Source organism: Corvus hawaiiensis, chromosome 13 (assembly GCF_020740725.1).
Source record: "Corvus hawaiiensis isolate bCorHaw1 chromosome 13, bCorHaw1.pri.cur, whole genome shotgun sequence".
Taxonomy (NCBI): Eukaryota; Metazoa; Chordata; class Aves; order Passeriformes; family Corvidae; genus Corvus; species Corvus hawaiiensis.
The window spans coordinates 7,415,080-7,694,276 of record NC_063225.1 but is presented as its reverse complement, the minus strand read 5'-3'; the positions used below and the strand labels follow the sequence as shown (position 1 = coordinate 7,694,276).

The following is a 279,197-nucleotide window of genomic DNA, read 5'->3' as shown; positions in this document are numbered from 1 at the left end:
CATTTTTTACCAAGCAGTATAATGTAAAACCGTTGTCTAAACATCTCTTCTCCTTACTAGGTTTCTCTACAGTTTTCTCCAGAGAATCCTGCTTTTTCTTTATAGCATCATCATTTATGTCTTTGTTTATTAGTGGAATGAACTTGTCAGTAATTCTCTTCCCACCAGCCAACCTTTGTCCCAGCTCCCTACGTGCTCATCTCTCCAGCTTGGATCAGACACAATGGAGAGAGCTCCTGCCAAAGTCGTTTCAACATCAGCCATTCAGCCTGCTGCAGGGCAAGGAGGTCACCTTTGGAGCCTCGCCGGTGGCCTCCGGAGCCCAGAGGTCACTGTGGGACCAGCAAACAGTGACCAGGGCTGCAGTGGTCATGCCCAGTGACTCTGGTGTCCAGAAGGGGCACTGTGAGATGGAAGGGATCTTTCAGAGTGCCCTGAACACACAGGCATGGACTCAACCCAGGCATGGGGTGGGAAGAGGTGTCTGATGGGATTCCCAGGACAGACAGCTTCCATGTGGCATTCCATACTGGGCTGGGCTGTAAGGTGCTGCCACGAGGCTGGAAGCAACTTTAATGCCAAAGACCCCTGAGATATGAGGGTGATTCTCAAATTCCAGGACTCATCTTCTGATTCCACCACTCTAATTCACCAGTTTAACCCATACACTGCCTGGACACATCCTGCAAGTGCTCCATCCTTCAAAAAGACAAAGTTTATCTCCTCTCAGTATTTTGGTTTTAACTCACAACTTCTGCTTTCATGGTTGCAAGGGTACTCTAGTCTGACTTTGAGTCCTGCCAGAGATTTACATCTGTGAATTTTAGGTAAACCAGCTGTGGAAACTAGTGACTAAGAAACTCTTGCCTAAAGTTGGAGCCGATTAGCAGCAGAGCCCCCGTGAGCGGCTCCTCTCTGATGGGGGGATTCGCTGTGCGAGTGGCCTGCTGCAGGTTGAGAAGTCGCTGCTTGTCAGCTGATCCATGGCAACTGTCTGTCCATGGCAAATGGGAGATAATTTAAGGGAGTTTAATCCTTTTTCTTTGCCAGTCCACATGATGAGTTCGTGCAGGGTGGTTGGTACACAGTAAATTCACACCGTAATTTACTGTTCACTAATTTCCCCAAGCTTTTAATTTCACAGTGTCTCAGTTTCCTCATCTGTAAAAGAGAGATAATAAATACTTTCCTTTCTGGCAGGAGTGCTCGAGATCCTTCAGCAGTAAACATAAAAGCAAACATCTTAAAATAGTTACTTACAGAAACTTAATTTTTGGGGTAAACAGTTATTTGTGTCTGATCTTATACTACAACAGCATGAGACTAGAGGCAGAAGCAAAAAAAATTTGAAAAGTAAATAACTACTAATGTTAAAAACAACTAGGATACTGACCACAATATTATTTATATGCAACTGGAATTGCAAATACTTTTTTAAAGCTTTCTGTTTCAATCCATCTGTGATTCCTTATAAAGGGAACAAAACTAAAATGATGTATTTGCCATAAAGATGCACTAGACTGTTTCTTTTAAAAAGAAGCAACATGTGTCAGGAAGGCCTAAACCTTGTATTTCTCAGGAGGCCCTAAACTTCTTTTTGAGCAAGTGATGCATGATCAGACCCAGAAAACATTGTGGTTTTATTTCAGATTTTTCTAGACTGTAATAGCCCGAGGGTATGTGCTATAAACTGGAGGAGTTGGAGGAGACTCGTTTTTAAGAGGAACATGTTTAGGTTTCTGTTTTTGATTGGAATGTTTGTTTTAAACTTTTCTTTTAGGAGAACATTTCAATACTAGTCACAGTTTCAATGATGACTAAATTCACATTGCAATCCCAGTCCCTGGGAATTGTCCTATTCTTTCTGGTGCAGCTGAGACTTCAAGAAAGGAAAATTTGCCTTTAAAAATTATTCTTCATGCTGAAATTATGAGTACAGTATTAAAACCTAAAGACTGTGGAGGTCAGGAAGCAAAATGAAAATCAGGAACTTCTTTTCATTAGCATCCATATACTGAAAATTCAGATTAACATATAAAAAGGAAACACTTGAAACTTGTGTATATGGATATAAGACTCTTTTTTCCCCCACAGCTGCTGAAGAAAACTTTTAGATCTGCTCTTGCTCCAGTAACAAAGCAGTTTAAATTGAAAACGCTTTCCATTTCTTCCTTTTCTAATTCTTCAGGTATTTCTGAGTGATATTTCACACTGGCAAAGAACAACTAATTCCAATCAGCGGTTGCCTCCTTGAGAGAGTTACAACGAGGTGCAAGTCAGCTCTGCTCCGTTCCATGGTACTCAACTGCCATCCACTGGAGGAGAGAGGCAGAGGCAGGGGCTCTTCTTAATTATTAAAGTCACAGCAAAAATAAAAATGAAAGTAAGGACTTGGGTTGTACTTTCCTTATTTATCTGTTCTTTTGTGTCTCCCTAACATGAAGAAAAATTGAAGTTAATAATTCTGAGAAAATACAACTGACAAGAAAACCCTTTTGTTTTCTTGACCAAGCAACTGCAGTAGTGACTGTCCTTAACCACGGTCTATAAATCCAATAATTCTTAATAACCATATGAAGCGAAAGAAAAGAAAAAGTGGGAAGGAAAACTACGGTTTTAAGATAAGAACAATGTTTAATCCAGTTTAGGGGAAGTTAGGATCCTTAGAGCACAGTCTTTTCCACTAGAAAGCACACAGGAATCTCCTTTAGTATGCTTATGTAAACGTTAAATTCTCAAAATATCACTGATTAAATAAAAAGCAATTACAATAAAAGTCTCTAAGTTTTGACTGCAATAAGAGTAACAGCAGAAAACAGGCTGGCTGTAGCCAGGGATCTTGTCCATCTGCCCGACATTTTGATGCCTCAGCTGACTTGAATTAGGAGAGAATAACTTGGAAGATTTTTGAGTTCATCCAGCCCCAAGTTAAGAGGGTCTTCTGAAGCAGTGACTTATATTGCTTAAGCCCATGCAGGGAGCTCCCGGTTGTGCTCTTGATGGCTTTATTAGAAACACAGCGGTGGATCTGTGCGATATAAAAACCATCCGGGGAGACCTTCAACACCTGACCCCCCTTTGCAAGGAACAGAAATATTTGGGTGCGAGGGGGATAAAAAATAGCTGCGAGTGCTTCACTGCTCCCGGTACCTCCCGTCACCGTGCCCTTTCCCCCCAAAGACGCGCCTCCCATGCAACACATGTTGGAGTGAACTTTTGCTCCTCAGAAAATGGGACGACACACTTCCCCGTGCAGGCAGGCGAGGACATTTCCCTCAGATATGTGCGGCTCCACGCTGAAGGATGCCGTGCTCGATAAGGTTGAGATCCCTGGTACCCTGAGATCAAGCTTTTGGTTTCTGGTGAGGCCCTTGACAGCTGAGATGGGCGTCTCTTGTTTGATTGTCGCTCTCCATCACGCTCAGGGAAAGCACGGCTGGAAAGCTGGGTAGAAATATCCTTCACTGCCTTCCCTTCTGCAGGAGCCTGACTTGTGCTTGACTCGTGTTCTGCAAATGCCGCAGTCCTTGCGTAGACAAAATCCTACCAACTCAGAGGTTTAGTTTGCCTGGCTAAAGACTGCAGGATTCGACCTCTGGAAGCTCATGCTAAGTCCTCGCAGCTCTGATTTTGAGTTTAAGCTTTGGCCTGGAATAACAATGACTGTGAGGGAAGCAATAGGTTATGAGCTGGGTTAAATGATACCTGCTTCTTGCCAGAAAGACTAACTGTATTCAAGCAACTTCTGTCCTCATTTTCCTTTAAATAAATATATAAAGATGTTCAAACTTCCTATCTGGGCTGCAATAATGAAAATCATGTGCACATTAATTTGTACAGGGGTCACTGAGTCTCCCCAGCTCAACGGTTTTCAAACCGTGTGTAGTAAGCCCATAAAACACTTATTTTTCATAATTTATGAAGCATTACCTATTGTGAGTCCACAATGCCAGCTGACGTAATACGTGATAAATTTGAAATAACAAAACATTTCTCATGTATTTTCCTCCTGATGTGACAATGTGGGGCATAAATTTAAAATAAAGTTCCCTTAGAAGACAAAAGCAAGGCAAAAGAAAAGACTGCTCTTAAATCAATAAATACTTATATTCCACCAATTTATTGAGCCATTCCCCACTCCAAGGCTGCAGCTCCCAGCTTTTTGAAGCCTCTTACTACCCCTGCTTCAAAGCTGGAATGAAAGGCTGCTGGAGTGGGTCACTGGTGCCCCCCATGAGTCACGGGGGTGGTGCCGATGCCGCAGCTGCCAGTGCTGCCCTGTCCCTCCACAGCCACCAGCGTGGGCTCCCGGCACAGCTGCTCCCTGTCCTGAGCCTGGAAAAACCTACCCAGGAATGATGACAGGCAGCAGGGCACAAAATCAATACCGTGTAAAGGTAATTTTCCTCCGTAACAATTATCGTCCCTGTATTCCCAGGAAGAGTAGCAGTGAAAGGCTTTGCACTTTTGAAGATAACTTTCTAGTGCTAATTTAGTAGGCATGCAAATATGTAATTGCAGGATTATAATACAGAGCACAGAGCACTGCAGAATACACTTAAAACTCACCTATGTGGCTCTGAAAGCCAGCTGATAAATTCTCATATTACAGGAAACACCTTACAGGCTGAAGGCTGAGACTCTCAGCATATGTAAAATTGCCAAGTGACTCTTACCAAGCAGTGAATACCATGTGCTCAGCACTATTTGGTTTCATTTTGTCTTGTTTTGTTCTATTCAGTGCACCAAAGCAATATCTGCTTCAAGAAAACTCTGCAATCCAAGGAAGGGAAAAAATGTGGAAGTTATTTGAATGCATGAGGCAGAACAGGAGTGAAGGACAGAGCAGCGTAAAGAGGTTCAGGGACTTTGTCTGATGTCAGTACTCTGTTTTATAAACAAACACAAAAATATTTAAAGATTGTGAAAAGGTGGCTTTACAATAAAATAATGATCTTTCCTTTTAATTTCAGCTTTTATATTTGTAGAGATTGATTAAACTTTACACAATAAGCCCAAATGAGAAGGAAAAAAAATTAAAATCCATATGAAAAATACCCAACAGGAATGATGTGAAGTTCAGTGTGTTGGAAGTCAGTTTCCCCAGGAAAAGACACAGCACTTCCACCACAGCCAGGCGTGCAGGGACATCTACTGGCAGAGCAGCCAGACCTGGCCTTGATGAGTACAAAAATCTCATTTTGCACAAAAAACCCCATCAGTTTTAGTGACAGCAGAAGGTTTTGGTTGAGCCAGTAAGAGGAACGTGTACAGAAAAGGAAGAAAAAGACACTGGCCTGTCCCAAGGGTGAAAGTAATCTTTTGCACAACACATCTCAGAGTGGGGTGTCCTTAGCTCAGCAACCCTGGCTGCAAAACCATGCCCATGGTAGAGATGCTGGGCACACAGTCAATCTCACCCTTTCCAACACCCTTCCTGCACCCCTCTCCTGCTGATTTGGCCGTGTGCACAGGGAAAGCAAGGCTCAGGTCTCACCACAGAGTTCTCCTGCATTAGCCTTGGGGACATCAGTGAGGTTTGGCTGCTCTTTCCTCCCTCTCCCCCAGCAGCAGATACCCCAGGCAGAACGTTCTCAGAAGTAAAAGGCTCCTTGCCTCATCTCTGCCCTTTAATATAACCACAGGAGACAAGACACATTTAATCCCTTCTGGCAAGATATGTACAACAGACTGATGAGATAGAGCAGGAACCAGCCTGACCCCAACATTTGAAACACTGCCTACCCTTCTTGAGACAGGGTGAGGATCACAAGCCAGGCCCCTTACTGTAAAAAGATAAGAAGGGTTTCTTTTTCTCATCTCCAGATCAAGACAAATTTCTCAACTCCTTGTAGGAGTCCTGATTCTATAACTCATAAATGGAAATAAGTGTCTTTCTCCCCACCCCCACCCATGGCGTCTTCTCCACATACTGCTTTCTGCCCTCAGGGTATCTGTTCTATACTTCCAAAAAAAGTCCATCTGGTTATTTTACTGTAACACACTTACCAGAACTGTAAGATCATAGAAAAAACATTGGAAACGGACCCCTGGAGGTTTCTAGGCCAGCCTCCTGCTTCTTGGAGCTTCATTAACATTGACCCCAGATCAGACTGGGAATGCTTTTGTGTAGGTGATTCCTGAAAGTCACCAAGGAGAGAAATCCCACCACTGCCCTGAATGACATGCCCTAGTGTGGTACTGCACTCCAGGTGAAGAATTTTAGTTCTAGTTTTAGACATAAGACATTAGTCTTGAAGTGAAACACTCATCCTTAGTACCTAAACACTGTTCAGCAATATTGAAATTCCAGCTTGTACCTGGATTTGAAAACCACCCATCGGGTTATTTATGCTTCAGTTTTAGTTCAAACCATCTTTCCTCCAGCACAGACCCTCAGAAAGGCCACAGCTGGGCTAAGCCCAGATTTCTAACACACCTCAACCAAGCAATGGGGGAATAAAAAGGTTGAGAGGGGTTCACAGATGAGGCAGGAGAGCTGGGAAGCAAGGGACCATAGTGATGTACACTGACAATGGCATAGAGACTTAAGATGGGACTCCTATAAATACCATGGACATGTGCTACCTTTAAGTCCCATTTCATCCACCCTAAATATACTCACTTTTACTTTGATTATACATGGCTTTCAGCATTTTTAGGCTCTTCCCAAAAGCAGCTGCTAAAATCCAGCTAAGTGTTTCTTCAGAAGTAAAGCACCTACAAAATCTTTCACTTAGCTGACATTATGAAATCAGAAAATGATACATACAATTGCATTCCTTACAGTTATATACTTCATTTAAAACATTTCACCTGCTTTTATTTTTTTTTTCTTTCTTTTTTTTCCCCAGTCATTACACAACATCTGAAAGATAAGAGAGGGAAATCATTTTGTTACTTTAAATACTTATCTCAAGCTCTCATTTTGAGTACATCGAATACATGCACTGTGCTAAAAAATGCACAAGGGAAAAAATTCCAAGGATACAGCTAAGAGATTGTGAGAAGAAAAAAACAGAAAACAACAACAGCAGATCATAGAAGAAGAAGTGTCTAAAAAATGAGAAACCACAAAAAAAGGGACAGAGCTATAGCATGGTAGAAGAAAAAAATAAATGCACCACATAATTTATTGCAGGGAGAGTTCTGAAGAAAATGTCTTGTGAAATAAATATAATGCTCATGAGGACAAGAGATCTCATTCATATCCAATCTGTCTTGTGTAAAGAACTAGGCAATAATGTTCAAGTAAGTGAGTCACTGCGAGCTCTCCCAGTTCAGCTGAAGATTGCTCAATAGAAATAATAACAAGCCTCAGAAAAAAGACACTGTAAGTACAGGTGGGAAAGGGAGACAAACTCAGAGCAATAAGTACATACAAAATATCGAGATTGCTGTACAAAGTAAAGGCATGATATGTGTCCTTCTCTATCTTCCAGACTATTCCTTCTGTGCAGTGAACGTCTGTGCCCAGGCTGACAGCTTCCCTCTGCCCATGCTTGAGACAGCACAGATGTGAGCAGGTTGGGTAAAGAGTGATTTATTTACGGATCCAGAGCCAGGGATTTCTCATTAAAGGACCTTCAACTCCATACTCTGTTCCTCACATTGAACCACGGATGTCCAAGCCCCAGGAAATGTCAAGTGCCCTTTGATGCCACCACTGTCCTGTTGGCAGAGGATCTGGTGAGGATCAGGAAAGTGGTTGCTCAGGATGTAGGTGCTTTGCTAAATGAGACTGAGATGTGTTTGCCATGAATTAGCTACATTTAACCTTTATAAAGAGGAATAACCTTCACTGTGTGTCCACGTGGTCTTCCTTAGGCAGACTGAGGGTGTTTGAAGTCATGGCCAAACAGGGTATGGGCAACCTGGGCAGTGCCAACAGCTGTTGGACATATCAGGAGAGCCCTGGACCAACACATCCTTGGGAGAGGCTGGCTTGGGCAGGACAAGAACAGCATCACACAGCCCTGGGACTTCCCAAGCACGGCGTGCTGGCACAGTGACCTACCAAAGGCATGAGGGCCTTTCTGTGGTGAGAACAGAAGGCACAGCCATCCCATCCACCAGCAAACTGGCCCTGCTCACCAGGAGCATGGCTGGATCCTCACAGAGCCCACAGCCCCTGTCTGGGCACCTTGTGCAGGCAGAGGAGAAGAAACAGGAATCTTCGTGAGTGATTCATCATGCTCTAAAATCTAAGCCTTATGGGAACACTTCAAAACACACAAGTTCATTTCCTCCAAAAATGCAGCAAAACTGGATTTTATTTGGTTTTTTCCTTAACTGCTTCTCTGCTCGCAGGTCTCTCAAAAATGCTTAAGAGGAAAAAAAAGAAGATGGGATCAGATACTTTTGATGTAAACCTGCTTTGGCAGGTGTGAGGTGGGAAGGGAAAGGGGATTAACAGGATGGCAGAAAGATCCACTGATGACTACATCTGAATAGGGCTTTTTCCAGCCCAGGATTACAGGTTCAGAGAAGGAATCTCCTTGTGACTGCTGTTTTTAGCTGCTACAAATGTTTGCATAGCCATGCTAAAATGCAGTCAGAAAATTGTTTTGTCTGGTTTTGCTTCCACTTCTTCCTTGGTTATTGAAGGTGAGGTAGCAAGGAGACAGCACCATGTGAAAACCAGCTGTGGGGAGAGGCAGGGAGGATGTAGGGGATGGGACAGAACCAAGAGGGGAAGGGCATTCGCATCCAGCTTCTGGACATCTGCAGTGAAACCATCCTCACCCTTGGCAAAGCAAAAACACCACTGGAGTACAACTCTGCCTGCTGGGTGGTCCAGCATGTCCAGGATCTACTAGCAGGAGCCTGAGTTGCATATTTAAATACTAAAAATTTCTGATAGCCCAAACTATTTAGAGAGAAAAAGGCTATCGACTCACATTTGGAAAAATGTCCTCTCGTCTGCACAGCTCTACATTTTTCAATCTAAATTTGGAGTTTTGGCTACTGTGATTTTTCAGGGTATGAGATGTGGGTGGGTATTTTTGTACAAGATAATGTATATCTAAAATGATACAGACTGTTGCTAGAGCCAGAAAGATGTTACAATGTCAGAATTGTGAGGAGAACAAAATATGCATTTTAAAGACTAAGAAATAGAGAACAACAACACCATCTAAGTGACCTGACCGAGGTTAGAGCATGAGTCACTCACGGAGGCAGGCAGGGAAGTTGCTTTTGTGATCCAAGTCAGAAGCACTTGGAATTCACTTGCTGTAAAAAAGCTCAGCAAAAAGGGTCCTGGGGGTTAAAAAAAAAAGGAATGGAAAAATTTACCATGGTCTATAGGTGCAAAAAATGGCTTAAATGGACACCTTGATGTCTCTGAAGCACTTGTTAGCAAGGGAATGCATCTGCAGCTGTGCATCGGCAAACAGAACTACAGAAGCACTGGACTTTTAAATGCAATTAATGCATCATTTGTCCTTCTTTAACTCTCTAAGATCTCCCATCCTACTCTCCAGCCATTGCAAGTGGTTCTCTGGCAGGGGATACATTGCTGTGTTCTGCACACAAATTTTGGCTGGTCTTATTCTTATAAATTCCAAGTATTAGGGGACATACAGTCAGTTGCTGGGAATTGTAACATCTCAATCTAAGTCAATGGAACTATGAAACTACACAATAATCAAGGAATTACCTGAAGACAATAAAATCATCAGCCTGACTCTTGATATCATTGAGTCAAATGAAAGAGAAAATAAACATTTGTGAGGTCTTGTTATAAAAGAATATCCCTACACCACCTTACACAAGTGACATGAATGCAGACTGAAGGACCAAAAAACACAGAAGAAAAGGAAAAAATAGAGTTCATTTTAAACATTCTGATTCTTTCAGCCCGACTTCATGCTTTTAGAGAGCTCTGTGATGACAATACAAACAGTAGCTCATTTCTCAATCAAATTCCACCCACATCAGTGTGTCACACTTGTGCCTGATGAGCAGGAAAGGGGTAGTGGTGGGGTGCTACATACCCAGGGGCATGTAGATACACAGAAATACAGATACTGCAAGTCTCTTTTCAAGTTTTTTAGTGCCTGCTCTAGTCCTAGATACAGGGCTGAGCTGGCAGCAAAGCAGGTTACCATATTCTGCATAACAATACCACAATCTTTTGAAATTTCAGAGGGAAATGTTTATAACTCACATATTTAATTATGCTTTCTGATATGTCTCTGAAATAACTTCAGTGACTGTGATGATTTCTGTCTTGACAGTGGGCAAACTGAGGCTGACTGACCTGATCTGCCCCCAGCCACCCTTCTGCAACTGCTGGGACTGAGCTCCGAGTCCCCCTCCCCTCGCAGAGCCGCTGCGCCGCTCTTTTCCAGGGCATAATTGCCACATCAGTAACGATGAGAAGATTTTATTTGATTGAAAGGCTGCTCTAAGTACCCAGCTTGCAGGTTACATCTCACCTGCAGGAACTTAGGGGCTATACAGACATTCGATTTCATGATTCATTTAAAGCGATACGAAATGTTGCTTTGAAGCTCCCCCCGTCCCCATTCCCTCTTCACATCCGGCGACTGCACAGTGAGTGGAATTATACTCAGCATGTCACACTCCAGTGGACAGGGATGGTTTGTAAAAGCTGATAAGCCTCGTTAGGATTTGCAACTTTGTATGAACTTCAGTGATAAATACTGCGTTCGTGAAATGCCAAATACTGCTGGAATGTTGGCGTGAGCACGACAGAGATTACAGCTAATGTGGGAGCGTGTAGGTACACTGTGCAGTAAATTACAGTCATGATATGCAGCCACTTTCTGTAAAAAGTGGTGGGGTTTGAGCCAGGGGTATCTCCTATAGCACAGTACACAGGGATCTAATAGAGCTAACAGCTCCGAGTGAAATTAATGAAGCGGGAATGGTATGACGAGGACCCTGAGTGGATATGGAGGGAAGAGACAATATTTGCCAATACCTTTTCATGGCTCTTACTCATGGGTTACCTGCTCTGGTGAGGATGTGAGTTTATGAACACACCCAGCCTATGGCTAATGACTAGAGAGACTCCTTTGCCCTTGATTTTAACAAAGAAATTACAACTCCCGTCAAGAGCAAACTTTCAAATCCTCTTCCTTTCTTTTTTTTCATACATGATCAAAAGGAATTTCAGAATGATGTCCCGAACTCAGATGAAAGCAAAGTTTGATGTTCTGAAGTGCTAAACTTTTCCGCTTTGACCTGCACGATTGAGATGAAGGAGAAATTTGTCTGTAGTAATTAACATGACAAATAACTGTGAATGGGAACTTGCTGTTCTGAATGACAGCGTTGTCTTCTGCTTCAGGGTGAGAAACCCAGGGCCAGGATCCTGGGGATCTATCCCTTGCTTCCATCTGACTCTTAAGAGGTTTGAAAATCTCTGTCTCTCACCTGATGGAGACAAGAACAGAGGGTGGTCTCCTGCAAGAGCACAGCACCTTCAGATGCATCCTGCTACATCCTGCAAGATATTGCAGGGGGGAAAGAGCTGATTGCCCAGAAAAAGAATAATCACCAGTGATTAAAGGTATTTCATGAGCCCTGCCTTTCATGCTGACAGTTCTGCTATAATCATTCCCAGCATACGGCTCTGCCTCTGTGCGTATTCATCTGTTGCCAATTGCCTTGTAGTTACTTTGTGAGTGTGTTAGTTGGGGAGTCTTCTCTTGTTCTTTGTTTTTACAGCCCTCAAACACAAGAGATCCTATGACCAGGATCCTGGATGCTTTGAGGCACCTAATAAATAATTGATAGCGTTCCAATACCCAAACTATGCTTTGCCATATCAGGAAGCCTGTACAGCAAAAAGATAACTGACATTAACTAATTGCTATTGAGTGGTTTTCAGGCAATAGATCACATAGGTTTTTCTTTGTTTTCTATTGGGTTGCTTTTTAGGGCTTTTTTTAATTACAGTATGAAAATGCAATGCATTTTATCACCAATTTGATAGTAGATGGCTCCAGCAGAGAATCCTAAAACTTTCCAAGCCACAGAAACAGATTGAAATGGGTTAAGCTGTATTATCAGTGCGGAGGGGGACTTGTGCTGCTGTCTATGTTACATCCATTCTGCACAAGGCACATGTATCTTTAGACATATCATTTTGGCTTTGCTCTTCAGATCAGCATTATCTACAGGAGACACTCCTCACGAATGCAGCAATCCCCACCTCATTCATTCCTCCTTTCTGCTGGCTCGTGCCTGGTGGGAAGCGAGCAGCTCCTGAAACCCTGCCCCAAGTTGCTGGTAGCAGCAGCATCTGTAGAGCTGTGTGGGAGGAGAGCAGAATCATCCTCACCCTTCCCAATTAAAACTTCATCACCAGCACCAAGATAACAATGCAACAGAAAAACACTGAATGCTGTTCTCACTGGTAACCGACATGACCTCCGAGCTCAAAAAAACCCAGTGCCCTGTTCTTGTCCCGCTATTCCCCTGCAGCCTCACCCACGGCGCCCATCAAACAATCAGTCACAGACCCCATCTGTCAACACGGGGTCTGCAGTTCATGGAATCTGCCCGACCGTGGTGTTCTATTACTGAGACTCTCTGTAAACAGAGGTGCTTTGAATGACTTGTCGTCTCCTACAAATTGCACGGGGAGAATGAAGGCTACAGGACTGAGTGACATAATTGTAAGACAAAAATTACAAAGGCTCTTCTTTCACTTACCCTGGCAGTCTTAGAACTGAGCTAGACTTTCACACACAGTGCCAGGGCCGATCAAAGCTGCCTTGTAAAGTTTTTTTCTTGCTTTTTTTTCCTTGCTTTTTTTTTTTTTTGCTAGGGATCCTTGATGCTAAGTAAATTTGCATCAGGGTTGCTTTGTGCATCACAGTCCTGTGTATTGTGATGGCCAAGTGTTCCCCTTCCGATGGCAGTTACTGATCTTGATATTTAGGGTGAAGCTTGACAAAATACAAACTCTTAACATTATATTCTGTGGTTTGTTTTTAGTTTGTGTTTATATCTTCTCACTCATGTGTCTTCCAGCCCTTTCTTCATCTCATCCTTTAAACAAAATTCGCAGTACCTTGAGGCTTACATATCTGAAGATCCTGGGGAAACCTCCACTCTCATATTCAGTTAAACCAGTCACATCCTCTTGAAGAAGCTCTTCTGTATCCCAGTCCTGTCCCTGGGAAGCAAAGGTCACGGTTAGACTAAGTGTCCAGATGTCAGAACAAAGGGACCACATTTGTTTAATGGATTATGGAGTCCAGAGAGATATAGAGATATTTGGGATCTAGTGATACTTCCAGTGGGTCATGTGTTCCATGTATTTATCATGTTTTCCATTTAAACAACATAGAGTCTAGCCAGACGCCATTGTGACGGATGGCTGATAGCCGTGTGTAATAAATAATTTTTAAAAAAGCAGAAATCAGTTACATTACAAATAAATTATTCTGGCTTCAAGGATGCTTTTTGTGTCCCTATGTGTAATGCTATAAAAACTTTTTTTTGCTCGCATGAAAAAGATACTAGACTTTTGTAAAGTAGAAATCAGCACCACCAAAGGCTTAATTATATAATGAAACATTCTCAAAGCCCTCACATTAGCTCACTGACGCTTAGTGGAAAAGGCATTACCTAGCAACAGTCACTTACAAATCACAGGAAAAGTAATGGAGATTATATGCTACACCGCTCTATAGAGTCAAAATTGGTAGCAGGATGTGCTTGCCCTTTCATTTCATGTGGAAAAATCCATTGTTTACAGGTGTGAGGGTGTAAGGGATGCACTTCAGGGGGAGAACAGGCCTGTTTATCCATCATTAAAAAGTAATCTTTAAAAGAAGGCCAAGCATGGACCAAGGCACATTAACATGGCCAGAGAGGGCAGACTGCAACACAGGCATTAGAAAAATTACCTCTACTTTTTTTTCCTCAAAGAAATTGCTCTTCATATGTCATTCATTCTCAAGTGCTTAATTAAAAGGATTAACTCATTTTTAAGTGCTGACAAGCTTGAGTTCCCCAGCACCAATGTCCTGCATGTGACTCAGAGAAGTTACTCAGATCAGGGTGTTCAGCAGTTCCTTGGCCTCCAAGATTTGATAGATATTGCCTCTGTATTTTGTTTCCATCCCACTTCTGTGCACCACAGTGGCAAAAACTGTTAGAAACTGCGGAGAAATACATTGGTATTTTAGAGACAGAGTTATTAGAACCAGCTCCATATTGCAAATGCAGCTAGCAAAGAGAGAGCTGGGTTTTATTCCGAATTATGCTTTGTTAACAAGTTGTTAACTAAGTTCTCACTCCAGAATATTTAGAGCCAGCTAAATAATATGTGTCAAATCATTGATCTGACAAGTTTCACAACTTTTTTTTTTCCACTTTAAATTTCAAATATCTATTCAAAAAATAGCATGTTCAGTTTTTTCGCTCAGTTTTAATTACTGGCGACAGCAGGGAGGGAGAAAGAACAAAGCTGAATGCACAGATCCCAGAGGGAGTTTGCCATCTCTGACCATTAAGGGAAAAGAGAAAAAAACAGGATCTTTTCACTTGGAAACTGAGCCCACTTAGTGTGGAGGCCCTGGGAAGAGAGGAAATGCGGAGTCCTCCCAGTGGAAGAATCGTCCTTTGCCATCTCTTTGCTGATCATTCCTGTAGGCGGCTGCTATGGCAGAAAACCTAGTACAACAGCACTGTTGGACTGAGGCAGAAGTTCTGCAAGGGTGCAATGTTTCTTGGGTTGGGAATTATACAGCTGGCACTGGGGACAAAGGGAAAAGTTACAGCACAGAGCTCTGCTCATTATACAGAAAACTGTTCAGAGACAGGTGGCTTCAAAGGATTGCAATTCTGAGGGATGAAACTTTGCCTTTTGCATGTGTGTGTGTGTGTGTATGCAGGCACACATGCACACATCAATGAACATTTGTCTCAAAAAGCAATGAAAGTGTTTCTGGTTTCCCTGGGCAGTGCTCAGGCAGTCAGCTGTGGCTCGGAGCAGGCATGTGTAAAGAGAGCCCCCCGTCTCCCCTCGTCTCACTCATCAGTCCAGGACTTTAATGATGATATTAAAAGCAATGTCCATGAGACTGAACTCCAGATTATGCTTTGGGACTCCTCCCATATCACAGAGGAAGTAGCAGGATTTCTATCTGGACCTGAGAAATAAAGATGCATTTTCTAAGTGAAATACCTTAATCTAGGTTGCTTAATACAGCTGAAAGCCCCTCGGTGGGCACAGACCACTAGCAGATCCAGCTGGAGTGAAGTTTAGGCAAGGCCATAACTTGGTTATCAGTAAAGACCTGTGCTCTGTGACAATCTTCTCTCCCACTTTTGGAGATCTCAGACCAAACAGGGCTGCTGTGGATATGATGCTGCTCAGTGCGTGTTCAAGTAGCACAACTGTATTCCTACCAGCTCCAGTAATTATCAGGTATACACGAAAGAGCCAATCAAACACCCAAAAGGACAGGCTGCCCTCTGCTCCCCCCAGGTGCAGCTGGCTCCTTATTTCAAGCACAATCTTAAATTACAAGGAAAAAGGATTTGCTGCAGAAGCAATGTTGTTTGGTATCAAAAAAGATTCCTCCTTCCTTCTGCCACCTCCCCCCATCTGCTTTTCATGTTTTATACAAAACTTGCTGCTCTGAACACTCCTGGATTTTCTCCCCTTCTAATAATAAAGAAGCGAATCTGATGTCTCCCACTGATGGCTTTCTAACCTTCAAAAGCATGTGTTTATCATGAGTTTCAGCTATCCAAAATAGTTTTGACCTGAGGTTACCATGCAGGCTCAGCCTGCTTCGAAGCAGGTTAAATGGATGATAAGCAAACATTTCATTACAGACCCTTAGTTGTTGTAAGGATGTGCAAATCCCTGAGAAAGATTTTCAGCATATCCTCCCGAGCAGTGCGGGGCTTTGGACCTGGGAGGTTCACTCAATCAGAGCCCTGCTGTCATTTTGCAAATATCTCCGCTGACTGTGCCCTGCATCATCACTTTGTGGGGCCCTGGGTGAGCCGCAGGGCTGGGGAGAGATTCCTCCCACCTGATGCACTGTGAGGGATGAGATTTTTAACTCTTAATTGAAAACACTCTTTTTTTTGCTATCCTGTCCTTTCTCTGGTTTCTGTCTGAGCAGAGGAGTGTGGAGAGGTGCTGATGGAGAGTTGGGTGGCCCTGGGGGAGATCAGTCCACCTCCCAGCCCCTGCCTGCTGCCTCATGTCTCAGAGCCACATGCATCCAGCAGTTCCAAATTTCCTGCCAAAACTATTTTGAGCACCACTATGCCAAGTCCACTGATCTATTGCTGGGCTACCTGTGTCAAGTGAAAACGGTCCAGTGTGGACACCGCACAGCCTCACCCCACCAAAAAGCAAACAGGCACTGCTCAGAAAGCAATGCTCGTTCTGCATCTTCCTCAAAATAAAAACACAAAGAGATGAGAGCCCTAGTGGCTAAACACACCCCAGTACCAGAAAGGCACATCTGTGAAGGACCAGGTACTTTGTCTCTCTCAGCTCTGTGTCTCCTTCCTATTTTAATCCACACAACAGCAGCACTTAATGGGTCACCACCTGCATTAATCCTGAGCAGGATTCCCAGCCCCAGCTGTCCAGCCAAAGACCATGCCCCATTTTCTTTATTCCCACCTCTCTTCTATACCCATCCAGCTCAAATGTTCTCAGTGCAAGAGCCTGAGCTAATTAAGGATAGAGAAAGGTGAAGCCTGAGAGAGAATTCACAGTGTACACCCAAGATGGTGTACACCTCGTGTCTGTTTCCAGCAGCACAGGAGATGGAGGAGTGCAGGGCATCGTGTCCTTGCTCCGTGTGCTCCAGGTTCATTACCCAGTCAGTGGATTGTTGTTCTAGGCCAAGTTTCAGATAAATGTATGAAGAACATTGCACTGCTGGGGATGAAGCTTCCCAAATCCCTAATTCCAGCCTAATTGCGCCAAGGTAATCAGTCTCTCTGCTCTGAAACTGCATGGGTGACATGCTGACATAGCTGTGCTATCCTGCTTAGTTTCATCTGTCCTCAACATCTACTGGTCTCCAGAATTATTTTTCTTCAGTCCCAACCATTCCTGGTGTTGGGCTGTACGTATCAGTGTTCAGTACAGCCCCTTAATTTCTATGGTATCACTGGGATTAGCATGGATTTACCTATTTTTTAAAGAAAAGTGTGCAGGAATAAGTCTAATTATACTTTGCTAACTATGGAATGTCCTTCTATTTAGCAGATGCTTGGGCCCTACTTTGACCTAACACTGAGTGTTTCAAGTAAACTGCCAGCAGCCCCGTCAAACTGTTGTGGGTAATTTGGAGTATGAAATGTGTTAAATTATTCAAAGAGCTGAATAAGCATAAACAGGCAGTACAACGGGAGAGATATGCATACCCAGCGATGCTGGTGTGACATTTAATACATCATATTAGCACTCCTGTTAGTACAAAGAGCTGGATGCCTTGCACAGCAGCCTGCAAATTCACAGGCAGAACAGAGCCTAGCTGCATTTTGTCCCCCATATAGCCTTCCTCCAACTGTTTTCCTTTGAAAAGCCAAATACTGCTTGCCTATAACCAAAGGTGAAAGTTAGGAAGGAAAATTTGATTCCTTCCTGAAATGCAAAGGGCATGAGGTCCATCTAACCCACCTCTGCTTCATGCTGGTATCAATCATCCTGCTGAGAGCAACTGTCTGATTTAGAACAGTGGTGTAAAAAAATTCAGAATCAGGCTCAAAATTCTCTGGTTCTGGAAAGTGGACCCCAAGACAGACAGACTCTGTGTAGTAATAGAGCTGAAGTAGCAGAGAGCACACACAGGATCATAACACATGTCTAGCTCAGAAATACATCTAAAACCCCATGTCCTAGTAAAAGCTGACACTAATTCAAGACAAAACCCTGCCTTTTACCTACTGTGGAAGCAGTCCATTATTTCTTATCCTTCAAGAGTGTTTTCAGGTTATAGAGTATTTCTGAGTTCTCAAGAGATTACACTTCAGGGGATGAATGAGATGCTTCTGTAGTCAGGGTTTCGTGATGGTGAGCAGCAAGGGGGAGGGGATTCTACTTTGAAAGCTTTTTCCCATTCTCAGAAAAGAAAAAAAAATCCAACCTGTACTGTGGAGAAGTTTGGGTCTGGCAACCCAATCTTTACTGCTTGGTTTGTCAACGAAAATAAAAATAAAACTTAAAAAAAAAAATCCATACAGCCAACTCATAACAAATAAATGGAATGATCTCTCCTGAGAGCGGATGGAAGGCCCAGTGATGGAGGTAAAGTAGCCTGGACAAAGCACTCATGGATGTGAAAATACTGTCAGCAGCATGCCTGGATCAGCAAGGGATGGACTAGATGAGCTTAAAGGCTTTTCCCTTTCTTTTCATTTTCCCCCTTTTTCTTTTTTTTCATTTTCCTCCCTACAGTTTTAAGTAAGGGGCTATAGGGCAGCAGAATTCCTTTGTGTCAGGGGGAAGTCTGATTTTAAGTGGTTCTGAAGCTAGTTTGCCGGTTAGCATAGAGCCACCAGTTTTTTCCCGTTTCTTTACGCTAAAATTTGATTTTGACATTCTCTTAGAAGGTGAGAGGAGACATTGGTACATTTTTTTTCACGCTCCTTTGGGACAAATACACTGCAGGGTGTCTCTTGGCTCTCCTTTTCCTTGCTTCTAAACTCCATTTAGTGATAACTTGGGATTGATGAGTCTAACTTCATGAAAAATGTTTACTAGCTTTGTTATCATGAGTACTTAGTGATACTAAAAGGAGAATAGCTCAGTTTTCAGATGGTGAAGGGGAACTTGTAATATAGGCACTTGGAAAAACTCCATTTGAATTCATAATCTGAGCCAATTTTCATTCCTTTAGGAGTGAACTACAGAAAAAATATTAAATGTCAACTTGCCAAAAACATAACCTCTGCCTATAAACACAATGGAGACAGACAAACATTGTGTGGGGAAATGTCAATTCAAATTCAAATCTTAATATAAATTTGGGGTTTGAAATACTTTGAGACATAAAAGTTGGCTGTTTCCCTAGAAAAATGGATCAATTATTTAGGAGTGTTTGTGAGAAGCCAGCTTAAAATCATAACAAGACTTTCAGTTCAAGAAATGTGAATCTGAACATCGAGTTCATTTAGTCAGGCAACAAAATTAAACCAATCTCTCCTTCCAAACTGAACCAAGTAACCAACATCTAGAACCACCTACTGAAATTATGTGAGAACCATTTGAAATTATGAGTTGATACAGAGAGCTTTTTGCCTTCTCATAAATATCTCAAAAACAAAAAGGGGAAAAAAAGCCTATATTCTCCATTTCCCCTGTTGCTTACACCAGTCTTTTTGATTTAGGGAGGATCACATCTCTGGGCCAGCTCCTCTTCCTCATAAGGCAGCTGGGAAGAGGGAAACGTAGGCAGAGTCTATATTTGTATATCTCTTTGGATTAGAAATGTGCTTTTATCTCCCAGTCACCCCCACAGTCTGCACTGTGGTGTGTGTTACACAAGGTCAGATAAAAATAACAAAACTTGAGCCCAAACTGTTGAAGGAAATTCATTTTATGGGACCATAGTGGAGGAAGCAAAAACCAAATCTTCCTCCAGATATGCATAGCACAGAAATCAGGCCCATAGCATCAGCTATTGCCCTCCTTGGAGTGGCTCATAAGGTGATGGATGACTTATTGATATTGATGCCATCGCACTGCAGGCAAAACCATCTAGGCAAAGACTGGGAAAGGCAGCCAGACCATCGAGGACTAGTTGACATAGCTTGGGAGCCAAAGTGAACTCCAAGGTTCATCCACTTCCCAGCACCTCAGCAATAAAAATAAATCCTATTAACTTCCATCACAATTGAATTCTCGTTCAACTCCGCCACAGTAGCCAACTCTTATTAGAGAGAGGGCACGTCAAGAGCCCACGCTTAATCCCTGCTCCCAACTCTACTGGTCAACATCCTCTGGTAGTGAGACACTCGACAGGCTTGTGAGATCCTGGAAATTGGTTCAAAGAGGCTGGAGAACACTTTTGTGAATCTAGCTGGCTGCACACAGGAGCTGAGTTTTCCTTGCTGACTTTACGTGCAACAAATGCACTGCATAAAGCACCAAGTATTTATTAAGAAACACGTAATTGCAGATTAGTTCCTTTTAAACATTTTAAGCTACCTACTAAACCAGATCTGGTAATAAAAACTAAAGCCAAGAAACTTGCAAAATTTCATTAACAGAGGAAAAATAACTTTAATGGTCATTGCTGTGGTTTAAATTAGAGGAACTGGGAGGGTAAGGAGAGATTTCTTTGAAGTGCCTTCATCCTCCAAGGAATATTGCTATAGGTTTTTGCTGATGTTCATTCTCACAAGCCCAACTATTTTGTGAGTCACCTGGAACTGGTTTCAAATTTAAAATATTACCATCTAGAAGTCTTATTGCAAGTAACCTCTCTGCAGCTTTCTTAGTTCTTCTAAATGACTTCTACAACTCTGCAGGGCTTTATTTTGCCTTGGTTTTTTCTTCATTTTTTGGTATATGTGTTTTATTTTTTAAACAAGTTCTTCATGCAAAGCACCCCCTCAAAGCAAAAGCCCCCACCCTTTCTTATTTTTTTCTCTTAGATATGAAACTATTTGTGGCATTCTTGTGCATGCTACATGAAATATGATCAAAGAGAAGTCACAGAGCTAAAAAAAATCTTTAACTTTCTCTTTTCTTCCTGCTTTACGTATGTAGTAGGTTTTACAGTTTCTCTGCAATAGCCAAGCTGCACTTACTGTTTTCTTTACTTTCCAATTGCTGATGTCAGTGATGCCTTCATACACACTTCATCTAGCCTAGAAGTGTACAAGAAGAGCCAAAGCTGAAAAAAAAATACTGAAAGCTTTCGTAACAGCCTTTATCCAGCAAGTTTCAAATAGGGCTCATTTTGCACTTTCCCTGTATTTAATGAAAACAATTTCAAAGTTGAATTGTCCTCAAGCACTTTCAGTTTTGTTTTCTTCTTCTCATTTTCCTTTCTTGTTCCCCATCAGTGAACGGACTCAATAGCAGTAGAAAGCCAAAATACTTGATCATTGTGCCCTTTTAGTGGGCCATAATGATACCAAGGCCGCATAGAGTATTAGGCAAGACAGTGTGAATGAACCTCTCCTTTTATTTAATAATCTGGATTTTACAGGTCATTCCTGGGAAAACTGTACGCACATCTGTGCAAGTTTTCCACAGGCGCATACAGAGCTGTTATCATTTGCCAGAACTTTCTTATTTTAGTCCTAGAACTGTCATTGTCAAACCAATCCTGTGTTTCTTATTGACTGAGAGGTAGCACGAATCCATACTAAAAGCTCTCCAGGGCCTTTAAAAGGTTTTCGTGTCTGTAACAGCACATCTATCTAGTCTGCAGTGGTCTGCTCACGTAAGAACATTAACTGGTAGAGATAAGCACAGGTTTCCAGTTTCTTACCTGGAGGGCAGTGGTTAGGTGGTTCATAGGCAAGACGACCTCAGGTTGTCGCCAACTTTATCCTGTTATTCTGGGTGCTCACACAAATGTCTGAAGTTGTACATGTCATATTAGCAGCCACCTGAAGGCTGGATATGCTATCCATTCTCCTCCTTCACAGGAATGAGGGAGAAAGTGATGGGAATGCATCCAGCGCTTTCAGCAAGTGCTAAAGGGGAAGGAGGAGAACAAAGTGAGGAACACAGTGACTTAATGAATAGATTTTCATGCACTAATCAGTTTGCCCTCAAGAATCAAGAACAGAAAATCTTAATCCATGAGCATCATGCAGATAAAGACAGAGTGCAGATCAACTGAAGGGATTCTTGACAATTTTAAAGATATTTTGCATAGTCTATTTAGATTATTTAAGAGTTTTCATCAAAGCAAACCAACTGCCTTACCTGATGTTTGATGTTCCCAGATTCTTCACTGTTCTTCTGTCCATCCATCCCATCTGTCATGGTAGCGTAGCTGTCTCAGATTGCTTCTACATCCAATGGAAAGTTGCTGAATACAGAAAAAAATACACAATCAGGACAAGCAGGGTAAGGTGGGACACCTGAATCCAGCAGCTGAAGGATTTTGTATTGTTTTTAAGCCCAGGGCAGGGTTGTATTTTTTTTATGCTAGACTCTGGCCTGGGTCACATCAGGCTCTAGTGGCACTTCAGCAGCACCACACCACAAATGGATGACCCTAAGGTGACACAGTCTCATGCCTGGGTGCAAGGAAAAGAGTGGATCTGACCTTTGAGTTTCGCAGCTTTGACACTTTGATCAACCCCTACTCCATTAATAAATGAAAGTTCACCTACAAGAAGACACACCCCACTCTTAGTATACTAAGTCTCTGATTTGCTGATCAAAATAAATAAAGTGCTTGTGATTAATTTGGAAAAGTAGCATCAGTCGGGTGACTAGGGCATCTGCTTGACATATTTCCCATTCCTTTTCCAGCACATGATGGAGACTCTCTGCACTAGTAAAGCAAGGTATTATAAATTCAATATCCAAAATTTCCACCATGCCAGCAATTGTTTTAAGCCTGCTTCTTGTGCCTTTTATCTCTCTTACAAATCTTGAAGGGAATCGGATTCATCATTACACAAATGGCCTTTATTTCTGGCTGTTAAAAACCTGATGATGAGCAACATTTCCAAGGAAGAAAAAGCAGTCAATTTCCGAAGCATGTGCAGAGTTAATGTCTGCAGTAATTGCGACTAAGTACGGTAGAGCAGAGATGCTCTGCCAGCTGGAGCCAGGGATTAAAAAGGAAACATCTGTGCTGAGATTATAGGAACAGAGGAAGCTGTGGGAAGGAAGGAAGCGAGAATGCCCATGTAGGTCCACCTACCTCATTTGAACTTCTCCTTTTCCCCATGGATTTGTTTTCCTCTCACTAAATTCTACGTATTTACCATCATGAGTGCAAAGAAATCCTGTCTGATTTCTCTGCTGTTTGACCTTTCCCTTGGACCATCCTCATGGCCACACATGGTACCAAAATGAGTCCTAAGAGAGGGAGTTGGGCATATGCTTAAAACTGAGCATGTTTTAAAGTGATTTGCTGAGCAAGGACACCTTTGAGCATAACGACTTGAGATAAAACTTTGGGCCTCAACCAACAAACTACTTACAATGAAACTAACTTCAGGCAGACAAAAAACTCCCTCAGTCTCAGTGGGACTATATGCAAACTTAAATTTACATGAGTTTAATTATTCAGCTAGTCTAGGAGATAAACAAGCAGAAAGACTACAGTCCAACAGCAAACTATTGCCCATTATATCAGAACTGGAATGCATCATTGCAGATATTGAATACTGACTGTATTCTTAATTCTGCATTCAATAAAACATGCTGAATGTAATGAAAATTGTGTTCTTTTCAGGTATCAGAATTTTAAAACCTGTCCTTCCTTTAGGAATTTTTTCCTCTTCATTCTTACTTAAATAGTGAATGAAAGCTACAGGAGATGAATTCCAATAAAATAATAAAAACTCTGGTGGCTAGGTAACGTGTTAAGGAAGAGGAGATGTACTTAAAACATTTTTAAAAACATAGTAAGGAGAAATTTCTATACATGCACAGACACATATTTATCTAGCTAGCTTAAATTCTAATGAAATATTAAATGTTGCTTTTATCTTTCCCAGTACCGAAGATTTACAAGTTTGCAGTAGATTTGCAGAAATTGCCCTTTGTACAGGAAGGTCAAAAAGAGATTAGAGAACTCTTCACTTTCATAATATTTTGTTTTTGTTTTTATTTTTATTTCTACTCCAATTGCCTTTGAACTCGTGTTCCTCTGGTGAGGTGAAAACTCAGGGGTGAAGGAATTGAAGGTGGGGAGAAGGAGGGAGGAGAGGAGGAAGAAAAGCTAGAAGGGAATTACTCCTTTCAAAAATAAATCAATCAATAGAAAAAGCACAGAAGTATTACTTTAAAAAAAAAAAAAAAAATTCCCAGAGCCAGCACACACACTCCATTTCTGCTAATTGGATTGTGATGTGCTTGCCTTTAATATGTGCAGCCAGCCCCTATGCCCTGCCTTGTGCACATGTCATGTCCTTTTAACATCAGCAGCCACTGGCCTGATTCTCAGTCCTTGATAACATGTTCCCAAGTAGTATCGTGTAACGAGGGGGAACAGAGGGAGAGGTGGGGGAGAGCAGCCAACGCCGGCACAAGCGATTGGTGGCTTTGTTGAAATGCTACAGACAATTCTCTTCTAATTGCTGACCCTTTCATTTGATTTCAATCCTTTGTTTCTTGTTGATATGTCGAGGAAAGGCTACATCGGCCATAAAACAAAAGGATGGATTCAAGCAGGGCTTTTCCTTAATCCGCCCTTCTCGATTCTCTCTCACCCTGCTTTCAGCGGATTTTCAATATCATTAGTTTCTCTGAGTGTTTGCATTTTTCTGTTCTTGTTTAGAAAGGGAAGAGCTGTCAGAGACCACAAAACTGTATTGGGTTCAAGCCACAGAAGTTTGAATTGCTGCAACAGCATTGATGAAATCCTAAAAGATAGTGAAGCTAGGGAAGAGCACAATGGGCAAGGAGAGGACACCTGCTTGCTCCATCCTTTCTCAGACCAAGTTCCCTCTCACTACCACACCTTTAGACTCAATATTTTATCTATTTATTTTAAGCAATTTGCTGAAATAACTTGCAAAGGTACCCTTTGCCTACCTGGTGAGACAACACATTCTCCATACAGGAGCCCTCTGTGTTACTTGGCTGCCAGAAAAACAAGAAGAAATTTATGAGCTGCACCTCCAAAATATTTTCCTTTCTTTTCACTCACTAACTCTGTAGAAAGGATCTTAGAAAGCTTTAGATGCAAGTATTTTGCAAGTTCCTTAAGGAAAGAAGCAGGTTAGCCATCTAACTACTGCTCTTTTAGTGAGATTGCCCAGATAGGACATTTAAAATAAAGGATTTTGAAAATAATGGCTTCGACCATCACTAAAAGTGAAATACACTTGAATAACATTGACTTTCTTTTAAAGTGTGTAGATGCTTCTGCATAGGTTAAATGTCAGATTAAAACCTACATGGACTTTTTGAGTGGCATGTGAGCAGAAATCAGACAAGACCCATACACCACAAAACAGACTTTGCACTTATTCTGGGACCACATCTGAGTGCCTGATCATTTTGCCTGATTTTTTCCATTTGATTTACAAGAGGAGAGTGGTGAAGTTGGACTGGGACACATCAGACTGCAAATTACACCAGACTTTGAGGTCTCACTGGTTGGCTCTCCAGGGTTTATCTGAACTAAGTGCATGTTGGGTTTGCTCAATGGAACCTTCTCCTAAATGTAGTTTCTCACTGGGTTCCTGGTGTGTCCATATTGGTGTGAATAAGAGATACCTTCTGGTTCAGTGAAGATACAAGTTTGCCTGCAAAGTTACTCAGTCAACCTCTCCAACGTTTACTTTCTGCTTTAAAGTGAACTAGAGGACTTTTTGGACTTTGTTATGTCAGAACTACCGAACTCACCTGCAGATTTCCTGAAATCTGAGATCCCAAGTGATGCTTTGTCTAGAGATCAACCCTTGAATATCCTGAAAATAAGTTAATAAAAGCAAACTTTCATCCAGGAGGGACGAAAAGTGAAATCAGATTCACAAATACAAACTAGAAAAGTGATCATGCTTCCTTCCTTATTTAAGTCATAACAAATACCAAACTCTGTATATTCCATCTCCTTAAAAAAGGATCGATGGCACTATCCTTTGTCACACAGGTGGTGGTGTGCAGTGGGGTAACACAGAGATCAGCCTTCCTTTCCTGTTTTGGATCCTCAGCTATCCCAGATCACCAGCTAGGTGACAGGTACCTGCCCTTAGCATCTCTCACTGTTAAAAACAAAGAAGCAGCAGCTTTAAAATTTTGTGAAAAGACATCTTATGGCTGTCTCTATCAAAACAGATCCAGAATTTTAACCTGTAGTTTTTATCACTTTACACAGTTGAGCCATTTGTTTTCTTAAACTGCTCTGACCACCTCTTTGGGCAAGACCAGGTAATCCAAAGCTTTCAACTAATGACGGACACTACAGAGAATAAAAGACAGCATGGACCATTTCAAAGAAAACCAATGCAAACTTAATGCAAACTTAAAATATCCTTGGAAAGTGGGAAATAAGCTAGCATATGGGTACTTAGCACTTTACTTACTTTCCTTAAGGAAATACTAATAGCAATAAAAAACCCAAACCATCAGGAGCTCCAGGAAATAAAAAAACCCCACCTAAATCCTTAAAACAGTAAGGATCCTGGCTGATGCAGCTTGAAACATCAATTAGTTCCCCCCTTGACCTGTGTTTGATTAGCAGATATGCACATCCTGAACTCTGAAACCTCTCCTGCACCTTAATTGTGTGGCACTGCTCTCCATCCCAGTTCTGCTGCAGTGGGTTTCAGTGGCACTGGCACAAGCTGCTGACAGTCCCTGTACCTGCAAGCTGAGCCCATGCTGTGCCATGCACTAGTCAGATGTGCAGCTTACCAGTGTGTTACCGTGAGGAAAACCCTGTAATGTAGCAGCTTGGCAAGGGAATAATTTCCCTTTTATCTCTTATTAAAGGGGATCAGGTGTTTGCCCATGAGAACTGCACTCTAAGCTACATGATTCTTTTTTTTTTTTCCTGGAATATGCCCATAAACTAGATATGTGTCTGTTTAAATAAGCATAAAATTATGAGCATCCTGCAGCAAAAATGAGACAGCAGTGTTCAGGAGTAATGTGGATAAAAAAGCTTACTCTTTTCCTCTTCCATGACTTTGGTGGTGAACTTTGAGCCTATGGAGAATTTTCAAGGACACAGAAGAAGGGTCCCTACAGCTGACAAAGCCCTTGTAGAACAAGCTTTTCAATATATTTGATTGAGAAGTAGCAATAGAAAAGCTGTGATCTGTATTTATGCTCACATGCAATCCTCAGTATGCTGGCAGCTCGCCGTGTTAAGGAGCAGCATCTCCCTCAGGTTTGCCATACACCCTCCACTTTTCCAGACAACACAGAGGACTTTACTGTTGTCTGAGTTGAGACCAAAGAGCTTTATTAGTTGCACTGACTGCAGGATTCTCATGTTCTTGAGCCGCCTTATTTTAAAGCCTTTCATTTCCCAAGACAGCTGCAAGGTGTCCCTTCAAGGATTTTGCTTTTTTGATTTATACTTTTATACACTCAAATCTCAATTGAGATATCCCAGCCTCATTCCATCCCTGACCTTACACTATCAAACTGGGCTGACCCTCCATCTCTCAGGACTGGGCTGGATTCCAGCCCAGGTTATGGAAGCACTGGGGCAGAGCTGCCAAGCAACCCATCAACCTAATCCCAGGGAGACGCTTCACCCAGAGCTGCTGCCGGCCACGCGAGCCTGCTCAACTCTCCACCCTTTGAACTTCTGACTCCAGCCTTGTTTTTAACCAAGGGTTCGTCCTGGGTTCACTTTGTTTTTCTGAGAAAATCCTGACCAAGCCGAGCACGGCGATCCCGCAGATGGCATGGAAGTGGATGACATGGGGCTGAGAACTGCAGACAATACTGAGAATTGTCATCTTTCTTTTTTTTTTTTTAAAGCAGCAATTTCAGCTAGGAGTGAGCTTGTTGGCAGTGAGTTGGAGTTCCTGAGAGCCAAGGCACCTGCTTCTGGTCATTGTTCTCCATCTACCACACCTGTAAGCGTGAGGATATCCAGTTATTCGATAAGCCCCAACCTCAGCCAAGAAGATCCAGCCCGCAGAGCGGCAACACCCAGGGGTTGACACTTTTGTGTCACAAATCTGCAAGTGAAACACACCCAAATGAAATAAATACCTTCCCATTACATCATCACGCTTTTTTTGACTTTAAAAGAAAGAGAAAAAAGGAGATGCTTTACTGGAATCATCTTACTGTCAGAATCAGACTGGAAAAATGCAGCTGCTGCATAAACCTCTTGCCGAAAATCCTTTCACTGTCAGTAACCCCCTGTTCTGCACAATATATTTCTCTTAAATTAATCCCTTTAAAAAAAAAAAATCTGTAGAAGCAAGAGAAAAGAAGCTCTTATTCAGGAGAAACTGAGGCAATTTGAGCCAGTATAGGCTGGATTAGCTTCCAGCATGGAAGCCATTTAAATAAACCTCTAAACAGTCCTTAGTACTTGCTTAAATAATAAAGGGGGAAAAATAGAGGTTTTAAAGCTGGAGGTCTATAAAATCTCTATTCCTGTCCTATTCAAGAGCCACCCTTAGCTGCTGCTGATGAGAGCAAAATTGGGAGCAAATAATACTACCATCCTGCTTCCTCAATAATGCCTTTAAAACATATAAGTGCCAGTTGAATTAGCCTATTTATAAGACTTCTTTTTTCCCCCTGACTGTAAACTCCTAATGACTCTCCGTTACACAATGCAATTCCATATGACTCAAGCTTCCAGGGGTCTTGATCCCCTCTAGATAGTGTACCACAAAAGTGATTTATAAACTACAGCCTGAGAAAGTCACAGAGACTGAAGTGATTTGAGAAAATAGTTCAGGCTTGTAAGTGAATACAAGTGCTATGAATTCCAATGGCAGAATAATACCCCCTCCCCAAATCTTTTTTTAGCTCATTTCATACAACAGAGAGAAAGGTAGTGTTGAAGGAAAGAGAGGAAAGGAATAAAAAGCCCAAAGGGGATAAGAAAATTGAGAGCTGTATGGTGAGGGCTAATCAGGCACACACGAAAGTAAGATTTTTATTTTTTTAGTATGAAAAAGTGTAATGAGAGCCTGTTTGCATTGCAGATCATATGTCTGAAACCAAGCAATTTTGAATGGGCACTCTGGCTGGAGGAGGCAGGGAAAGAGCTAACAAAAGCACAGACCACTGATAAGCTGAACTCAGATATCAGGTGTATCATTGGAGGAGAAAAATACATATTTGTCATCCTTCCTTCCCCACAAACACGGGGGCAGAAAACCTAGGTTTTTGTATTATCTTTTCTTGAGAAGGACTCTATATCTCAAAAGTTATTTTGGATTGAAGGGGGGGGGGAAACAGAAAGAATCCCAAAGCACGCAGTTCCTTCTCACGACACAGATTTTCCTATCCGAATTTCAAAAGGGGCTGTTATTTTGGAGTCTGTTCCCTTCCCCCTCCCCTTATCGCCTCTCCCTGTCTTTCATATTGAGGCGTTTGGTCTAAAGACAACCAAGGAGCTAAATATATATTAATTAGAACTCTTGAGGCTGCCATCAATGAGATACAATTATCCCAAACTGTTGCTATTACAGGCTCTGATAGCTTCATTTAAATTCCTGAATAAAACATGAAATATCTTTAATGAGAAATGAATATAGTTGTCAGGAGGGAGTAGTTGTGATATTGTTACTAGTTGAGATATAGAAGATGAAGACATAATATGAATACCTCTGACTTTATATAAAAATGATGGCTGTTAGCAAAAGACAGATACTCCTTCGGAGACTTCATTTGGGCGGAATATCAAAAAACATAGAAAATAGCAACACATCTCTTGCAAGGAAACTCTGCTATCCAAAAGGCAGCTGGGACTGCTGTCGTGCTGCAAACGATATCTGCTACAAGGTGTAACACTGGTCTAAAAATTTCTTTACTATTAAGGGGAATGTAAACAAATCATGTGAAGCCCAGTGAAATATTCCTTTTGTCTTGTTACTCGGTGGCTGACCAGGGGGTTCAGTGTGGAAAACTGCCACACACAACTACTCGCTCCCTTGTTTTTCTTATGTTTTTTTTTATTATTTTTAAGACAAATGCCAATGAGGGAGCAGAGACATGGTTCTCTTCCCTTTCAAGGCAACTGAAAGGCACAAGGCCAGGCTAGCAAAGAGCAATTCTTTAAATCACACTGTCAGGGAGAGAGGAGCTGCAGCACCTCTTCATTCCTCCTCAGCTGCTTGATGGACTGCACCAGATGTACTAAAAATTCACCCCTGAGCTGCAGCCGAGGTTTCCTCACCTGCTGTTATTTTCCTGCATTTAATGACTCTCTCCTGCTTTCGTGTATTTGTCCCTTTTTTTCCTTAAAGTGAGATCTCCTGCACATTTTTAGACTTTTCATCCAGGAGAATTTCTGAAATAGCTTATAGGGAAGGGGCAGCTCTGTCTCCACCAGTGGAGTCCCTCACTTTCCTGGTTCCAGCAGATAACTCTGGCATCACTCCTGGAAAACAGTGGATTCCAGGGTGGAGCACAGCAGCTATTTAACAGCATGTACCATCACTTACACTTCAGTGTAGGTCGCAAAGTGGAGATGATTACCATACTAATTGAAAGGGCATGGGAAACATTAAGGAAGCAGAACATAATTATCCAAACTGGAAATTGCCAGGTCGTTCCCATTCTTGAAGGATCCTCTAGTGACCACAGAGAATGGTCAGGACCTCAATTTAAAGTCTCAGCACAAGTTTGTATCAAGCTTTTTTACATTAAATCAATTAATATGTATGTCCTGACTATTATTTTTGAGATACTTGTGTAGTGTCTCCATTTCTTCTCCAAGCATTGGTGTTGCCTATATTCTCTAGACAGAGACAGAAAATTATCTCGGGGATACAATTCAATTTCTCTTAATCAACACCTCTTTGCTTCATCGAGTAAAACATATTTAATCCATTTAGAGTTAGTTGTCAAGGAACACACACTCTAATTAATATTTTCCTGAAGATATTTATACATGACAGTATAATAAATTAAACAAAGAAAGTAAAGCATTGAAGAGGTCCTAAGTGCCTCTGTCAGACTGGACCAGAAGGGAGACCTCCATGGATTCTGTTTCTCTTCCACACAAGGTAAGACCTTATAAGAAGTAAAGGAAATTCATACATCTAATATATATAGGGCTGTCTAAGTATGCTGCAGTCATGGCAATGAATTGCTGTGCCTCAAAACTCACCCTTCCAGAAATGGATCAACACTTACTGGCGTGTTCCTAGGACGAGAGAAGAGTTGCCCAAAGTATTGCAAAGCTTATGCTGTCCTTACACGTGCCATATTTGTGATCTTGAAGGCTCACCACCTGAAATATATGTATTAATACCCCACAATATATATGAAAATGGTTATAATTCAACCCTCCAAAACTGGCCACAAAATACCTTGGAAATAGAGATGTGCAGTCACAAGAGTACAACACAACCTCAACTGCAACACAACCAAGAGTAAAATACAAATACCTGAATGTCAACCTGAATATTTATGCCACATTCACATGTGTTAGATTTATATGAATAATAACCATTCCTGGGATCAAAAGCCAGCTTTAAGGTGAAATATTGCAACCCAAAAGCAAATAGGATGTATTAACAAGTGAGTCCTTTTCCTTTATAGCAAATTTGGGATCCCCTTGAGATAGTCAAACTTGCTGAAGCAAACACTCACCCCTGACTGCATAAGTCATCCCTAAGGAACAGAATTAAGGGCCTCAGAGCCTGACACCGTGAACATCAAGTGCAATTTACAGCCCTAGAATCAATGGAACCAGAGCGATATCCAATTATACTCATTTTATTTATGTAGTTTATTTCCTCCAAAAATTAATTTTATGTTCCAAAAAATTGCTGGATTAATAGCCCTAGTAACTGAGCCCATCTATCAACACAAAATACAGAAGGCAAACAGTGACTCTGCAGATTTTACTGTTTGTTTTAAAGCAGGACTCAGCCAGAGCACGTTTGGAGAGTGACAAGGACCTCCAGAGACCCGTTCAATATTTTTACCCTTTTCTGAGATGACATCTACAGTGTCAGCCAGCTATGACCAGCTGCAGTGGTGTTATTTCTGGTGGGAACAGGCGTTTTTTCCAGGAGGCAGCTGACAGCAATGACTTTTTGACTGGCCCCTTCCAGTTGCTCAAATCTTAAACTGTAGTTAAATGGCAGAAAAAAGGAATAAAAAAATTAGTGTTACCCAAAAGATGGATGTTTACTTCAAAATCACAAGTTGTTTTTTCCCCTTCTCTAGATTTAACCAAAACTCTCCTTTTTTTCCTCATCCCAGCACTGCTATGTTTAGACACTGGCAGCTTTTGGCCATATTCCTGCTATAACCTGGGCAAGATAGGGAAGTTTTCTGGGAGAAAGAAACATGAAAATGAGAAAGAAAAGAGGAGCCAGAGAAGCCAGGCTGTGGCACCATGATCTCAAGGGTGGTGACAGATATAAAAGCTAAGGTACACGAGCTGTACGCACAGTAACAAATCTGAGAGTTTACATTGGGTGTGGTGACAATAATTAGTGTGTGCCATTTGTACCAAAATCTTGGCCTTAGGTCTCCTCCAAACTCAAACTTCCCCTTCTTTTTCCACTCCCATTGCATCCTCTCCCAGATTCACCCCTTGTTCCCGGGGTTCACTGGCACCAGTGGGAGGGGGCAGAGCACCCAGGGAGTGCTCACATAAGACACCCACGTTTGGCATCATCTCAGCAAGATGTTGGTTTTCCTCTCTTTTCTTCCGTTGTTCTCTTAATTCTTAAAGTAAAATCCCTTTTGACTGAAGGTACCTGTTTGTTCCTATATCCTGAGAAGCCTAACAACAAAGCACTTGGAATTACTTATTGTTATGGCTTGGGGACAAGATTACATCTCTAAGTTTATAAAGCAGCGGCTACATTTGCCACTAAATACAAATGATTTTAATAATCAGCATTATATTTGCTTCCTTCAGCAGGGTGCCTTGTCATTACTTTAACGATAATAATACTTGCTTTTCATTTGCTAAGTGTTATTATGATTATTATTCAGAAGCTTTACTATAATTAACTAACTGAGCCTCACAACACCCCTGTGAGTCAGGTAAAGAATTATGACTCCTTGCTTTTTTACCTGGAATTGTGGCAACGGGGAAGCTGAGGATTGGAACACAGAGGAGGCTTGGATTAAAACCAGCAGTTCTTACCTCAAAATCCCATATACAACCCACACCTTGAATTCCCTGCCTGCAGCTCACCATCTAGTGCTGCTGTCAATTCAAATTCTCCAAGACGACATTTTGGAGAGGCAAGAAAAAACAGAAGGAGAAGGAAGAAGAGGCATGGCAATCCCTAACAACACTGAGACACTTTGCTCTCTGCAGCTTAACAACCTCCTCTGGCAGCTCCCGCTCCTGGCTGGTGTCAGTTCCCAAATCCTGAACACTCATGTTCAGTGAGTGCATTACACACATCTGTATCTATACAGGCGACAGCTTCTGTCTATAATAGCCACCTGTGAGACCAGGGGAGGGGCATTAAAAATTAAAGAACTGCAGAGTAGATTGGAAGCCAATCTTGGGTTTTATAGACAGGGAAGCGTTTGACAGGTGGTCTCTGCAAAAGAAGTGGCCTTAGAGACACATTTCTCTTGATTTTATTTTTTAATTAACTTTTATTCTCAGTATTATCATGTCCTCCCCACACACATGCACTTCCTTCCCTCCTCTTTTTCAGCCTGGGATGCTGATTAACTCACCAGACTCTCACCGCAGCGCAATTATAGGTACCTTCAGTGTTGAAATCCAGCAGGAATGTTTTAAATATCTTTTCCTCTATCCACATCCTAATGCTATCCATCCACCCAACAAGCCCAAAGACCTTGACAACCACACATAGTCAAACTGCAGTGCTTATCACCAAATTAAGGCAAGTGGCTTATCCTGTAACTCCATATAGTGACTGTCCAGCAAAGCCTGTAATTACAAGGCTGCTGGTGATGAGCAATCCAAGCCCTGGGTCAAGCATGTGCCTGTTAAGCTCTTCCACATGTGCCATTCAGACCCTTCCTGTTTGGGTTTCATGTACTGGTTTTGCACCTCTCGCCTCACATAAAGCCAGATGACCTCAGCAAGACCAGAAGGGCCATCTCCATCACTGTCTGCAGTGTAGACTTCACCTCCTGCCATAAAAACGCTTCCTCACCTTCCCTCCCGCTCACCCCTCGCATTCCCGCTTTCAAGTTAATTGGAATAACACATCTGCAGCCAAACAACAGAACCCAGTGCATCCCCTCCAGGCCCCCCCTGCCCTCTCCACCGCCCCAATCCCGCTTTGCTTCATTGACTCCTCCAAACCCACCGCATTTCGACAGGAGCACTTAACCTTCTGCAGAATATCTTTATGCTCCATTTTCCTTTCCATTAGGAAGGAGATGAAAGCAAGTAGAGGATGCTTTTGTACAGCTGCTGCCAGCAGATGTGCTCTCCCAAGCCTATGTGTGTTTTAGGCATAGGATTGCATACTTTGAGATGTGAGGGGTTTTGGTGCGGAAGGGATGTTTGGAGGAAGCTTATACAATGCTGACTTTAAGCCAAATGCAATGATTTACACCCAAATCAGAGTAATTTGTACTTGTGCTCTCCTTCATGTTCTTACTAGAGACTCTGCTAACCAATAGTGCTTCACTTGCTGTATTTTGATTTTCCAATTTCTCTCTAACTGTATAAAGTCAAGACTCAAACTGAGACTAACCATAAGCCTCTATCAGCTGAGGAAAAGATCTGTTATGAACCTCCTAAGCTTTACTGTGGTATTCACTTCTTTACTTCCAAATTGAAAATAATTTCCGGGGTTTTCTTCATAAAAATTAATTTTTGGCAACAATGGCAATTTTTTTTTTAACCCACGTTCTAATTTTTAGAAAGATAAAAACAATTATTAGGAGCTTCTACACTGACAGCAAAATATCCTGCCCAAGTGACTGATGAGCACTAGTAACTTTCTGTTCATGTGTGCTCCTGAAAGACCCTGTTGCATCCCACTGAGAACCAGTTCTGAGTCAAAGCCTGGGAATTGCCAAATGCAGGAAAACTGGCTCTAATAAAACTGTCTAGATTGTGTCCTCCCAGGAGTCATTTCACCCACAAAGATGCAAACATATCTGGGGTAGGCAGCAGCTGAGTATAAATATAATATAGAGGGAAATTATGCGTCTTTTCTGCACCTGAACTGCCGGATGTATTTTAGGTAGGAAGATCCTGTTTGGAAGCTGATCAGTCCCATGTCTACTCTTGCTTATTTGCCATGCTTTAAAGCATGCCTGGTCGTGACCTCTCTTTTCCATCTCAGGTTGGAGGAAGGAGGATGGTGTGGGGATGGGCAGGGGTGAGCTCAGGATTTAAGTTTCCCCAGTTCAGCCCTTTGCTGTGCACAGTGTTTGTGTATGTCTGGGGGCAAGTCAGTTAAACTCGATTTCCCATCTCTAAACTCACAGTATTATTGCATGCAAACACTGCTGGGGCAGCGAGGAAGAGAAAGGAGCCGAGTCACCAGAGCAGCAGCAAACACCATTGTGATAATGGACTGGAAGGAAAGTGTCTCCCGTTCCCTGATACCCAACCCAAGCCAGCTTGAGGTGGTGGTGATGAAGCTGTAGAATACCAGGCTTTGGGAAGGGCATATTCTGGTTTTAGATTTCAGGCAGAAGCTGTCCTGCAGCAGGGCATGGGGGGACTGCAGCAAGCAGGGCAGTCAGAGACTTCTCAAAAACCGCTTTGGTGGCTTGCCCAGCTCCAACAACAATCACTCTTCCCTCCTTGGTGCCATCAGGACCAAATCAAAGCTACATGAATCTCTGTCATTCTGTCCCTTCCCTTATTGCACCAGAGGCTCAGAGAGCCTGGCTCTGCCTTACCAGTCTCATTGTATTAGCTTGATAAACCATCCATTTACCTATAATTCAACAGACTGTAAAAATCCTTGTGGCTATTGCACAATAAGGAAAATAAATAATAATACGCCTTAACAAGCATCAGTCGAAATAACTAGGATTTGATGGAAGCGGCGATAAACAGCAGATTTACTTTCCCGGGAATGCAGACAAACTAATCAGATTTAGTTGGCAGCTATGAAAACACAACTGATGGGAGGCTCAGCGCCGGCTCACACAATCCCCTCCGTCCCTGCGAACGCAGAGGGACATGAAAGGAATGGACATTAAAAAGATATCGTATCCTCATGTCCCTGTGCTGGATGCAATGCCCTGGCACGCTGACAGCTGGCTGGCAGCTTTCCATCCCTGGGAAGGGGGATACTGGTCTGCACAGCCCAGACAGCAGTTTAACCCCAGGGTCAGAGGCCAGTCAGGCGTTATCTACCGACTGGGTGCATTTCCTCCGCATCTGTGGCTTCAATATTCCCGAAAAAGACACTGGCAGGAGGATGAAAGCTAATGGGAGCTCCTCTGGTATTTAGAAATTTAAAGGCCTACATTCATTTTTAATGACCTTGGAAACTCACTTAAAAAAAAAATAAATAAATACCTAAAAACAAACAAACAAACAGTCAAAAGCAATTTATGTTTTGTGAGAGGAAGAAAATTACTCCCAGCCTGCCTTCCCTACCTGATTTTTCAGGACTTCTAGCTGTTGGACAAGAGGACAAGTGCTGTGTGCTTTGCTAACTAAAACGTAATTTTCAGGATAACATTCTGACTATGAGATGAATTGTACAGTTGTGCCTCGCATGTACACCATTAAGCTTTTATTGCACAGGATGAAAATAATTCCTACCTTAGCAAGGTAAAAACCATCATTATCTCCTCCCTGTTCTTCTGCACAGGTAGAGTTTGACAGACCCTTGACAGTCTACATGAGGCATAGGACCAGTTTTTGAGCTAAGCACTTATTTGGTTCATCCCTGCGATGTTTTAAAGCCACTATCGTTTTCCAGCTGTCTTGGAGGTGCCAGTGCTGTATAAATTGGAGCAGCCCCTAAATCTGATCACATTTATGGTGCCTGCAAAAGCAACAGGGAGCTGCCAGGCAGGCAGACGGGGTCCTTGATTGTGTCCCATCTGCCAGAAGCCAGCATGGAGAGGGCAGAGATGTCCTTAGAGCCCTCCTGCTCTGCCAGCAACGTTCTGCTGGTGGGTGTCCCAGGTACCAGCCCTCCCACCAGGGTGGCAGCTTTGTGGCACCAAGGACTACCAAGCAGCTGCTGATGCTGCCACAGACCACAGGGCCAAGGTCTGTCAAGAGAGATAAAACAAAGCCCTTTGCCATTACCCAGGCGGAGTTGAGCTCCTTTTATTGATTACGCTACAGCATTAGTTCTAGAGGAATGCAGCTGTGGATGGAGCCAAGATGACTGTCTCCAGTGGACGACGCTCCAATGGTTTTAGGTGTACTGCAATTTAATCTTTTTTCTTTTGTTATCTTTTAAGATGATGAAATCCAAACACTACCTGATTGGGCACAATTAATGGACCAAATAGCTTTTCCCATGTGCTCAGCTGATTATTATACACACCTCACCACAAAAATAGTGACCAGAACACACGTCAGAAGAAGCTTTTTGCCAATTCTTATGAGTCACTGATATTTACTGTCTCCTTCCCAGCCGTATCACAAAACCATCTCTACGATTAATATCTTTACTGGCATCCTCTGTAGAGTGGTAGCCAACACCACCCTAGCCTCTGCATTTTAAAGGCGACAGAGATGGATGAGGTCATTTTCCCATCCCTCATGTCATTTCCCTCCCTGTCTACAAGGGTGCTCCTTAGGAGAATATCCTAATGGAGGGTTTGTCTAGATTAGCCTTTAATTGACTCTAGCAACAGGACTTCCTCCATTTCTCCAGGGAGATCATTCCACCACCCGACAGACCTCGCTGCCAGGAAATGCTTCCTGATATTCACCCTACCAACTCCTTCCTCAGTGTTACCCCTGGAGCTGTGCTTAGATAATGTTTTGTACAAGCAGAGCTGTAGATCCCACCCGTCTCACCAGGGTAGTCACACATGGATCACACTTCCAGCAGGCCTGATAACTTCTGCTTGTCAACTTTTTTCCTTTCAAAGCCCTAGATCAACATAATTATTTTAATTTTCTTCCCTGGCTGCACATTAATTCGATTAGTTTATGGAAAGGGTTTTTAATAGCAGCGGCAGAGGAAATACCACCTTTTGGGTAGCCATTATAAACAGTCACATATTTTTAATTTACTACAGGGACAAAAAGGTGCTTATGTGTATTCTTCAACAAATTCCAAATTCAGAATACAGAAGAATGACTTTTCCAAATGATTGTTTAAAAAGAAATCAGTTTAGATTAATTTACGGTTAGAGCAACCATATAAATAGTGAACATATTAATAAGGTAGTAATAGATATATTAATAATGAGTAAATCAATTGTTATGGGCTGTTCAATACTGTGCTTATGAGCCAGGTTTATATTCATCTACACTACTAGAACGGATGAGCTTTAAATAATCTATAACATGTTATTCATGACTTGAGTGTTCTTCTCTATTAATAATTTACTAACAGTTTATAAACTATTCATAATTGCATTCTTCATATCAAAATATGATCTTTGATCTAAAAGTGAATTATAACTTAGGACAGTCTCCACTGGCCTGACCTGATCACACACAGGGAACCACCCTGGAGCTGCTGAAGCACCACCTGAACAATTCCCACTGTCCCCACAATTTGCTTCAACTCATGTAGTGGCTCTTAGGAAACCTGATAGGCAACACAAATTTGATTTGTAATTTTGCAAAACTCAGTGGCAAAAGATGCTTAGAGCATGGCTAATGCTCTCATTGCATTTGCAAATCCCTTTTCGTCTGCTGATTTGGAAACACATGAGGAAGACAGGCTAAGGGGGGGTCACCTAGACTATCATGCAGGTGTTATTACTATTATCATTATTATTTTCACCATGATCATGGGATTTTATTCATCTTACCAGTTCTGTCGAGGCACAGGAACAAGCCCTGCTCTGCTTGAAGCACAAGTCATGCAGAAAATGGCTGAAGAGATGCCAAGAAGAAATGGAGTATTAAGATTTTGTCAACAAGCAACAAGCAAAGGTCAACAACCAAAGCTCTGGCTTCCTCAAACTGGAATTGTCACATCTCTACTCTTCCAAAGATTCACCAAGTCCTGGAAAGAGATGTCAAAGCCTTGGGAAAAAGTAATCCAATAAGTGCAACAAAAGAAAAATCAATCTGGCTTGTTGGTCAGTCAGGGAATTGCTAGACTGTGTTAGAAGAGGTGGTTTTGATATAAAGCTATCAATGCTCAAAGCTTTGATAAAAATTTGGGGAAATATTTCATCTAGTTCTGGTATTTAAGAACAGACACCTTACTGCAACAAGTGCAGTGTAGGGTATAAATATTTGACAGGAAAGCACTGGATCCCTCATGAAGAGGTTAAAGGACTTCATCTTATTTAAACACCTAAAGATTAAAAAGAGGTTATGATGACACTTCTGAAATGCATTCAGGGTTCAGGATGGTGAGACCAGGGGAAGAGTAAAGAAAGATTATGTAATTTGAAGGACACTCTTTGAACTAGATCAGTTAATTACAAATCGACCATGCATAATCTCACCATGAAAATAAAACAACACAAGTATTTATTATTTGAGTATTGAAACTCTGTTATCATTTTCTAAAGTTAAACAGAAGGAAATCTGAACTGAAATTGATAAGCCTTTGAAAGGGGCTGTATTGCCAAGGAGACATGAATCCTGCATGTCAGTATAAGCCCAAAGGACTGAAAGGAGACTGGATTCTTCTTTATTTGCATTGTATTTATCTTATGCATCAGGTTTCTGTGGTTACTTCTGGAGAGCAAAAAGGATTTATCCCCTCCTCACCCTTTTTGTCTTCTGACAGGCCTGTGGGGTTTGTCTGAGTCCAGTTTGTACCTTTCTTTGAGCACAAATTGCTGATCAGCCATCATAATGAACAGGATGTAGAAAGATGCAGTGATATACTTACAGATCCACATGTCCCCAGCTTAGATGGAGGCTAGAACTGATGGATGAACTCTTGAGAGAGGAATAAAGTTTGCTGAATATACCTAGATGACATAAACATGCTTTATTTCTTTAGATAACTCAATAGTGCAATATATGAGTGATGGGGCAAAATAGAAAATGGAAAGAAAATTCTTCTGGGTATTTGTAGTACCTAGATTTGATTTTGAACTCAATCCCCACATGCTTGCTAGATGGTCTGTCTTAGTTTGTGTCTGAATGACCTTTGAAGGCTTGAATATCCTGGACCCTTCAGAATCAAGTTTGGGGCTGCAGTCCTCCCTCTCTTGAGGAAAAATAATTTCAGAAAGAGCTGGAACAAAAGAAAGACTTGTTATGGCTTGTAGATTGGGTGATTTATCCAGTTTGGAAACAGCGACAAAAGCGCTATCTCCTGTTTTCCCAGAATAAGTCTGAATGGTGGAGAAAATTAGCCAACTTTCTTCAATTTTTTTTCCCCTTAATTATTATTATTGCCAGCTCAGCCCCATCATTCGACTACACTTAGGAGATTAATTTTTTTTTTTTATCCTGCAAAGTACTTTCTAACAATACTTATTAATTTTGCCGGAGGAGTGGCCCAAGTAACTGGAATATTCTCCTGTTCTGTCCTCCCACACACAACTCAATCTTCCCCCATGCTCATGGAGGAACAGCAGCCTCCTCTTTCATGCGTCTGTGCTATAAGTGGAAAGAGGATTTGACTTAAAGGCACACTGACAACTGGTTTAAAATCTTGAGTTAATTTGGTGTCAAAGTAAATTTTTTATAAAATTTTGGGGTTTCTTTAGAGTGACAAGAGAGTGAAAGATCTGTTAAATCAAAAGAGAATTAATTATTCCCAGCCATTACTGAAAATACAAACCCAACCAGGTTGCGTTAGAGCAAATGAAATTGATTTTAAACAAAACTGAACCTGACCATTTGTGTTGCATCACCTGCTCTGTAGCACCGACAGCCACACTTCTCCAAGGCAGGCTGGCTCTCCAAACTTCACTCCTTGTTCAACAGAATCAAGTATTAATCAGGCCACTTTTAGAGAGAGCTGAACAATAATCCTTTGTTTTCTGAGTTTGCTCAGACTGTCTCAGCTGATTAAGACTGTTTCCCAACTGATCAGGAAGACATATGAGGGTGACAAGCTTTCGTCTTGCAGAGATCTTCATGTTTGAATTCTGTAAATTCTCATCTCTCTCTTACCAATCCTCTTTCTCCATTTAGGCAGACACAAACCTAAACAATGAACCTGAAATTAAAGAACTGAACAGAGAACTCTAACTTTTCTCTTCCCCAAAGCCTTTCTAAATATTTCTGGCATGTTTTTCTTAATCTGCCACTTGATGTTATTCCTTCCCTGCTAAAAGATATTAGGATACAGGTTTTGTTGTTGTCTGTTTTTCATGAAAAACATACTATTAGATCCATTTGCAGAGAAAAACAACACAGCAGTAAAGGCAGGGTAGGGGGCTTCTAAATGCTGATGACAGCTGAGGCATATTAACCAGCTATGAATATGCTGCTCTACTCTCTGGCTTTGAAATCATTCCTAACAGGCTTCAAACCTGCTCTCCTACAGCCTGTAACATAGACAGAGAGGTGCAGAGGAACGTAATTAACTCCTCCTCAGCTCTCCCTTACCTCTGTAGCTGCATAAGGAAGGATGGCGTGAGACTGATTCGGTTATTCTGTTAAAAACAAAAAAAGATGGTGAAATGAAATCTTTCCTGGCATGTGTTTTCAGCCCCGGAGTGCCTCTTCAGAGCACACAGAGGCACAAGTCCTTCTCAGAGGATGCTGTGGGGTGGCCAAGGCAGCAGTGGGGAAAATGGAGGGGCACAAGCCAGCAGCAGCGTGGGGCACGTGGGACCCGAAGGACAAACCTCTGGCTTGGTAAGCCTACCAACACATTATCCATCTCTCCTCAGCCTCCTCCTGCATAAAAAGAGAGAGATGGTCAAGAGGTGCTATCCAAGGCCACAGAAAGAGCAGTCAGAGCAATTTAGAAGAGCTCTGAGGATGGCTTAGTTTATGCTCACTGCTGGCATAACACCAAATGATGGCCCTCGCATCAAAAGAGCACCAAGACATCTCGGAACCTGCATCAAGGCCAGGCTTGCCCCTGACAGAAGTGAGAGCCACGCTCCCCACCTGTGACACTACTCACAGGCAGATACAATCACTCCTGATAGGGTATTCCACAAAACATTTTCTGTCGGGTGCCAGCACCTTTTTAAATATTAACCAGTGAGTTCTGCCGGCTGCCTCTCTGGAATTACTGTCTCTGACACTGGTGATCCCAGCGTGGCAGCAGAAATCAGCAGCCAAACCCTGGCTCTCAGTGAGCAGCTTGCAGATGTGGATTTTAATTAAAAATATTTAATTTTCAGCTCTGAGTTCCATTTGCTCTACCTGGCACTACAATTTCTGGTGCTCATCACACAGACCGCTGCAGTGCTGCTCTGTGGAAAGCTCAAGCCTATGGCAGCTCCACCAAATGGCCCTGTTGTGCCCTATTCTGTGTTCAGGCATAACAACCAAAATAGAGCTGAAAAAAATGAAAATCATTTGTGTCTCAGAACTTACCTTATACTAGAGCAATTCCTTCAGAGATTAGCAATATGGAAAGAGCACCTTCCTAGTCCCACCAAGACACATCCCTGTAGAACCTCTTTATTGTTTTTCATCCGCAGAAGAGTGAAAACTCTAGGCATTGCTCACTTCTAGAGAAAAAAAGTTAAATTTAAATTGGCACCTCAGGCTTGTATCACATCCACAACTATCTCCAAAGCCCACCTCATCCTGTGGCCATTTTAACTTGAGATGAGCTGCTGCATTCCCAGAGCTCCTTCAGCTTCCCAGGATGGACCTCACATGGTCCAGTGGGACCTTACATAGTTCCTTCATCGTCCTATTTTCCTCGTAAAAACAATGTTAAGGCAGTTGTTCAGTGAAAAGTTGCTGTTTCACTTTTTATTACTCATCACTTAATTTACCTTGTTGCGAGTTATTTAGTGAGTAGGTTTAACTTTATATAAATTTTCACTAGTAGGTTTCTACATCTGCAGATATATACTTAATGAATCCTTAAACATGGTGGAACAGGCTTTAGTGCAGGTCCTACTCATATAAAAGGTTCTACCTTTGTCCTCTGATTGCCCCCTGCAAAACAACATACAGAGCATTCTTCCATAGATAAGCACTTATTCAGAATTCAACAGGGAATTTTCAGCATTTTGAAAGTTCTACATTATGGCTGATAAATATCTGAAAACCTACTTTGAATTTACTGTTTAGGTCCCAGGTTTTAGGGAATGTGGAAGCATGTGGAAAAAACAGGGCAGAAAGCAAGAAAACAACCGCAGGCCAAATAAGCTTCCCTGTATTAAATATCCAAATCACTGGATTTTGAGGTGTTGCTAATTATTATGAATTTTGATTATGGAAAATATTTTGAAATGTTATTGCAGTTTTTATGTGCTGTGTTACCTCCAATTAAGAGGTTCATAAGAGAAGTAAGGGATCCTACACCCTCTAAAGAAACTCCTGTTAAAGGGCAGTGACTGCAGTGCCAGTGAGATCTCATCCCCAGAGAAAGACTTTGTGAACTGTTTGGGGGAAGGACAGTACATGGTTGTATGGCACCTGATGCAAGGGAGGCATGACATATGACCCTTACTGCAAAGGGAAAAATAAACATCAACAAGACAGATTGAAGAACACATCAGAAACAGTAAAAATAAAGTTAAAAATAATCACTGATAACATTTAGCCCGGAGTGTTTTTCGCTTTGTTATTCTATATTGACAATCCCACCTACAAACGGGTCTCTAAGACTTTTTGACTTGTAGTCAGCCTGGTTTGCTCTGCAGACCCCAATGTATCCATTGTCACCCATGGGAGGGCCCCAGGGCCTTTGCTATGCTGCATCTTTGGGGATGGATCAAATGGCTCCCAGACGAGAACAGAACCAGACATTTTCCAACCAAATACCTCTCAAGGTCACTGAGCAATGCTCTGGTGGCTCTGCCTCGCCAGTAAATGCCCACGCTGAGGCACGTCAATGAGTAGCTTTGCCTGAGGAAGCTTCCTGCCTCCTCCAGGCTTTCTGTGCTGATGGCAGGAGGGATGTGTGCCCTTGCTTCGGCCAGCGAGCTGGCAGAAACCACTGACACGGGTTGGGCGTGTGCTGAGATCCCAGTCTGCGAACTAGGACACTGGCAGCACACACAGAGGTTTTGATCCACCTGAACCACTGCTGAGGAAATTAGAGAGGGTGCAGCTGACTCAGGGAGGGCAAAGGAGGAGGAGAAAATTCCCTTAATTGTCACAGCTCCACAGTCACTGCTGATGAGCACTACCAGAGCATGAGCACAAGACTGAACAAGTTTCAAACTGGGCTTGGGGGTGAATTTCATCAGCCTGTTGCTGCTCTGAAGTCCCAGGCACCAGAGCCCCCGTGCCAAATGCTGTAAAGCCAAAACAAAGCCCAGTCCCTGATTACAACAACGTACAGCCTTGGAACATGCAATTATTCATTCAGATGAAGCTTTATGTCAAGAGCTACTGCTTTACAAGACAATTGGGTACTGCTGCAGATGACTGCCACAGCAAGGACATTTAGGAAATCTCTCAAAATCACCCTGTGAGTGCTGCCATAGGATCCAGAGCACAGCTGCTTCATCACTCTGTTCCAGGCTGTCATGTTGAAGGATAGCAAAATAATGTCAGGTAGTTGTTTCTACTCCATGGAAATTAGCTGTGTTACCTCTGCAGGGGGACAAATCCCTTCTATAGCTAAACCAGCCAGGTTTTACAGGACACCAAACCCTCATCCCCAGCCATCTCCTGTGACAGGCTGGACACTGGAAATTATGCCATATCCCATGTGCCACACTACAGCATCCCAGGAACCCTCTGACTACCGCTGCTGGCTTTTCTTTCCTTGTGGCTTGAAGAGTCCACCAACAGTGATGGATTGGGTGGACAGAGCTTGTTGAAGGACACTTTGGATGTCAGATAGCTTTCTTATCCCTTCTAAGTAGCTCCAGGACAGGAACAAAGATGAACTGCCCAAGTCCCTCTACATGAAAGTCTCCAGGCTGATTTTCAAAGCTCCTTGAAGCAGTTAAAGAGAACTACGCTGAGGTGTCAGACATAGGAAAACATTTCAGAGCAAGAACATTCCCTTCCCTCTTCATCTCTTGCCTGCCTCATCACAGCCAATGGTTTCAACATCTCTCCTTCCTCACCACCCATGGCATGAGGAACAGACCATGTACCCAGCAAACCCAGAAAAGGGCACCTCCTGTCCAAATCCAAGCAGTTTCTCCTTCCCCAGTCAGAAATGGCCTGAGTTTATGGTAATGATGTTCTGCATGAACTTGTTCTCCAAACAAGGACCAGCTTGTCATCAGACAGAAATGGAAAAGGGTCAACCTTTCTTGCCCCTTCGGCATGTAACAATTCCTCCTTTCAGGGGGGAATGGCTTGAAAGCTCCAGTTATCAAGGTCTGTTTTCCACGAAGAGTGACACCTCCAGACCCAGACTCCTCCTCTCCCTTTTTTAGGCTATGAACAAGTCCTTGGTGTTTTGGCCAGGCCACTTCTCCAATGCAGCTTCTGTCTTTAGGAAAAGAAAAGAAAAAAAAAGGGGGGGAGGGATCAAAAAAAGAAAAATCTGTGGGTTTTTTGGAAAGTTCTGCAAATATTTTATGCCTCCTTTCTTTTTTCTTTCTATTTTTTATATTTTTTCCCCTTCTTACATTCACACAAGCAAAACAACAAGAGGGTCCTCTGATGAATGTGGCGGATCGCCATGGTTACGGTTCAGAGATGCAGCAAAAAGCAATTATGGTGGGACAGAGTAGAGAAAAAAAGAAACAAAAAAAAAGAAGAGAGAAATGCACCTCTTTGTCAGAATTTCAGAACAGCTGTAATAACACTTCTGCACCCCAACCATTGCAAAGTAACTGAAATATTGTGGCATGCTAAATGCCAACGCATTAAATACCAGGATTTCAATGTCACATTATTTAAAAATACAGGAAGCATTAATTTCCAGCTGCACTTTCAGCTTGTTAAGTCATCTAGGGGGAATAGGGAAGAAGGAGCAAGTCCGTGGCACAGGGCCTCACATTTTGAGGTGTGAAATAAAACACTGTTCAGTGAGGCAGTGGAATGCACTTGTAACAGATTTAATCTGACAGCAGCTGCGGTTTCCTATTTAAGCTTTGTGTGATTTATTTTTCCCCTTGGTGTTGGAGCTCCTGGAAGAGATGGCAATGCTCTCCTGACCTTTCCCAGTCGGAGAGTCTCAGAAATCTTTACCCCCATGCATCCAGTGTTGCTGCCTGTGATGAGCAAGTGAGGTGGGCTCTCCCTGTCCTCACATAGTGGGTGAGACTTACTCAGGTCAGATCTACCAAGGGTCACAGGTGGTTTGTCTTGGTTTGGGCTTCTGCAATGACTGGAAGAAGCAGGAAATTCTCCTTTTACATGCTATTGTTTTAAGATTATATTGAAAATAAAAGCTGCATGTCACAGGTTGGGATTACCTTGTGTCCCTAACCTTTATCTCTCTGCAGCCAACAAAAGCTAACACCTCTACTCTCTCTCTTACTTGTATTTAATCTTGGTGGTTTCCATTATTGGTCTTACAGATCTATTTTTGGTGATAGCAGAAGCATAAAATATTTCCCTTCCTTTTCATACCTGTTGCATACTGCAGTCTCCAGCTGTGTTCTTGTCTTCCTGGCTATGGATCATACCAGAGATGAGATCCTGCTGAATTTTAGACCATGGAAAGAGGCATAAGGTGAGAAATTACTAAAATAGATCTGTCTCCCATCCTGTTCACCAAGAGGTTCTGCAAATTGTAGTGCCAAAGGGTAGAGGGAATCACAAAAGGGACAAATGGTGCTGTGTTTGGTACACTTCAGGTGCAACAAAAACAAAGGATGGACAGAGTAATACAACAGTGAATAGGCAAAACAGCCCAAACAGGACAAAGACTAAACACTTCACAGGTTATTTACCTCTTTTCTGAATATTTCCCTCCAGTTGTGTTTCCCGTCTCTTCACAGAAAAGAGCTGTCAGGTTACACATCCCAACTCCAGCTTTCCTCCATCTGATCACAAGAGCAAACTTCTCCATCCATCCAGTACTGACCCATCAAAGGACTGAGACACAAACTAGGTTTCCCCATCATAGCAGAGGTCCACTGTTCCTCTCTTCTTCTTTCTACATTATGCCCAGCAAAACTGAAGCTCTGGACTTGCTTCTACACAAAAGAAATCCGAGAAAAACCTCTGCATGAGAAGAAGACACTAAATTTGAAGGAAAATGAAGTATTGCCAAGTCTTGCGGTTATATATCACAAGTCTATTGATATTTTGACTTTTTTAATTGCTTTTTATAGCACTGCCTTCTAAAATCAAAAATCATCATGAACCTCTTATGAGAACAGCAGAGAAATCATGAATAATAGAAAGAAGGGACTGCTAAAGGTTTAGCAGTGAGAGAGAGTCTAAAAAAAACCAGAACTTGAAATCCTCTTTCTTTTTAAAAGCAGTTCATGATTTAGACAAACCTGTTGCAACTTCTGAGCACCGGGATACATCAGGTTAGATAATGTACTTAGGAAGGACTGACTACTGGGATTTCAGAAAAAAATTGTCATAGGAGAAAAGCTCTGCAGAGTGACTCTGAGACCTCGTATTGCAGGTCATGCCTTTACTGACTTCTGCAACAGCAGAAGTCTCAAGGGCTAAACCAAACCCCCGAAATAAACTATCCTCTAAATCCAACATTTGGATGCACAGGGAGGCTGTGGTGTCTCAGGGCACTCCTCTGCTAATGCATCTTCAAGGCTTTTGTTGTCTCAGCACTGGAAATGTAAATCTGAAAATAAACATTAAAATTTACCTCCAGTTTAATTTTGTATTGAAAAAAAATTAACAGACAGCCTCAGTTGCCCTAGGCAACTTAAAAAAATGTGGTGTTTAAACACTTTGAAGCATTTTTCTATACTTAAAATTGAAAAGAAAAACAAAAGGCCACTGGAAACTCTTTTCCAATTAAATTCAGTTTTGGTCCAGAACCACTTCATTTGTTAAACTCTCAGAGGAATTATTAGCAATCCTCACCCCAGGAAGGTGGATTTAACCTTTCCCTTGACAATTCACACCTTTGGAGATTTGGTTTCCACTTAATTTTCTCCTATCTCTGAGCAGTTCCCAACTCAGAGGTAACCAGCCTAAGCAGTGGGGCAGGCTGGGTGTCTCTCACCCAGCCTGGGACTTTAAGAGTGTGGTACATGGGCAGCAAACATCAGAGCCAAAGCTGGTGATGAGGTACCAAGCAGGAAGGATGGCAAGGCAGGTGAAACAAGCTCGGTTTCTACGTGAGGCTTCAGGTGCAAGCAGAGACTGTTTGCAAAAATGTGTTAAGTGATGAGAAAAGAAAAGGCTGGGAAAAAAAAAAAGGCTGGAAGTATAAACTGGTTTAGGAGTTTCAAAATCCACTTCTCTTTCCAAGAGTGGCAAGACAACAAAAACTGGAAACCTGAAAAGTGAGCAATTTAGGAAGCTCTGGTTTTGAACATGGTGGTGCTTCTGCCCAGCCCCTGAACCAACCATGGAGCTCCAAGAGGGAAGGATCATTATGGGGCATGAACGCCAAGCTGCAGCCACAGACCCAGCCCTGCAAGCTGCTGAACTACCCCAAACCAGCCGGATCTAAAAGCACACAGAGCCATTTCTATCAAACACCCCGTGCCCAAATGGGGAACTCCCTAGAGATGGAAAGCAGATCAGAACAGCCAAAAGTGCCCCAACCCTCTGCAGCAGTGAGTGCCACTGCCAAGGCATCCTTTGTGCTGTCTGCACTCGACATTTATATGAGAGAGAGATAAAAGAAGGAAATTTAAAACAAAGGTTTCATTGCTGATTGCTACTTTCTCATTGCTTTATTATTTGTTCTTTGCACATGTCAGATAAGTGGACTTGCAAATAGCCTTAATTAGAAATGCAGATTACACTGGGCCAGAATACAGTGGACACTTTCACTCCAGCAATCCTGCTGGGAAAACACATGACCAGTTTGCTAAGAAACAGACTGAAAGTCAAAGTTAGCTTCATTTTTAGGCTGTGCCCTGTTCATAATCCAGCAGCTGTGAATAATTCTTCATTCTTAAAGAATTTAATGGAAGATCTGTGTTACCAGTAGAAACTCCCCCTAAAAGAGATCTGCAGCTCCTTGTAGTGGTTTTATGTGCTGAGGTAGAATCAGACATGATCAGCCCTGAACTGGAGAGCAGCAACCAGAAAACCAGCATGTTGTCTCAGACCCAACAACAGGCTTCAATACTTGAAACCTTGTCTCCCTGCCCACAAGTGAGATTAGCGTGTCAAATAAAAGATACTATCTTTCCTCGCATCCCTTGGCTTACTTGTTTACTAACAGTCCTCCTAAGAGTGGGCCTTCTCCCTCTGAACATGATGATGCATCTAAGTATGATTACATAAAAGCATGGCTACCAGTTCTTGGAACAAATGGCCATTTAAAATCCTACTGGTCATTTGATGTTTTGCAGGTGATTTTTTTGAGATTGGCCCATTGCTTCTTTTGATTTTAGCAATGCTTAAAATCCTCCATGTACTACTCAAGAGATATGACTTTTCCCAGCTGCTGCTTTGCAATTATTACCAAGTTCAGAAGCAAGCAAACATGGACAAAAGTAAGGGATGAAAATGAGATGCTTCATGTTGTCACACACACTTCATTGTACAGGGCACCCACCAGCAGGATAAAAGTTGCTCCAGTCAAAGTGAGGTCCGCCTGCTTCCAGGGAGAAGATCTTGGCTGTTGCACTCCTGTGCAACCTGTGGAAGAGCTGTAAGGTGGGACCACAACACAGGGAAGTTCCAGCTTCAGCTGAAGACCAAATCTGGAAAAATAGCACTAATAAAGAGGCTGTAGAAATACATGTCTAAAAAAAAAGGTTGCTTGGAATGACTAGCTATGGATGTGGATATGGGGGATATTTTTGCTTTTGTTAAGTGTTTATTAATCGTTGTGACCTTGTTCAGTGTTCACTGAAGAAATGTAAATATTTCACTAAAGGCAAAGATAAAAAGTATGCAACTGGTTTCAAATAAACCATTAAACATGAGAACCTGAAGGGAAATATGGATGTACACCCAAAAAATCTGTTGTGAAGATCAAGCCCATTCTCACAGACTCGCATGTATACTAGTAATGCTTTATGAGTTTGTGAGTGGCAAAAAAAATCAGCAATCTGCTCAAAAGGATGCTATCATGGTTAGAGAAGGCCACAACTTCGTCCCTAGACAAGTTACAGCTGTCTTGTGTGACCTGGGTTATCTGGTCAGATCCATTTCAGGAGGAGTTAACCCTGCTACATCTCCAACTCCTCAGACAGAGATTGCAGCCCACACTGATTTCTCATAGCAGAAGTGTAAATAATGATTTGATGCTCTCAAGTAAGGCTGAAATCCAGGTGAGAACTGGTATCCTGATTTTATCTAATTTGCACTGGAGCTGATGTAATTTTGCAGTCATGAATCAGAGTTTTAAGTGTAGTGGACTGAATTTCAGACCTGAACCTGGTCAATCACACCTTGTAAATGTGCCATTTAATGCAACAACTGTGAGAAGAATAGGCAGGTGGACAGAGGATATGAAGAGCATTAGCAAATTTTTAGAAAAAGAAAAGGTACAAGATTTTCAGCATGGAAAAGAGAGCTGTGAGAGAAAGCTCAAGGATCCAGAATGGCCTTCATGCTCCAAAATATATCTCCTTCCACAAGGCTTCAAAGGAGATTTCTGACTTTGAAACTTTCCCCATTTATTTATTATCTACATCTGCTTGTCGAGGGAGGTCTGTTGAGAGGATGTGCTTGGGGTTTGGAAAGGAAAGAACAGAGCAGGAGAAGGGAATGCAGTGAGCACTGGAAATGCACAGACACATCATTGAAATCCTGACCTTTCTGACAGCTCCCGGCTTCCCATCGGCATCGTGTCAGGGCCAGGACTATCATGTTTCAGCCTCTGCATCGCCTGCAGCAGAGTAGCAACTTCTTTCTAATCAGTGGATTCTTTTTTTTCATTGCATCAGGATGGCACCTGGGCAGATATTTTTAGAGGGGGGTACAAGCAGAGAAAGAGAACCTCAGCTGCAGAGCTGCTCAATTCCAGTTAAATGGAACTGGGTTTATTTATTATAATTCCATTTCAATCCAAAATCCACCTCAACTCAAGGAGCTCAACTGCTCCTTTCTGCTAATGCAAAAATTAAGGGGTTAAACATTTCTTCCCTTCAAGTCAATGAAAAAAATTATTTTTGCCTATGGTGGGAGTAAAATGCCATTAAAGTTTTCTAATACTGCTTCTAAGAAAAGGTTTGGGTGGGAAGGATAATTGTTGAGAATTTTTTTCTATGATATCTTACATTGACTTACTGTCAGAACTATTGCACTGTTACAAAATATTTTCCAAAGTCTTGCAATAAAACATAGCTGGAGATGTAAATAAAACATAACTAAGATTATGGCTTTCCAATTTAGAAATGGCAAGAAGGTCTCAGCACTTCAGAGCACTGTACAAATTTGTATCACAGTGCTTATTACCAGGTTATGAACTGATTTTATCCTTATAAGTATCTCAAATGTATATTCTCCACTAAATTTCACAAAGTATTAGGTCTAGGTGAGGGTTTTAAACAACACTTTTCAGATATTTGGATTCACTTAGGTTGCTTCAGTGGTGCTGATGCATCTTGGGTGTTTCATAGGGTCAATTTTACAGGGAGAGAATTTCATGTGAAGTAAGGAAATTTTAGACACTTGGAAAATATGAGCAGCCACAAGTTAACATCAGTGTCAGAAACATGACTTCAAAAATGTATTCAAGAAGCCAAAAATCTCCACAAGTCAGAGTCCAATGGAAATTACATGAAATGCAATGCAGTGGCTATGAACTCCTGAAGAACTTCTTTACCTCACAGTTTGTTTTGAACAAGACAAAAAAACCAATCAACAGAATATGTAGAAGAAAAGCCTAAATTATACTCTAAAAATTATTAATTTCCATGGACTGTGCCAGCAAACCTGAGCAGTTCTCTCTCTCTGGACAGGACCACAGCCTCTGTCCTGGCTGATGCTCGGTAATCCTCTTGTCCCTCTATCTGGGAGCAACCAGACCCATTTCTTTTCCAGGAGCTGCTCAGCTCTCTGAAGTCTCCCTCTGCCACCATCCTCTGCTCCCAACATGACCCTGCAAATGATCTCCAGCAAGCATCAAGAACACAACTAAGGCAGGCAAACACCCACCTATGGAGAAACCCTCTAATTCCAATGGAATGTTGAATTTCTCACAGCAGGAGATGCAAAACTCTTCTCTCAGCTACCAGAAAGATTAATTCTCTCACAATAGAAAATCATCTATTAGCTTCTATAAATAAGAATTAGCCAACACTAAACTATCATATCCCCGTGTGTTAAAAATGTCTTTAAAATTCGCATGATTTTGGATATCTTCCTGTCTCTAACCTTTACTTTTAATCTGTGATTTCAGCATTTCAATATTTCACGAGGAAACTCACAGAAAATCTGAGGTTTCAAACAAACCAGATTATTTCATTAATCACCTCAGTAAAAGTTTGTTTTGAACAAGACAAAAAAACCAAACTTTTATTTTCCTCAAGTCTCCTCTATAAAGCAGGAAAGAAACTGAGTTTACAATAATGAAGCACTTCTGCTTCAGTGTGGCTTTTATCACTTTTCCAAAAACCCAGCACCTGATATGAGGCACCTGGCCATGGATTGCCCAAGGCATCAAAGTTTTGCTTCTAAAAATGATCATTAAACTTCAAAGCCATTTGATCAGGCAGCTTTCTCAACTTTCCAGTTTAATCTAAAACTCTGTGATTAAGGTGGCATACTTGCATAAATTCAGTCCCTAAATATTAGAACCATAACAGGTATCCAGTTCTATTTTCAGAAAGGTGACCTCTCTTGGACAAATTTTCAGAGTGTACATTCAAGCTTGTAATTCAGGTATTTGTGGACTTGCTCTAGTGGTTGAAGCAGGTGAAATAGTCCCTAAACAGTAAAGGACAATGAAAAAAAAGCAAAACAAACCAAAACCCAAAGACAAAAATATTCAAACAACAGGTTCTGCTACCAAGCAGAAAATATTTTTTTCTCACCATTTTACACAAGGCCAGATGTGAATGTGTCAGGGAATTTGAGCAAGGGATATTGGGTGACAACCATCCCTAACTACCTTGGACTTGAAAAACTGGAGCAGAAAAATGGATTGAATCTATTTCTGGCAGCCCTTTGGGACTCTCCCTGAAGTTTTCTGTCCCCAGCCCTGACCTTCTCAGAGATTTCCATCCATTTGGAAAGCACAGATAAAGCAAGTGCTCAGCTTTGCAAGTTGCAACCCAGAATGCTGGTGATGTTTTAGTTCACCAGGCTGCACTTTGGTGGCTATGGCAGCTGGGGAGGGAACTGCTGGAGCCCTCCAAAGGTGAGTCACTCTCAGCTCCAAAGGATACAAATTCATTTCTCAGCAGCATAGCTTGAGACAAAGTTTTGCCCCATGAAGTCAGTCACTGGATTTTCGGACAACAGGCTCCCCACCCGGGAGGGCAGCTGCTCTCAGCACTGGTATTTTAACTTGTGGAGGATGGAAAACACACTAGCAGAGAGTTTGTTTTGGCCCCACAATACAGGGATAGCTGAGCTCTGCATCCAGCAGAAGATTGTTGTTCCAACAATGGAAAACGGAAGGGGGGAAGAGATGAACTCAGAGCAGGCAGCACACCAAAGCCAAAACACACACTGCAGACATTTCTGCTGTGGTGGGATACACAGGTTAAGCCAAGTCAATGCTCTGCAAGTCTAAAAGCTCATGCTCTGACAAGCACCAGCCCTTGGTAGACCTGGACAGAGCAAAGGCTTTTACTCTGGCAAAGCAACCAGTTGAGGGGAAGTGCGAGGTTTTTAACAAGTTGCTCCTAAGAAGATTTAATATTATATCTCCTTCTCTGCTGCATTCCCCTCTCACAGCCTACCCCTCCCAGGAGGCTGTGCAGAGTTAAGTCATTTGGCTGTGAGACAAAGGAAGAGGAGGGTAAAGAGCAACTGAGGGAGCAAAAGATGATAGAGGTGGGAAGGCAACAGAGAGGCGAAGGAGACTGCTCTCCCAGAGATGTGAAGGAGCTGCTGAGGGAAAAGATGGGAGAGAGATCACACAGGAGAAGCCACTGGCACAAGCAGGTTGTCCTCCCACACATCAGTCACAATGTGAGGAGTCCGGAGCAAGTCCCTCTGGAAAACACAAGCACTCCGATTCACTCGTGGCAAAACCAGAGGAGCTGCTCAATTGTGGCTTTCCCAGCCCTGTCAGTGGGAGCAAATACAGGTGTGTGCAGCCCTGCCTCATTACAGGGGGGTGTAAATGGCCAGAGGCTGTGTCCAGCTGCTGGCTCAGCCGCAGGCAGGGGGAGGTTTGTCAAAGCATCCCCATGGAGCAGGTCAGCACACCTGAGCATCTGCCTGCCCTGTTCCCCAGCAGAAGCACAGAACCAGCAGTGCCCTTGGACTAGGCTATCCCAACCTCTCCTTTCCCTAGCTGAAGCTCAAGAGAGATAATTAAAGCAGAAGAGTGTTTTTTCCTTCCTCCTCTTCTAAACAAAGAGTGTGAGTTAAGCCTTAGAAATATCAATTTCTTCACCCCAAACACAGAAGACAGGTCTGTGTGCTTTAGCACTGCATATAGCCTGGATTTTATACCATGCTTCCATCTTTGCGTTTGCTCCCTCTCTCTCTCCTTCCATCCTCTCCAATGGCACAGGCTGAAATCAGCCCTCCTTCTCCTCCATCCTCTCTCAGAACCTTTACTTTGTCCTCCATGCTCCTCCCAAACCTGATCCAACATCCCAGCATCAGCTGAGTTCAAGCTAAAGCACTCAAACATACTGCTGTGAATTGGATGCAAACTCAAGCCTGGGAATTCTGCATATCCTCCATGTATTTAGCTTGTATAAACAGCAGTAGATATTTCTGTCCCTTCTACACAGGCACATACATGCTCCTGCTGCTCCCAACCCTACAGGCATTCCCCAAAAGCCCTCTAAAATTATTGCAAATGCTACACCACATCATGTCTTCTAAAAAGTAAAAAAAGGACTAAATAAAATACTAATAAAAATAAAAATAAAAATAAATAAAATAAAATAAAATAAAATAAAATAAAATAAAATAAAATAAAATAGTCTAGCCCTGGCATACCTCCAGAGAGGAAAGTGTCAGATCTCAGCTGGTAAATAAGATGTTACTGTGAAGCTTGTAAAGCCAATGCTATTTCTCCTTTGTAAAGGCTCTACCTGCATAACATGAAGGGGGCTCAGTGACAGACACATTAAAACACCATTAAACTGTGAAATAGAACACAGTGTGAAAATAGATTTAACCTTCACAGCATATTGATCTCTACCCCGCGCCGTGCCTAAGTTCTTGGACAACTGTTTTATAATAGGTTTTACTTATTTTCCTGTTGCTATTCTGACTTCCTCAGAGGAGGGTGTTATTTCTAAAAGCTCCTGACAGCTAAGGGAAAAGTGGGCTTGTTTCTTAGTCATCGCTCAGTGCTCAAGCCTTGCTGCTGCCAGCTGCTCCATAAACAGAAATCAGTTTTGTGCAAGTGAAGGATGGGTCTGGGCAGCAGTGATTGCAGTGGGATGGGAGGAGGAGGAAGGGGAAGCGGAAAGGGAAGAGGAGACGGGCTGTTTGCAAGGACTCTGCTGAACAGAACTATGCAGGATGCAGGCAACCGGGCTGAACCCAAAATGCCTCCTGGAAAGGACCGTGCCAAGATTTATTTAAGTGTGCAGGGACACGGACCCTGTTTGTGAAGATAGGTAAAATAATTGTGCACACATCGCATATTCAGACAGGAAATCCTTCTGATGAATTGGCTGCCACAGGTCACGCTGCTGCCAGCCAGTCCTTAGACTTTCACTGGGAGATAGGGATTTCTCACAGTGATGAGTTATGCTACAGGACCTCTGACCCTCCCGTCACCTCCCTCTGACCGTTCATCCATCTCCCAGAGCCTTATGCTAAGAGTTCAAACCCTTTCAAATAGCCAGGTATTTTTCTTTTTCACATCAGTTCAACAAAAATGCTCCACCCACCTCTCCACTAGGATTTCCTTTCTGACCACCCCAAAATAAACCCGGCCGGAACACAGCCACAGATAATGTCCTGTAGCCCTGAACAAGGGTTTGTAACATCCATGCACAAACTAGATAAATTTCAGGGGGTGTGGAGGGGTTATATTTACGGAAATATTTTTGATGCCTTCCCCACTGTGATCATCTGACAAATTCTGGCCTGGCTGGAGATCTCTAAACACATGTGAAAGAGAGGCTGACCCCATCCATCAGATATCCCTGACATGCTGCATAGAAATCAAACCTCTACACTTGCTGCTGGGCATGGCTGAGGCTCCCCTGGAGCAGAGTGTTGGATCCGTGTTCCCAGACCTTGCCAGTAAATTAGCACCATGCCAGACACGTTTGCACACATGGTTCATGGGCAATTTGCAAATTATCCATGAGGTGACCGTGCAACTGCCACAGAGGTCACCACCCAGCAAGGCTGTCCAGGGCTAATTTCAGATCAATGGCAGAGTTACATTGACTTCAGCAGGACTGGGATGGTGCTCACAGGATTTCAGGCAACTACCCACTGGAAATCTCAGTATACTTTCCCCTCTAGTTAAGTAATCCAGTTTTCCATAACATCAAGCATTTTGGTGTAGCATGGATGCCAACCATTCCCCAAAAATCTGCAGTCAACCAAAATATATGACAATGTTAAAATTATCTAATACACCTGAACTCTAATAATAATACTTAAAAAAAAATGGACAAACTCACCTTAGAATCTGGAAGAATTATTTCTCATAAAAATTTTTGAGGCTTTTATAGGAGTGTCCTGTTCTGAACTACCTTAATCCAAGTCACACTGTGATGATGGAAATGACTGAACATGTGAGAAAACACAAAATAATTTTGGAAAGAGATTCCCTGCAAAGAAGCTTAATGCTCTGCATGTGCAATAGAAAAGTTGCCAAAATCCCACTCAGCAGACCCCTCACTTTCTGAGCACATTCATGCCTTGCACCCCTGGGCACTGCCTCTGGTGAGCAGCAGCTCTGCAGAGCTTCAGGAGACAAAAAAAATCCCCCAGAACTCCTTTCCTCTGGGGAAGCAGAGGGCTGGCAAGTGGAAAAGAGGTGAGACTGAATTTTCTATTGCATGGGGTAAGCCAGGAGCAAGTACTGAAATCATCCAGGCTCAGCTGGCACAAGCAGAATGATGGTGCCCTACTATTAATGTTCAGTGCTGCAGTGGAGGACAGAACAAGCCACTACTGCAGACTGTGATCTGTGCAGGAGATCCCTCCTGACTGATCATATGAAAAGAGGCTCATTCAGAGTGTTCTCAGCAAGCTTTTAACCCAGAGATGTTCAGAAACTGCCAGATCTTCTGTGCTGGCCCATGCCAACACTGGGCAGATGGGTTTTGGCTGCCTGACAGGAGCTGCATCACATCATGCTCTGGGCACAGGCACCTTCTGCTGGTTTGTGATACAGTAAACTCACATAACTTGGGTTTTAATGGGTCTAAATTAAAGCATTTCATCTCTCCTGTAGTGGATCTGGGCATGTCATCTCCTAATCCTAACACCAGTAGGAGAATAATTTCCACGGAACACTGTGTTGCTGTGAGGAATCCTCTTTCAGGGCATCACCATCTTCTCAGCATTAGGGGCACCTAGTTTATCAGCAGCAAATTTGGCCACTACTTATCCCTTTCATAGAGTTTTGAAGACTGATCCAAAACCTTTGAGCTCCACAGGCATTTGATTTCAGGTGCAGCTCATGAAGAACACCACTTGAGTACAGCAATGAAAGTGCAAAACATCAACTGTTCATTGCTTTTTCAGGTAGAGAAGTGGTTATAGTTACCTACAGGAATCCTGGCACAGCTTCTCTTCCCTAAAAGGAATTTACTTTCTCCCTGTGCTTTAGAGAGGGCAAACACCCTCTCACCAGCACAGCTGAAGAAGTTGTTTCCATTTTTGATGACGCTGGATCAGAAGGAAAAGGCACTCAGCTGTTTGGCTGAAGGGCAGTGGAAAAGAAGACTTTCACTTTCCCTGTGCCTCATCCATTCATGACCATTCCCACTCTGTTTATAGAAACACTCCAAACTCTTCTGTCTCACCACACACCGTCTCACACAGCCCACAGCTCCTGGGGATCACGGCCCAGGGAGGGTGGTACAACCAGTGTGCTGCACAAGCAGAACAAAATGTAAAAACAATGCAAAGGAAAGTGGACAGCTGAGACTAGGAAAGCCTAAATCAAAATAATCCAGGGGGCTTTTTCCGCCACATACTCTGTGACCACAGGCAAATGCTTCCTCAGGAAATGGCTCGAGTTTCTCCACTTGCCCTCTGGCCTTCTGATCAAAATACCAAAATCTTCAGGGTAGCACCTGAAGGTTACTCATTGTGTTTGGATCTCAAAGTTCAATCATTTGATAAACCCATTTAACTGTAATCTCAAGTGCAAAGCCTGAGATGCAAATGCCTCATTCAAAAACATATTTTGAAGTAACAGTCACACATGGCTGTGGAAAGATGATGATAATTGTGACTACTTACATCAAATGGTATTGCCCAAATTGGTATCATATCCTGCTCAAAAGGTCTGAACAGAGGCGTCTGGGCCATCATGGTAGAGTTAAAAACAAGCCCATCGAAAATGGATAAACAATTAAAAATGTATTGAAAGAAAAAAGAAAAAGAGAAATCATTCCTAATTAATTCTAGTGCCCTGTACAACCCCAGACTATTTGTAATCCTACAGGGAACATCTTTATTGATCTGGGGGACGCTGCAGCAGACTTCTGATGCTTATCTCAGCATAAAAATAGGCTCTTGTGATGAGCAGTGATTTAATTACATGACAATCACCGCTAACAATGCATGGCGAATACCAAAAATATGCAGAGCAAGAGTGGCAGTGATAAATGCAAGGGAATGGCATTGACTTTCAGTAAAGTCGTCTATTGCCAGAGCTGGAGGGAGACTTCACCCCCCTCCCACCCCTTCTTCTAAGGTTGTAGCTGCTGTGTGGTTTCACATACTCACTCTGGAATGAGCCGGCCACAGGCAGACAGAAGATGGAGGGAGAAAGCAGACAGCCATGATCAAAGCAAAATTTAGCACACAAGTCACTGAATCTAACAGGCTTTTTTTGTCTGTAGGAACATATGCTCTTTCCACTGTGCATCTTCTCTTGAAAATGAGGATGAGAGATTTTCTTTACTTTAGGAGGTGGCAGTACTGAGCAAGTGAAAAATACGTGGTTTTGCTGTGCAGATTCAGGCCCATAAAAACAGTTGCCCTATGTGACAGTGAGAGATCAAAGACCAGTCAAATCCCATGTTCCACACACAGTAAGTAGGACAGAAGTAGCAGCAGGTTTCCTCAAGAAATAGAAATAATTTGTTTTGTTTCTTTTCATGTGATCTCATTAAAAACAAATACCCAGGGTAGGAATAAAGAGTAGTGTCACTAAGACACTCCCCCTTATATTCACTTACCAGTACGGAGTGTGAAATTGAACTATCCACCAGCATCTTTGAAGGCACGGTACCATTTACTGGTGAGCAGACTTTGCCCTGTCCTGAAGGCATTTGGATCCTTTAGGACTGAAGGAGAATTGAGGCTCATCATGCACTTGGAAGTTGCAGGCCGAAGTCCTTAGGTTTTATCATCTTCAGTTTGTAGATGACAGCTCAACATTTAATGTTTTATCCCACCATAAAAGTAACTTACCAAAATGCAGACATCAAGAGCAAAAAAACTATTCTTTCATCTGCTAGAAGTCTGATCACAACAAATGCAGCGTAGAGGGGAGATCCCCAGCTAGGCAGTCACTAGGTTCCCTGGGGAAGCATTCCCTAGCACAGCTTTCCTACCCATACCCATCCATCTACCACCCAAACCAATGAAGGACAGGGCCTTATGCTTCCTTCTTGGACTGAAAGCCACTCTTTAAATGTGCTGTCTGAGCCATTCTAGCAGACAATAATTAAAGAGTGAAAGGCAAAGTCTATTGACCATCTAAACCTGACCACAGCTGGCCCTGTAAGACCAGAACCAGATGTATGTGCCCAGTCCATGAGCCTGTCCTACCTTTCTTCAACAAGGAATTCCTCAAGAGTTTAGAAGGATGGTTGCACTAGGTTGTTGCACAGCACAAATTTCATGCCAGCAAGTCTTCCAGCTCTTACTTTCCTCCCCTGTAAGAGGCACACCATCTTGTTCAGCCAAGAGGGAATTTGCAGGTGCTCAATCCAACACGCAGGAACCGATTGGCAACGTTCATTCACGTAAAATTTAACAAGAATCACCAGCCCTCAGGTTAAAGCCACACTGAGAATTTGAACTCGTGCCTGCCCAGGTGCTGCTGCTGTTGCAAACACTGAGACCTGGATGCCACCTCCTGCTTCCCCGTACTCACTTTCATGATTTACGTCAGATGAACACAACTTTTATGCAAAACAGAATGACCCTCTAAATTGTCTTGAAATGCTGCATTGTTTTCAGTCAAAGCATCACAGAGGAAAGTAGATGAAATCTTGTAATTTCACAAGGCTTCTTTTTCACTCCAACACTATTCCTAAATGCTTGCAAATATATACATTAAACATAAATATATCCTTTGCTCACATTTTCCTTGAATTATACAATTACTGTTGAGGGTCTTCGGCACCGATAAACTCTCAGGCAGATACTTTGTCCCAAAATCATATTTCACCTGGCTTAATTTACCCAAATTTGAGAATGATTAAAACACTCCATCTGCAACAAACTAACAATCATTTGGAGTGTCTCAGCTTCCTTCTGAGTTGGTAATTTTTAGGATGCAGAGGAGCAGATACTCTTATCAGACCTGTGTGATTTGCAGGGGTAGATGCACCAGGGCCCTCACACATGGAGTTTTACAGATAGAACAACACACAATATGAAATCAGAACAGGATTCACTACTAACACATGCCATAGTCTCTAAAGCCAAAGCTAACATTTCCAAAACAGTCTATCAGCTTAGTTAAAGGATGGAAAATCTAAAAGTTAAGGTTCGGTTAGAATGTATTTAGTCAATTTTTTAATTAAGATACCAGAGAAGCCAAATTCCTTCCTGGTGTGAACCTACTGTTCTGATAGGAAAATAACTCCAGTTCCACTTGTGGTAACGCCTGCAGAATCAGGCCCTCCAAATTAAAAATAAAACATAGCCCCATATAGAGCGCAGGAAATTAAACGGCAAGCCTCTGTTTTCTAGTGGGACAGCCCAGTACATGGAGTGTTGTACTCTTACCCCAGGCAGGGAATTAGCAGCAGCCAGTTTAATTTCTCGAGGACAAGCAATTTCCCTTCCCCATGCAGAGAGGTGCCAGGCACTGGTCTGCTGGGCAGGGCTCTCCAGTGGGATCCCTGAGCAGCAGGACAAAGCCTGGGCTCTCCTCTGCTTTGTGGGTGGCTCAGGAGGCGACTGAGGGGGAAGCAGAGCTGCAGCTGAAGGTTAAAACCGGAGATTTTCAAGCAGAGAAAAAGGAAAGGTGTGTGGCATTTCCAGCTGTGCTTCACTCAGTTGTTTGCTTGCTTCCCACAAAGTGTGTTTCAGTGATTGACTTTTACTAACAATGATCCATAGGGAAGCCAAGTCTTCAGTCCTATTCATGAATATTCCAAAAAAATCAAACCTTCAGCAGCACCTTGTGTTTAGGCAAATGTGAGTAAATATTGCATTTGCACATATATGTCAAACCCAGTTATTCACACACTGTACAGTTAGTGGACATGCCTCACATTTCCATATCTCCACGATTCTGCAATCCAAAACACCCGAAGTTAGACTGAAACTTCTGAATGGCTTCAGGTCTTAGAAATTTCAGACTGCAGATGCCCTGAAACGACTACCTTGAAGTAAAAATGCAAGTTTTTTATTTCTATGCTATACATTGAATAGATTAAAAATGCAAAGACTGGTAATTTGCACAGGGAAATGGACACACAGAGAGATATTCTTGCTTTAAGAATCACAAGAGAAATCTGAATATAGAGCTTGTTAAGTGGGCTCTGCAGTAAGTGCACATAACCCCCTTTTCCTTTAACTAGAGTCTAGAAAATCCCACTAAAGAGTTGCAGGCAGGTGGGGCAAGGCTTTACCTCATTTTCTGCTGCAGCAGAAGATGCACTTACACTCCTTACTCCAAGCAAACTCCAGTGTTAATTGTTACACTGCACTGCCAAGGCATGTACTTGCTTACCTATATATTACCAATAATATTACTAAATATTATAGCACAGTATTTTGCAAAGAATGGGAAACATATCTCCTAATCCAGATAAATTAAAGGCATCAGCTTAACCTCAAATGTTTATTGCATTTCAAACAGTATTTATCAAAACAAAGAGCTCACCACAACAATATATAGGTACTGGACCACCCAAACCCTTTCATTTGGTATGTCTCCAGCCTAACAATTAATACAAATTATTCTGAAACCCAACATATCTACACCAAAAAAAAAAGAACAAAAAGACATCACCCTGTCTCCTGAACAGAAATCAGTTCCACGTGGAAAAATCTACAGAAAAAAAACCCCCCAAACTGCTAAAGTATCAGTCTGAATTTCTGAATAAATAAATAGTTTTTCCTGCAGTTGAATGTTTTCATTCAAATCAATGATCAGATCCCACACGCCTGCTTAAATATGCCTGACTTTGGTCCTCACAAAATGACAAGATTACAGTATGATAAACCAGATGATAGTTTTAAGCGAGACAATGAGGCATTGTTTACAGAGAAGATTGAGAAACTGGTTTAACAAAAGGGTTCCGTGGACATCCATTGTATGTACAAGAAGGAGATTTACTGGAGATTTTGTAATTTCTACAAGGCTCTTTCCAACCAGCTTCATTAAGTTGAAGTAAATCAAATCATGCAGAGATCTGGCTCAGCCAGAGAGACATGCCGGGAAAGATACAAAATGAAGAAGAACAGACGCAAGATGATAAGCTTTAGAATCTTTGGCATTTTTCATAAACATTTTCAAGGTTTTAAAATCTATATATTCACCCATTTTCCCACACACACTCGCCTATAAATACATTATACATGTACTCTTTATACACAACTCTGTATATGTATGGGTACACAAGCACACGTGCAAACAAAGAGGCATTTTTGTGGCTTTTTAAACCAGGATAATATTTCCTCAATCCTTCCATTTGCAGCTACACACAGCTTTGCATGAGCAAAATACATTCTTTAGCCAATCAAGTATATGAAAATGTGCCTGTCCTTATTCAAAGGCACAGTGGGACTTCGAAAAATAAACTTATGAAAAATTACTGAATCTGGCTAAAAACCCAGTGGAAGATAGGCTGCTGTTAGTTTTCCTTCTTCAAATTCCTGCAACAGGCCCACAAGATTGTGCTATGGAACCACACACAACTCCATCTGGATCACCAACCCATAAGCAAGGTTTTAACCATTTTACCTTCTATTAGATGACTTTCAAAGCCTTTTTTTTTTTTGGCCAAAAGAATCTTATCTCTCAGGTTTCTTTATTTCTTTGTACTGTCAACTACCCCCAGGGAATGCTGGTGGTAATCCCTGCCTGGGAATCAAAAGCAACAACTCCAGCTCTCGTGCTACCAATGACTTGTGGTGACAAGTCACTCCCAAAATGTCCCACAGCACCTAAAGGACTGAGGGCTGCGGTATCACCAAAATTAAGCAGGTTTTACACATGATTCTGTGTTTTAGTTTCCCCAGTCAAACAACTGGGGAATGACGCTGGTTTTCTGAAATACATAAAGGAAATGCACAATTGCTAAAAGATTGGTAAGCAAGCAAGAAATCACATTCTCCTCAGAACACAAAATGGGGTCCTTTCTTCTGTCTTTTCATTTCTCAGTTTCCACTTGACTTCACTTTCGGGTCTTCTCCTTGTGAACCACCAGGAAAGACTGCAAGAAGACATCAGTGGTGGACCAAAGCCTGCACACTATTGCACAACCACATCATTGGGCACGTGCTCTCTTTCTGCACAAGCACTTGTTTCTTTAAGGCTATAAAGTGTTTTTTTTCTCTCTGTAGTGTTGACCCCTCTGGATTTAGACAGGAAAACAACAGCTATGCTGAAAATATCTGATGAGATGGAATTATAAAAGGCAAGCCAACAGAGTCTTTTCAGGTCACTGAGTTAGCCTTTTCTCTTAATCCTTTCATGGCATAAGGTTTTCATGCATCCATTGCCAGCAATGGATCTCCAATGATTCCAGTATACAATGAGTTAACCACAGGCTGGGCTTTAAAAGAAAAAAAAAAAGAAGAAGAAGAAAAGAAAGGGGAAAAAAGGAAAAAGAAAAACCCACAAGTGCTGGATGAAATATTGAGATACTGTTGGAGCTCCTAGCTCTTTCTGCTAATTATGATAAAAAACTTTTTTAAATGTACACTGCTTGAACAGAAGATGGGTATCAAAGACTCGTTAATTCAGAGCTTAAACCTTTCTAGGCACAGTGATTTAACTCAGAAAAGAATAGCTTTCATATCTTAATGTAAATCTGTCGGATATGTTAAAAACTGGTTCAGAGCATCTCCTCACATCAGCTCAGCTGATCTGCTACACTAAGCAGAATTATCTCTTCCTACATAACACAGGGAGTGCTGCCACATCCAGCCTTGTCTCTACAATCAACAGGAAAAAAAAAAGAAAAAGAAAAGGTGCAGTTGCACTATCCTCTCCCATTCTCCTCCCCACCCCGCAAACTAATTCATGTTTCACCTTGCTCTTTTTTGGGACTCCATGCCAAAGAGACAACCCAGAAAAGAAACCCAAGATAGGTGTTTATCAAAACCCACATCTTCCAAGAAAGAGAAAGTCTGTGGCAGTGATCCTAGTGTTGTTCTGAAGCAAGGAGGAGGAGAGGGGTGCTGTGTGTGCACGCATGTGCGGGGAGGGAGATGCTGCATTCCGAAATCCCGCTGCATCCTATAGCGCGCTCCGCTTCTTCCTGATGGGGCTGGAGCTGCTGTATGGTTTCAATTCAGCGTGCTGCACCTGTAAAAACAAACAGACATGACGTTTGCACTTAGGTAACTCTAGCTCACTACAGCGTGTGTTAATGGCTCCCCCAGGACAAACCAAGGGAAACTAAGGAAGGTTCAAGAGTAATGAATCATTTTCTAAACACAGGAACATGGGGGATTAATTGCAGGAAGGATTTGAGAAGTCATGCATCATTTCTTGAAACAAAAATATTAAAAGCAGATTTTTCTAATGAGATACATGGGGTTCTACCTGATTTCAGCAATGTAGGCTAGATCTTTTGGGTTTGTTTTGGTTTGGGAGTTGTTTTTCTTATCTTTCTGGCATTAACCTATAAGTTTAATAAACTTCTCTCAGGAGTCTCAATTCAAGTGGTTCCCAATAGACAGTAAGATGACAGTTGTCAAAACCATACACAGACCTTGGGATGCTGAAATACTTAATCATTTCAAAAAAGGAAAGTATTCTCCCAAATAGAACCTGGACAAAGCTACCTCCACCTTTCAAAAAAAAAAAAAAATCATATACAATATAATGGTTAAAACACGTGGTAAACTGTCAAGGATGGTGTAATCTCCAAATTGTCTGTTGTGCTAGACAAAAGTATTCCCACTGAAATCATGGGGAAAATTTGGCTGAACACGCCATCTTTTTCACTCCTCCTGTCTTCTGTCCAACACATGTGGTTGTAAATGGGTACTGTACAGACAGGAGTAATTTCTAACTCATTGCAGCACTGCAGTCAAATGCTGATGCACTGACAGCACGTAAAACAAAGCAGACAGAGGGGCTTTGGAGTTTCCATAGATGATTTGTCCCTGAAGTGTGTGGCTGTCACTATTTTCAGAACTAGTGGAAAACTCCAGGGTTTGTCCCATCCAAGGAACTTTTATCATTCCTCCCATAGAAAATGGTGATCATTTACTTTGGAGAGCTCAAAGGGTCCCAATATGACAGAAACCACTCAAGGAAATGTTGTAAGTGCAAATGTTAAATAAAGCATAAATAGAAAACCAACTTATCTTTAAACATAAACACTTAAAGGGCATATGCAAACCATCACTGCAAATTCAGTGGCCTCTACAAGAGCAAAGACAACAAATAAAAATACACTGAAGCTTAATGGCCCTATGATTGTTCTGGCTTAGCATTTTTCTTCCCACTAGTCTATGGTGAGATTTCTTTCCAGTTATTAGTGCTGCCACCAATCAGTCTGGTGGCCTCTTGAGATAAATGCCACCAGAAGCTTTTTCCAACCCTGTTTCTACCAGATGCCTCAACAGTGCATGTGAGCAGTTCAATTTCTGTCTCCAACAGCATAAAGTCACTATAGGTGAGATTGTGATTCCCTTATTCCCAGCGAGCAGCACCTCACAGGAAAAGTGCCAGGATTCACAGAGAAAGGTACAATGTCAGAGGGATCCAGGGCATCAGGATCAGGGCCTGGGGACACAGATTCCAGTTAGTTAAAACAAAAGAAAGAATCCTTTATATTTTGTGGCTTCATTACCCAGCAAGACTATTTTCCCTCCTCCAAGAGAAATAAACAGATCTTGACATTCTAAAGGACTTATTGTTCAAATAATTTCCAGGAAGATAGGCGAGATTGCTGAAGACAGTATTGTTGTTTCAAAGAAATGGGAGAAGAGACAAGACTTGACTGAAACTGAGGGAGGATAGATTCTGGTTAGATTAAAACTTATAATTCCATAATGGCAGAAGATTGATCTGATCAACTCTGGAGTATTTTATACACATTTCAGGTTTTCTTTAAAGAAAAAGATGAGCGGGGCATTGTCCAAAGGAGGCCTGGAGCTCAAGCACAATGTCACAGAAATAATTCCCCCCATTCCTCCCCCTATCTTAAGAAAAAGAAGAATTCAGTAAATCCTTTTGGATGGTTATCTCTATCAAAGAGACTATTTTTCTCCTCCCTCTGTACAAATACCGGAGCAGAAAGGTGACGAAAACCATAGCTCAGTAACCACGCTGAGTGATTTTCCAGATCATTTTTAAGTAGGTCTTTTCAGGATAATTTTTCTGCAATCATTTTATCCTTCTGACAAAGGATTTTGGCTCCCCTCTCTTCTAACACTCTCTCCCCCTCCCTTTGTGGATTTTCCCCCGATTCCTTATCTCCATTATTCAAAAGTCTTTGGCATTGTATTCCCAAACGGAGCACCCAGCCGCTCTCAGTGTCACTCCTTGCCTCTGTTGGCTGTGGCCATTCATTACTTACCTTTTGAACATCAGATGGTACCCTGGAGAGGAAATCTAGTAGCTCATTATTGTCGATGGCATAGGGATTTCTAAGCCTCTTAGTAAATTTATTTATGCCTAGGATAAAAAAAAAAAAAAATTAAAAAAAATAAATAAAGGCAAACAAAATAATACAACCCTTTTCTGCTCCCTCCCTCTGATTTTTTTCAGGCAAGGTGAAAAAGGGAAGGGGAATTCAGAAGTAAAAATTAGTGTGAAAACCTTGCCTCAGACTTAAAGTCACACACATGTTCCCTGTCACATGGAATCACTCACAAGTTCCTCCTGGAGGAAGTAGGGGACATTATCGATAAAATATTTCTCTACTTTCAGGATCATGTGTTGCCAACAAAGTGGTGAAAAGAGACTGCAGCATGAATTCATTCTGGGGGATACTCTTGGGAGAATACACACATTTAAAATCAAGTGTTCTGTTAAATCTGCTACCCTACATGACCAAAACATTCCCTCTCCTCTTGCCCAGGCAACTGGAAGACCCTTAAAAAAAAGTGGGCAGGAAAATGGCTTTTTTTTCCTTCTATTTCTTCAGAAAACGGAAGTTTCCCTTCCCCATCCATCATGGCTTATCCCCTTTTTGCAGAGCCACATTTGCCAAACTAGCCATATTATCATGCTATGGGACATTGTAAATCCTTATCACAAGGTTTACTTCAGTTTGATCCTTGTGTGAATAATTTGGCTTATTAACTGCAGCAATAGCAGTCCACCTCCATGGACTTAGGTATGTTTCAGTTGGCAGAGGTGGTCCCTAGTCTGGACAGAAGATCCATGGGAGCGTAATGTTCATTTTACTGTGGAGTTCATAAGGTCTTCTCTTGCCTTGCATAAGGTCTTCTAGGTGAAGATAATCAGCTAATCCATTTTAAAGAACAGCAAAAAATTCAAATGTTGATTGCCTCTGAGGTTCGTAATACAGCATTCAATTCCATCATGCCCCTGTCCAAAATCTCATCGTGGTTTCCCTGAAAGTGATTTCAAATGTGATGGCTGCTCCAGCCTTCTCCTCTCCCTGAAATGTACCTGCTTCACATCTGAGATTCAGCTTTTAAGCCATATACTTGTAGCAAAATGACAACACAATTTTCTGTGTACCTGATTTTTTAAAAACAGAAAATACCATAAGGTCTTTTGAGGCCTTGCCACAGGGTAGTTGTTTAACATGTATCATATTTGAAGGCCCTGTCACTCTGGATGATGTTGAACGGATGTATAGTTTTCATGTACTCACCATGTCTTCCATACAAGAACAACAATATTTTGTTACTGAACTTTTTACTCCCAGCAATTTCCCCCTTTCCTTTTGCCCTTTCTTTTGTTTGATTTAATCCTTTATTTCTTTGTTGCTGTTGCCCAAGAATGGCTTTTTTTAATGCCACCTTCTCATTCCCTCCCTTTTCTACATCCAGGAGAGCCAAGACAGCAGCTGATGGCTCAGCCCCAGGGGTGACAGGGGGTCCCTACAACCCAGAGGCACATCGGGGCTGAGCTTCTGCAGGTCAGTGAGGATTTACCTGCACTGTGTTCTACCTCAAGGTTGAGGCAAAAGTTAGCACCCTAAATAAGACAGGAGGCTATCTGGAGATGTAGAAAGTCTTCAGCAGCTGGAATCATAGAATGGTTTCAGTTGGAAAGAATCTTAAAGACCATTTCAATCCAACCCCCCCCCCCCCCCACAGGCAGGGACACCTTCCACCAGACCATGTTGTTCCAAGCCCCACCCAACCTGGCCTTGAACACTTCCAGGGCTGGGGCACCCACAGCTTCTCTGGGCAACCTGTGCCAGAGCCTCACCACCCTCACAGTGAAGGATTTCTTCCTCATCTAATCTAAACCTGCCCTCTTTCTGTTTAAAGCCATTCCCCTTTGTCCTATGCCCTTGAATGCCATTTCCTTCTGTGAAAGATGATCTCACATTTCTTCATAACACCACCAGGAAAGTTTTAATTTTTAAAAGCTCCTCTTTTAGTTCATGATGTATCTTCATACAAATACTTTCTGACCCATGGCAAAAGGAGATGCTCAGTGTGTCCCACTGGGCACAGCCTGTCCTGACTGCCAGAATACTCAGACCCAAAAGGCTCCCAGGGTCCAAATCTACGTGGTCCAGCTCTGCAAACACATCTTGTCCACTTCCTACCATTTCCCAGCTGGAGGGCTCCAGCACCAGGAAGCTAATTACTTTCCTGCAGAAGAATAATAACACTGAAAGTAGCTTATCTAGGCTAATGCTCTTCTTGTGGTGCTGTTGGAAATCCATAAAGAACCCTAAAAAAAGCAAATTATCGGATAACCCAGGGGGGAGAAATGGTAATTTTAAGAAGTTCAAAACATCTTTATTCACCTCGAAGCAACAGCACTTGTTTGTCTGTGTAACAGGTCATTTAAAGCTTGTTTGATTTCATTCTGTAGACATATATTGTATTTATCTCATACAAATGAGACACAGTGGAGTACTTACCCCAGATTAAAACAATGTACCTCAGTGGTATAAAATACAATATAACTGTTGCTGCTGCCAGGACCAAGCAGGCCAGGACAGAGAGGAAAGGCACCGTCCAGTTGAATGTGCTGGAAGGAAAAAACACAATCGTTCTCAACATTTCTGGTTTTGGACACTGTTTGTGCTCTGCTACCCAATAATAATTTAATGACCTCTTTGCAGTGCTTGGTGCAGTCATGTATGCTGTAAATTGCAGACTCTTTGGAAGGTGGATAAGCAGATTCCTACATCTGGATGTTATAACAGATTAAGGGAGATATCTGAGAGGCAGATATCATGACAAGGAAAGAGAAGAGGAACCCTGGGGAGCTCAGCGAACTTGTTAGGCGTGTGAGTTGTTTTTGTTTCTTCTTCTATGTGTTGCACTTGTTACACATCTCTGCTCGCCAGTCAGCTCTCCATTATTCATGAGCAGATTATCTGATCTGGAGACGAGGCGTGCCGGGGCCGAGCCGTCGGAGCTGGCTCCGCTGGGCCACACTGGAGATGACTCGAGATGAGTGCCAGGGCACGGCTCAGGCGTGGCAGGTAGCCAGAGTCAACCCTGACAAGTAACTGGCACTGGATTAACTGTGGTGCTAAACTGTGAAAGAGCAGTTCGAGTAATTTCTCTGTATGACATTAGGGCCATAATATTCTATATAAATCTGTCTACATATATATACAATTTCTCCTATTTCTTTTTACATTTTCAACAATTCCTTACTCTACTGGATAAAGGAGGCTGACTTGGATAAACTGTGGTAAGCCAGCAGTAGCCCAAGCTTCTGCATTCCAATAATCCTCATCAGATTTTTCCCAAGAGGAGCACTCTTGAAAAACTCAGTTACTACAGCATTTCAGGCTTTGGCCACATTATAGTGAAAAACAGGATTTTATTTCACTCAGACCTCTCATCTGCAAGTCAGTGATGGACTTAAGGTGAGGATCTACTGCTAACACATCTTTGAAATTCCTTTGTCCCCTTGTGCCTTTTTAAGATATAACCCTATGGCCTGCACCAGATGTTGAGATACTTGGACTGCAAGGATGCCAGTTAGACCACAGGTGGATTTATGGATCTGGGCATCTCTGTTTCATACAGTCTGCCTGCTGACTTCATCATATCACGGGGAGTAGAAAAAAGAGAGAACAAATCTGGACCACTTATCAGGCTATAAAATAAGACAAACTTCCCTTGACAGATAAAATTAATAGGACGCTTCAAGAATTACATTTAAGCTTCAATAGACATACTAAATATTAAGTAAAAATAGGTGGGAGAGGACCCATCATTATCAATCAATGTAGCTTAAGCTAAAGTAAAAAAAAAAAATAGCAAAACAGCTCAATTGAGTTAAACTATGAAAACTCCCCATGATTGTGTAACTGGAGTGACAGACGGAAACTGTAGCACAATTCAGTCTGTCACTTACAAAAAAAACTTTGATAGCAATTTTTTAATGGCACATCACTGCCGAGCTATAACAGAATTCTTCTGAAATTACATCGGGCGTCCACATTAATACCCAATGTGTTCTTTAAGATCATTGTTAACAAAATGAATACAAGAATTAATAGTGTTTAAGTGCTTTGAGTCTTCCTGCCATGCAGCTGGGCAGAACAGTGCCCTGTTCATAGACTGGAATACATCTTTGGGCCACTTCCACCCCAGCTGGGGTGTCCGGCGTGGCACCACAGCACATGCGGTTGCTGTATTTTTAGCTTGAACCCAGCTCCTCATTAAAGTGAGGCTTGGTCACAAACCATCACTTTGTGTTCAAAACAGAAGACAATATGGATCAATTAAGCTCCAATAAAGACTGAGTTATAAAAGGTTTGTGTGTGTTTGTGTGTGGGATTTTTTTTTTTAGGCTCTTCACCTCCCTCCTTTGTAAGGTCAGGAATACCCTCAGTGCCTCCCCCCTTGCAATGAGACCCTGAAAACCCCCTTTGGGCTTCCTCGTGGCACCAGCAGGAAGCAGACAGCTCAAAATGGTAAAGACAGAAGAAGATCAATGTGTTGGCACAAGTGACTGGTAACCCCTGCAGCCAGGTCAGGATGGGGAGGGCGTGGGAAAGGCAACACTGACCATCAGGACCTACTTTCTGTAATGGGACTGAAAATAAATGCCTGACGCTTTTGTGCCCACATCTTCAAGCAGTATTTGTGGCATCCATGACTCCCCACTCCATCACAAACAAGCAAGACCAGAAGTTTAGGCAAACATGAAAGCTACATCAATAAAGCTCATGGCTTCTCCTCTTCTCTGTGCTTTGCAAAGGTTTTTTTGGAATAAAAGACTGTAAGTGAACAAGCAGTGGTGGGACTGGCCAGGCTATCCTGCTGCATGTTGCATCATTTTTGGAGCAAGACATTTACTCCACCTTGATCCTCCTGGTTCTGCTTCACTGCAAATCATGGCTAAGCAAGAAAAATGTATTACTTACTTTTTAATCCTCTCTCCAAATGATGCTATTTCTTCCAGGATGCTTTGAACAGCTATGATGATCTCTTGGACCATATGGATTCTCTCAATTAGCCCCTTTTTCTCAGATTCCTAATCAAAAGAAATCAGAAAACCAAAACTTCTAATAATTTGTTAGGGTGTTCACAGATATGTGGTGAAAGTAAGATTTCCAGCACTGCTGATCCATCCATGAACTCAAGTATTTCACTGAAGGAAGGAGAGAACAAACACTCCGGGTTTATCACACAGAACTAACATTATCTGTATAGATCCCCGTATTTTCTTCCTTTTCCTCAACACACGCACAGAGGTTTCTTCTCCTTCCAACACAACTTGACTGCAGGATCTCAACCAGGATTTCACACAATTGGATGCCAAAGCACAAGAGGTGCTGAGCACCTCTGGTGTGGAGTGCTGGCCGCTCAGTGCTCCTCAAGAACAAAAATATTCTTGTGCAGAGCTTCTAAATATCACTTTCCTGGGCTTTGTAGGCTCCCCACAGCCATGATGTTTTGTGTATATAAATTAGCAGCAAGACTGTGAATGCAATATTTTTTGAACATTCTGTATACAGAGACTTATTCTTTTACTGGAAAAAAAAAGAATCAAAGGAAAAAAATGTCATTTTCCCTTTACATCGGCCATCTCAACTTCATTTCTTACTGCTTATTTTAGGCAACAACATTACAGGACATTACTACACATGTGCAGAAATAAAAAGGAAGCACAGAATGAATTAAAAATCAAAATTACTTAAATCAGGCTTGAAAACCAGTATACAATTATCTGCATTCAGCATTTCTTTGCCAGCAATCTAACACACATACAGGCATGCAAATTGGTGTGGTTGCAGATATTCTAGCAAGAAATCAGCAAAACATTCACTTATTACAAAATGCAGAGCCCTGGACACTGATTTCACATCACATTTAGACACTTAAAAATCACTCCAATTTACCAAAAAAAAAAAAAAAACAAAAAAAACCAACCCAAAAAACCCGACCCAACAAAACATTTTAAGCTGTGTTTTAACCAATCTGTTCCCAGAGAGGGGAGATGATGGCAAAGAGTATTTTGTATTCCTGTTCTCCATGGTCCACACCAGTCAAGGTAGAGGAGAGGGAGGGTGGGAATGAGCAAGGGCCAGAGACATTTGCAGCAACGCTGCTGCAATTCTGCCTCTGTATTGTCATCCACATTATTCCTCCATGCAGGACAGGGTCAGAGGCTGTTTAAAGTCACACAGGGCCACAGAGGTGAGGGCTCTTGCTCCAGAATTTTGGCACTACCATGCTGGGACAGAGTTTGTGTGCACCTGAGACAGGGCACCACTCTAGAGAGCGTGCTGGAATAACCTGTGACCCACCCTTGGATGCTGAGAGGCAGGCACGGGAATGCAGCCCTTATACCACATTGAATTACTTACTGTCCATTTCTCTTCCCAGTAATTTTTGAGTTTAAAAAGCCAGCCAAAGCCACCATGGAGTTATCAAGCTCCAGACATTTGAATATTTGCCTTTAGGTTGCAAGTCAGTGCACAATGAATAGAAGCAGCATTTTAAATAATCACACATTTGGGTGTGAAAATGAGTATTTTTACATTAATAAAACAACCAACAAAAATGAAACCCTTGGGGTGTGAAATAACCCCAGAACAAAATAAATAAATAAATAGTCAGTTTATGTGAAAATAGCACCAAAAAGTCATTTTCACACAGCTCCAGTTATAATCTCGTTAGGCTCAAATGTAAATGACACATTGAAATTATATTTAACTATTTCCTCACTGGAATGGTGCATCAGTCCATAGATGGCTTTTATTTCACCAAACTTGGAAGCAGAAGCTGGGGAGCAGCTCATGGAAAACCAGACAGTGGGAATTTCATTCTGTCCAAATTCAGGCAGAGGGGTAAAGAAACCACTTAAATAAAGTGATATTGCAGGGCAAGCCTACTCTTGCTGCCCAGAGCTGCAAGGCAGATCATCTGCCAGCTCTATCTGCATCATGCTGACTTCATTTACACATCCTCGATGGAGCTCAGAGATGTGGTGATAACACAGTTTAACCAACACAACACAACACAACTCCTGCTGCAGCCGCGAAGCAGAGCCAGAAAATAAACCAGAAACTACCAGTCCCTATGTTATGAGAACTGCATGCCCATGCTCACCTGGCTGCACGCTAAAATCACCCCTGGACAACAGTGCTTTCAATTTCTGATACAAAATATGGCCAACCAATGTAAAGGCAGAGACAAACGGGGATTAGAAAGCCTTGTAAATAAAATCAGTTATTCGAGAGAAAAATAGGCTGCAACTGTCCCTGCAGCATGCGTGGTGTGCATTTTCATTTGAAAATCCTGGGAATTTGTCAACATCATTTCTTTGTTATTGTTGCTTTGTTCTGGAAACCTGCAGTCTAAGTACATGGACAGGATTATTAGGTCACTGGTTAAGCAACAGAGAAGCAGACAAATGAAGTACAGCAAACAGGATTTTCCAAATTATTTAGGTTTTGGAGTGTTGTTTATGCTTTGTGAAGCCAGCACGTCACAAAACACTGTCAGAAGCAGTAAGAGTCCATCAGGCTGACAGTCACTGGACCCTCTTTATTAGTAAATGGGCAACTGTCACAGAGAAAGCTATATTTGAACACTATTGTGTTCATGAAAAATGTAAAAAAAGAATCCAAAATACATCTTCTACTAAACACAGTTCCCCATCTGTGCAAGGTCCCACCCAGACAATTTTTCTCCATCCTCTTCAGGTAACATTCCTTTCTGATTTCTTTTGGACTCAACATACTATACTGCTTGAAAACTGGATTTTGGATAGTTCGAGATCACAGCTTAGAAGCTATTGCATGAATTGAAAATGAAATATCCTGCCTGTTTCTGGCATTATTTCCCTAAAACCAGTCATGAAACTTCCATTCCTTTAAGGCCTTTTTTTTCTTTATTTCGTAGCTGATTACAGCACTGTGGGTGGACCAAAACTAGTCTTCAGCCTCTGGGAAAGAATTAACTCCATCAGAATGAATTTACAACTGAGAATTAATTATATAATCAGTGTGTTACTTCAAATCTTCCTTGAATATCCTCATTTAAGAAACCTTCATTTCTACATTAATTGCTTGAACAAAACCACAAAAGGGGGTTTACAAAAGATTAAGCATGTCAGGGGAGGGGAAAAAAACCAACACCAACCAAGACCCAGCAATTTCAGAAATTAAGTCTTTTGTCTCCAGCTAACATACATCAACTTGAACTCGGGAATGAAGACACCAAATCTCTGGAAGATGCTCCTAGATTTTTCTATTTCTGAAATATGTAACAGTTAAACAGGACATATAAACACACTTAAAGGGTTACCACAGCTCTGGGATCTCCCTTCCCTGGAAGGAACTTAGGCTGCTCTGAGACATTTAGGGTCAGTTGCAAAAGAAACCTTCACACAACCACAACACTGAGGCGTTTCCAATGCCAAGGACTTTAAAAGGGTGGGAATATGGGGCAGGCCAGGAAAGGACATCTCCAGCACTAACACAACGGGTGAGCTACAACAGTCAGAGCTGGTCTGGCGAGGGAAAATCCTAAGAGTTATGGGGGAAGACACTGAAGGCAAAATTCTTCAATCATCTGCTCTGGAACAAAGGCCAAATGCCACCCATTAGTGCTTCTTCTCCAGCCAAGCATCCATTACTGAATTCAAAGCTTGGATGGTGGAGATCCCCTAACTTCTTTTGATCATTTGTTTCAAAGATTAATAGCTTTCATCTTTACAGAAAGCTGTTTCCTATTTTTTAAATCTATCCTTCAAATATTTTTCCCCTGGATACATCCAAACCAGCAAGCAACGCTCCAAATGCACAGACAACTTTTGCTGTTGTTCTCTAAGTGTATTTCTGATGTATACTGCAAATATCATATGCACACAACGAAAAGTTAGGCTCGAAGCCACGGCTTAGTTCTACATAATACTTGCTCACTTGGATTTCATAGAAAACACTTGCAGAGAAAAATCTCGCATGCAACTTTCAAACAAGTGGTATTCATCAGCAGATTTCTGGCGTGCCAAGAGAAACTCAATATATAAAGCTGAGGAACACTTGGGGGCAAAGATGAGGAAAAGGGGAGGAGAAAACATAAATACAGATTAATGCAAAAGGAGGAAGAAAACAGGATACAGGCAGCTCAGTCAGGAATGAAAATTCTGAATATCTTCGGGGATTGGAAGAATTAGTCTGCCTAGCCCTGGGCTGGCCTAACTTTCAGGATTAGCTTTTTTACAGTAGCTGTCTCATTATGCTACTGCTGCTACAAGCACATTAGGGCAATGTTTTACCAGGATTTATCTAACGTACCAGTTATTAATTCTTCCATGTATTAGCAACAAATAAGATTGATGGAAAGGGAAAAGAAAGGAAAATAGCTCAGGCATGCATTCCTTTTTGCTCCACTATTATTCTGCTTTAAAAAAAACTCAACAAAACATGCTGTAGTTATTTAGAGAAAAGCAGAGTTAGCCAAAGTTGGATTTAATTTGCAACTTGCTCTCTGCTAGACTACACAACTCCGACCTTACCGGTGTCCAGCAAAACCTGTGCCAAACAACATCCTAGGGCCAAAACACTCGTCCATGAAGTACTTCTGAAAGCAAAAGGATTTTATTGGGTATAAACAGCAGACCACTGGCCTCTATTGTCTGCAGGGAACACTTCTCTAAAAGCTCCAGTCTAGCAGCAGAATGAAGCTCTTGTGGGAGGTGGTAGCCATAGAGTGACAGACAGTCTCTTGGTAGCTAAAATGAATTCCAGGCAGAGCTTTAAAAACAGTCACCACAGCAACCTTGAACTGGATCCTGCCTTTGGTGGGAGCCAAAGGCAGCTGAGAGGAGCCCAGCAATCTGCCTTGCTGAGTCACTGCCCTGCCCTGTGCTGCAGAGTCTGCTGTGTGTCGAGGAGAGCTCCCAGCACTTCCAGGAGGATGGGCACCCGCAGAGGACGGCTGCCAAACTCTGAGCAGTTGCCTCGTGCAGTCCTGAAACTGTGCATCACAGGATCTTTTTGTTTATTAACACCATGCTGCAAATGTGCCTGCCTGTGGAAATTTAGCGAATCTGAGTGTACTTGAAATAATTACCAAATAGAGGAAATGCAACACATACAGGTCAATTTATGCTCTCAGTTAAAAAGGTGTGAAATCTGGAATAATTCCACCATAGCCAATAGAATCACTTCAGACTGGTATCATACCAGGAGAGCGGCATCAGTCCTAAAATGACACATTTGGAAAGCAATAGCACATCATCCTACAGCTCAGGCTGGGGAACACTGCCTGAAGGGCAGAAGATGACCACTCCGTGCCTTGTTCAGCCACGCCTGCACTTTCTCTGCCTACACTAGATGAATTTCATCCATGCACAGGGGACCAGCAAAAATCTCCTAAGCCAAACCCAAGAAAGATCTTATGTGAAAAACCCTAGGTCATACTTCTGTTTCTTTCTCTATGCACAGGCGTGAAATGCAGAGGATTTAAGAAGCATTTTATGTACTTGCTCACGTTTTCACAGACATGTAAAGTAACCCAAAATCCACTGGTATTGCTACAAGTTTCCAAGCAATATCTGCAGTCGCACCAGAATAAAACACAATTCAGGTGAGTAACACATGCTTAAGAAGCAACATGAATCAATCCTGAATGGAAATACAAAGTCATCAGTCATCTTCGATTTAAAAAATGGAAAGAAAATAAATTTTGTTAAAATAAGTGCTTTCTGCTGGAAAAACATGAGACTTAAGAACAGTCACATGCTGATTAGACTTAAGCTACTGGATCATCACCTATCATCTAGGTAATGATCTTTAGCAATTTGGGGTACAGGAGAAAGAGAGATCTATTCATATATCTGGCCACTTCAAAATAAAATTTAATAACATTTTAAATATTTGGAATCTTTACAGGACGAGAACTCCCTGAGGTTCATGTGCTTGGTCCTGTGACCTGCCTAGTGCCACTTAATATTTCACCAGAGATTTAGAGAAGTTACAGTGTTGGCTTACCTACATCTAGGTAGGTAATCCTCTGTAAGAGGGAGAATTTTGGAGTGCCATAGGGCTGCTAAGGCTCCTTTGTGAGGAGAGTCATACCACAGGGCCCAGGATATCTGAAAGAGCTCTGCAAGTCCCGCCTTTAAACTCCTTTCCCCCATCACCTCTAAATGGTGTGATGGGTGGCTCATGACACTGATATAAGGACTGTGCCAGTTTATGGGATGTCTATGGATAAGATCAGTCCTAGACAATGCAGCAGTGCAAATAAGACATAACAAGAGACCATTTAACCTCCAGTTTCTTGTACAAAGAAGGCTCCCTGGAAAAGAGTAAAGCACAACCACAGCAACCCCTGAACTGTTTTATGACACCATCTTGCCCACAATTTTGTGGAGGACATGGATGCTCCTCATCAGTCTGAACATACCGTGTGTATCATGGGGCATTTTCAAGTCCTTACCATAATTTCTCTTCAGCAATCTTAATGGGGGATGTTGAAACATCATATTGCAATTGTTGTATTGAAGAGAAAAAGAAAAACTAATGAAATTATTTATACTTCCAGGGAAGAAAACAATGAGATGATATTGTCTTGAATGACCTTTCCTAAGTATGGGGATATAGCATCTTACACAATAGACTTTCGGTTCATGTTTCAATTACTGACCTTTACTGCGGAGAAAATTAATGCAATTTTCATCGTAATCCACCCGTACAAATAAGATCCATACGGAAGGTTTCCACATGCTGAATCTAACTCAAATGGAAAATGTCAGCTGTTTGCTACTGGATGAATTTGACTTTAATTCGTTCGGCTGGAGTCTTTTTGAATTGTGTTCATAAAACTTTGTATATCTTTGGTACCTATTTTTGACAGAGAATTTCATATATTAAAGACATTGAATTTTTATTCTTTGGTGATTTCTTTCCACTTACGTCTTTTTTCCAATACAAGAGATACTAAACATTTCTTGGAAAGTGCCAAATAACTTGGCTTAAAGCCACAGTATCATTTGATCCTTCCCTGTTACATTGCACTAGCCAAGCAGGGCTACACTGGCTCACCACAGGATAGAAACCCTCCAAAAAAACCCCAAAAAACCAAGAAAATTCCCACATAGGAATTGTTGTTGATTTAGTTTTGTCTCTGATTTTCTTTTGAATCAGTTATCAGACCTGAAAATAGTAAATTAAGTTTGGTCTGTTGTGGAGGAGATGTAAACTTTTATTCAGACAATGGAGAAGACTCCAAGGCTCTTTCCAGTCAGGTGCTACGACACAGTTACTCACAGGGTAACTGCTCTTGGAACTCTACAGCCATTATCAGAAACAGAAAAAACAAATAAAATAAATAGAAGCAGTCAATAATCAGACAACTTAAACTGAGTTGCATGCAGCTTGTCTATACCTTCTTACTGTCAGACTAAAGATGCTTCAGTGATGTAATTTTAAAACAACGCTTACTCAGCCTGACAGACCCCAGAGCTGACAGGACACAGCCTGAACTCTGTGTCCAAGATGGCACAAATCCGAGAAGGCATTTATCCACTGAAGAGCTCGTGCCAAAGGGACAGAGCACTGCTATCTTTTACAGCCCTCCATGCTGGTATGTGGGGAGGGCAGAGGGGGAAAGGACGGGAAAATCAGCAATTAAGCCCTGTCATTTAAGACAGATAGTCTAGGTGGAGGGAGTTAATCTGCTCTTGGGTTTTTGAACTAAGTGTCTGTGTATTTATAATTTGTAAACAGTTCATCTCTTCGAGGGTGTGTTACAATTCCCAGAAGCACGGTCTGTTATGTCTAACAGGCAGCAGAACCCAGAAGGGCTCTGTGTGCGAGTATTTTGATACAGCAGGATGACAGGAAACAGAAACAGTGACCTTGTACACCACAACCCAACTAGCAGATTTCAACTTTGGGAGCTCTTGTATTAGGGAGGAAAAAAAAAAATACACAGAGTTCTTTTTAAAGTAGAGTTGTCTGTTTAAATGTTGACATTGCCATGAGATAGTGTCATAAAATTACATTTTTCTTACACTCCCCAGAGAGCATTGGCCACCCTCAGACTTGGAAAAGTGGCTTAGAATAACCTAATGTACTTAAAGATGCAAGTCATGGGAGTGCAAGCACGGCCCATCACTGCTGCACGGGGGTACACACAGGGCACAACAAAGACATTAAGGCAATTCTGCACAGCACTGGACATGGGACAAATGTAGGGGCTGGCACCTTCCTCTTCTGGCAAATCTGTGTCAGAATTCTATAGACCCATAAAAATTAAAATGAATTATGAATAATTATTGAAATGTTGGGATGTAAACTGTTATCTTCACGAGAAAGCCTGCTGGGGGTGTCTACTGTGAAAGGCTTTAGCCAGTGCTACCAGCTCTCCGTGTCAGAGAGCCATGGAGTATGTGTGAGATGGAGAGAGGCAGCTCTCAAAATGGTAGGGCCAAATCATCAACAGCTCAACAGTGACTCTTGGGAGTTTTCCCAAACCTGCATATTTAGTTAAAATAAACCAAGAAAGGGAATGACAGTGAAGCTGTTCAGCAGGAGGCAAAAATGCAAAGTCACTAAATCCATGCTAAAGTGACCCAGTTGTATTTGTAGAGAGAACCAAAGTCACTGGAGTTAAATGGAGGGTAAATGTAACCTAGAATATTTTAGCATTGCAGCAATGAATCTACAGCACACCACAGGAAACAGAGGATTTGATGCCTATTTAATACATTCTTACTTCTCTTTTCCCACCTCAGCACTTGCAAGGGAAAAAGAGGAATATTAAAATAGAAGGAAGTAAATGGGATTGTTCCAGTGAATAAGTTATACCTTTAGGCATCATACAAATAATATTTACAGGTGTCCAGAACCAGGTACCCACTAAATAGAAATTACTGACTTTCAGAGATACACAGTATTCCTTTGAAAAAGATGCAACTTTCATTTAGCAACTTCTGATGAGTTTCAGATATTGGTCCATTCAGTTGACAAATTTTACGATGCAAAGAGTAAATTATAAATTAGAACATTTAAACAACTATTGTGTGTTGCAAGAAACTTGTAATTCAGCTGGATTGCCTAAATTTCACTTTATAACTTTGACGGATTTCTGGTTGCTCATTAAAATATAACCACCACAGAAGAGCAAGTTAAATTTAAATAACTATTCCCATCAATTAGTCTGCTGAGCTTCAATCCTAGGGGCTGTGACTGAGAAGAGCTAAGGTGCACTTGCTAGCCGTGGTATTGATTTACTTCTTAATGATCAACAATTTCACTGTAACACTTTTAAAACATAGAATATTCAAGAAGAGTCTCATTAACTTAGTATGCAATTTGAAAGTTTCACATCCCCTCATGAACATTTTCTTCCTAACAGCTAATGTTCCTTTGCATGCTGTTGCTCGTTAAATAATTCCTCACCTTTTAGCTTTAAAGTATTTATAGATTATCAGATCCTCCTTCACTTACTTATGTTTTTTCAAGCTGTATACATTAAGTTCTCTTAATCTTTCTTCATATGTCATGACCTCTAATCCTTTTATCATTTGTCACTGTGGTTTGATAAACTTGGAAAAAAATCCAATGAATTTTTCACAGTGAGAAGAATGAGTAAGTATGTTCCAATAAAATAAAAAACAGGCCTTGCCAATTCCAATTCTTTCCACATTTCAGCCCTGAACTAAAACTGGTTTTTTTCCCAGGCTCTGAAAGAAATGTTGAGAAAATTCTAAGCAGCCCTCCACAAATCACACCAATTCTGGCCTACTGAAGTGGAAATGCCAAATCGTTTGGGGAAAGCCATTAGTACAGAACGTCGTCCAGCACTCGGACTGGCAGCGAGGGAGGACTGTGCATCCTTGTGTGAGTCTTTGCACCTCCTCCACCCACACACCCCCCTCTAGGTGTACATTCAAGTGCCCACTACAAGGGCAGGCACTAACTGGGGCTGCTCGGACTCGGTTGGTGCTCAGGGCTCACACAGGTACCGCCACTGGGGAAGGTGACACAAACCAACCCCTTCCTACTTTCAAACTTGCCAAGCAGAAAACTGCTGACAACTGTTTTCCCAGTTAATACAGATAATAACTGAAGATTTATGGAGAGAAGATTTGTTTGTGTTCTCCCACCTTCCTTCTGATTCTAGCCAACACAATCGTGAGAGATGCTTACCTTATCATCTTCATCCTCGTCTTCATCCAAGCCCATAAGCTCCTGCAGAAGCAGATGTCCATATTACAAAACACAACAATTATTTTTTAGTGACAGGCAATGTTCAAAAAGCTTATGATACTCCCACAACGTTTCACTACACAATTTTCTCCCACTTCTATTGAAAGTCATTAAAAAATCCCACCACTTCTTCCTTTCCAAAACAGTGTTTTGTATTCAAGGACCCTTTTTTTTATGGTATTCTGAACAAGCATGCAATACCCTATACAAATTTTAAGTCTAAATAAAGCATTTGTGGCTGTGTCCAGTAATCTGAAGGCAACAGGCTTTCAAATTCATTGCCAGCTTTTACTATCTGTAAACAGCTTTGTTCTCAGTCTTGCAAATGAACCAACTGGTATGTCAAGGCTGAGGACTCTATACTCAACTTGTTCCATCCCCACTGCCACAATGACTGCTCCCTCCCTTTAGGGCCATTACTGAAACATTAGACTTTAGAAAACACATTCATATGAACATAATCAATCTCACATAGAATCATAGCCAGATTTCTATGCAGCATTATTTCCTCCCTTTAACTTCTGTGCTGACAGGTAGGACAGAAAACAAAAGACTTGGCGAAGGCTTGGAATTAGGAGCACTTGGCTTTCAATTCAGGTATTTAATAAACTGAGCCTTTAACAGGGTCCTCCAGTTTTTTTCTTGGTTATTTAATAGCTACATTTGAGTCTGTGTACTACAAGTTTAAATACAGAAAACATGCAAAGAATGTGAAGAATCACAATAAAAAGATGGTTTGGATTTAGGGTTTTTTGGGGGGTTGGGTGTTTCTCTTTTGGGGTTTTTTAATTTCTTTTTTTTCCCTTAAAAAGCAGTTGCATCTAAGATGTAAAAGGTACTGAGAGCTCAGACACCCAGATTTATTCTCTGGCTCTCTGGAATACCCTGAGCAGATGAATTAACACTGATCATGGTTTAAATTTCTATAGAAGCTCCCCATCTGTAAATCATATAACATTTTACCAATATTCACGAATTTAGCCTCCTGGCAAGTGGATCAGGAATACAAGGTTAATACTGTTATTCACATTTTATAGCACAGAAATCAGAGAGAATTTGAGGTTCACTTTTGCAAAGACTCTTGCTTGCATTCCTCTGTATACACAAAATGTGTGTGCTGGCACACAAAAACCAAAGGCAGTGAATATCCAGCCAAGGCCTGAAGAAGCAAAAAATAAATAAATGACTGTGTAAAAAGCATTGGTATTTTCAAGAAAACCTTTTCTCATCTGCACGACAGATGTGACTGGGGCTAGCACCTGATTGTCTATTTTTGACCTACAGATGGTTAGAATCACAGACACACATAAAAAAGGAATCAGGTAATATTAAAGGCACTTTGACTACTTGTTCCATATGATCCCAATCCTGCAAAGCACTTTGGCAGATGTGTGATTTTGCTTATGCAAAATGCACCCCTGAATTTCATGGCATGGCATTGCTTACAGAATATGTGACAGGAAAAGAGCCAAATTCCTGATGGACCTTTCTTTAGTATAACCACAATTAGCTGTATTTTTAGAAATAGCCTTTTTGCAGTGTCCACCTAAATGATGCTCTGCTCAATTTTTGTGTCTGATGCAAGACTCTCCTCACCTGAACATGCAACAAACTCACCACAGGATGAGGGAAGGGGCTGGAAGGTACACTCTGTGTATTTTTCTGGGTAAGTTATTACTGTTATTTTTTATTGCCTTTTGTATTAAAAACAAAAACATCTGTTTGCCTGCAATTCTCCCACGTGGGAAGTTCTGCTTTTCTTGATGAAATCAAGTAGTCACTGAAGACACACAGTATCTTTCTGCATTATTCTGGATTTGGCTGAAACTGGAGAAAAGCATTTCTTTTATCATGTTTTCAAATTAACCCTCCCCTGGTCTGGATAATGCAACTTCTCCTGTTTTCTAGGAATCTTTCCACGTGGGAGTGGATGAAAACTAAACTGGGAGCAACTTTTCACACTGAAACTAATAAACCAGCTATTGGCTTTTTTAATTCCAGGATATTATGTTTTTGTGTAAAATCCACTTGGCTCACTCAGGTGAAGGTATTCTTCACGGCTACTAATGTCAATCATCATTTTATCAAAAGTTACAGGGAAGCTATCCTTTGGCTTCCACTTCATTACTGTATTTATTTCACTTTTGGAAAGAAAATATTATGGACATTCATGAATTTACTCTCCTTTCTAAATGTAATAACCATTGTTATGGGAGTGAAGACAGTGATCAACATCAAACAGCACTTCATACCCCAACAGTAGCCCTTTGTCACATTTGGTGATTACTTCTGTATTTAAACCTTTCTTTCTCCCAAGTTAAAAACCAAAGGCTAAATTTCTGGGGGGGAAAAAAATTTGTCTTTTAAGAGCTGGGGGTGGGAAGGAGGAATAAAAGCTTCTTAAAACCTCAGATCACAGGACAAGGCTTAAAAGAACTACATTCTCTTTTGGATTCAATTGACTTTCCTCTTCTGTGAAACATGAATCATTAGTGTGTTGCAAAGTGTAATGGCAGGAGGGGAATGGCTTTTAGGAACTTGTTGCTTTGCAAGCCTTTCTTAATTCAACTTAAAAACCTCTGTAGTTATTTAGTAAGTGAAATCCTCCTCCTACACACTCTCGTCTTCTTCTCCTACTACTCTGAATGGTTTATTGCTTTAATTGAATAATGAAAATTGAGAGGGTTGAGGTTTCTTTTCAGTAACTTTGAAATAGAAGCGCTGTTTAACTACACAACCACTTTAATGCCATTAAAACGCGTGACGCTTCGCGCAGGGCAGGCTGGGGCTGCCAGCAATGTTACTGTCACTCGACTTGCCTGGGCATCCTGGGCATTATTGACCTTCCCTGTTGTGACGAGGGAGAAATTGTATGCAAAGAGCACCAGTAAAGCCAGGGGCACCATGTACAGCTCCACGGTCCAGACGGTGACCACAAACACCTGGGAGAATACAAACAAGTGTTTAAAGGGAAAGACACGTAAGAAAGGCTGTCAGTCATTATCACCCTGTACATCCATCCTTGAATCTCTGCTAACCTCATTCAGACTATTATTTTGGCACAGAAATCTGCTCTCTCTATTCTGTGTGAGTTCATTAGGCTGCTGCTTGTTGGCTTCTCCTCCCCTGTATCCGGAGAAGGAGAAAGCCATGAACATAAGGTCAGTCCAAAGGATTTATCCACTCCTTCTGGGGAGCCCTCCAGCCTGAAAGCCTTTTGTCCTTAGTGCTAGTGTATAACAGATGCACTTAGAGAGGCAAACCTGCTCCACTTCATCAAACCCTAATTGCCAGGGGGTCTTTCCCAGGCTGCGGAAGAGCATTTTCCTCTTGTGCAACAGGAGCCCTGGAGCTCCCTTGTCACTCCACAGGGGATGATCAGCAAATGCGTCTTTACCATTAATCCACCTATACTCTTGGCACAGCAGCACACAGAAAGGACTGTCACCTTCCAGAAGGCAAGGCCTTAGGTTGCACATGATGCATTATTTTGGAAAGGGATCCTGTCAGCCTAGTCTCCATTCTCATACTCTTGCCATTTTTCAGCACAGCATATTCTGATTTCACTAGCTCTTTATAGAGTCTCTTTTCCTAAAATCCAGTACAAGTCTGTGTGTTTGGACTGGTACCTGACAAAACCCACTAACAGCAAAACCAGAAGCCAAGCTGGAACAGCAAAACACACAAATAACATGATGGGGATTTAAAAAGCGCATAGGATTTTTCAAAAAAACTGTATCAAGGCAAACTGCAATCCTATCCTACAAGTACCAACAACACCTGAACAGACAAACTTGGAGGGGTTGGCAATGCAAAGTTAGTAAACTAAATCCAGAACTACCATAAAATGTATGTTGTGATCCCATTTCCTTTTCTACTCTTACACAGTGCTTCCAGAACAACTGCCTAATGCTGGTAGCAACTTGAAGCTATTTTAAGCAATCTCCTTCAAAGACAAGGCACAAACACATTTTTCTGATTTTTCTTCCCCCAAAGGAAGCTGGTTTGATCAGAAACAACAATCACATTTTTACAATAATACAGGTAACTGGAAATGAGTCAGGTCCAGTAAGAGTATCTCAAACAACAACAAAGGGAAAACCCTATGGGTGATGAGGAAGCTAAATCTCTACCTCCCCTCATCCTTGGCCTGCCAGATACTACATATAAAGACAATGCTGGCAGTTGTAGAATGGGATATTTATGGCAATGTATTTTGTGTTATGGACCTGAAAGTGTAACCACATTGTACCAAAGAAACACTTCCCATTGCATTCAGCAGCGTGAGAATTTACACCCCTACAAAACAGCAGCTGTTTTAACTTTTTAAACAAAAAGACTTGTCTGACATCAGACAAATGGGCACTTAATACCTACCATGGGCCAAACATAAACCAAGAAATAATGCCTGTATCCATAACCTTACCCAAACAGCACTTGCATTTTCCAGAGTGTACCTGATTTCATGTTAGCTGTTGCTATGCAAGGAATTAGACTGTCATCCTGTTCTTGGCATTTGTCGGCCAGTAAAGCAAACTTCGAGATATATTCATTTATAAAATGGGCTGACATCCAGGAAATATATCCCCATGCTATTGATTTGCAGCACAGGAATGTGTGGAAGACAATTTGGTTTTGGTTTTTTTTTTTCCTTTTTGATCCTGTTTTTCAACATACTAAAAAATTAGAAGTGATAATGATTCACACAGCCACATTTCACATGTAAGCAAGGCAACAGAAACACATGAATCCAGGCCAAGAATTGGTACTTGATTTGTCTTACAGGAGTCTTTCATAACTTTAGCTAATAAAACCTCCAAAAATCGTGATATTCCCAGCCAAAACATCTCCCAAAATGAGAAGTTCTAACCCAAAAAAGTTCCTCTGAAGCTATTCCAGCTCCCTGGGATGAATATATGCTTGTCTTTTAAGACAAAGTGAAGATGATACCAGCTTCTGTCTGACTCTAAATGTCACTCCAAAGAACGAGGACCTGTTATTTTACATATCTCCACAGGTATCTTTCTCAGGTACACAAAGATTAAAAAAAAGACATACATACAAATATCCATCCAATCCTTATGTAAATTCCTTTCATGGAAATTGCTATTTCCAGGTATTCATTCAAAACATTTGCTTCAGCCCATGGGAGGGTGTTGCATTTGCATCACCTCCCTGGGGTATGAGCAAACTCAGCCTCCTCCTGATGCAGCAAAAAGACCCTACCAGCAGCCAGCCCAGCAAAGTCCTACAAGGAGTCAATGAAGCTCTTGAAGAACCTCTCTTCATTCACTCAATTGCAGGACTTGACCCAATTTTAGTGCATCTGTCACAATCCTATGTGAACATCACTCTGCTCGGCTGCAAGTGCAACACAACCTTGCAATCTCAGGTCATTTAGGGAAGCTACGAAATCAAGACCTTGGTGATTTTAGATCTTACAGTACATTTTGTGTATTATTAAGTTTCAGACCTCAAATAAAACTTCAGCCTTAATTACAAAATCTCACTGTAGGCTCAATGGGTAGCTGAGGCATGCTGTCTCTTCCTTTCTAATGCTGACTGGTTAATCAGCTGCTGAGTTATAGCTCAGACAGTGAAGCTTTGATAGAGCTCCCACATCTCCTTAACAAGAGTTGCTTTGCCGCTACCGCCACAGTACAGGAAACTTTCATTACTGTGACACGACACAGACACAAGACAAATTGATTTAGCTATTCAGAAATTATTTAGCCTCGGAGGTATGGGAAATGATTGCTGTGAACATACAGTACATAATAAAAGTTCAGAGTGTGTTTATAGAGCGAATAGAAATATTTCTGTGTTCTAACAGCCTTTTGAGCAGTTCTGTGGCATCAGTTTTCAAAGCAGATCCCAAGCGGGCCCATGTCCTAGTTTATCAACTTTCAGGCAGCTCCCTGACACTGACCACAGCACCAGCAGCCCTGTGACACAGATACCCCCTCCCCAAATGACAAGGTCCTCAATCATGCATGTTTTTACTCTCTCCTCAGTGATACTTTATGCCTGGGAGAAAGTCCTGAATTATGCTCCCTAAATTATTTCCTTATCAATATTTTTTTTGCCAAAACTCAAGAATGCTTCAGCTGCTGATGTAAATAATGGCTAATGCAAGGAACAGTATCTTCTTGATTTCTTGTCATCCCCAGTCTGCTTTTTGTCTAATCATAAACTAGAAAGGGAATCCATTAACAGGTTCAGATCACTTTCCCAATACCACAGAAGTCAGGGACACACACCAAGACCCTGTTTCAAATGATGCAGTTTCAACAAACCATTTCTTTTTTTGATGTTTCACGTTGTTAGACCAAGTTCTGTCAGACATGATCCATTACATAATTGATACTTTTTCTGCTGGGCTTCACACTGTGCATGGGAGAAGTTAAAAGCACAGCAGCCAATTTCTAAACTAAGAGTTAAGTGAGTTTTCTGCAGTACTCCTTCTAATGCAATCTGGGAGTATAAAAGCCTATTATAGAAGTGAGCACTCTAATTCACAGCATTCTAAAACAATGATCAAAATAGAAACAGAAATGGGATAGACCTATCTAGAGGGAAAGAAAAAAAAAAGAGCTCTTGAAACTAATATTTAGACTAGAGCTCTACCTAAAAGACAACAGCAATATCACAGCCTTGGAGAAAGGACCACTTGATTTCAGCTGATTAATGTGTTGCAATTTCAAAGGGCCTAATAACTACAAGTTAAAGCTCTGGAGGTTTGGAAGCTGTTTCATCTGAAAATCATTGAAGAGGGGTCCAACTGTTCCTGTCAAGAAGCATGGAGTTTGAACAACCATGAGAGTGGCCCTTTTGACAGCAGTACAAAAGATGAGAGAAGGCAGCCTCAACTGAAAGTAAAAACAAACCCTTAGAAACACGTTTCAAATCTGGTTTTTCTGCCGCTCTGGTTCCAATTTAGCATCTGACTATTAAGACCAGATTTTAGACGGGTGTCTACTAAAATATGCCCATAAAACATTTGTCACCAGCAAACCCACAGTCATGGGATAGAACAGTTTTAAGAGGTTTAGAAACCCAGCATAAGATAGGATTTTCTGCATGATTTTTCTACACAGCAATTACAGTTTTTCTAAGTGTAAAATAAACAGGCTCTTTTTGACCCGGTAAGCCTTTGTGGTGGAGTGAAGGATGCTGTTTTGTGTGACAGAATAGCTCTTGGACAACAACAGTCATGGGAGGAGAGTGATACATTCCATCAGATGGAAGAAATAAAAGTGAAAGGAGATTAAATTCATGCGAGGAACCTATGGTAAAAAATTATTTTCTCGGCCAATGTAGGCTCCAATGCTAATGAAATGCCTCATCAGCAGAGCTGTGAAAAATATTATTTGAAACTCCAAGTTTCAAAACCCACAATTTAACTGAACTCTAAAGTCCTAAAAGCTTCATCAAAAGTTTCCTTGTGATTTAAAAACACACCCTGTGTAACTTGTGAAGGCAGGAGAAAAACCTGGGCTGATACTGCTGTGAACGTCCAAGTTTGGTTTTGAGCTAAACTAAACTAAACCAAACCAAGTCAGTGAATTTGATCTGAGCCAGAAAGACGTGCTCCCCTTTATTTACAGGGGAGAGGAATTCCGTATTGCTAACTTATTTCTAGTCTACACAGTTTCAAGTTGCCACGTATGCACAAATGAACTCTGTAAAAAAGGAGAAATTTTTGAAAATAAATATTCAGGGACAAATTCTCTTGTTTTTTGGGGTTTCTAAGCTCTCAGTCTCTCTGCTCCAAACAAAATACAGGATATTAGCCAATAACATAAGATACTGGCTCCCCAAAAGGGCACTCAAATCCCTTGGAGGCAATAAGCCTGTCAACAACAAATTATTTCTGACAGATACTTATTCCTGCCCTTAGATAGGGAGAGTACAAGAGTAGAGGAGAGAATGAACACACTCACACACAGAGAGCAGTACATTTGTGCATATGTGCATATATAGCTGTGCATATGGAACCATCTCTTCCAGATATGGGCAATATGGATGCAGGAACACAGCAGTTCTGAGCCCCCACTGACAAAAATCAGGGTGCCTGGTAAGGGCCCAGACTGATGGGAATGCACCAACAAGGCTTGTGCTCTTGGGCTGGCTTTGCATGGAATAGTGGGAATATTAACAAAAAGAATCCATTAAAAAGAATGCAAATTAGCTTTATGCACCCCTATCTCAAGGCACGGCAAAAAAAGGTTGAGGAAACCATGTAGCATGTATTTCCCACAAAAGATCCTCCTCCAAAGATGCATTCCAGAGTCGTTCTGACTGATACTCTCCTTCCCACATCCACCTGATGCTCCCTGACCTCCGAGTGCGCTCTTATTGCACTTCACAGCTGCTAAACTGGAGCTCAAGGAGGGTCAGTTCTGAGCAGAGTCACTCCCTCATTGCAATGCAATAACGGAGAACGTGGCAGGAAGAGAAATTATACTTAAATAAACCAGCACTGGCAGAGGAAACCTATTTACTTTGGATTCAATTTGTTTTTTGTGTCCCCGGCAGAAGAACGCCGAGCATCTCAACGGCGGCGTGGAACGTGCGCTGTATTGAACGGCAACGACCAAAATCAAAAATGACCTCAAGGAACAGAGCTCTTTAAATATTTATGCCACATTACAAATTATCTCTGCATTGCTCCACACACCAGAGTACAACTTACTGATTTTTTTAAGGGTGTACCACAAGGCAAAAAGCTCTTTGAAGCAAGTGTAAACACAACCAGAATCTAAAAACAAAGGCACAAAAAATCCACTTAAGCATCCCAAAAGCCAAACCAAAGAATTGAACTGTGCCCCAAAAAACCTCAGTCTGCCTAACCTGTGACTGCACAGAACCGAGAAGTGCAAATAAAGGATATGTTTGCACAATTTGTTACCACGTACATCTACCTAATGTTTTTTCTTCTCAGGTAATGCTTTGGGTAACAAACAACAAGCCATGTTTGCCCAAACCAGTTGTTTGCATGGACTAAATGACACAAAGTCATGTCCTGCTGCCATATCCACATCCCAGCTCTTCTTTTCCCAACTGCACCTTGCTGAGTGAATGGCCCAGGATGAGCTCAAGGGGGAAAAAGGGGCACCAACTTGTTGGGAGGTACCCAACTTGTGCTTGACAATTTTACATCATGTGTGAGGATTCAACAAGGAAAAGGAGTAATAGAATAAAGCCTGTGGAGGATGGGAACTCTGGTCAGCATGGTCACAATTTTACCAAATATTCAAAAGCAAAAGAAAAAACAATGTTCCTCATTCCCAACAAAGAAGAGATGCAAAACAACCAACAAAAATAGTCCCAAAAACACGCTAAAAAACTCATACTGTTTAAGTCAATATGTGTTAGGGCCTTTTTTGTCATTGCCTGATTTAGACTCTTCAGGGGGATCTCATTTTCTCTGCTGCTGGTAGGAAGTAGAGACTCATTTGTGTTTTAAATGAAAGCTGTGATTCATGTGCAATCACAGGACTCTTAAGAAATGGTGCTTTAAGAAGAAGCATGTTCTGCAAAAGTCGCAGAGAAATCAGAAGAGCTGACAATATTGCAATCTGTTCTCCACCATCCTCTTGGGATACTGCCGTCGGAAACTCCATCAGGGAAGGTTGGGATGCTACACTCAAGACTGCAAACACTTACAAAATGTCCCCACTCTGAGCCTGAATTACTGTTGTCATTAACATGTTCAATGGATTTATCCCCTACTCATAACAATGCCTGGAATCAGAAAGTGATAACAACAAAACAAAAACCAAACTAATTAAAAAGCAACGGTTTTCTTTTATTCTGATTATTTTCATTACGTTAATGAGGTTACCCAGCCTAGAAAAGTAGCACCAAGATCCTTAGATACATTTCTGCAATGAAGAGGTCAGGGAAGAGGCACTCTGTCTAAATTTATTTCACTGAACTTATCACCTGTAAAGTCTATGTGTAAGTTAAGATCCCTACATTGTATTCCAGCTATTTGAAAATTACCTGGCACATCGGTCAGTGTGGGTGATAATTTCCAACACGAGGGGGTGCATGCCTGGGGGTGTCACGTCTGTCCTCTACAACATGTGCATCTAACCCCCAAAGCCAATGCCCACGAGTCTAGTGGGTGCCTCTGGCCAGTTTTCTCGTGGCTGCTACTTTATCCCTAATCCCTAAAAGAGGTTAAAACAAAATCAGCTACAACACGAGTTTTGGGTTCTATATTTATGTATGTACAACAGTTTTAGAGTAAAAGATTTCAAATCCTTTTAGGCGGCAGACACTGAAGAAATAGCTGTTTGCCAACATGCTGACTGGTCTAATTTTTCCCTCATGCTTTTATCTAACGTATTTTACATTTCCCGTGCCAAGTAAAATACAGTTAAGACCCTCAAGCAATAAAGCTTAAAATCAGAATAAAAAAAAAAAAAAAAAAAGGGAAAAAATATTACAACAGTTTTCTATGTTTTGGGGTAATCTTCTGGGCATGGGCCAGGGGAATAAATCTGCTTGTTATTTCTAAAGGGGTAACTATGACAGACCAAGGTAACCAGAGAAGATCGCAAAACAAAGAGGAGGAGACATACAAGAAAAAAATTTTTTTTGCTTTATATCATAGATAAATTAAATGGTCATTTTTAACTCTAATGTTTTGGTTTGTTTATCAGTGGGGTCATAGCTTTGGAATTATTCTCATACACAAAGTTATAATCTATTTGCAGGGAAGACAGGCATTATGCAAGTTAAAAGTAAATAATTCTTCCCAAAAGCGTCAGAAAAAAATATTTGTGCTACTTAAAAGAAGGCAGAAATGTAGGCAAATTTTATTTGTTCTGGATAAGGTGAACACCTTAAAAGGGTCATGAAAAAAATTATCATTAGCTGAGCTGATAAATGTCCACTTATTTGGAGATATATTTGTTAACATTTTGAGAAACATTAGCAGCGAGGGACAGATGGTGACGTAATTGTTCAGCAGTGGAAGGAGTGTTGGTGGAAGTGCTCTTAAATTTGGGCTCTCAATTGGGTTCCAATTGTTAACAAATGGGAGTCTTAAATGATATGTTTAAACTACTTTAATGACTCCTCCTTCACATTCATAATGTAAATTAGAGCTGAATGGGTAAAGGAAAAAGGGCTCTCTAACAAAGCAGACATGTGAAATTAGACCTAGTTCAGTGTTCAGTGGGAATCACACATAAGGTTACTTCCCTGGCATCTCCAGCTATGGCACGGGAGAAACAGAAAAATCAAAGGACAGGTTTGTAGAACCTGGCAGTAAACCCAGATAAATTAGAAATAGATGATTGTAACAACAATTGGTGCAAAACTGCCTGGTACCCTCTTTTCCAAAACCTCCAGTCCTAAAAAAACATTTCCAGACTGAAACAGAGCAAAGGAACAAAAAATAATTAAAAAACCCCCACAAACCAACAAACCAGTAAAGCGAGATCACAAACCCAGAAATCTAAAAACACCTCTAAAGCACACGTAAAGGAGTAAGATGATATCCTTTCAGGCAAAGAATTCCAGATTATTCTCTGTCCTTAAGCTGTACCTGGGATTCCCCACCACAGCCCCACGCCAGAGCCCAGAAGGTCTCTTCATCTACCTGGGATAGATTTCCCACAGAGAAGAGGAGAGATGTAGTTCATAACTGAACCCCAGCTCTCTCCACACCTGACACACACCCAGGACACCAGGAACTGTGTGATTACACAACACTTAAACAATTTCAGCAGGTTCATACTCTGCAGTGTGACAAAATTGCTGCATTACAGAACAAATGCATGAAGCTGACTGAGGCTCACTGTAATTATACCCTGGATATGTTACCATTATAAGCTAACAGCAGTGACACACAAAAAAAACCCCTTGCATATTGACAGCATGACTATGTAATAGAGATTTTCCATTAGCAGACCTGTAGCATCTTGCTTTCCAAAACACAGAATAATCTTTAAAAAAAAAAAAAGAAAAATTAAAAAGTTGCAAGACTCTCGCAATTTCAGGCAGCTGTTCAGGTAAAACTAAAGCCAGAAGATTGTTTATTTTAATAAAGCTATTATATGTGCAACTCCAAATTAGGAATGGCAGGAAACTGGGGGATGCCTAAACCATCACCACCTGTTTGCCCTGAAAATCAATTAAAGTCACACTATCACAGCAATCCCTTCCTAGCTAATAAAAGTTATACAGCTTCAACATGCAGCTTTAGGTGCTTTGTGGGAATGTGCCTGAAATCTAAATCCTGAGTCTCACATTACTTCGATACTAAACACAACTCTGAACCACTGTAAAACTTGCTTTTTTGAGGGTTAGAGAAGGTGTTTAGAGAAAAGAGATCCCGAAATGCTGTTTTGATGCAGTGGATTGAACTAATAATCAGTAAATTCTAACGATTCAGCCAAGAACATTATATACAGTTTGAAGTAGGAGAAAACTGAAGTCCTTTATGACACATGCCTGTTCAACATATTCTGTGCTGCAGAACAGATCCAACTTTACAAGTTGAAAGCAAGGGCAGTAGAGACATCCCAAGTGTTTTAGTAATTAAACGAATATGCATAATGAACCATATGCCCAAAGGGCCTGTTCTTCATGTGGGCCAGATTTTTGTTTGAATTTTTAATTTTTATATACAGATGAAACATTTCATGTAATATAGCAACAGTGCAAAGGAACATGCTATGCAGGAAGGGAAGGAGGAACTACCCATGTGAGAACGATCAGAATACACTTGATGAATTCTGCTCCTCAATTTCCAATTCAGAGCCAAGAGGGCTTTAAAAAAAAACAAAAAAGAAAGAAAGAAAAAATCCTTTTCTCCTTTGAACAGCTGTATTAGTCATCTGCTCAGAGTCTAGAAAAGAGGCATTGAATATATGTATATTTATATAGGTCATATTTATACATTTATGTGTGAAATGGATTTGATACACCAACACATTTAGATGCTGCAAGACTAGCAAAAACACAGACATTATCAAATTGAAAAGCTTCTGATCCACCAGGAAAAATAACTACAGGATGGCTCTCTGGTCGGCAGGACCTGTCATGTCGTCTGAGCTGCAGTGAAACAGGACACACTCACATCTGTCTGTGAAACAGGAACGAGCATTTTTAAAAAGATGGGTCAAATTCCACTCTTGTTACAGTAATGTTACCCTTCTGTGAATGTGAGGATACCACAGCCTTGCTGCAGAAATATTCAATCTCCCAAGTTCTCCTGGGGTGGAGCCTTCTCCTTTCTCAGTAACATCTACCTTTTTTCCATCCCTTGCCCTTAAAGTACTTTCCAAGCAAAACCAGCATCGTTTGCAAAGGTAAGCTATTTCAAATATCTAGACTGCCAAGTAATAAACTGGTTCTTTTAAATGGTTCTGATCCATCAGGCAAATTTCTATTTTGCATCATAAAATCAGTCTGGACGTTCTGGTTCAGAAGCAAAAAAACTTTCCTGCTTTGAGCTTCACCAGCTTTCCGAGTAAATTTTTGTAAACAAGTTTCAGGCTTTGTGGACCAAGAGAACTCAAATCCTAATCAGACTTAGTGAGGGAGAGGAAAATTTGGGAGTAAATAGCAGCCTGCTCCACAGCAGCTGAGGTGTGGCACTGCCCTGGGATAAACAAGCTGTGGCTGTGTGTGCCTGACTCGGTCCCACAGAGATATGCTCCCCAGCAATAAGGAATGGAGACATTAATGTGACCACTTCTGAATTAAAAGGGTGACTTTTCACCACTTTCAGGAGTTAAACCTTGCCTGGCACTTCAGGAACTCTGATCACCAAAAGCAAGTGGCATGGCAATGTAGGAGCAACCCTGGCCCCAGGACTAAAAGTATTTAAAAGCTGAAATGAGTTGTAAATAGTAGCATTCACTGCTCTCAGTCCTAATTCAGGGTCTGTGCTTTTGCCACCGCTTGGTTTGCATGATCTAGTGGTCTCCGTGGAAAGACAGATAAACTTCAACAGCTGTCAGAAGACAAAAATTGACAAGGAGCATCACCTTTCCTGACTGTTTAAATCCTTTAAGGAAGTGTTGGAGCAATTAGAGAGGGAGTCTAATCTTTGCAGAGTGCATTAACACTCTCCGACCTCCCAGACAATAGATCAGACCTCGGACACATAATGCTTCCCTAAGGCTTTTTAACCAGAGCATTTGATCTCATCGTCACTCTGTGTGTCTTACTATGGGTATCTGTGTGTGAGACAGGATTCATTGGGCACTGAAGGACCACTGTCTCTGCCAGTATTCATACAACTTTCAGAAAGAAAAGCAGGAATTGCTTTCATTGCAATGCATGCTGCTGCAGAAGTACTACTTCCCAGAAGAAGGGGGAAAAGAAAAAAAAAAAAAGAAACAAAACAAGATTAAAACCATCCAGAGCAGCTCTGCAAAACGTCTTCATTTTTATTAATCTCATATTTCCTTTCTACTGCCACTGTTTATTTCCCAGCTTTGGAATATAAATCTATTTTTTTTTTTAAAAAAAAAGCTTAGATTAGTGTTTTATTCATAGAAACAGTTATCTGATAATAATTTCAAAATACTTCATTTCTTAACCCCTGCAGAGGGACTTAAGGGAAAGGGAATTAGGAAGACAGGTCTAGTTTATTAAGGAAATTGAAATATATCATTGCAAATAGTTTTCCCAAATGTGTACATGGAAGTATCTGGGGAAGGTTTCTTAACTGCTAGAACAAGTCATCATCTCATTCCTGATGGGCATGTTCAGTTAAAAAAAAAAGCTAATATCGCTGCATCAATTATGCATTTCCCATTTAATATTCTAAACATTTTAAGAAAATTTGCTTCATGCAATTTTTTAATGGAATTAGACTTTCTTGCCATCATGTTCTGACAGAGGCCACATCTCCTATGACCAATTCATAATGGGAGGATAAAAGCAGCTGATTGGATTCCCACCCACTGCTAAAAAATGGGTGCTGCAGTCTCCCTGAGCACTGGGGCTTCTCCCCCCCTTGAAATGCATTTGAGGTACAGCACTGGCTAAAAGTATTTAGATGAGCCTATTAATGCTTTTCATTAGCAGCAGGATTTTGTTTTACTTTTCCAGACCTACAAAAAGAGCCTTTTTGTGGAGTACCTGCATTACAAAAATGTTTGGCTGCTGTTTAAATGGGTATCTCAAATTTGCCAAGCCAAGTGCATCACAAATGACAAAAGGTCACATATACCCAGTATATTTAAAAACAAGAAAGCCTTCAAAGTCAAAGTGTAATGCAGTTATTTCTAATCTGAACAAACAATAGAACGCATCTAATGAAAGCTGACAATTGGCTTTGATACCGAGATGTGCTGCTCTTCTCTTCCATTAAAAGATGAAAGCTGAAGGAAAGTACAGAAGACAGCGACTTCTCCCCCAAAAAAAGGAGAAAGTTCTGAACCTGAGCAAGCAAAGTAGTTAAAGGCTGTTTTAGTGAAGACTTTTGCTCACCTTTGGCACTCATCTCTCAGTAAACACGCTGACTTTACATGGGTAATGTTAAAGGTAAAATAAATCAGCATATTAAACTGGTACAAAACACTACATGTTTTACATATTTATTAACACTTCTCAAAATCACAGAACTACCTTTAAAAAAAAAAAAAAAACCATACACAGAAAAACACCAAAAGAAACCAGCTAAGCTTGATTACAGTGTGGATGCCACAATTAAGAATAACAGATTTAATTTTCATGAAGCTGTGGGGGAAGAGATCAAAACTCTATTGATGTTATTGGTAGCAGTGCAAACCTTTACTGCGGAAGCAGTCAAATTTATTCATAATTAATAGTAAAGATTTTTTTTTAATCAGATTTCTGGGATTTTGCAGTCATCCCACTGCTCCAGGTCTATTTCCAACTGAATATTAAAAAAAAAAAAAAAAAAAAAAAAAAAGAATGGATGGGACATATCCTGATTTAAGGTATTTTTACTATTAGTGCTATCCTCAAACAACCCAAGAACTTTCTGGTTACCTAAGAATTACCTCTAACTTAAAGCACATCCTAGTTGCTAATAAAGAAAAGTAAAGCTAAATGAGAACAGGCTTTTTAAAAAGTGTATTTGCTCTGCAGCTTCCCTACTAATATCTTTTTATTTCAGAACTTGTAAAGGATCCAACTCTTTCTTATTTAAAGTAAAAAAGAAAAAAATAGCCCAACAAGCAGAACGCCTTAAGAGAAATCCCTCAAGGTGTATCTGTCTCCATCATAAAACCAAAATGTTGCATTACCTTCAAACAGGAAATTTCTTCCAGTTGTCACGATTTCTGCAACTAGTGTTACATTAGCACTGAGAGAAAGGGTGAATTAAATTAAAAATAAAACAGTTCAAGCAAGAGAAAGAAAACCTGCCAGAAAAAAATCTGACAAAAGCCTGAATGCCAGGGCTGGCTCATTCCTGAGGGTCCATCGCCATCTACAGGCTTTTCCTACTCTCAGAAAACCTGGTAATTCTATTCACACAGGATTTTTGCCCGAAACAAGTATGTATATTTTTAACTGATGTTAAATAACACAGGTTTGCTGAAGCTAATGGAGTTACAGTGATTTAAACCACCTACAGACGTGTCTCTACTTATTCCCTCGTTTTGGAAGACTAAAAACTTCCTCTATGCTTCAGGGGAATGCAGTGTTGTTCTAAGCTTACATCTGTGTTAAAAAAAAAAAAAAATTACCTTTTTAAAATTAAAAGGGAAAAAAGAAAAAACTGATAGGGGTGTTCCACCAATGACATGGGAGATAACAGTCGATGTCTACAATTCTCCTGTAAAACTGAGTGCTTTAAAGTACTTTCTAAGAGGTGTCAGGTCAAAGTAATGTGAATAATGAGCAAAACCCAAGCAGATGCTGACTGAAAGAAAATCAATACACCTGTGGCTCTGGGTGGGGGGGGGAAAAGAGTACACTAAGTATAAGAATCTTTCATTTTAATGGCATTTTCACTTCCTAATATATACCTTTTTCATCCTACATGCCATGGGTTTCCTGCCTTTTTTGTTTGTTTGTTTGGGCTGAGCCGTATGTTTTTTCCATACAGCTTGCAGAGTCTAAATCCACACCAACTTTGGGAATTTTACAAATAAGCTTCTCAAATTCTGGTATTTCCAATAGTGGTGGGTAAGTAGCTTCTGTCTCACACTCCTGTTTAATGAGTCTCACGCAGATGCAACATTCATTCAACTTAGAATACTAATTTCGTCTTTGTTTATGCAATTTCTAGTCTATGAATAAAGTGAACTTTCAGAAAAAGCAACAGGCAAATTGGGAAAATGAAAATGACTGGATCCTAACATGGAAAATCATCTCTTTAGGATCAGATAAGATAGCAAATGTTACAAATAAATTTCTCTTGGTTTTCAACCTACCATTCAATTCAGAAGAATTACAAGTCAGAATTTTGAGGTAAGAATCCAAAATTCAGAAGATGCCCAAGAGTTTTAACCTGAAGTTCCTCTAAAGAATTCAAGACTGCAAAAAGAAGTACAGCACAAGAGAAAAGCCAGCTTTCAGGTAGTGGGCACATCAGCCTTGTCCAATTTTTTTTTTTAGGGCAAATTCCTAAAATCAGAATGGGGGTTTTTAAGGTAACCATAAAAATCATGAGCTAAATTCACCTTTGACATAATCCAAGTTTTGCCTTTGTTGAGAGCAAAGGAACCAGTGCTGCCTTCCTGGAGAGAGAATTTCACCTTTTCTAAAACAGCGAAATAGTAGTCAAAGGTAAAAATAAATAAATAATTAAATGCTAATGTGTGATTACTCTCACAGTTGGGAGAACACAGAATATCTGCTAGCGAGGCATCAGACACAGGAGTTCAGTGATGTTAAATATACAAATAAACCCAGCAACAGGCAGGAGTATTATTTTACTGTGCTGAACAAAGCAAAATAAATACAATGCACGCAAAAATAAACAGAAAAAGTACAAAATAGCACAAGATCAACAATAATCTTTTGCAAAACTTCAGGACTTCAAAAGATACAAGACGTTATATACTAAGGAAAAATAAAAAAAAAAAAAAAATTAAAAAAGGGCTTCATAAATCAAACGGCAAAAGTACAACACAATATAGCAAACACCAGCCAGACCACAAAGAGGGTTTGCTCTTCATAAACATCAGATCAGGCAGCTAAAATTATTACCAAAGCGCTCTTGTAACTGTCACCTGTGGTGGGTATAATTACAGGCTACTGCTGCAAGCACGCCCACGTCATATGGCAATAAAAGGACCTACTGCTTGCCAAGACCAGGCAGACAATGGAGAACACACACCACCTGACGAGAGCCCAAAAAGATCAGCCAGGGAGACTAATAAAAATGACAGCTTCGAAACAAATGACAAAGCTTCAACCACCAAAAAAAAAATTAAATAAATAAAATAAATAAAAGGTGATACCAAATTAGCTGGAAATGCAAGCGCTGAGCAGAGCTCTCCAACAGGTTGCAACTTGAGCACAAAGGCAGGCAGAAGGATTTGTGGATGCAGTTAGTTCAGGTTTTAGCTCGAAAGAGCCCTTTCTCATTTGCCTTTCTTTTAATAGATAAAATGCTTCCACATTTGATCTTGGCTTTGTGGGCTGTCATTAAATAGCCAAAGAGATGAAAAGTATATTTCCAGTCTGGTCAGGAGACTGACAGATACACGTATTTATTTAGCTATCTTAGCACCAACACCTTCTAGGGATAAATCCACACACTACAACAAAGCTGAATTTCTTTCTCCTTGCCTTAACTCTCGACTGGATGCCTGCACACACATTCCTGCTGACCAGCTGCACAGAGGCTTATCCTACATCAGGACTGTTCTTTCACCCAAATACTTGGACCACAGAGTTTAACACACCCAGCCAAGGTATTAAAAGGCTTTATCACCAATTAAACCCAACAAAATGCAATTAAAGAGTGAGAGGCAATGATTTAGGTCTCTCTCATTACCATGGCTGAGGGAATTGTTCTGATGTGATGCATTCAAGTTTTGAGTACATGACACAGAAAGCCTCAAAAATATCAGCACCGCATAATTTAAGAGGAAGATCCCCAACCCCAAAATCAAGGGAATTGCTATATAGGGTAAATGCCTTGTTAAGCACACCCAGAGGAAATGATTCCTCAGATGCAAAACATAGTTTTGCTTTTATTTTTATTTTGGAACATTTCACTGGTAAAAAGCAAATCCCCAAAACTCCTGAGCTGGAAACATAAGGCCGTCCATCTTTTTCAAAGTTAAAAGGGATATCTGTACTGGTCTCTGCTCAGTTCCATCTCACCCTGACTCCAAAGCTTCCAACTTTGCTTTTTAAATCTTGTTTATCGTGTTGTCAAGGCTCTAAGTGGTTATTTCCCTATTAACTTTGTCCTTGTTTGTTCTTGCATTTTTGAAAGAGCTGGAAATAACATGTGTTTACTTTGCTGTGTGTCTCTCAGCATCGTCAATATCACTGTTGCTATTCCAGGAATTTTAACTGCTGCAGCAAAGCAAAGTCTGGGATCTCAAGCTTAAATTGTATTCCCCCCAGCCACAGAAGAATAATAGTGGAAATGTAAAAATTGCTGGGAAAAGGGTGAAACCATCTCCTTTAATTGTCTGGAGAAGCCTGTTTCTCATCTGAGCAGCCACTTGTGTCAGGTAACGTGCTCCTGACAGCTTTGCACGAGAGCTGGTGCGTTTGCACAGGCTCTGCCATGAGCAGCCAGGAGAAAGCAGGATGTAAACGTTTCCTCCATCATTAGGAAAATACTTTTACTGGGGTGTAACAGCTCAAAATAAAAACACACCTCTCCACTCCAGCCTTTTCACTGGAGTTCAAGATAATTTTCAAGATGTGCCTTTGCCAGGGATTTGCAGGGGAAAAGAGGGGAGGAAATGTTGGGGGCTCTGAAGAATTACTTACTAGGTCAAATTCCTGAAACCTGCCTCTTGCTGCTCCTCCAGCACCAGCTCTAGCCTTAACACGAACGAATTTCTGTACCAGAGTGTTATTTTACAGCTCCCCTATTTAAATAGAAACTGCCTTCGTTCCTTTGCCGACTGCTTCTTTAAAACTGTAGCAAAACACAAGCTGCAAATGGGCTGAGAACAGCCCTTAGCAAAAGCTCTGCAGTAAAGCGGATGTAAAGACCATCTCTTTTGCATTAATACTTTTTTTCTTCTTCTTTTTTTTTTTCTTCTTCCAAGTCCCTATTCAAGTGTTTGAAGAATACTCATTCTTCTCTCTTTAGGATTACATCTATTCATTTTATTTAGCTTTTTAATGTGGAGACATTTTAATCTACCATTACTTTAATGCTGTTCCCGAATAGTTTGGGAACAATGATTTATATTTCGTCTTCAGCTGTGAGGATGAAGAAAAAAAAAGGCAGAAAAAAGACTATACCCTTCTCATCAGTTACACATGTAGTCATGGCAGGGTGGTTTGTGCTTTGTATCAGGGAACTGCTTGTTCAAAATTAGCAGACAATCCATGGGGAAAATAAGGAATATTTTAGGAAAGCTCATGTGAGAGCTCATCTTCCTTCCCCACCCTACAGAAGAGTGAATTATTACCATCTACTGGTAAATACTCAGTTAAATTAAACCTGCATCCCCTGCTTGGTTGGCCAAAGGTCCAAGAGAGGTTTGGTGACTCGGTCTCTATCTTATTTCATAGCTGCTACTGGTCTCCCTTCTCCATAGAATTCTCATGTTCCCTGTGAAACTTTCATCCCAAGAATTTCCTCTTATTGATCTATAACTCCTCTCCTATCAAAGGAAAAATAAAGTAAAATAAATCACTGTGTTGCAAAACAATGCAGGAGTTAAATTGGATGTTTTACCCTTATATTGTTGTCATGTCCAGGGTTGAATTATGCTCAGTACAAACAGGGCTGGAACATTCTGTGCTTTGCTCGGGAAAGCCAAACCATAACATGCAGGAGACACTTGTCCACATACAGAATGAGAGATTTACCCAAGTAAACTCCAGAAGGCTCAGATTTCGAGTTAACAAATATCTTTCCTGAGGGGATAAAGAACATTTCCCTCTTGCTGATAGGCAATTAGCAATTTTAGAGGACACTGTCAACAAGCAAATGGCCTTTTGCCCGTAGTTCATCACTATAAATATAGCCCAGCTCAACAGGGATCAAAAATTGTTCGCGTCTAATACGATGATTGGTATCTTCTCTCTGAGATGAGTTTAGCTGGGCTCAGATCCAGCTCCTGTATCACGAGCTGAAGTGGCAGAGTGTTCAATCACACACTCAGCAGAGATGCCCAGAAGTTCACAGGCTGCAAGGTCTGTCCTCTCTCTCTCTGCTGCTGCCCCAGGTTCGACCTGAAGCAAACTGGCAGAGCAGTGCACATACCTGCAGCCTCACCCAGCCAGCCCGGGGGCTCCTCAGACTTCCAAGTTCCCACAGCTCAAGGGGCCAGTGCCAATAAACCGGGCATCCTCGAGCTCTCTCTGGATTTAAAGAGCTTTGGAGATCTCAATGGAGGAGAGTGACAAAATCCCACCTATGCAGCAAGGAGCACAAAAGCTTAAGTTTGGGTTTGCTGCTGCGTCCACCACCCACAGAGCTTCCTTACTCTTGCATCAGCTGGCTTTTTGGGAAGCCCAAAGTGCTCCAAAACAATCCCATGCCTGTCATTTTTCCAGCTACCCACGATTAAATAGCTGCAGTGAGTTTGACCAGAAGCTCCACATTTCCAACACATTATGCTGCATCACCACATATTCCTCCCCTTCCTCCCAACACTAAGCCATCATAAAATAATTAGTAGACACAGTGCAACGCCACTGCAAAATAAATAAATACTGCCTGTGCCTGCTGAATTCCTTGTCTGGCTGGCCCTGGCTGCCAGTGAGGGCTGAGCTGGAAAAATCACTCCCACCTGCACCCACCCTGGCAGCAGCCTGGATCAGCAAGAAGCCTAAACCTGACAGAGTGGGAAATGCTGCCAGTAAAAATGAAGTATTCTGGCATGGGTGAGCGTGCAGGGACCCTGAAGGAATTCAGCAGCAGCACTGCCAGTCACACCAGAGGTGCTCCGGTGGCTGGTTTCCCATTGTTTGCCTGATCCTGTCAATGTCTCTTGCAACTATCACACAAACTTTAAAAAAGTATATATATGATAGTAAAAAATCCAGTCAATATATCCTTTTAATTCGTACCAATTATTTTTTTATGCAATTACTGTAATTTCATTAAATGGCATAATTACCATTAATGCAGAGAAAACTGTCAATAGAAGGTGTAATTATGCTGTATAAAATCACAAGCACAATGTGCAATGATGCATAATTCCTCATGAAAATCACTGTGACTAAAATTAACTTTTAAAATATTTTAAAAATACATATAATACAGTAAGAATGATTTGGTTATTATAGACTTCACTTCCACAACAAGCAAAGGGGGAGCAGAGCAGGCAGGGAGTGTTTGCATACAGACAGAAGGTTCACAAATTTGGTTTAAGTGTGCAACAGGAAGGTAAGAAAATAAGTTTTTGTAAGTATGAGTGGGAAAAATGAACACGTTATAATCAGACACATAAGCTGAGTTGTGAGCAGACATTCTCCCAGGCACATTACACCACACAGCTCCAGCTTTTTGGACACCAGTAACACTGTGTAGAAGTGATGTCTCAATGGAGAAAAGTGTGACGAGGAAGGAGTAAAGAGGACCAGGCTAAAACTACAACATTGAGACTGGAAACTGGTAGAAAATTGTCCAAGGTAGGATGTGAAGTGTGTCAGGCACATGAGAAGGACCACACAGGGATGTACTGGACTATGTGTCTAGGCATCTTCAAAATAAAGACCTTTTTGAGAGGTATGTTTCAATCAAAACACAACGTATCACGTTGCATACAGAGATAACCAAGATTAAACAGAAAGGAATGTTTGTCTTTTTGGTCTTAAATCTACAAATCCCCCCAAACCCTGAACTGATGGAGAAGAATACACAAAGTGCTTAAAGGTATCTCTTGGTATATGAACACTCTCAACCCTACAGGCAACATTTTTCACATGAGGGAATAATCCTGATATTCCCAGGCACACACAACGATGTGTCCATTTTTCACACCAGACCAGTGATGAGAGGTACACTATGAAGAACCCAGAAATCCTGTGTGTGATCCTTGCCTCTGACCCAGGGTGCTTTCTCTAGCTGTGTAGCACCATTTCCACCAAACCATTTATGCACCAGGCCAACATCACCAACAGTGAAATTCTGCTTTTCATCTCACCTCCCTTTCCACCCTATTTCCTAAACCTCTAAGCTTGAAAAAATTCTGATTTTACATGTGCTTCAGCACAGCCTAGTGTCCTCTGTGCCTATACAATTAACTCAGATGAAAAATCATCAGATTAAAAGCACAGAACACTGATGAAAAATGTGATTACATTTTTATAGCACAAAAAAATTCATCTACTCACATGTTCTTGGACTGTCTCCTCTCACCATTACATCCTAATAAAGAAATTTAGCTTGGGGTGATGAATCTTATAAATGAGGAAACAGCATGAGAGCATTTTTCTCATTCACTTGTGTCCTGCCTGTGCTGTCCTCTGTTTCCTCCCTCTTTACCTGTCCCTCTTTTTCTCTTACACCCCCAAAAGCAGCTATGTCCTTGTCACACACACAAGCTGTCACACTAATGGGGAGGGAAGACTAAAACAGGAAGGTGAAAGATTCCACGTCCTTGGCTACTGCTGTCCTCTGACAACCTCACAAATATTTTATCTGCCTGGCAGTGGGTTTTGTCTGACTGCTTAAGAAAACAAGGCTCCCATGATTATACTGTCTGCTTGTCTTCCTCCTCCTCCTCCCTCACTTCATTCCCCCTTGGAGGAAGGGGCATGGGTTACCTGTAGAGAGAAACCAAGGGAAATACCAGATCAAAATGGTTATTGCCAGGGGCCCAAGGGACATCATCTGTAAGGAAAAATAATTTTTAAAAAACGCCTTTTCTGGTTTGAGGGCCTGGCTGGTATCGAAGCTACCAGGGAGGGTTTCATGAACCCAGCTGGAAAATGGGTGGAGAAGCTTTGTGCATCCTCCTCACCTCATCTTTTAACCAGCACATAAGGAGTGGATTTTCCACACAGACTGGGCAGGGAGGGATGCTGCACCTACCGTGCTGTGTGCGTATTTTCAATACTATGAACACTCATGCTGGAAATAGTGAGACAGAGATATATAATTAGCATTTCATTTTTAGTGCCAGAGCTGAATTATTTCCATGTGAGAAAAATCAGATAGACTTAAATTTTGGGTTGTAGAAGAAGCCTGTGGTAATTATTCTTAGAATGGAGTATTTTTATTCCTTTCCCATTACCCACTTTCTTTCAGGAAACCAGGAGTATTATGGTATCCAGTAAAGATGTTATCAACCTGTAACTTGTAACCTGCTCATACTCCTTTTCACTGGGAATAAATTCCTTTGTCTTTAGACCCATTTTCCCACCTTCTTATTTTTCTGCCTCTCCACCCCTTCCAAACTTTTCCTAGGTTTGGAAAACTGAACTTGACAGCTGTAACTTCACAAGCATTTTGGTGCAAAAAGAGCAATCCTTTTAAATATGTGCGTAGATTCCTGCTGTACAGTGATGGCAGGACATGGACACTGGGATTTTATCCTCCCTTTCCAGCCCCAGCATGAATGGCCACCTGATTCCCTTGGACACAGTCACAGAACTCTTTTGCACAGCCACACGTACTTCAGTGAGGTACCAGCTACTCTGCTCTCCTGCCACTAACTATATATAATATATATATGTTCTAAATGAACTTCAAGCAACAGGAAAACAAATAATTAGAGAGAAAAGACCCTCTTCATCCTGCCCTCTCATCTGTGTGAGCAGTCCCTCTGACCTACAGGGTGAAGACAGCTCCTCTGTCTTTGCTCTGAAGCTTCTTTCAGTCAGGAATGGTCTACTTTACTCATCTGTGGCAAATACACTGAAGTGTTTTCCTTAAAAAAGCCTTTAAGCATCTTACAATTCACAGACAGTAAACACAGGAGAAAATCTTGGCGATGTGGATGTTGTATTGCTTTATAAACACTCAACTCAAAAACTTTCTTTCTGCAGGCTGGACCACCACAAAATGATTTTTGCAACCTTTAATGGCATGACAAACATTTCAAGCATGAAGAAAATGTCACACCGCAGAATAAAGAGCAGGCAAAATCTTTTTTGTGCTTGAGTGGATTATGAGAAAACTGCAAATGGGGTGTTTACTACCAAGAGGAAAAAGAAGAGAGATGAAAAGTGGGATAGGCAGGTGGAGAACTTGGCTTTTTGTTTGCAGAGTGCAGTAGAACTCACTGTCCAGCCTTATTTTTTTTTATTCTTTTAAACAATATATTATTACAGTCAGGAGAATAAATTTGCAACAGGCAATGCCAGCACAGGCAGAGGAGGAACTGATAAGCTGCAGTGAAGTGATGCCTCAGTGCAATGGAAGATGGAAGGGACAAGACCCATCAGCTCACTGCATCAGCCAGACCAAAAGCATCTCCCTGCATCACCCTCTTGGCCACCACCTCCTTCCTTTCCTGCCACCCAGCTGCCATGTTTCGAATTAAAAATAATTAAAAATTCCAAAAGCGCCACACAGTGACATCACCCACCACGGACATGGGCATCCTCAGTGCTCGGTGCAGGTGGTGAATACCTCTGCTCCAAGCGAGGAAAGGCTGCTCCTGAAGGTCTCATTTCCATCCCCATCAGGCCCAGTGTGGCCCAAGCTGTCCTGCAGCCACAAAGCCACAAAACAACACCAGCAAACGAGAAGGGGCTTCGTGCTGGTGGGGAGGAAAGCACGGGAGCACTCCAGGATCTCAGATCACTTAGCCACATGCAATAAAAGAAGAAATCCACTTACCACAAATGCTATCAGGCTCTTTACTGTGGACTCCCAGAGAAAGCAGCTCCAAAGGAATTGTATTGTATTCCATATTGCCATGGTGATTTTTTTCACGCGATCAACATTTCTTGATAAGATCTGATAAATATTGAGTGGGAGGAGGGGAGGAGAAGAAGAGTTTAATCAAACACACTAATATCCTACTATTGCTTCCGAAACAGGGATAATTTAAGCTACAAATGCATGCCAGGGCACATATTACAAATAAAGCCTCTATTTCAGATACATTCGCCAGCTCCTGTCTGCCTTCTGATTACACCCAAACCTTCCAGATTTTCTTCAGGTCTTACAAAAAAAAGAAAAAAGGCACAAACTGATGCCAAAACTAAATAAAACAGTAGATGTATTCTTAAAATACATCAATGTCTCAGGCAAAGGGACAGAGAGAATGGAGTCTGATCCCCTTTTCTACATGTTTTGGACTAGTCCATAGAAACAAATAGGGATTTTTAGACTTATTATAGGGCCTCTCAATTTTAAAAAGAATAATGACCATTGTCCTAAAATCCTATTGACTTTTTACATAAGGAATTTAGCCCTGGTTTCTTCCTTCCCGAAGAAAGGAATAAGGCTCTCATTGAGCTTTAAGTGCTGCAAACTGTGCAAAACCCACAGCTATCATTTTCCCCACTCAGAAGCATAAAGCAGAACTACTGATGCAAGCCGGATCAGAAAGCAATTTCGTGTTAACACAAACAAACCTTTTAATACACACAGAAATATACAGAATTTACATGTGTTCAGCATTTTATGCATAAATAGGTTTTGTTCTAGCAACTGTGCTACAGCAATTCAAATCTTTCCAAAACAGATACAAAAGCTTAGCCCAGACACAATTTTCACCTTTTTGGAAAATTTGCGGTTCTCCTCAGTAAAGCGCTTTTCTCGGGGCTTGAATGTTCTAATACTTGCTTTTATCTAGAAAAAAAAATTAAGAAAAATAACACCATGTAGTTTACAATTAGTTATTTCAGTTTCATATCACCAGTGCTGCTCAGGAAGATCAGGTCTTTCAGCATCTCTCGCTCTTTTCAGACTCTGTGTGACTTAGGAATTGCTTTTTATACACATTTTCTACAGTGAGGATGGCTAGAGAGGGTGGATGCCCCATCCCTGGAAACATTCAGGTGGACAGGACTCAGACCAACCTGGCATAGGGGAAGGTGTCCCTGCCCATGGCAGGGCATATGGAATGAGATGAGTTTTAGGGTCCCTAAGAACCCAAACCACTCTATGATTCCATGCTCACAAAAATGCAGACAAGTTAAATTGGGCAAGGCTGGACTCACTTTAGCAGGAGCAGAGCTGTGGCACAGCCCATGATGGCCTTAATAAATAGGAGTTAAACTCAGTAAAAGGCTGTAGGGCATAAACGATTGAGACTGACTCAGCCACCTAAAAACTAAGCGCACTGTGTCCATGCCTCATTCATTTTCCTGTCAACACCCTGGGAAGAGAACATCCTGGGTCAGCTTTTTGGGGAAGAAATAGGTGTTAAAAATAATGTATAATAAGATGAACATGAAGCTGTTTTTTGGCTGTTGCAATTGAAGCCCTGGCCGCAGCAATCAGCACCTCCTTCCTAAGGTGCTTGTGGTTATTTGTCCCTCCAGAAATGCCCCTTTCTCTGTCCCATCCACCTGGAGGGGCCACAGCTCTGATAGCCCAAATCTTCTTCACTCACAACATCAAACATGCCTCCACCACCACATGCAATGTGGACAGGACTTTTCTGGCTTGGCTCCTGGTTTTAAAAGCATCACCCCCACCTCGTCCTTGAAGATTTGTACTTTTCTTACACCAGTGATAAGCAAAAAGAAAATACTTCAACTTACTGGATTAAACAGGACATCCAGCTCCAAGTAAATTGCTCCTTTTGAAGCACGTTCCAAGTCTTTATTCTTCAGTGTGTAACAACTTTGTTTACCGTTTCTAATCTATAGTTTGGGGTGGGGAGGGGAGAAAAAGCATCAATATTTTCCTGGCTGTACTCCTCAATATAATTTAAAGACACTGCAAACAAATAAATAAATATAACTCAGGCACAAAAAAACAAACAAAAACACCCCAACAAAAAAAAAAAAAAAAAAAAAAAAAACCCACAGCAAAAAAACCTTCCCCTAAACCCTGATAATATACTTGGAGCCTGAAATACAAAACAACCGTTGGATTAGAGACCTATAAAATTGCAGATTAAATCTCTTATGGTCCAACTTTAATTTTCAGACCTTGTACTTTATAGTAGAGCAGTGCATGCAATAACCAGTCTGAAAATTCTGCCCTGGAAGCCAGTGAGTTGATGGGAAGTAATCAGCCTCCGTTATTACAAGTTTAAAATGGGATTTTTCTTCCAAAGCTTAAGAAAAGGGCCACAAACAACAACTTTACCCATTGCACACTCCAGTACATGAAACCACTTCTTAATGCTTAGTTTATTGCAACGTTATCAAATTATTACCCAGCAAACAAATGCAATCCAAAGAAATGGATCGGCTGAAGTGGAGTGAATGCTAATGTAACAAATGTTCAAAATTAACTAATTCATGTAAAAGACTTCTCCCTCCACCCCACCCCTGAATTTCAATACCATTTCTCTGCTCTGATCCACCGGTTGGCCCTATCTCATTAAGCATCTATTAAAAAAAAAACCAACCAGCCCAACAACAAAATACCTTCCTTGCCATTTTGTAAACAATTTGGCTCAAAGCAAAAGCATTCTCACTTCAAAAATGATGGCAGAAATGTATTTATTATACACAGTAGGATATGTATTGATTAAACATTTGGCTTTTTAGGAAGCAGACCAGTTAATTCTAAACAGCAGTAACATAAAAAACTGCAGCTTACCAAAAAGCTACATTGAGGGACTGTAATGATCAAAGATTAAGGATAACGGAGGAAATTTGAGGGCATGAAATTGCAACCATATTTAAAATGGCTATTGCTGCTCTGGCATTTAGAAGAGGCACTCATATAAACCATGGTAGAAATGAGTAAGGGAAAAAAAGGTGTAATAAGGAACCAAGTGATTTCACAAGACAAGGGAAAGGTCACTCTCTTTCCCAATGTTGCTACACCCTTTCTATACCAAAACAGTCAAAGGGTAGATGGGATTTCTGCCTAAGGGTTGAAAGGGAAGAGGGCTCTCACAAGGACCAACTCTGCATCCTCAGTGGTGTAAAACCAGGAACTCCAGCTATTATCTCTCATCCAAAGCTTTTCAGTTACAGAGACTTATGTGGAATTCATAGAACACCAATAAATAATAACAACAACAGGCACTGCACTAAACTGATCACAAAGCACCTCTGCTTCCACCACAAGAGAGTACACACAGTGGTGGAGCTGGCAGCAAAGGATGCTGCAGCTCCCAGGGAAGGGACAGGTACAAAAACATTTTTCAGACCTGCAGCCTCAAAACAGAAGAGCTGCCAAAGTGATTAGACCCTTTTCTAGGGCCAAATGGACTGGCATCAGGAGGTCCTCAGGCCAGCTGCCACATACAGCACTGTCAACCCATCATAAAGGTTTCTGCTCTTTCACCAGTTTGCTTTTCCCCCCTTCAAAAAAAAAAGGCAAAAAATTTAAATTTACTGAATGAAAACAAAGTTTTGTTTGGAAAGGAAAGATTTTGTTAAATTTTACAAATTAAAGGATAAATGGTTTTACTGATGGAAGGGACACTGGGACAGAAGGATTTGGTTTGAGGTCACTGGTCCAACAGGATGCCCCAGCAACAAATTTAGCCTGAGCTTTGATTCATGGATTCTACTGTGACAGGATAGAATGTACTTTATTCCCAGTATGTCTGCAGAGGTGCAGATGTCCAGTATATACCACAATATCCTAATTCTGGATCCTCCATAGTTATTAATTTTGGAGCTGAATTTCCATGTATTTCAGGCACACATATTTCTCATGGCATTTCATTCAGTTACACCAGAAGCAACAGCTAGTGGGATGGCCTCTTTATATTCTAACATCTTTCAAAAGCATAACCCACAAGGAAAAGAAATCTGACACAGGAGCTAAATTGATAGAAAAAGGAAAAGAAACATTTCTGAGTGTTTAAGCCGGATACTGTGGGGTATTCTGCACTCAAAAAAATAATGCTTTGGGGAAAAGACTCCTCATTTTAAGAGCTGGAGTTGAATCAAACATTTCGGGTGCAGCTGCAGGTGTTTTCACACAGAAAGCTTTAAATCAGCAGCAAATAATTTCCAGCTCTGCCTGTATTTGTAAATAAGGGTTGCTTGGGAAACTTCTTTAATGGTGTCATTATTATTGTTGCTGCTATTCTTAAATTGAACAGGGCAGGAAGTAATGCAGTGCAAATAAAGTTTTAGAATCCGATTTATTTGGCATATTTAATTCTAAGTATTCCAACTGTCTGGAAAAAGATGTGCAATTATAACTCAGCCTAAGACTAAACATTCATAGAGGTATTTTAGCTTTAGACTTTCTTCAGCAAGAAAAAAGTACAAGAGAAGAACGACAGGCTATGAACTGTCTCCATTGCATTTTCGTTTGGATAGAAAGAAAAAAAAAAACTGAAAAAGAAGTCAAACAAAAGACTCTCTTACAGTTTTGGCACTGTGCTAGGGCAGCATGGTTCAACAAAAGGTACAAGGTAATTCTAAGACCCACAGCTGCATGGAGATTACACTGGTGGCATGTCTCGACTGTGCCCACAAGAAAACATGCAAAAGAGCCTCGAATACTCCTCATTTTCACTGCATCCTGTTCTTGGGCCAGAGTTCAGATTCTGTTCAGCTTCTCCCCCAATGCTGAAAGATAGACAGTCATATTCATTTTGCATCTATTTCTTTCTTCTCTCTGGGTACTTTCCCCCAGTCTCTGCTATTCCCAAAGACTGCTTAAATGCTCTCTCCAGCCGTGGAAAAGAGCAGCCAGGGCTGGGGCTGTAGGATGAACCTCAGTGTCAGAAAGATCAGGCTTCTTCTGTCACCCAAACACTTTTTGCTGATGATGTCACACAGATTTGACTCCATGAGTAGTTCTGATAGCTGTATCTAAAACAAGTTATCTTTCCTAAGAATATTAACATCTACTTACGGGAAAAGGAAAGGAAAGGAATATTCAAACTAAATGTGAAAATATCTGCAGGTAAGCATCTCAAAGAGACATAATCAATATTATTCCTTTATTGATGATGCTTTATATCCTCACTGAATACTAATGCCTGCATTCTCTGAAAGCTTCTTATTAGCTTACTGGGGCTCAACCACCAAGCAAGACTGCCCATAACCCTGGGATTAACATGAGGACAGCTATGTCTACCACACCCACATGCTGCATTTTGCAAGGTCACCATCAGAAAAAAAAAATAGTCTGGATTTTCATCCCATCGGAATTCCTGATATTTGGGGCATGATATTTTCCTCTTCTGAGTCAACACAGACAAAACCATATCCATATTTTCACAGAATGGACTGTATATTCTATGTCACATCCCTTCCCCATACAGGACCACGAAAAGGAAATTATCAGTTGGAAGAAAAGCTGAAATTCTTTTTTGCAATAAATATTTTGACCTACAGAGGCACTTGAGGCAAAACACTCCCTGAAGTTGCCTCTAACAAAAGGAAATGTTGAGGTACACAAGACCACCATCCAGTCAAGGTCCAAAGTGCACCAGGTTCCTCTCAAACGGATGAATATATTTGCTAAACTCTTTGCACAGATGTCCCCAGTAAAACAAATGTGACTAAACACAGTATTGATGTATCCAGCCAATGTTAAATCTATTAAGCAACAACCTTCTGACCGCTTGGGAATTTTAATGAAATAGCAAAAGCCAAGATTGATATGACACAAAACACGGAGAAGACAGGACCCTTACGCAGCAAAGCGTGTTTTTTCATTGCTCTTGTCTCAAAGAAATATGGTTTAGTGGCTTTTTTTTTTACATTGATTTTAAGAAAACTTCACTCTGTATACAGCTTTGATGCAGATTCAATGTCATATATTGATGACCTGACAGAAGAACGCTGGGTTAAACCTCTGTACATCAACACCCGTGACGTGTGGAGAGGGTAATGGCTACTCTCCAAGGGTAATTCATCTAAAGCATTTGGGACCTCTGATATTCCTGCTTGAGCTCATTGCTGATGCACAATGTCATCCCATTTGCCCTGCATACCATAAAGCTGTCTTGTAATAGACACACACCTCCCCTTTTCAAAGGACGTATTTCCGCAGGAAAAGATGAAAGCAAGCCACATATTTGATCCACCTGTACGTGAATAAAGAGGTTTTTGTTCCCCCCCCCAGTCTTGCCATATGCACTGAACCAATTTTGTACAAAATTCCTGTTTCTTCACCCCAAAACTCTTTACCCCAAACACTTCACTTTGAATAACCTTCTGTGGGATCCGAAGTGGAATGGAGATTTGGGTTCTTAGAAGAGGACTGTTATCCAAAGACCAAGGAGATATGGAGCTGATGGACTGAAAGAAAGCAGGCAGGGCTCTCATACAAGGGCTTCGAGCCAATCTGAGGAGGAGCTGAAAACCCTTGGAGCACAAGGATCCTAGGTGATACTTGAGACAACATCCCTGTTGATGCCTTTTCAGTGAGCAGTGAGTGGCTGGGAGAGAATCTAATGTCAGAAACAAGGCATTGTTTTTCCTGGAAGAGATGTGGGGGATTTTTCCCCATTCCAAAAGTCCTGGTTCACTATGAGGATAAAAGAACAGACAGCACACTTCACAGCTGCCTCCGTTGCATAAACACAGCAATTTCACTTCTCTCAAACTCTAAAACTTTCTCCTGGAATGAATTGTGCACTTATGGTCAAGTGCTAAGTAAGTGCAATCGTCAGGTGTTTGCTCTCTGAATCCAGGCCATCCTTTAGACAATTAAGCATGCCAAAGGCACACTCCTTGTTTTCAGTGGTCGTTGGCTACTGACCTTGCCTGGCACTTGGAAATATTTCATAGACCTCTTCCTGTCGGCTGGAAAAAAAGGGTGCAGCTGAGGACTACTCTGAGCTGATAATCCAGCAGATAAAAAATATTCCATTCTGCACTACAACTGTTCACTCAAAGGCTTTTCTACATGAGGATATTTGATATACTCTGCTTTCAAATTCATTGAAGCACACTATATGCTCCCATGTCTCTAATAACTTGCAGCCTTCTAGGAGATAGGAGTCTCTTGAAACAGAAGAAAAAAGACAGACCCTCACAAAGAGACACACGGTTGCCTTTACTAAGATCTGGGACACAAAGGAACACAGAGATAGAAAGGACTTCTTTGATAATTAGTTCAAGTCCCCCAGAACCTACAAAACTTCTAAAACCTATCAAACTTCTTTCTTGAAGTAATAAAGTTTTTGCCCTACTTCTCTGTTCCCCAGGTCCTTCTTCAGTTTCTGGCACAAAAGCCTGTTCTATTCAGTGCACATGGGCTTCCCTTCCACTCCCCATGCTCCAGGATCTCCCTCCCAGCCCAAGAGTTGGCCCAGCCATACTCTATGGGTCACCTCTGGCAAGAGAGGGATCCATTTTGCTGGATACCCTGGTAGCAGTAATCTGTGTCTTTTCTAGATTAAATTGTGCTTCTGTGAATGTGGCTGACTGTTGGGGTCCCTCCCCCGCCGTGTAGCCCTGGGAGAGGGGCCCTGAGGGCACAGACACGGGGCTTCCCTGCCCCTGCTCAGCCTCGTTCCCATTGGTTGGTTTGTGTTCCCTGCGCGGGCAGAAGGACCCTCGGGTCCCATGACTGGAACAGTTCCTGGGCAGAGCTCCGGCCATGCGGCTGGAGAAATAAACATCTCTGAAACAGCTATCAAGAATCTGTCTGTCCATATATATTTCCTTTCCACGGGACTCCTGGTTTGATATATGCGTGTTGCAGGATCCCCACTGCAACAGCTGACCAGAGCAGTGTTGGAGATGAGGTCTCACACATGCTTTAGAGGAGGACAGTAATTTGACAAAAAGGACAGGAGAAAAAAAGTACAATAGGTTGATCAACGTGGAAAAGTTAAAGCTAAACCACAAAGAACTTCTCTCTCTCTGTCCCCAAATTCAGTTTATTGCTAGCAAAATGTGCATTTATTCAATTCTGCTTTATCACATCTACCAGCACGTGAAGTTTGCAGCTTTAATCATCATTTGGCACCCTAAAACTCCTCTCACACTGCCCAGCTTTTTTTCTTAATTGATTCCTTCAGTAATCCTAGATCACAGTCAAGGATGAATGGGAAGAATACGTAATTTCACTATCCCTGAATTTTTCCGCCGTAAGATTATTCCTGTGTTAATGTCATGATGAGGGTGTAGTCATGTTTGCAAAATGCCAGTGTGGGACTACTGAACACATTTAACCCAAAATTCGTTGTCATATTAATTAAACATTTCATATCCCTCCAACATATACTTTATTCAAGGCAATTTTTCATTAAGAAAAGAATCTAGTCATCCATGAACAATTCCTGAAGTAAACTTACTTCACGTGCTGACAGCTCACAAGTCAAACTTGTGCATTTTTAACAAGAAAAAAATGGCAAATGCACATCTATTTTCAAAAGACAATTCAATGTCAGGCAAATATTAGGTCTGATTACATACAGAAATTAAATCTACGTGATTGTGAGGCTTCTCTGAGTATTTAACTTTTGTTCTCTTTTAGTATATTTATCTAAATGCTTCAAAGGATACATTCAAAGTTAAAGTCAAAATTACAACATACATTGAAATTCCCATTTCAAGAAAAAGAGCTTAGAAAATTCCAATTCTCTGTCTGAGCAGACCAAGTTAATAGGTGCAAAATGTTTTTAATCAGAAGCAGAGATGAGTATATTTACACTAGATTTGACTGAAATAGGAGGCAGAGAAGTTTGGATGGGAAGGAGGAAGATCAGTTGGCAAGGGAAAGCATAAACAATTTTTATTTTATTTTTTTTTTGTCTCAAACCTTGGACACAAAAAACCCTACACTGAATAGTTTGGACATTACCACACACATGCACTCCCCTCCTCTGCCTTGTTACATGCTTCCTAAGGGATACTTGACAAATGCCTATAAAATCAACAGAAAATCCAAATCTAACATCTCCTCACTGTGAGCCCACACAGCCTGCTGCCGATCATGCAGGCCATTTGGCAAGCACTGGGTCTGCAAGAGAGCAGCTGCTCCAGCCACTCTCTTCCAGTAACATCAGAGATACGAGGACTTGGGGAAAAATTAGCAAAGTGATCAAAAATGGAATAAAAGATGTTAAGAGGTTTTTTCCTCCCTGTAAACATCAAATAATCCTCCATGCCCAACTGACTCTAATATTGTTCTAAAATAGGAGATACTGACAACTCAAGCTACAAAAATAGACAAACAATCTAAAATATCCCCAAAAAGATCACAGAGTCTTAGCCACAGAGGGAAGAGCATTGTAAAGCTCACAACAGCGTGTGGGCCGCCAAGAGCTCAGTACTTACTCCTCACATTTTATATCTTAGGCTTTTTATATCCCCAAATTGCTGGGGTTCCCCTGTTTCAGACTCCAGCGTGAACTGTAAAGAGCACAGGGCGGATGAAAGCAAACACACTTTTGTGAAGAGATTCAGAAGTAACATTGCCTTTAATTTGCATATATAAGAAATACACTTGTTTAGACAAAATCACAACAAAACCGGAGCACACAGACCTATTTCTTTCCCACTATAAAGCATTCCTTAGTTTGGGATCATATCCTCTAAGTCAGTTTAAGAGTTTTTTGGGCAGTTTATTATTTATTTGGAAATACCAAATGTTTCAGTCCCTCTCTCTGATCTTGATCGGGTCCCTTGCCTCAACTGTGCTTATGCTGTGAGGCTTATATGGCCTGCCTTGATCAGATGGGACCTTTGCTTTCCCTCTAGAAATCTCCCATTTCTCCAGCCTCTGCTAGGACAGAGCCCCACAAATCCATCACTGCCTCTTCTGCAGCAGCCAACCTCTAAAACTCAAAGACAAATTCTTGCCTTAACCCTGGAAGATGTGTGCCAGCGTTTCTGCAGAGGTGAATATGCTTTCACAGGCATGTTTCAAAACAATACTGCAATTCTGTACTCTGCAATTTCAATCAGGATCCACCATCTGCCTATTTGAGAGTGCTATTACCCACAGCATCACACCGAGCGTTACCGAAAGCATCTCACCACAGCCTGTGGCGCTGGAATCAGGTTATATATGGAAAGCATAAATGTCACCATAGAATATCCTGACTTGAAAGGGACTCACAAGGATCCTTGAGTCCGACTCCTGCATGGGACAACCCCAAGAATCACACCATGATGTTTGCACAACAGATCATCTCCCCACACATTTGCACAGGGCTCAACTGCACAAATATCTGTCACAGGCTCCCCTCTGCACAGGGAACCTCCTGCAAGGCATCTGCCTCACAACTCACAGAAACCCCCACACTTACAGCTAAACGTGTTTACACAACTTGACTAATATGACACAAGAGTCCCATGATGTTTCAAGCCTCATCTACTAATTGATTTAATAAGTCACAGCCTAGAAAGTTCTTCCTATGCCTTACTCTAAAAGCTACCAGAAAGAACCTTCTGTGACACTGCACGTACACATGGAGCTGTTTACGTCCTCTTGATCTGGTTTGCTCACTATTATTACCAGTCTTGTTTCAAAATTAAATCAGTCTTACCAAACACAAAGCTGCTTTCCCCCCATTTCTCTATTAAAGTCTTTTAATGATCCTTTCATGTTCCACTCTCTTTAGCTTGGCCTTTTTTGGCTATTTCTGAAAAAGCTTCAACTCTCTAATCTCCAGAGCAACCACTTTCCCCTGAGCTCGCTTTGTTTCCAGTTTTGATTTTATACTCCCATGGTAGCGCTCACTCCTCACATATTTGTTTACAGAACAAAAGCCACCAGTCTTTAAAAGCACTATGGAGTGGAAAACACCCCTTTTAGGTAATTTTATTCAGCTGTGCCAATAACAACAGCTATCTCTAGTCAATCCTACTGCGATGTGCAATTACTTTCTCGGACTAAAAGGAAGCAAGACGGAACAAAGACATGCTTAAAATGTTACCTTCGGAAGATGATGTGGAAACATACAGAACAACTCAATTATGTTTTCAGACCTACATGGCACTGATGAAGTACAGACATTTCTGCAATTTGCTTTCCAATCAACCAAATTTGTACTAAGATGGGTTGACAGCGCTCGTTAAACTAAGGAGAACTATAAACACTGCCAGCTAAGGCATGTATAGATCACAAAACCTGTTTAAATCTGTGGGGGTTTGTGCTACGGGGGGGACAAAAAATGCAACTTGTTCCCAGCCAACCATGATACATGCGGTAAAGGTAACTTACAGACAGCAAAGGGATGGCAACTTTTCCAAGGAAATCAGGGGGTTTATCTCCATCTTCATCAAACACTGTCACTTCCAGAACATCGTGAATATCTTTAATAGGGCTGGAACAAAAACGTGCAGACACATAAAAAAATAACATTTAATACACATGCACACAGCCTCCTCCACAAAGATCCGAGACTACTGTTTTACTAATTAAGTTTGTATTACCTTGGAGTATATAACCAGCATTTAATTAAATTCCCCCCCCCAAAATGAATCAAGTGATGGGTATTCCCCAAGCTTCCCCCTCATGTTTCAGTTGCATAACTAGGTGAAGAAACTAAAAGACAGTGACCTTTTTTTTTTCTTTTTGTATTGGTGATGCTATCAATGTAAAACTCAGCTCTCCAACAGAGAAAGCTGGTGACTGGGAGAGGTCAAGGGCTGAATTCAGACCCAAGCTTCACTGCATTAAAACTGCACAGTGACACACACCCACAGAAAATGTGTTGCAGAAAACCTGGATATAAAGTGGAGGGCTTTCTGGTGGTGTTGAAAGCTCCAGCTGAAATGGACTCATCCACTCAAAACAATCCACACTGCTCCAAAATAAATCTAAATCATCAATAGCTTTTAAGGGGTTTAATTAATTTTTTTTTTTTAATGGACAAAAATCTAATGAGAGATGCGAGTGCCTGACTGGCTCTGCAGATTTGGTGCTTGGATTAACCAGGCAACATTAGTAAGAAAGTTAGAGTCCATAGCTGACATTTTTGAGACCCACAGGAAGTACAGACACAAACTTTCTTTTTAAATAAAATAAATTTGGATTGTTATTGGATTTATTTTGCTGGCTGAACATCCAACAAGACTCATCTGCTGGCACAGTCTCAGAAAAAACAGTGATGAGTGGAAGCTTCTTGAGAACAGACAAAGTATGAGAAAGGACTCCAAGGGACAAGCATTCAGCTGCACCCCTGAATTAAACAGAAATCCAGCAAAGTATTTCTATAAAAGAAATCAGATAGCTTTTCTTGTGTTCTCATCCAGCCTAGTATTTACGAATGTTGCTTCAGCAAGAAGTTGGTAATTTTCAAACTGTTCTTCCAGTGGACAGATGCAAATGTCACAAATGTTTCATTGCCAGCCCTTTCAGCTGCCTTCCTTGCATAGACTGCTGCAGTCTTGGAAGATGTTTATCTCATTCACTTATTCACAAAAATCTTTGTCAGCATAAAGCAAGATTAAAAAATTGGGCTGCCTAAAAGCAATACGTAAATTATAACTTTTAATATTAATAAAGTGGCCAAAAAAAAAAAAAAAGAATACCTTGATTTCTATAAAAATTTTAGCATCGAATTTGGAGCATGTTTGACTAGTTTAAATTCAGAAGATATACCAAAACCAACATGAGCCCTAACGCTCTGCTTATTTCAAATTAAACAAGGATTCTACCAAGGTACAATGAAATATATTTTATTTTAAGTTACGGAAAATGTAGGCGTGAGTATCTGGTCTCAACTTTCTGCTACATTATATCTTGGATCAAGCTATGACTCCATTATGTCTAGTCATGATTCTTCCTATAAATATCACAGTAATTTTTCTTTTAATGACTTCTATTAATAAACTCCATGCAAGAACTAGTAAAAGGCAAAAGGCTTTAATTAAGTTATATTTGAGATTTCTCCAACATCCTCTCTGACTATGAAAAAATGACATATCTTAAACTTGACCTTTGCATTTTCTCAAAGTCAATAGCTTTCCTAGTTAAGCTGCTGACTGGAGTTGCTGCACGGTTTCCAAAGCAATCCACTTACAATGTGAAAACTTTGTTCCACTCCGGATTGAGGTTCTTGTAAACGGTGTGCGTTTGAAGCATGTCATTTCCCAGCTCCAAGACACAGAAAGGATCACTTTTGCCTAGGGAAAGAAAAAAAAAAATTAAGTGGACCAATTATGGTATTTAGTATGCAGTAGGGCTGAGGAAGCAATTGGTTAAATAAAATTAGATCCATTAAAGCAACTGCAAAGTGCTCCGTTCTGTTGGAACGACTTGCCAAGGAAACAGTATCTCTGACTCATCCCCAGTTCTGGGAACTCCAACACTCACCTTATAGCTCACTCTGGGGGCTTCACTCTAATACCTGAACTCTGAGACTTCCAGTGAATTATCTCTCAGTCTTTACAGCAAGAAAGATCTTTTCATGTTGACAATTAATTACTCAGATGCCCTTAGGAAAGCAGCACCATTGTTCTGACCCAGGGAAGCAGCAGTGCTGCAGTTACACTCCCTATTTTATCCTCTGCTTAGAGCCTGTTGTCTTCTTCAGTAGATTACAGGATTAAGTATCCGCATCAGGAGAAAAGAAGCACAACACTGACTGAATCAGCAGCATTTCTTCAATTAGTTCCATGTGAGCAAGTCCTGGAAGCTATGAAGGCTCTACACCATGACACAGTTTAAACAAAACCCAACATCAACTGGAGAATCCATGCATGATCCAGGTATTGGACTTACAGGAAATAAACAGAGCAAACCCCCCAAAACAAAAAAACAAAAGAGGGAAAAAAACCCTCTTCTGTAAAGAAGGATGTCAACATGGAATCTGATAGCTGTAGACATGTTTGGCTAATGTATTTTTTGATCACTCACATTACATGAATTTGTAGTTTTCCCAATTCATTGGAGCTAAGCAGTTTCCTTTGTGAGCAGAGTGGCCCCTTATCAGCATGTCTGGCTCAGTATCTGATTTAATCTCATCTCCAATGCTCATGTACAACTCAGCCACAGACACTCCAGCCTAACTTTTATGTAGGCAACTAAATATGTCAGCAATGCAGGGATTTAGATAGCAGACAAACAAGATATTTAAGCAAAAGCTGTCCTTTTCTTAATCCTTATTATTAATGCAGAGCTTTTAAGGGTCTTACTCTCAGAAGTTTATAAACTAAACAGGAATTTTTCCCGTATGTAAACAGTGGGTATTAACTAGTCAATATTGGTAAAGTTTAAAGACCATGTGTATTACTGGAATATATTTGTCTTCTCCTTTTCAGCTTACATGCCCATTCCCTGATAAGTGTGGAAAATGCACGTAGCCTTTCAGAGAAACTGCTTGAAATGCAAACTGGTATATGCCAAAAACAATCCCACTGTATAATTTGGTATTCTGAATGCTATTTTTTGGTCAGTGAGCAAATGCAGTGTTTGAGAAGAACTCTCATGCGTACACAGAAAACATCCAACAAAGCAGAAAAAGTCATTTCCACGTCAACAAAACTATTATCTAGGAATATAAAAGCATGGAAGGCTCAAACTGGACTAGCTGTGGTTGAAGAGCTTCTACATATATGATACAGCTGTCTGGAAACCAGCCCAAAATTTATGTCAAACAGTAAAATATGGATTTTCAGAACACTGTCCGAAACCAAAGCAGATACTGTGTGTTTTCTGATCACTATCATTACAGCAGGCTAAAAACTTGCAATTAAAATCTATGATTACAACATACAAGCAACTGACAGAAATCCCAATCACAGCAAAATCCAATCTTTACTATGGAATAAGGTATAAGGTGGCATCACCCCCACTGCTCTGCAGGAGTTGGGGGATATAAGACTCATGACTGCTACAGGAAGGGACAGGGAAGGGGCACTACCTGCTCACACTGCTCCTCTATTAACCCTTGGAAATCTTTGTACCTTTGATTCCCTCTGTGATTTTCCCTTTATTAGATTTTTAGCTGGGACTTTGAATTTACTTTTATCAATAACAATAAATCTGAGCAGTCTCCTTGGCAATGCAGGAAATATGGCACTGCTCTAGGAGGGCTCTATTATGGAAGCCCATAATTGCTGCACTAATCATTTATGAATGGCTCAGAACAGATAATTAATCTTTATGTCTCTCATTTCATGATCAGAAATTATGCTATTTTTACCTAAAATGGCTGCATCCTTTTGCAATTTGGTGGGTCTATTACAGCATAATACTAGGATATTTTCAGCACTGCCATTGAAAAACAATTTGTCATTTGCTTCATGAATCAGGCTCAAAGCCTGGGTTATTTTGAATATAATGACAGACTGAGTAACCTTTTACTTAAGCAGAATTTCATTCTGTGCTATGCACAAGGAATGTGTGTCACATACTCTGTATGAAAAGTCTTTGAATTGCAGAATCAAGAACCTGCGTGTCTCTTCCAATGTTCATTATCCACCCACATGCTCCTGTTTGAGTACTGAGGGAAAGGGGGCCAAATCCATCAGTGATGCAACTGCTTTAGCATCAGCAAAGTTTTCCAGAGGGTAAAAAACCTTCTGGGCTCAGCTCTTTCCATGAACACTGTCTATATTAAAACATCACATATTTCTAGATGGAATCTTTGGCACATGGCAAGGCTGGGGCTGCTCTGCTGCGCTACACTTATTAAATTAAATTAGTCAGCAAGGTGCAGTTGCACTCCTAATTCCATATGGACATATACCTTATGTCAATTTAGCTATGGATTTCTTTACAAGTTTCCTTTCGTTATTGACAGGTTTTGTTTTGTTTTTGTTTTTTTTTTTAATTAAGTTCTTCAGTTCCTTAAAGTACTGCTCTCTGCACTAAAGTTTTTTTTCCACTTCAGGGTTAAGCATTGAATTGAATATAGTCCTAAAATAGTACCATGATTAATCATGGGCTTTCTCCTTTGCTCCTTTTTTTAGGAGCAGCATTCTCTTATGCAACAATGCCTTCACAAATACGAGAGAATGGGGCAAGAGTGTTTTCCCTCTAGCATCTTCCCTGCCTTTATCAACAAGTTATCTTAAAAAAAAATGACTATGTCAGCAAATACACAACACACAATGCTGTGCCTGTGAATTATGAGCTGCTGAGAGATAGAGAGGGGAATTAAAAGGTCTCCAGAATCCTGGAGAAGATGATAATAAAAATAATAATATCCAGGCAGTCGCTACAGAGAAGTATCAACCTCCTAGACATTCCCCCGAGGTACAATATAAAGTTGTGGTTTTAAAAGGTGTTAGTGTCCACTGCTGTCAGGACCAAGCACAACTTGAGGTACAGATCAGTGGAAAATCCATACTTTTCATGGAGTAAGAGCACCAAAAAGGTCATCCCAAATTGAAGCCTCAAATAAGCTGTAAGAGAAAGCATCGCACTCACAGCCCCATTGCTGATAAGCTTTCTCTTTCAGGTGACAGCCTGCAGCATCACCAAACCCACACACGCAGCACCACACCAGACACCCCAAAATCTTTCAGTCTTGCTCTAAACTCACAAGATACCAGATAAAAGATGGAGAGGCTTTGCTTTGCAGGTGCTTTGCAGGCACCTTGCAGGCACCTTGCAGGCACCATTGCTTTGTATCAGCTCTTATTTTACATATTCCTGATGGAAAAAACCACTTAGCATGACGTGCTGTTGGAAAGTTATCTGTCAGACTGCTCAGGTATAAAGGGAAATTAAGATCTCCATCCGCTGGACCTTCCCACATGCTTCTGGCAGTCGAAGCCATTTGGTATCTCAGTTCCCCGAGGCATGTTTCACCGCTGGAGAGATGATGGGATGATTCACTTTTCCTTGATCAACTGACAGTTCTGCACAAAGTCTATCATTTGCAATATATTATAGCATCATATGCTGTGAAACAGAAATAAAATACCAGAAAAATCTGCTGCCATCAGGTCCACTGCCTTTAAAACTTTGACTTGTAAGAAGCCAATGTCCTTTATGTCCCGAAAGGAATTCTTTATACACTGCAAGAAGAAAAGCACAAAGATATATAAGCAACAGAAACTACTGAACTATTAAATAGCTTATCACAGAATTGTTTAGGTGGAAAACAACCTCTAAGATCATCAAGTCCAGAAATTAACCCAGAACTGCCACGCCTACCACTAAACCATGTCCCTAAAAACCACATCTACATGTCTTTTAAATATCTCTGGCATTGATGACTCAACCACTTCCCTGGCCAGCCTGTTCCAGTGCTTGACAACCCTTTTGGTGAAGAAATGTTTCCTAATATCCAATCTAAATCTCCCCTGGCACAACTTGAGATACACTTATTCCTTCCTGAGCAGCTTTTGAGGATGTGGAAGCCATCATATAGCTTTATCTCCCAACATTTGAAAGTCCAGAAAATAACCTCCCTAGAGGAAGAAATAAAGCTAAGTATATTATTATCTCTTCATGATATTCAGTGTGTCATTCCCCACGATAATCTTAATACAATTCAAGTTTGCAAAGAACAGCATTAGTTTAAAACTCAACAAATACAAACAGCCAACTTGCTTGGGTCTATCTGCCCTGCCAATCTCCTTGTCATTCAAAATGCAACAACTATTCCATTTAATAGTTTTCTTTGGTAGGGGACATGTTATTATGACTGGAGAATTTTATTTTTTGCCCTGCAATTTTGACTATTTCAAAACTAAAAAAAAAAAAAAAAAAAGAGAGAAAGAAATAAAAAAGGAAAAAGAAAAAAGAAACACAAACTCACATAACGCTGAGAAATCTGTTGTCGTTCGTTGGGGTCTCCCAAAGGACAGACACACAGATCAGAGATAGACACTCCTGTACATGGGGCAACAGCAATCAGCATCAGCAGGGACCCTGGATGTTTTTCCAGAGGCAGCTCCAAGCAATTGGTCTGCTTTGTTGGCAGGGCAGTAATGTCAACGTGGCACCTGGAACGACATTGCCATGGGTTAGATAGTAAAAAAAAATAATAATAAAACAACATTTGTATTGATTTCAGTAGCAAGCAGACACCAAAACTTATTGCTTCTTCAAGATGGAAAGAATGCAAAAAAAAAAAAAAAAAAAATCTCAAAATTAAACACGGGAAACCAGCAAGGCAATTTCCATTGCACTTACTGTCAAGTTTTGCTTTCTGGTCCGTCTGCTGGTAAGGGGAAGTAAAAGGTTTGGGCTGCAAGTACAGGAGGAAAACTTAACTCTGGCCTGCCTCACCTCCCCTCTAAAATCCCCCAGTGTTTTGTCATGGATTTGAAACACAATTTTATTTCACCGGGGGGAAAAGAAAAGGGGCAAATGCAAAATTTAAAACATTAGTCTAAAATAGATTAGTTTCTTTAAAGTCACATACTCCATTTTATGCTACATTATACTGTATGCCCCAATCTCTTTTACAAGCCTTACTAGAGCTACATTTTCAGTGTACTGTTATATTTCCCAAAGGGAAGGATTGTCTTAAAAGTCCCCCCCCCCCCCCCCCCCACTCCTTGCACATAATACGTATCATTAACCTGATACTTCCCCCAAAAATAAAACAAAGAGGATAAAAGAGAAACATTCATAAGAGACAATAATAAAATATGAGTATGGGCTAAAGCAGAGAGATCACCAGGCAGCCAGTTATACATGAAGGGAGTGGTTAAATGCAACAAAAAGCCTAATCACTTGGCTCAGCTAAATGCCTTCTATTTAGAAGTCCAGTTAATGGAGTGGAACTTTCTTGAACCTCTGTGGGGCTTGGCTTGTAAGAACAGGCTGAGCAAAAGTTGCAGATGAAAAAAGGGTAAAAAAAAAAAAAAAAAACCAACCAAAAAACCAACAAAAATAAGGAAGGAGAAGGTTTGCTGCCACACTGCAAGAGGAGGGACATTTCTCAAAGGGATGGGCAGTGGATGATGGAGAGCAAGGGGGTTTTGCTTCGCTTAATGCCTGCCGACAAGTTTTTATTTAAACTAAACTTGTTAAGGTGTTGTCTTAATAGGCTAAAATTCCACAGGGTTCCCCCAGGTGGGTTTCTTCTGGGTAAATGGCGCATGTAGTGTTCCTGATTGATCCCATTCCAGTAGTAGAGCTGGAGCAGTTTATGCCCATCTGCTATAAATTGCATGCTTTCCGCTTCTTAACAGCCTATTTTCTGTGAATGCTAAAAGGGGGAAAAAAAGGAAAAAAAAAAAAATCTCAAAACATTTCAGCCTGAGAACCCAAGAAACCGTGTTAGGAAGTAAAAGCCACTGCTCTGATGAGTTTCTAAGTTGTCCAGTAGCTCCATGTATTACAACACAACTCCTTAAGCTTCCTCTGACCACAATTAACCGGAACAACTTTGCCTTAAGTGTGCTCTTTTCTCTCCACTGCTCTGGAGGTACAACAGGTTTCAAGTTTACTCTTATTAACTGCTTTCAAGTGCTTTGAAAGAGAAGGAAAATAAACCAGGCAGAGTACCAAGACGGCTCGGCGCATAGGCTGCCTCTCAACACCATTTCCAAGTGTGAGAGGTTGCATTTAAAGCTCATTGCTACGCCTAGACTCTTCAGAAAGATATGACAGGAAAAGTTACAGCAGGAAAGAAAACAAAACAACAACAAAGAGAGAGAAAAGACCTTATTTCTTTTTGAGAAAAAGTCCTTATCATTTCCACACTGGAGGTCAGCATCACCCTGGCTGCATTAACACCACTGTGTCTCAGGCTGCAGGAGTTTCAGTGATACTTGGGGTATCAGCACAAAAGGGGGCATGTATCCTTATCATGGAGTTTAGTTTGCTTTGTGGTTTTTTTGGTTTTTTTTTCCAGATGAAGAAACTGAAGGAAGGAGAGGGGAAATCTCAAGGTCACCCAGCTGGTCTGTGGTTCAGCTGGCAAGAGAGGCCATGTCTCCCACATCAGCATTTCATACACCACCCACTCGACACAGTCCACAACTGGGAAAAGCTGCAGTTGTTTTTTATGTTTAAAACTTTCCATGGAGTAAGACAGAAAACACAACTTGTTCGGACAACAGTGCATCTCCCACCAATAGATAACCTCAGAACTCCATCATATGTCAAAGTTAAATATAATTCCATCTTGTTTTGGCGAATTGGAATTGCTTCTCTTCTTAAAATAATTTGATTCGCATAAGGTCAAAGAAAAGATGGAGAATAAGGGTGTGGGAGTCAGAGGGACACACATGTGGAAGGGAAAACAGCAGGAGGTGGAGTGTAAGTATTTCTTCCTCAAATCATGTCTCATTTCTGTGCAAACTAACTTTCCTTAAAACATCTGTGTTCACTCAAGGTATGCCTCTATTTTCTTGTGAGGAGCTGAAAAGAAAATCCACATTTGCACTGGAAAAAGGCTTAAGAAAAAACAAAAAAGACAACCTGTTTCATTTAGGTTATACAACATAATCGATCAGACTGCAAAGGATGCAGCTTGGTAAAACAATTAGACATTCAATTTGCTATACAAATTCAGCAATTTCCACACAAACACTTCTACACTATTAAAACGAGTCTAATGATTTTCAAACTACTTCCCTCGTTCTCTTGAAACAGAAACTCTTCCTTTCTTTCTTCCTCAGCTATCTGCAAGATCTTATTACGGATAATTATTTCACAGGAAAGTAGCAGGAGATTATTGAGATGGGCACAGAATCAAACTAATGGAGGTAATCAACTTTTGTTTAAAAGTTGCCTGATCTGAATGCAAAGGGCAAAACTCTCAGAATACTTGTATTTCAGGTGATACAAATGATCTCCTGAGTTAAATCCTCAACAGTAATCCTATCTCAGGATAGGATAGCTCTGCTTGTTGTCATCTTTTGCTATGTTACATATTAAATTCAGACATAATCTTTCACACAAGTGGCTACATGCACAACCTATAGGGGCTGCAGTTCTCTAAGTTAAGAATGCATTGTGCACACAACTGTAACACTTTTCTTTCTTTTAACCACAATTAATTAAATGCTTTCCTTCCACCTCCTGATCAATATTGAGGTCTACACCCCTATATTAGCTTCTAGTCCTGTAGAGCTTTAGTTTTCATTTAAGACTGTTCTTCTGATTTAAAGCCCTCACCTGTAGCTTCTTTTTCCCCCTTTTTTTTATTCATTTTGCAGAGGAATAGTACTCGAGAACAGTACACAGTAAATTTGGGATTAAAACATCTGTTTATCAGAGAATCACATGTTAAAATTTCACTAAAAAGTGCTGAGGTTTGCTTCTTACTAGCCATGGAGTTGTATTTTACTTTCCCATTCACAATTAATTAAATCATGACAGGAATCTTTAAATATATATAAATACATACAAAAAAATCTGTACAGAACATTGCCATTTTACTCCCTGCAGACTCCTTGAAAGCCCTTCACAAAAGAGATCAGGATCATTACCACAGAGTACAGAAAGATGTATCTGTGATTAGTACCTGGAATTTCAAATACCACAGGTGTCAGGGAAACAATTAGTAAGGTCTCATTATGACTTATTCCATGGATAAATTTTGTTTTTCTGATTCATCCCAGAGCCTGGTGAAACTTAAGTGAAGGTTTTGGTTGCAGCCATAGTGGGGATTTTACTGCTCCATCCCAACAGCACAGCCTTTAAAACATGGGTTGTTTCTTATTGCAAAGACAGTTTCCTGGAGGCATTCATCATAAAGATATTGGATGCACTCCAGTCTCAGAGCTCATGGGCTTAAGTTTAGCAATTTTTGTAAAACCTCTTTCTTGAGGTAAATATGTGAAGGAAAACCTGTCAATGTTCTGCAGCATCTCTTTTTTCAGAACATATCCCCCAGTGCAGAAACACTAACAACCTGGCATAAACAATTTAACTCTGCCTGGACAAATTCTGCACACGTTAACACCTTTGTTTATTCATATACATTAACAGCGTCTCCTGTTTATAGCATGCCTCTTATCCCAAAGGACACAAAAAGCACTCAATAAATGTTACTAACAGTCCTGTGCAGACTAAATAGAGGGATTATTTCATCCAGCACCAAAATGCAGCCAGCCCTCAGTGCCAGACGCTGCAGCTGAACCACTCAGGGCTGCGGGATTTTAAGTGAGGAAGAGAAATTGGACCCAGCTGAAGCTTTAAGGAGACTGCAGGTAGGCTGAATGTAATAATTTAGCTTGTGATGTGCACTGACAGTGAGGGTTTGTTTTGTGATAGAAGGGTGACATGAAATGCTTCCTCACTAATTCAGAAGCAGACAAACACCCCAGGTGTTTGTGCTCAGCACCAGAGGTGCAAGGCATTCCTTATTCTACATGTTCCATGCTCTCCACAGACACTTCAGGTCCTATTTCAGGAACAGTATTTTACCTTGAAACCAAATTATGCCTGGGAGAAGAACCATATTCCAGAGGCTTAAGGCATCCATACTATCTGAAATCCTGGGTCTAAAGGAATTAACAGGAGTCTTTATGCCACAAAAGTTCTGCCGTCGGGATTATCAGATTTGACTCCGCTGTGAGCACCTCCAACTTCATTTAAATATTAAAAACATGCATACATTTAAAGGTTTAACCAGCACAGCTGAAGGTTGAACAGGCTGGAAGGGAGCATAATGAATTCTAACTCTATTCATAAATAGACCACAAAATTATTAACTCAGATCCAGAAAATTTTGCTTTTTCCTTAAAACCATGTGAATTATTTGAGGGCAGTTGGCTGTACTGCTGTGTGTAATGACCGAATATAACCCACAAACATTTCACTAAAGAATATTTCTTACAATGATGTTGTGAAATCCAGAAATCTCACAACTCAACTTGGAAATCATGGAGACAATAAACATGGCACCTCATAATGCTGTTTTTCCAACAGAATGCTTTTCCAGATTAGACTGCATTTGAGCCCTTCATAAAATATTATTTATAGGGTGTCAAAAAGTTTATACATTGTAAAAACAATACTTGTTATTATGCATTTGGTGTTTACCTATTCTTGCAATTGCTCTTCAAAAACTAGTGTATTTTTTCCTGTTTTGATGCTACAGCCAATTTGCTGTGCTTAAGACAACAAAAGCAGAAAATTTTCTCTCCACATAGACATCAAAAATAAATTTAAACATAGAATCACGGAATTGTTTGGGTTGGAAGAGATCTTAAAGATCATCTTGTTCCAACCCCCCTGACACAGGCAGGGACACCTTCCACTAGAACAGGCTGCTCAGGGCCCCATCCAACTTGATCTTCAACACTTCCAGGGATTTACCCTGGAAGATTTACCTTTACTTTCAGGTAAATCTACCACACAGACCTCACCAGTGCTGAATAGAATAAGGGTTTCACTGATAGTTTTTGCCACACTAAGTACCACCTGCCAGAAACCAGTAGGAAAATAAGGGGGGGAAACATAAGGAAAAATTAAAATAAAGGGGAAAAACCTGAGGAAGAATTGCTCCAGCATCAGGGAGACTGACCTGAGGCAGCTGCAAACACTGCTTTATTTCTTAACTCTAAACAGAATATCAGAAGTAATGGAAGTAACTGTGAGAATGGAAGGAACAGATTCATCTTCAGCCACTTCTCCATGTGATGAGCAACAGCACTCAGCCAGAAAGAATTTCCTGCTCTGCAAAACCACAAACATTTGTAGAGCCAAAGGGCATTGTTCTTCTCAGTGAATAGTTTCAAACTATTTGAATGCTTGAAGTAAGAGAATGTTCTTATGAGTTACTGTTACTTAGTAAGCAAGCTGTGAAACCCTGGCCAGGTGAGAGCAGCAAACAATGGCAGGCAGGGTCCCCACCCTCAGGAAATTTAGAGTTGTGGCAATGATCCTGCCAGCAGATGAGCATGGACAGAACAAAGAGGGTCTCCAGTAAAGTGAAGGGTTCTTGGTGCTGCTGCATGTACCCAAGAGCACAGATGCTGTTTGAGGAGATGGGTCCACAGGACAATGCTGAAAGCCAAAGGAAGGAAGGGAGAGGTACTACTAAGAAAATAACACTGTACAAATTCAGATAGAGTGGCATGGAATTAAAGCATCATAGAAGAACACAACATCAAAGTGTAAACAGAAAAAAAGGGACACCACCCTCAAAGGAAAACAAAGATCCCTGGGCTGGCACTGGCAGAGTGTATAAGGATGTGGAGCAATATCACCACAAAAATACAGAAAAATCCTGCCTCCTCAATGCCACTGAGTCCCTACAATATTTTGGGTTTTAGAGGCAGCTTGGGTGTCTCTGCATTCAGATTTTGGCTAATCAATTACCTATTAATAGGTTTTAATAAACATAATATAAACATAACCTGGACATTACTGGAATAAGGAGAGAAAAATACATTATGATGCTGGTAAATGAAAACAAATTGATCAGTTAAAAAAAAAGAATAATCGAAATCACTTTATTTTTTGTACTTGCCCCATTCTCCCCCCACCAAAACAAAAAAATCTAACTCAAACCCAACTTACGTTCCCAAAAGCTCCTCGTGCTTTTTGTTATCCTTTCTCCACACCTCAATGTCCAACATATCCTTCCTGTCAGAGAAGTAGTGAAAATCAAACTGTTCCCTCCACTGAGGATTTGCACTCTTACACAGTGTCTAGAAAACATGCAGTTATAATATTTACTTTTCTTAAACAGTACTTATTTTCACAGTAAAGCAAAAAGAAAAAAAGAAATCAACTCTACAGAACAAGGCTGGATGTTAGAGCATCAAGCACTAATGTCATTCCAACCAAAGCCCCCCAGCCCATCACATATAGTCTCATCTTCCTAAATATTCTCTTTCCTCCCTCTCATTACAACAGACAGTTGTTATCTGAATGAATGGCTGGAGAAATTCTGAAATACAAGGTAGACCACCAGTTCCAGTGGGCTGTGGTCATCATTCACCATCACACACTGGAAGAAATCAGGAACAACCCTTTTGAGGTCAGTCACCTGGAAACAGGTTTGAATGAATTAAGGAACCCAAAGCCGTATTTTTTTACCCTTCTGTGTTAAACAAACAGCTCAGCCTTGCAGATTCACAACACATCTATGGACCATTAGAGAGATGCATGAAAAGGGATTGTAACAGGAATAACATCTATTTATTCTAAAGTAACTAAACCATTTGTTATTTTTCAAAACTACTTTCCTAAATAAAAAACATATCATGACCTTGGTTTGAGGTCTGATGTGAGGGACAGAGTGCAGGTTTCAGATGTGCCTACATCCAAATGTTATGTTCTGCGAACTTGCTCTGTACATTTTGTACAGGAGGAGGTTTGTTTTCTCCTCCTCTGCACTTCCAGTTCATGACATGCAGAGCTCTTGCTCTCTCAACAGAGTATTATTTTAATTATAGCCTCTCTTCTTACTAGACTTTGCAGATGAAATGTGTATCTTTGGGAACCCCATTCATTTCTTAGATTCTTATGAAACTGAACTGTATACAGATAAACACAGCCTAGAAAAATAAAAATTAATATCAAAACCACGGAACATTTTGTCTGTTTAGGGGGCAAGTTCTGCAATATATAACATATTTTTCAAGAAAGGAACTTTAAAAGAATAATAATTCCCCTGCACTGGAAACCATTTCAAGTCTACTTCTCCAGCAGACCTAACACTGGAAACCCAACTTCTGTACTGGCAGAGAACAAAACAGATGTGTGATGCATGTAGCTTTATTTCATTTCATATTAATGTCAAACATCCATCAACATGATGAGTATGTTAAACACACAAAACACAGATAACACACAATATATTCCTAACTTGCACTTTCTCTACTGGCATGAAAACGGAACAAAATGTTAATGCTTCTGGACTGGTCTCCTGGTGCTGAACTCACTTACCTTAAAGAACATCAAGAATAGTTCCATCTGAGGCAGCAACACCGGTAAAAGAAACATCAAGCACCTTATTGACTTCAGACATCTCAAGGAAATCCTTAATACTTACCTTGCTCTTGTATCTTTGATCCCCCAGTTTGAGGAGAATAAAAATCTCTGCCAAGCCCCCCCTGGGCATGTTCTTCCCCTCCAAGAGGGTGATGGTGACCAGCCCGTTCCACAGCTGGTTCTTGCGCAGAGACTCGGAGAGCCGCACGTTCCGCGTGAAACTCGTCTGAAAAGCAAGGCAGCAACATGAAATGTTTCAAGACCCAAAGACATTTTCATGCTCATGTTAACTGTGATATGAAAGCACACCAGGAGTGAGAGACACCACGCTTCCCCAAGGGCAAGCAAGCAATGGAGGGCAGTAGGATACTATGGATTTTCTGTCTGACTGTACTACAGCTGGCCCTGTGAAGGGCTGGTGCTCAATGTCACAGCAAAATCAGCAGGGTTTGCTTAAACCACCAGAGAAGTTGCCTTCAGCTACCCTGGCTGAGCCCTGGCAAGAGCAGACCTCAAGCACTGAGAGCAATCTGTTACCTTGGCTCAGGGAAAGGCACGGGAGAGCGATGGGGACTGGAACGGGGGAGAAACTAAAGTAAACTCTTAAAATGTCTCCAGCTACATCCATAAAACGCGGGTCTGTCCTTTCTGGGGAGGCAGCCCAGGACCATAAAGCCCATGGCCAGGTGAAAGGCTGAGCAGCATCTTCCACCTCCTCCATCACTCAGCCACCCGCCGCCTGCGTTAGCTCTTTGCCCGCTGCCTTTGCTGTTCCTGCTTCCAGAAACTGAGCCCACGAATCAAAAATACTGATGCCTGCTGAAAAAACACTGACACCACCAGGCTCTTTATGTGGAGTTATGGTTACCTGGTAGCCACATTTGTTACCTTCGCAGCTTCATCTTGCACAGCACGGCTGCGCTAACAGTTTGCTAACTGGCAATATTTTATTGGACAGAGGATGATTAAATAGGCCTTTATTTGGGGGGAGTGAGCTGGAAACATTAAAACTCAAGGCTATACTTTTCTTCCCGCAGTAAAAATCCTGCCATATTTTATTCTCCTGAAGCAACTTTTAACTCGCCACACTTTGGAGCTTCAATCATGTCATGTACAGGTGGGAGCAAGACGGAGGAGAAGATTTCACAAGTCACTTTAAAACAGGACGTGTTAGCTTTAAAAGCAAGTAAGAAATGTTGTTGCTAAATAAAACGATTGCAAAAGCACCTGATGTCTGAAGATTACTTTTTATGGATCAATTACCCGGCAACAAAATTCTTAAATCATAGGTGGTGAACTCACAAATTTTTTACTTGCTTTTTACTGGTTAAAATACTGAATTCTGAATCCCACAAGCATATCAATATACTTCTATTTAAACACCCCGTTTGGCTTTCCTGGCGCAATGGGTAAAAATTCCTACCTTTAAAAAGAAAATGAGATTTTGATTCATAAATCCAGCTGCAATGTAATTTCTTTTCTCTCTTTTTTTTTTTAAAGTTCGTCTTTTGGGCCAAAAAGCTAAAGCATGACTGTTCCCATGGACATACTTCAAAGTCCCAGCAGATATATTCCTCCCTAAACACTGCAACTATTTCAAAACCCTTTTTATAAAAAAGGGAGTAATGTCCACAAGGGATCAAAGGGCATTCTACAGTCTGGCAATCGCCTTAGAAAAATGGCAGTGCTTCCATGAAATATGCCCTAAAATAATTTTGCAGCTTGGTATGTCCTAATTTCGAATTGGATGTTTATCTTGGAAAGGCTTCTATCTAACTTGTCCATAAAACAGCTCCACTTAGCTCTATGAGCCCTGTGAAAATGGAATCCAAAGCTGGCTATTAAGGGGGCCTGGAGATTGCTTCCATATGGCGTAACAGCATGGGAGTGGAGGGCTAAGGCCTACAGCAGGCGCTGCTTGGCTTGAGCTCCCCATCTATCCATGGACACTCATTGCATTACACCATAACATCTGGATTATTGCTTGTAATGTCCCTGGGAAATATCCACTTCCCATCAAAGCCTTTATCTATCTCGCTTGTACTTTGAACATTTTAGTATTTAACACAGTCATGTTTGATGTGATGTACTCGCTGCTTTAGGAGTAAGGATTTTCCCTCCCCCTCCTGCTCCTTCCTTGGAGGAGGAAGAGGTATTTGATGTTAGTTCACAAAAAAAAACCCCAAAAAAAACCCACAAAAAACAGATGAAGTTTATTATCCACGTTACAATTTCTTTTAAAAACAAAGCATCCAGCTCTCTTCAAAGCTTCCAGGCTGAAGACAAAAGACAGTTGTTATCACTCAGTTTTCAAATCAAACTTGGATTCTTTTCTTTTTTTCATCCTGGCCAGTATTTTAGGGAGTCACTTAGCATTGGGGACCTTCCTACCCCAGCTCTACAGCACACATAACCCCACCCTTGTAGCTGCTGACTTGACAGTTCAAAGGACTGTTGGGAGGTACCCAAACCAGCCTGGATCCCACACAGTCCCACACAGGAAAAATCAGCACCTGCACTCAGTATTACTGGAACACATTGCAATGCACCAACCTTGACCTCCCAGAACAGGTGGCCCCAAGCAAGGAGCCTTGTGCACCCCCTTCTCTGGCTGTGCTGCTGCAGAAGCACTGTGCTCCTCTCAGAAGAGGGGTGTGCTGGTCTCCAGCTAACAGGATCTGCATGAGATCCAGCATCACTTGAGAGCATCCCACTGCAGAGTGGAGCCAAGATGTTTGCAACGGGTTCAGGGCACAGTGCTGACCTGCAGCAGCTCCACGCAGCCTCCATGACTGCCCCAGCTTCCCAGCTCCCCCAGTCCAGCCCTGCCACTGGCACAAGCCTCTCTCCAAGCAGAGCACTGCTCGCCTTACACCCCTGCAAGACACATCACATGAGGAATGTTCTGGGTTTCCTGGACATGCCCAGGTCACCCCCACGGAGTCTGCTAAGCAGGTCTGGCACATTTCCTGTGCCTAGTAGCACCAAAGAGCCCCTCTGTACTTGCTCTGTGGCCACCTCTCCAGCCTCCCCAGGTATTTGGCAGGCTGTTCCTCTGACCACCCTGATGGAAATCCCGGGGAAACAGGCAGTGTCTCAGATTCCACTCACAGTTTCGGGAAGGAAGCACGTCTGGGGAAAATCAGATGTGTGGTAGACCCACAGACCCAGGCCTTCAATGAGTCAACTTTAGTGCTGCCTAGGGAAGTCTGCACTATGGAAAATGCCTCCCAGGTGACAAGAAAATGATACCACATTATTTATTTTAGAAGTCTTACCTCCTCTCTGATACCCCACACCTACTCATTTCAGACTGATTTACACAGAGCTAATTGATTAAACTTCACAGCCTCCCTCTGAGTTGGCAAAACTATTGCAGAGCAGAGCACAGAGCAGCACAGCCATTAGTCCAACAAAGTTACTTGGGCAAAACAAGCACGAAAAAAACCACCCCAAACACTCTCCCTGGCTCCAGCCACCACTACCCTAACCTGCCTTCACAATGAGACCAGGAAAGCCAAAGCCCCGGTCCATACTGGCCAGAAAATAAGGACATAACTGCTTCATCAGTGACAATTTTGAAGTGTTTTATCCATTCAGCTCTTCCCTTTGCTATTACCTCTCTGGCTACTGATGCCTCCACACTTGGGTACTGCAGCTCCTCCCCTGCTGAACCTGAGCCCTTTCCAGCTGGGCTCCCACACTGGATGCCAGGTCCTTCAGGCCTCTCCTGCTATATTTTCCTGTAAGCTCTCTGCTCACACTCTGGCTACATCCCAGACCCAAGTAAAGGTGCCTTGCCGAGGTACAAAAATGTTGGCTGAAGCTGGGATCAGGAATTACAGGGCTGGAAATTAAGAAACACATGATTTATGATAGAAGCTGGCACATGTCCCAAGCACAAGGCATTGGACAAGCTTGCTTATTTCTTCCCCTCATCATTTCTGAAATCAAGGTAGCCTTGAGACCAGAATTTGAGGGTTGTCTCTAGACAGAGCTCTGATTTTGGCTGGGCTCTGTGTGCAAATAAGCAGTAACACCATAAAGGTCACCTTTATGAGCAATTCACTGCTGTAAAATAGATTAAAACTGGAACTAAAGACATCCTTCAAACAAGCCAGCCAGAAAAAAAAAAACCCCAGACAATAAGCACACATATCCAGAGAGCCTTATTCCTTAAACTAGATGTTTTGTAAGTCTAAGAACTCATGTCTACTGCAGATTTAGGCACTGTGCAACATCAGGTAAGTAATGAGTAATCTCTGAAGCCAAAGTATGGCCTGTTTATAGAGCAGGACCCTGTCACACACGGATCAGAAGATGGTTCTTCTCCCAACTGCTTAGAAAGGACATTTGCCTAAAAACCATCCCACAGCTCTGAACAGAAAAATTAAAAATCAGTGCTCACATCACCATTCTCAAAATCTTGTTCCTGGTTTCAAAATGAATATAAAAGTTTTTCACATCAACTTTCAATTTTTTATCACTTTCTGGTTCTGGTTTAAAAAAGAATGAGCAGGTGGGCTGTATTCGGCCTTACAGAGCCAAATACAGGAGCTGAACAAGAATGACAGAGCTTTGGAGGGGAAAGAACCAGCTCATTGACCCAGCTTCACAAATCCTTTAGGAGCTCCAGTCTTCCTGATAACTCCATTTGTGTATAATCTCCCTCTATAGGCACCCAGCAAATCCCCTCTGGTGCATCAGGGCTGCTTTCAAATCTGTCTCTTTTCCTGACACACACATACATGCCCCAAGTTCAAACTTGTTTTTGAAGCAATAAAGAGATGCAGAAAAATTGTACATTTAAATGACACGGCGAGGTGGCCAAGTGTGAAGTGAGCCCATCTCTCCCATCTTTCATGTAAAAGGATGAGACAGGACAACAGAAAGCCTGCTGCAATCCCTGTGAAGAGGTCAACGTCAAAACTGGGCCACGTAATTTGCCATTTGAGAAAACAACAACACACAAATAGGAGGACTCTTCGGACCTCTTCTCATTAGGCAGAGAAACCATTTTTGCAGAGGCAGTTTCCCCTTGGGAAAGATGAGAGGGCAGCAGGAAAGGCAAGTGAACCAACACAAGATTGGCGCCACGACGCGTGACCCTGCGGCGAGAGAGTCCCCGCGCTCCGCAAAGCGCTTGGAGAGCTCCGCTGCCCCTCTGCCCACGGGGGACGGGGGGAGAGAGCCAAACACAATGAGGCAGACAAAAATGAAACCTAACAGCCCTCACAGGGGGAAAGAAAAAAAAAAAAAGGAGAGTGAGGGATTTTCCCCTGCGATGAGATGCTTGAAGAGCACTTGGGTGCGGTCAGCCTTTCAGCCAATTTATTCAATCAGCGTAGGCTATCAAGGTGGCAATTCCGTCACTTTTGTTTCAGGACTGAGCTGCTGCAGGTCAATCCACCCCAAGCAGACCTGCTTATCTGCCTCCTAGATGTTCAACACTTAAAGGTTATTCAGCTGTACAAATGCTGGAAATAGCATGCAGAGCACTCAGGGTGAGACTCAAACCACCCGGGACAAACAAGGGTACTGAGCATCAGCATGCTGGGCTCCAGCAGAGAGAGCTACCAACTCCCTCTGTGCCCCAGAAAGGAAAGCAGAACAGAGGGGAGAGCTTGTCAATACACAGATATGAGTGAGTATATTAATACTGCCTAACAGCATCCTCTTCCCTTTGCAATGCCACCCTCCATGAGGAAAAGAAGAAAGCCACACTCTTGAAAAACAGCTCCCACGGAGGACAATGCTGTTCTCAGCTCCCATGAAAAATGAGGGACCATGTGCTGCCCATGTCCTGGGAATCCACCCAAATATGCAATGATTCCCTTCCAGCAGCAGTGAAAAATATATACTGCATAATAATCAAGAGATACCTAAATCATGCAGTTCAACAGCTCTTGCTCCAAAATGATTTAAAAGACCATACTGAGTTGCTGGAATCCTTCCTGCATACTCCCTGTAATGACCATGAGGCTACTGGAGCTGGACTGGACATCTTGTGCTGACACAGTTGTTGCTGTTGTCTGAAATGCAGCTCTTTCCTCAAAAAGCAAGGGAGCTCAGAGAACACACATGAAGAGAGTACAGTATCCACAACAGCCCACATGAGCCCCTTTGCCAGTCTGACATGGAGCTGCAACAGGTATCAATGCCATCAACATTTGGGGTAAATTTGGGAAGTCAGCAAGAATCCCGTGATTAATGTGAAAAGACTCATTTAGGACACTGATGTGCCAAATCTGCATTAAGACAACATAAAATGGTCAAATTAGAGGATAATCAGATTTCTTTCATGTAGGCAATACAGATTAAAAAACAGCTGTGAAAGTTATATTCATTTTGTCCATCCTTAAAATAAGTCATTTTCCCTGTATTTATAGAAGAGGAAAAGCTAAATATTACAATAGGGGTCAGCTGCAGTTCAGCACATAAAAAAAAATCCCAGGAAAACTATTTCAAACAGAAAACTTTTATTTGCCTAAACCTGGAGAGAGGAAATTTAGATGTCTCAGTTCAGCTGCTCAAATGGAAAGTATACTGTGTTTTCCTCCTGCAACACCCAACCAGAGTCAGCTCAGGAGCCAAAAAAGAGACAAGCTTGTGTATCCATTACAGAGCTCTCTCCATTTCCCCTGCCCTTCTTATTCCTGTATCTTTATCTCGTCCAGCAACATTGTTTTCTACCCCATCATACTCTCTGGCTATTCTTCCATAACCTCTTGTTCCTTCCCTAGACACCTATATTCCCCATGCACACAATTTTTCTTCCCAGCCTTTATGTTCTGCCACAAACTGCTAGTACTGCTTCCAGAGACCAGAGTTTCCTAACTAAAGATGGTTATTGATGTACAGTACTAGTGTTTTAGTGCAGTAGCAGAATCAATAAACCAGGAAATACTGCTTTGTCAGATTTTTTCCAGCGCATGCTGGGAAATATTTTTTACTGCCTTTGGATGGTCACAGAGGTTTTCTTTAGAGATCACACTGGAGCATGAACTGTGTCTTCCCTAGGAAGAGCTGAAGCTCTCCTACCCTCTAGTGACTGGAACAGAACAGAGCACAGGGTTGAAGCTTTTTTCCTTTTAAACAACACTTTTATGTCTCCTAAATCAGCACCACGCTTCAGCATTTCTTAATTTTATTTTGAAAGGTGTTAAGGCACAAGGCAGAGTCTCGAGAGCTGAAAGGCTGACAGCTAAAGGTCCAAAAACACGTATGTAAAAAATTATACTAAATGCAATGAGATACTGTGTAAAAACAAAAAGAAAAAACCAAACAAAAAAAACCCCTAAACAAATGAAAAAAATACACACTAAAACTTCCAGTGACAGCGACCAACACAAAATTTTGGCTATTCTGAAGGAAAAGAACCTGAGTTTAGAAACCTGACTCCCTTTCCCAGGTCCCAAAGCCAACCAGCATCCAGGGACAGCTGTGTGAGAAACAGGAGGATCAAGCAACACTGACTGAGTGAGGGCACAGTAATTTCCAGAGTTTCAGTTAAAAACTAAAGTGATGAGCTCTTCAGTTATTCCATCACTTTCTATCATGTGGCATTCAGGGATTCCTGGCAGCTCTCTGCACTGCAATATCCCTGCAATCAGGGCTCCTAAGGCTGTACTATGCACTTCTTCTATCGACAAAAACATCCTTGCTGGCACAATACCTGAGATGGTTGGCTCCTCTACACAGCACACCACAGTTGTAATGAATAAAACAAGAGGAGGTTAATGATTCAATTTATTTAGGCACAAACCAATAGTTACAGAGGGAAAATATCATGAGAACACACTCATCTTAAGAGCCAAATTCTGCTTTTCAGAGAGTGAGTCTGTACAGCTCTCAAGCTGGGTACTGGGGCTTGCAGTGTCTGTATCATTGTTATTTACTCAATAGCAAATTAAAGCTTTACAGAACACATAAAAAGCCACAGTCTGCTTCCTGAACAAGTTAAAATCTAACGCAAAAATGATACAGGAATAAAAAAGTAATGGAAGCCTGCAGGGATCCTATAGGAGACCGAGGGAAGCAAGTTACATGGACATGTGGCAACACACAAATCTTGGAAATCCTGTTACAACAGAGGTAATGAAACTCCCTGCTCAGCCTCTATCCCAAGAACAAAAGGAATTTCAAAACCCACGGCGGCAACCAGACTCACTTAAACACTGCCTCACAGGATTCCACCCATGGTGAGAGGCAGCCCCAAAGATAGACTGGGATCCAGGAGACCCTCGTTCAACTCCAGCACCAACCACCTTCTGGGTGTTCTGAAACAACTCAAACCCTCCACAGCTCCTTTCACTTTGGTTGATTTTACACCCATTTCCGTAGTACAGAAAGTTTTTCTCTCTTTCTACAGCTCTTTGTGAACGGGGTCTTCGTTTCTCTTGCCACTAGACACCACCATAGCACCTACAGTTAGAAAACAGCAGCAATTTCCCATCACAATGGAAAGGAAAATCAAAAAAGCAAAGGTTATCACAGCCATCACATTATGACAGGTTGCCTTTACACTTCGGGGTTCTCCTTTGTTTAGCCTGTTTCAGAGGAGGGCACATATTTTGGGTGGGGACCTTTATTTTCTTTAAGTGAAACAAAACAGTATGGATTACCTTGGATGAAGTTCGTTTCTTTCGACTTGACCATCTCTGTTCATGAGTCCCCATTATTGCACCAAAGAGAATCCAGGGAAAGGAAACAGATAAGGAGTAAAATGGAGAAAGTGTTTAGTAAAATAATTCAAACAGCAGCTTGTCAAATGAGTTAGAAAAGCCTATTACAAAGTAGGGGGCTAGATATACAACTGCATCTCCATCTACCTTCCCTGCCTCATGGAACTTAACAATCAACAAACTCAAAATACCTGCATTGCACCAAAAAAAAGAGGCAATAAAAAAAAAGTAATTGAGAATAAAAAGTGGAGGGACCCAGAGCCATTAGTAAGAAACATGGCTTATACTTTTGGTGCCATCTGGTTCTACAGTAAGCTAATTTAAAAAGGGAAAAAAAAAAAATCATCTTGCTGTTAAGTGCTAATGTGGACAGAGCTATTTCACTATTCTGACTCCATTGGAAATGGCTGAGCAATCTGCATGTGAAATATGAGGGCTTAAAACATTGTCTTTAAAAAGATTACAGTGTGCACCAGATCTTCTATCATCTGCACTCTGAATGTTAACTAAGCACCCAAGAGTACCAAAAGCTGCTACTTAAACCAATAAGCTTTGTTTCACCAGCTAGGCCCACTTTAGCTCAGGCCTTCCTAAAAATCCTAGAATTCCTGAGGTTCTTCTGACTAAATTAACTTTTTTGCTAAAGTAACTTTACATCTTTGCTGCAATCCAGAGACACATGCCAACAATGCTCTCTTGTACAAGTTAGAGGGGAGTTCACAATTCAAATAAAAACCATCTTATAGATCTATAAATACAACATTATTTTAAATATTGCCATTAAGCTTTTAAATAATCATATAGTGAGGTCAAAATAAGCCTATCATCACCTTATTATTAACTAAGATTTTACAGTTCTCAAAAAGGCATCTATTTGAAAAATAAATTACGAACAGCAGATATCCCACACTAGCTGCTTCTCATTTTGCTTTCCAACCCCTTGAAACATTTATGTTTCTATAAATAATCCCATTCAGGCTGGAATTCCATACCTATAATTCAACAATGTGCTGTAAACAGCAACTTTCATATTCAACTCTGCAGAAAACATGTAGAAATATTTTCTCTTAATATGTATTACAAATATTTAAAATCAGGTCTGTTTCTTAACAGTCCAAGTAACTGCCTGATCTTGGGTATTCTCCACCCCTTGCTGGCCAGGAGCAGGATTACTTCACCAATATTTGTGAGCTACACACTCTGTATAAAACACTAGGAGAAATCTTTAAAAATAGAAGCAAAAAAGCCATGTGCAGGACCTGGAATTTAAAAAAAACTATTAGCTTCAGTTATGGTGTTCCCAGTCTCTGAACAGCTTCTCTGGGTTTCTAACATCACTAATCACCACATTTCTGCATCAGGAGCCAAGTTCAGTTAATTCAGTGAAGAAACTGTCAGTGGGAAGATCGGGGTTTTACAAGCAAGGTCCTCCTCTCAGCCTGGGTGCTCCTCCACAGGACTGGGGTAATTTAAGTCTTAACATCCAAGCTCACTCAGTTTTTAGGTTTCACATGGATAGGTTTTTTCATTGTTGTTAAAAACCACAACAAAAAAAGGAAATATAATAGCTTTTCTTCAACCTGCCCATTGCAGCGCTGGACACATGCCCAAGACAAAAGCATCCAACTACAAATGTCTACACAATTTTAACCCAGCTAACTATGGGGCTTTTTTTCTAAAAGTTATGCTCTATCTCGATTTCAATATTGCGTCTCAGAGGATGAAAATAAAGGTGGCATTTCTCAGTAAATCAGATTATGCCAGCTCTTCTTTTCTCCCCCCTACAAATTCCAGCTATAAATTTGATTTCCTAAGCCACTTACATTTCTCTTGAAGTCTCCTTGCTTTACTGCTAGACTCAAGTTTAATACAATCACTCCCATGTCATCTTCTAAACTGTTGGGATCTTCCAGTTTTAAAACCTGTTCAGTAGTTCTACAAGCAAAAAAAAAAAAAAAAAAAGAAAAAGAAAAAAAAGTTGTGCATTTATCGACTCCAGTTAACTCGAGTTGATTATTAAAGGTCAGGCTGAGCTGTGCAAATTTCAGCTTCTTGTCTGAAATTCCCAATATTGAGTTTAAATGTTAAAATGGGAAATCTGGAGATTTCTTTCTTGGTTCTGACAAAATACACCCCTCTTTTAATAATGCAGCACAGTGTTCCTACAGCACTGCTCACTACTCATAACTCTCCATATGCAGGTGCACACTGAATTAAGTTACTACTACCTCCACTTCACAGGGAAGAGTGACAGGGAAACTCATCCAAGTGAATTTTCTAATATTAATGGCTTGTATTTGACTCCAGAGATATTTATTCTGCCTGCTTTTAATCCCTCTCCATGACTCTGTTCCCCTGCTGAAAACAGGAATGCTGGTATTTACCTGGTGGCACTATCTCATGGATAAATTAACATTTCTAGAAATTCAGATACAACGGCCACGGGAGCTACAATTCCCCCTGCACAGGGAGAACTCATTTTCCCCAAAAAAGTCATCACACAGCAAGGGACTATAAAAGAAACAACTAAAACTTGAATTCCTGGCTTCCAGCTCCACATTGAGCCCAAGCAGCAGCAGCAGACAAAAGGCACAGGGCTTGCCTCGGCACTAAATCAGGGCCAGATGCAGCTGCTGCAGGCACGGATGGAGGCGGGGAGGCTGGAAAAGGGGCGCTGGCAGCAGCTGGGCAAAACGCTCCCCAGCCCCAGAGAAAGGTACCCCGAGCCCTGTGGGGCTGAGAACAGCTCCCAACCTTCTCCCCCTCTTCCTCCATAAATCATCCTGGTGCAGCTCTCCTTAAACAATGCTGCACACAGAAACTCTTAGTCCCAGAACTGGGCTGCGTCCAGGTTGGATTTGAATCCAGTGCGTAATGCCGGATAAAAACGTGTGCAGAAGATTTCTCTCAAGTGATTTCTCTTAAATTGTGCTCCCCTCTCTTCTATCAAAAAGGAGTTCTCACAAATAGACAAATTCCAAGCCAGAACAAAAAGCATTTCATTACTTCCCTCTGTTTCTCAATGAAGCCGCATTAATAACCTTTAATGAAATAATCAGTTACCTATTGAGTTCAAGTTCAGTGAGAGCTACAGATGCCGAACCCATGAAGTCTGAAGAGGTTAAATCACGATCGTACACCTGGTGGCAAAATAAGACAAATATTTCCAATTTTCACATCATAAGCCAGTTTTATCCCAGGCGATGAAAGAACAGATATTTTAAGCCCTTTCAGTTCAATTTTGTATTTGAAAGATCAAAGCTTTGATATAATTCAGGGATCACTTTCCATCTCCCTGCTTTAATTTGTATTTTTAGCTAAATATTTAACCAGCATTTTGAAAGTATCTTCTTAATATTATGTAAACAGAGACATGTGTGCTGCTATGGATTGTGCCTGCTCCTTTACACTCCACACGACAGCATAATGAAACACTGCACAAAAATCAGGTACTTCTGCTTACAGATGTTTTAGCAATTAGTGCTCACAACTGGTAGCTTGCGGTTCTGGTAACTGTAACGTTACTCATAACCAGAAAAGGCTTTGCTACTTGTCACAGCTGCATCCCAGGTAATAATTCTGTGCAGCCCAGCCAAATTACACTCCTAAAACGTGCTTCTGAAACTGCTCTTGGTTTCCCTGAGTTTGCACAAGCACGGGGGGGAGAGAGAGAGAGAGAGAGCGAGCAGAATTCAGCTCCACGGCTTTAAACAGATCCAGTCAAGGAGTTTTATTTCAAACTTGGGTTTTTGCAGACGGAAAGCAAAACATGCAAGTAAAATCTGGGAAAGACATATGTGCATTTTAATTTGAAATTGCTGAAGCTCTTAAACTGGATTGTGTTTTACGCCGTGCTGCTACAGCGAATAAAAATCAATATGTTTCTAAAGTTGAAAATAATTGCTTAAAAAAATATTGGCCCGTCTTTCAAAAATCTGAGGCCAAAACTTACCTTGATCCAGAGTTTTTGATCGAGGGTCTGTATGGGCAGCACAACAGTTTCATCCCAAACTGGGTTGAGGTTCTTGTAGACTACCTTACTTTTGTAGAGGGTTTTCCCATTCAGTTTAAACTTCACATATGGGTCACTTGTACCTGTGATAATTAATTTTAAAATAAATTAGCATGCCCCTATGCAACTCCGCAACCTTAAATTACATTTTCATAAAATAATTTAAAACAGTCAATGGTAATTATCTATTTTATACACAGGCATATACTTAATTACCTATATAAAAATTGCTCATTCATACAGGAAATTTATAGACAGAACCAGAAAGTTGTCTGAAAGCAGGCAACAAAAAAAAAAAAAATCTTCGTAGTTTGCTTGATCTCTGTTGTTTTATTTTTAAAGAATAATTGTTGTTTAACAAGTCTGTTAAAAATTTAATTTGGTAAAAGAGCAAACAGAAGAAGCATTGAAGCACTATTTACAGGCCAACTAACGACACAGTGGAAGAGAGAAAATGTGATCCTGTGACTATGAATATATTCAAAGGACCAGAACTCCAAAGCATCGTAACTGGGATAGGAGCTCCAAGGAAACCAGTAACAATAGCTAAAGTACCCGTCAGGATTTCATCACTGGTGTCACTTTGCCAATTTACTTAAAACCCAATTTGAGGTTTCAGTGAAAAAATACTGACATTATTCATCAGCTCAGGATAAAAACCACACAGAGAACAGACTCTGTAAAAACAAGCACTGTCCAGGTAACACGTTTTTTAATCCAAGTGGCACAATTTGCCATGGCAATAATGTTCTGTGTTTTTATGGAGCAGATGTCCATGCACGAGCGTGAGGCTCGTGCCACTCGGCAGCAACAGAAACACTTGCATCTGTCAAAGGAAAACAGAAGAGGGAAGCAACTTTTTATTGTTGTTATTAAACTGGTGGCATCTGCACTAACGCCAGCCACCATGCAGGACACCAGATAAGAGGGGGAACAAGGTACAGAGAGGATTTAACTAGATGATGGTTGATTTAGTTATTCATATAGACTTTGCAAAAAAATCCTCACAAGCTGCAAATAAGGAGGGGGAAAAAAATCCAACTGAGATGTAGCAGCATCTACAATTAACTGAGCCTAGGTGCCATTCACCTGTCATATCCAGCATTTTCTGTATTGCACGTTATATTTGGAATTAAACTTCCCTCCTAACAGTTCAGTTTCATTAGAAGGGTAACAGCTAAGGTTATGGTCCTGGCAGCCCCCCAGCCTGCAGCAAGGGCTGCCAGTGGAAAAAACTGATTTCTACAGCAGACTTCAGAGTCAGAAATAATCTGAACCTGTCCTCCCTGGCTCCCACTGAGATATTGGCCGACAAACACATGGCAGTCCAGGGTAACCCAGCCTAAGAGCAATACCCAGCCTAAGAGCAATACCCAGCCTAAGAGCAATACCCAGTCTTGCCAATGATTTGGTGCACCTGTGAGGATGTGAAAAATCCGTATTTAAACATTCAAAGCTCTGATCAGTGTTATGCGACTTAAGAAAAAACAATTATGTGTAAGCATCTATTTGGAATTACATAGCACTGTAAAGAACTGTGCTCCTGGGAGAATTATAAGAATTATAGGAAGTTTTTATTCTGCTTTAATTTCAAAAGGGAAGAGTTGTAAAACCTGGTCCATTCTGCACATAAAGTGTGTTTCATTCACAGAATGAAAATATCACTTGGTTTTCAAATAACTGTCTGCAGCTGATCCTTTTCCTGAATAATAATTGTTGAAAAAAACACTTTTTTTTTGTTTAAAAAAAAAAAAAAAGGAAAAAAGCTGCAGACTTCTTAAATAGAATTTTCTTTTTCTTCTCCTCTAAGAGAGAATAATAATAAGGGCCTGATCTGAAGCCAGGAAAGTCGAAGGGCAGCTTCTCACTGTTCCCAGTGTGTTAGGACTAGACCTTTCCCTAAAAATTTCTCAGAACTATGATTATACTCCATACAAAGCACAATTTCCAGGAGTAGGAACACACAGATAGATCAGAGCCCCACAGCATGGGGGGCAGCAGTCCTCAAAAGATGCAGAATTAAGAAATAACAGCACTGAGCTCTTTGGTGTCACTTCAGAAAGATTTAAAAAGACAAAGGCAAAATATCCCCTGACTTTTATTTACAGGGTAAGCTGGACAAAGCTGCATAATTAAAAATAAGAGTAATAATAATGTCCATAACCTATTCTGTGCATGAAATAGCAACTGGCCAAGACAAGGAAAGCAACTGATGAAATGAAAGCACGAAGAGGTGACGGAGGCAGGTGGTCTATGGCCATAACTCATCTGCTTTTGGGACAGAAAACCCATGAAAAAGGGCAAAACCTGAAAAGAGAGAGAAAAATAGGAGATACAGAATGAAAGCAAACAGCCAGAAAGTTCAACACCCACAAGCAGAAAACTCCAAGCCCTTTCTCTGAGGATGGGAAGCAGGAAGACTATAGCTAAGTAAGCATCCCAATTGCATTATTGCTCTGCAAAGCTTTCCAGGTTGTTATACAGTAAAGGAAAATAAAAGGGGGGAAGGGAAGGGCTGCCCAGCACTGCTCATGCGAGCCAGGCTTTAGTGATCATTCTCACATATTTATTTTTAATAAACTCTTCCTTTAAATTTACACACATTTATATATAGAAACATACATAGGCATATAAAAGGAGTATATATAAAAGGAATATATATTTTGTTTATATAAAAATATATATTGCACAATTAAAAAAAAAAAAAAAACCAGTGAAGGGTGGGGAAGCTATAATAAAAAGAGGCCTTTAATTAAATAAGATTGCCACTCTGGGATCAGGCCTTCATGCTTGTCAGCTTACTCTCAAAATAAACATCTCAAAGCGGGGCCTCAGTGGTGTCACTTTCTCCAGTAAGGCAGCCTGGGTAATCCCTCGCTATCTTGACAGCTCCATAATGTTCCAGCGGCTTCACGGGTGAGCGGCGGCACCCGCGCCGCGGAAAATATTAATGCCGCGAATTAATGGCGAGAGGGGGACGGCGCCTTACAAAAGCCAAACAAGGGAAAGGTGTCAAGTTAGTACCGGTGTTAATTGTGAGGGAAAATAATTGTGGCGGGGCGGGGGGTCCTGCGGCGCTCGCCTGTCGGGCTGTCACGGGGCTGACATCTCAACTAGGCAGGCAGGGGCCAGGGGTCGGCACGGGAGCGCGGCTCCCGCGTCCTACAAACGACGGGATGGCACCTCCGTGCCACCCAGCAGCTGGACTGTCACCTCGGCGGTGGGACATGGAGCACCTGGGGGGTGATGGTGGTCGCTGGGGTGAAGCTGAGTGGCCAGCGGAGAAATGTCAGGGATGGACGTGGCACCACAGCCCCCAAGGCCTGCCCTGGGTCGCTGCCGAGATGCTGACACAGCTCCCTGCTCATTGTGTCTGGGTCTGGTTTCCTTTAAGACACCCCAGATTGCATCCAGGTGACCAAAATAGTTGACAGGGAATGAGAAATAAGCCAGGTGGACAAGCATCTCCTGATGGGATGAACAGCACATTCTGCAAATTACTGACTGCATTTGAATTCAGGGCTTGAAGCCTTCTGGATTCAAGCTCAGAAAGACGTCTGGGTCTATTAAAAGCTATTTATTAGAGACAATCTACAATCTAGGCAGAAAAACATAACTTTTTTTGAAAAGAGCCTGGTGATGTTAGAGATGAACCAGTCTAAAAAAAGGATTTTTGTTTATAATCTTCCTTTAACTGTGACAGAAATGGATAATTTTCTGAAGAAGCCAGACCAATTAAAAAAAAAAAAAAAAAAGCTTTTTAGCATCCATTTCCTAGTGAAGGCAACTGAATCAACAACTTTTAAGCACATGCATGCAGGCTCTTCTGAAAGCAAGGTCTCATTCACATTAACTCATCAGCTGTATCAGCATCAACAGGGGATTGGATAATTGTTAAAGTCAGTTGAGAATTTTGTCCCCCAAAAAATATTTCTCTGGTGGGAAAAGCAAGGTGCTTTGAGGCTAATTTGAATATTATGCAGTGAGACAAGTAGGTTCTCACTCAATAAAATGTAGGGACAAAAAAATATATAAAACCCAAGATAATCTACTACTCAGCCTAAAACAAACCAAATAAGAGTAAAATGAGAGGTTGACCTCTACAAAAAAAAAAAAAAAAAAAATAAATCACTCCATCAGCTAGGCCTCTTTCCCCATGAGAAAAACATTCATCTCGACAGCAATGCTCCCTGGAATTCCTTTGCATAATACCAATTTTGCTTCTATTTTCTCCCACTAACGCCAAAAAGCAGTGAGTACAGGCAGACCAGACATCACCCAAAACCTGAGAAATCTTCAGTGAGCAAAAAATTGCTGGGACAGAACAGCAGGAGAGGGTTTAGTAGCCCAAGAAACTGTTAATGGTGTCTTTAAATGGATACTGCTGCCCTCTAGCAGCTACCGAGAGATGGATCACATTCTCTTCTTCAGAATGAGGAAAAAAGTAACCCAAGAAACCCAGAAGACCCAACATATTTTCAAGCCACACACTGTTTTATAGGAGCAAACTTACTGGAAATGTAGCATATGAAACAAGTCTCGTTCCATAAATAAATAAATAAAAATGACCACCAAATTGCCTTAAAATCCTGAAAAAATCAAAGAGCAGCGTGAAATATAAACCAGACCATCTTAAGTTTTGGTTAAAAAACTAAATTTTAATCTGAACAAGGAAATTAAGGATTTATTTTATATGCATGTAAAGAACAAATATCTGAAAATCTTCCTAGAAATAGAATTACTGGAGTTATTTACGACAAGGAGTAAAAGACATTCTAAAATGGAACACACATTTTTCTTTTTAAGTGGAAAACCACTACATCCTTGTAGTGAAACAGCCGAGATCAAGGCTTAAAGTGGAAATCAGAAAAAAAAGCATTCTGCTGGCAGGAAATTCAGGTGATTTTGGAAAGTTTTGGGCCCAGCTAGTTTTACATGGCCAGATGGAAATGAAACATCGCTTGGAAACAAGCAGCCCCAATAGGTTCCAGGGGAAAATAAAACCAACCAGAAAAAAAAACAAATACACACAAACCTAAAAAAAAAACACCACAAAAAAACCCAATAAACCTAAAAGACCAGAGAAGTGTGAAGAAAGTGTGCAAACCCACAATTGATGGGAGGATGAAGGAGGGGAAAAAAATGCCTGAACTTAAACACTAATAGAATGAAAGATGCAGATATAACACTTTCTGTTCAAGGCACTTCAGGAACACTGAAAAAAGTACAGGAACTGAGAAAAACCTACCAAAATGCCATGTGACATACATTAGGGACATGTGACATGAAGAACAGAATTGTCTTTGGTAAGAATTAGTCAAGCTTAACACTGCTTTAGGAACTGGCAGAGGCTCTAAGATATCCCTGGAGCTTTCTCTTCTCCATGCTAAACAACCCCAGCTCAGCGTTGCTTCTTGTATTCTGAGTCCTCACCCTAACAAAACCTCCTTACAGGGTCCCAGAAAGATGCAGTGTGAACTGTTAATGCAGGCAGGTGCCCCTCAAGACCCAGCTCTGACAACAGATGGACCTGGAACAATTTAAGAAACCTCTTTTCTAAACTACAATTCTGACACAAGCAGAGTCACAGGGTGTTCTCGGGGCCCAAATATTCTCTCCATATGCTGCCGTTCCTATATTTCCTAATTTAACTTTACAAGGACGGGAAGACATATAAATTGCTTTTGTTTGAACTCCTCCTGCTTTTCTGAGGTTCCTATCTCAGTGCATTCCTTTCCCACAGCCAGTGCAGGCAGGATGCTCACAGGGATCCCTGTGCACAAGGGCAAAGCTTCAGGCACACCCACTGCACTTCCAGAAACTGGGCTTGGCACAGACAGACACTCTCAGCACAAGCCCTTGTTCACAGACCCACACGGCATCCAGAAAACATCCAAATAAGTGCTCAGCACCATTCAAATTCTCAGCAGTTGTAAATTAGCCATGATTATGCCTTTCAAAAAGAAGTGCAAAAAGTTGCCTAATACATCGCAATAATTAATAAATCTGAAGGCCTAATGATCTAATTGCAGATATCCTGAAAACAGAGAAAGTCTAAATTAATCAGCGTGTTTGCAGAGAGTGATTCAGCCTAATTGCTTTGAGCATTTGCTTTCCAAACAATTACTTGCTCTAAGCTGACAAACACCCAGCACAGCACACACACATCCCTTCCTCTGGCACTCTGGCATTAGCACAGACCCAGGCAGTCCACAGAATCATAAAATACCCTGAGTTGGCTAAACCCACCAGGATCACCGAGGTCTAACTTCTGGATAGCCCAGAGCTATGAGTGGTGGGTTCCTGCAGGTTCACTCCTGCTGAAAATTAAAAGTGTGTGTCATTCTATAACCTTTCTTTCCTTTTATTTTGCCCTTGGAAGGCTGAGCTCTGGCACAGCTCGCAGGGAGTCCCCCAGGCCCCTCTGGCAGTGGGGGCTGTGAGATGTGAGAGCAGAGGATGATGTGCTGTGGGCAGGGCAAGCAGGATGAACCCATCGAGGCGTTGCATCTTCTGTACTGCTGCACCTCCCCTTGCTCCCTTTGCATGTTCAGCTGCCTCTATCATGAGACGAAAGGAAGGAGAGGAATACCAAAGTGCAACAACAGGAAACAAATGAAACCTCAAAGAAAGAAACAGAGATGGGGCACAAAGGTCCTGTAAAAAAGTTCTACAAAACACAAAACCAAGTAGGAAAGAGACACACACAAAGTTCAGGCTGGAACAATGTGGTTAAAGAGGGGAAAAAAAGAAAAAAGACGCCAACCACAGCCACTCACCAGATGACATCACATCCAAGAACTGTGTTTCTTGAAACCACACTGTTTAACAGATGAAAATAAAACTTTAAAAGCACAGGATTTGGAAATGGGAGGGGCTTCTCACCCTCACAGGCACTCAAAACCCAGTTTCTGTTTATTCTTACAGCAGCAGAGCTGGGTTTGTCACCTGAAGGAAGGAAGGCAGTCCCTCCTTACAGCTGTGGCATCACTTGGCTCACTGCTGTGTAAAGGTGACTTGACCAGGAGCAATGTGCACAGTCAGAGCATCCCAGTGCCAAAAGGGAGCAGGACCTTTGAGATTTCTTTAGGTTGACTCAAACAAACATGAGGCATCACCCTGCCCTGTGAAGGTGAACCAGCAGGTGGAAACGGGCTCCAGCCTCTCCCAGCTCCAAGCATGAAGCTGAGCTTCACAAAACAAGGGTCAACAAGGCCATAAAACCACTAAGGCTGCGACAAGATGCCAACACTTAGAGCACCAGTGATTTTTTTTAAAGCCAAATGAGATACAGAAAAATCATCTCTCTGTTCTGCCAAGCTGCTGCAGTGCTCCACAGATCTTTAATCAATAAAATACATTTATTCTTTCTTACTACCTGCAGTATTAAAACTACATAGACACAAACTCCTTGCCATCACTGAAACACATCTAGTAACAGTAATACTATAAAAAAGACATAAAAGTCTTAACTTGTGGTGCTGTGTATATACACATGGAGACCCATAACCTTCAGTGTTTGGCTCATCCCCTACAAGAACTATAAATGTAGGACCTGTGTGCTGCCTAACATTGGTCCCAAAGGTGCACACAGGTAACATGCCAAACTTACCATCTGCTTAGGCAGTGTCTAATGTGTGACTGCATGAGGCTGTAAGCAAGTAAATCAGACTTTCCAAGCAAGCTGATGACCAACAGGTAACACTTCTCTCATCCTGCATCCCTAGAGAGAACACTAATTTTGACCCAAAACAAGGGGTTTTTGGAGTTTCTCCACTTCTCACCAGAACCTGCTCTAGCAGCACTTGGAGTCCTTGGCTGGGGCACACATACTGGATGTTGCTGTACAGAGGCTTTTTCTTTCACTTACACTCCAAAAAATAGATAAAAGAGGAGAAGAAAACACTGAAACACTGATTTCTTTTTCTTTTCTGCATTGTTGTGCAATTTAGAGAAAGCACATGCATCTGAACCAGTCTCCTGGGCTGATGCACCCTCTCTAAAGAGAGCAGTACAAGGAGAGGAGCTGCAGAAAGTCAAGGACTGGAGAGACACGAGAGACAGATAAAAAGCAATGCAAGAAGCAAAAAGTAAAGAGAAAAATAGGCAAGAGCAGATGTTAACAGGATTAATACTATGATGAGGAAAGAAAATGCAATAAAAATCTGGTAAAGTGAAGGAGGAATTTATATCACACCAAAGGGAACACATCCTGGAAAGAGCAGTACACAGTGAGGCAAAGAGTCTGAAAAAAATACTGGGAAAGTTGGAAAAAAGTGAGGTTGTGGTGGTCTTACAGCCTGCAGTTCTAAGTAGAACTCCTCCTCACCTTTACTCCGCCAAGCATAATTATTTCCTAATTAATAACTGTTAAGCATATAATGAGTAAATTCCGGGAGAAACCTGCGAATTTGCTGAGCAGTGCCAGGATTTTTCAGCAACAGTTGTTTCCAACGGAAGAAATATTTCTCCTTGGTCACACACCTTAGATTTATTTTTACATATATGCATAGATAAATATTTCTTACGCTGGGACGGAACAGAGGCAGAAACAGACTGAACATGAGTACAAGAGACTTTACTCAGCTGCCAGGAGAGGGCATCACCCACCCACACTGCAGTCCCTAAACCTGAGCTACTTAAACTGTTGTAAAATAGAATTAAGGGGGAAAGTGCAAACATGAGAAGATGGCAGGACACCACACTTAAACATTATTTTCTTTATCTTTAAGGAGATAAAGAAACTCCCTCAAAAAATGTAAACTGTTGGGTATGATGACCACTTTGAGACTTTTTTCCAGATAAATTGCTGATCGCACAATACTGCAAGGTATGACAGTTTGAATAAAAACAAGAGCAGCAATGTCCTACCTAAACACTCCGACTCTCTGCACTGCTCCCACCTAACCACAGCAATTCTGAAGTTGCTCACACCAGGCTGACCAGAGGAAAGTGCAAAACAGAGGACCAGCAACTCTGCTTTCACGGAATATCTTAAGTTGAAAGAGATCCACAAGGATCATCGAGGCTTTACACACTGGAGAGCTCTGGCACCTCTCTGCATACAGAAGAGGGTCTGAGCCCTCTCCCAGCTGTGCCAAGCAGCACTGCTGGGTTAGCTCTAGGGTTTGCTGTTCCCAAAATGTGAATGACGATTAACTGGCCTTCAGCTCACGCACAGTGTGACTCACAGGACACACGGGCCACAGAGGTGTTCCTAAATTCAGATTATTCAGAGCACATTGATACACCACCCCAGCACAGCAGCTCTAGCCAGCCCCAGGGCGGGGGGAGAGGAGGGAAGTCACACACTCCCAGCCCACAAGTTATCTCTGAGGTTTTCTCACACTGAAGAGATGAGCAGAGCTGACAACCTCCTGCTTTCAAAGGCACGCTGAGAAAGCCCAGTGGTTGTAGGTCAAGCCCCAGCATCACACAAAGATGTCACGTAACCAGAGTGACAGCAGAGGCCTATAAAGATGGGCACCAGCAATGTGCTTTTTTTTTTTTAAGGAGCCACCACTGCAGCATGGCAGTGACTGATGAATAATCATTAAGTCACTGTTTTCTCCCCTCCTGCTGCCTGTGCAATAAAAAGCAGCAGTTTTACTGAAGGAAGCATCACCTCACATACTCAGTTTACTGAATGAGAGGTCATTTGCCACAAAACAACAGAGACTCATCAAAAGGGATTTTTCTTCCCCCTTATGTTGTTTCACTATGCTGTCCAATGCTTCACTAAGATAAGCATTTGCTTTCTTACACAACAAAACACAGCCTAGAGCAAAGTATGCTCTGTCTTCTCTAGAAATACTACTCTGCTGGAATTGCTCATTTCTAGTATCTTTTTCATAGGAGCAGTTGGATGTGTCCTGGCTTGTGCAGCCTGCTAGTAAAATCTGATGAACTGCTACACTGTTAGGAAATACAGGCTTCCGTATAACCAGTAAAGATCTTAATCTAAGTACTCGTTCACTCCTTCCAAAAACTGGTAGGAAAAACAAGCATACACTCCACCAAAAGTTACTGTACTGTGAAGCCATGAAAAACCAGCATGGCAAAAGTTAACTGAGATACCAGATAACAGAAATCCCAATGAGCAGCCCATGTGAGAACGTTTCTAAATCAGACAGGTCTCTCCAGGTGCAAACCTTCCCAGGCCTTTAGGCTGTGCAACTTTATTTTGTTTAAAACTGAATGAATAAACCCCATGGCTTCACCTCAAAAGAAGCTGCTCAGACATTCTGAAAGACAAAAGTATCAGAGCTGTTTCCACATGCAGAAAAAAAAAAAAAAATTGAAATCAAAATTGGACGTATGGAAGAGATCTCCGACAGGTTCAGATCGAAAGTCCAGAAACAGCTGCTGCTGCTGCAGGGTCCTACAACCTGCACAGAGCCTCTCCCAGGACAGCTGTTCCCTCCACAGAAAGTGACTGGCTGCTTATAAGCATTTTCACTCCCTCTTTCAGTATCCTGAAGAAAAGCCAGGCTAACAGCAAGCATTTTCACACAGTTTTTCCAGGAATTCCCCAAATATTTTACAGTTTATTTGATACGTCATCTGCGGGTGGGTTTTGGGTTTTTAGCATGCTGCCATTATTCAGTCACATCCCAGATTAGAGAGGATTGTTGGCTTACAGCCCTGCTCCTGTGGTTTCCCTTTTATTAACATCTTTGCAGATAACCCCAAAAGCACTCCTACGAGCAGCTCCATCATTTAATAAAGCTCCAAATAGTCTTTTTGGTTTTTTTTTTTTAAGCTCAGATATAATTTCTTGCAGTTCCTGAATAGGTACAGGTGCTAAGGGCAGCCAAGAAGGAGCTTTGCAGCTGCACAATCAGGCAGGAGGAGCAGCAAGCAGAGGGCAGCTCCCTCCCCTGTGTATCCAAGGTGGATAAACCCAATCTCTGAGTGCTCTGACCTGGAGAAGAGATACAGGTCCATGACTTGTTGCACTGCAGATAAGCAGCCAGCTTGCTGCCAAGCTGAGATCAGTGAAAGGAGAGCTGTGTGAATTCTAAAGGAAGCCAGAGGAAAGGTGGGGCTCACCACAGCGATCCCTGATAACCAGGTTCCGGCCTTCCTTCAGGTGGATGGTCAGTAAGTAGGCAAAGGGGCTGGGCAGGTCACTCAGGCAGTCGTTTGCCTCCTCCAGAGCCTAAAGAGAACAAAGGAATCACTCACACACCTCCGGAAGCAGATCATAAATGAGCCAGGTGTGCTCCCAGGGCTGCAGAGACAAAGTCTTGCTCTTTCCTTAGGGCAATCTTTTACAGGAAGGAGAAAAAAAAAAGGAAAGAGGGAAAAGAAAAAAATACTTCTTTCCCAGGCTTTACTTCACCATGCAAGTAGTTAAGTATCAGCACCAAGTACGTTCAACAAAGCAAGGGCTATGCCTGAAAGTGAGTGGTGATATAACCACCACAAATGCACAGGTTTCCCAAATCCTATCAGCTCGTCAGCAGATTTTTTTTTCCAGCTGCTTCTTGTGCATTCATAGCATCTCTCAAGTTGGAAGAGATCCCTAAAGATCATCGAGCCCTTTGCACCCATGGGATAACCTCACAAGGAAGAACACATTTCACACGGATAATGAGATGAGAGGACAGCATTTCTTCATGCAGTTCTAAAGGAGAGAAGCCCAGTGCAGGCAGTGCTTGTTGTGAGGTTTAGCAGATGCAAACTCGAGAGGATTTTTGCTCATCAGAGGTGCTCTTACACACCTCAGCATCATCCTCCAGCTGGAACACACACTGAACAGCTCTGGACAGCACTTGAGAGGTTATCAGAGGGCAAAGGTAGAGAAGTTCATCCGCAAGGCAAACATGAGAATAACATGTCAGAACTGCCAATGCCTTTTCACACTGCCCTAAAACTGATTTTGGTGTCTGTCAAAGCCTACAGCTGTGTTAGTTGCTGAATTTACTTTAATGTAAATGTTTGTTCCTACACTGCTATTTGAGTATTTATGTTGATGGTTTCATCAGTTACCAGTACAATATAGATATTATAGAGTACCTCAAAAAAATGGAGAACGTTTGGGTCTATTCAAAACATTAGCAACCACTTTTAACTACTAAAATCCCAAACAACAAAAACACAAAACCATCACTAAACAAACAAATCCTCCACAAACCGGGAAAAAAAAACCCACAAAAAACCAAAACACCATTGGGAAAATCTCTAGATGGCTTCTTCACCTGCTGAGATTTGAAATTTGAAAGAAGCAAAGAACCTAAGGCTAAAATAAATTGTGCTGCTGATCAAGTCTCAAAATGACAGGACTTACCATTTGATCATCAAAATTTTGAGAGGACAGGGAAGAGTCAAAATCCATTTCTCCACCTGGGTACTATAAAACAAAAGATACAATGAATTAGACAACAACACAGGAAAGAAAATGCTCCTAGTATCAGTCAAGAAATTATTCATACATATGTGTAATGAGTGAAATGCTCTTACTTATGCATATAGATAATTTAAATATGTATTTCTTTTTCCTGTTTTACAGTAACTAAACTTAGTCTCTTGAGTTTAATCCAGGAAAATAAGTGCCTGCTTTCAGCTAAGAATAAATTTCTTCTTCTCCTCCCCAGTACTGCGTGCTGAAGGCTCTTATCACAAACTCTCCTGATGTCTGAAGGTTGTTGTGTCTGGCAGCTGGCTGCTCACACTTGACCACAACTTCTCCCTTCACCATCCAAAAAGCAAGATTCACTTAAAGGTTTTTTAAATAGTGTTTTTACTTGGATTGGTGTTTAGGGGTTTGGGGTCTTTTTTGTTTGTGTGGGGTTTTTTGTCTGGTTTGAGGTTTAAAAAAAAAAAAAAGTGCTCAGGGGAAAAGTTAAAAAGAAATGGTCAAAGGGAAAGGTGTCCTGGTTTTGGATAGAGTTAATTTTCTTCCTAGTAGCTGGTACAGTGTTCTGTTTTGGATTTAGGGTGAGAACAATGTTGATAACACACTGATTTTTTTAGTTGTTGCTGGACAGGGACTGTCCCACAGCTCAGAACCGGCTGGGTATCAGTCAGCAGATTATAAACAATTGCACTGTGCATCACTTGTTTTGAATATTTTAACTGTTGTATCATTTTTATTTAAATATTCATTCTTTTAAAATACTATATAAAATACATAATTAATATAATTATTTTTAGAATATTGTGTTTTAATATATTTATATTAGAATATATAAAATATTATTTAAATTATTACCTCTTCCTTTTCTCAATGCACAAATTTTACCTTTTACCCCTGATTCTCTCCTGCATACGACAGCTCCCACTGAGCAGGGAGTAAGAGAGAAGCTGTGTCATATTTAGCTGCCTGTTGGGTTAAACCATGACAAAAGAGAAAAAAAAATACAAGGAACATATACTTCCCCCACCTTTCTGCAGTAACTGGAACATCCAAAGGATTTTTATCTAGTGCCATAGGAGAGGAAGTCAAACATTTCTTCCTAAATATTGACTCATCCAAAAACTTGAGGCTACAATGCCCAGCATCGAGTTTGAAGGGATTCATCAGCCAAGACACCTCTGATGATCTTTTGGCTGCTGCAACAGCCCACGATCATCATTTAAGCAGAAGAGGACCTACGTGCCTGGGCAGCTCTTCTGGTCTAAGGCAGGGCAATCACAGCCCATTCAAACACCAAGACTTATGCTGAGGATAAATCTCGGTCTGCAGAAATGCACACAAGGTGGAATTCGATCCTCATGTGAAAGCGTTTTCGTGCGCAGTGTGGTAACATCCACACCTCTCAGATGAGAGCAGCATTGTGTGGAGCACTACAGAAACATTAAAAGTGAACCAGCTCCTGCACCACAGTACATAAATCTTAGCTGTATTGACATGCTGAAATAAACATAAATATCCTTTGTGTAATTCTTTCCTCATCCTCTGACAAATACACACATTACATATCAGGAAGTACAGTAATCCAGCATTGCAAGTAAAATTTCCCCTGCATGACAGACAAAATTTAACTTTAAGGTTCCCACAGTAATCATAACTTGGCCACCTTGCAAAAGCACATTAAAACTGGAAAAATTATCATCATAAAGAGCAGCAGAAGAATTTTCTCACACAACGGAGCTGAGTTACAGCTGCTAGGGGAACCCTAACTTTGAATTTTCTGACTAGTATGCATAAAATCTCACTCGTGTGCATTAAACTTAGTGTTTCTTGGAGTCTCTGGCTTCACAGGAATCTCCTTCAGGCATCATCATTGGCACTGGCAATGGTTTCTTTACAGCTTGTTTTACATGGCACAAACATGGGATCAAAGAACTGCATTGAAATTATAATAATTTTAAAAGTACTGTCTTGGCTAGCTTGATATCATTTACAATAAAAAAATCACCCTCAAAATTATGATTTTGTCTTTATTCTGCTTTTTGTTTACTTACATTACATCCACAGATACCGAACAATTATAATTTTAACTAGTAAAGTTTGGGTTTTTTTCATTTTAGCTCCACATAATGTAAATTACTATTATTCTAGGTACCTAACTGCAATGAGCTCACTGAATACAGATAAAAGTCCTGGTGAAAATATGGTCCTGAAATCTCGATTTTTATCGCACTATGGTGACACTGCTCAACTTTAAACAAAAGTGGGCAAATCCAGGTGGGTCACAGTCCCAAATGCATCTGCATGAAAACAAATCAAGCAAGACTAGATGTATGAATAGACATAAATTGAAAGTTCTTCTTGACAAGCTTTACCACCTCTGCCTCCTCTTGTTTTCTGCAGAAGAATGATTCAAAATACAAGGGCACTCACTGACTGAATCAGCAAGAGGACAAGGCTTTGGGTTGCCAGGGACTCACTGCAAAGTGTTGGCAAGGGGATAAAGAGGTGTCAGAGCACCGCAGCAACGACACGTGGCCATGGACAAATGGCAAAAACGAATGGCATTACAGGAGCCCTTTAGAACCTGAGTCCAGCAGGGAAGGATTCAATGCAACTTCTTCACTTGCTTCTTCAGACTTGCCTAGCGGGGTGCAATGGAGAACAGAAATCGACAAATGGAAAAATGATACCTGTGGGCAGAGCCTTCAGTGAAGATGGGCTGTGCTGAGCGCCCACAGCTCTGCACCGAGAGCTCAGACAAACGTGAAAACCACAGGCTCTCACCCGCCAGGCTCGGAGAGGATCTCACGGCACTGGGTGGCCAAAGACACCCAGGAAATGAGTAGGTGGCATGTGACAAGCAATTCAGGGGGAAAAGAGGCTCAACCTACATTTTTGCTTTTTTTAGCTTGTTTTGTTCCAGGGATCTGTCTTACTTCTGATTTACCTCCCCGGGCAGGGAGTGATGCTCACACAAGAACAATGAGAACTCTCGTCGTGCTCCTCACAGCAACCCCACCCAGCATTCAGAGGCCAACAACCTCTGTAACAAACTGTTCCCATCCGAGGCACACACAGCACAAATCCTGTAGCTGTTCAATTAAGTACAAGCACAGCCGAATATTGAAGCTGTCATAGAATCATAGAATACTGAGTCTTGGGTTGGGAAGGGACCTTAAAGATCGTCCCTGCCACGGACACCTTCCAGTATTGAATCTGGTTTTCACCAGATTCAATATAATTACATTTGCTCACTATTCCTTATTCATTTCTACTTTCCTTTGCTTCACTCTCTCCTATTATTTTTGAGGAAAAAAAATCTTTATAAGTTGCACTGGAGGCAGATTACAGTAAGGAAGCATATTCAAACAGCAAGATGATTTGCCATACAAGTAAATACTAAATGATTTACACACACTAGCAAATACAGAAATACACATTTAGGGAAAGATATAAGCGCTGCAGAAAATAAGCCAGACTCAGATTGTGCATCTGGATGAAACTTGGCTTGAGGTTAATCTATTTCATCACTTCATTCTCCTAGAACACTCTGTTTGCCCAAAATCAAAGCAGGATTTAGTACTAACTTTGTTGTGCTGTGGTAGATTTTTAGATTAGGGTTTCTGGCATACAACAGCAGGAAAAACAACCTGGAAAAACTTCCAAAATAATGATAGTCCACATATTTACCATATACCGAGTGAGGTGCTACAACTTTTGAGTAACATTTGAGCAAAGAAACAAAGCACTACACTATTTCAGTCGCTTTTCTTAAGTACCCCTCAAAATAATGACCACTCCAGCAGGATGAAACCAATTTGTGAACAATATAGCAACACTAAACCAAGAGATGGTCAGTAACTACCAGTGTGACACTTTGCATCACAACAGACTGGGAGCCAACACCCATTTGGTAGGAATACACAGGCCTTTGAGATGCAAAACGAGCAGTCTGTATCAGAAAGGAGCATTTTCCCCACATCAGCGCTAACCATCCTTTTGAACGTGCAGTTAAAAAACAATTAACCTGTGAAATCCCCATTCCCAAGGGAGGACTTGAAACAAAAACGCCTGGTTCCTGTTTTTGCATCCTGAAGGACTACATAAGCAGCTCCCACAACTGCAACAAACAGGTAATGAGAAAAAGGCCTCCGAAAGTTCAAAATGTAACCCTCCCAGTGAGAACTCAACAGGAGGAGACACACTTCCACAAAATATAAATAAAACAAATTTTGCCTGATGTGTTTCATGCAGCCACATTCTTCACCTGCTGTCTATATAATGAAGCCATCATGCAACTCCTCAGGATTCCCAATTTGCTCGGGCCAGGCAGGAATTAGTTTCATGTCAGTATTGGTCTCTGATCCTCCTGTGCACGGGACATTATGTCCAGAAACAAATACTGACCACAGAGGCGGGGGGGAAGGAAAGGGGGACAAGACAGGGAGTGCAGAGAAAACATTTTGGTTTTTCTCCTCCTTAAATCATCACCACAAAAACCCAAAGGACAGTCCTGAGAACGATGCTATGTGTTCTGTTCTCCATCATGTGCTTGTTTTGGTTAATTCCAGGTAGAGGTAGAGTTCACCTTGTTCACATCTTTCACCTATTGCTTTCATCAGAGTCTTGAGTGGATGGCAAATTGATTTTGCTACAAAGCAACCTGGTATTATTAACTGTATGAACTAAAAAGAAAATGTATCAGCACCTCATTTCAGAGCTCTCGAGGACTGCAACAACTTTTGATTTAAGCAAGTAATTCTGACAAATCTGAAAAATCTGAAGTATCATTACAAATAATAGAAGAATAATAGAAGAATAAAAAATTGGAGCAGAGTTATTTGCAGACTGACAGGAAGGATAGCTGAATTAGTCTTGAATAATGTGTATATCATGTAAAGTTTAGGCTTATTTTTATTCCCCACTCGTTCCTTGAAGAGAGAGCCCTCTCCTCACAGAATGGTTTGGGTGGGAAAGGATCTTAAAGCTCATCTCATTCCAACCCCCTGCCATGGGCAGGAACACATCCCCCTACACCAGATTGCTCAGAGCCCTGTCCAATCTGGCCTGGGTTGGATTCTCCATCCCTTTACAACCCAGAAAATTAAGGAGAAGCACAAGGAGCCCACAGGAGGTGGTCACTGAGCCGATGCTTGAGCACCCACCTCTGTCCCCTCATCTCTCAGCGCGGCACTCAGGCGGGAGCTCTGCAGCAGGTCAAAGAGGTCCTCGCTGGATTTCCTCTTCCCCTGGGACATGGGGCTGCCGACAGCCTCACCTCCTCGGGAGGACATCAGGTGAATGCCCACAGCTTGTGCGTCCGGGGGGGTGACTGTCACCTCCGTCTGTGTCCCCTGCTGTGCCGCCCACAGCCAGTCCTCTCCCACTGCCTTCACCGAAGTGTTTCTGCTTTTCAGGGACACCACAGACCTGGAAAAGCTCTTGGAGGAGCAGCTCGACAACACCTGAGTACTCAAGTAAGTCGATTCTTCTTCTTCTTCTTCTTCTTCCATGAGAGTCTCCACCTCCAGCATGTCAGGCACCGACACACTGAGACAGCGGTCCAAGGAGTGGCCCTTCCTCTCCAGCATTTTGCCAGACCTCTTCTTCGTCTTCCTCACACTCAGGTTTCGCAGGAATGGCCGGGTCTTCTGCTTCAGGGATCCCCATACGGATTGTTTATCCAAGTCCATTGCTGCAAGGGGAATCTCAGCAATGCCTCCTGCACAGAACAGCTTCAGCGATTCCCAGGGTGACTAAAAGGAACGTAGGAAGAAGGCAAGTCAATCACAAAAGTGAACAGCCGCTCAAGACTATGATTCATGTTGTCTCATCTTAAAACTTTCAGTCATTTCTCTGAACAGTTAAAACGGAGCATGTCACATTACTAAGTGCTTCCAAATACAATCTGGTGGGTAGGTTTGATTATTTAGGAGGAAAACAGCCAGAGCAAGTATTTATTCCTACACAAAAATGCAATGTCTGCCCACTACTTCATGATTGCTAAGAGGGGACATTATACTTCTTCTTCTGTCAAATCCTCATTTGTGAAAACTTGATATTTATCCAATTTGAAACTGTTTCTGTACAAACCTTACTGATGGGAGTTAAATCGTGATAATGCAAACACCACGACACATGCTGGCAAAGCTGGCACTGACATTTCTGCTGCCACTTTCCCAGGCCATGTAGGGTTTTGTTGGCTTTTTCCAAGGCTACATGGATTCTTACAGGATGTGTTGTTGGCACATACGGAAAACAGCTCCACAAACTAAGCAGCTGAGGCTGAACAGGGCATATTGAACATGAGGACCCCAAAACACCCCCTTACATTAACCCACTGTCAGTGAAAACTGCAGAATTCTTTTTCCTTGTAAAGTAGGCAACTGAGAGAAAAATAATACAAAAATGGATGGGTGGATCACTTTTGAAAACCTACTGGTGGACTCACCTTTGAGTTGATTCATAGTGAGTATTTACATAGCTGGGAGGGTCAGGAATAAAAGAACCAAAACAAAATCACTCACTGTATGTGCATGGTAAGGGAGCAGGGGACACCTCTGTGCACAGGAATATCCTCACAGACAGACTCTTCCGTGGTTAACAGCTGAGCAACCATCCTTATTCTGTGAAAAGAGGTGGTCAAATCATCATCAAAACTCAGTAAGGAAAAAGCTGGTGAAACCTGCAGATTTACCCCTTTACAGTGACACACACAGAGGTTACAGCACATACCCATGTCCTCAGAAATATACACCCATTAACTACATGATAGCTGCTTCCAAAACTCACAGCATATTTACCTTCTAACTATTACACAGTTGACAAAAAAATTACTTCCTGCTGTTTTCCTGATTACTAGGAAAAACGCCAAGACAGGCAACAGAAATACAACTGTTGGATTAATCCACACAGAGAAATTACTGCTTGCTTTCAAAGAAATCTACTCTTGCATTCATTAATTTGAATGAGGCTGTATAATCAGTTACTTAATAACTTATTTAAATCACTTTATGACTAACCTTGCCACACTTGCAGAGTGTTCAGGAATCTACAAAAAAATTCTCTAACTGCATTACTGTATAACTAAAGCTGCACAATTCTCCCCTCCCCCCTTTATACTGGCAAATAAATAATATCAGCATTGTTATATTCCATACAAAAAATTAATAAGCTTAATGGCATTGCATGCATTCACAAGGCAATAACAGGTGTCGTCCAAATAGGAAGGTGTGTTAGTGTAGATGCATCATTTTAACACAGCCACAATATCAAAGTACTCATGGATAAACTGAAATTGTGTTTTTCCCTCACAGCACCACTAAGAAGCAAAAACAATTTTCTGAACCTCACAGAGGAAGATTTCCCATAGAAAGACCCACCATGCCTTTGTGTTTCTCACTGAACTCAGGCTGGAGCACAAGATTTACAGAGGGAGGGGAAAAGACATAAATGCCAGCCCAATTTGACTGGGGATGGAGGGATGCCCGTGCTGGAGCAGCACCTGATGCCCTGCACAAGCTCACAAGACATGGCTGGATTTGCTCGTATCAGCTGAGAGCTTTCACTTAGGCTCTTTCTTCCCTCTTTCCATAAAATCTTGACAAGGCAGCCACAGGCCTCCCTGGTAGCGTTACATCACGTGCCAGCAACAGAAGTTATTAGGCTAAACACATTTGCACAAAACATTATGAAACACACTGTTGGGAGTCATTTAAACAACTCATCTTCTGCTAGTGCTCTCTGCATTGCTCGCCTACTTGTACTGAAACCTGCTGGAGCCAAGATGTTGCAAATAAAGGCAGAGCCCAGCTCAGCATCCACTTCCCAAGGCACTTAATGCTTCCTATTCCCTTCCTGTTATTCTCCACCCCTCTCATTTTGAGGACCCACTGCCGTTGTTTTTATTTTGTTTGCTTTGAGGTTTTTGTTACCAAGGAGCAGACTTGTTCCTGTAGCTTTTTCCAGTTGCTTCCCCCAAGTCAAATGTTCTTTTTCCCAGTTGCATACATCGCCTCAGTTGCTGATGAGAAATGCCCATTCAGCAAGGATGGTGAAGGGACCACACTGCGTCTCTGAGACCCACTTGCATCTAAACCAGAGGGAGCGAAGTCCTCCCTAAGCCCAACAGAAACACAGTGGAATCAAAAAAATTAATAAATAAAAAAGGAAAAAAACGTGGGGGAAAAGTTTCTGTCAAGACCGCAGGGATGGCTCCACTGAGCTGCCACCTCACAGCTCCTCCACTGGGGCAACACATCAGTGATATGTGCTGCACAGGGAGCAGCAGGTTGCCTGAACTGAGGCCACAGAAGAAATAAGCCCATCCCTGGTCACTGGACTGCCTGGAGGTTTAGCCATACTCTGCCTCTGAGCCTTTACACCCACATTCCTGCTGCAGCTACAACTTCTCTTATATAAGTACTGTATTTACAAATAAATTAACCACCAAAATGATGGCTGTGATACACAATTAACAACAAATAGGCAATGTGTTCTCATCTGAGAAAAGGGTAAATACAGTCTGAAGGGCAAATGCACTCTGCCATCAGCCACCTGCTGGCGACCTTTTTTTCACTCCCTCAGCTCAAGCAGAAGACACAGATCACCACCATGACCAGAAATGTGTTCCCTGGGGAGGTCATTGGAAGGTTGGGAATGGGGACCACCCTCCTCCCCAGCGTGGTGCTGGAGCCAGGGGTGCCAGGATTACTGGGGTACCCCCTGCCAGGCTAGCACATATTCACACATACAGCTCTTCTTTCTTCCTACATCAATTTTCTCTGCTTTTCTCTTCCATACTGAACAACATCAATAAAAATATTTTATTTTGAAGAGAGAGAAATTCCCCCTTGCATGTAGAAAGTGTGTTCTTGGTACCAACATGATGTTCATGTAGCCCTTATCCTCCACAGGCCAGAAGTTTTCCCTCTTCCTTCCTCAGCCTCAGAAGTTCATGGCCAACTGTATCGCCAAATATTCCCTAAGCAACCACGGGGGAAAAACATACTTTGCCAAATTCTTGGTCTAAGCTTGGCCTCCTTATTCTTCCCCTTTCAGTGGCACATTGTAGCAAAAATCTGCAAACAGAAACCATTCAGAGACACACTTCCTGTTATCAATTTAACTCTGTTGTTTTTGATTTAATTGAATGGCTCCTTGTTCTTAGGTAACAAGAAAAAAAATAATGTTTTCAGTCTATCTCCTTGAGCCTTCTCTTTAATACACTGCCAAATCTCAAATGCTCAGAAGAATCCATGTACTTTACTCTCTTCCTTCAGAGAGACTGCTTTTGATTGCACCTGTCATTTTTATTATATCCTTTTATTTTGCCATCTCCTCCTCTTTTGGGGGCAATAGGGACAAGAAAGAAAGGATTAATGACAGAAAAGTTGGTCACAGCTCACTGTGATTGAACAAATATTTCTAGCATTTTATCCTCCCTTAAGTATCTTCTAATTATGGTCCTTGGACTTTTTTAATATTTTTTTTTAATGTGCTTTGGTTTCTTTCAGTAAAACACTATGTACTCCCTTAAATTCATATAATATTTAGAGCTAAATGATTGTTTTAGATGTTTGAACAGGTGCCTCTAAGACATATTTCAAATGCCATTGAAAGCTTAGAGAAATCATCCTGCAATTCCACTTCACTTACAGTCTTGACAGGAAGCCAGCAAAGCCACAAGTGAGAAACACTGCAAGACACTCTGCAAACATTATAGAAGTGTCCAATATAACCAAACAAATAAACTGAACAAACCCAAATTGATTTACACACTGGAAATTATGGAATAAATTGTCTTTCTTCACTATGGAACCATTCCCTGCACACCCAGAAGTGCACAGTGCTCACTGAAGCACCCTGAGACACTCCCTGTTAATACTTTTAAAGTATCATCCTCAAAGTCAGCCAAGATGACAAAAACACAGCTGAGCACCATGCCACCACTATTACAGTGCCCATAAATCTATTAATCCTTGTACTCATTTGTTTATCCAATGAAGGTGAAAACTTTGGGTCAGTGTGCGTGCCAGCCACCTCTAAGGTAGAATTCAGTGTGTTTTCAGCCACAACTAAATGCTAATAAACACCTAAATCCACCACAGCTGAAATTACTAACACATGCATTAGAGGCTGTTACGAAGATGCTCCTCACTTGAATGCATATTAACATGGTTCAAATTGGAAGGAACCAATGGAACTCCCTCAGTGTAAAACCTGTATAGATTCTTGCTGTTCTGGAATAGAATATTCATGCCAATCTCTGCCTGTCTAGCACATTCACTGACTTAAAACCTAATGCATGAGACATTGTACACATTATAAGAAAAGATAATTACTTTTCTGTTATGCAACACAGTATTTGGCTAACAGAAGTTCTAATATGAGTACAACCCCTTTAGGTTTATAATTTTTGATATTGCTGCATTGAGAGACAAGGCTGACAAGAAGGTGATAAGGGAGCAGGGGAATAAGGGACTGAGGACTTTCTTTCATATTTTTCTTTTATCTTTTTGCTAGAAATTGAGTCTTCTGGTTCTAGGAGCCATAAATGAAACCAGTCCTCCCCGGGAGAGAAAGCAAAATATCAGGGAAATAGCTCTCTGCTGGTGGGACAACCACTGTATGTGGGTGGTTATAACAGAACATACCAAGTAGCCCAGGTTTTTAATATCATTATAGCTCAAACACAGCCAAATACAAACCATTACTGGGAATGGAATGACTTTTTCTAAAGAAACCAACACTTCCTTCTTTGCAATGGCTTATTTCAGTACCTTATCTGGAAATGCTTTATGCTAAGCACCAACAGCCACAGAGATAAGCAAATATCATCCAAATAAAGTAACCCTTTGTTCAGCATTACCAGTTTGCCCTGGAGATTTACAAACTCAGCACCAGTTATTAAAAGAAGAGGGAATACCTTACCAGGGGTAGGATGTTCCTTGGACCATCAACACCTTCAAGCAAGCATTGTGCTTTCTTTGCAGAAAAAAACAAGTCCAAAGTGAGAGGCTGAGGTGGGTGGGCCTGAGACCATTCCTCCCTGGGTATGATCCCAGAAGGCAGCAAGAGACACTGAATTCCATACAGCTCAATATGGAGAAACTAAGACAGCCTTTTCTCCCTGCAGCATATGGCAAATACCTGGACTTAAATTTGATAAGGCACCAGAAAAAAAAGTCTAATCTCAATCTGATTCTGAACAGGCTAATTACCCTGGGGAAATCAGTGTAAGAATTATTTTTAGCACTAACAAGCATCACAGGGAGTGCACTGATGCAGAGCAGGTAAAGTCTTCACTGCACAGGTGATTTGCTGCTAAAGCAGGGTCATGGCTTGGCCAGCTTCCAAATCTTCCCTCTGAGTTTAAGCTTCCCTGTGGGGCTTCAAATGATGTCAGCCTGTGGATACAGATCCTGCTCTTCTGTTGTAACAGATTCATTTGCAAAGTGTAGTGGATGCTAAACTCAAATGTATAAAATAAAATAGAAACTTGACCTGTTGCTGTCAGCCAAATTAGTACAAGTGCTTCATAAGACACAATTTTATATGCTACAATGGAAACAAGATAACCAAAAGAAACCAGCTTTAGTTCCTTGATGTGGGGTGAACGAAATCTATGGCCCCTGCAGAAGAGCACAAGTAACATCCAGGGTGAACACCAAGCTTAAAGAAAAGCCTGCTTGTTACATGCAGATAATAAAGGCATCTAAAGTAAGACTTTCTGGTTTAAGTTTGGAGTTTGTTGTTTTGGGTTGGGTTGTGTTTTTTTCTCAGATCCCTGGGTCCTCTGGGCTTTTAGATCCTGTGCTTGGCTTTTTGATTTTTAACTGGCTCAAAGGGGATGAGTTCCATCTTTCACAAACACATGAAACAAGCACACATCTTCCTCCACTTAGCACACAAGAGAGGAACAGGGACACTTTAACTCCTTAGAGGCTCTTCTGCACAATCTGGAGGGCTTTTTTCTCAACATTTATAAGCAGACAGTAACTATGAGAAGTAAGAGCGACCAGCTGCTACAAGTATCTTAAAATAGCATCTGATAGTGAAAGTTACTGAGAAAATACCCTGCACCTGCCTCCAGCTTATGAAAGTACTGGTTTCATTTTGCTCCTGTCTTTTCTAAAACAGAAGAAAAATGATGAGTATGTATAGAGGAAATGAGGGAGGAAGTGTTTGAGTGTATTTTTACAAACATATTTCACAAGTTCCTGCCACTCCTTCAGCTTTCTTCAAAATATAGTGGCTTGCAATTGTACCTGTGCAAGCCAGAAGGCCCTTTCAACCTTTTCAGTCTAGTTCATGGGATTGCACCAGAATGGGACAATCAAATATGATCTTTAGACTGCAAACAACACCTGCTGAGCATCAGAACTCTCCAGGGACGCCTATGCACAAAGATCTGCTTCCTGCAGTGATGATTGCACCTCAAACCAGACTCCCAGAAAGATCCTGGAGGGACAGATCCTGCTCTTGGAAGGCACTGTGCTGTGTGCTGCACCAGCAATTGGGATATCACCATTGACTGTATCTGGTTTATAATTTGCCTCATTGTTCCCAATCACATCAGAAGATCCCTGGGAATGGTACCCTGGAGCAGGGTACCTCGAGGAGCAGGGGGAGAGGGAAAGCTGATGAGCAGCAAGAGGAAGGAGAGGTGTAGGTACAAGAAGAGTAAGAATGAGGTAAAAAGAGCTCTAAAATCACTGAGGTTTATCAGGGTTCACATGAGGGACAACACAAAACCAGGACAGAGACAGGTACACACATTGAAGGAGCTGGTCCTCATCAGAGGAACTCTGTTGGGAATTCAGCCCTGCAGCCTCCTTCCTCTCACTCTCTCCTTCAAGCCCCTGCTCACCTCCTGCACAACAAAAGGTTTATTTTTATAACAAGAGGTGTACAGAAATAGATCCTCCCTTTCCACAGCTCTCAGAGAAAACAAACCTAGGAAGGAAATCAGAGACTCATTTCCACTGGAGGCCAAATCAACCCATGCCTTTTACTAGCAGTTAAATCATATATTTCAATAAAAGAAGCTTGTGACTATATGCAAATTACTTGTCCATGTGCCAGCATTGCTCCCTAAATAACTACTATTACTGTCATACTTCTTATCAAAATTCAGTGACTATAGAAGAAAGATCTATTAAAAGCTCTGTGTGATTCTTTATTTAACAATTTACCAAAATATCCCAAACAGAACACTTTTGATTCATAAAAATGGCCTGATGACAACTTGAGCAGGACAAAAACCTGCTGGTTTGCCTTTTTTTTCCTCCTTACTACAGCATGTTCCTCTTCCCAACAGCAATATGGCAGAAGCCAGGCTCAGAGCTCACCATAAGAGCTGGGCACATGGGAGAGTTGAGATTAATTTGAATCTGTATTGACCTTCATGATTAAATGTCCTCTCACATTTAACATCTCCACATAGCTTGGGTGGATCTGTAGGTAAAGTGAACCAATGTTTCTGCAGTCTTTTAATTCTCAAAGGCAGGCGGCTGAAGAAAAGAAGAGAGAAAAGAAGTTGGTGTGTTGCAGCCCAGCACTGAATGAGGGAATTGCACCAGTAATAGCCCTGCTTTTCTGCAAGAGCCACAAGTCTCCCTGTAGAAAATAACAGCACTTAAATATCTGGAGCTGTGTGACAGAGAAAGCCCTGAGGAATCTCTTGGCAAAGTCAAGTGTTTGAGGGTCTCACCCTGGACAATAATTCAGTACTTTAAATATGAAGAAGCCAAAGCATACAACTAAAGCCAGTCACATGGCTCCCCTGAAGTCATGACAGCAAAGTGTTCCGCACACAAACAGCAGCACCAACTCAAAGACTCCTTTAACTCCTTTAAACTTCCTTTTTCTTCCAACTGTAAAGACGGAACACATGCCAGCACACATCTCTAAATGCCAGTCATTTTTCACAGGAAGGAGCCAGCTTTGAGGTTTCTCTTTCCATTCACCATCTGAGTTTTCAGCCTCCTGGCACTAGAAATCTGCACCTTGTCTCCAGGTTCTGTTACAGCACTATTTTCCCAGTGAGAAGATCAGGTGAAGTTGGTAAATTTAACTCATGTGCATTGGCAATTACACTTTGGCACTTCCAAAGCCGTACCACTGGGGGTTTGGTTTGCTAAAGCTGAAATCCCTAAATACCGGCACCATCATCATCAAGAAAACCACAAACTATGATTCCAGTAGCTATTTTAAGCTTGAATAAAAGGGTCGAAAATTAAAATATAGGAATGTTATGCTGGAGTGAATAATAAGTGACGTGCTCAGAATTTTACCTGCAGAAATTCAGAGAACCTCAACTATAGCGAAGCCTGGTTTGTTAATTCTGGTTCCTGGAAATGATCCAATCAGAAAAGCTCCACAAAACAGGAATACTGGTGTTGCTGAGCTAGGATGACACCTGATGAAACAACTTAAAATTCACTTTCAATTTTTCTATGATTCTACACGACAAACCTGCTCAGTGAAAACCTGCAGGCACATTATGCAGTCCTTAAAAAACTATTTGCCCCTGACTCATCTGGGGCGAATTAGCCATAGGCAGGGTGAGGTAGATCGCTAAACTTTAAATACCTTCCCTTAAGCATATTTACAGCTCTTGCTCACGCTGCCCAACCACACTGGCTGCTTCTTTGTACACTGCTACCACAGTGGGTTTTTGGTTTTTTTTGTTTTAATCCTCCTTTCATGCATACATAGCTCCAGGCAGGATAGTTTAGAACAGATCAAGCTGACCACTTGTCATTATCGTGCCCCATTCACATATTCTCAAAGTAAATGCTAAGCGCATAAATTATGACTACTTAGCCCTTAATTAACCAACAAAACACTGAGTTTATTAATCATGGATGTTTAGTTCTGGTGAATACTGACTAAAAGGTATTTTAATTCAGCTGCCCTAATTATACAAATTTCCTGGTTTGGCCCATGGATTAAAATCAAATAAAGCTCAAAACCAGAACTTTTCAACAGGTGTCAATAAACCCTTTAAAGATGTAGTAATGTTTTTTTAATGGATTTAAGAGTATTCACATGCCAGTTCCCCTGTCTAGCAGATATGTATAGGAGTCACCAATCTGGCAAGTGTCTTGGAATACAAATTACTCAGAGTCAGCTAAACAGATCTGGAGGTTTTCTGGTTTAAACAATTTTTGCACCCAAGTAGGTGAATGCTGTGTCTTCTTCAGTTTTCATTTGCTTCCTATCAAAGGCCAGACAGATTTTTTGCTAAATACTACTATGAAGCATTTGGTGAATGTGAGGAACCAGAAGCCTTCCTGAACTGAACACAAACGCTTGTAATGAGATTTGTATCTAATAGTTTTACAGAGTTGAACAATATTCAGCCATTTATATAATAAAATAAATTAAAATCACACCACAACCACAAAGGCACCATTCCCACTATCTGAATTTGGGTAGGGAGCATTTATTCTAAAATAATTACAAGCAATTCCAAATAGAAGGACTTTTCCTAAATCCACTAGAATATATAACCAGAATTAGATGTTTGCATTGAAAAAGAAAAACAAGACAAAACAAAACTCTCCAGTTAATTGTTTCCAAGTCGAAGAAACTGGGAACAAAGCCTGCTATTGAATGAGCATTAATGATCTGCTATTCAGTTCTGCAGATGTTTCCCATGAGGGAAGACAGCAAAAAAACATTCCTCTTGAAACCCAGGGAAGCAGCGACAAGGGGATGAGTTATGTTCATTCATTTGGATATTTTTATTTGAAATTGTCAAAACCATTAGATTCAATAAGATTTTACTTCAAGGGGAACCTGCATCCAATAACATTTCAAAGAACTGAGCTCTGTAATCCCTCCTCACTTAAACCCAAATGAGTCAGACTTTAAAAAAAAAAAAGAACTTTCATAACCATGACAAAGTGAGCTGAGAGAGAGACTGCCCCATCCTTGCTAACAGCTCCTGATCATCACCACCTCCACATCAATGGCAACACAGACAAATGACTGCTCAAATAAATTAGCATGGCCCCCTCATTTCCATTCACCCCCATTAAAAGATTATCAGACAATATAGATTATATACCCTGTCCTGGCTAGAAACTTACTTCTAGAGCAGGGTTTATCTATCTGGGAGGAGAGAATGAAAGTGCACACTCATAAATCTTGAAAAGACAACAGAGCTGCTTCTGTGTCTTAATTTATGGCGTTACGCAAAAGCAGAAATTTGTTTCTAAATTAGCTCTGATCTCTGATCTTAGGGCAGCAAAGCTATACAATTCCAAGAACTCCCAAAACAATGAAATTGCCCCAAACCTAAGGTTTCCAGTAAAGCAAAATTTACTCCACAGACTACATCTATAGTTCTTAGGAGTGGGCAACAGGAAGAATTGTCAAGGGTACAAGTACTTCCCAGAAAGGAAGGATATGAATAAGATCAGCCTTTATTTTTCCCCATCCCAAAAGGCCAACAAAACCAAACAAAGTTCTCAAAACCTACGTTAGTATTTAGCTTGCATTTTAGCAAGTTGTTTTTGTGGGAAAGTGAAAACAAGCCAGTCAAGGAGCATCTGTGTAAATACACATGAAACAGGCACCCACCACGGCAGGAGGAAAAGTCACCCCCTGGGTCACTGTGCTCCGGCTCTCACCATGCACTGACCAAAACACCAGGAGCAAGCAAGCAAATTAATTCGTTTGAACTAAAGACCACCAGAAATTGCTACCAAGAGGCTCTCCTTTAAGGCCAAGGGTGGTCACAGAGTCCATCCAACCTCCCCACAGGAGGGCCTCTCTGGTGGCAGGGGAGGTTGGACACCTACATGATCAAACTGGAAGTCCCAGCTTCAATTCCAAAGGCAGTCTTGAAAACTCCCAGCACCGGGGTCTGTTTTCCTCAGACAAGCAGCAGCTGAAGTTAATAGGAAAGCACAGACACACAATGTGTCCCCATCAGGGTTTGACAGGAGACTGTAAAAGAATCAGAAGCAAGGGTTAAAAAAAATGCCTAAAGGTCAGCAGGCTGCTTATGTGAAGAAAACAACAAAAAGAGTCTTCTTAGAAAAGCAGTGTGCATTTAAGAAAATAGAAATGAAAACTGAAATTATAACATGCTCCAGATTTTCCCACAACCATCCAATTATTGTACAATGGAGCTTTGCAGCAGTAGTGTAGCCTTGCAAAAGGTCAACTCCATCTGTGTTCTTTACAGATTATGTTTATGAATAGTCAGTTAATCAAAACTTAAGGAACTTACTTCAGGTTTTTTCCCCAAGTGTGAAAATTGAAGTTGCATCTAATGTTCACCTGCTTGAAACTATTCCAGACAAAACAGCAGTGATCCCAGGAAAACCCATCCAAATTTCCATCACACACAGAACGCAAGGGGATCACATCACTCCAAATATCCACTTAGCCCAATAAGCTGCCTCTAACTCTGACCAAAAACAGATGCTCAGGGAAAGACTGTAAGATCAGGAAATCATGCCGTGATTCTGCCTGCAAAATAATCTCCTGGTTTCCAGGAATCTCTGATTTAGGAGCTGCTTTAGCTAGAAATTGTATCTGCATCTTTGTGATTAACAGCCCTGGTGTACTTTTTCTCTATTAATTCGCCAAACAACTTTTAAAGTTCATTTATATCTTCAACAACAGGAAGACATTGGAGTAATGAGTTCCACTGATAAATTATGCTTGTGTGAAGCAGAAGCATAATTTAGCTATGGAAGAATTTTTTTTTTTTTATTGAAGAGGACCTTAGGAAAAAAAATCTTTGAATCCTGCTCATTTATTCTCACCTCTTTAACATCTTGAGTTATGTGAAATTATAAATAATTGTTCTCTGTTTACTCCACATCACTCAAGATTGTTCCCACTTCTGCATTCTCCTCTCTAATGATCTCTCTTAATTGAAAGAAAGGTTCATTCAAGGAACCTGGTTAATGTTACACCATCCAAACATCTGAACTGGCACACACCACAGGCTTTTTTTTCCCCTAAGATAATTGATTTGTCTGAATATATAATGTAGTGCAAAACAACCTAAGTTCAAAACCATCTAGGAGTGTTTCAAGAAAAGGTAATTAACATCTTATTTTCTACAGTCTTTACAAATATTTTACCAAGTGATTTCTAAGTTGAAAGAATAGTTTAAAGGGTTTGAAAATTACCTCTGGCTGTGTAGCTTTTTAAAGGACTGAAGTTTTTGATTAAGAAAAATTTGTAATTCCTAAATATTTAAAAAAAAATTATAGCAAGACCCTCCTTTATATCACTCCAGAGGAGCTTTTTGATGAGTTAGTGTAAATACAATTATACTCCTGCAAGTGTTTACCCTGGCACAGTGAGGCACGTGGCCACAGGGGTGCCAAAAGTCAAGTTTGCCTTAGGAGGTGACACACTCAGGGCAGGACAGACAGACTGCACATCCACAGTGCCTTGCAGCTCACAAGATACCCAACATCCAGGGAAGATTGAGAACATCTAACAGAAACAGTCTCCATCAATGAGGATTCCTTACTACTGATCCCTAAATTGGACCAAATACATCTGCCCACGCAGTAGTCAACCCAGTCTGTCGCTATGCTGGTAAACCTGTAGCTACACCCAAGCTAATTTCTCCAAGGCAGAAATTGCCAGGGATATAAAAAGGTGATCAATCATTCAATCTAACGTGGGACACTTGGCCCAGTTTCTCTTATCATTCTTGGTCTTCATTAGAACCCTCACACACAAGATGATGGGGACTAAATCCTTACGTGGATCACAGTGGAATACACAAAGAAAGCCTTGATATTGAGACACATAAATTGCCTGAATATGAATATTCCATCTGGTTCTATGACTTCATTTTACAGCACCAACAGCTTAGGCAACAGAGGTGCACTCAGGATCAGCTGTTATGCTGATATGCAATTTAAAATCAGAGTTCAAGGCACTCATGGTTCCAACATCCTCACAATCCTGCAACGACCAGTTAAGCCTTAAGAAACAGGTCCCTTGGACCCAGGGAACATTTAACTGCTTAAGTTAAATAGGAATAGATTGAAGAAAAATGTTCTTTTTCTTATAAATAATCTTCTATGCAAGCATGTTATCTAATAAGTACAACTGGAAGTAAAATGGGAATGTGGGAAGAGTGCCAATGTAAATCCTCCAAATCTGAGGAAATTGGGAGCAATTTTCCACTCAAGGGTGGAAACAACACAGAGGAAATGCAGAGCATACTTAGCATGCTTTGCTCTCCTCTGCTGAGGTAAAGCTTCCCTCTCCCCCATGCCCAGGCAGAGGGACCCCAGCCAAATGGAGGTGGTGAGACCCCCCCACTCTCTGCAGTTTGGGAGACTGGAATTCAAACCCCTATATTAAAATTAGTTCATGGTATAGGTGATGGTGAACAAACAGATAAAACTCAAAATTCTCACAACAAAGTGACAGCACAAGTGCCCACATCCTGCCTGAATTTGACAGCCACTGGTGGGGGCCTCATGGCAGCCTTCAGCTATCCATGAGAAATTAAACATGAGATGGGCAAATCTGCACAGTGTAGACTAAAGGAGCAGAAGAAGACACTCAGTATTGCCTGGAAATGTCAGCGGGAGCAACCAAGAAGCTTCTGGGGTGAGGTTTATCCCCTGTTCCAAGCCCACTCCCACCACACACACAACAGGACTCCAGCTTCACCACAGACAGTCCCAAATCCCAATGAACTTCAACATCCAAAATGCAATCAATATTCTCCCCAGGAGTATTTTTTTGCCTGAGCAGGTACATTTTTTAACAATCATCTGTTCAAATAAGAGGTGCAGTTAGTCCAAAAGCAGCTGCTTATATCACCAAATGCAAAAGACACTGGGGAAAAAAAGCCTGCAGTGAAATTGAGCCAGTTATGGTTCTAATTACCTTGAATGCCATGATAAGCAACACTTCTAGCACTGTTACAGCCTCATACACTGTCCCGGGAGGGGATGATTACAGGAATCCCTGGGCTGTTTCGACACCCACCTTCCTGTCACTGACAGCGATGCCCCTGCTCATGCCCTTGTTTATAATTGACACCTTAAATCCACACATCTACAAACTATCCTATAGCTTCTTTAATATAATCAAAGTTAAATTTGTCTTAACAGCACAAAATTTACCATTCCTATTTTTTAAAAAGTGCAAAAAATTTTAAGAAATAAAATGAAAATTTCCTATCTGCACTATTCGATTTTTTTCTTTCCACAGGTACAGCAAAGTGAAACTTCACATACTGAATCCATCTTCAGGCTACAGCACATGCAGGTTTATTTGCTTTGTGATAAGCTATTTTATGATGGCATTGAACAGCAGCAAGAAATCAAACAAGTAAGATTATTACCCAAATACACCCATTCATCCTGACAGCTAAATCGACTCACTCAACAGTATCATCTTCTGAGAATTACTGCAAAATACATGACAAATTCTACAGTTTAATCACAGTAAATTAATAGTAAGATATCCAGGTGAGAACTTCTATTTTCTTAATGCCATGTAGCAGTAATTCGGCTTTCAGTGTGCTTTACGCAACTGACTATCATAAAACTACGGGCACCAACTGGATCCTTGCCAGTTGCCATAGTTGTGCTAGGCGAATATCAATGAAAATTCACACTATTTCTCATTACAACCGCATGAACAGCTCTTTTTGAAAAAAAGAACTACGCCTTACACACCGCTTTTCCCTCAAAGTACCCTTAAAGCAACTTCTCTATGTCAATTCACTTGTGTGAATGTTCCACTCTGTTGTTTGTTTTTAGTTTAGGGATTGTTTTTAATTACTATTAAGTGGCTTATTTATTTAGTCAAAGTCAACAGCCGACCAACTGAATTTCAGTCAGCAAGTGCACATGGGGATGCATCGGTTCAGTGAGAGTTGGCTGAGGAAGGAGAGAATTTCTCACGCCAACGGCAACAAAAAGAATTATTCACACAAGGTGCGAGTCCCTGGAGCAGCATCACTAAAGCGACACACAGCAAAAAGCGAAGTAACCCCGAGCCTCCCACGGCAAAGTTAGTTCTGTGGGGTGCCTGGGGATGCACGAACAGCGAAACAGCGGGAGCAACTGAGATGGCAGAAAACGGGAGAAACCCGCCAGATCTCAAAAAAAAAACCCAAAAAACCAAAAAGCCAAACAAACAACAAAACAAAAACCCCAAACTATACAAGCACCCGGCCCGAACGCGCCGGGCTGCCCTGTCCAGCTCCCCGCGGCGCGCAGGGAGGACGGAGCGCGGTCCCTTTACCTGCCGGCCGGGCCGGGGCCGCGCCGCGCCCGCAGCCGCCCATCGCCTCCCGCCGCCGGGGACTCGCTCCGCCGCCCGCTCCCGGGCGGGCACGTGTGCCTGTGCCCGCTGTCACCGCCGCCCGTCCCCGTCCCCTCCCGCCTGCCGGGGCGGTGCCGCCGCCGGCGCCTCCCTGCGCGCTCCGCCCGCCCCCGAACCTCCGGGGCTTCCCGCAACCCGCCCCCGCCGGCATCCGCTCCGCACCGCTTCCCCTGGGCATCCTCCTGGGGCATCCCCTTGGAGCGTCCCTCCTCGGGTCCTATGGCTCGGAGCATCACCATCCCCTCTCGGACCTGCATCCTGCCCGCCCACTCCACACCAAGAGCAAAGCACCGAACTCCCACCGCCCACTCCCACCAAACCCAAAACCCCAGGGACATCGGGAATGGTGGTGGAAGAGGGCAGGGGACTGGCAGCACTGCCCTGGAGAGCCCTGGGTGAGGGTGGAGCTAGGAAGGAAGCTATGGGAATGGCGACAGGCCAAGGGAAATATAATCAACAGCAGCACTGCTGCCACGTAACACTTGTTCTTGGCTGCATCTCCCAACACGTTTTATTGGCAGCATCTCCAGGTGCCTGACGAGGGAGCCAAGGACTGCAGCCGCGTTCCAGGCAAGGAAACTGAGGCAGGATTGGGTAAGGTGACATGCTTACCTGGCATGGCTGCAGCCGAAACATGGTCCTACGCATGTTTCTTCATGAGTTTGCCACAGCGTGGAAAGGCAAACACCTCCCAAAAGCACCTGCAGTGCCAGGTTGTTTCTGGAGCACTCCGGGTCAAACGCCTTCCCGGGGAGCTCACCCAGCCACCACTCCCACCTGCAGTGTCCAACTTCCCTTGAGTGTGGTATCACTACAGGAGGTGCAGAGCAACGAGATGGGGAAAGACAAGCTTGGTGATGGAACATATTTACATTCCATGCATATCATTCTGATCAGAAATTACACCTTGTCTACGAGCGTAGCTGACGTAGTGACACCCATCTCTCACCATTGAGTGAAACTTGGTGGTGCAACCACACTGTGCCATTGCAAAACAGAAATTGTCATGGCCATGTGGTAAGGGTTTGTCACAGTGCAAAGAATTGTTCACTAACAATCAAATAAAAACGATTATTCATACATAAAAGCCATTACTCCAATCCTTTCAACAAGATCTGGAGATGAAGAATTCACACCTATGCACAGTTCCATATGGATCCACAAAATGAGGACCAGGAGCCATCAGTTCAGGACATCAGGGAGATTATTGCTTGAACACGTGAGCAATTTTAGAGGAACAGGAAAAAAAACTGGCAATGCTTTATTTTGCCTCCTGACTTAAAGGTCATGTTTGAATGGCCAGATCCTGATGTTCCAGCACATGCTCAACAACAGCACTGATTACTGCAGACAGTGTTATAAGTATACAGCAACTCCTAAAGTGCAGAAACCTTCACAAAGTATGTGTAAATGCTGAATAGGACAGTTTTACTCTGCTCATGCAATCAAAAATCTAAGGGGAAGTTGGCTGAGAACAGAAAACTAATCAACAACCTCAGCTGAAAACAGAGAAGAAGGCAAGCTTATGCCACTAATGTTTTTGTCTTCCTTTCATCTAAACCAAGAAAAATATCAGCTCCAGGTAATTAGATAAGTTTAGAACTAAAGCAAAAGAGTCTTTAAAATACTTTTCTCTTAGGTGTGTGATCCCACAAAATGTGTATCAAATAGAGTTCTGTGCATGTTTTATCAAGGGCTGCAGCCAAGAGAGAAAAAACTGTAAACATGCCCAAAGGCAATCTAATAAAGGTGGCTGCTGATTTCTGGAGTAACAAAGGGAAGCAGCTTGTGTGTGCCTCTGCCAAAATAAAACAGTGCTCCTTAGATGCAACAGGAGAAAGAGATACAGAAATTAAATTCTCATAGCCAATATCCACCCAAATGAGAAAAGCTTGCCACGACTTAGTGGCAATAAAGAGATAAATTGATTAACTGTTACAAGATTACCCAAATATGGGCTCTGCAAAACATTAGCTTGAGAAATTTTCTTGTCTTAGGCATCATGTAACTGTATTAAGGATGCTGATAAGGCTGCAGAATGCTGAATATCAAGTTCTTTGTTACTTCACTGCTAACCAAGAAAAGAAAGGGAGGAGAGTACTGGGAAGATGCTTGGGATAGGAACTTTACATCACTGGCAGGCTAAGGGGAAGAGAAGGGGAAATGTGAAACTTTGTAAATGTCACAAAAACATCAATGTGAGGGTATTCTATGAACATATCCAATGTAATCTGACATCATCGAGAGGCAAGATATGCATTATTATAGCAGTAAGTCATTAAGTATGACTTAAAGATGAGCACTAATTAAATCCCCCTGTAGAACACATTGTCAAAAAATAAAAAAGGCTCAGTAAAAAATACAGCAAACAGAAGCATTTCAGCATGAGAAATTTAAATGTGTATATCTAAACAAGATTTCTGGTTAGCTTTCCATACTCACAAGGAGCCACTGTACACTTTCTGTTCATGCACACAAGTGTTTTTCTTCTGGATTTTATTAAGGATGTCATTATCAATTCCTGTGAGGGAAGAGAAAATATATAATTAAGAACCATAGTTGGCGTTATCAAATCCTACTCATCTTTTGTGCGAATATCTCATTTTCTCAGAAGGGAAAGAAGAGCTGTCTTCTCAGCAAAGAAAAAAAATCGCAACTTTTCTTCCTTGCCTGCATTTTCTCACCCTGTATTCTGACTGCTGAAAGAAAAAATGACCTAATCAGCCTTTACCAAAAGCTGGCCAATGTGGATCCATGTGAGGCTGCTGAAAATAATGGCTTTAGCTCCTTTCCTAATTACAGGTTCAGCTTCAACCTTTCAGAGAGGCAGCAAGTGAAGCTTTAATATCCAGCCCACCCCTCTGCACAGCCTGTTTGCAGCAGCACTTCTTCAGGATTATGAGGAAGAGACATGAGAGCACAGGGGCACAGGGAGATCAAATCACAGAAGAAAACAGTCATATAATGGTTTGAACTGAAAGGGACCTTAAAGCTCACCTAATTCCAGCCCCATGCCCTGGGCAGGGACAGCTCTAACGAGACCCAGTGGCTCAATGCCCCATCCACTTCAACACTGGCCTTGGACACTGCCAGGGATGGGGCAGTCACAGATTCTCAGGGCACCCTGTGCCAGGGCCTCATCACCCTCACAGGAAAGAATTTCTTCTGTATATCTAACCTAAATTTCCCTGCTATGTAGGTTAAAACTCCTTTTCCTGACCTCACTGGTAATGTATCTGGTAACAAGTCTTTGGAGCTCAATCAAGTTAAAAGCTTGTCAGTAATTCCTCCTCTTATCTCACCTACAAGTAGAAGGTGTTCACTGGAAGCACCACCAGAAGCTTTGAAGATGGCCTTATCAGGATTTTGAGCTGTTCTGTTTGCACCCACCTGTTCACCACCAGCTTTACTGATGTGTTTACAGCGCTTGGCTTGACAGATTGCTTGGGATATTTCTGAGCCTGGGACACAACCCCTCTCAGGTATGCAACTGATAAAGACTTTTCAAAACCCCAAAGTGAAATCTCCTGCAAGAGTTATGTCTTATTTCTTTTGGACAAGTGGGTCCCAGAGACCTGGTGACCCCAAGACACAGAATTACAAGTCCTTAAGTTGCAGCTCATTTTCCTTTCAGCTGAGCACCTGGTTTACAGGCAGAATTTGGAGCAGGACCAAGGGTGTGCTTGCTCTCCAGGTCTTTGAGTGTTCAGCCATTCCCAGAACACAAACTAAGCCAACTGCAAGGTTTAAGCCTTTCTGTGCAATTGCACAAATAAATGCACTCAAGACTTTAGGAGACTTAAGCACATTGCTAGTCTGGAATTAATAAATAAATAATGATAATTAGTTATGGCTTGACTACTCGCTTTCAGCTCCAACAGGTTACCTTGAAAAACCAGATATTTTTAATCCCACTTAACATCACTATGATTCACCTTATCACTTAAATGCGTGATACATTCTTTAGGGCTGGATTCTCTGCTCTGAAATGTCACTAACCATTTTTTTTGTCTGAACTGAGGAAATGCCACATGGGCAAACCTGAGCTTAAACTTCAAAGAAATGAAACCATCACAGCCTCAAGCTTCCTCTTCTCTCTTGTTCAATCCCATGCCTGTGTTTGTGTGCAGCTTCACCATTTGAACAGCACTGACAACATTTCCATCAGCTGTACCTGGTGAGAAAGAACAAAGATGTGAGACAATTGTTTCAACCACTCAGGATTCATTATTAGCTTTTAAAAGCCATTTAAACAGGCTGTATTTTGTGACAGAAGTTATAATTCAGAATCTATGCAGTCGTTTTCCTGACAATCCATTGAGGAGCAATGCTGGGGACTGTTTCTTGTGCAAACAATGAGCTTTTAGAGCATTTGAAAATTCAGCTTCTGATTCATCCCAAGAGTAGAGCAGAGCTGAGCAGTGGATCTGTGGGCTCCTGAGACCAGCTGACAACTTGTAGAACAAAAGTGTAATCAGGGATTTAAATAAGGGATTGTATCCAGGAATCTCCAAGGAATTTACCAGCATTAATCAATGCATCCTCATGCATCTCAGAAGTATTGTCAGAAAAAAGGCTGATACGAGCAAAGTTTCTGTTTGATGGTTGGCTCAGGGTTAGATGACAAACCAGTGACAGTCAGGAACAAAATATGAAATTTTGATCCTTCCAGTAATATCAAAGTGTTTGGTAGGGGAGGAAATGATGAGTTTGGTTTGGGTTTTGTGCTTGTACTTCTTGAAAAAGGAAAACTGGACCCTGGTGCTTGCAGCTCCCAGCCCCAAGCTCTTACCAGAGTGAGACATTTGGTCCTTGGAATAGGTGAGGTTGGCACCTCACAAGCTGTGGAGGATCTGGGCAATGCCAATAAGTTATGAACACATGGCTGGAAAAATGAAAAAAAAAAAAAGAAAAAAAACCAGTCTTTCAATATTTTTGTAAAATTTTCCCTGAATATCCTCTCCCCATTCCTTCAAGCACAGAGTTATTAAAAGCTGATTATTGGTGTACCATGACCCCTGCTTTCTCACAAAGGGATCCTCCTGGGAAGAAGATACAAATACAAACTAGAGATTAATAGTGTGTTCCAGACTTAGTTGTGGATCTAGAAAATAGAGCACGGAGCTGGGAGTGAATGTAAGAATGAGTTTTACTCTCTTCCAGACTCTACCAAGTAAGGTATTATTTTCCTTTATGTCCATTTGCAGAAAAATGCACATTCAACAGCGTATTTTCCCACCTTGAACCATGCCTGTTGGAACTGGCATTTGCTCATAAATTGTGGTCTGGGGTAGCTGAAGGAAGATAGTTACACACACAGGTTTTAACACAGCAGAGTTTTCAACTATGTTTTCTAATAATTGATAGCTAAACCCTGAGCTTTATATTCCCCACAACTGACTCAGGAAAAATAGCTACTTGCTTTTTTATTTTTGCTACTCTTCATGTTTTGGGGGGGGTTATCACTTTATTATAGCACAAAACTCTCACTAAGCTGAAATCCATAGCCTGGAACTGGAGCACAGCAGATCCCATCCCTGTTGGTTATAGATATTTCCAGTACATTGTTTAATCAGAATAACATAGAACTACTGACACGAAGGGATATTAGTCTTGCACATACTCCTAGATGTTGAATGAGTTGTTCAATATTAAAGTTCCTGGATCAGAACAAGTATTTACATGTAGGCATGGCCACAGATCTACTTAGAGCCTCACCTACTGTTGCTCTCCAAGTGTTATCCCAAGAGCAAATAGACAGACTTTGTTTTACAGAACACTGACCTATGGACTCTTTAGTCTTTTAAATTCAATTACTTTTTAATATTAGAGACCCAGAAATTACCGAAGGTGAGCTGAGAGCTATCATAACTAAACCTAACACAGTTTGAGAATGACAAGCTAAAGGTGACAAGCCTGCAAAGCCAGGCCAAGTGTCACATACATCCTTAGAGCCGCCAGTAGATAGATCCCTAAGGGTCTTGATGGAATTGTTAAAGCCTATCATGCTTCCCATGCATGGACAGCTGCACTTGCCGAGGAGGTTACCGATTCCATCTGCACACTGCCCCCGTGCCAAACATTATCACACACAGACCTGTCGGCAGGGCTGCAGCTGTGAGATCTCATTAATCCTCTTCTGTCAAAATAAACTGCACTATCAGAACCCTGTTAATTAAACTCGTTCACTTTCCTCCCTTGGCTGCTGCAGACATGTCCTAATTACTTCGTTTAGGAGCATCTCTAGTCTCTACATCCCTCTCCTGTTCTGAGTTGCTCCAAGAAGGCTGGAGATGACTAAATCTGTAGGAAGGATAATAAAACTCCCGAAGCAAAGCACAGTTCCTATACTTCAGTGTGATATGATCAGAAATGCTAAAACCCAGCAGTGCCCACAAGCAGGCCCCGTTTGGACACATGCCAGGTGTGATCAAAGGCTACTAGCACAGCACAGCACAGCACAGCCCCTCACCCTGCTCCCAGCCATTGTTCTCCAAGACAGCAATTCCTAACAGGAGAGGTGTTCTGCAGAGGGGGTTGACAGGCTTCAAAGCAGGTCTGTCATCCAGGCAATCTTCAGAACAGCCTGAGAGGAGGGCAGGAAATTGTGTCAGGAAATGATGAGAATAACTGCCTATTTTTGTAACTATGGATTTGTTGGTACTGGATCATTCCACTGATCCATCAATTTCCCTGCCCTGCCTCTGTCAGGGACCAGTATTTGTCAGAGCTGAGGAAAGTGGAAACCCGACAGAAGGCATAGGGGCAATTGCACAATGCTGGAAGTTCAGGGAAATTGTCCTCAGCAGCTTCAGGAGTGGTTATGTTTGTAAATGAAAGCTCAATACCCAGGAGCAATTATTCTAGCTGTGTTTTTCCTACTTCGCCAGTCTGCGTGCTCCAGAATATAAACAGGAATACTGAATTACAGTAACTGGTGACTGACTGTTTCCCAGCAAGGCCAGTGGGCTCTACTTCTCATTCTCTTGGCTTGCTGTGAATCAGATCTGATGATTTCCCAGCCTACCTAGGAAAACCTATCAGTGATGCAAAGCAAAGAGTTCTCTCTGTGAAAAGGTGAAGATCTGAGGTTACTATAGAGAGTGTTGGTGGAAGAGACACAGGGTGGAGCGTGAAGTGCTGGGGTAAGGCCTCAGCTGCTATGATTTAAAACAGCCCCTGGGGCTGCTCTAATTTACTTTGGAGCCTTTCCTAGAACAAGGTTGAGCATTTTACAGAGAAGGCATGAAACACAAAAGCCTTTTGCACAGGCAAAACCAAATGAAACAATCCCTAGGCACAAGTTTCAAATCCCTCCTCTTTAAAAGCCCAGGTGTTTGACTGGGAGTTTAAACCCTTGCGTAAGTCAGGCCAGGTGGAAATCCCACCTCTGTGTACACAGCTATGTTCCCTTTCCTCTGAGTTTGACAGAATTCAGCTTGAGTGTAGATAATTAGGGGGAAAAAAAGCACAGAGCAGCCTCTGATATAACATAAAAATAAAAAATGGGTGAATTTGAGGTGTAGAAGCAAGAGGTAGCACTTAGCTTTGAGAGCACTTGTTAAAATTCATCTTCCACATGTCTGAGTTGTTTATGGAAGATCACCACAGCTATTCAGCCCAGATAAACTACAAGAGCCAGTCTGGAGATTTATGGCACTGCAGCCTGAAAAAACACCACCTAATTCTTGTCTTAGCAGTTTGGGGCTGATATAAAATAAATATGTATAACACAAGTATTTTGAGCCTGCCTCCCTGATAAACCCAAAAGGTTTTAAATATAAACCTAGGGACCAGGTGGGTGAATGAGCACTAAAAGTTGAGTGATGTTTCTAGGTAACAGCCAGAGCTGACAGCCAGCTGCTTTATACATCCAGCTTCAGCACAGCTGATAAGAGATAGGCAGGCATCAATAAGTTGGGAATAAAGGCATATTCTGCTTTGCATAGGGATATGAATGAAGGTTTTAGTGCAGAATGGCCAAATCCAATTATGTCTGTACATTTACCATCCTCAATACATAGAACTAAGATACAGCAAAAGAAAACAGAGGAGAAAAACAACCTGTTGAGTGTGGGTGTTTTACAGGGTTTTGTAATGCATAGCATAATGTATGAATTTTTATGGCATTTCTATAAGTCACACGGCAAGATGTTTCAAAATTATGTATCTTTTAAGCATCTTGTTGTTAATTTTCTTTATAAGTCTCCAATTGATGCAAATAATTTAGTGTTGAGAAAGACTAAGCAGCCATGTTGGGAGAGGTTTGGTTGTTCAAAACCCAGGATTTTTACCACTATTGGAGTGCAGCCTTAGCACCAAAATATCTTATTTTTACTAAATCCTGGAGACGACTGATGCAATTCCATTGTTTGTCTAGTTCAGCGGAAACCAGGGCTCCAAATCGCCCAAGGTTCTGGGGAAAGTATTCCCTCATGTTAACTTTTAAAACTTTCTTTCACCACAGACAGCATTTCCATGTTGCAAGCTGTGATCTAGCAGCCGATGAAGGAAGTTGTGACACGACTCCTCTTACACCAGGGGAAAACACCAGAGCATTTTACTTTCCTTTTAACCCTCATGTGCAGTTTTTCAAGCCACTTTCTGGGTGATGGGAGAGGAGGAGGAGGAGGAAAGGGGGAGAATTGTCCAGCAGTAACAAAATAGGTTAAGGGCTTACAGCAGGCAAGCAAATCACACCACATCTCCTCCTTGCTGGAACCACACAGCAGTCGAGGCATTCCTGGCAGCCAGCTGCTGCTACAGCCTGCCTCCACCTATGTTTTATGAAGGACTAAAGAGAGCAATTCTGTGGGATCAAGGAAGAGAGGAACCAACACAGACCATTTGCAAATCAAGTCTCTACTGGGAACAAGTTGATGGGAACTTAAACATCTTTTTCACACCGCAGAACAAAAACTACACTGGTGTATATCTGCCTGAATTTAGTGCTAGAAAGAGTCAAATGATGCCAGTCAAACATCCACATAAATGCCAATCAGCACGTACTATACTCAATATCCTTGAACTTCGAACAGTATAATTCACCAGGCACCAGCTGGTGAGTGCTTTTATTTGTTTTCCTATGAATATTCCTTTCTAAGAGATGAGACACTGTGTTCTGCTGAAGGCCAAATGTGAAATTATAATTGCAATGATGCCTAAGTGGAGCAAACTGGGAATCCTTCCAGACTCTTATTTTGAAAACATGCAAGTAAATTGGAGAGTTAGAGAGGCAGCCATGGGGAGAAAGGGGGTATGTACTGGGAAAAGGAAACAGATAGTTGTTTGCTTGTAAAGTACAAGTTCTTCACCCTACCACCAGTAAACACCTTAAAATTTAGTATAGGAAAGAAGATTTGCAGTCAAAAGCAACCCTAGAATAGTAGAACAATCCAGAGGGATGTCCACAATTTTTACTTGCTATCCCAGATGCCACAAAATGCCCTTGGTACCTTAGGACCAACCTACATCAATTTCATAGGAGATCACAAGCTATAGAAAACAGAGTTCTGCAGAAAAACATCAGATAAAAACATCAAGAATATTTTATCTTCTTCTAGATTCCTTTAACAGGAAGATATTTTAAACATGAAGATAGTAACTGGGTAAAAATAGTAGATAGTCCCTGAAAACAGACCCTTATGCCACATTAGAATAGAGACTCTAAAGGTCCATGCCAATAATGGTACCAAACCCTCCAAAAGCGAGCAATATTCTCTGGGCAATCCCTGAAATATTTTCCATGCCCAGCCTGGCTCCCCTTACACCAATTCTCTGCCTGTGGCCAATACTCCAGAATGTTCCATAACTAGATGGGGAAGACACATTCCAAGACTGATATAATCCTGATGGAAAAGCAAAGGTACTCTGAGCAAAAAAAACCAAAACCCTGAAATGAGCATGTATTCAGCACCCAAACACTTACCTGTTCCACCTGGCAGAAGGGAGAGGACACAGCTTCAAGCATCCAGGACATGGGGGGACATGCAGGAACAGAGAGCTCCACTGCTCTGGGACAGCACATGGGGAGTTAGTGCAAAACATTACAGCGCCTTTTCATACTGGTGCAGTTGAACTTCATTAATTAGGAGATGCCTTTAAGGTTACCCTCCCACTCCCTCTCATCCTGTACTCAAGCACCCAACACAGATCTTCCTGCCCCCTTCACCGCCTTTTGCTAAACAATTGCATTCTCAGGAGACAAAAGACTATTCTAGAGCCTTTTCTTCTCCCAGAGTTCTCACAAGATTCTTCCCAAATAGCCTGGCCTGTGAGTTCTGCTTTTCATTCAGCTCTGGAAACCCTGGGTTTCAGCAAGACTCTCCCACTTTGCCTGGTTTTGCATCACTTGGAAAAACCTGAACTGGTTGCATAAATTTGAGTGGCTATTTTGGCTGACACAAGCTGACAATCAGGTCTGCCTGAACCCTTCTCCTCTGTAGCTGTGAAAGCGAAGTTGAGCATCAACAGCCTTTTAAACACTCATTTAATAGGTCTGGTCAGCAGAAGGGGACTCTGCCTCCCCCCCAGCTCCCTTCAGATGCTCCTGCACCTTGCTACTCACTCAGCTCAGCCCACCTGGGATCAGCTCCCTCTGCCACAGCTTCCAATGGGGTAACCACTTCCAGCACTGAGATGTGACCTGGATCACCTGGGAACAGGAGTATTTTCCAGTATCTCAGCTCTATGGGGAGGACCTCACTGGTCATGTCATAGGGTTCATTATGGTTTCCTCAGCTCACACCTTCTCAATAGAATTGCTGGTCTTGCCCTGGTTCCCAAAGACAGAGCAGATTAACTAGGTCGGGTGGGGATTCTTACAAAGCAAATCACTTCCCACCTGAGGAAAATTTCCTTTCTAAAAATTGTTTATTAATATTTGGGTTGAATTTTTCTGCCTAAAAATGGTGCAAGGTGAAAACATTTCTCTTTCTTGGTTCTCAATGCATGGGAAACAAACCCACATGGGCTACTGCTTCTTTTGCCTTTATGAATATTTCACATGGCTGTATTTTACATACCTTTAAACCTTTGTGAGAGGGAGTGGAAATGCTGAGAAAGTCTGATACAGCATAAACCTTCTTAAATCTTACCGACTGGCTCTAATTTGTGGCCTATCCAAAGAGCAATTCTTGCACAACCACCACTTTTTGTGCTTTTAGAAGAAATAGTGAAAATTTGCATGGGTATCAAATTTGTCCCACTATTTTTCAGAGAAATGAAATCTAGGATTATTTTATTTAAAGGATCAAAGTGTCATATTTCCAGAAGGAAATAAACTTCCTTTAAGAGTCTGAACTAAAAAAAAAAAAAAAAAAAAAAGGAAAATCCAGAGCAAAGAATGAAGTGTAATCTAAAAGTGAAGATTACTACACTGATTTTCAAAATTACAACACTAAGAATGAAGAATGAAGGAAAATGCTGCTTCTTTACAAGTCTATCACTCTTAACAGCTCATATATCAATGATGTACACTGACAATCTTGTTTCTAAGACTGGTAGTTAAATAGAAAATATCTTTAGGAATTTGCCAAATTTCATTACAAAAACCTAAAATGATCTTTACGAGGACTCAACTTAATCAAAACTGGGAAAGTTATTTTTATACCACTAGAAGAATTACAAACATCCTGTACAGACTCCAACATTCATTTCCTCCAATAGCTATTGCAAGTCAGAGACTTCAAGGATAAACCTTAAGAGCAGGGAAAACAGTTTCAGGAATAGTGCGTGCCCAGAGTTTAGCTGTGCTTTCAGTAAGACAGATCGACTTTTGAGTCATTCTTTTCCTCCATGCTATTCTTTATTCAGAGCCTGATGTTCCCATATGATTTAGTAAAGTTATAGAAAAGCATGAAATATTTCTCTCCAGTGTTGACAACACAAGACAGACTTGATGGAAGTCTCTCCTTCTCCTCCCCCTGAAATGAATGTTTCCCCTCTCTTCCTTTGCCTCTGTCTGACAGAGAGAAACCACATCACAGCCTTGTTATAGAATTTTATTTCCTTCTGGTTCTAGAAAGCCATGGGCTCTGTTGCATGTATAAGTGGATGTGTCAAATACATGTTTTCACTATTAACTGTATTTCCATTTTTAAATGGTCAGAGCATCTGAACTCTACAGTAAAGAAATAGCTGTTATGGAAAGAAAGCTCAGATTCTCCATTTGTTTGTCTTGCATAGGAATTGCTTTATACCCAAATTAAGTAAGGTTAAAAAGGTTTGTTAGCCTATATAATTAGCATCACCACATTTCTTCCACTTTCTTTACCATGGAACTTTATGCCATAGTACTCAGAACAGCACCACTCTTACATGAGGGAGCTAAATAGAAACACACCTGAAGCATCTTCCAGCATGAGGTTCCAAAGCCATTGGCAAAGCTGGTTTCTGGCTACCTCTACATTTTTGGCAAGGAAGGCCATTCCTGCAGTGTGCAGGCAGCAAATGGGCTTAGGCTGTCCTTGTCTCAGCAGCACAGAAACGCTCCTCCATTGTGGCTGCACTGCAGGTTTTACCCTCAGATGAGCTGGAAGGTCCAAACACTGGAGAGAGCAGGCCTGATGACAGAAGAGAAAAAAGGTACAGTGGATGAGAAAAGTGCAGCGGTGTAGCCCTATTACTGAATGGCCATTAAGTGTCAACAATAGAAATGGCAAAGACAGGAGGAAAAGCAAAGAAATAATCTTCTGGCTTGCTTGAGACACTAAAGGTGATCAGTTGATACTCAATAGATCGATGGCTTGGAGGATTGTATTCTGCAAGAAATCAATGCTGAATCTGAAAATCAGATGGATAACAAATGGATTTACAGAAATATCAAAAGCTTCAGCTCAAAGTGCATTTGAGGCATTGCTACTGTTCAGACTCCACAAATTATTCCATATCCTGAAAACTCGGCTTTCAAGACAGTCTCAGTTTACAGTGGCCTGGTGAGAAGGTGGATAATGTTCAGAAACTTTTGAGAGGAACTGAACTAGGCAATGTGGTACCAGGCACTTTCCCTCAGAACTTCATCGGGATCTCATCTGGGAATCTTATCTTTGCATGAGCTCCAAGTACTGTGATATTTGGGGTGGGGGAGAGGCCAGAAATTAAATCACAAGGTGACTAAATGAGACAAGGAGTTAAGCCCCTGGGAGACCCTGCAGAGCATGTGAAGCACAAGCCCACAGCTCTGAACACCAACTCACCCCCATCCAGGATTACTGCTCATAAACAGATCCCAGGGCCACATGCCAGCCAGGAAATACGCTCGCGGTTATGCAAACAGCCAGCAAAAGTTCAGAGAGCATGTGCAAGCAGGAATGACACCAAAGAACAGGATCTGGGCACATTCAGGGGAAAAGCCCAACCACAGACTGAGCTGATGGAACCGGGCCCTGGAGAAAGGGAGGTGCACACAGCTCACGCAACTCCTCTGTGCTCCAAAGCTGGCATCGTGCTGAGGGGGCTGAAAGTCTGACCACCACTTGAGGGAGGGAAATAAAAGATTTATCATAGAGGTTAAGAGTATACTTAGAAGAGGAAGAAAAACAGTGAGATGCGTGAAAATGTATCAGGTGAGGTCCAGAGTGTTGGTGCCATCTCCTGTAGGGGTGTTTGTACCTTCCCAAGAGCAGCAAGAGGCTGGTCAGGGATTCATCAGGCTTGCCTAGGAATAGGGTTGTAAGGATTGTGTTTAATTCCTTTCTCCAAAAGAATATACCTACCTTCCAGGGTTATCTCCACGGTCAGAGTAACCCTCCAAAAGCTATTTGCAGTGAAATGACTACAGATTTCATGCTAGAACATTTCATGTGCAAAGTATAGTGGAAAACCATAAGGAGTCTGCAGAGGGTGTGCCAGTGTTCCAGCCTTGTGTTCAGCCTCGAAGACAGGTAAGCATTAATTTTGATCAACAGCACCTTAAAGAAATTCCTGTTTCTAGACAAGGAGAGAAACCATAGAGATTTATGAACCAGAACATAAAGATCCATTTTGGGTTGCACTATTTTTCATTTATAATAAATGGTTAGAGCAAAAGAAAAGCTTAAAATTGCAATACGCTCTTTATTGCATCCAGCTGTTGTAAGCTGCAAGATAATTTATCTACATATCAGCTGTAGAACCATGAAATTGTTAAGGGTGGAAAAGACCTCTAAGATCATTGACTCCAGCCACTAACCCACCATGATGTTGAAGGCTTTACTACAGTCTGGGTGGACAACATCCCTTTCCCTCATCCACTGAGCAGGTCAGCTGGTCACAGAAGGAGATCAGGATGGTCAAGCAGGACCTGCCCTTCACAGCCTGTGCTGGCTGGGCCTGATGCCCTGGTTGTCCTGCAATCCCACTTGAGATGATCTCTCCATAAAATTCCTTGGCACCCACATCACTATGACAGATCTGTGCCTCAATTCTGGCAAACTTGTAAAGACAAGAGAAAAAAAGTATTAAACAGGTGCCTGGTGATTTGCAAGAGGTATAGCCAAAAGTGACAGCCTGTGCTCTGGGGGTACAGCACGTGTGTGACTGCACCTTGCGATACCCCTTCCTACAGGACAGGCATAAATCAGAGGGCTGAATCAGCCTAATGAGTCTAATGAGTCATTTCAACAAATTGTACTGCATTATTTCCTATTTAAACTAGTAAATTACTCCATCTATAGGAAATGGTGTCAATTGAGGAAGATATTCAGGTTGTCTCTAATCCACTTATGAGGAAGGCAAAAAAAATTGCTTCGGAGTTCACCCATCCGGTGGTACTTTGCCCTGCTTTCCTGCATGACCACATTCCTTCAAGCAAGTGCTCTCCCATTCTGCTCCCAGAGCCTCATATCTCACTTGGTGATTGCTTAGCAAACAGCTTCTCCTTTAACTAGTGTCCTATCCTAATTATGGCTGCAAATAATGAACAAGCATTTCCCTTCTGCTGAGCTGGGCACGCTACAGACACAGCCAACTTCTTTTCTTCTGGTTGCAAAGAAATTCCTGTCCTTCTAGACAAACAGAGAAACTATGAAGATTTTTGTACCAGGAGGCAAAAATCCATTTTGAACTGCACTATTTTTCTTTTATAATAAATGATTAGTTGCCTTTCAGCCCTGTCCGTGCTTATTAGTTATGGCTCAGGCCATGGGGCAGCAAGTGGGTTTGGAACCAGGACTAATACAGTTCTAGAGGCCTGTGATAAAACTTTGCTTTCCAGTCACCTCCCGAGGTATTTCCAGTGCAGTTTTAGGCAAGAGGCATTCAAACACTTGAAGACTTCATCCTGAGGGAAGTAGGCTCTTTAAAAAGATTAGGTTTCTTAGTTGTCCCTGGAGAAATCCTTAGCCACAAAAAGGAAGTTTTCCTTTGCCTCCATGCTTTTATTATTTACCTGTAATGGAAGGGTCCTTTCCTTGTTGCTTTTTATTCAGGCTTCAAGGATTGGTTAGGGGATGGTTTCATACGTGTTTGTAGACTCTAACAGGACCCTGAAGCTGTAATGACAATATGACAAGACTGAAGTAAAGCACATATGCTCCAAAGCCAGACTGATTTCTGCTATGCCTTTAATTCATCCTCAGAGAGAGGCTAAAAAAAAGTTTATTAATTTCCTCGAAAAACCATGCAACTCAACCAAAACTTACTAGAAGTGTCTAGAAAAGTTTGTGTCACTCCCACCCAGTCCAGTTCCTCCAGGAGCAAAGCACAAAAGGAATCGAGTACTGCTAGAGGTGAATCCCATCAGTCTTTCCCTGCAGCAGGATTTAGCTCAGTCAAGTATTAACACCTGCCAGCGTGGGCTAAAGCTCTCATGGATTCATTCCTGACGCTGCTCTGGGATGGGGAAGCCTGTTTGGATTTTGCTGCCGCACTGTGGCCATTGGGAGCAAAGATCTCAAGGCAAGATGCTGCAACTCTGACAACTCCACGGCTACAATCACAGATTCCAGCCCCTCTGTTTTCTTACACAAGTGGCTTATGTCGCTTATTTTCAGGCAAAATTAGATTCCTGCAGGAATGTCAGAATATCTGCAATTCTGCATCCAGTAAAAGTCTCTAATCAAGGGCACACCCTCACCCAGCAATGTGAGGGCAGTATTTTTTGCATCCTGTAGTCTCAAAAAAATACATTCAGTCCATTATAATGTCTATGAACACGTTTTACTGATAAATATTCTGTATTAGTTTGCATCATTTTGATAAACGACAGTGAACACAAGTACCAATTTCCCCCAGCACAGAATCAGGTGTTGAAACTCAGAAAAGCAGATTTATATATGTGCAAGATAGAGAAAACAACCCTCAAATTTAGCCACTTATTGACCAATGAAGGGGAAAAAATCAATTTTCACTGTGAGGTTATGCTTCTGCTTTGGCATTATCTATACTAGTAATGGTCTGAAGATGGAGAATTTCTTTACACTATTTCCCCAATTAAGAGGAAGAAATCTCTGGAAGCTTGGTCCAGCAGTATTACTGGACTCACTTGGTAAAACTAAATTACTTCATTGATCCTCACAGACATCCTCCTTCCTTTTAAAATCCATGTGAGAGGGAGGCATAAAGGCTGAAAAATTGAAGCCTAGATGTAGCTGAAAAACAGACTAGAAGGCTTGATTACATTTTCCATCAAGTTACCCTGGTTTATTGCATTGCAGCCCTGGAGAATTTGATTAGCAATTTCTCCTCTTCATTCATCCTCATGTCATCTGGATTTCAAAGCTCTGATCCGTATCTGCAAACATGCTAACACGGATCCCTGCTCAGTCTTGTCACTACCCACTCCTAACATACCAGAATTTAAGTGTCAGAAACTCCACTTCATTTGTGGCTAACTGGTGCAAGTTCCCCACAGGCAGAAATAAGGGAAGCCCAGGGCAAACCTGGACTGAAGTCAAAGCAAGGTGCATGAAGCAAGTTTATATATTTTTTTAATGTGGTGTTTACACAGAATGATATATTGCCTCTAAAAAATGGAGAACTTAAAAATGAATTCATGACTTGGCTTTGACACACGTCCTGTCTTTAGGCTCATCCAGTGCACATGGGCACCATCAGGACTTTGACACACGCCAAAATGTGCTTCCCAGCAGCAAGGAAGATAAAGAGATTGGTCCCCTTGCAGCACACACCATCCCAGAGCAGATGCTATGATGGAGGTAGTGAAAAATGCAAATTTAAAGTGCAAATTTAAAGCATAAGAAGTGCAAATTTAAAGCACAAAAACAGCTCTACCGGGTTATCTGGAGTTCTAACAGCAAAAGCCAAGGACTATCACCATCTAATATTGTTATCACAGCTCGTCTTTGCTTGCTACACATCCCTTTCACAAGATAGAGAAAGGACAAACTTCCCTACATCCTCTATCACATGGATATTAATTTTGTGGGATTTTTTCTTTTTTCAGAGATTTCTACAAAAATCAAGCTCCCATCGCTCCGAAAGTTTTCCAGCAGTATTTTTACAGCCCTACCTCAGCAGTATTACTGGTAGCCCTCCACACTGAAGACAAACTCTCCCCCTCAAAACCACATGGATTTAAAAGTTTAGCCTGTTAGGTTATGCAAAAAGCTCCGACTGCAGTTCCCCTTGGATCTGAGGTTGCTCCCATGGAGCAGACAGCGTTACAGCAGGAGAAAGGGAGCTGTGGAAAGCCCAGGGGGCTCCCAGCTGAACAAGACTCCAGGAGGGACCATGAGCAGAGCGGTTTTGCCGGTGCTTGGCTGCAGAGAGCATTTGCTTTGCAAAGCCCAAGAAATCACCCAGAGAGGGTGGATCGGGGTTACACCATCTGCAAAAAGCTGCAGCGTCTGCTTAGGGAGAGAGGAGCTGGAGGGCTCCGTGCACAAGCGAGCTCTGTGCCAGCAGATGGCACCGGGAAACCATAAATCCATCTGCAGGATGCAGGATCGCAGCTGCTCCCGCTGCCTCCAGCCCTGCAGCAATCTTTCACTCATCGAGGCTGCACAGCGGTAGATAAATACACTGATAAGTGCAATAATTCTGCACTAACTCGTGCACAGGGTTTTTCTGGTGCAGCTCCATTTATTTACTTCCTGCCCTTGCTGTGGGAAGGCTGATGATGGCTATGTACAGAGAGGGAGGAAAGGAAGTGGAAATTCGGTGGGCTGCCTGTTGGTACATAGAAAAAGTGGCGTGGCAAGGGCAAATATTCTCCTCAGCCAAGCCAGAGCTCTTCTCACTTGTCTCAGCTGCAGGAAACATGATGTGAGTTTGGTCTCAGCATACCTGCATATACAGGCAGGTGGGGAGACTGGTAAATATTGCGGTTGAATTTTAATTCAATTGTTTTTCTTTATTTGCACTGTATCTAGGCACTTCTTCATGAAAATTCCTCTCCTGTTTATCATATCACGGAGCACCTGAAACTCATATTTCCACAATCTTCTCAGAAAAATGACACCAGTTACTGACAAAAGGTGGGAGGGAATCACTTGGCTAAGTACAACAAATAGTTTGGTTTTAGCTGTCGTCCCACAGCAAGAGGCCAGCATAGTTTGGCCAGCAAAGTCCCTAAAAACTGTTCCCAGCAATTGCTTCAGAGGCTGGGGTATGGGAAAATGCTGCCTTGGTGACAGCAAGGGGAAACGCTGGGGAACAGAAGAGAGCAGCTGTGATTGCAGGGCTAAGCCCTGGCCAAGAGAAGCTGTATTTACAATATCCCTGGATGTCTGGATTTTATTCATTCCAGGTACTGCTGTGTAGTCTTCACCTCCAAATCATATAAAGTTTCCTCCAAATCTAAGGCCTTTTCCTCATGTTACTATTTCCTTCTATAGATTACTCAGAGGGCTTCCAGTTTTAAGAGCAGCAATATTTACATTTGCTGTTGCATACCTCCTTCCAGAGCCATGTCTTGGGGCTTTTAGGAGTGTGCCTGAGCAAACATGACTCTTTATATAGACTTCAAGAAGAGGTAACTCGAGTAAACACTGTGCGACTTAAAACCTTGAAAGCTAATATTTGGCAAGCTCTTGTGTTCACAACTTTGGAAAGGCTCGCCTCTGGAAATAAAGCAAGAATATCTTCTCCTTGAAAAAGAAAAAAGAAAAAAGAGTCAGAGTGGCAAATCCACACCCAGGACTAACACTGAAATTCCTGACTTCATATATTCGTATATTATCCTATGCTGGGAACAACCATACCCAGATGCTAGTTTTATAGAGCCAGGTTTTACAGATGCAGACCCGCAGGACAAGACTTTCAAGAGGAGTCTTTGTACCTGCCTGATCTGTAGGGGCAAGTTGCCCCGAGGCTTGTGAAAAAGCTGAATCTCTGAATCTCAGCACAGCAAAAGCAGGAGGAGTGGAAGCAACCAGGGGCTGATTGAAAAACAAAACAAAAAGCAAAATCTCAACCAAAAAAACCCAAAACTGAGCACTTGACTTGGTGGGGAAGTAGCTGCAAATGTTTTGTGGGCTGTAAAGAGTGCCCCAGCTCTAACAGCTTTGCACCCAGTAAGTTAATTCAGATCTCTCACAGCTTTAGCAGATACTCCAGGAAAGGCTGCATCTCTAAAGGCAGTCCAGAGCTTTTTTTGCAAACTCCTATGATTTCATTGCTCTTTATGTTAGCCCACTACTACAACAAAGCTCTCAATTCCATAAATTAGTAATAAGGAGGGAGAGTCCCACATAAGCAACGCTCAAACATTTCTTTCCTCTTCCAGACAAAGTAATTCAAAGATCAGCATCATCTCCCACGTTTCAACATGAAATCTAAGGCACAGAGCAGGGGATGGGCTGTGTCAAGCAGGCTGGCCAACAATTTGATTAGCAGATCTTTCCAGATTACCTTAGCTGCGCACTGGCTCGGCCCCACAGTAACTTTGAGAAGAAACAAAGCCCAGTTACAATTCTCCTGCCACTGCTTCCAAACTCCTCAGCAGAAAAGGAACACAAAGATCATTTTCCCAGGAGGATACTGATAGTAGGATAGAAATTACACAGTAAACACAATTCTCTTGAGCTATCTGGCTCAGTGTAGAAACCAAAGGGGTCAATTTGCAAAACAGCTGCACTCAGCTCCATAGAGGTCTAGGGGATCACTTCTCACACATGCTGGACTGGATATTTATCTGATTTTTTTCCTGCTCTTCAAGAGACTTTGAACACAGTTCCAGCTTTCCCAGTGTCTGTTTAGGAACTGTTCTCAAGTTGCAGGTGGTCCTTTGCTATAGTGAATGGAACTTCCAGAGGGACACTGTCTGTGGGCTACCACAGCCAAGAGCACAGAGCACACTGTTGAGGGCTACACCAGGGCAACACAAACTATTGCAATGCCACATCTTTGACAGGCTCTCCAGGGAGCTTCACAGATGTTTTGGAAGCTATTCTGCAGCAACAGCTTCATTAGAAGAACTCAGCAGGAACACTGCACTCCCCTCTCCTTGCAACCGCCCCCTGCCACATTATAACAATGATAAGTGTTAATTTTCTTTGTTGAATCTGTGACAGGAAGAGATGAAGAGATGATCATATGGAAGCAGTGCAAAGAATCCCATGTGTAGGTAGTTTTTTGCAGCACTCCTTTCACTCCTTAGAGCCACCAGCTTTGGAAAGTGAGAAGGGATCTCCCACATCACAAACAACCCCACACCATTTTTATTTGGGCACTGGAGATAACGGTAGCACAACCCTGCTCATGAGCAGAGGCTTTAATCCTTTCCAACATGCAATAAGGAAGCACAGCAGCAATGAGAAAAAAATATCTACGAATGCAGGTATTTGGTTAAGCACAAAAAGGTCCTGGCATCACTCCAGCCCAAATTGCTCTTTCCTTTGATGCTGGATTCCATCTACCTCATGTAATGGCCCATTGGTTTGGCTGTCAGCAAGAACTGGACCTGAGGCACATACCTCTGGAGGTAGTTGACTAATCCAATTAAGTGGAAGCAACAGAAAGTTGAGATCCCTCCTGTATTCCAGTCATGAGCGGGAAGGGGGCATAAACAAGGGAATTTTATTTACCAAGAGAAGTCAACTCAAGAGTTTAATTTGGGAAACTTGCCACAGACAATCATGGAAGTGATTTTACTAGTATAATTAATAACTTTCCTTCAGCTTATCTCCACATGTTTTCATGGTAGCTGGTATCACTGCTTTGATTTTACAGGAAATTAAAGACAGATGAAATATCCTCTCCAAATTTCTTCTTCCTTCCAGGCCAGTAGCAGAGCCTGGAACAAAACATGGATCTCAAGAAATACCTGTAAATTTAGATCCTGCCAGGCTCACCTTCTAATCCACTTTCAAGTTTGTGTTCAGACAAGCTCTTCAGAAGCTGTTAAATAAACCCAAAGAATTTCTGAATTAGGTCACTTATCCACACTTGTTCCGATGCAATTCCTTTTTGCAGACCAATTTGGTATCCTTTTTTTCCCCCATCTTTCTTTCTGCAATTATTGCAAAGCCACCCATGTGGTGCCTGTTTCATGGTGAACTGGATTTTCTCAGATGGCCCCACTCCTTCCCTAAGCAAGAGCAGCCAAGCTCCAAGTGTGCTCTTGAGCTCAAGTTTGTAGAATCACAGAAAGGTTTGGATTGGAATGGACCTTAAATCTCATTCCAGCCCCCTGCCATGGGCAGGGACAGCTTCTCTGGGTGATATCTGCTAAGAGCAGTGATTGTTTGGCTCTGAAAAAAACTTATAAAGAGAGAACAATACCAGTGTGTGCTTTATTTGGATGTACTTTTTCACCTTCTTGTTGAATGCAAGTTGTCATTGATACACCGGAATTTTCGCCTGCCCATTCCTTATGGCAACTCTAGGTCCAGTTTCCCTCCTCCAGTCACTGCAAAGGATTCCAGTCATTGCAAAGGATCACAGGAACTGGTTGAAGACCAGAGCAAGACGCATTGCTTAGCGGGTACCCAAACAGTGTCCCAATACCAACTGTAATGGTAGCTGACCTCTCCACTGCATCCTAATGGAAAACATTGGGAGCACCAGGAAACACCAAAGCAGGCCTCGAACTGCCACATTTTTCTGGAGACTTCTTTATAGGTCAACAGAAAAGCAGTGTCCTAAAATCCCACACAGCCTCACTGCCCCCTTGGGGGCAACAAGATTTCAATAAACACCTACTTCACCTCAAACATGATCACAGCTACCTCTGTCACACCCTCCCATGTTAGAGTTCACTGTCACCAGCTTTTCAACAAGTTGAACTTCTTTCCCCTCTCACACAAGACACCCCAGCAGCTTTGGGGCCTGACAATTCACACTCTCAATACGATAACTAGTACAGCTCCCATGTGCTTGTGGGCTTGGGTAGATGCTCCATGAAAAGACTTATCAAACTTAAGCGAAGCTTCACCACAGGAAAAATAAAGCTTTATATCAGTAGAAGCTTCATATCAGATCAATAAACAGTAGCACAAGGCCTGAACAGGAAGTCCCTTTCAATAGGGACTTTTGATAAGTAACAAAAATTCACATAAATCAATCTGCATTTTTATGCCCACACACTTCTGGTTCTGCCAGGGGAATCCGCAGCCATCACTGCAAATATTAGGCTTGAACAATCTGCTCCAAAGGATGGGGAGATAAGCAGCAACCACAAAAATCTGCTAACACACACAGGTAATCTGAGAACTAAACTGCCAGCTGCATCTGCAAAACAAATTTTACATTTTTCCCTATGACCTACATTTTGACATAAACCCCAGAAATTTGTGGAGGATTCTTCCAGAGTGTTTCTGCAAAAATCCTGTAACTAATTACTCAATCATCCTTGGCCATAATCCTGACATTTCTGTTCAGAGTTTATGTACACGCAGAAGAGCTGCACACAGGGCAAATTTAAATTTCACATTTTGCTCTCTGGGACAAAGGAGCAAAATCACAAAATTTTCATACCACCAGCCTTTCTCTCAATATTTATAGCAGAAAAACTGGGCGTAAGGTTGGGAATAGCAGATAAATTTGCTGTGGACTTGTCCTGCACTTACTCTTCCAAATACAGACACACTATTTGCCTCAAAACAATTAAAAGTTGCCTTAGTTTGAGCAAAAGATTTTCTATGCTGTCATCTTGCTTTGACTCAGTTGGAATTTCTGGGGTCTAGGCAATCATCCCTTACTAGAAACTCTTCCAGCACATAGGGAATATTTGACATTTCTGCATGAGGAGCAGCTGCCACTGCATGGGGGCACAGGGCACCTGGCTTTGCAGAAATGTTCAAATTTCCCTGAAAAATTATACTGGAACCCCCCAGCCATACCTCTGAGCTCACCTTTCACTCTCAAAATCCATTCTCTCCAGCAATCCCAGCTCCCTGAGAACGACTTGGCTTCTGGGTTGGGATTACCCTGCTTGACCAAAATACTTATCTTTTTGCTAAGCCTATGTTGGGGATATTGCTCATTAAAGAATTTGTTTAGAGAGATGGGAAAGAATCTCCCTTTCCTTTGTTTTTAAATGGATTCAGCACAACATAACCCCAGGCTCTTTTCTGTGGCTGAAACCAGCCAGCACAGGTAGCCAAGATGTGCTGGCAGGCAGCAGATCACCACTCAGTAAATGCACATTACTCACCTCACAGCAGCCAAGCAACCCAACTCTTCATTTCACCTTTCAAGCACTAATTAATGGCAACAGTGTGAAAATGTAATCTATGATCCCTCTATAAGCTGTCAAATGTTTACAGAGGGGAAAAAGGAAAGTTTTAGCAGAGCTGGGCAAAGGCAGCTCCTGCTCCACACCCAAATTTCTGCTCTGCCTCACAAAAATCTGCTTTTATTTCATTTTTATCACCACCACATGTTTACACCAGAAATGCCTTGGTGGGAAGTAAAGGACAGAGACAGTGATTTTAGCAATAGGATGGGCTCTAAAACTTTCAGATTTCGTAGATCCCTTCCTTTGGATGAGCCAGCTCAGTGCCTTTGTTTCTTCTCCCTGCACAGCCTGAAGGGGGAAAGTCATTGAAAATTCAAGAGAGGAGGAAAAAGTAGTTCTGGCCTTGCCTTTCCCACAAACAGCTGTGCCAGTGCATCCGTGCCTGGTCCAATTCTCAGCAGACATGGATTTGCAGCAGACAAATCTCCTCTACACTGGCACTTCGTTGGCAGCCTCACTAGGACTCGCAGCCCAAAGGCTGGAACAAGCCATCCCAATTAAACCATTGTCACCCCTGGAGAGATTTCTTTCTTTGAAGGAAGAAAGCAGGCTCCAATTCCACTGGCAGCAAAGCTGGCATCTTTGCCACAAATAAACAGCCAGCCTTTTTCTCTGCAGGTGCCAGCTTTGCCCCCACATACTCAAAATTCAGCTTTTCTTCTCTTGTTCTGTCATCACAACTCACTGCCAGTAGCACTTTGTCTCATTCCATTTTATGGGTCACATGTGCAGCATTGTCTTGTTCAAATTATGAAGGCACAAACACCACCTGCCACTGGTTTGGGGGTTGTTAATCTGGCTTATCTGTGTTCAGGTAATCCATGTGCTATTTTCTAAGCACCAAAATTCCATGATTTCTATTTGTTTTACCCAAAATTCCATATTCTGAAATCTTGTGGTTAGGAGAAGCCTGGGCTTGATTTAAAATAACAGTAGAATCAGCAAATTACAGAAATTACTTATAGTAATGTGAGTGACCCTGTGCTAAAACCAAAAATAATTTAAGTCAAGAGGCAAAAGGAAGAAGAGGGGAGAAAAAACAGCACCATCAGAAGAATATGTACTGCAGTCCAGACTACAAGGGCAAAAATAAAATCCAGATACAGGGTATCTCAGCCTAAGGTTAATTCCCAGTGAAGTTTCCAAACCCTGCTAAGGGCACATCTGCCTTACACTCATATCAGCACAGCTCCTCTCAAGGTTGGAATAGTATCACTGAAGGCTGCAGGATCAGGCCCTACAGGGGAAATAAATAGTATTTAACTGTTCAGAATGCCTTTTTTTCCTCTGCCTGGATTTCCTGTGGCATTTATCTGGGATCAGTGCAATATACCCTGATTTCCAGAAATGTGCACTGCACATCCAATACACTCATTTTCTTCAAGGAAGTGTTAATATCTTGGCTAGAGAATTTGGGGTCCAACCCCTTTCCTGCAGGAGTGTTCCCTGTCCATGGATCCTCTCACACTCCCTGTGTGCACTTCACTCACTGTGCCTGCAGCGTTTTCAGACACATTTACAGGAACCAGTCCTCCAGCCGAGCACGTTTCCAAGAAGGAACAAAGACACATTTACCCAAGCAAAAGAAATATTTGAAAATTCAGATGATTAAATACAGCCTGCTGCTCATTTTACCTCTGTGGTCTCCACTAAGTACCATAAATCCTGCTTTCCCTTTGAGACAAATTGTCACATTATAGCCCTGCTATACAGGCACACACACATTCCTTGCTATGAAGAGAAGGAGAGAAATCCATGCCAGATTAGGACATATGGAATCTCTGTTTATGGATAAATCATTTTTAAAACTTCTCTCTCTCTCTCTCCCTCCATGAGTCATGTGTGAATTGCATGAAGTGTCCTGTCAACAATAGTTTATTTACATACGGAACTAATTAGCATTATTATGGCAGATTGGAGAAGCAGGATTAGAGCTGGGAGACATCATCAAATGAGTGATACCATTTTAGGAAGGTTGGGGAATGGAGGTTTGCAGATCTCTAGCCCAGAATTTCATAAATTGGCCACTTTCCAAGGATGTCAAGATGAAACTCATTTTTAACATTTCTTCCATTACTGATAATATTACTTCACAATTAAAAGCCTGACTCCTAATTTGTATTATCTTGATGGTTTTTGCAATATGCATTTCAGAATAGAGCCTGGTCAGCTTCTTTTCCTTGTAGTCCACTTTCTCAGTTCTATATCTTAGCAGCACAAAATTGAGTTTAGATTTCCAGTACTACAGATCCATTAATAATTTTTAAAACCTTTAAATGCCCTAAAACATTTATATTCTGTATTTGAAGATTATTTAAAGTCAGCAACTAAATTTTAAACTAAATTAAATTTATATAGCCTCTTTAGGTTACTGAGCACAGTACATACAGCTACTCTGGGACTTGCATAGACCTTTCATCATTAATAAGTGGAACAAGATAATTACATGCTCCAGTAGCTCTTAGGGGTCTAGAAGTTATCACCACATAACCTGGTTTATAATGCAGGAAGAAATCATCTGTGCTAGAGCTGGGGGTATAATTCAAAGGCATTTCCATAAATATATAAACACTGTGAAATGAATTCATGTGATGTGCAGGCACTTCATTTCAGAGCTGCTAATGTGTTTGCCCACCAATTTGTCAGGAATGTTCAATTTGATTTGCTCCATTTGCCTTAGGAGGATGTTCAACAGCACAACAGTCAAAACTGCAAAATGAGTCTGAAGAAGGGCATCTTAGGTAAGTGTTGCTGAATTTGCTCTAAAAGGTCCATGCACAGATGTCTTCCCATCTAGAATAGCCAAATGCAGAGTGAACAAGGGCCAGAAGCTGCTTTGAGCTCTGGAGAGGATCTCTGACTCCACATACTCTTGACCGATGGAGCTGCCTCCTCCTTTGCTCCACAGAGGATCCCCTCCTTCCAGACTTCTTTTTGTATTCTGTTTTATTCTTTTTGATCACTCCCCAAGCAGACAGCCTGCTCCCAACTTACTGTCTCCCTTCTGGGGCTAGACCTCCACACCTGCTGTGACAAAGGACATTAGCACTCAGAAGGCTCTGGAAAAAAATCCAGGAAAAAACTTTCACGTTATTTGCAATTTTAGTTAATAAGTACTTTCTGGCTGGTTCCAGGTTTCCCTGGGGTTATTTCCAGCAATATTCGGACTGTAATGGACATGTTTTCCCTGCAGAGCTTCACAAAGCTCCCTTCACAGCCAGAGTGGCTCTGTGAGAGGGCATGGCCTCCCTGCCCTAGGATGGAGCCCTACGGCTCCCACAGCTCCCTGGGGTCAGCAGGCAGCTACCTTCTGGACCAGGAAGGAGCCCTTTGCTGGGAGATGCTTCACTTCTCCCCACAAGGGATAAAACAGTGATTCTGCAAGCTTTCTGCACCCCTTTGGATGGACAAAGCCCCTACAAGACACATGAGCTCTTCAGCTGCTGCAGACACTGGCACAGCTGTGAGAGCTATAGCACAACAGGCTCGCTTTGCTTTCTGTCACCCTTGAATCACCCGTGGCTTTCACATAGCCCCTGGCTCGGGGGCTTTGCAGGGGGACCTGCCTGGTCCCCACATGCCCAGCCTGTGCAGGCAGGTCCACACTGCTGACTTGGGAGCATCACCCAACCCTGGCACAGGATCAGGGGCTGGAAAAGCAGCAAGTGTGGCCAAGCTTAGGAACAAGCAAGTGAAAACCTGCACAGCCTTGGGCATCTAGAAATGGTCTGAAGAGGTATTAGATAAGCACAGAGTATTTTTGCCATCTGAACAACTTCTCTGTTTCTGTTTGGTGCAGCTGTTTAAGTTTTGGGGTGATTTGTAGGTTTCCTTTGCAAGCATGTTCCTAGTATTTCCCCTTGTCTTGATTTTTTCCAGTTTCTGACCATTTTTAATGGTTAACAAGAGCTGAGCAACTAAATGATTTGGACCTGGAGAAGTTGCATTGCTCAGAAGCCAAAAGAGGAAGTTTTAGTCTTGCTAAGAACTGAATTTGATAGCAGTGAGGGACAGAGCCCATTCCAGCACCATGAGCATTTCAGTGGGCAGTACAGGACTACGTTGCTTTTTCCTCAGTGAAACAGGACTGATGCACAAGCTCTGGGCTGGAGGAAAGAGGAAAGAATACTGGGAAAAGCACTGCCAGTCCTTGCTCACCAGCTTTGGGATCTAGAGGGTGATGCTGCCATTGGGGCTGGGAATGGGAGGGAAGAAAATTGAGACAGATCCTGGGAACCTCAAGAAAGTGTTTCCTAAGCGAGGCTTGGCAGAGCCTGCCAGGTGAGATAAGCATTTCCCCAGAAGATGAGAGAAACAGATGCTCTTAAAAGGTGCTTCCTTCCCAGCAGCACCACACAGATCCATTTGGAATGGCAACCCCCTCAGATGCTCCCTCCCAAAAGGAGATGCCAGCACTGCCCAGCAGCCAGATCTGCCCTGCAGGTATGAGGCAGATGTGCTTGGCTGGGCTTCCAGCAAGGACCACTGCTGTTTGCCTTGCACACTCCCCAAGCTGATACGTGAAACTTCAGCTTCCACTTATTCACATCTTCTGAGAGATACCTTTGTTCTTTTGCTCTTGGCATTTTGATCTCTAAACACTTGCATAAGCAGCATTTTGATTGTGTTAGGATGAGGGCAGCAGGGATCCTCTCCTGTCACTACAGCACATGCACTTAGCACACAAGAGGCTCTCAGCGAGTCAGGTTTCACTCCTGACATTGGGATTTTCTGTGTGAACCATTTATTTTGCTGAGTTGGCATTTATACACCCTCCCCCTTCCACCATTTGAAATCCGAGACAAATATAAGCCTGAAGTCCTAACTTTTCTTTTTTCTCGCAGAAAGCTAAGCTGGTGTTTACATGTGGCCACCCAAATTCCAGACCAAGCTGCTGAAACCCCGTTTCACTGTTGGTAAAGCGTGTAAGGTCTGGCTGGTGCTGGTTCCCACATTCCTGATCCAGGCAAGCTGGATTAAAGTTCCTCCCTCACAGCCTGCACCTCTCCTCCATGCATCTAAACTTACAGGGATGAATCAACACAAAGGAAAGCCTGGACAAGTGCAGACTAATTTTTCCACAAATTTAAGTGCAGAATAACCTCCCCTCCCTGGCTTTCTCCCCATCATCCAGCTGTGCCTATAAACCAGAGTCTGACGAACCAATGCAGGAGTTGAAGGCAGCTATTAAATCTGCTCCCTGGAGCTTTAACACTTGGAGCAATTTGTAGTGGAATTATTCTCCTAGCTCAGCTTGCAAACCACCTCCCCACAGGGTTCAGTGCCGGGGTCGAGAAACCTGCTCTCCACCAATCCTTCCTCTCCAGAGGAGGGGCTCAGATGGGCACACATCCCCACACTGCCATTCCAGCTGGTGAGGGAGGCCAAGTTCAGCCTCTTCTCCTTCTTGAAACACGTTATTGTTAGTGTTAGCTGATCTGCGAGATATGCCAACTGTCTGGCAAGCAATTCTAGGCAGCATTGTTTGTTTAGGATAGGACTGGGCTCTATGAATCCAAATTAGACATGTTTTGCTTTTTTTTATAGCTAACTCAGCCAGGAATGTCTGAAGGTGTGTTGGGCTTGAGGAGGCAGGGAAACAGCAAAACAGGCCACAAGCCTAGAGCTTTATAAGGGTTTATGTGTGTTTCTTTTTTTAGTTATTATCTTGCCTCCGCTTTAGACTCTTCGGTAAGCCAGAGTGCATCTCTATACCAAATTCTCCTTATCACCACAGAGGCACTGATTTGTTTTTCAGCAACGGACTACAGAAACCAGATTGTTTGTTGTTTGGGTTCTCTTGTTTGTGGTTTATTTTCCTCCCTCTCCTCTGGAGGGCCCTCAAACACTTTACTGGTGAGCACTGGAAAAGCGAAAAGAAGAGTCCGTCAGTACTCCAGCTTCCCCTTCATTGCCACCACTGCTCCAGAAGAAGTGCAGAGCCTCAGGTCTCAGTAATGATCATAGGATGAGCTGGCTGGCTCCTCAGCAGAGCATCAAGTGGTTCTACAGCCCTGGAGCCACCCCCACACCATTTCCACTGCTCTCAGATGTTCATGTTCAGATACATGAAGCATCCCAACAGCTCAACCTTGGCACATGGAAGCTCACAAAAAGCCCAGGCAGCTGAAGAGCTGTTGCTTTCTCTCTTGTCCCAATATTGCCAAGGAAGGGGAATAAATTGGGACTTGGTTGAAATGAGCTGGAGCACTTGTTGCTCCATCCCCATGCAAAGTAACCAACCTGGTTCTAGAAGCCAAAAAAACCACTCAGCTTCAATGTGAGGCTTCAATGTAAGGACTAGAAAGTGGCTCTATCATAGCTACAGAAGATGAACATTATATTTAAGCCTCAAAATTACTCACCCTTAACAAAAAATAGCCCTTGTCAGCTCCTTCCTGAGAGCAGCTGCTCTCAGGGACGGAACAGGAGAGCTGATGGTCCCAGCCCAGGAGACCTCCAAGCATTCCTCCAGGCAGACCAAACCTACTTTTTGCCACAGCCTTCTGGGCTCATCCCTCTGCCTCTCAGGGGCTTGACTGAAGATTAATTGGTGTTCTTTACCTTCCCAGGCTGGTGCCAATGCAGGTAGGAGTCACCAGCACATCTCTCCTGCCCACAGGTGGGCAGATCCAACCATTCTCCATCAGGACCATGTGTCCCTTGCTGAATATCAGCAAAGTGCTTTAATCAATTCATGGGTGTCATTTCCCCCAGTTCAAGCTCAGCCTTTTTGCATTCACATCGTACCCAGGCTTGTGCCAAGGCAGTAAAAACACACTTACATTTGCTTCCTTCACAGTCCACAGCATCACTGTAGGTGCTTCTCTTAGCTTAAGGAAATCCCTTTACAAGAGAACTGTGTGGAATTGTTACAAAGATTTTTGTTCACCAAAAGCAGCATCATAAAATACAAAGCACCAGCCAGTCTCTGAGCAGCCCAATGCCTTGAAGAAGTAAAGCAGAAACTCATATAAACCTTGAGCAAGCACACACCAGGGAAAACTACCCTGAAATTACCCTCTAGGATCTGCCTGTTGAGACAGGGTGAAGGTTCTGTGCAAAATGAACTTGCATTTATTTGGAAATAAATGACAAATGGCTCCATTTGTCTTTTATTCTCCCGTTAACGCTTGAACCTGGGGATTATTATCCCTGCAGTGCCTAAGGCTTGCAGATGAAGTGACCTCTTCATCTGGACAGGATTTCCTTCATTTGGGGAATACCTTTCATCAGCCCATTCAGCCTTTTCACCTGTACCTTTGACCGAATACTTACTTTTCAAGTAATTTTGAAGAGTTTGCCAATTTAGTTCCATATCAGGGATTCAGCTACACAGCTCTGGGGCAAGGAGAACTTCTTGTGAATGGTGCTTGACAAACAAGATCCACAATATAATAATTAGTTCCATAAGCATGAGCTGGGATACAAGCTCCATACAGAAACAGTCTGAGCTATCATTATTTTTGCTTTAGCCATTTCTAGCCACCTTGAGCCATTTATCTGGTGTCTCTGTTTACCCTTCTCCTTCTAAGAGGAAATAATTGGCAGAATGAACAAATAAAATAACCCAACCTGTTATGAGCATGAAAATGTGATTTTATAATTTTGTGCATTATTAGTGATATTTGTTATGGATTTTTATGGAATATTCATTCTATTTTTGTATAATCTAGATATTTTAACTCTCATCATATATCTGGAGGAAGAGCAGGGAATGAAGATTCTCTAGGATGTAAATTATGTGAAATATCAGGATTTGAAGTAAAAATGGATACCTTGGAGAAGGAAATTATGGCGAATAAAAATTGTGGGACTCTGTCAACAAGAACGTGTTCAAAGAATACAAATTCATGCTCTTCTTCCCATTACCTGTGCAGCAAATGTGGTTATGTGTATTTTTCTATTTCATTCCCTCATTCTTCTCTCTTTTTGTTACCCACTCCAGCTGTTAATTTTCTCTCTCCCCTCTTATGTCTTGCTTATGTTTATGATTAATTGTTTCTGTAGTAGACTATAAGTAAAAAGAAACGGAGACAGCTTTCACATATCTGACCCTCGATAGCAAATATCACATATCATTGGAATGATTAATATGCTTAATCCTAAAAATTCTGTTCTCATGTTTAAATCAAAAAGTTAAAACCTTGTTCCATCCTATTTTTAACAATGTGTTCACAGCTTTATTTTCCAGTGAGGAGCAATATATTTCCATGCTGGGCCTGGGGAAAGAGGGAAGGTTGTTCCTTGCATGGGATTGTATTTGTTCCTGTTCTTTTCATTGTCCTGGTCATTAACTCCAAAATCCAGTCATTGAATCTAAAAATTAGTTGTGCTTCTTGTAGGTTTTTTGCCATGTACCTCTTATCCCCAGCCAGAGGTCTTTGCAGTGATCTGGAGATGTGTAACACCCAGCAAGTGCCGTGTCTCTGTCCAGCCCAGTAGGATAAACCTGATTTATCCTACAATCAGCAGGAGGAAAACTTCAGATACAGCAGAGAAAGGAGAGAGAGGCAAGAATAAGCTCAGGAAACGTGCTGAGTCACCCAAAATGTTGCAGATAATGATTTAGGCCTTGCTGAAATGTGATATTAATTTCCCAGTATTGTTTTCATTCTTTTCTACAGATTGCCTTAACCTTGGACACAGACAGAAGAATTTCTTCCTTTCATTGCAGTTTCTCTTCTGTCAGAGAAGATAGCAAAACCCCACAAATGCTCTTTGTAAGAGTCATCTGAATAAATGGACAAGACATTTATAGTAGTTCTGCTTTAATATATGTCATTGCCTAAGAGGTTTGCTCTCCCCAGAAATACCCTCACACTGGTATTTTCTTTTCTTCTCCCAAAAGAAAGCCCAAGATGTTGGATTACGTGGCTTCCAACAACTCCAGGAAAGACACACCTGTCAAAAAGGAGCTCATATTGCAATAAATATAAATATCAATCTTTATTTTCTTTCAGGAAATGCGTGGATTTTTTTTCTCACAGTGTGAAGAACCACAAGCACTAAGATCTGCTTTGTTTTCTTCCATTTTCAGTCCTCAGTTGTTGTTTTCCCTTTTTTTTCTGTTGAGAAAGCAAAGTGCATGTAGACAGAAAACCTGGAGAAAGAAATGGAAAATATGGATTGAGAAAACTTTAAAAATTACACTTGGAATGAGTCACATTTCTGAAGTTCAATTTTGATTTTTTCAGGGCTTTTTCACTGGAATATCAAAATATATGAGGACAGTAAGTTAATAATGTTTGGACTATAATACAATATTGACCTATTTTACCTCTGAGAGAGGGGAGGAATAAATCTAGGAATAAATCTAACTTGCAGAACATCCTGTTGCAGTCAGCTCTTTTCCTGCAGCAAAGAGGTGGGAAACAGTGGCCATCATTATCATTATCATCATTAAGATACATAGAAATGTGGATCGTAATTATAGTACATGCCAGAGAGAGCTGTGAAGTGCATTTTATTTCTCACAAAATATCCTGGAGGTGCAAATTAGGCAAAAATAAGATTAATTAAGTCTCTTTTGTCTGCACATTTCCATGCTGAATTTAGGCACTTTAAAATGGGTTAGAGAAAAATCATCAGTGATAGCAAGATATGTTTGTGACAAAAAAATATATTTTTTTAATGTAGTTGCTTCCAGGAGTGCCTTTCATGCTTGACCTAGAGGATGTTCTAGGTGGTCCAGAAGAACTCTGGACCTGAGGTGTGCTATGCAAAGCTATGTTTGTGCTGTGAGAAACAAACATTGAACCGAGACAAACTGATTCTTAAATGAACAGAAACATCTGTTAATTGTTTTCTGCTATGTAAGGGTGATGGATGTATTAGCAACTCCAGATCCAATAAAGGAGGAGAGATAAGCGCCCTTTGTTGAGAACAGCCTGATTTGTGCACACAGAGGATACAGAGGAGCAACAGGTAAACTGAATTTCCAGGCATCAAGCCATGGAAATCAGTGGGTGAGGGAGGCCTTACAAAGGTGGGGAGATGCTACTTGCTATGGTTAGCTTCTTGCTATGGTTGATAGCTTCTTGCTATGGTTGTGCATATATGTGTCATACCACTGACATACAATATTTTACATCAGTGCAGTGATGAAGGGTTTTCTTGTGAAAATGAGTAGAGAGGAGACCGATACCACAGGAGTCTTGAAACAAAGACACTTCCATGATCTGGTAGTACTCTGAGAGAAGACGAACCAAGTATCCAGGATTTTGTCATGAGCTGCTCAAAATTGTGCCTGAGAAAAGCCATCGTATTGAGCTGGGGCTGAGATGTAGTGAGTGTGAGTGCCTAAGCTTCTCCCTCATTTGGCTCTCTAGAGTCGACAGTAATGTCTTGTAACACGAAGAGACACTAAGATCTAAATGTCTGACTCACGATGCCCAGATGTGGCCCATTAGCACATCTTTTGCAGCAAACATCTCAGCTACTTTGCCACTCTGTACTGTGAGAAAATAACCTTTTCTTTCCCCCTTCCCTGAACCCATTTCCCAGATTTACTTGGCAATCTTTTTCCTTCCTTGAAACTCTGAGTTCAAGCCTGGGGAAGTTCACACCACATGTTGTCTTCCACTTTCCACCCAGTATCGCCACATTCAGGGTTTTCTTGTCCACTGGGTGTTTATGACGATTGAATGAACTTGCCCTCAGTCAGCTTTGATTTCATGTCAGCAAAAATACCCAGCAGACCTTCATGAACCAGATTTCTTTCTTCTTCTCCTCCACTTCTAAGTCCCTTCTGACAAAACCAAGGACCCTTGGGCCATATTTCCTATTTATTTCACTGTCTGAAGCTAATTTGAACAGATGCACGGAGAATGACAGTTAACCAGCCTGAAAAATAGGTTTCCAGCCCCTGAGGCAAAAGTTTAAACTATTCTCTTTTTTAATTTTTTTTTTTGCCTCTATCAAAACAGCCTGAGTAAACCCTGCTGCTGAGCTAGTGGCTAGTTTAGAAATTGCTGCATTCTCTTGTTTTACTCTTTAACCAGGTTTAGAGTGAAGGCTTTGTGTTTCAGATACAATAGAAGAACTACAACAAGAAGTAATTGTACATCACTGTCAGGTATCACCAGTCAAAGAAGATGAAACCATTTGTGAAATGCTCCTATTTTCCGGGGCTGATGTAGCTTGTAAGCTGTTTTATTTCTTCATTACTGCTCTCCTTAAGGCTCACTCATGCAGTTCAGGCAATTCACAAGCAATAGGAATTCTAATCCTGCTGTCTTCTTTAAGATCTCATGGTACTTTCTGAAGAGAACCACCACAAATCAAATTCTTCCCCTCCATCCAATTCTTCTCTCTTGATTTTCCTTTATTGTCTAAGAAACAGATCTGATTTGCTTCTGGGCTGGAGTTGACCAAAAGTGTTTAACCCCAGAGGCAGTTGCATTACAGCAAGGGACTACTTTGTTCCAATGAAAATCACCTGAAGAAGAAATGAGAAAAGGTAAAATATCCTTGAACACAGATTATGCCATTAAAAGTGAACTATAACTTTATCAGAACCTGAAAAAAAATATGAGAAATTTAAAACACCCTTTCCTTTATACTAAAATAACACTGGGTCATGCTGTCCACTCTTGCAGCCTTCTAACAATTTAAGCAAGTGCTTATGTGATCACCTAGGAATCTCTGATTTTTCACCCTCTGTTTTATAGTGTTTTCAGGTCTCCAAGTATAAATGTCTACTTGGATACTGAATGTCACACAAATGCCTTTAACAACCCTGAATACAGCTAAACAACATTTTACTACCAGGATGTTGAAACACATTTATACAAAATATGTATACAAAATTTCAAAGAATATAAATGTGCACAAAAAATGAGTATAAAAATAATTGCAGGATACCAAGAAAAGCTAGACAGGTCTAAAATCAAACATTTGCAATGAACATTTGCAATGAACATTTACCCAGTTCTACTCCTAACCGCGTGGAGTGGGTAGAGAGACAAGTGGGTAGAGAGACTCCATCAACCCCTTTGTTTTCTTTTGATTGCTTTGCTTGGCTTTTATTCTAATTAAAGACATCCATAAGACTTCAGGGGGTTATTGGTCTTCAGACTATAACTAGGGATCAGGTCTAATGTTATTATTTCTCTGTGGAGATAAGAAGATGGAGCTATTAAAGAACCACAGCCATTCAGGAAACGCACTGATAAACAAACACACTCATGTTACATATGAGAGGTATCCACACACACACACACATATGTAAGTGTGAATGAGAACATCTGACTATTAAAATAAATATTTCTCCTTTAGCCTTCTCACATGCTGTTGCAGATCTGAGCCAAAAGTGGTGCAGAAGCAAAGGGCAGTAGGTAACTCACTCTTGTGCTTCTGCCAAGGCTGTGGCTTCTCCCTGTGCCCACTGTGGGCAGTGTCCAAAGGAGCTGTGTGTGACACCCTCCAGGTTGCAGTGGCATCTCTGAACTACCAAAGACCAAACTCCACAAGGCATGGCACAGATCAGGAGTCAGTGTCTGCTGAGGTATCTTGGTACCACTTCAATTATTCCTGTATCTGGACCTTCCCAGACACTCAGAGCTCACACGACTCCTGTAACCTCTTCGGAAGTTAAAAGGACACAACCTGCTATTCTCAAAGCCAAACTTCTCCCAGGGATGCTGAAATCCCACTCATGTAACCACCACCAGTGGAGGTGATGCAGAGCAGCTCTGTTTGGCTTCCATCTCTCTCCAGGTGTGAGCCTCTTGGGCCTCTGTAGTGGCCTGATGGAGGAGGGGTAGCAATGTAAATCTATCAATACCTGTGTTCCTTAGTTACTTTCCATGTGCCTGGTCTGAGCATTCCTGGATTCCCAGCACCAAGAATGCAATCATCACTGCTGCTGAGGCTCAGGGTGAGCCCTCCTCTGGAGACCAGGCACTGCATCTCTGTGCTGAACCAGCATCTGTCAGCTCCATAGGTTTGATTAGACCTGACAGAAGACCCTATAATATTCCTTCCAGTGAACACTAGAGACCAGCCCATACAGCCTTCACTCAATTTGCTCCATTTCTTACTCTCAGCATTCCTTGCACTGTTCTGCTCTCCACACATCTTGTAGCTGCACTCCTCTTCCACTGCAAGTCAAGAATATACATGTTCAGTAGAAAAAAGACCTGTCCTGTTGTTTAGGTACTGTCTGTGATGGGATAGTTTAGAATAGTTTAGTTCCTTCCTTGTGCCTGAGCTTGTGCTCCTATAGCTAAATATCTGACAGCATCATAGGAGAAATACCGAGGCCACCAAGCTTCAAGTCACCTCAGAAGGAAGATGCACTTGAGCCAGATGACTGGAGCTGGTGTAGTGAAATCCAGGGCCTTGGAACAAATCCTGAAACATTATTTTATCTGAACACAGCACACCTGGCAGTCCCTGTGACTGGGTAAATGCCTTTCAATCTAAAGCAGTGCAGCAAATTTGAACACATCACATCTCTGACAGGAAATCAATGCCTACTTTTAGTACTCAATTTCCAGATCAGATTTTCCCTTTCCCTTTTTCACTGCCAAGTCCCTGTCCTTCCAGTGGCTGCCTTCTGCTTACCCAGGAGAGCTTAAGAAAGGGCTGATGTGGAGGAAAATGGTCATTGTTGTTTATGCCACTGTGAGGAGATGCAGGTTAGTGACAGATTGGCAACAGCCCTCAGGTGACAGGTTTCTGCCTGCACTGTCAGCCTGTGAAGGGGATGCTGCTTATCACACTGGTCAGCTTTGCAACCTAAAACACTTTGCAATGCTGTTTTCAAAATCTTCATGCTCAGAGCCAGCAAAAAGAAAGCAGGGACTCAAACATTGAATGTCTGCAACGCTCATGACAGCAAAGTTTGTGCCAAAGAAACCTGGCATGTCTGAACTCCTCATCCTGAGAAGGCTGGTTTTTTCCCCTTTCTCCCCCACTCTCTATCTTCCTTTTCTTCTTGGTTTCCCACCACATCCTGAGGTTTGAGTCACTGTGGGTTTTACTTTTATCAACAATGAAACACAGAGACACCTTTTACAGCTGCTGAACTCTTTTCTTCCTTGGAATTTGGCTTTCTAAATGTGATTTGTTTGCTTTTGGAGAGTTCACACAGGTGTACACAGCCTCAGACTTGCACACAAAGAATGCTCCGTTTGCACTCGCCGTAGGAAAACAAAAGCCATACCCAGCTGGGCCTGTCACTGGGGTTGGTGGCTACTGCCCTGTTACCCTGGGGCAGTAAGGGGATGCCAGATAAGCACTGCCAGCCTAATTAGAGCCCTGCAAAATAACAAAATAAATAATAATAAAAAAAGAACAATGGATGACGAGCCTTTCCAAGATGATACACTGAGAAGTGACAACAGCATCAAGATTAATGTTACTTGGGGCTTTCACATGGAAAAATCATTTTAGAACTGCATTTGCAGCCTCTCATTTCATCCTGCTGCATTTCTCAGTCCCAGGGGAATGTTATTACCTGGGCTGGACCAGTGAGTGGGCTGAGTTGCTCTTCCAGAAGCACATCCTGCTGCTACCTGGCACAGCATCCCATCCCCACATGTGCTGATACCTTTCAAAACTGGCACGTTTCTGTGGAGTTAGAAAACTTGATTAACTTTCCTCCTCATTATCCATTCTTCTCCCTCATCCCAACCCCAGCATTCTGTTTTACATTCTAGCTCTTCTTCTGCACTTTCTGATTCTCTCTCCTACCAAAAATTATAAACTTCAGTGAGAAGGGCTCATTGGATTGTATTTCCTGCCTGTCAAACAACAGGAAGCATCAGCAGCCAGTCAGAAAACTATTTCTCATGACACCACGAGGTGAGTGAGCTGGGCCCAGGTGCCTTGGAGAACTTCGGAGAGCATCCACGTTAGTATCTAATTGTTAGGATGTTTATCTGAGCTTCTGATCCTGTATCTCTTTCACATTCCCTGTACACTTTGACTCTGTCTGCCATGGTTTCTCAGATGCATTCCATGAGGAAGGTTATTTATACCTCCTGATCAGCTCAGGGTGTGCACAGTGCTTCAAACTTCTCTGGTTGCATAAAGATACTTCCTGCTGGTGTTGCTTCTTTTAGTTTGCTCTGACTTGTGGGGTTTTAGCTCACACATATCCTGACAAGTGGGGATCTGTGTATGTTGATAAACCCCTTTGCTTTAATCTCTTTGACGTGAGCTAAAATTCTTCCAAGTAAAGAAAACTTTCTCCTTCATTGTGTTTCATTGGGAAAAAGAATTCTATTGTGTGGTTCAATTCACTCATCATGTGAACTGAATAGGAAACAACTGATTCAAAGGGTACACACCATCCAAGACTGTTAATGAATATTGGGGGAAAAGACTTGAAAGAGTGTAGGTTCACTTCCCAAATAATTTATGAAACAGAAAAGGAGTCTTGGTCCTGCTTGGAAAAGCAGTGGGTCCTTGTTGGATTAAACATTTACCCTTAACAATAAGCACAAGCTTAAATCCACGTAAGACAAGTGAGACTAAAGAGTGCTGAGCTGGGACTCCATTGCCGAACATTTTCAGCTGTTTTCAACCCTGGAATTTTTTCCCCACACCCTGCAGATGCTGCCGGAAATCCCCAAGACAGCCGAGGGTATTTGGGTATTCACTTCTGCATGTCAAAATTTCCCCATAGGCTTTGCAAAACTTCAACCAGCTCTGCTTTGTGTTTGTCTGAATGACAATGTTAGCTACTGACTTCTGTTGGAGATGGTATAGTTCCAAAAATCAAAGGTTGCTGTAGTGGTTAAATGGAAATAAAAAACAGGCAAACTACCAATTTCCTGCCTGAAATGGAAGTAGCTACCAAGATGCAGTAAAAAAAGTCAACGATTCAAACTGTGTTATTGAGCAGAGTTTCTCAGGACATACCTGAAAGTGACTCTTCACTTTATTTTTCTCATCTATTCCCAGGTAGAAAAGTCTTTCTTTACTGCAATGTGTTGGCAGCAAATAACATTTCATGAGACAGATACAGTCTGCAATGTCCTGTCTGCAGTTCTTATTAACAATTTTCCTACTCATCTATGTCTGTGTCATCTGAAACAAAAGAGTCTACATGTCAGATGTTCATTATATTGATGATGTCCCAATGACAACCAATTTATTTTCCTGCCTTCACCTCGAAGAATTGTATTAGTAATGATGTCTATCTGCTCTAGAGATGCTTTGTTAAAACTGATGGTCTGCCATGAGGATACTTAATTATATCTTCTTAAAGGAACACAATTAAGTTTGCAGGTAAAAGATGGCTCTAGAGTTAAAATGTATTTTCAAATTAGTTTTCCTGGTGGACAGGATGTTTAATTTTCATTTTGGTAGTCAAACTAGAGAATTGATCAGAGCGATCTGGTAAGATGAATGCTCTTGAAAGCAGAGCTGGCACACATCAGAATTATCTTTTAACCTTCAGCCAATGTGATATTTGGTGGTAAAACTGGGGAAGCAACAGACACACATGGCAGTGCACGGAGTCATGAGCACCACTGTGGTAAGGACACTGCTAATGGGGACAGGGCTGGCATCCCCTGTACAGGGCTGTCAACCATTGTGCAGGGAGGGCTCTGCTGAAACTGCAGCTCTTCATTTGCACTTCTATCAAGGCTTCCTGGGACAACAGCAAGGAACCTTCATTCCCAGCCAGGATCTCCAGTACTACTCCTCCTGTAACAAGAAGCTCATCCTGCACATGAGTTTGTGTTTGGCACTGGAACTATAAATATTCCCTGCCTGAACAAGCCTCTGTGGGACACTTGGCCATCCCATAATGGGATACAGGGCTTGGGGCACCGCTCACACTTGGATCCTCTGCCCAGAAAAGGGTCGATGTGAGTATAGGTTGACCAAGAACCAACTGATTCACCAAAACCAGCAGAAAGTGTCCTGTTCTCCTGAACCTTCAGAGAACCAGGGGTCCTTCATCTGTGGTTTCCAAACTGTCCTGACACTGGCAGAAGCAAGACTTTCTGTAACAGCTTCATGTGAATCCTTTTTGGGATAATTTATCCTTTCAGTTCAGTCTCCACAGTTTTCCACATCACCTCTGACATATAGAGTTTCCACATTAACATATTCATTATTTTTAGCTGAGCAATTCCTTTCTGAAAGCAAATCACTTTTTTTTTTTCATAGCATTTTGGAAACAACCCCAAAGAGATGCCTGAAAGGAATGTCATGAAAATACATGTAGCAATACTTTCCTGCAATACAAAACAGAACTCATTTAACATGCAGATCTCTGCAAATGTTGGAAACCACCTGCCTCCCAAAGCACACAATTCTGTAGTCCAAACCAGAAAAATAAATAAATAAAAGTATCTACATGCACACACATACATATCTATGGATCCTTATCCAAGTCTATTTTAGTACAGCAGAAACCAGAAACTGTGGATGTAAAAAAGGACATAAAGAAGAAAGTCCTTTGTGCACTACTAATTTAAAAATAGTCTATCATAATTATTTCCAGAATATGTCAACATATAATTTAAAACAAATGTTTTGGATGAAAAAATAGCTTTTAAAATTACTGGTGGCAAGTAATATTTATAATAATATTGATTTTATTTGTGGTCTTTTCTCTCCTGCTTTCTGGTAAGCCACTCATTACTGGAACATATTTACCATACAGTTTGGACAAGAAATTGCCAATCTGTTGTCTTTCTGCAAATTGTACAGTATGATATTTTGTTAGTTGATTTTAATAATGATGATGATACCAGCTGGCTCAATCACATGCTAATATTTCTGTTTATTAACTGGGAAGACAGAAAAACTTAAAACTAAAAATAATTAATACTAAATCACAGAATGGTTTGTGTTGGAAGGGACCTTAAAGATTATCTTGTTCAATGGGCAGGGACACCTTCCACTTTCCCGTGTTACTCCAAGTCCCATCCAACCTGGCCTTGAACACTTCCAGAGATGGGGCAACCACAGCTTCTCTGGGCAACCTCACCACCTCACAGGAAAGAATTTCTCCTGCACATCTAATCTAAATTTCCTCTCTTTCAGTTTGAACCCATTACTCATTCTCTTATCACTACAGTTCCTGATGGAGAGTCCCTCTCCAATAAGTAATGATAATAAATGCACTTCCAGGTGCAAACATCTGGTTGAAATCAATGAATTTAATTAGTTTAATGAGTTGCAACTCCTTAAAAGAAAATACTGCAGAGAGTTGGCAAGTATTGATCACAATGTGACCAAAGTCTTCATGCTGATTAAACTTTTCATGTTATTCATGAGTCAATTTTTGAATCAGGCTTTAAGTACTGTACCTGCTCCAGCTGACAGACCAAATCAAACCAAATCAAACCCAACCAAACCAAACCAAAAAAGAGACCGTTCTGAAAAAAAGCCAGATGAGACATTTGAGCTGGGCTGTGTTCAGGAACACTGGGAATATTCTCTGCTCTCCTGGTTCCCATGGTGGGAGATCCCTCTCCCTCACAGATGCTGCTGATGCTGCTTAAGCCTCTCTCTTCCCAGGTTAAAAGTTTCACCACTAAGCCAATCCAGAGCACCAGATCCAATAGATCTTATCCACTGAGGAAACACTGTACTCCAGCACTATGGATTTTCCATGCAAGTACAAGAGATTAAATCAAACCTCCAGATACAACAGAAAAAAAAACCCTCCTGTTCTTTAGCAAAGCTTGGATCGAGGTTTAGATCCAAGCTTCATGGCTCAGGATCATTGCCAATTCTGTCATGTCTTTCCATTCCTCTTTCTGGACACGATCAATAGCGGCCGTGCCAGTAGAAATGAGCGTTGGAAGCTGTTTTTAGAGCCCTGGTGATTTGTGCTAAAGCAAAAAAGGAACAATACTCCAGCTGAAGCCTCACTTCATGAAATTTCCATCTCCATCCTGCAGGCCTGGGGTTTGGATGAGGTTCAGTTTTGAGGTGCTTAGCACTCAACTCACCAGCTAACGAGCACCGCGCCGGCCAAGACCTGGTTCTGCTCCGTTTCAACACAGCTTCAACTCGTCACCAAAATCAATAGATGGACTTGAGATTTCACCATAGTAACACACAAGAAAAAATTAAGGGCCCTGGGAATTTGCTCCTTTTGCTAGATTTTGAATGCTTTAGTCTAATTCTTTACCACAATGCATGACCCTGGACTAAACCTCTTGAGATTAATTCATGGACCAGCTTTGGCGAGCTCTGCATTCAGCTTATTCTGAGAAAAACATCAACCCTTCATATTACAAGAAGAATGAAATTGTGTGGGTAGGTGTACCTGTGAGAAAAATGTTAAAATTATTCTTGTTCTCTTACACATTTCAAACACAAACCACAGAATTCATGTACTCTTTATAAACAAGCCCTCTATGAGACTTCCACATAAATATTGCATTCAGTCAGGTTCCTGACACATTATTAATAGGTTTTCTGTTTTCACCCAACAGATTTGATAGAAAACATTGTCTGCTCTGTGAGGAATACACAAGAACTAGCTGGCATCCATGCAATATATGCTGCTTGATGTAAATTGCTTCAGAGCTAGACTTACAAAATGTTTATTCAAGGCCTTGCAGCAATCTGTTTGGATACACAGCAGCTAGGGAACATGTCACCTACAATGCTGCTGGGCAGAGTCTCCATTTAAATCACTTTAATGGTAATAAAAGCCATGCTGCACAGAACCCTGTGCAGAGACTGCAAGCCAAGCCATGTTTAAGAAAAGTTGATCTTTTATTTATCTTTATGGGGGAGCTGATAAACTGAGGCTTCTGCTGGATACCCTCAGCAGAAGCACATGGGGCCTTTTGGTGACAGTGCATCCCTTGGAGTGAAGCTGGGTGTGATACCTCTCCATGTAGTGGCTCCACCTGGATTCAACACTTTACCACATTTTTGTCTACAAATTCATTTTAAAGGTCTTTCAGAATATTTTTTTTTTTAAATACCATTGTATGATACTAAATTATGTGCTTATGCTGACATATGCAAATCAAAAACTTTTGCGGGGCACGAGGACTAAAAAATCATCCTCATATTTACAAACCAGCAATAGTCTTTGCCATCTGAACCTCCAACAAGGAATGTCATATCTGAATGACAATCCACAGGTAAGCTTTCCATCCACCAGCAGCAGTAACATCTGGGGCATCCTATTAATTTGTTTTCTCAAAGGCAATCTCACAAGGATCTGATCAAACAGCCCAGTGGAATCTGAACATCAGGAGGAGATCCTGACTCCAGGCGCTCGCAGACCGATGCTGCCCAGGGCACAGCCAGGTGACACAGAGCTGTGGTGACAGGAGCACAGTGTCCCCCCCAGGCTGTGCTGAGTGCTGTAATGGGTGTGTGGCTGGTGTTGTGCCACACTGGTTGCCAGTCACAACCAGAGCAAGCTGCTGGTGAAGTGCAAAGAGAAAAAGCACTGATCCATCACCAGCCCTGGCTATATCGTGAGAGAGACCACAGGGGTTTTGCTTTGTTTCTCAGCTTGACTCAGCATGGAGCAGGTGCAGAGCTGGCAGCCAGGAGCAGCAAAGCCTAGAAAATGTTGAGCTGAGCAAGGAGGAAATGATGGTGACCCACCATATAATTGCTCTGAGGATAATCTTTCCTCCCCAAAGGCCCTGCAGGGCTGTCTGCAGGCGAGCTCTCGCTTCAGTCGCTCACACACCGAGTTCACAGGATTGGAGAGGCTCTTACAAATCAGTGCAGCCTCCAAGTTTTAGGTAACAGTATTACCTCTAACGGCCCTACCCCACTCTGTGCAGCTGTCAGATGCATGGTTGTACAGGGCTAGAGCCACATCTATCTCCTCATCTGGTTTTTGTTCAGATCTCCAGATTTTTCTATTCCCTGCTGCCTTTAACTCATTGTCTCCTGTTAAATTGATTGACAGGCTTGGCAACCATGCCCTCTTAAAAAAAAAGAGAATAAAAAAAAAAGCAGTGTCTTGCCAGACAGAGTTTAGAGATAGTTCTGCATACATCTGGAATGTAGCAAACCATGAAACACTGGTGTCCTCTTAAAGCTCCCCTTTAACCAGCCAGAGGTTGCATAAAGACAGTGCTGTAAAGGTCCAGCCCAGCTGGGCTGTAGGTAATGTACCAATGTTGAAGGAAGAACATTTTAAAAAGGCTGGATCATTCTGCTCCTTAAGCTCCCTTGTATTCTCCCTGTAAATCTGGCCACACTCACCATGACTGATCTAAAATATTCCATTTTTAATTAGTTCCAGGCTCGCAAATGTGATTGCTACATCTGCACGACATAGCAGTGCCAAATCAAAGTCTGAGGCTGATGAACAAGTACTGCACAGTTTAAAGACCTGTTGAAGGAGAAAACAGGGCTACTCTACTATTGGAAATGCCTTTTGGAAAGTTTGGAACAGCCAGGTCTCCACCTCAATCTCACATTCCCACTAAAAATGAGAAACTGGGAGATACTCTTTAACTTCTTCACGATTGAAAAAAACAGCTCTCAGAAAAAAATGAAAATTTATAAATGTTGTGCTGTTCTGAAGATGTCTCTCTGCAGAGTTACCACCAGGAATTGTATCTGGAGGCTGGGGAATACCTTGACTCACTGACCTCATGTTTTAAAGCTGTCATGTCTGTTACTATCTCCTGGGGCATCCCACAACACAGGGGTGGAACAAACATCCCATGTACTCCCAAGTGGCACAACAAACTTCCTTTGCTCTGGATCTCTGCTTACAGTGTCCTCTTTCGGTAGTGTCTAACTCAATGCTGTTGATTCTCTGTCCTCTGTCAGAGACATAACAGTTTAATAAGGATGAGACCCAAATGCTGATGGGAACCCTGTTGTCCCAACAGCCAGGTGCAACCTTTTCTCCATAAATACAAGCCCCTCTGCTACGGAGTTCTGCTGAGCAGCTACTTGAAATGCATGGCACCTCAGGGGGAAGTTAAAGAATTCCTTGAGAAATTATCTTATAAGGAAGACAGTAACATGAGAAGGAATGCATCACTAATAATAAAGCATATGAGCATGGCTGATAGACAGAGAGACAGATAGGCTGAGAGATAGTCCCGAGTATTACTCTGTGGAATTTTATGCCAACTGAAACTAACATTTCTGTGGTTCACAGAAATCATTGCTGTCCCTAATTAGATGTCATGACTAAGCCATCTTAAGTCTGTGCATATGGGGGATTTTTTTTAATTTTATTTTTGTTAATGTTCTGTGTTACTTTTTTACTCCCTTGAGAGCAAGGCTGAAACTCTCACAAGGACTAGGAGGTGAAATCTAAACCATTACAAACTGTGACTTACATAAATCTTACCATATGCACTTTTGGAATGTCTCTTATATTTTAAACTAGAGGTCTGTGTGTAAATGTTCTGGCTTTCAAGTCTCAAACCCAGGAAAATGGATGTCTCTCAGCTTTAAGGAGATCTCTTGTGCAAGGATAGTAGCACCTGGCTTCCCACTGCAGGATAAAAAGAGGGATTTCCCCCTCTTCTGTGCCTTTGTGAGACCCTATCTGGAGTGCTGCATCCAGCTCTGGGCCCCCAATATACAAAGGATATGGACCCCTAAGAGTAAGTCTAGAGGAGGCCACACAGATGATCCAAGGGCTGGAACACCTCTGCTCTGGAGACAGGCTGAGGGAGCTGTGGTTGTTCAGCCTGGAGAAGAGAAGGCTCTGGGTAGACCTTAGAACACCTTTCAATACCTACAAGGGCTCCAAGAGAGCTGGAGAGGGACTGTGGACAAGAGCATGGAGTGACAGGGCAAGGGGGAATGTCTTTAAACTGAAAAGGGTAGGTTTAAACTGGGTACTAGTAAGAGATTCTTCCCTGTGAGGGTGGTGAGGCCCTTGCACAGGTTGCCCAGAGAAGCTGTGAACGCCACATCCCTGGAAGTGCTGAAGGCCTGGTTGGGTGTGGCTTGGAGCAACCTGGTCTCGTAAGTGGCATCCCTGTCCATGGCAGGGGCATTGGTCCCTTCCAACCTAAACCATTCTACAAAATCTGATCACACAATCACTTTGTTTGCAACTTCTTACAGCTCCTGTGGCTGGGGGCTGCTTACAAAGAGGTGCTGAGGAGATGAGACTGGAGTCTCATCTGTTCCTGAGGTTAAGAACTGTCTAGAGGCAACATTCCTTTGCTTCCCAAAGGCTTGAGTCTCTGGCTGGCTGGAACAAAAGCCTGTCTGTTTCTGCCTTGCCTTGTCAGGATTAGCAGTACCTACCTGGGATCTGCAGTGTTGACCATGGCTGTCAATTAAAACTAAACACATTTCAGCATGGCTGCCAGCCAAAAACACAGAACCTGCCAAATAGTAAACACAGAAGATCTGCCTAGCTTCAAAACAATTGTGCCACCGCTGCGAGGAGAGAGTGCATATAATTCCTCTGTAATCCAGGGGCTGCCAGTGCCAATTCCCAAATGACAGATGAGGTCTTCAAAAGGAGCCCTCCAGAGCTGACTGACTACTATCTTTCTTCAATGTGAGATTTTTTTATTTTGTCATAACCTTTCTTAAAATATTCCTGATTCGTAGCAGTGCTTTTGCTCAGTAAGAAATGAAGGCACTAAAATGCATCAGACACAAATAAAACCACAGCACTTGATCAAAAGACCACAACAAGTGGATTTAGATTTTTTAGAATGGGTACCTACTTGTGATGTTCCATTAAAGAATCCATTGAGCTTGTATAATTAAATAATAAGGGAAATTATTTTCGTAAAACTAAACCCATAGTGAGGGTGAAACTTTCTTATAAACTCTCTTCTGAAGGGCATAGGACAATCATCATATGGTGGTTCAAACTAACAAAAAAGTGTATCAACTGTAAAAAAAGTCATCTTCCAAACTGAAAATGGATATTCACCACAAGAAATATATCTAAATTAACAGTGATGACTGAAAAATATCTCAGAAGATGGAAACAGATTGAGCTGTGCCTGGAAGCTTTGGGACATTTGGACATCTGAAATAAAGTGTCTCAAAGCTGCTCATGCTTGTAGCAGCAGGGAAGAAATGGGGCTGCTCTCATCCCACCTCCATGGGCCTCCAATCCAAAGCTTGGCTCTAATCCTTTGATTAGAAACCTGAAAGCAAACAGTTTCTATTTCCTGAACTATTTAAGAGCAGTAGGAAAAACATAAGAAGATGATGAGGAATGGTGACAACTCTACATGCTGCCCATAAGGTGGTGTGTAAGGCAGCCTGCACAAACTCTAGTGGAGATGATACAGTGGAGACGAGGAGAGACTTATTTCCTGGCATCTCAAGGGCCAGACCTTGGAATGCTGTAGAGTTCTTTTTTTTTAGGTTTGTAAATCATCCTTAAAACCTACAACAGATGAAATATGGTTTTAATTTTATATTTAAAATGGAAACCAAACAAAGATGCCAGAGCACATTCTACTCTGTTTAACTGAACTTGGTAAAGCCTATGACAGCCACGTTTTCTTTTGCCAGAGAAACCCACTTGCCTTTTCAATTAGGCTTAGATTCACTCCAGAAATATGATGTTGCTGGGTTTAAATAGGGCTCACATGTTCCAGCTTTCACCATTATTGCCTCAAACCTCAACCGTGAAGATCTGACAACACGATGGGACAGGTAGATCAAGGGAAAGAAATATGGAGACACTAATAACCAAATACTCTACTTCAATCCCTGCCTTTCATTCTGAAAGCCCCTAAAGCACATTACAAATTGGGTGCTTTATCTCCCAAAACAATTTAATTCACCCATGAAATAAAACCATCTCAGGAGGTGGGGTGTGAAGGAGGGCAGAGAAAGAGGCAGATGTTTAACATCAGCCCAATGAAATAATTTTCAATTTAAAAAACAACACAAAAAGAAAACTAGCAAACCCAAAGACCTATTTACACAAACACCAGATACCGCGTCTGTTACGTCTTTACTTTGAGGTTTCCATAAAGCAGGTAATGGAGCTGATACTCAAAATTTACAAAGTCCTCAAAATGTTTTGGCAGCCAACACGGAGTTAAATATTATATATGACTGAATGCCCTTCTGCCTGTCCAGGAGAGGTAAGTGCTCACTTGCTGCTACAGCTTTTCTCCAGAGAAGTACTGCAATGTGAGCCTTCAATCCAGACTTCATCAAAGTATAGCAAGATGCCTTGGTCACCCTGTTTTCTCTAATTTTATGAGTGTAAATAGCTTCACTGAGGAGGCAGTAGTAGCAGAATCACCAGTGTATGGTATTTTTCCATCTGTACATACATGTATAGAAAGAATCACTTTATTATGAGGGTGCTCATCATCTCTCCTTCCATCTGAGCATGATGGGCATTGATGGCATGGAATTTTTGGCAACAAACAGAAAAACAGGTTTGCTGTTTCTGGACTTGCCCACCTTCTCTCAGCAGCAGCCTCAAACGCTGTTTTGTTTTGACATGTGTTTCCAATAAAAACACAAGGTTCATATTGACAAGAGGAATGCTGGAGCAGACCACTAGTATTTCAGAGCAGCCACAAATTCTTCTTTCTCTGAGCCCCCAAGGGTCACTTCCACGCAGCAAGAATCCCAGTCTCTAATTATTCACGTTCCTCCACTGCCAGCCTCATTATCTGGTGAACTACTGTCAGATGAAGCTGAATTTTTCAATTATTTAAAGAGACACTGTCAACTCAGCTCTGCTCTATTTACATACAGAAAATCAATAATCCCTTTCTCATTACCTCTGCTGTGTCTGCTTTAAATACTACTGAAGTTTGGAGAGGGGCAGTAGAGGTTTTCTTCTTTGCAGTAAATCCCCCAGAGAGATATTCTGGTGACCCATGTAAGGGCTGGGCTACTAAGACGTGTGAATGAAAACAAAATGTTGCTACTGGGATATGTTGCTGGAATGTCCTTAGTTTCATGCCTTATCTAGAAGGCCCAAGGATTTTTTTTCCTCAGAGTTTCCATCTAAGATTTTGTGATCTAGAAGGCATTTTGCTCCTGACTTAGAAAAGAGCTCTTCTTGTAACCTAGCAAAGGACAGAAAGTTATCAAAGTGAGGGAAGTTGTTCCCATGAACCATGGTTCCTGGCTCTCTGTCATCAAGTCAAATGATGAGGATATTAAAGAATCAAAGGCCTAGTCTGTGCTTCTCCCCCACTTCCTCTCACACATAAGAGAGGAGCAGGAAAAGCTCTGAGGGTCCCTCACAGTACATGCCTTTGGAGCAGGGATGTACAAGGCCCACAGGTAGGCATCAAGCCCTTTTGTACCCTCAGGCTGGGTAAAGGGCAATCCCAGCTTGCTCCAGCTATGCACCTCTTCAGGTACACAAAAATTCCCCTCGCAACCCTCCAGCAAGAATTACAGTGCCGTGACCTGGATTTTTCTCCACGTCTGCAGACCATCCCCAAATGGATTAAGAAGAAATGCAGCCTGTGTGAGCTAAACATCTCCAAGAATCCCCCACAATCCTAGTAGAATAACTGGGAACAGGGCCGTGGCTCCTTTTCATCTCCTTCAGGGGCAAAAGGGACATTTTTAGTGAGTCTCCTTTATTCATCAAAGACATGATCCATGTGTTAACAACCCTGTCTACACAGGAAACAAGGAGCATAGCCAAAACAACTGATACCATGGGGCTTTTACTTTTGCGTCCCAAACAAGTAAAATAAGTATGATGTAGCATTTATTTTTCTTAAATAAATTCTATTCAGACTTCCAATAACAACCAAAGGAAAACAATCACAAAGAACACAGAATAAGAAAAGCCATTCCTGAGACACAGTGCTATTACATGCCATGAATTGCCGTGTCTTCCCATTTCACCTCACACTGGCACAAACGATAATGGAAGCCCGAACAAATTTCTTGAACCAGCAAGTCAGGCTCTCAGGAGGAAAATTCAGAACATTTGTTGTCTTTCTACTTTGATGTGCTCTACAATCTCACACAAAATCAGGGCTCAGTGGGAACGGCCAGGCTCAGCGTACCAAAGGCAATGGGCTCCCCTCCTAGGGAGCTAATCAAAACCATCCAGTCTCAGCAGAGGGAAGGCTAAAAGCAAAGCACCAGCAAATAACTAAATAAATACAATTGCTACCCCTTAAATAACCTTGTCACCAAAACACAGAACTACACTGATAACTCCATCCTTCTTCTGAGCAAACACTCTGGGAGTATTTAACTTGACAGGTTTTTCGAGACTCATATTCCATAGCTTTCCATATTGTCCTCAGCAGGACACAGCCAACAGTCTGGAAAATAATATCTTCTCTAACTCCACTATTCCCTCCCCCACTTTTTTTTTCTTGTAATCATCCATATTATTAATAGGAGGCAGCTGGTTCCCATTAATGTTGGGAAAAGTGGTCTATCTCAGGAATTATGGTTTAAATTGGCTTGTAGTCTGGGGGAATTAGCCATCTGCACCTGGCCTAACATGGATATTTTCAGCCATACTAATCATAAACAGGGCTTTGTCCTAGTTGTGTCCACTTGGGTCTCTCACTGTCAGTTTTTTTCCTACTTAGAGAGTGGGGAAAAAAAGAAAAAAAAATAATCCCATTAACCCTTTCACAGAATTAATCAAAACTTAACTACTTTATTACTGTCCTGCATTTTAATTTGTGTTTGTAACTGAACACATCATTTAAGTTTGAGTGGGGCCCAGCACAAGTCCTGTAGTTTTTCAGAGGCTGAAGAAAATTGGCAAGAGGAAGAGGCAGTTGTTTGACAAGCCAGCTGTGATTTAGCAATAACTTCATGACGTCCACACGAAGCTGAATACCATGTGGGCAGGAAAGGCTAAGCACTAGGGTAAGGCTGCAGAGAGGGAGGGTTGCAGTATGTAAAGCAAAAACACCAGGACATTGCAAATTACTCCAAAGAATGTACTGTAATGTAAAGGGAATGTAGGTTTTGGGGTAGTTTTCCCCCTGCCTTCCATTTTATGCCCATATTTGGCAAAATGGTTGTGTTTTCCAGTGGTTTGGGGCTGAGAAAAAAGTGGATTCAAAGGTGAGTGAAAATAGATGACATCATCAGGTCAGGGGACTGCTCTCTTTGTCTCACAGACTTGGCAATGAAGGTATAAGCTCTATCCCACCTCCAAACTCTACAGGGAATCCATCCACAACTGCAGTTATAGGAATGAGTAGTTATTCTACAGAGCCTATCCAGAAGTTTGACCACTTTTTTTTTCAACAGCTGGATCTTTTCAAAGATTTGTGAAGGACAGGATTTTCTCTCTCTCCCCATCAATCTTGCTGCCTTAGTGATTATAAATGGACAGTGCTAATGTGTTTAAAAACTGTATAGACAAGGTCTGGGAGAATAAGTTCATCAGTGGCTGTTAATGATCTGGACAAGAGTTTTGGCTTGAAAGCCACTGAACTACTGCACGCTGGAACTGCTGAGGCTCTGCCAAGGAACTGCTCAGTCTGATCACGTCCAAATCTCCTACTCTCCCTACAGACAGGATATTGCATTAGCCATGACACTGTAGTTGTTTGTACACACACGGTTATGAGGGCTTGTAGTGCAAGCAAAAATACACTCTTTAATCTGTCACTCACAGCTTCTCTATAGTTTTGGGGTTTTGTCTGAACAAAGCCAGCTCCAGTGGCCACTTTTTGTGGTGCAGCATCCCTTCTCCACCCAGACCTACCGTTGGACTACTGCACTGAGGTGCCAAATCCAGTGTTGTGCCAATACACAGTCATCCCCCACTATGTCAAATGCCAGCATGTCCTGGCACTGCACATCTCAAGTATAAGGAGTCAGAGAGTTCCTTACAGCTCCCTCAAGTTTCCACCTGGTTGATGGGACCACCTAGCTCTAAATGGGTTTGTTTGCTTGCTCATTCCTTTTGCAGGATCCAGCGAAAACAAGCAGCCAAAACGCTGCCCTCTCATGCAAGAGCCTGTTGCCATGCTATCTGCAGCTTCTCTGGGATCAGGAAGTGCCAAACGCTTGGAAAACAGCTCGGGTCTTCTAGGCCAATTTGGAGTCTCAAGAGGCCCAGATAGTTTGGATAACCTACAGTCAAGCATTACAATTTATGGGAGCTTTTCCAAACCAAACTCCGAATCAAGTCACTCACCCATCAGTAACTGAAACACCTCTCAGAACAAGGTGTGCTGCCAAGTGCTGTGAGGTAGGGCCAGGCAGCAAGGAGAAGGGACAGGGTCAGCTGGGGATGGACTGCTGAAGCCAGGCCTTGGAGGGCAGGGAAGGTGCAATCACCCTTCTATGAAAACATGGGCAAACAGCAGGCAGCAGAAGGAAACAGAGCATAAGGAAGGTAGTTTTTAATATGCAACTTTGAAAAACCCATTCAGCTGCCCCCAGACAGATGTAAATCAGGAGGAACTGGTTTGTGAGAGTAGGGAATAGTGCCAAAGCCACAAAGGGGAAAGATAGAAACTACATCTGCAGTGAAGATCAGTGTAGGTCCCAGAGGACTGAAAGGTCCCAGAGCACCTTGTCTCCCCAAATGTAAGGTACAGTAAAAACGGAATGAAAGGAAGGAGGGGAGGGCAGAAAGACATCCTTAATCTTGGTGAGCTCTTAAGTTTACTGAGACAGACACAAATTCCTGGAAATGAGAGTTCCCACCTCTTCAGGGAGGAGGATTTAGGCACAGAAGCCAGAATAATGAATCTTGCACAAGAAAGGTGTATTAACAACAAAGTTATAGAAACTACACAAAGTAATAACTGAGAGAAAAGGCACTTGTAATCCCCAGATACGTCGTGTTGGAGGTGTGCACAGTATCCATGATTCAGATGCAGTAACTCAGGAGAAATAGAAACCAAAAGCAAAGACTCCCCTGTGACTTGTTCCTTTGCCTGAGTCCACCAGCAACAAACCAGCCCATGACTTCCACCTGCTCTGACTCTCGTCCTCCTCCTAATTGAGGAACTCAGGGCCTGTCTTTGGAGTAATTGGTGCAGTGTCTGGTACACTGCAAACCTGCTCTCCATGTCTGCTCTGGCTGGACAGTTAAACTTACTTCTTCTTCATGACAGCACAGATCACAAAGTCCAGAACAAAAAGTGCAAAAGCCAGAGACAAACTCTGCTGGCTGGAGATGCAGCTGTGGAAAAAACTTGCAGAGGAAATGAGACAAATCCAGTTAGAGCACCTTTGGGACACAATGAAAAATGTTTTCCATCGCAAGCAGAATGATATTCACAGCATCACCATCCCTTCACATCTGAGGAGAGAGATATTTTTAACCATAAAAAAGATGAGAACCAGAGATATCCCAACCTTGCTTTTGCTGACCTTTCTTTTCTCTCATGAGCAACAGTCATGTATTAAACTGCTGTGATAACCAGAAGGATAAACCATCAGGAAGCTCAATTTAACAGCAAGGAAAATACTGACAGGAAATACTTCAGGAGGTTGTGGACATGCATCTCCTTCCAGCTTTTCCTACCTGCTTCTATCACAGAGCCACCATCACCCCGCAGCTACATAGACTTTTTTGTAGCAAATAATCTACCTGTAAAAAATACATTTATTTCCATCCCATTCCTGAATTTCTGTGCACGTCCCCCATCCCAAATAATCCTCATTGGTGCATTTCAAAGCCAAACCTCTTGGAACACCCTGGATCTTGGAGACTGACACCCTAACCATAGTTGGTCCTTCAAGAAGAGGGATTCATGTCACCAACCTCATCACACAAGAGCCTCTGAAAATCCAAAGCTTAACATGCTGCTTGACTCCAGCAAAAATGCAGTCTTGTAACAAAATAAACACAAGAAAAACCTCTTAATAGCGCAAAGACCTAATTCAGGGAGTAGATCTCATTATGGGAATAGCACGTGTCTGTCTTACAGACCTTAAAGACCACATGCTTTGCTTATTTCAGAACCTGACTCCATAAAACAAAACACTACAGGATAATCATATTTATTTGTTTGGTTTTCCACTTTGTTCAGTTATCCCAGCTTAAATCTAAGCCAAATGTTACACTCCAAAAACCCCATGGATATACATGTTTTTTGATTTACTAACAGAAGTAACAAAATAGGTTACTAAAGCCAAGACCAGAGGTCCTCGTTTGTAACCATTTATCCTCACATAGTTAAAGGTCACCCACAAATTACAGACTGTGGGTTCTAGCACCATTTTATATATATAAATATACATGTATATTTACAACTGCTACATACTTATTTTCCACGGTGTGGTGCCCAGTGCTTCTGCTGCAGCCTGAAACGGAGCTGCCTCACAGGAAGGCTGTGCCTGGTGCTAAGTTTAACACACAGGAGCTGTTTTCGTTGCTTATAAGTGAGAGGAGGAGTGGTAACACGGTTAAATCAGTTGTGCCCAAGACAATCAAAGGTAACTGTTGTGGTTTGTGAGCTAAATGGCTGCTCGTGTCCTACATAAAATAGAGAAACAAACCTAGAAAACCATCCCGTTAAGAAATGACTCACTAGACCAGAAAAAAAAAATTGTTTGCAACTATTCCTATCCTTTTCTTGATTGAAGGAGAGATTGGAATGACAAGTTGAAGTTTTAAACATCAGAATGTCTACATAACCATAAAATTTGTGAAGAATTATAAAAATGAAGGAGTTGTACTTACATTCTCATTTATGAATCTTTAGGAATGAGCCTTTCAACATTTCTCTGTAGCTCCTGCCACCTGAAAAACTGAAAACCTGCATTCTCAGGGAAATTCATGACTCAGGAAATCAACACTTTAAGAAAAACTGCACACACTGTGTGACCAGCACTAGAACTGTGAAAGTGGGCAATAAGCCTGTGTAAATTGATTACCCTGCAAGTTTATAGGGCCAGTGAAATTATTAGGGAGTAATTTGTAGTCACCTACAAAAAAGAGGTCTCAGGTTAAGCAGATGGTGTGTTACCATGCAGGGAACACTTAAAGCCAGTGAGATGGAGCTTCTACATTATTTACAACTTGCCATTTAAATTAGGTTTCAAAGCTGACCAGACTTCTATAGGTTTCTTCCAACCTGAAACATTCTGTGAGTTTAAGATTTTGGCATATATCTCTCTTCAGTGGGGGGTGGGGAGGAAGGCTTTTCAAAATGCAGAAAGAAGTCAATCCTGGATGAAAAGTCAGAGGTGAAAAAAATGAGGTGAGAAAAATAAATAAATGATTATTTATGCTTGGGCTTTAAATAATGTCCTCCCTGCAAAATGTGTTTTGAAGTTTTGGCATTTTCTAAGCAGTTCTTCAAGGGAGTTACACAGACCCTTCAGTTCTGTGCTGCTGGGTGAGGTTCAGCACAGTGTTGCTCACTACTGTGAGGGACTTCACACACTCTGCACTCTTAGACTTGGTGCAGTATGTACAGACTGATGCTGTCTCCCTTTGAATCCCTCCAGCTCTTTCCCTTGGTCTCTAGTTTTATTTCTGATCAGACTTCCCATGAAGAGTCACCACAAATTCCTAAGTCCCTAAAGATAACTTAGGTTTTCTTGCAGACTCAACAGCCCCACATACTCCACCTGGGAATAATACATGGAAAAATTACCAAACCTTGTGTTTCACACAAAAGAAAGAGATTTATCTCATTAAAAACCATTCTTTATATTCCAGCTTTAAATGGACATTTCTCACTTTGCTTTCTTCTTTTTCTCACCTTCCATCCCTGTTCAAGCACAACAGCCCCAGAAGACAGAATCATAGGATGGTTTGGGTTGGAAAAGACCTTAAAGACCATTGAATGCCAACTCCTTGCCATGGACAAGGATGCCTTGCACTAGACCTGGTTGCTCAGAGCCCCCTGGGACTGTCCCCATGCACAGAGACAGGGCAGTCCCCACAGACTCGTGCTGCTGCCTGTGCCCCATGTTCTGCCCCATGTGGGCAGACCAAGTGCTGAGCCAAGGGGGCAAAGAGGTAAATACATGAAACTGCCCCCCAAAAGTGGGAAGACAAAACAGGGCATACACAGGGCAAAGGGAGAAGAAACCAAGCCCCGCTTCTCCCAGCTTTCTGCTCCCTTAGAGAATCACACAAGTACAAAATCGTGAAAACAATAACCCCAGCTGCAAAGGCAATGAAGCAATTTGTTAGGGAGATGACATTTTTAATGAGAAACACTTGCTGGAGGAGAACAAAAGGCCCTGTTTGGTCAGAGAGATGCTCTTGATACTCTTCTGAAGTGCATGAAAAAGTAATTTCATTTAAGCGTCATACACAGAGCAGCTGAATTTCCTGGGGCTCCAGATGTTGTCCTGTGCAGATGCTGAACAAATGGAACTCTGTCTTGATGAAATGAAAATAAAAAGGCAAGCCTTCCTAAAACAAAACCCATGCACCAGAGTATTTCATATCTTACAAGAAGAAAAAGGGAAGAGAAAAAAAGAGAGAAAACCATGTAAATTGGAGGAAAAGGGAGTTCTTGAACATGGCAGTGTTGCCCATAGGATAGGGTTCTTAATCATCTGATGGATAATTGAAGGAGAAGAGAATCTGGATTTGCAAAATACTGAGATCTGGCCCTGATGCCTCTTTTTCTTGGCTTTACTCCATTTCTCTTTGACAGTTATCTGGCTGTGTTTACACTGAGTTTGTTCCCTAAGAAGGGACAGATTCTGCAAGCTTTTATTAAAAGAAGTTACTGGAACATTCTGGGGTGAGTGACAGATTCAGAATCAACAACTGAAAACTATAATTGATATTTACAAAGGGTAAAAGTGCAAGCCTGATTCCTAATTGAAATGACACAAGTTTATGTCCTGAATTTTGGGGAGGGCAAGAGGTTTGGTGCCTCAGTAGTAAAAGCTTTTGAAATAAGAGATCAGACCAATATCAGCTCTCACATTAATGAAGACTAATGAAGTATAATGACCTTGATATTCAGCTACTTCATTCCTGAACTTTGGGGTGGGTGACAGAAGTAGATGTAGATGATTCCTAAGCTTTGTAAGCCATACAGGGCCTATACAGATCCTGATGTAAATCAGAATAGCCTTAGGCCTGCTGGCTTATGCTCTCTTTTTTTTTTTTTCTGCCTTTTTAGGCTCTGAAAAATGGACACTATTCACTCTTTCTTCTAAGGCACAAGTCTCCTCCTGCCACAACATTATCCTTCTGCTAAGTGGTAGCAGATGACAGAGTCCAAAGCACTGCACAAACACGAGAGCATTCCTGCCTCTTACTCAGGGCCCCTTCCCAAGAAGGCAATGCTGTCACAGACAACTCTGCCTTTGGAAAAAAAAAACAAAACTAAAAGCCAGGTTTGTGATGCTGGTCCATCAGCAGGTGGTACTGTGTAGTCAGTTTATAGTGAACGAAGTGAGAACGATAATATTGTTCTAAATTGGGATTTGGAGAGGGTGGTTAGCATCACATCTGACACCTCCCTGAAGGGCAAAGCTTAAGGGTGACACACCAGAGTACACACCAAACCAGGGGGAAGCACACAGTGGGTGTGTTAAGTAGATCTGAATAAGAATAGAGCTAAAAAATTGAAAAATAAAACAATGTAGTGCATGCAAGTTATGAGAAGCTGGGGACTGACCTTTTGTTTCTCTCTGCTGAGAGGTAGGAAGAGGCAGAGAGCAGCCACTCTCCTGCTCAGGGGGAAGAAGCTGCTTCCAGTAAGTCTCACCGGTCAGAGAGAAGTGATCTTGGAGTTCAGGCAAGAAGTAGATAAGAGGACTGAAAAAGAACATTCCTTGTTATTTTTTAAAAGCAATGCATCATAGGTCAAATGACCTAGTTTTGTCCAAACTCAGTCAAACCTAAATCTTAGATGACCTAATGTAAACATCAGCAAACCAGCCACAGTGCTGGTGGCTCACAGAGGAGCATTGTGCTTTGGAGAAACCTGCTTGAAGCAATGCAATAAAAACGAATTGACCTTAGGATGGAAAAATTAATTTTTTACAGAATTATTGGGTGTGATCTAGTGACTGCACTGAATAATCCGAATTCCAACAATAGGAAATGCTTTTAAGCATGTTACCAGGTTTTGTTTCATGCATATGTTGCCAAAGTAATCCCTTTGCATACACAGAAAGTAGTCGGTGAAACTTAACTTCTGGTGAGCACTTATGAGAGCCTTCTACAAGCAAGCAATCTGTTACTTTATATTCTAAAGAGGTTTCCTTACGGCCTGCCCCCACCAGCAATCAGCAGCATACCAACAGTCTCCAAGTCTTGATTGCTAATGAGGAGAAAAAAAAAATCACTGGGGAAGAGGGAAACTAAAGATAAATAAGGTATTTTGCTCTCATTTTTTCTCCGAGCACACCCTACAGCAGAGTGTGCTTGAGCCATGTGGGATACAGGTTTAATCCCACAGAACTTTTGCTGCAAGGATTTCAGGGCAGGGAGCATTTTAGCATTTCCAGAGCAACAGCAAATGCTGCCACATGAGCCAGCATAAAGGAGACAAACAGGGAGTGGTGCTGAGGGACTGGGGACCTCAGGGCAGTGAGAGAGCCACATGAACAAGGCAGAGTATTTTTAAGGGTGACCCTCTTATTAAGGGTAACACCATTCCAGAGCAGGCACTGTTAAATCCTGCTCATGGGAGTACACAAGGCAGAATGTCACTGGAACCTCATGTTCCCTCTCTCCTGTGTCGTTTTCCCCAGAAATCCAAGGGTCATCTGCATGGCAGATGCTAGGCCTTCATCTGACAGAGAAGCCAGTGGAAATGGGCTGTGTACCTCTCCTTAGAACCATGGAATTCTCTCTCCTTGTGCATCTCCAAGCAATGGGCAGCCAGACAAATCTTTGGTAGTGTAGCAGAATCCAGGGTATCATTAGAACAACCTGTATTCAAAATCCAGATTCCTCATATCCAACTTTTCAGGGACTTCTTGGCCTTCTCTATATTTCTTTTGATATTGTAAAATAATTTTTTTAATTCCCTTAGACATAAATATAAAATAATTTCTTAAAATCATCTGGAATACCCAGCTTCCTCACAGATTGCTAAGTGAACACACTTAATCCCTCAGAAACACCAGGGAATGATGATTTCCTCATTCAGGAATCAAATGTTCACTTTCATGGGTCATTAGAGATGGATAGCTCTAAAGGTAGTCTGAACCTTTAAACTCCCCTGTCTTTTAGTTAGGGGAGAAAACCAAGAGAAAGACAAAGAGAGAGGAAATAATGAACATTTGCAAAGCCACTAATGAGCTATTGTGGGTCATTACTTTTATTTCCAATAGGAATTTAAATTACAAACTGTTTTGAGAATCACTTGTATTAGGCATTTACTTCATAATGAATGTGACTGCAATTTTAAAAAGCTGGTGCGCAGGATGGTAGAGAGGCCATAAAAAACCCAAGTTACATATTGAATTCAGTGTACACATAATGACCATATTATTTCTAGGGAATTAACTTTTTTTCCCCCCTAACTTTCCAGACTCTGAATCATTTTCTAATAGGATCTCAACAGGCAATAGTATTAAAAATGTGTTAGATGTTAGCATCTGGGCCAGGAAAAGCATGACAATCTAATATAGAGAATCTAACCAGGGCAGTCATCCAAACCTGCCATCCATCTTTCTGTTCTCTGTGGTGTCTCTCCCACTTCAGGGTACATAGATTGAGCAAGTCCTTGGAATAATGGCATTTAAATGAGGTAAAACCTACCTGATGACGTTTCCTTGCCAGGCAGGTTGCAGGTCCCAGAGAACTGATACCCAAACTACAGTTGTCTTCCTCTCAATAATGCCAATTTGAATACAGGAGTCGTTTCAGCACATGGAAGCAGATTAAACCAGCAATCTCATTCCATTAAAGGGAAAAGAGAACCCCAAAGCCCCAGCTGTCATGATCTTGACACTTGATTTTCATTCCACAGTGGAACAAAAATGAAACCTTTCAACAATTCTCATGAAAACTTTCAGGAGAGAGAGACAAGCCAGAGTAATGAACTTGCTGGGTGGGTAAGATCAGCAAACTGGAACAGCCACAGTGGGGGAATTTGAAAAAAGGGGCTGATGCCACATTTTTGTACTCGAGACAGAAGATTCAGTTTCAAGATCCTCCTTTATATTAAACAAATCTCATTATAACTATAAGGCAGTCTGGTCTGAAAAACTTATTCTTTTCCAGTTTTCAGTAAAATGGCTTCTTTAATAGAAATATTTTTAGTTTCTTTTTTTTTTTTTTTTCTTTTTTTTCTTTTTTTTGGTGATCCTAAGCCCTAAGCCTGTGGGGAAAAATACACAAAATCTTATTTTGACTAGCATGAAATTCACTGTCTAGATTTAGGATGTCTATTTACCCTCTTCCTATTTATCACAGTAGAACAAATGAGGTCACATTGGGAAAGGAGCAGTAAATACCTAAATCAAGAATACCTGCATCTTTCCAGTATGTCCACTTTTTCTGAGGTGTCCAGGGGGGCTAAATATTAATCAATCAGCTGCACAATGTACAGCTGCACATCATATTTGGATGCTAGCAAGCTTGATTAAAGTCTTTCTTCAGTAGTGCAGACTGCTAAGAAACCATAGCTGTCTTTGAAGGCTTAAAATTGCCAAAGGCAATATAAAAAGAAAGAAGAAAAGGCATTTTAAACAAATTAGCCCATTCACGTGTTTTAGCTTAGCAATCTTTGCAGAGAATCAAAGGAAGCAAATTATTCGAGTACACTTCTGGGGGTTCTGTGTGCAATGGTTATGTTCCCTCCCTTTGGGATAGATTTGCATAAAGGAGCTGAACTCAAGATTTGTTCAAAACTTAAAACTAAAGCTTTAGTGTTTAGAGGTATTTTGTTTTCCTACTCAAACACACAGAATGTGGTCAGAACAATGGGCACTTTCTTTGGGCACTGTGTCCAGTCCCTTACACTGCAGGTACATATCAGAGAATTATAGAATCATTCCGAAACAATAATTTCTTTGAAAAGCTACTTTAAACATTCAAGATAACATCAAGATGCTGCCTCTTCTTCTAACGTGGACATTCCACTTTATGCCAATGAACCTGCCTACATCAAAAAGCAAATGTCTTGCAATCATTAATCCACAGGGAGACACAATGAAATGTGTGAATTTGGAAACATTTCTTTTGTAGTTGCTGGGCTTCACTTATACTTTGCATGTCTGCTTGGATGACCCCATGAATACATTAGTCCAGTTGGGCTGGGGTGCTCTAAAGTCAAAATCCATTTAACTGAGCACATTTTGTGTTCTCAGTACCCCATTCTAGATGCTCCTAGAACAAGGACATCTCTGTGTTTCTAATAACTCCAGTGGCCAGTAGAAAGTAATTTCTCTGTTTAGTTTAGTACTGACTTGGAAAATGCCTAAACAAGACAGAATGGTTTTTATTATTATAATTATTATTATTATGGTTTTAAGCAAAAGATAAAACAAGAGGGAACAAAAGTTAAAGCTATCGAGACTGAATGGTGTTTATTTTAATTCCAAAAGAAAAATATTTACTTCCAAGGCTTGAGTATTTGCAATGTCCTTATTAGTTAGAGTGCATAAAAACAACAGAGGGAGGAAACAACATCTGTAATGGAAAAATGGGCTACCCAGATGTTACAGGACTTTCACTGAATTCCTACCTGTGTGTGGTTATTACAGACACTGAGGTATAAAGCAGAGCACTGCTCATTTTTATTGCAGGAGAGACTACATGCAACCATGTGCATTATGTTCTAGTGTGTTCCATCCATTATTCACTGATATTTTTGACATACAACTTTGCTTTTGCCATGAATATTTACCTCAAAACAACTTGTGAAGAAGCTGCTGCATAAAGTACTCAAATTACTAGGAATCCCAGGAAACATCAAACATTTGGTTCTGCATTTTGTTAAGAGTATTTTCAGAAAAACTCCAATTTTGGCCTGGTAGTCTCATCTGTAAAACATTCAGGCTCATAATATTTCATGAGAACATTTACATGAGGGAAAAAAAAAAAGAAAAGGAGCAATAGAAACTTCATTTTGGCTTTAATTATAGTTGTTACTGCAGATCAAGGGATATTAAAATAGTCCACTGCAGATGGACTCGCACATATATTGAATCAGAGGTTCGAAGTGAAATACTTCATCGGCAAGTTGCTCATAACTCCTTATTGGTGCACCACAGGGTAAGCCAGCCAGTAAGACAAAAATCTATTAAAACACCTTTCTAAGGCTTTGACTCTGAGACTAAAGAAGAGCACTGATTTTCTTATATTAATATTGCATAAATACAGACTGAAGGCTTCTCCATAGATATTTGTTAAGGTGGGAGGGAGTCTCTTTACAGAACGTTTTGGGAGTGTGATGCTGTGTTCACACTTCTGGCAAGGAGGGGAGGAAAGGAAAAAAATGGGTTTGAACAACTTTTTGCACCTCCTAAACTATGCAGGACAATCTCTCTACTAAACATCTCTTATGGGAGAAAAATGCTCATTCTCACAGATTCCTCAGTGGTGATTTATGGGGTTTATCTCCCAGTTGAGTAATCCCATAGCAGAATAAAGCATTACTTGATCAAGTTCCTTGATCAACTGGTCAAAAATCAAAGATCTGGCTCTTAGAACCCCTCACAAATTTGGATTTCATTACCAATCTGGAAGACTTAAGATAGCAACCACAGGCCTTGTTCACACATTTTTCTATAATTAGGTTACCTGCCCCCGCAAAGAGATCCTCACACAGTGAACGTCTGTAGAAAGACAAAGATACTTGGAAAGAACAAATGGAACCACTGCCACACCTGGAGAATGGCATATCTCATTTTAAATTGTCCCTTACAAACTTCAATACAGGAGCAGTGGATGAGAGTTAAGTGGGTATGTTTGGGATAAGGGAATGAGTTGCTGAGATATATGAGGATTTAAAGGAAAATAATTTGATTGAGAGGTTTGCTCTGCAGGGAGGGTCCAAAGATAGGGCCAGAGCAAGAAGTCCAGAAGGTTGTTTTAGCAGCAATTTCAGCAGATTGAAATAGCCAAATCAAGTCCTTCAGCCAGCACGAGCAGTCAGAGAGAGCAATCTGAGAAGGTAAAAAGAAAAAAAAAGTTTGTATTTTCTCTCCCTCTGTGACTGCCTTGCTGATGTGATTTTACATGTTTACTGTCATGCACGTGGAGTGCAGTCAGAGGCAAAGAGGAGGAGGGAGAGGGAGTAGGAAGTCAAACAAAAGTCATGTGAAAGGAAAGTCTGGAGTAAAAATAGCATGAAAGCCCCATTCTGTTACCACGGGGCCAGATGTGGCAAGGCAACATATCTAGAAACAGTGTGGGTCTCAGATGGTGTTTTCATGCCCATCTCTATTTATACTGGTGATATATTACCATTATTACTGCATTCATGTGCATCCACTGCACCCACAGTGCAGTCTCTGAGCTGTAGTGCAAACCTGAGTAATTACATTAATTTATCACACACACCTTTGCCTCACCACCTCCTCCCTCCTGGATTCTCTTAGCCTTCCAAACAACACTCTTATGTTAGAAAATTTTAAAGCGTTTAAGAGGGAGGAAACCAGTAGGGCTCTATAAAATCTGAATAAGGTGTTACAAAACATGCCCTGAGAATATGTTGGGTCCATCCTTCTTTAACAGTGCAAACCAAGAGTAACACCAGTGTAGTTACACTGCTGCTCTATTAGAGGACGACACCACAGGCCAGATCCAAGAACCACAGGGTGAAATTGCCTCCAGGACTAATAAAGCTTAATATCTCTTGTAAAATTATTAACCCTAATTAGGGTCATTATAGCTCCTTAGCACTAGCACCTCACTTGCTTGCCTATGTTTTAAAAGCAGTCCAGTTTTTGTCACCACTGTTGGTGTTCAGAGGTTACTGCAGAACATCTCTGTTGATGAAGCACACCCTTAATTTTTATGGCCTAAGTGAATAAATTTTTTTTCTGTTCCCCACAATGAGATGAAAAAGTGAGCTAATAAAACTCTCACAATAAAAAAATCTCACTCCAAGCAGATCAGCCCCTAAATTTGCAACATTTAAGGACAGACAACAAGTAGCAGCACTGAGTTTTTACTTTGATGGAGTTTAGGCAGTGGAAGCCACAAGTAACTAGGACACTACACCAGGAAGGACAGAGAATATTTGGTATTTTCAAGAGTCCTCCCTGGCCCCCCACTATCTCTTTTGTGTGGCTGCTGATACAGCTTCTCCAAGGGACAGGACAATGAAATAGGTTTTGCTTTAATTTCACCTCTGCACCACAGAGGCTTCCTAGACACTGGCAGCAAGAAAACAGCTTCTTTTGGGTGGGATATCCTCATCTTTCATGGCTTTCCTTCCACAGCCATCAGGTGAATGAAATTTTTAAATTGTCCCCCATCTCACCCAGACACCAGCACACCTGCAGAATCATGGCTTTTATCTTTGTAAATTACTGATTCTGGTGAGGGTCTCAGGTTGTTCAAAGCAATTCTGTTAATAAGGTAGCACTGGGTTGATGCATCTACACACACAGATCCCAAAGAATTTTTTGGGTGTAAGGGGGAACAATTCATCTGTTTCTTTGAATGCAAAATTACCTACACACTCTCAAATCTGCTTTAAATATTCAGACCACCTTCCATATGGGCACATCCTAAATTTCACTTTCCTCTGAATCAACATAAATTCCCAAGAATCCATAATTCTGCCTGTAGCATTCCCTCACTGACCAGCTTAATATTTTACACTCCAAAAATCAAATAAGAAACTTCCTCCGATATCATTATCATTTTCCTCATATGACATCTCTCCTTCATCCCTTTTTGAAAGTCCTTTTATTTCCTTTTAAGAGTCATGAATGCAAACACAGAGAGAGAATGATTCAGCTCTCTGTGTTCATGCCAGTCGAATTCATCCCACTTTTAAAGTTTAATTCCACTTTTAAAGGAGTTTAATCCTACTTTTAAAGAAGTTACTTCTACTGGTCTCTATCTGCTTCAAGGTTATGTGACTTAAATCCTGAGATCAGAACCAGACACAGGAGCAGCTTACTCAGCAAAGCAAGTGGACTATTTGAATATAAATCAAATCTAACAGAGAGTGTGATTAGGTATCTAGTTTTTTATCACACAGCAGGAAAGAAGATTGAATAGTAAGCATTTTGCATCTGAAATACACTGATAGTTCAAAAGTCTTTGGGTTCTGATGGCTGGGCATGTTTGTGTATAATTTACCTTAGTTTGGCTGTTCCAGTATAAGCTGAAATTAAAGAAGTCAGCCTATAAGAAACTAGGATCTTGTCATTTCCATCATCTTAAAGGGGAGATACGAGCTCTTCAAGCTACTGATGACACCTTGACAGCTCAGAGACAAGCAGGCACATCAGTGCACAGGGGTCTGCCTCAGCCAATGTTCAGGGTCACCCACACAGCATTGCCCCATCAGGAGACTTGCCCTGTTTGAATCTCGCTGGGGACAATTAGAAGATGGGTGCTGGGGTGAGCTCAGCTGTCAGTGGGAGAAGCAGACACAGCAGAGCTGACAGCCTTGGAGCCCTGCACAGGGACTGAGTTATGCTCTGGGTACCACATGGAAATACAGGTTCATGAACACAGGAGGGTTATTTCAACAGTAGCATTATGGGATGGCTGTCAGTGCTAACTACAACAGATCTTTTAAAAACATAAACTTTTTAGCGTTTAAACATTTTTAATCTTAAATAGTAACCTTCAAAGCTGATCAGACAGAGCCAAGGAGTTGTTTGATGCCTGAAACACCTGGAAGAAATCATTGCACCCCAATTTGGTCATCATATTCAAGATGTTTCTCCCCTTTTCTGACTCTGTTTAGTCGTTAAACAAGTGAAATGCCCTTCAGAGATGCCATCACACCGTCACACCGTGCTGCTGACCTGCAGTGCCAGTGGATAAAACCTGGCCTCACAAATTCTAAGAAATCAATTTTGCACAGATGAATCCTGTCCCTGGTACCTTTGATATGCAGAATTTGTACATAGCAGAGGGGAAGTCTGGCAATGAATTCCTATTGCTTAAGATCTGATCTCGATGCACAAAGTGAAGTCTTGAGATTACAAAAATGCATTTGCTTCTGGGAAATATTCTACATGCACAAACGTGTTCAGAAGACAGCTTTTCCTAGCAAAGGATTGTGATCTCTATCTGTGGCCCTTTGTTCAGAAGCAGAAAAAGGGGGGAAGAGTGGAGAGATCTGGGCAAGAGGCTTCAAACTTACTGCTCCAAAGCTTTCATAACTTGCTCTCACTCCTGCACAGGCAGGAGACCTACAGAAGCAATTCTCCAAATAAACCCTCAGAAACAATTTCTTCATCTAATTGTCTCTTATGATCCACATAACCCAAGAATAGCAGATGACAGAGCATTACTGTCCACCTGTTTTAGTGTATAAGCAAAGTGGAACAAAAGACAGTTCAAGTGAAGATTTCCAAATACAGATACATGCCACAGTTCTACCAGATGATTTCTAAAGGTTGATTTAATCGAGACTGACAACCTTGTAAGGACCCAGTCAACCTTTCTTAAGTGATATAAAATAAATGGGGGCAAAACTCTCATATTAATCTGAAACTGAACTCATAGGCTTTATGAAAGCTGACATCTGCATACGAGAAAATTACACATGGGTGATCAAAGTTTCTCTGACATGATCTATTTCCATATTTATAGGTTTGATGATTTTATGTTTGCCAGCAGACACACATTCCTCATACATACTGGACACATTCCTCAAGGCCCATCCCGGAAACATGCTCTGCAGACTCCAGGCCTGAATCTCCAGCTGTTGCACGGATTGGGAAGCAGGGTTTGGTGAGGGAAGCACTCACATTTGCTTCATGACCGTGTCCATCAAAGTGTCCATGCAGATCAGAGCCACTCTAATGGTTGCACAAGGGCTCAAGGTGCAAGTGCACCATCCCCCAGCAGTTTTCCTCCTCCAAGGTAATAGCAACACGCTCTGACTGTTGCCTGCAGAGGTTTATATTCACCGAACGCTGGCCAACTACTTCGAATTGATGTGAGCCTCCCACTGCCAGTGAAGATACTTAAGCAACCAAACCCTTGCAGCCAGGAATTACAGCTGATTTCCTTACCCTGGAGACAATTAACTCCCATTAGCTGAGCAGGATCTCAAGCAAGTTGAAAGGGAAGGTAGGAAAGGTTGTCCTGTGAAGATGGGGTGTATCTGTCTCCTAGGGCATGATGTCCCACCAGCAAGACACAGAGCTCATCCCAAGTTCCCCAAGTGCCAGAAAGACACAGAAAGGAAAACACCTCTATCTATCCAGGTCCTCCTGAGCAGACACCAAAAGTCCCTCCCAGCATCTTGATCCTATATTCTGAACAGCCTCAGGAAACACGCACAGTATCTAAGAAATCTCCCCGTATCCGGCCATCCACAGGCACAAGACAGAAGCATCCTGATGAAACACACTGAAACTGGTCTTTCCCAAGTGTGCACAAGCTCAGATGTTTTGACAAATATGTGCTGCAACTGGCAAAGCTGTTTCATCTGCCTTCAGTATCACTGGATCCAGAATTACTTCCATATTATTTTCTTAGACCAAGACCTTAAGGGAGAAATAGAAGGGAAGAAGCGAGGGGAGCGCAACAATCTCTTCTGTTAAATCCACCTCGTGTGCGAGCACATAAAGCCAGAGGAGTTTGCTGCCTCATGCTGTGAGTGCATGTCTCAGCTTTTGGCAGTGGAACAAAACCCTGGGAGCAGTCTGGAGGCACTCATATGTTTTGCTGCTTGCTTTGGCTACTGTCGAAGCAGCCTAAGCCCTGTGTGCTCTTTACAGAAATATGTTTGCACGGCATTTTTCTGAAAAGGGTCACAATGAAAATACCTGCCATTTAGACTCCTCCACCCTCTCCTTTAAAAAAAAAAAAAGCTATTAAAAAAGCTGATTTTCATGTTTTTCAAATGAAAATGGCAGCCTTATCCATAAGAAAAATCAAACAACTGGTTAAAATGGTTTTTTTAGGCTACCCTCTGCATGCCTCATTTTTTATTCATCACAGCACATATTCTCTCCTCTGTGAGATCTCACTAGAATATTAAATATATTCAGACTTTGACTGCTGCCTAAGGAAGGTCTGAAAGCATTTGGAGCTCTTCTAAGGCCATGCATTTGACAGGGGAGGAGGGCAGCACACCTGAACCAGCAGGAAGGTGACAGTTCTTCTGAAAGAAGTTACAAGGCAGCAGCAGATGACTGTGGGGCATCAACCCATCACTCACTCTGCTTCTGAAGCTAATTTAGCAGCCTGTATTGACCTCTCTGCTGCCTTGGCTGGCTAGCCCCTGGTGTATTTTGAAGTTGTGCTTTGCCTTTTGCTGCCACACAGAACACATTTCATTCCAGCTCTCCAAAGTGCCTGGATTGGAAATGGGGCTGTGATCAGCTGTTTAATTATCCTCAATACCCAACACTGCAACTCCACACTTTGTCTTGGCAATTCTGGCTAGGAATGGTCACCAGTTATCTGTGTTAGATTCCCTCTGGAATGAGTGCTGAGGACAGTGAGAGCACATGGGAGAGGGAGGACTTTAATCATGAGCCAAATTACAGCCTGGACCATAAGCCAGTTGTTCTGATGAGCTGTCCCAAGAAGGGCAGAAGGAAGGAAGCAAATCAAGAGTACACCACTTTGGAAATTTCCATCATCACTAAATCACTTTACACCTGAAGTAACAGGAATTAAATTATCCTGCTATTCCCCCAGTAGATCAGAAAGAGCTGTTAAAATATTCCCATGAGTCCAAACTCAGTTTCTCTCAGTCCCATTCATTGCTGCAACTCTTCAAGTTTGCTCCAGCTTCCACTAGCTCAAACTTTCTCCTAGTGCTGTAAGATGTGAAGTATGGCATAAAGGGCAAAGGAGCTGAATTTGATTGTTCTGCATCCTTGCTCATGCTCTGACTGAAATATGAGGCATTATCTATTTTTCCTTCACATCAGAGGAGCCTCAAACCACTAGCTCTGAAATGAACCCCTTTGAGGCTCTCTGATAATACACTGCAGCAAGTATTTCACAATCAAAATGAGTCTTGGTATTTCTGAAAGATGCCAGAATCATGCCAGCACATCTGCTTGGGCTGAATGACTGACTCATTTGGCCAAGTCCTGTTGCCTCTGTTTCCTTTTCCTAATAAAATAAGGATAAAAATTAAACCCTCAGTAGACTGAAGTTCTCATCCCAGTTCCAAATATCTTTTCCTCCATTTTTTTAATGGCCTTCAAGAAAGGAGAATGCTTAGTTTTTTTCACTGATGTCATTCTCATCTGCTGTTCATCACAAAACAGATTGAGGGATTTTATTGATACTGATATATGTCTGATCTTTGCATGTCAAAAACCAAGGAAGAAAAGTATTTTGGAGTGTGAAAAATACAGGAAATACAAGGAGGGAATGGAATGGAATGGAATGGAATGGAATGGAATGGAAAAGGGAAAATACTACATGAAATACAGTTCATTAAGAAAAACGCTTAGAGAACTCATCCTAAGCTTGAGATAACAATGTGTATTAAATAAAACAAAGTGGCCTCTGCAAGAGGAATACAATGAGGAACACTCTAGGATCTTTCCTAAGGTACCAGCTTTTTAAGAAAAGGACTGGAAGACATCACTCAATGAAACAGGCAGGAGAACATATTAAAGGCACTTGTAACAGAGTTTTAATTTAACTAGATCATGGCCTTATGATGGGCACTGGCCCTTCATCTGCATGGTGCCTTGGTTTTAACTCACTCTGGAAAGCAGAGAGTAGGTCAGCAAGGGAAAATGGGTTGGGTAGGTTGTCTTTAAGGCATAGAGCAGAAAGAGCAATTGTCATCTGTAAAAAAAATCACAAGTGCAACAACTGCAAGGCTGTCTTTGTTTCCCCAAATCTGTTGAAGCTGTGGTGTGTTTTACACATTAACCTCTCCATCCCATGGGCAGCACAGGGCCAGATGATGCTAAGGTGATAGGTCACTGAGGCAATAAATCTATGCCTTATTAATGCCTGTGCTCCTAAAAATGCACCCCCAAATTCCTTCCAGATATTCAACCCCGTGATGGAAGTTTTATTTGTGGGTTAAACCATAGAGCGAACTGCAACCCTGCTGCCCTCTTAAATCATGCAGCCTCCTTGGAATGACTGCAATTCCCTCTGAGTTGCATTACCCAGAGTTTGTAAATGTCTGGAAGGCATAAACCACTAATGCATGTCATTTTTCTTTTCTCTCCCACCATTTCTCCAGCTTTCCCACACAGATTGCTGCTTTTTCCCAACCACTTCAAGAACTGGATGTATTTCTGTCTCAAACCTCGTGCACTATCTCTCCTGATCCAGGGAGTCAGATTACACTGAGATTCAAAACATACTTCCTCGCTGAACAAACTGAACATTCCTTTTTCCCCTGCAAGGGGCTGTCTGCTTGCAAACCAGGTGTGTCTTGGAGTGGGCACCCCCAGGGCTTCCTTCAGGGAGGGTTGGAAGGCCTTAAGAGAAGTTATTGATTGGCTATAGCCAAGAGCAAATACCTCGATGCACATTCAGTGCACAGCACTGGATCACTCACCCAGTTTCTTTGGATCCTATTCTTGGATGAGGTTTTCCCATGAAAAGCTGGCTCTGCCTCTCCCCACAGTCCTCTGCAGGCTTCCTTCTGCCCAGCACTGAAAGTTTCCTGCTGCAGAAAACACATGTTAAGCCACAAAAAACCTGTTCAGCAGTTCTGTTCTTCTCCCCATCATTTCTGCCAGGTTCACTTTGCATAATGTCTAGCACTGGTTCCCAAGGATATTTTTCACATACAAGGAGCTCCTCTCCCCTCTGAATCCTCTCAAGTTATTAGCATATTCAGCAGGCACTTATTTCTGTATTTTTCTTCAAAGTAAGGCACTCAAAAGCCTCAAACACCAAAGCCAAGGTGATCTGGGCCACTTCACCTTTAATTTTATGTCTCTCCAGCTCACCAAGATGGCATGCTCCGTATCAAAAATGTATTGCTTGGGTTTGAGCACTTGGATTAATTTTTATGCATAAGCTTTACCTGGATCTCTCTCAAAAGTAATTTTACAGTCATCCTGTGGAGGAGTTTAGCATAAGCTCAAGCCTTGCTTCTCATCCCTTCTTAAGGCAAACTCTGACACACCTGAGACCTGTGTGCATCCAAAGTCTTCTCTATTAATCACCAAATCTCTGATCCATGCAAGAGTTATTCACAACCACCACACTAAAGTCACTCTCACCTTTGAATAGCACAGCTAAGAATACCTGTGGTAAAAAGCAAAGGGAGAAAAAAAGTCCCTCTCTGCTCAGTTTTAGACTGATGGCAATAATAAAGTAACAATTTAGCTATCTCAGCTACTTATCCTTACAATTTAAAACTCCACATATATTCTGCTCTGGGCTTAACCTCCAGAAACCTTTATAAAAAGAAATGGACTTTTCTTGACTTCTTGTGGTGTTTACACCTCTGCAAGCTGATGACTGTTAAGCTGGCAGCATCTCCAAGAGTCAAAAACAGACTAATCACTTAACATATACAGACAGGCTAAATTCAGATAAGGATATGAAAATCAACTTGCTTTTCAAAACTCACATTGACAAGTCATAACTTCTTCCATTTGCAAAACTAATTCAGAAATGTTATAACAACAGGGATGTTCAGACTGCTTCTGGTTGAGACAGAAATGTACAATTTTGGCAGTGGCTTCCAAAAAAGACAAAGATGATACTAAAGGTGGGTGAGGGAGGAAAGTAACTGCAACCCAAGATTTCTGGTACTGAAGTATTTTGATATAAATGGAGCTCTGTGAAGCTTGCAGCATTTCTTTGCTCCTGAACCTTTTTTCCCATCTTCCCGAGGTCAGTGATTTGTAACCACATGTTACAGTGTTGGCTTTGAACCTCAGAACCCCATCTTTAAGATTTTGGTTCTTGTTCACTCCAAAGGCAGGAACTACGCCCAACACTGCAGCTCCTGCCTGGGATCCCACATGTCTCTACTGCCAGATGACAAATACTTGTGTGCCAATAAGTTTCTGTGCCTGTTTTCATATTTGGGACTCCTGTAGTGGATAAATAAACACTGAAGTGGCACAACTAGTTCTGCATGAAATCAGTGAATAGGCCTGATTTGCTGTATGCTAACAGATCTCTGCTGCATTCATTTCCTCCTCCTTCCTTCTGCTAACAGGATTCTTCTCTCCTTGGGCACTTTTTTTTAACTATTATCCTTACTTTTTAAACAAGTGAGGATACTTCTCAACCCTGTGTATTTCTTCAAACCTCTGATCATTGTAACTAATCACTTAATTGTGGGTTGGTTGGAGATACCAGGCATTCCAAATGAGCTTTTCCAGGTACCAGGCAATCAAACCCTGCCAGATTTCCCAACTGCACTCAGCTGGGTGGAGTGAACTCCAGTGGGTTTGGCAAGTCAGCTGCTCCCACCACCCACACCTGCACATCCCTATTGGTGCCTTATTCCCTGAACAACTCTTTCTTCTCCCCCTTGTCCCACCCACCACGGCAGCTGTGCCAGGAGGGGAATTTGTAGTTCAGCAGTTCAAAAGAGAGCTCATTCATCCTGCTCTGAAAACTGTGTCAGGGGCACAGCTGCCCTGTTCTGACTTGCCTGGAGTGAGCAAGATGCTCCAGCTCTGAGCTCCCATGTGAGCTCACATGTGGAAGTCCTCCTGCTGTCACACCAGGCAGTGCCTGGCATTCAAGGGCTTTAGCTGGCTCTTCAGCCTGCAAACAAGGAGAATTCTCTGCTGACATCTGAAGGAACTTTGTGCTGCCAGGCAGCTGGGAGCCAAGACATCAAAAAAAATCCACCCTCTCAGCTTTTTCCAAAGGAACACAATAATACCACACAGGCTCCATGGCTACATAAAGCTCCAGTAAATGTGGTATAAGAAACAAAATAAAAGCAAAGGCTTTTCAGCTTTAAAAGTACCTCAAACAATGTAAGGACTTATTTTTCCTGTTTTATTATTTTTATGACTGTTTTTATTCTCCTTACAAAGCACTCAGCATTCAAGCAATATTAAAAGCACCTGAACATTAAACTTTCAAAAAGACACAGCCAACGCTCAAAACTTTGTTTTCTTCCCTTTTATCTACATCTATTAAAAAAAAAAAAAAAACAGAATGAAAACACAAGTCAATACTCCTGGAAAACCAAAAAATAAAACAAAACAAAAAAAAAAGAACCCTTTCTGCCTCCAGACTCCCAGCTGCCTTTCCACACAGCTACAAAAATGCACTCCCTGAAGTCCTGCTGACATTGTTTGTTGATTATGGTGCACAGGGATTACCTGACCTGATAAAGCTGGGTTTCTTCCCCTCCTAGTGGGGCAGTGCTCATTTCTGGATGCAAACAGAATTTTTCAAAAGAAGCACAGCAAAGGTAGGAAAAAAATTTGAATGCTAAATTCCTTTGCAGAGCATGGAAAATAAAGAGGACATATAAGTGCAAAGTCATTCTTTCCTTCTGTTTCCTTGCAAATCATTTATATCTGTTGCAAACCCAGCATTTCAGCTGGCAAGCAGGCAAAAACCCACCCAAAAATGTGATGCCCTGGTCCCAAAGTCACTTGTGCCATTCTCCCCAGGAGGTTCAGGCATTAATCTAAGGTCAGACATGTCCTGTGTGAAACAAATACAGGAGAGTTTGAGTCTTGCCTACTTCTACCTTGCTAACCACAATTTGCAAATAAATATAATTAAGGGAAGAAGCTAATTCAACTTTATTGTTAAATGTGTTGGTGCTTGTTTAGTACTCAGTGCTGTGCTGATCCATTGCTGCTCCCTCCATCTTTACAAGCCCGTGGGATAAACAGAGACCCAGGGATGGTGACGTATCGCTCTGAATCAAGCTTGTGTTTATTACGTCCTCATTTTACCTCCTGCCTTATCTGTAACTAATATCTGTAAAATGTTTTGAACTTTCTTTTTCTCTTATCTCAGCCACGGCACAGCCTCTAGATGTGATGAGTTGAAACAGCCTCCTGGTGGGATTTGGGCTGGCAAAAGGAAGGAATCTCTACCTGCTTATCATTTTTGTTTGGCAGGATTAAAAATGATGGTAGCCAAGCACTGCTTGCACTCTTTAACGTTAATGTGGGTTATTTTGGTCAGCAGGGTGAGTCCATTCGGTTGTGGTTCAGATCAAGCTGTGATTTTCCAAAGTGACTGACCAAGTTTCCCTCAGCAGTTTGCTTCTGCAATGATAAGTACATGCCTGTGTAACCTGAGAAATTTCAGGGAGGTATGAGGAAGGGTTTATGAACCAAACCAATCTGAGGCAGTGCTGCTCTTGGCAGTGTCAAAATATGACCCATGTGGCTGCTTTGATTCCTTGGTATGTCCACAAATTCCCTTCTATGAGGACTATAAAATACAAACCAACATTTTAATTTGTGACAAACAGCTGCACAAAGTAATTTACTATGAAAAGATGCAAGGTAACTCAGCACCAGCCCTCTTCTGATTTTTTTTTTTTTTTTAAATTTCTACTATCTGTGATTACAGGCATAAAATCCAGGTAATAAGTGGGTTACATTTTCTGCTAAGAAAATGATGTCTATAATTACAGGCACATGTTCAACTGAGATACTGTGGTATCCAGTGCTTCCACAAAGATGATAATTGTCAACCTTTGCACTGTAATTAAGTCTAAATGGGAATCCTAATCGTTTTCCAAATGAGCAAACAGTAAGCCTATCTTGATTGGCTCCGTTGTGGCAATGAATGAAACTGATTTACTCTATGAGTTAATTAAGTTTTATGAAATCCCATGCCCCCCTCTCCTCAAAACCCATGTTGTCAGCAAATATTTGAGCTAATTAGTTCTGTATTGTTTTAGTGCTGTGTGATAGTATTACCTGCATTATCCCTTAGGAACCGTGGTTTTCTGCAACCTTGATTTCAAATTTTCTCCCTTGGAGCAACTGCTCTGCCTTTGATTCACCTGTTCCTTGGGTTCACAGCCTTCTTTTGCCTTTGAGGCTCATGATTTCAGCAGGGCTCACAAACAAAAGAGGATGCTGTGCACTTGGGTGCTCAGCTTTCCCAACAAATGCTCTTTATGCCTCTAACTGTGACCTAACAGGCTCAGTGTAAGTGATCACATCTCACAGGGTTTCTGTTCAAGGCTGTTCATGTGGGATACTTTTTCCTATCAAATGCCACTGCAGGCAGCCCAGAAGGACTCTGCTTAGCATGGACCACACGGGGAGGGAGTGTGGATTGCTGGAGGCAGTGTATCATCCCAGGTAAAATGTCACGCTACATGAGCCAGCCAGAACCAATGGAACCTGCCCTTGCCTTCTGTTCCCACATTAAACCCAAACATAATTGTGTTGGAAGTGTTCAAAACTTGTGTGGATGTGGCACTTGGGGATATGTCTTAGTGGTGCTGGGTTAACAGTTGGACTCGATGGTCTCAGAGGTGTTTTCCAACCATAAAGATGCTATCATTCCATATCATTAAATCAACTACAGCTAAAGAGGTCATTTGAAGTCTCAGGTTGATTTGCTCCATGCCTAGCAATTAGCATTTAACTGTGCAGAAAAGCCCTTCTACATCACATCCTCAGTCTCCCAAAAAAGCCACAGATAGATATGGGTTCAGGTAGAGGTTGGTAGGAGCTGCCACAGCTGGGGATGGAGAAGAAGGGAAATTTTGGATTACCTCATCAGCCAATACAGCACAGGTATACTGAGGCAGTACGAATACACTGATTTACTATCTGTGAAGACCAGGTTTTGTTTCCCAGTATCTCTGTTCCTCCCTTTGCTTTCTCACCCCAGTTTTCCTAGAAGAACATATTTATTCTTCCTTTCATGAAGGGCTTGAACAGCAAAACAAATGCAGAGTAAAATGTTTCCAATGCACTTGCTCAAATATAAAGATTTGTGCAATTTAGTGGAAAAAATCACAGAGCTGAAAAAATATATGTGCTTCCTGTGGCGAGAGCACCTGAAAGGCAATGAAATTCCATTACCTGAAACAAGCCCATAAACAGCATTACATAGCAGCCACTTGTCAGTGCTGGATGCTATTTGTGGGAAGCCACTAATTGCAGCTTTCATAAAACGGTTTGACTCCCTTCCAGGCTGATGCACAGAGCATTCCAAGTGGGTGATTTAGGAGCTGCAGAAAGCCAAATGCCCCAGCCACAGGGGAAAGCTGCCACTTTGGGCCTCCCTCAGGAGAGATCCCCAGCTGAGCAAGGTGTTGGCCACTTCCTGCCAACTGCCTTCCATGCTGTCAGCGTCTCCTCCTCCATCAGGGCCACCCTAAAAATCAGGGATCTGTGGGAGCAAGGGTGGTAGCAACACTGTAAGGGGCAGCCTGTGCATCCAGCAGATTCCTGGGATTTAGTATTACAGGAGAACTAGGAGAAAGACTAAGAGTGCCATCTATTTGCCTAAACAGAGACAATTAATGTCTCTTAAACTGTGATTCTCAAGAGTTTGTGGTCCTAGCACAGAGACTACTGGACCTACAGAGACACCCTCCTTCTTGGAAAGACAGCTGAGGTCAGGTGGGGCATGGTGAGCATCCCAAGATGTTTGGGATGGTTAGGCAACAGTCACGGCACAGATTACTTTCCCACAGCCATACGATGAGCCCGAATCAGAAGTTGCTTTTCCAGCCTAAGGCTTTAGCAAAAGACCTTTCTTCCTAATTACCTTTCTTCTTGTGTAACCTGGGCTGCCTCAGAGACCAACTATGGGAAATGAAATTTAAGTGAAACGCATCATCTTCGTTCTGAATCCAAAACACACAGGCCTCACCTCTGACCCCAGGATTGCTTCATACCTTGCCCCCTGAGTCTATAGGGATGACACAATAGGACATGCTTGATTGGCATGTGGGAAAACTGGCACGCAGCAGTGTGATTCATCCATCCTTTCAGAGCACACACAGAAGACAATCTGCTGATGTTTGGATAGTTTGCTGTTCTTATCTCAGTGGAACTTGTTCACACAAGCAAGGTTTGATTATCATGTTATCTTAAGCCTTGCCCTATACTTGTCCTAGTAGCTGAAAACAAGTTATTTTATCCAAAGGCTCCAAAATTCTCACCCTTTTTTTAAAATAAAAATAAACTGATCAGTGAATTAAAAAAAAAAAAAAAAAGAGAGAGAGAAAAAGAAATAAAAATAATAAAAAGGAAGAAAAAACCAGTATTTTCAGTGGCTCATGAGCTGGAAAAACAACATTTTTTAATGAGGGGAAAAAAAAGATTAAGGCCACTCAGCAGCTGAAAAAGCAAGCACTTATTAAACCAAAATATTTAATGTTCACAGCCGTTCAATGGTTGGAAAAGCATGTTCTAATGACCACGTTTAATAATGTTTAGAGCCACCCAGCACCTTGAAAAGCAACTTCTTGCCTAACTTTACAGAGCTGCTGATCCTAATAAATAACATGCATGTTGAACCCACGTGCAGTGAATCAGATTCCCTGGCTCTTCTGGAGAGAAAAGGGTTTAAAACCTGAAGCAGAAGGTGCCCCTCTACTTTAGGGTACTTTAGGTAGAGAGAGGAGGTAAAGGAAACAAGTGCTGCAGAAAGAAGCTGGGATCTCTGCCATACTTCCAGTGGGGAATATCCAGCACCCAGAGGGTCACCACATTGTCTCCGTGTGAGAAACTGGAGAACAAATACGGGTTTTCCACTGCCAGGTTTGCGGTACTGCAGACACCCCCTGCGTTTTCACAAACTGGGAGCACTGGGGATTGCAGCCAGGCAAAAGAGGCCAGGGACAGATTTTTATCTGTGTTTCCAAGCAACCTATAATATAAAATTCTTCTTCAGTTTGATAATCTAATGGCTTGTCCTGAGGCAGAGTCACAGGTCCATTCAAATTTCATCATATTGGCACAGAGGATATTTGCTGGGGAATGGTCCTGCTTTAGCTGTTTCTTACTCAGAAACAGCCTGTGCATATTGAAAATGGTCTTAATTTTGCTGCTCTTAAAACAAAAATTACTCAGGGTCTGGTGCTAGGAGAGCTGAGGTGGTGTGAACCCCTGAGCCTTTCAGCAGCGTGACTGTTTTGCATTTGAAACAGTGCTGCAATTTGTTGTCAAAATTCCACATTCCTCTAATTTTCATATGTGGAAAATAAACACTCGGAGTCATCTCGCCTTGTTGTCGGGGATGCAGGGAGTCCTTCGAATCCCTCTGGGCATCTGGAACCTTTCCAGCAGCTCAGCATGGTACCTGCAGAGCAATTTGTCTTTGCAAAAATATTTTGCCATTTAAAGCCACTAAGTGGCAGGGAAAAGCAAGTCCTGAAATATATGTTGTGCTTAGCGCCGGTTCATGCTGAGGGTTTTAAATGCAATGCAGAAACCCCTCCCAGAGACACTAGGCTGCTGCTCAGAGCACCCTTTCCACCAGCAGAAAGAGGAGAAATCAATGTATGTTAATCAAGGTATCAGATATGAGGGAGATCTATCAACAAATAGAAATAGGACCAGTCTGCTGGTGCCGTGCCAGGCATCTGGCCAAGGCTCTGTGCACACAAAGACACGGCAAAGGCTCCCAGGGCAGCACGGGGGTGACAGTCAGCTGCAGTGCTTCAGCTCATGCTTGCAGGAGTCTGTGGTGCCCACCCGACCTCACATCAACAAACAACCCCGAGCTCAGCCTGTAATTAAGATGATGACAGGAGTTGCTCTGAATATCTGACTTCAGCTGCCTCAAACTGATATTTCTTGGGCAGAACTGGAATCTTCAGCTGTTTAATTTCGGGTGGCACTCATTTGCAGTGTCCCAGCTCGCAGCAACCTCCAGCTGAAAGAAGGCCTCCATGAAGGACACATTAACCTGAATGCTTGCAGTGGCACAGCCTCACCTTCCAGCCCCAGTGACACAGGCTTTTATTCAGATGGAAAACACACAGGTTAATTTTCCCATGCTGAAGTGCTGGCTTTGTGTTCCCAGCTAAAAGGCACGTGCAGCTTTGCTGAAAAGCCGTATTTGTGATCACGCATCAAATAAAATGAATCCAGTCAGAAATGGGGGCACCTCCACGGCAGGATTTGGGGTTCCAGGGGTTGGAGAAGAGGGCCACAATAAATCAGCAAGTGTGCAGTGTGCAGTTGAGTGTAGGGTACAGCACAATGGATGGTCACAGCTGGGTATCACAGATCTGTCACAGAGCCAAGACATTTACCACAAGAGATCATTTACAAAACTTGTTTCTACATCATCCTGTCCTGCCTGGTCCACAGAAGCCCCTTACAGCCTCCCTCAGCCCAAGGGAAACTCTCCTCTCTATGAACAAAGAGTTTAACACACAACTAGCAGGGTCTTACTGATGCCAGGACACCACACAAAGAAGTTTTACTGCTCCACAGCCACAGACAACAGAAACCTCCAAAAATAAGATGCAAGTCCCTCTGTTCCTTCCAGAGCAGATCTGCAGGTGATCCCACCATGTTCACCATCTGACATGCCAAGGGGTGACATATGAGGAAAAAACAGGGTCCTCCTCTCTCCTCAGCATTCACAGATTGAGATTTCAACCATCTCTGGGTCCTGCACCCAGCTGGGCTGCCCTCTCCTTAGTGCCAGGCCCAAAATTTTGAGATCTTCCAAAAAATCCTGAGAGCTTTCAATACTGGCACGTCTTAACATAGAACTTTTCAATTCTTTCTGTATACCACACAATCAAGAAACTGGCCTTTCCTCCCTGTTCTTCCCCCTATAAATTATTATTAATTGGAGCTGAAATGGAAGTTGGACTGATGCTAAAACACCAGGCAGAGAGGGCTGCAAAAGGTAAACGTGGGGGACGTATTGATTGCTGTGGATCAGCCCAAAAGAAGGATCCTGGAGGAAAGAAAAACCCCAACACAAAGGACTGAAGGTAGCAGTTCAACAGGACACATCTGTTGCTGCTCCCAGCAGCATTCGAGCATCCTGTAAGAAATTTGTGGCCACCTCTCATGGGACTTTTTCCCATTTTCTGCAAACATCCTGACAAAATCCTACAGCTTAGCGTCCCCAGCAGCTCCTACCACCTGCCCTCTCCAGCCTCCAGCCCTGGGCTTGTCCAGGCTCTCACAGATACTGTGCAGATGAGAACAGGCTACAGGAATCCTGGGGAGGAAGCACATGTCTGTCTGTACATCTAAATGAAAAATGCCCCGGATCCAGTTTCCTCCTGTTAAGATCGTATGAAACACTCGTGCTGTTCTCTCCTGAGGAGCTGTAGGGAACCACCTTAAGCCCTATGACAGTTTTGACAACAGCTGCAGCAAGATTAATGTTTTAACTACATTAGGATCCTTAGTGGTACTAAGTGGTTTTTCATATATTTGCTCTTCCACAGTGGTACTACAGGATATTTACCCACTGGGAATGCTCCACTTTAAACAATAAAAGGACATGAAGCTGTTTTCTCCCATACCAAATTTTCACTCACGATTCACAGTGAATTTATTGGGATTCCTCATGATTTAAAGTAATACAAACAAAGCAAAAGAAAAATAAAGCTCTGGATCTGGGGAGTAAGGATGTTCAAGTTCAGCAAGGAATGCTCTGCTGTGAAAGGATGCCCCAGAACCCTCCAAATTTCTCCTACTCTAGGAAATTTTATAGGGTGAGAGCAGATGAGTAAACTGTATGGAGCAAGTTGAAAATCTCACGTCAAGAGAAGCCAAACACAGTAAACTGAACTGGCACGGTTAAGGGAAATGGAAGGAAATGGAGGATAGATGGGGCTGTTGGTGTGAAAGCTGCACTTATGTTGAGCTCCAGTGATAATTAATAAGGGAAATGGGGGTCTGGCTGTGGTGAGAGATGAATGGAAAAAAGTAGGATCCATGTTGTCCCAAGGAACAAGAAAACAGCCTTAGAATATGCAAGTATCATTACAGTGCAACAGGGGTTCACAAGAACATGAGGAGTTAAACCTTCCTTTCGGTTGACAGGACATTTTTTTCTTCTCTCTGAGAAATAACCTGGTTAGACTCCTTGGAACAGCTGTTTTCTACCATCCTTGTCATCTGTTTTTCAAATTACCCAGATATTAAGTGATTATTTCTTATGATTTCATCTCGAGAGCATCTGGATTTCTTGAAAACTCCCATCACTTCAGGTTTCCCTTCCACCTCCTTTACATCCTGTCTTCCTCTCTTTGGTCTCAAAATTAATTTTTCCCCAACATGCTGATATTCTTGAACTCAGAGATCTCTCAGGGTCTCAGTTGAGAAGGTACAGGCAGGCACACAGAGGAAAGGGTGTTAATTATTTTCCATGAATTGTGACTCTTTCAAAATCTTGTCCTTCTAGTTATAGTTGCAAGGGAAAGGACTATCTGAGCCAATTGGAAAATTTCTGTTGTTGTAAGATCATTCCTCGGAAGTCTTTAAGGAATGTAAAACTATGCAAGTGCTCAGCCCTGTGTTGAAATGAGGAAATTGCTCTCCTTCCCCTTCTGCTGGATGTCCATCACAGTGGTCAAATCCATGGCTTTGCTAACAAACCCAAGGCATATTACAAAGGTGAGTCAGTGTCTAAGATGCAGAGCACAGGCCTTAAGACCTCAGTGCTGGAACATTTACCAGTAAGTGTGTGACCTGAAATTTAACACCAAAGAGCAGGATGGGCAGCATCAGTGAGGCTGTAAAGGATTGAACGATTGTATACATTAAAGAAGTGAAACATGATCTCCCAGATCACAGCACGATGCACTTTACAGGTTTGTGACAGCACAGCATCTTGAGACTTTAAGTGCAGCAAATATATTTTGCTAGTTCTGTTCCAAGATACTGCATCTTCAGTTTGCCACCTGCTGCCCATGTTACTCCATGTGCACCCTAAATGAGGTATCCCTCACTACTATTGCACATTTTCTCTCTCCCCAAATCCCCAAACACCTCTGCCCCCACTGCACAAAGCTAAACTGACTCATCAGGGGTCAGTACCACGTTCTCCTCTGCAGCACAGCAATAAAAAAGGACTTGGGATTTCCCATTTGGTTTTCCTATGCAGATTCCTCTATGGAATATACCAGGGACTCAAAAAGAGCTTTATTTGTCTGCCTTCAGGTCATTCGTGGTGATTGCTTCCTCTCTGTAGAGGTTCCAGCTGTCAGCACTGTGCTGCTGGGATGTAGCAGCCTGGCACCCGGAGCAGCACACAGAGATGTTTGCAGTCCCTCTGGCTGTCACACCTTACCCTCATCATATCACCAAGGCCTAGCAGGACCTTATCTTGCAAGCTGGTCTTTCTCCCTGTGAGCAAACAGTGGTGGGTTTTGTGGCCTGGGCTGTCACCTGCCCCAGGAGGAGCAGAGGAGTCTGTGATGCCCCCCACACCACAGCCCCAGTGCTGGGTCCTGCTGCACACGTGGGAGAGAGCTGAGCTGCTGGGCTGCTGAAGAACCAGACACCTTTGAATCTGCCTGTCTGGGCATGACTGAGAGGGGAATGTGTGAGTGAGGTGCAGGGTCTGGGAGTGCTCTTGTCTCGCTCATGCTCGCACAAAGGTCTTCACTAGAATCAGAATCATTAGAGCTGGAAAAGACCTGTAAGATCATCTAGTCCAGCCATTAGCCCATCACTGCCAGGTCTACCACTAAAACACATCCCTAAATACCACATCTACACATTTTTTAAATGCTTCCAAAGATGGTGACTCCACCAGTTCCCTGTGAAGCCTGTTTCAATGCTTTACCACTCTTCCAGTGAAAAAATTTTTCATAATATCCAATAGAAACCTCCACAGGCAGAACTTGAGATCATTTCCTCTTGTCCTGTCACTTGCTATCTGGGAGAAGAGACCGACCCCCACCTGGCTACACCCTCCTGTAAGGTAGTCACAGAAAGGAAGAAGGTCCCCCACGAGCCTCCTTTACTTCAGGCTGAGCCCTCCCAGCTGCTCCTCACCAGACTTGTGCTCCAGACCCTTCCCCAGCCCTGCTGTCCTTCTCTGGACACTCCAGCACCTCAGTGACTTGTAGTGGGGTACCCAAAACCAAACACAGGGTTTGAGTTGTAGACACTACACCCATGCCACACTGTGGCCCATGAAGTGGCCCATCAGTGGCAGTTAACCTGGGCAAAAAGCTGCACCAGAGCACCCACATGTCTTTCAGGGTCTAAGGTGGGATCTCTGTGTGGCAGGTGGACTGGCTTCCTCGAAATGAGTTTTAGCACCTGTAGCTGCAGACAGCCCTTAATGGGAAAGCCCTGGGTCAGCAGTCAGAGGGTGGCCTTGGACCCGGGATCGCCCTGGGCTATTGACTCATGAGCAACCAAAATGAAATATCCAGCAAGGAGCACAGACTGGAGAAGGACCTTGAGAAGCATCTGTTGACCTGATTGATGTTGACTGGACCGTGCTGGACTTGGGAAATAAACTCAGGACTGAAGTTGTGCTGCTTTCCACAGCTACCTGACACCATTGCTGCTGAATTGGCACCACTGAGGTCAGTGAATGATGGGATGAATTTTTGTCCCACCTGGATTCTGAACACTCAGCAGCTCCCAGGCACCAACGCCCTTCCTCACAAGCACATCCATCACGACTGGCATTGACGGATTAGCCAAGGACTGACTGGACATGAACTAATGAGCACCACTGGGGTGAGGCAGACGTGTTAAAAGGGCAGTGTGATGGGAGCTTTCATCCCACAGGATGCATCTGCACTGGAGACCCTGCCCCAGCCACAGCCTTACAAACCCTCCAGCCCTGGTCTGTTTGAGATGCAGAACACTGCACTGCTTCTGACAGCACATGTGGGCAGTGTCCTTGCCCCAGTGTGGAGTTAAATGAACATATCAGCTTCTGTGGAGGTGTCCAAACTCACCCACACCCCTTGGGATAGGATTGGGGCATGACAAGAATGGTGGTAAAATAGCTCTGATGTTGACATCAGGACCAGGGTGGGTGGAAGCCGTGATAGTTGGATCCTGTTCTGAAAAGCAGTTTAAGATGAAGTGACAAGCGGGTAGCAGAGACAGTTCCCAGGACCTCAGGGGAAAATGAGCCTCAAAAGACCCAGCAACATCTCAAGTCTAAGAGCAGACCGCCTCTAGCATGTTAGTGTCTGTCTGGAAGGACAGGTCCTTCCTACAGCCTAAGGCAGCCATTCCCTGAAGCTGTACCCTGGGACCAAGCTCCCAGTTGCCATGCTCAGATTCGCTCCAGTCCTGCCTCACTCCTTCTCTGTACTGTTTTCTTGTCTTCTCTTGCAGGTCTACAGTCATGGATCAACAATCTCCACATGCTATAGTAGAAATCTCCCTTTTCAACAATTTCTCTGAACTAGAATTACCTAGAAACCTCAGAAACACCCAGTTTTATCCGTGAAAGGCAAAATTTTCCGTCTTCACAAGATGCTTTACAGAGTATTTTACTTAACACCCTGGAGCCTGCAGCAACTGTTTCCCATTTGTAGCATCTTTTATTTCCCATCTGACACGTGTAACCAAAACCCTGATGTAAATACTGTGGCACTGCCTATCTTCATGAGTACACACTGACACATTCCCTTTTGAAGATAACTGGCAGCATACTGGGTGCAAAGAGCAGCTGGAAGTAGGGAAGTAAGAGGCAGATCAGATGGAGCTGTGAGTAAATACCATAGAGATTGTGTAGTGTGGGTGTGAGCGGGGAGATTCCTAGAAAAGAGCAATAAAATAACAGCCCTTGGCTTTAAACATTATTTACTTATTCATCTAGACCCAGATTTCAATTGGAAGGGAACAGCTAGGGGCAAATAAGGATATAGCCAATGCAGTTTTGATGGTTGATTTGTCATAAAGGTCCATTTCACACCCATCAAGTATTTAATTACCCACACATCTTTAGGAATCCACCACAGGGTTTCTCTTCCCAGAGTTTCAGACTGGGAGAGGCACGTGACAGCACAGATCTTCCTCAGTGCAACATCCAGCAACAGAATGGTAATTGATGTTGTATAAAAAATAGATCATCTGTCTGCTATTTTCCACCCTCCTCAGGAGGGAACCTTTTAATTGGCTGATAATACCCCCCCCCCCCCCCCCCCTTTAGTCTGTCCTCTGTGAGGATTATATAAATCAGGCATATAAAAGGTCAGGGGATTCCCAGGGGAGGATCCATAAAGAACAGAAAATTTGTGTTGCAGCCATTCTACTGCCTTCCCCCAAGATTCACAGAGGAACCACAGAAGTCCAACTCCACACCTCACATGGCCAAGAAGCTCCTGTTGAGCAAAAATTAATTAATGTCTTCCACTAATGAACACTTGCTTCTGTCTCAGTAGGAAAATCCCAGTGAGTGGCACCAGTGGCAGCCAGTTCCAGTTCCCAGTGGGTTAATGACAGAACCCACAAGTCAGATCAATTTGTGGGTTTTGGCATCAAAAGGGAAATAAAAAAAGAAGGAAAGAAAAAATAAAAAGAGCATCTATTTGCCTTCATTCCCCACATTGATGAAGTTGCTTCCAATACTTGCAATTATTCTCTTCTTGAGAAAGGAATTAATTAGCATCATATTATATCTTCAAAGTTCCAAGAAGAATAAAGGAATCTGGCACAAAGCAGGATTTCTGGCATGAAAATCAGCCCCTCATCTAAGCAGCAGGGGTGATTGTACAGGCATACTAGTGTGAAACAGGGGGATGCACTTCTATTTGCTGCTGGAAAAATTTTGATGAATAAATCAAAATCTTTATCATGTCTGAATGCACTAATAAGGCCTCTTGGTGTTGGAGAAGGGTCAGCAACTCCTGCATGATAAGGACTTGATTCAGCTCCATGGAAAGCTACAGGAATGTTGTCCCAGAGTTCAGGAGGACAGAGATGAGGCAGAGAGCTTATGTTTCAGAAAATGCTGCCTTCTCCCAAGGACTAATTCAGCAGCCTTCAGGCAAAACATGCACCTCCCTTCCGAGCCACCAAAGTAAAACTTATTTTAAGTTGGGCAAAAACCATTTATAACCTCAGACAATTTCAGCTACTGGCACGACTGCTAAAATATGGTGTTCTTTATGCCCTATTTATTGAGGCATCTTGATAACAAATCTGGAGACACTGTGTAGACACATTAAAAAAAGGCATCCCTCTGTCAGACAGCACAGGCCACAGAAATGAAAGATGATGTAACAACAGATGAAGGCACTTCATCACAGATCTGCTGCTTGCAAAATTCAGAAGAGTAATAAGGTGGTGGGCAGCAAGACTCACAACCTGCCACACATCCAGTTGCCACTGTAGGAACAGGAGTTCATTGTAAATCACGGCAGGAGATGACTGGGAGGTGGTGCTGAAGGACAAATAGCCATTGCTTCATGGGCCACTGACACCAAGGCAAGCCATGGCCGTGGTGGGCTTCGTTACTCAAACAATGATGGGCCAGATAACGTCAAGCATGAAATGTAATCCTCACCTGACCTGAGTGGAAAGCTCTGAAATAAAGACGTTGGAAAGAAAGAATGATTTTATGTATTCTTGAAAAATAGTGACTGGCACCTGTCAGTGCAACTCACATTCCTCCTTGAAGGTTTTCACTGACATTAAACAAGAGTGTAAATAACTCTAACAAAAGAGAGGGTGGAAACAAAAGAGGTGAGGTGAAATGCAATTAGGTTCTGCAGGGAGGATGAGCAGGCAGGTGCAGGCAGCTTCTGAGCAACCAGCGGCTGCGGCCAGAGCCATTCGAGATGGCTGCACTTGTAATCTGTTTACAGAGGAGTAATTGAAAGTAGAGATGTCTGTTAGGCCAAGTGTAACAGTTTGTTCTCGCTTTTCTGCCCTTTCAGTGTAGCTGAAACGATGGCAGGAGTGATAAAGGACGAGGATCCATGAGGTGTGAAACCTATCTGATTGGCACCGGGAGAGGCTGTGATGCGTGTCAAGTTCACCTCCACAACGATGTTGTTTTTACAGCTTGTGACTCATTTGGGTTTGTGCGACTGCTACAAAGCTATTTCTGGCCACTGGGACATGCATTTGACCAGAGCAGGATGGAAGACAGATTTTGTGCAGGTCACTGTGTCTGTGTTTTAAAAAGAGAGCCCTGGGAGCAGAGCCCCAGAACTGCTGGTGCAAGACATGCCCAGGAAAAGGGGGTTTCTAACTCCGTTTTCCTACTTCGTTTACTCCATTTTACAGTTTCCCCTACTGTTTTCTTAGTGCTGTAACAGGAAAACTCTGTATTAGGCACTTTCAAACAAAATTTGGTGGTGAGTGAAACAAGCAAGTTGCTTTTATTTCCCCTGTTTCAGACTAAGAGCTGTGCACTGGGCAGACTTCCTAGAGTGTGCTGCATATTCCCAGAGAGAGACCTATGACAAACATTCCTGCAAAAAATGTGTGCTGACACAAATTTGATACTGACACATGTAAAAATGTGTGAGAAAAAGAATATTTCTGAGATATAATTTTTTTTCAAAATTCAGGAACTTTCCCTATGATTACTGGGGAGCATCACTCAAAGGAAAAACTAGAAAGTAGCACTGAATACTGGAAGACAAGGAACATTAGACTATTCCACATGCTCACCAGATTTAGAAGAACAAAGTCAGGCACTGGTAACTTCAGTCTTCTTTGCACTGTTTAACCCATGGCTAAAAGAATCTTTGTAAGGTTATTTATTACTTAGAAGAAGAATAAAAGCTGGCACAAAGGAAAGGGAGAAGAGCTCACAGTGACCCTGCCTGGGCCTAAAGAAATAAATCCAACAGCACTTTACGAGAAAAGCAGGTGAGGTTTAGACTAAGCTCCAAGTATCTCTCTGCTTTTGGGATGATCTTGTCATATTTGATTATGGGCTGTGTTTGGTAGAAAGCACCTTAAAAGTGAGAAAACGCCATCCAATGTCTCAGAGCTTCCAAGTAAAGTTTGTTAGAGTTGCTTGAACGGTTCAGATATTCCCAGCGTGCACACATGTGAAACAAAACCCACCAGCCATGCTACCCCCAAATCCCATTTATTCCTCTTCATGCTCTGTTGTCCTTGAGCTCCAGCTGGCACCAGCAGTGGCCACAGCAAGTCGCAGGGAGTGTCCCCCCTGCCCCAGCAGCGCTGGAGGAAGGGTTGGGAGAAATCTCAGTAGGAAGCCTGCACGGCAAAGATTTTTGCACCCCTTTTTGAAGGCACAATGTAACTGAAGAATTTAGATAAGGCTCCAAATGCATCTGTCCCTTGGGGTGAGTACTTGCAGGCAGAGCCTGTTCTACAGACCAAGGCTGAAGATTCCCCCTGTCACAGATAGGAGCTGGATTAGGCTTCACACATAAAATTTCTCCCCTCTCTTTTCCATAACTAAGAAGCAGTTCCAACTACAAGGTTGCATTCTCTGCTGGCAGAGATGATTGTTACCGCACTGGATTGCCCCACAGTCAGCTTACTGGAGAAGGGAAAGTGAAGAGAACCCCTGGAGGTTTTTAACCAACTTAAATAAAAACCAGCATGGATGAATGTGACTCCTTGTGTCCTAATAAACAAACAATACAAAACACTGCCAAACCTACCAGAGGCCTGAATTTACAGCTGAGATTTGTGGCTAGCCAGAACCCAAATCCAAACCCAGACCTGGCTTCCTCCCAAGTGAGTCTGAATTTCACGTCTAGTTTTTCTAAAGCTGTTGCTTATGCAAAACCTAAAACTAGTCAACATCTTCACGGTAACTTCGGTTTCCCTCTTGCTCTGAGGGCCAGGAAATGGCAGAGCAGAGCACAGAGAGCTGTTTGTCTTTTGCAACCTGTCTTCATCTCCATAGATCAATTTGGCAAATTAAATTCAGGGCGTGAATGGCCCTGCCGCCCAACCACTCCAGGATCGATGCGGCGCTGTCTGTGCCCCACAGAATATTTATGCCAAAGAGCATTAAAAATAAATAATAAAATGCTGCTTCTTCAATATACTCTGACATTCAGCAGAGAGAGAAATGAAGGCGAGGTGGGGAGGGGGGAGGAGAGGGGAAAGCAGTCAGTTCCCAGAATGAAAAGCACAGGCACGTGTGTCAAAGGGTTTTGTCTGGAACAGTGGGACCAGGTGGCAGGAGGATGCTGCAGAGGGGAAAATACTCAGCTTTCCTCCCTAGCAGGCAGGTCTGCATAACTGCAATTCGGGCGGGCAGTGTTGGTCCCCCACACACTTTGCTGAGGCAAAACTCCCTCTGAGATTAAATTATTAAGCATGGCAGAAATGAAGAGAAGAAAATCAGGTTCAAAGTTACCTGCTGGAGGATATTTTGGTAGAGAGGAGTCAATCAGTGGTGAAATAAGTATAAATAAAGCACACACCCAAATTTTTTCTTAAGGTCTGGATGCTAATCTCACATTGCATGGATTACCTGGATAATCTGAGCAGGCAGGTCCCCAGGTGACTGAAACAAGGCTGACCTCCACAGTGATTTTGAAGCTTAGCCCTGCAGTCGCCACACATGGACTCCCAAGAGCTGGAATCTGCATGAAACCTGGAGCCGGTGGGCAAAGACCTGTGTTAGCACCCAGAAACCTACTGCTCACAAAACAGACATGAAGTAAATCTTTGCAGGATTTGCACTAAGGTTGTAGCTCTGAGCCAATATTCACCTGGATATCCAGCACAAGAAGGAGATACTGTTGTATTTCTCATTTACCCAACCCACGACTCATCATCTGATTTTACCAGGGAAAAGAAACATCAGAGCAGCTCTTTCCCCAGCCCAGGTGAGGGCTGAACAGATCCACTCACAAGCTTGGTGGCACTGTTATCTGTCTTTTCCCTCTTGCCCTCCATTTGCTGTCTGGGATATTCCAATTCACTCCAATCTTTCAACCACTTCCCCTTTGTTCACCTCTCTTTTGTGCTTCCTTTTGTGCAAATACTCCAGCAAATGAGGTCCCTGGAAGGAACAAAGGCGTTTAAGGATAATGTTGCTATCCTGCAGGAAAATGGTTTTCAAATTTATCATCATGTATAGAGCTAGGAAATATTTTACAGACCTGACTTTTTTTTCTTTTTTTTTTTTTCCATCCAAAACGTTTCACAAGTTTGGATGGATTAATGTGAAATTACTTTGTCAGAAAAATGGGTAGCAGTGGTGGGGAATAACAATATTTATTTTTAGCATTTGGAGAATAAAACACTGGCTTTCTGCTACACTTAGGGGTTTTTTTTTTGCTTCAGTTTTACATAGCAGATCTTTTAAAGCCTCTGAAATTAAAAAGAAATCAATTTTGGTAAAAAAAAAAATCTCTTTTTTCATCTGACTTCCATTTTTCTTAAATAATGCAGAAATTATTTCCAGTTGAAAGGAGTCCTTCCTATTCTCATAACAGTTATATATCATTAATGCCTTGTAAGAGCTACATTTAGCCAATGAGCTAATACAAATAAACCATGTGATTGGCAAAGACAACTCTAATTAGAAGGACTTCCAACAAATTGACCACAGATGAGATAAAGGGCAGGATAAGTAAAAGTGCTATATAAATTACTTGCCATGAATTATCTACCAGCTCAAGACAACTGACAGTAATAGACCTGGGCAGCACATTGTGTCACCTTTCATTCCAGATCCCGATTTTTCCAGTGAACTCAGGAACAAAAATCCTGCTCTGCTCACTAGGGAAACACACAAGACATAAATTGTAGCAGGGTATTTTTTGCGTCAGAGATGGCTCTTTGTGTCTCCTCGTGCAATTGTACTTTTCTTGCCTTATACCCGAAATTCTGAACTCTTGAGGATTTTGGTGTGATCCCTAATGGAGCCAGATTCAGGTTCTGAGCAGTAGGGAGCACAGCAAGCACTTCATGGGGGATAGCGGTAAGAGAGATAAAATCATCATCCTCAGGAGATGTGTCCATCCAAGGAGACAAAGACCTGTCAGACTGCTCTCCACTGAAAGCACGACTGGTGTGCAGGAAAAGGCAGGAAAAGATTCCTAAGGTCAGTTTCCAAGTCTTCGGTTTTCATGTAGCCAAGAACATTTTCTGCACTGGACAGGGTGTGTACAGCATCTTAAACAAAACCTCGTAACGTCTCTCTGCGGGGATTGATTTAGATGGCATGATAAATCATTTCAAATAAAGGTATGGGATGATATCCAGAGACTTCAGGCTTCAATCTAATTAGGAGTCTGGGAGCAGCACAGAGCTGCTGGATGAGCAGGGGTTTGTGCACAGCCAGCACCCTCATTTAAGGCACATCCAGACCTCCCACCCCACATGGCTGTGATGCTGCCAATACCCACATTGCATCGAGGTTCCCAGCAGAATTAGTGGTCGTGGTGGTCTCAGTGGGGAGGAATGAATGGGATAAGTGCACTACCTACCCTTAAATCAGCACACAGAGAACAAAAATCACCTTGTAATACAGTTCCAGCACCAGGAAGCTTATATTTCTTCTAGTGACATGGCAAGGCCCATGACATCATGCCTCGGTGTCGTGGCCCCACATCATTTCATCATGAGGTAATCAGGTCAGCATCAGAGCAAGGACCCTTTAAATCAAGCGACGAGAGCCAGAGGCTGTTTCTGATCGAAGGGCAGCCACAGGGAGAAGGTGCCATTCACAGCCTCAGAACGTTCTCTCCTGCAGCTGCAGAGCTCAGGAGGGAGGGGGAAGGAGAAAAAACCCCCAACACCCAGGTGTTTGTAGTTTGTCCTTGCTTGGAGGCAGCCAGATGCTTTACCATTTCAGAGAATGGGGAGAGCAAGGGGAATAGAAAGAAATACCCTTTGCTTTTCACAAGGAGACAGGAAGAAATGAGAGAGTCCATTAGATGTTAATGAATTACCCTGCAATATGCCGGGCAGGCAGGCCAGCTCCTTAACTCCAGAGCTGGCAGAGCTAGGCAGAGATGCCAATTTATCCATGTCTGCAGCATTTTGCAATAACACACCAGACTGTGTGATACTTTCCCCTCCTGCACCAAATGCTTCCTCAGGGCCCATCACCGGCAGCACCATGATTTAAGAGCAGGGTGAGTGTGTGACCGGCAGGGCCAGTTAAAGCACTAAAATAAATTGCCAGAGGAGGGTATGGAACCATCATCATCGGCAATTTCTAACAGCAGGTTCAACATCCTGCCTGCAGCCAGGGGGATGGAGGAAAAAAAACCTTGCAGAGTCCTTTCCAATGTGGTTTTTACGATTTCACAGGTTACAGAAGCAGCTTTGAGAGCTCTGAGCCCTGTTCCACATTTGCTGCTGCCTGACCAGAAAAAAATCCTTAAATATAAAATCCTTTGCACTTATTTTTTTCTATGTCTTGGTTTATTAAATGGCCTTCAAATCCAATTTTAGAGGTTCTTCCTTTATCAAGAGAGATGTTTCCAATTGCAAAGGTTATATCAGCCCCACAGATTACTGACTGGTCTGGTAAATACTCTGGCAAAGGTCTCAGTGCACTCTCTGCTCCATAGACCTGCAGAAGTAGCTCAGTCCCAAACTGCTGTCTGAGGACTGTCCTCTTTCAAATCCACCAGATGCAGAGCTAAATCCTGAGAAGGGCTCTTGCTGCTTCACACAAAGTTTGATGGAGTTGAGAGCCTAGGTTACAACCTGAACTGGTAAATTAAAAACAGTTTTAATTGTTATCAGAATATCCCTCCAAGCTTCACAGCCAGAAGGTGAAATGTGAGCCAATCCAGGGGTTATTTTTAAATCATCTCAGAATTTTAAAGTTCAGCACCTGAGTTTTGCAGGGTAGATGTCTGAGATACAAAGGTCTGAGTCTGGCAGAACTGAAACAGTGCCAGAGCAGAGCCCAAAAGGTGAGGTACAAAGTATTTCCCTGGAGGATGCTATGCACCCTCACCTTGGCTCTAAAACACTTCACTGGCAGGTGCTTTCCCTGTCCCTGGGTGCACTCAGAGCCTCGCAGGACTGAGTTGAAAGTTCATCGGTTACACCATTTACCCAAATGAAGATAATGACATGACAAGTAAAATCAATTTTCATATGGTTTCTAAGCTGAGATTTGCTTCCAGAGGTTAAAGACACCAAGCAATACCCTTCAGTGAGGCTAAACAATTTATAGCAACTGAGGATCTATCCTTCAAAGCTTAACTGCTAAGAGAAGGGAGAAATTAATTTCTGAATCCAGTGCATGTTCATCCAAGCTTAAAATAAATGGGGATTATTATTCTTTTCAGGTGAAAAGCAGATTATAAAAATAAATATACATTGTAAGTTTAAAAGCAAGACTCTAGGGAGACAGCTGGATTCAGAGAGAAATTAATCAGAAAGCAACTTCTGAAAGCATTGAATATTCTTTGCCATTTCCCAAACGATTCTTAACTGAGAGAGCAAGAAAACAGCCGACACTCCTAATAGCTGCTTTTGGAAGTGCAGTCTGCCCAGCAGCATGATTTGTGGGGCTTGCATGAGTTCCTGGCAGCCACTGCAGATGAATCAGAGGTTTCTTTTTTAACTTCATCTGTGATAATAGTCTGGCAGTGAGGAGAAGTGTTGCTTTCCTGCAATCCAGCTTTGCAGGATGCTATCCTCTTTGGTAAAGCAGACATTAAGATTCAAAATCTGAGAAGGTCCTAATATAGAGAATATGAGCTAAATATATCCACTCTGCAGATCAATTTTTCCCTTGCCAAAACGTTAACATGGTTTTTTCTTTTTATTTTCTTTTCTTTGCTTTTCCTTTTTTTTTTTTTTTCATCCGAGATCAGTGCCACATTCTCAAGCACTTGGCCAAATTAATAAAATCAGTTCATTATTTCAGGTTCCTGCAGTTTTAACTCCTCTGGTCTGCCTTCTCAAAGTAAATGCAGAGAGGCTACATAAGCACAGGCTGCCTCTGGGGTAGGAGAGAACCTGGGAATCAGACCAATTGCCTCCCTCACTTCAGCTCCATCAGGGAATTTTAAATATAAACCCTGCTTTTTTTCACCACATAAAATGGGTAATCTGGGTCTTGCTATTAAGAATTGCATCACTCTAGGAATATAAATAGATAAATACTTCTGTGAGACCACTGCTCACCAGCAATCTTTCTATCAGCCAGTCTTCCTCACAGAGTCTTCTCATTAATTAAAAGCTGCACACTTTGGACCATTGAGGCAAAACACAGTGTAGCACCCAAAATATTACCCTGGGAACAGCTCGTGAAAGCTCCCACTAATCTCTCAGTAAGGGGCTCAGAGCAGCACAAGCAATCAAGCCTCAATGATTCCTCAACAACCAATGAAATCTGGCAAGGCAAAAGAAAAGATAAATGGAGGGAAAAGCAACCAAAACAAAACCCTTGCCAGTGTGCAGGGAAGTTTTCTGGGGTCTCTGCATTAGGAGACAAAAGCCTCCCGCGCTCAGCTTGACGCTGTTGAGAGCTGAACCTTTGCCGCAGACCTCCCTCAGCGTGAGTCCCTGTCCCTGAAGTGTGATTTATCCCCTCAGAACAGCAAACAACGCAACATCCCAGCACAGGAGTCACTTCAGTGCTTGAAGATCCAGCCATTGACTGCAGGCTTTACCTTCCACCTCTACACAAACACCAACCAAGGCCTGCACAAACAAATCAACTGGAGAATGGATTAGGGGGAAAAAAACCTAGCAAAACACTAAACACAGCTTTCTTCTCACCTCTTTCAGCGCTCAACCAATGGATGTTTCCCTAGGGTAGAGTAAGGAAGGTTGAATTAGTGCTCTCTAAACAGGTGAAGTACATATCCAAACCTGTACTTTCTCAGGCTAATGGTAAGAAGGTAAGTAGCACAACAGTTCACATCCCCAGCATTGCTCAGGAACAACTAAGCATGTGCATAAAAGCATCTATTAACATGCTTTACTTTTTCAAACGCTTCAGCTTTTGACACTTTCTACATGGCTTGCTACAAGGAATCAGTAGTATTTCTTCTTTATGCTTTCTTTAGCTTACTACTAAAAAAAATAACAGGGAAGATCTGTTTCAGCTCATCATTTGTCCAGGTGTATTTGGAAATTCAAGAGTCTTCTAATCCTTTCCTCCGAGGAAAAGGAATCTGATCCACTTTTGAGTCTCTGAAGTGTTGCAATGGTCCTTCCCATCATCATAGTGAAGTTATGGCAGGTGCTGCCTCCCCAGCCCTCAACAATCCTTCAAGAAGTCAAAGGATGTCTTTCCATGTGTTACCCCTACCTTTAAAACTGAAATAGAAACTTCCCCTGACTGGTGTTTGGTCAGTGCTTTACAGCTGGGGATGAAGGCCTTTGGCAAGCTGAACCCAGCTCAGTCCACCTTGGATTAGCCACAACCAACAAGAAGGAAATTTTGGCTTCTTAATACTGCTGTTTTGGCCTCCCTTTATACTTCAGTTGTGATCTGGGAACCTGACATTATTTAGGGTTCCAGAGAGCAAAGACATCCTAGTTTAATTTAGCCTTTGGTTTGAGTTCAGCTGCTCTGGCTCGTGCTGACCAACCTGCACAGCACAAACACATGGAGACAACAGGGAGAGAAGCATCAGCCCCATTCACATTTCCCTGAAACGTGATCTTGCTGCCCTCCTTCCCTCTGTTGTTCGTGTATTAACTCTCCATGTTGCTATTTTTGTGTCTTGGAGCACAAGGAGTGAGAAGTAAGAAGGGACCTTGTTGGGCACCCAGCACCATACCTTAGGGTGTGGTCCAAGCCCTTTGCTCCCAGCACAGCAAACCTGATCTGCGTGGGCTAGCAAAGACACAGATAGGGGTTAAAATGCTGTGAATGCTGTGCCCTTCTCCTGGTGGGTCTACACTGACACAGAGCCACAGGGGTCAGGGCAGGCCAGATATTGCCTTTCTTCACAGACACATTTTTCCCAGATGCTCCTCTATCCTCCAGCCCTTGCTTCATCCCATGTGTTCATGAGTTTATGGAAGACACAGCCCTTTTGTAGAGCTTTGTGCAGCACCTAGGTCCACTTGTCCTGAACCTAAGCGAGAGCACAGTTCCCAGGAAAGGTGGTTCCAAGATGGAAAGGACAGGAAGAAACACGACCCGCATCTCAAGCAACAAGCCCAGCTTTCAATCCCCTGCCAGGAAAAGCCACAGTGAAGCCAATGACTTTCACTCAGCAACCAACAATTCCAAAGCAGAGAAAAAACCAACCCTTCCTTAAGTCATGTCTTTCCTTGACCTTCCCAACAGCAAAACAACTTGTGTGCTTTAATGATGTCCCTCCTGAACCCAAATATCCTCCTTTTCCAGCAGTACCTGGTTTTTCAGCTGACACCCAGGGGAGGATTCCTGCAGGAGCAAACTCCCCTTGAAAAGCAAGTGACAGCAATGAGGGACCAAGGCATTTTTCCTGCACATTTCAACATAGGAGAGTAAGCAAAGACTAAGACCCAGTCCTGATCCTGAAGTCACTCTGCTGTTACTCCTAGTCTGGATCTCTAATCTCTACCAGAAGCACTAGAAAATCCAGTTCCCAACGCACCAGCTCAAGGATTTTCTTCTCAGCCAGGGTAGAGAGTAAAGACAGAAAACCCAGAGTTCAAACAGAACCAAGAATGGCTGTTGTTCAGTCATCTGCTTTGGACTTTTTCAATGCCTTATTAGGAGTCAATTGACAAAAAAAGAAAAGGAATAAAAGGAACAACAAATCCATAGCCTGTCTAGCAGGGAGAAGGGAAGAATGCAACAGTTTTACAAGACCAATAAATTGAAACGCACACAAACTCCACAGCCATGACCTTTTAAAGTGTCATTTTTAGTGAGAGCATTGGCATGGAACGGTGCTTTTGATTTGTGCTGAGCAGAAACATTCAGAAAATCCAATCTGCACTTTGACATCAGCTGAGGCAGATCAGCCTTTGCCAGTTAATTTAGAAAAGCTCAGGATTGCTTCTGCTGCAAGGTAAGACTGAACATCTGCCTTCCTTCCCCTTGATTGCCCACTGAATCCACAAGACCTCTTTAGGGGCTGTGTAACATGGATGTGACTTTTCCAACCACTCCCCATCTTAAAGCTGATTTCCCCAACTGGGGAAGTGTATAGGGGTAGTATGGGGGGGTCATTGCCAGCACTACTGCCTTCTGTCAAACTGCTCCCCTCTTTGTGCTGCCTAAAGCCTGAGATGAGATCACTTCCCTCCAAAGATATCTTCCTCCAAGACAGGCAGGGCTTGAATAAACATGGGTGTATATTCTTGCCCAAGCCTGAACCTGTAAGGTTATGTTACATCCACAATGGAAAACCAGCCTCTCACATCTCTGCCTTTCACACAGAGATGAAGGGAGTTCTACCAGGGATGAAAACATGAATAAAGATGTGTGCCAGAAGTTTTAGGGGGGAGGTAACGTGAGCCACAGACTCCTTGAAGAGCTTGTGTTATACATTGCTCTGCTAAAAACAAAACCTTTCCTGCATTAGGTTTTACAGGGATTCAGGAAGTGAGCAGGCAATCCAAGGGAAGCACCATCAAAAGGTGCAAATTCAGGTCCAATAGCTCATTTACTCCTATACTTTTTCCCAGCTGTTAACCAAAGATGGGAGTCTGGTTAATGAACATTTAAACTACTAGTTTATTCTAACTCAGTGTGTCTTGTTTCATCCGAGAACATTTTATGTCACTCCCTTGTATGAACCCAGGAGCTGTTAAAATAAAATAAAACTGGTATTTCTAACCACAGCAACAATCAATATGCCTCAGAGAAACACAATGAACATATCTGCAGCCTGAATTTATAAAAGTCTTGGCTCATTCAGGAGAGCTCTTCTAGGCTGAACAGCAGTTCCATACCTTTGGAAGTTAAACCACGATTCTTTCTGCTAATGAAGAAATAGAAAACGGAAGAGCATGTGTCCCCAAGCAGATTGAGTAATGAGGTTGCTTTCTATTAATGCAGTGTAGGAGAGAGGGCAGGAGGGAAGAAGCCCTGGCAAAGGAAAAGGGCTGTTAAGCTAACAGGCAAATCTGTGCAACAGCACAGGAGACATAACTGGCTACAAACTGGAGAGGAGGAGTTAGTCTCCAAAATTCCTCA

The 279,197-nt window shown here is 41.9% G+C and overlaps 1 protein-coding gene and 2 long non-coding RNA genes across 9 annotated transcripts; all 3 read right to left on the bottom strand.

Annotated features, from left to right (window-relative positions):
• Positions 1-14,046: 14,046 nt before the first annotated feature.
• On the bottom strand, positions 14,047-22,014 carry LOC125332446. Its single transcript, XR_007206490.1, has 3 exons — positions 21,914-22,014; positions 21,471-21,678; positions 14,047-14,147 (listed from the first exon to the last, which is right to left on the bottom strand). It is a non-coding gene; the product is annotated as an uncharacterized LOC125332446 (long non-coding RNA).
• Positions 22,015-39,945: 17,931 nt separating this feature from the next.
• Positions 39,946-41,701, bottom strand: LOC125332417. Its single transcript, XR_007206483.1, has 3 exons — positions 41,424-41,701; positions 40,724-41,018; positions 39,946-40,098 (listed from the first exon to the last, which is right to left on the bottom strand). It is a non-coding gene; the product is annotated as an uncharacterized LOC125332417 (long non-coding RNA).
• Positions 41,702-62,329: 20,628 nt separating this feature from the next.
• MCTP2 (multiple C2 and transmembrane domain containing 2) lies at positions 62,330-184,971 on the bottom strand. Of its 7 annotated transcripts, XM_048317941.1 has the most exons (25): positions 184,813-184,971; positions 183,256-183,334; positions 165,999-166,097; positions 164,637-165,227; positions 159,403-159,465; positions 158,163-158,271; positions 147,051-147,193; positions 146,162-146,238; positions 144,922-145,033; positions 143,039-143,074; positions 134,476-134,640; positions 132,996-133,126; positions 126,325-126,511; positions 125,485-125,578; positions 121,633-121,735; positions 119,829-119,931; positions 110,312-110,413; positions 109,320-109,394; positions 108,435-108,554; positions 85,363-85,485; positions 82,484-82,525; positions 72,236-72,345; positions 69,764-69,873; positions 67,265-67,362; positions 62,330-65,037 (listed from the first exon to the last, which is right to left on the bottom strand). In XM_048317941.1, exons 4-25 carry the CDS (start codon positions 165,162-165,164, stop codon positions 64,969-64,971), a joined length of 2,700 nt encoding a protein of 899 aa, XP_048173898.1. In that variant the 5' UTR covers positions 165,165-165,227; positions 165,999-166,097; positions 183,256-183,334; positions 184,813-184,971; the 3' UTR covers positions 62,330-64,968. The 7 variants fall into 7 exon arrangements, with proteins under 7 accessions (XP_048173898.1, XP_048173901.1, XP_048173897.1 ...); XM_048317944.1 differs by lacking the exons at positions 183,256-183,334; positions 184,813-184,971 and adding an exon at positions 181,426-181,445; XM_048317940.1 differs by lacking the exons at positions 183,256-183,334; positions 184,813-184,971 and adding an exon at positions 180,733-180,774.
• Positions 184,972-279,197: the final 94,226 nt, after the last annotated feature.

Bases quoted from the DNA above. Each gene is read 5' to 3' on its own strand.
- MCTP2 (XM_048317941.1), bottom strand. From the start codon at position 165,164: ATGGACTTGGATAAACAATCCGTATGGGGATCCCTGAAGCAGAAGACC. The intron at 147,194-158,162 runs GTGAGCCCCACC...TAATTATCACAG, and splicing joins GGTTATCAGGGATCGCTGTG to GTACAAGTGACCCATATGTG. The intron at 65,038-67,264 runs GTAAGTAATGAA...TTGTTTTTACAG, and splicing joins TACCATCTGATGTTCAAAAG to GTGCAGCACGCTGAATTGAA.